Source organism: Cyanistes caeruleus, chromosome 12 (assembly GCF_971803275.1).
Source record: "Cyanistes caeruleus chromosome 12, bCyaCae1.hap1.1, whole genome shotgun sequence".
Lineage (NCBI taxonomy): Eukaryota > Metazoa > Chordata > Aves > Passeriformes > Paridae > Cyanistes > Cyanistes caeruleus.
Genome location: NC_141712.1, coordinates 15,220,725 through 15,493,304, shown reverse-complemented (window position 1 = coordinate 15,493,304; position 272,580 = coordinate 15,220,725). Strand labels below are relative to the sequence as shown.

General features: G+C 47.1%; 15 protein-coding genes, 2 long non-coding RNA genes and 2 other non-coding genes across 38 annotated transcripts in view; 9 read left to right on the top strand and 10 right to left on the bottom strand.

Annotated features, from left to right (window-relative positions):
• Positions 1-763: 763 nt before the first annotated feature.
• Positions 764-9,614, bottom strand: LOC111922459 (partitioning defective 6 homolog alpha-like). Of its 5 annotated transcripts, none has more exons than XM_086847505.1 (4): positions 9,414-9,614; positions 4,556-4,778; positions 3,818-3,880; positions 764-1,830 (listed from the first exon to the last, which is right to left on the bottom strand). In XM_086847505.1, exons 2-4 carry the CDS (start codon positions 4,749-4,751, stop codon positions 1,043-1,045), a joined length of 1,047 nt encoding a protein of 348 aa, XP_086703631.1. In that variant the 5' UTR covers positions 4,752-4,778; positions 9,414-9,614; the 3' UTR covers positions 764-1,042. The 5 variants fall into 5 exon arrangements, with proteins under 5 accessions (XP_086703631.1, XP_086703628.1, XP_086703629.1 ...); XM_086847502.1 differs by lacking the exon at positions 9,414-9,614 and adding an exon at positions 6,069-6,214; XM_086847503.1 differs by lacking the exon at positions 9,414-9,614 and adding an exon at positions 6,069-6,214 and having other exon boundaries at positions 764-1,827.
• On the top strand, positions 9,606-16,623 carry HERPUD1 (homocysteine inducible ER protein with ubiquitin like domain 1). The gene is made up of 8 exons (XM_086847507.1): positions 9,606-9,986; positions 11,232-11,309; positions 11,401-11,466; positions 12,475-12,596; positions 13,062-13,184; positions 13,810-14,157; positions 14,886-14,991; positions 15,577-16,623. The coding sequence occupies exons 1-8, from the start codon at positions 9,855-9,857 to the stop codon at positions 15,742-15,744; spliced, it is 1,143 nt and encodes a 380-aa protein (XP_086703633.1). The 5' UTR covers positions 9,606-9,854; the 3' UTR covers positions 15,745-16,623.
• A 5,620-nt stretch (positions 16,624-22,243) lies between these two features.
• CETP (cholesteryl ester transfer protein) lies at positions 22,244-30,339 on the top strand. Its single transcript, XM_086847480.1, has 16 exons — positions 22,244-22,445; positions 23,390-23,504; positions 24,260-24,394; positions 24,871-24,941; positions 25,313-25,400; positions 25,518-25,587; positions 25,873-25,933; positions 26,529-26,620; positions 26,810-26,989; positions 27,389-27,439; positions 27,766-27,933; positions 29,300-29,367; positions 29,487-29,529; positions 29,617-29,686; positions 29,997-30,082; positions 30,178-30,339. Exons 1-16 carry the CDS (start codon positions 22,301-22,303, stop codon positions 30,250-30,252), a joined length of 1,518 nt encoding a protein of 505 aa, XP_086703606.1. The 5' UTR covers positions 22,244-22,300; the 3' UTR covers positions 30,253-30,339.
• A 1,584-nt stretch (positions 30,340-31,923) lies between these two features.
• NLRC5 (NLR family CARD domain containing 5) lies at positions 31,924-65,989 on the top strand. Of its 3 annotated transcripts, none has more exons than XM_086847483.1 (48): positions 31,924-32,007; positions 34,422-34,797; positions 35,653-35,953; positions 37,297-37,359; positions 38,472-38,537; positions 38,944-40,693; positions 41,078-41,161; positions 41,519-41,602; positions 41,680-41,763; positions 42,466-42,555; positions 43,428-43,478; positions 43,828-43,893; positions 44,117-44,200; positions 44,535-44,618; positions 44,758-44,847; positions 45,428-45,493; positions 46,613-46,690; positions 47,108-47,191; positions 47,397-47,480; positions 48,447-48,536; positions 48,658-48,705; positions 49,161-49,229; positions 49,885-49,968; positions 50,709-50,792; positions 51,881-51,970; positions 52,080-52,142; positions 52,691-52,774; positions 53,392-53,475; positions 54,097-54,186; positions 55,089-55,166; positions 55,646-55,729; positions 55,805-55,888; positions 56,393-56,479; positions 56,928-57,008; positions 57,531-57,611; positions 58,026-58,109; positions 58,346-58,429; positions 58,908-58,991; positions 59,084-59,167; positions 59,820-59,903; positions 60,333-60,416; positions 61,228-61,311; positions 61,982-62,065; positions 62,837-62,920; positions 63,032-63,115; positions 63,608-63,691; positions 63,970-64,053; positions 64,514-65,989. In XM_086847483.1, the coding sequence occupies exons 2-48, from the start codon at positions 34,792-34,794 to the stop codon at positions 64,593-64,595; spliced, it is 5,586 nt and encodes a 1,861-aa protein (XP_086703609.1). In that variant the 5' UTR covers positions 31,924-32,007; positions 34,422-34,791; the 3' UTR covers positions 64,596-65,989. The 3 variants fall into 3 exon arrangements, with proteins under 3 accessions (XP_086703609.1, XP_086703608.1, XP_086703607.1); XM_086847482.1 differs by lacking the exons at positions 31,924-32,007; positions 34,422-34,797 and adding exons at positions 35,238-35,273; positions 35,371-35,531; XM_086847481.1 differs by lacking the exons at positions 31,924-32,007; positions 34,422-34,797 and adding an exon at positions 35,362-35,531.
• A 3,192-nt stretch (positions 65,990-69,181) lies between these two features.
• Positions 69,182-112,923, top strand: CPNE2 (copine 2). 6 transcript variants are annotated; one of them, XM_086847486.1, is made up of 17 exons: positions 69,203-69,295; positions 70,023-70,160; positions 80,524-80,720; positions 85,904-86,083; positions 88,990-89,064; positions 91,725-91,796; positions 95,231-95,314; positions 98,310-98,399; positions 98,603-98,701; positions 99,466-99,552; positions 99,727-99,786; positions 102,120-102,253; positions 102,914-102,968; positions 107,209-107,260; positions 108,176-108,309; positions 111,223-111,459; positions 112,336-112,923. In XM_086847486.1, exons 3-17 carry the CDS (start codon positions 80,553-80,555, stop codon positions 112,441-112,443), a joined length of 1,635 nt encoding a protein of 544 aa, XP_086703612.1. In that variant the 5' UTR covers positions 69,203-69,295; positions 70,023-70,160; positions 80,524-80,552; the 3' UTR covers positions 112,444-112,923. The 6 variants fall into 6 exon arrangements, with proteins under 6 accessions (XP_023790359.2, XP_086703612.1, XP_023790360.2 ...); XM_086847485.1 differs by lacking the exons at positions 69,203-69,295; positions 70,023-70,160 and adding exons at positions 76,735-77,072; positions 77,605-79,738; XM_023934591.2 differs by lacking the exon at positions 70,023-70,160 and having other exon boundaries at positions 69,182-69,295.
• A 2,715-nt stretch (positions 112,924-115,638) lies between these two features.
• On the bottom strand, positions 115,639-128,885 carry PSME3IP1 (proteasome activator subunit 3 interacting protein 1). Its single transcript, XM_086847492.1, has 7 exons — positions 128,803-128,885; positions 125,677-125,822; positions 125,392-125,490; positions 123,551-123,672; positions 119,516-119,649; positions 117,480-117,544; positions 115,639-116,379 (listed from the first exon to the last, which is right to left on the bottom strand). Exons 2-7 carry the CDS (start codon positions 125,804-125,806, stop codon positions 116,162-116,164), a joined length of 768 nt encoding a protein of 255 aa, XP_086703618.1. The 5' UTR covers positions 125,807-125,822; positions 128,803-128,885; the 3' UTR covers positions 115,639-116,161.
• A 24-nt stretch (positions 128,886-128,909) lies between these two features.
• On the top strand, positions 128,910-164,709 carry RSPRY1 (ring finger and SPRY domain containing 1). 3 transcript variants are annotated; one of them, XM_086847490.1, is made up of 16 exons: positions 128,910-129,078; positions 139,024-139,212; positions 141,228-141,724; positions 144,661-144,713; positions 146,172-146,284; positions 148,832-148,958; positions 150,333-150,391; positions 150,747-150,813; positions 151,463-151,594; positions 152,914-153,029; positions 153,804-153,947; positions 156,398-156,509; positions 157,524-157,626; positions 158,743-158,895; positions 161,052-161,156; positions 162,080-164,709. In XM_086847490.1, the coding sequence occupies exons 3-16, from the start codon at positions 141,378-141,380 to the stop codon at positions 162,174-162,176; spliced, it is 1,728 nt and encodes a 575-aa protein (XP_086703616.1). In that variant the 5' UTR covers positions 128,910-129,078; positions 139,024-139,212; positions 141,228-141,377; the 3' UTR covers positions 162,177-164,709. The 3 variants fall into 3 exon arrangements, with proteins under 3 accessions (XP_086703616.1, XP_086703614.1, XP_086703617.1); XM_086847488.1 differs by having other exon boundaries at positions 129,058-129,283; XM_086847491.1 differs by lacking the exon at positions 128,910-129,078 and adding an exon at positions 137,803-138,824.
• A 319-nt stretch (positions 164,710-165,028) lies between these two features.
• Positions 165,029-171,649, top strand: ARL2BP (ARF like GTPase 2 binding protein). Its single transcript, XM_086847468.1, has 7 exons — positions 165,029-165,118; positions 165,817-165,934; positions 167,947-168,005; positions 168,723-168,829; positions 169,490-169,575; positions 170,392-170,488; positions 171,579-171,649. The coding sequence occupies exons 2-7, from the start codon at positions 165,897-165,899 to the stop codon at positions 171,639-171,641; spliced, it is 450 nt and encodes a 149-aa protein (XP_086703594.1). The 5' UTR covers positions 165,029-165,118; positions 165,817-165,896; the 3' UTR covers positions 171,642-171,649.
• Positions 171,650-173,371: 1,722 nt separating this feature from the next.
• Positions 173,372-176,484, bottom strand: PLLP (plasmolipin). Of its 2 annotated transcripts, none has more exons than XM_086847467.1 (4): positions 176,345-176,484; positions 174,557-174,730; positions 174,069-174,188; positions 173,372-173,989 (listed from the first exon to the last, which is right to left on the bottom strand). In XM_086847467.1, exons 1-4 carry the CDS (start codon positions 176,402-176,404, stop codon positions 173,876-173,878), a joined length of 468 nt encoding a protein of 155 aa, XP_086703593.1. In that variant the 5' UTR covers positions 176,405-176,484; the 3' UTR covers positions 173,372-173,875. The 2 variants fall into 2 exon arrangements, with proteins under 2 accessions (XP_086703593.1, XP_086703592.1); XM_086847466.1 differs by lacking the exon at positions 176,345-176,484 and adding an exon at positions 176,017-176,163.
• A 547-nt stretch (positions 176,485-177,031) lies between these two features.
• TRNAL-CAG (transfer RNA leucine (anticodon CAG)) lies at positions 177,032-177,114 on the top strand. Its single transcript has one exon. It is a non-coding gene; the product is annotated as a tRNA-Leu (tRNA).
• Positions 177,115-177,249: 135 nt separating this feature from the next.
• Positions 177,250-177,332, bottom strand: TRNAL-CAG (transfer RNA leucine (anticodon CAG)). The gene has a single exon. It is a non-coding gene; the product is annotated as a tRNA-Leu (tRNA).
• Positions 177,333-178,354: 1,022 nt separating this feature from the next.
• Positions 178,355-181,230, bottom strand: THAP11 (THAP domain containing 11). The gene has a single exon (XM_086847435.1). It carries the CDS (start codon positions 181,133-181,135, stop codon positions 180,404-180,406), a length of 732 nt encoding a protein of 243 aa, XP_086703561.1. The 5' UTR covers positions 181,136-181,230; the 3' UTR covers positions 178,355-180,403.
• CENPT (centromere protein T) lies at positions 180,835-193,660 on the top strand. Of its 3 annotated transcripts, XM_086847429.1 has the most exons (15): positions 180,973-181,110; positions 182,052-182,178; positions 182,707-182,800; positions 182,964-183,097; positions 183,874-183,907; positions 185,033-185,175; positions 185,663-186,091; positions 187,009-187,185; positions 187,509-187,712; positions 188,353-188,443; positions 189,773-189,937; positions 190,687-190,791; positions 191,801-191,891; positions 192,528-192,646; positions 192,929-193,660. In XM_086847429.1, exons 2-14 carry the CDS (start codon positions 182,154-182,156, stop codon positions 192,621-192,623), a joined length of 1,788 nt encoding a protein of 595 aa, XP_086703555.1. In that variant the 5' UTR covers positions 180,973-181,110; positions 182,052-182,153; the 3' UTR covers positions 192,624-192,646; positions 192,929-193,660. The 3 variants fall into 3 exon arrangements, with proteins under 3 accessions (XP_023790364.2, XP_086703555.1, XP_086703556.1); XM_023934596.2 differs by lacking the exons at positions 192,528-192,646; positions 192,929-193,660 and having other exon boundaries at positions 180,835-181,466; positions 191,801-192,197; XM_086847430.1 differs by lacking the exons at positions 192,528-192,646; positions 192,929-193,660 and having other exon boundaries at positions 181,046-181,121; positions 191,801-192,197.
• LOC147650877 (uncharacterized) lies at positions 193,444-193,735 on the bottom strand. The gene is made up of 2 exons (XR_015275305.1): positions 193,646-193,735; positions 193,444-193,477 (listed from the first exon to the last, which is right to left on the bottom strand). It is a non-coding gene; the product is annotated as an uncharacterized LOC147650877 (long non-coding RNA).
• Positions 193,736-194,001: 266 nt separating this feature from the next.
• On the top strand, positions 194,002-258,780 carry RANBP10 (RAN binding protein 10). 4 transcript variants are annotated; one of them, XM_086847431.1, is made up of 14 exons: positions 194,002-194,523; positions 195,393-195,504; positions 210,327-210,379; positions 227,466-227,633; positions 235,080-235,102; positions 240,540-240,724; positions 242,353-242,465; positions 244,806-244,914; positions 245,844-245,992; positions 247,917-248,112; positions 249,446-249,570; positions 250,442-250,587; positions 251,072-251,183; positions 252,384-258,780. In XM_086847431.1, exons 1-14 carry the CDS (start codon positions 194,319-194,321, stop codon positions 252,512-252,514), a joined length of 1,827 nt encoding a protein of 608 aa, XP_086703557.1. In that variant the 5' UTR covers positions 194,002-194,318; the 3' UTR covers positions 252,515-258,780. The 4 variants fall into 4 exon arrangements, with proteins under 4 accessions (XP_086703557.1, XP_086703558.1, XP_086703560.1 ...); XM_086847432.1 differs by having other exon boundaries at positions 194,020-194,523; positions 250,445-250,587; XM_086847433.1 differs by lacking the exon at positions 194,002-194,523 and adding an exon at positions 194,975-195,082.
• LOC111934502 (uncharacterized) lies at positions 198,839-204,003 on the bottom strand. Its single transcript, XR_002867239.2, has 2 exons — positions 203,584-204,003; positions 198,839-200,540 (listed from the first exon to the last, which is right to left on the bottom strand). It is a non-coding gene; the product is annotated as an uncharacterized LOC111934502 (long non-coding RNA).
• Positions 258,781-259,627: 847 nt separating the features above from the next.
• Positions 259,628-261,220, bottom strand: LOC111934344 (C-C motif chemokine 3-like 1). The gene is made up of 3 exons (XM_023934383.2): positions 261,015-261,220; positions 260,285-260,390; positions 259,628-259,955 (listed from the first exon to the last, which is right to left on the bottom strand). The coding sequence occupies exons 1-3, from the start codon at positions 261,154-261,156 to the stop codon at positions 259,847-259,849; spliced, it is 357 nt and encodes a 118-aa protein (XP_023790151.2). The 5' UTR covers positions 261,157-261,220; the 3' UTR covers positions 259,628-259,846.
• Positions 261,221-264,386: 3,166 nt separating this feature from the next.
• Positions 264,387-265,692, bottom strand: LOC111934345 (C-C motif chemokine 17-like). Its single transcript, XM_023934385.2, has 3 exons — positions 265,568-265,692; positions 265,064-265,175; positions 264,387-264,712 (listed from the first exon to the last, which is right to left on the bottom strand). Exons 1-3 carry the CDS (start codon positions 265,632-265,634, stop codon positions 264,607-264,609), a joined length of 285 nt encoding a protein of 94 aa, XP_023790153.2. The 5' UTR covers positions 265,635-265,692; the 3' UTR covers positions 264,387-264,606.
• A 5,257-nt stretch (positions 265,693-270,949) lies between these two features.
• The window catches only part of LOC111934503 (uncharacterized), a 7,448-nt gene continuing 5,817 nt past the window's right edge, over positions 270,950-272,580 (bottom strand). The window contains exon 3 of the mRNA XM_023934601.2: positions 270,950-272,580. This exon is cut by the window's right edge and continues 2,002 nt beyond it. The gene's annotated coding sequence lies outside the window, so the exon portion shown is untranslated.

The following is a 272,580-nucleotide window of genomic DNA, read 5'->3' as shown; positions in this document are numbered from 1 at the left end:
TGTGTCCCTGGGGCCACTTCAGGGCAAACCCCAAGCCAGGCTGAGCCGGCTGGATGAGAGTGACTGGGGGCCATGGGCACAGCTCCTGGGCACCTCCCTGCCCAAAACAAGCCTGGGCCAACCAGCCCTGCTGTCAGATCTGCTCTCCGGTCTGTCTGGGCTCTGGCTGTATGCTATGAGTGTCCTCAGCCCTTGCTGCACTCCCTGCCTGCCCTGGCCTGAATGGAGGCTCTGAATGGAGAGTTGGTGCTGGCTTTTCAGACCCTGAGAGCTGCAGGTCTTCCTCCTTGCCAGTCCCACCACAAGCCCTTGGCAGCAGTGAGTGTCACCATCAGCTTGGGCGCCCCAGCAGAGCAGCAGGGACAGGGGCAAGCCCCAAGCTTGGGGCTGAAGAAGGAGGATGAGGCTGCACTATCCCCAGCAGTGTTTGCAGGGCTGAGTGACAGCCAAGGTGCTGCTGCCAGAACCAGGCATCCTCTGCATTAATGAGGGCTCTGCAGTGGGAACAAGGTGGGAAGGGGGGGAACAAGCAAGCTGACTGCATCAGGCCATCAGGCCAGGTGGCTGCCCAAAGCAGCCTGGACATGTGTCCTGGGACAGGCACGATGGGTCTCAGTGGGGTCACCCCACACAGCAGCAAAGTCCCAAAGTGTGCTAAGGTCAAGGTCACTGCCCCCAGGCACTGCCTTCCGTGCACAGGGCTGGGGTACCCACCCGCTGTCCCCCTCCTCCCTGCAGTGACATGAACCAGGGACAAGCACGGTGCTTTCTAGAAAAGGTTTTACTGTCCATTGCAATATATTAATGATGCATATTTCAATAATTAAAAACCCCCGCTTGCTTGGAAGGGGAGGCAAGGGGGCTCAGAGGAGCAGTGCCCAGCTTGAGTGGGTGCCACAGTGGGGCTCCCAGTGTCGCAGGGAGTGGGAGAGGGCAGTGGGCGGCCCCTCTCCACCCCTGCCCACATTATCACCCTTGCGTCCACACCCAGCCTGGATGAGCGGAAACCCGGCCGGCCACCGAGTGGCACAGTCCCCTGCAGCTATAGGGTGAGGAGGGTGCCATCCTCCCGTCCGCTGCCCCTGCCAGGGCTGCCGTCGTGGCTGCCAAGGGACTGCAGGGAGCCCCGCGAGCTGTGCGGGGACAGGCTCCGCTGGAGGGGTCCGTCCGCGGGGCCCCCGTTGGGGCAGCCCCCAGGGATGTAGTGGGACGCGCTGTCGCTCTCGATGACCAGGTCGCCCTCCTCGTCGCTCTCGGCCGTGCTGTAGTTGCTCAGGTACTGCGAGGCCGGGCTGGGGGTCTGCTGGCTGGGGGTGCTGTCCGTGGACACGCCGGAGCTGCCCGAGGCCTTGCTGCTGCGGATGACGTTGTTGCGCTGGTTGGCCGGCTTGACGGTGATGATCAGGTTGTGGCTGTTGGCCACCATCATGTCCGTCACTTGGTCCAGGGACTTGCCGGCCACATCGATGCCGTTCACCTCCAGGATCTCGTCGCTCACCGCCAGCAGCCCCGTGCTCTCAGCCAAGCCGCCCTTCACCAGGCGGGAGATGAAGATGCCGGGCACCTTCTCGACGCCCTGCGGAGCCACGCGCACGCTGACGCCGTCGCGGATGTAGAAGCCCAGCGGTTTGTCGGAGCCGTGCTTGTGGAGCCGCACGCGTCGGTGCGTCTCGGGCAGGATGTCCACGTCGATGATGGAGGAGATCTGGCGGAAGTCCTGGGGCATCCCGATGAGGAGGTGAGGCTTGGCCCGGTAGTGTGCTGGACGCAGCAGCCCTTTCTTCTTCCGCTGCAAGGAGTTGGAGGCGAAGACGCTGGCGTCAGACTCTGCTGTAGGGAGCAAGGGAGGACACAGGTCAGGCGCTGCAGCTGCTGGGGATGTGAACGCGTGCCCTTGGCCCCAGGTGATGTGGCAGCGGCCAGCAGAAGGGCCCTGCTCACAGGTCTCACTGGCTTTTCCTCCCCAGATCATCAGCCTGGCTTTCCCTGCAGCCTGTCTCCGCTGGGGCCCATCTCCTGGGATTACCCAGCGTACACAGGCACACAGGCCAGGATTAGTGGGATCGAGGCAGTGATTCAGCCTTAATCACACTTTAAGCCAAACTGCAGTTTAACACTAGAGCTGCCAGCCCTGATGGCCTGGGAGCTGCAGCCATGCCCCAGTTTGGGTTTGGGGAGAGAGGACCCCCCACACAAGTGTGCTGTGGTGACAGCCAACTCCCTTAGGGCCAGTCCAACCGCAGGAGACATCACCAGAGTCCTCTGCCCCACCAGAGCAGGACTATCGCTGTCATGGGTTGGTGATAGCCACCACTGTGTCCTGTAGAACTCTGCCATTCCCAAGGACAGAGATGCCTCATCTCCTGGAAATTCATCCCAGGGCTGCAGCATCCTCAGGGCCCCTAAATATCCCAGACTGTGATTTGTGCCCATGTCTCTTATTCCACCATCAGGCACCTTCAAACAGGGTTTGATTCCTTCCTTCTGGACCGTGGTCTGGGGCTGCTCTGTGGGGCCCAGCTCCAGCCCATCATCCTTGGCCTCATCCACCAGGTGCTGATGAGTATCCCCTGTTCCCTCTCTGGTTTCTCCCCATCTCTTTCCATGGGGGAGCCCAGATCTGGATGCTCCATGGTCAGCACATTTTCCATGGTGTCCCCCACCAGCATCTGGACCCTGCTCCAGCTGCAGGGCTGCTAGGGATGTCCCCAAGCCCAGGGGACATGGGATTTCTCCCTAGCCAAGTCAGCCTGCCAGGGCTCCTGGCTTATAAATATCTCCCTGCACACACAGCCCTGGCATATTTTTAGCTCGGGGAAGGGCGGCGGAGGCTTTCCCACAGCTATTTCAGCACACAGCTCCTCTCCAAGGGGTGCAGAGTGGCTGGGCCAGGCAGGTCCAGCACACCAAGGATGAGCCCTTTGGTGGCCCTGGCAATGTCCCACACTTTCCCCTGTCCTTCCCATGAGCCTTGGCCCAGCCAAGGAGGGCCAGTGCCATTGTCCCAGCCAGGCTGCTGCACAGGGATGGCTTCACCCAACGCAGGGATGGCACAGAGGGGAGCCCAGCTGCAGCCTTTGCTTTGCCCCGCTGTGGCAGGACTGCAGAGCCCACTGACAGGAGCACACCTGTGTGTTTGCACAGCTCCTTGCACCCGGCGCTGTGAGAGGTTCTGCAGCCACATTCCTCAGCGACCCAGACCGGTTCAACGACAGCTCAGCCTCGGGATGACCTGGATCCATTTTAAATCAGCTGTGATTCACCTGGGACTTGCTCCTGGCCTCTCTGCTCACCTCCCTGTGGTGCTGCAGGCCCTGCGGCCCCTCTCCTGCGGGCACAGCTGGGTGCTGGGGCTCCCTGGTGCTGCCCATGGAGCCAGGCTCTGCCTGCTCCCTCTGTACACTGTGCTGTATTAGCACAGTCAGCCATGGGCCCTCACAGGCTTTTCCAGCAGCCCACAGCATGGCTCTTGGGAGCAGGAGTGATGCTCCCACAGCAGCCCTGGCACACCCACCATGTGTGCTCTCCATGTCACAGCCTGGGTCCAAGCATTGGGCCAGGAACAGGGGATGGTTGGTTCAGTGCTGGCAGCAGCAGGCACACCACGGGCTCCAGCAGCCTGGATCACTGCTGCCAGCCCCCACACCATGCAGCCACAGAGAAAACACATGTTCAGAGCATCCCACACCACCCTGATGCAAAAGCCCAGGAAAACTGACACAGCAGCTGGGGCTGGCCACCAGCATCACCCCTCGCCTTCATACCACTAACACTAGAGACTTCATACCACTAACATGAGCTGGAAACACAGACTCACTCTGGATGCTGTGCAGGGAAAACTGTGGCTCTGGGTCACTGTGTGAACTGCTGACTGATGATGCTATGAAAGAGAAAATCTCAGTGCTACTAAAATGAGTGGAAGGGGATGGGCTTGTTTTCTCTGCAAACAGGAGAAATACTTGGTGTGTTTGTCATTCTCTCCAGGATGCTGCCATCAGGATGTCATCAGGTGTACCTTTGCAAGGAAGTGGTTCCCGGGGAACATGCCACTAAGGTAAGGGCAAGCCCCTGGTCTGCCAGGGGGGGCACCAAGCCTTTTCCCAACACCAAAAATCCAGCAGCACCTGGCATCCTGAGAGGTCTGCTAAAATGATAGCTGTTGCCTCCTCAGGGCAGGGAGCTGGATGGGGCTGCTGGCACAGAGCTCACAGGAGCAACACGGGTGTTATCTGGGAGCCCACGCAAGCCTGGCTGGAAAACACAACTTCAAAGGGGTGAATTGCAACTATCTGCCTTTGCTCACCAGGTTTGCATGGGGCTGGGCTGAGGCAGGTGCCCTCGGCTGCCAGGGAGAGCCCGTGTGGGTGCCACAGCCCTGGCAGGGTTCTGGCAGCCTCCCAGTTGCCACCATCTCCACATCCATCCACCAAAGCAGTGGCTGGAGGGTATGTGAGCAGCCATGCTCCTGCTGGCACAGTCCAAAGGTGGAACCAGCAGTACCGCGGGATGTGGCTCATCTCTCTTGACAGGAGGATGCATCCAGTGCCCTGCTTACCCTTCTTCTGGATGATGACCCTGAGGAGGGGGTTGGCAGAGGACAGGGCTTTGTGGTAGTTGTCGTCGTTGTTGATGGGCAGGAGGTCGCCGTGGATGTCTGTGTAGCCCAGGAGCACATCCACCCGCGGGATCTGGTGCACTGTCTGCAGCAGCTGGTAGAAGTCCTGGAAGCTGCCGGCACCAGAGCGCTTCATGGCAAAGCGGCGGAATTCAGCGTCGAACTGCAGAGGAGGACGAGGAAGAGGAGGAAGAGGGTGACTGGGCAGGGCTGTGTCCCACCAGCAGGACTGATGCAGGCAGGGCACCACACAGAGCTGCCCTGGGGCAGGCAGAGCCTTGGTGCTGCCAGCTCCGGAGCCCAGCAGCACCAAGGCAGCAGTGCCAGTCTTGAAGAGACCATCCCAAAAACAAAGTAAAAGAAGCAAAGCCGTTTTTCTGCCCAAACACTGAAGTGATGGGGCAGAAATACGGCCCCGCGGCAGAGGAAGGACTTTCTGGCTGTACCACCAGCCGTGGCAGACTCCGTGCTGCCGGGAGGCCCTTCCCTGCGACACAAGCGCTGCCGTAGCACCTGGTGAGCAACAGCGCTAATTAATGCCTCCTTCCGTCACGACGAAGGGGAAGCCAATTAAGAACAGGCTGAGGAACACTGCGAGGATCGCGCTGCCCGCGGGGGTCACACCCCAGCTGTCGGGGCAGGCGGTGGCCACCACGTCCTGACAAGGAGGGCACCCTGCACCCTGCCGGGGGTCCCGAGCAGGCAGTGCCACAGCTGGGCGAATGCACAGCTGGATAAGGGTGCAGAAAGGGAGTGCACACATCTGGGTGAGCACAGGGATGGGTGGGTGGGCACAGGTGAATAATGGTGCATATCTGGGTGACGGCACGCATCTGGGCCAGGGTGTGCCAGGTGAGCACATATCTGGAGAAGCGGACACGTCTGGGGGAGACCATAACCGGGCGAGCGCACAATCATGCAGGTGTGCACATCTGGATGCACGGCAGGGGCTCGTCCCTTGCTGGGGGTGCACATCTGGGTGATGGCATAGCCGGGGATGAGCATGCCTTGGCGAGCACGCACATCTGGATGAGTGCACATCTGGGCGAGGTGTGTCCCCGGGGTGACCGCACACCCCGCACACCCGCACCGGCGGGGCCACCCCGCACACCGGGGCTGCCGGAACGGCGCACCGGCGCCCTGCGCATCAGCCGAGCGCTCCGCCGCGACGTTCCCACGGCCGCGCCGAGCGAGCCCGCGGCCCGGCAGAGCCCACGGTGGCGGGACGCCGCGGCCGCCGGGCCGGGCTGAGCTCGGGGAGGCTCCGGGCAGCGCCGCCGCAGCGCAGGGAGCGGAGAGCCCGCACGGCCTGGCTCCCGCGCCGCTCCCTGGTGCGCGGTGCCACCCCACGTGCGCTGCCCGACGCGGGGGCGACGCGCTCGGTCGTGACCCGGCGGAACCGGCACGGGCATCGGCATCGGCATCACCGGCCCCGTCCCCGGCGGGCGCTTACCTTGCTCTTGACCTCGATGACGGGCTCGGCGGAGCGCGCCGGCGTGCGGTGGTGCTTGGCCATGGTGCGGGCCGGGCCGGGCCGCGGGGCCGCGCCGCCACCGCCGCTCCCGCGGCCACGGGGGATTTTCACCGGCCATGACGTCACCGGCGGGCAGGCCGGGCGCCGCCGCGCCATTGGCCCAGGCGGGGCGCGGGGCGTGGCCGGGCGGCTGCTGACAACGTCGCCGTGGTAACGGGGGTGGGGACGGGCGGGCGGCAGGACCCCCATCCTCATCCCTGTCCCCATCCCATGCCCGTCCCCATCCCAATCCCCACGTCGGCCCCGTCTACCCGAGCACGGCTCCGCTCCCCGTCAGGCCGCCGGCACCGGGCACCGCGCCGGTAACCTCGGGCATCCCATGGCTGTCAGGAACCTCATTAGCGACACATTAAATCCAACAGCGGCCCCTCTCTGGGGACACCGAGCTGCGCCGCGCGGCCAGCATCCGCACGGAATCCCCGCGAGTGTCACCGGTGGAAGCCTCGGCCCCGTCGGGGAATATCCCGGCGTTTCCCCGTGCTGGCGGGGGGCTTCCCATGCTACAGGTCTGGTGGCCTTTGGCAGAGGCAAGCCTGGTAGCAGGAGATGTTTTCCAGCTGCACGCCTTGTTCCCCTCCTCCTGGTTAAAGGTTCGTTCTGGTTTTTCTCCCTTGTCTGGCAGGGAAGTTTCATGCTGCCCCAGAGCAGTGTGGACCAGGGAAGGTTCATTGTTTCGGGGATGATTTGCTTTACTGAGCAGTGGAACAGCTGAGCGAGTAGAGGCAAACTGACCAAGTTCACCGGGTATGCGGCAAAGCTTCTCCTGACCCATCCAGGCACCAGGCTGTCAGGATGTGCATTATCTCCTCAGTGCTGCTCCCCAGGCTGTGTCCACAGGTGATGCCCATGGGACGTGTCTCTGGCAGAACTGGCTCTTCTCGGGTACAGAAACACTCAGGGACAGCCAGAGAACCCCTTCCCCACAGACCCCGCTGCAGTGCAGCTCTGCCAGTCATGCCAGAGCTGAGCTCACTCCTGCCAGCACCTGAACAAAACTAAAGTCTTGCTCACGGATTCTGGGGAAATTTGGAGCTAAAGAGGCCACGACAGCAGCACCATTAAACGGTCTTTAAAGCCAGACACCTAAAAAGCACAGTGCTTCCAAAAAAATAAACGTATTGAACCAAGCCTGGAGAATCAGCTTGGCTTGTCTGGATTCTGTTGCCCTTTGATCCTCTCCCTATCCTGGCCCAGGGAGCAACCTTTGATCAGGACAAAATTGCATCACACCCCAGCATCTCCACAGCACCAGGCCTGCGTTAGCTGGTCCTGGCAGGCTCGTCCCCTGTGTCACTGTGCTTGGGTGAGCAAAGGAGCACGCCAGGCTGCGAGAACGTGGGGCATCTCCTCATGGGCTGGCAAATTCTCCTCTCGCTCTTCCTGCTGTGCCAAGTGATTGCCACGCCATGAAAACCAGCCTGACCACAAACAGAGCTGTAAATTCATCAGCAATACCCTGCTCAGCCCCCCAGTTTTGTTGCTTTTTTTTTTTAAACAGAGTAATTGTGTTGAGGTCAGAGAGATAATCCTGATTTACACCGTGGTTAATATTTACGCAGGCGACAAAAGCAGCTTGCAGCCCTTCATCTCCAATTTTGGTAAATCGGAGTTAATTGTTCAGCAGGACAGTGGGGTGATGTACTGGTCACACCTTCTGGTTTGTGCTGTGGCCCCTTATCTGCTGCCACAGAGCGAGCTAAGCTAAGCAGACAGTATCAGGACAAGTGTTTGCTTTGCCTCAGTCCCAGGAGCTCTGAATCAGCCTCTGGAACTGGAGCATGTGCTACCTGATGTCCAGATGTGTCCACTGACTCTAGATCCACCAGTTCTTGGCTGCTGTGGGTAAGGGCAGTGAAGGCCTGGCTCTCTGGGGGGTCCAGCACCCCCAGACATGGAGGGGGGCTGCTGAGGTTTAGCACTCAGGTACCTCAGGTGGTCATTCCTCCAGCCCCTGCTCCAAGCCAGGTCAGTGCTGGATTCAGGTAAGTCTATCCAGTGAGCAGGCATTTTTTCCAGCAGTGGCTCAAACGAGGAATGGGCAGAGAGAAGCTCAGTTAAGTTCTAACCCTCTTGTCTGTGGTGAAGGAGAAGCAGAGGAGCCTGAGGTCGAGGCAGGATCAGCGCTGTGGCTACAGCTGTGCAGCTGGTCCACGGGCCAGCAACAGCACAGGGAGTCCCAGAAAAAGCACACAGAGCCCAAGATCCTGGTTTCACTCCAACACCTGCACAGGCTTACCCTGTCCCTGGCACCCACAGAAACTCTCTTGCAGCAAAGGTTGCAACCAAGCGAGCAGCGAAGTCACCTTGACTTTGACAATGGCAAGGGTGGCCCTGGACACTGTGTTTGTCCTTCCCCACTGCCAGTAGGAGCTGAGGGATGGGGATCATGATCTGCACTGATGGAGCAAGAGCAGCAAATAGCTCTGGCAGTGTTTCCTTCGGTTGGTGGGTCACAGAGAGGAGGTTGGGGTGGCAAAGCCCACCTGGGCATTGAGCCCTCCCAGGGACATCAAGGACAGAGCAGGCAGGAGTGCAGCCCCAGTGCTCGCTGTGGGATGTGGATGTGAGAGGAATGGGCTGTGATGGAACTCACACCCTCACAAGGACATACCCTGGCAGCTGCAGAGGGTACACCCGACCCAGGCTCAGCTCATTTCTTTGTGAATTTGTTCTGTCGACTGCCACAGCAGCGCTGTCCTTTGGCTTGGCTCTTCCCCAGGAAGTCGCGGGGTGATGAATCCCCGTGGCACAGTGTCTTTCCCAGCTGCAAAATGCAGCCTTGGCTGCAGACTCAGCCGTGCCTTTGGGCAACAGGTCTGGCTGCCAAGGAATACTGAACAGCTCCTGAAACAGGCAGAGTAAATACCTAGTGCCGAGAGATAAATCCGGAGTCTCACGTTCCTACAGCCTTGTTTTGAAGGACACGAAAACCCTCTCCTGGTGCATCAGGATCATTACCACGGGCTGTTTAGGTGCTGGATCACATCTCACAGGAAGATGGGCATGAGGACGAGCACCCAGAAGCTGCTGGTCCACATTTTTATGGCTTTTTATTTTTTTTTTTTTGTTAGTAAAAATGTCATTAATTATTAATGTCATTAATTATTAATTTTCCCCAGCATTTTTGCACACTTCTTTTGTTCCACCCAGAAGTATGGTTTGTACCCATAAGCATGGTCTGTACCCACAAAGCCCGCAGCAAACCTGCTGAGGTAGCTACACAGGCCTAGTAAAATAACCCTAGGGAAAAAGGGGATGTTTCACCTGGATCAGGCTGTGGATTCAGCACGTGCAGGGCTCCACAGAGCTGTGCTGCTCCAGCGGGCGGAGGGGAAAGGGAAGGCGAAGCAAGGGATCCCTAAGAGCTGCGTTGGTGCCGGAGGTGATGAGGTGGAGGGAGGGAAGGAGCGAGGTCAGCGCTACTGGCCCGGCGATGGCCTCCGCCCCTCAGGGCCCGGGCGGGACGGATCACGGTCGCCGTGGTGACCGCATGGCCCCGCCCCTCACCCGGCACCGTCCAATCAGCGCCTCCATTTCCTCACGGCGCCGCACGCGAGGTTCCGTCCTATTGGCCCACGTGGCAGCCCCCGCCCCTGCCCTCATTGCGGCCAATCAGCCGCAGCCACCGCGGCCCTGCGGCGGGGCGGGCCCCTATAAATTTGTCATCGGAGGGGGTTCGCAGTCACCGCCCGCTTCGCACCCACCATGGAGGAGTCGCTATCGCTGCTGGTCCGCAGCCCCGCACAGCGGCACCGCGATCTCCGCCTCAGTGCCGGGGCTGCCTGGACCGTGCGCCGGCTCAAGACCGAGCTGCGCCGGCTCCTGCCCGACGCGCCGGTGAGTGCGCGATCCCGTCTTCCCGCAGCCCCGCCGGGTGGGTGGGTGGGTGGGTGGTGGGGGCTGGCTCCCCGAGGGGCAGCGGCGGCAGCTGCCGTGGGGCTCTCGCGGGGCTCCGGGACCGGTACCTGCCCCACGGCGTGTTCTGGTCCCGGTTGCGTCAGCCGCGCTTGGGCTGTTTTGGGACTCGTGCGCGGCCCGGCCGCGGTTAATCATTAACCGGCCTCCCGGGACAGCGCGTCCTGCAGCTGTGTGGGGACGGCAGAGCCCGCTGGCCCCGGTACAGCGCCCGGCCACCGCACCCAGCCGGGCGGCCAAGGCCCGAACGGCCGCTTCGAGGGCGCGTTCCCGTTGAACGGGAGGCGCAGCCCTGGGTACGGCGGGGTTGAAATGCAGAAGTGCGGCTTCCCCCTGAGCCGCAGGACACGGGAGCTGACGCGTGAGGGCTGCCGGAGCCGCTGCGCCCCGAGTCCCGCTGCCCCCACCGGCAGTGCTCCCGCAGGAGGCTGCCTGGCCTGCACAGAATCCATAAACCTGGAAAATACCTCCGAGATCATCGAGTTCAACCTTCGACCAAATGCCCCTATCCCTACTACACGCTGTGAAGTGCCATGTCTATACTCATTTTTTGAAGAGTTCTAGGGATAGTGACTCCATTTCTCAGGGTAGCCCATTTCAATGCTTAGCCATTCCTTCAGTGAAGAAATGTTTCATAATACCTAGCTGGAGACTGCCCTGCAAACTTAAGGCTGTTTCCCTTTGTCCTGTCACTAGTTGCCTGGGAGAAAGCTGGATTCCCATGCTTTCCCTGGGAGTGTGAGGATTAGCCAGAAGCAGGCTCCTTGTGCTTCCACCAGCTGCTATGGGAAAGCTCCTGGTGAAGAGCTGCTGGGTCCCGTGGGATGGGGTGTAACAGATTTACTTGACACCACATCTGGTGCTTGATCAGATTAGATGGAATTCCAAACTGCCGATTTTAAAAAACACAAATGTTTTTGTTAGGACTGTAAAAGATACAGCGTGTAACTAAATTCTTTGCCCAAGGGACTTTGGGTTCTTATGCAGGCTTGCACCTCAGAAATATCCCAATTGGGCATTCAGATGTTCTTATAACTTCAAATTATTCCCTTTGCACCTTAGTATGTGGGATGCTTCAAGCTCTGTGCCTCTCTCCACCAGCTGTAAGCTGTGTTAGTTAATGCTTGGCAGAGCAAGTAATCCTATTCTTGCTTTCTTTCTTCAAAGCCTGAAGAGGACCAAAAGCTGATTTATTCTGGGAAGCTGCTGCTTGATCACCACTGTCTGGGACAATTGTTGCCAAAGGTAGAAAAAAAAATCTTTTATGATGTGCTGAAATATATCCAGAGAAGGGATTTTTTTTTTTTTTTTTAACAGTTCTTCTCTTATATTTCAGCTTGGGGAGCTGCATGCTCTTCATTTGGTATACAACCCCAAGAATATGCAAGAAACGAAATCAGAGGTAATTAGACATAAGTTAACTCTGAATCTTGGGCTTGTAACTGAAAACAAGAAGTATTGGATGACTGTTTTAAAGTTCCCTGTTACTGCAGGTTTTCCCTGTTAGTGCAACAGCAGTATTACTTTGTGGTAATTTGTTTGGGAATGTGAGAATGTATTTCAATTAAGTTGAGAAAAAAAATTACATTTACAGTTCATCAGTAAAAATTCTCATGGCATCTGGTAAGAAAGGTCTAGTTGTACTCAAGGGAGAAATGCTTTCTGGTAGATTCAGTTTTATTAAATAAACGGTGATTTGCTATGTGCCAGACACGCTTGGACAGATTGAGCTTGTAGTCAGAAGAGGAGCAGAGGGAAGTGATTCTGATCTGTGTGGGGAGGGAAGAAGACTGAGGACTGCAGACACTTTAACTGCTTCCATTAATGACTCATCTTTGGCTTCTCCCTTACAGGCTCAGCCTTAGTGCTTGAGCTCAGTATGGAATGGACTCAAGTACAAATGGCCAAAACCCACTTTTTCTTTAAAGTGGCTGGGCAAAGTTTACTAGAGGTGTGTTCCTGTTGCTCATTAAAGGCACTTTGAGCTAACCATACCCATGCCTGGTGGTTGCTAGCTTTGGTTGGGTGTTAGGTGTATCACCACAGAACAACTCTTGAACTCTGTGTACAGCAGTTTGTGCAAGCAGTGCAAATTTGCCATAGGAAAAAGCCAAGTGTTTTTATAATCAGACACTGAATATGTGCATAAGAAGTAACAAATAAAGTATACATCTTGTGAAAGCAAAGAATAACATCAAGTCAGTTTTGCATCTCAGTCATTTGGTTCTAGGAGCTTTAAAATACTGATAGAGGTGCTTGAAGTGTAGCCCCCAAGAGCAGGGGCAGCACTGAGAGGTGCTGTGCAGGAATAGGTGTTAAAACAAGGGCATACTTTGTGGGGTGCAGCCTTCTTGCATCAAGTCTGTGTGGTGTCCTGAGTAAACCTCACTGGCTGCACTGCTGTTTGTAGGTTAAAGCTGATCAGCCCAAGTTACCATCAGAAGCCAGGCAGGAATCAAATGTGTCTTCCTCAAATGGTGGAAGATGGAGGAGCTCTTCAGGTGTCTACTCGTCAGCAGAAGCCAGTAATGGGTAAATACAATTTCACGTACATATTTAAGATGGTGTGTTTGTGTTGGATGCCAGCTCCTTATGCCACATACACTGTCATGAGCCCATCGAACATGGGCCAAATATGATGAGGTGTTACATAAAAGTTTTAGTGGACATACAACAATTTGGATTGGAAGGGACCTTTAAAGGCCATCTAGTCCAACCCTCTGGCATGAGGGACACCTTCCACTAGATCAGGTTACTCTGTCCAACCTGGCCTTGAATGCTTCCAAGGATCTGGCATCTAAAGGAAAACACGTTGTTCTTTTAATTAGGAAGGAAAGTCTTTCCTTTATTCGTGTGGGCAGAGAGGTGTCTAGAAGGAAGAGTTAATTTTGTATTTGGGTGCACAAAATGGCAGAAGCTATTTACATTGTTCTGTAATAAATTGTTCTCGCTGTTAGTCCTGTGTTTGCTAATGAATGTGTTCAAATTTTAACCAAGGCTGGAAACAACTCAGCATCCCTTCCAGAGCATGGCTCCTGGTTTCTCTGCTTACACAACCTACAGCATGCTTCAGATGTCCTGGTTCCAGCAGATTTATGCAAGACAGTATTACATGCAATAGTAAGTGTTCTATTCCAAGCTATCAGTAGGAAGTAGAAACTGTAATACAAGAAATTTGAGAGCTCCTGGCAATTCTTCCTCTTTCAGTGGTGTTTAGAGACGGAGACTTTTTCATCGTAACTTGTGCTGAATGTTGTGGGAATGTACCCCTAACTGCTGCCCTGTTGCTGTTCAGGCCAGTGGTTCTGAATCTTGCCCACTGCCTATCTGACTCTTCGTTGGGAGGGCAGAGGTCTCTAGAGCAAATCTGATCCTGCTGTTGACCCTTTGCTCTCTTTATTTATTTTTTTTTTTGACTGCTCAAAGTGCACACAGCATTCACTGGACATCAGTGATAGGTCAAGCTGAGACTTGCAGAAGGCTTTTAGACTACCTGCAGATTGTTCTAAATTGTTTTTGTGAAGTATTGACATTACTGTTGATAAAGGGGAGGGTGTCTGGTTGGATTTGTTGAAGTCCCTATACAACTGTTATGGGTAGAACTAGTTTTTAATGCTTCTGTAGTCTCTAAACTTGATGCTTTCTACTTGCATGCGATCTGACTCTGTGGTTCACACACAGGGCCTGTGTGAAGTGTGAAAGCATTTGACTAAACCTCATTCTGTACTTTGTTCTCTGCTTCCAGCTTGGCTTCTACTGCTGCATCTGCTGACCCATCCCATGCAAGGCATTCTCAGGAGATACCAGTGGCACCAGTGACACCTCCAGCTCCTCTCCCAGACCCATTTCCTGCCCAAAACCAGCCTGGAAACCAAAATGTTGCTGCTCAGGTTAATGGAGTGGCTGACCAGAACTTGAGGATGAATGCCCAGGGGGGGCCCCTCATGGAGGAAGATGAGGAGGGTGTCAATCGAGACTGGTTGGACTGGCTCTACTCAGCAACACTGTTATATGTTTTTGTCAACATGGTCTATTTCTACTCCAGTATCAGCAGATTCCTCCTCGTCATGGGTGGCACTGTTCTGATGTATCTGTAAGTGTATGGTGTTAATATTTGCTGTTCAGAAGGGTCTCACTGAAGTACTGTGTTCTGTGCTGTACTCAGCTTCCTGGTGGTTGAGCTTCATAGGACTCTTGGACCTGCAAAGGCACTCCTCTATACACCTCTATCCTCCTCTATACACCTGGCAAACCACTCCTCTCTATCCTGGTATAGCTCAGTATTTTTAGAAAAAAGATAATTAAGCCTATATCTGGATTAAATGAAGAATGTGGCTGATCTCACTGGGGTTTTGCAGTTTCTACCAAAGTAGCACCTGTTGTAAAGCTCCAGCAACTCAGCAGCATAGAGCAGATAGACCAGTAGGTTCAGTGTAGAAAATTACAGTTTCTTGTTGGGAAGCAAGTGGTTGAAGTCTGGGAAGAGGGTCTCACACTTGCTGTTTCATGATGATGGACCCTCAGCTGCTATGCTTGGGATGTTTTATCTGAGAAAGATAATCTGTCCTCCAAAATTATTTGATCACCTGTGGAATAAGTGATGTAGGTGTCTGAATTGTAGGTCTAGGAGTTAAAAGTGGAGCAGCTTTTCCAGCATCTCTGTAGACTTGGAGAGTTGAAGGTTAATTTTTCCATTTAAAGTCCTTAAATTTTACTTGTTGCTGGTTCCAGCAGCTCTGAGCAGTCAGATATGCAGCTGTTGTGTAACAGGATGAGAGTACTGCTGAAACAGCATTAATTAATGAATGTTGCCTTCCCCAGACACCATGCTGGATGGTTCCCCTTTAGACGAAGACCAGTTCAGCCCATCCCAGGCAATGTTCCTCCTCGAGCTGCTCTAAACCAGGACCAGAACAACAACTTTCAGGTATTGTCTTGCTATATTTCTAAGCCATGAAACCCTGTGAAGTTTTGCTTTTGGTTTAATAATTGTGTAGTAGAAAAAAAAAACTTCTCTTGAAACTTCTGTAAGATGCTCTCTTCCATGGGAGAATAATTGCCACCTGAGTCCTCCATTGGTGTAGTAAATTCCTTAGTCCATCGGAATATTTCAGGATGAAAGTTATCTTTTAGCTGCTTCTGTCCTTTAGGGAATTGTAGTGGGAAGTGGTCTGTCACAGGCTGTAACTGAGGGCAGGGTTCAGGCCACACCTCTGTAGGATTTGGGTCTGTAAGCAGTTTGAGTCTTTCATTTCAAGCTGACAGTTCTGATATCAATGAAAGTTAATTAGCTGTAAATATATAATTTATCTGATCTGGTGCTTGATGGCTGTCCTGGGCACCAGTGTGAGTTACCAGAGTGCAGCTTGGGTTTTTGACTTTGTATCTGGGGCTACTTGAAAAATTTTGTATTCAAACAGTAACATTTTTGCAACAAAACAACAATTTGATGTCTGATTTTTCTAATGCATTTCTGAAATTCTACTTTACCAAATATCCTTTATTTTGGCAGGGGGAAAATGGTGGCAGAGCAAACGAGTCTGAGACACCTCCTGATGAGGGACAGGCTTTCCAAGAACTGCAGCAGCCCAACCCTTCATTTGTGAGCACGGTGTGGGTTTTTTTCAAGACTTTCTTTGCATCCCTCCTTCCAGAAGGGCCTGGACTGACTCGCAACTGATTTGTCACCAATCTGCTTGTCTGAAACTGCAGTGGACACCTGAGAGAAAAGAATATCAACTCCAGACCAGGCATGGAAAAGGGATGGCACTTCTCTGGCTTTCACTGACCAAGCAAATAAAGCTGCAAGAAGCCTTACATCATTCCAGCCCAGAGACTGAGATGCTTGTCCTCATTCCAAAGAACTTTGTTCCATAGCATTTATTAGGTACCTGTGTAGAGGCTTGGTGTTGTGGACTTGTGCACTAAAGGCACAAGGCTCTGAGTGGGTGTGCAAAAATGTTAGGGAAGCAAATTGCTTCTTCTGTGCCATGTGATTCCTGTTGGAATGTTTCTAATGCTATTTTAATTACACTGAGTGTAGGATCTCAAACAAAAATTGCTAGATATGCATTAGCAGATTTTTAGGAAAGATCTACTGTTAAATTGCTTCCACAATATTTTAGATTTTCTTTGTAAATACTTCCCTATGAAGAATGTGTTGTGCAATCTCCTTGTTGAACAAAGTGGAGGACTGTAAGATGGTGATGTGGATAAGGATTACCTCAGTGGAGGTGCACACTAAATTTCATGTTGCTGAATTCAGGTAGTTTAAATTCAAGATTTAATTCCTCCTGCCTTTCCTCCTTCCCCTCTGCCCTGCTGTCAGACAATGGGGGAAGAGTGTGTTCAGGTCTAAATGTATTTAGCAAAAAACTTATGCAACATGTAAACTTCTTCACTGCTTTTGGGTGCAAAGTTAAAGCAGTCTAATTCCTGTATTCAACTTTGCGTTCTCACTCCAGTGCAACTCCTCTTGTATTACTTCATTGTGTTACTTTTTGTTTCTGGTATGGTTAAGGGCTGCTATTGCAATAAAATTTGCAGGCATTTATATCCACATTTGTATATATCCTCTACAGCAATCAGAAGAGTACCTGTGTAAAGCACAGGGTGTGTTCTTGCCTGTTTTTTATTGAAAAGTCATGATGAGGGAGTTGGGATATGAGGGGAGGAGGTGTTTAACTCAGTTCCTTGCCCAGCTGTGTTCTTCAGCTAAAGTGCCTTGAATAGCTTGGAGTTTGTTTGCTTATGGAAGGCTGGTAACAGAAAGGCCATGGGCATCTTGAAATGGGTAATTCTGTAGGTATTTGGAAAGCTGGGCTTTTTGAACCCTGCCTGAGACTCCTGGTGGAGTTGCAGCACAGTCTTGGCTCAGGGTTTAACTTGGCTTGAAATGTGCTGTCTAGGAACAGCTGGCACTCCTGGAACTTGTCACTCTTCTCCTCTGCTGGCTGCACTTGGCTGGACAATTTAAGGATTGTTGGCAGGGCCAGCTCACATCAGTTGGGACAATACAAGTAGCAGGTAATGCTTAATCTTGCTGTGTCTGCTCATACTAATGCTGGACAGGGTCTGTTGGTGTTACCTGCGGAAGCCACTTAATCCTGGTGCTGTTTTTGATTTGAACAAATTATTTTCCACGCTTGTTTTTCTGCCATTTCTTCAGTTTGCTGGAGGATGGGTAGGTAAAATATTTCTGAAGTATTTAAAATGAAATAATCTGAGAGGAGGTCAGTTTTGTTACCGTAGATATATCCTGCATAAGCCTTTGAGGATGTTCCTGGAGGAGGTGCCCACTCTTTATTGCCTTGCTAATGGTCCAGTGCTGCTCTGGGAATTTCACTCACCAAAAAAAGGTATCCCCAGGCTTTTTGCACCCTCACAGTCTGTGTCCCTGTCCCTGTGGTAGGCACACAGGGTGCCTGGTGACAGCCATTCCCCACCCTGGACACAGCTGTAGCTCACACTGCAGTGTGGATCTTTCTCCCTCAGTGTGTAGCAAACCATCACTCAGGTGTCTTGGCAAAGTGCCTACATTTAACAGAGCTGTTCCTGTGCTCAGTTTTAGCAGGAGAGAGCAGTTCCTGGCAGCCAGAAATAAACTGGTTTGGTATGGTTAAGGCAGTGAGCACACAGTGCTGGATTACTTGTGAAATCTCTAGTCTGACAATTTATCAGAGACAGCATAACATCTGTTGTCTTGCAGATTTTGCTGTTTCCAGGGGCAGGCAGATGGGTTTAAAATTAGTTGAAAAACTAATGAAGTGTAGCTAATGCCACTGCAGAGTCCTGGACCTTAGAGAACATTTCCTTAATGGTTCTGTGAAACACATAACCTCTGCCATTAGGGTGGAGGGGAGCAGCGACAGCAGCAGAGGACACATAATGTGGAAGTAAATCCTGTGTAATCCTGCAGAGGCAGCTGCTAATGGTGTGTACCCAGGCTGGAGCACTGGGATGTGAGGGAGCAGTGCCTGCCTGAGGGCTCCAAGCTCCTGTGACTGAGCCAGCCTGGCATTATGTGGAGCTGGGAGTTTGGGGTGGCCCTAACCCTGTCCCTGAGCCCTGCCCAGTGGTCAGGCCTCTGGTTGCCTGAGACCCTGGGAGCAAGCAGACACAACTGAGGCAGCTCAGCTTGGGGGGATGTCAGTGTAAACAGTGAGGTATGTAAGGGGGAGGGCAGGGAAGGGGATAGAGCCTGGGTGCCAGTGAGCATGGCCCTGAAAACAAGAGATTCCAGGTTAGACATAAGGCAAACATGAGCCTTGAATCTTCCAGAACAAGACTGTAGCCTCTATTGGGACAGAAGTTGAGAGACCAGAAGGGGCCTTGAGGCTTGTGGGTTTAGGAGGCTGAGTTTTTCTTGGCTCACACTTAAAGCTGATTCTGCTGCTGCTTTAGCTTTTCTGCATTCTTGTGAGCTGCAGCACCCAACCTGTTCAGCATGTGCTGTGTAGGGCTCCTGAGAGCAGGCAGCTTGTGGCAGTGAAAGTCCTCTGAAGGTCCACAGGGTGGCAAAGTGAGCAGCAGGATAAAGCCAGTTCCTCTGCTGCTGTCTCCCCTGATACACTCTGACAGCTGCTCCTAGCTGAGAGCGTTCTCTGTTCCCACTGAGAAATAAATCAGAGAAAAATGTACAATCTGTTTTTCTCAGACACTTTAGTTCTTGCTCTGGAAACTCCTAACAGGCTGCTTACTTGAGGAACCACTCAAGTCCTGTTTGTAACTATGGATATGGTCCTGTCCTCAGCTCCTGGAATGTAAATCTCATAAGAATGAGGTTGCTGCTGAGCAGATATGCTGGTGATGGTGTGTTTGTTTGTGTGTGGTTTCCCCTTTTCTCTGAAGAGCTGTTTCATTTATGCACTGGCTTGACTGCTGTCCCTGTTCTCAGCAGCCAGGGGCATCCCAAAAGCTGTGCAAGTGCCCAGCTGAGTGTTACAGCCTCCCTCTGCTCTTTGTCCTGTGATCCATTTCTAGCTGTGACTCTGGTGGGGTTTGTAAGCAGCACATGCAAACTGTGTCTCCCCAGAGGCCATCCCAGCTACATCCCCACTGTGCTACCAAATGTGCCAACTGCATCTTCATCACCTCTCTCCAGCCCTTCTGCTGCATAAGAATAGCTCTTGAAATGCCTGCTAGTGTGTAATGTGGTGTGGATTTCAAATGGGGTGAATATCATGGGGGTGAACAGTTCTGGTGTGACAGCCCCTCACAAACCTGTGGTGAGGGGTTTGAGGTCAGCTCATGTTCAGCTGCCTGCCTGGGGGGGTTGGACAAATCTGGGAAATACTGCTTCTGGGCTCATGTCTTTTGTCTGCTCAGTGGCCTGTGCTGCAGAAGCTCCCCAGTCTCTTACAGTAGCACTGGAAGTTGTGTTTGCCGCTCTTTCAGTCTGGATTTCATGGTGCAGGGTCACAGAAATACAGCTGGCTGCATTTCCAGCTCCAGCCCAGCTGCCCTGGGCACCCTCAGCTGTGAAAAGCCTGGGCTGAGTTAGGGCCACCTGTGTGTGTCAGCCTATTTTTTCTTTTTAGAGGTTGTTATGGATGATACTGGTACAGGAGAGAAGGAATTGAGCTGGCTTCAGAAGCATTTGGAGTTGCAGTGAGGCAACCCTCCCCTGGGGTCAGGACATCACCTGAGGAGACTCCTTGAGGTTAAGAGCTCTCACTTTATCGAGTGATGGTGGATTCCAGGTTATTCCTGCTTTCTAAAACTTTGAGAATAACTCAGATAATACCAATTTCATTTGGCATCACAAATCTGTATTCAAATATCGCATAGCTTTAATTGATTTGGTTTATAAAATAAAACTTACTTGAATGTTATTTGTCTCAACTGTATAAACATCTAGGACAGATGGAAGCAGTGTTCTTTGGGCTGCCCCTACTGGTATCCCAGGGCTGAGCTGCTGTGTGGATCCTGGCAGTGGTGCTGGAGCCCATCCTGCTGACGGGTGCAGCCAGCCTACCTGGAAGGCTCTCTCAGGAAGCATCTGCAGGGTAACACCAACTGTTTTGGTCAATGTAGCACAAAGATTAATGGCACTGTGATGTACCTCTGCCCTGGACAGCATGGGGAAAAACAATCCCAGTTACAGGACAGTCCTCAGCTAGGTGGTGAGTACATATGTGCGTGCGTGGCCTTCAGATAAAGCCTTACACAGCAAATATTTATCAAAACATCTTCCAGCATCCCCTTTGCAGCTTGGGTGTTTAACTTTTCTTTGGGGTTTAAAGCCTGCCCTGCCTCCTGCTAGCCAAAATTAACCTTTCCTTAGGCTTTTAAACCTGACCTGACTTGTCCTAGCCTGACCTTGCACTGGGAGGAGGGTGGGCTGTGATGTCCCTGCTACCTTGGCCTCTGCCTGGTTACTCCAGGACGAAGGATGCTCACAGCATCTCTGTTCCACATGCTTTTGCTAGTGTAGGCAGAAAGTCTCCAGCTTTCCTGTTCCCACTGGAGGTCAATGCCCGGCAGTTCCCTGCTCTTTTCTGAGCTCTGGTTGTCTGCTGAGAGCAGCCGTGCTGGGGCAGGGGAGCTGGCCTGCAAGGGGGCTGTGAATGCCCTGGATCTACCAGGACCAGCACAATGGGTCTGGGGACTTGGATTTTCTGCCTTTATCTACCCTGGTGACAAACACCCCTGTATCAAAGTGCCAGTTTTCCCTTTCTCCCATGCTGGTGTGAATTGCTGCCCTGGGCAAAGAGATGGCCATGCCCTCCTGGGGCCTGCAGAATTCCCTTTATGCCAGGTGCTGGCCGCTGTGCCCATGTCCCTTGAGCTGAGGACAGAAAATGGAGCTGTTGCACAGTTAAATCCTCTTGAATCCCAGTCCTTTTGTAACATGTCCATGCTCTGTGCAGCTGCCCTGGGAAGAGCTCTCCTGGCCAGGGCAGCGAGGATGCTGTGGCAGCCGAGGTGATGCCACGGGGGAGCTCTGCTGCTCAGGTGGCTGCTGTCTGTGTAGGCTGTGTTCCCAGCAGTTAGCTGTTCTTTTATAAAGCCTTTTGGGCTGGCAGCAGGCAGTCTGTCCATGGCCACCACGCTGCTCTCCTGGAGAAGCCCGGAGGAAGCTGCAGATGCTCGGCTTCCCTCGGGGTCGGTGACCGGGAGTGCCTCCCGCGGGGTACCCGAGGCCGTTCACTTTCTCAACTCAGGAAGAAAACAGCACGGCAGGGCAGGGGTTGCTGGACAGAGGGGACCCCGCAGGAAATGTGCTCACCCTGCACAGGGAGGATGAGGCATCTGCCAGGGAGAGGAGGGAGGCTGGCACCCCGCCTCGCTCAGGGCATTGGGGCTGCTCCTGCAGCACTGCCAAGTTCTCACCTGTCCTTCTCCCTTCAGTCTTTTCTGGCAAAAAAGGTTCAGGGGAGTTGTTGTGAGCCTCCTTTCTGAAATAACCCCTGTCTGTTTTGTGCTGGAGGTTGCCTTGGGTTTGTGATGGGCCTCAGCAGCACAGCAGAGGTGCAGGACAGTGGCACACAGGGCAGGTGTGCACAAGGTGTGAACTGCTCTCTGATGTTCCCCAAACAGCAGCTGAGAGTCTGGGTGCATGAAAAGCTCTGCCTTAGTGGGGTGATGGCAAATCAGGCTGTTCACAAACCCAGACAAGAGGCAAAAAGCATCCCAGTGGTGTTATCCACAGACATATGGTGTCTGTGGTCATGGAGCTTTCCAGGGGTGTGGGAGATGTGAGTTCACACAGTGGTAACAGGAAACACCCCCTTCCCAGGAGCGTGCCTCAGTTTCCCCACAGTGTGTATAAAATCAGTGGAAGGGGGAGCAGTGAATGATGTACCTTTCAAACAGGGCTTTGCTAGGGAATTACTGCAGGAATACAAAATAAGGAATATTTCTGCATGAAGAAAAAATGATGAAGTGGCTTGAGGCAGCATGTGAGGCTGCTCCCTTGTCTTTATCCTCTTCTACTCTCCATCCCCCTCCAGCTTTTTCCACCTGCCCTGGTGTGAGCATGTCCTGAGTTAAAGCAGTCTTGGCAGAAGCGCCAAGCCCTGCAGCCCAAACTCCTGCTGAGGGAGGAAGGCAGCGTGCAACGTGAATGGTGTCAAGGAAGCTATAGGAAGATTAGGAAATGTGTGATGAGTTTTGATAAGTGGAGGAAGCAGGTCATGTCCTGCCTCCAGTGGGCTCTGCTGGAGGTATGAAAGCAGCCTCAGCCTCCGTCAAGAACCACTCGGTCTCATCAGCGCTCTCTGCTCCGGCTGAGGATGTGCTGGGCTGGCAGGACGATGCTGGGGACCTTCAGCATCTTGCTAGTGCTTGCACAGGCAGCAGCAGCCTGTGAGTTTGGGCCCTTCCCCTACAGAGCCACAGGGATCGTCTGCAGGATGACCAAGCCCGCGGCATTGCTGTGTAAGTGCCCTGGGGCTGTGCCTGCCCCATCCCTCCCAGAGGGGCACATCTGCCAAGTGAGGGGGTTTCTTGCTTCTCTGTCTCTTGTGTAAGCACCTGCCTGGAGCACAGGTTAAAGCATGAACAGGCAAAGGAGCTAGAAAGTTGTCCTCAGCCCAAGGATTTAGTGTTGTTCTTGTTGGGGCTAGGAGTGAGGAAAGAGCTTGAAAAAATATGTGTTTGATCTCTTTCCTCATTGCAATCTCATCTCTTGGGTATGCAGAAGTGGGGAGGGGAAACAGGTTCTCTGCTGCTGTGGGCTTATTTGCAAGGATTTGTGAGCTTTGCAGATGGGGAAAGAACTTAATTCTTCTGTGGAGGGTGGGAACAGCTCTGTCATGTCCCATCCGACAGTGGTATGTGCAGAGAAAGATGTATTCATGCTGGGCTGAACTAACAGAGGGTATTTCTGGAAGGAAAATGTCCTGTACAAGCATGTGCCTGAGGCTGGAATGGGCTGTCTAACGTCAGGAAAATGGGCATAGAAACTTTTTCCGAATTTTTTCTTTATAAACCCAAGAGCTGACTGCAATACAAGTAAGCAGCAGCAAAGCAAAGCACTGGGGTAAAGTCAACAGCTTGTGTGGTGTAAGGATGAGCACAGCCTTGACCTTTCCAAAATCTGCTCCTGAGGTGTGTGAAAGCTGGCCACGACTCCCTGGAGACAGCTCCCACCGGTGGCTGTCGAGCCTCACACGCTCTTGTCCCTTGCTGCCACCAGCTGTTACAGTTAGGGATTTAAAAGTTTTTAAATTTACTCTGAAACTGCTTCCAGTGCTTCCTGAATCTGATGCAAATGCCTTGGCTAAAAGCCTTCTGTAGTGCTTTAATCCAGAGTGAGGATCTGGCTTTGCAGCCAGGAGAGATTGCAGTTTGATGTCTTTGCCATTTTCTTCCACCTCCAGTGAACCAGGAAACGGCCCAGGTCATTCAAGCAGCCTTCAGAAACGCCAAATTCCCCAACATCACTGGGGAAAGGTCCATGAGGCTCCTGGGCCGTGTGGCTTATGGGCTGAGCAAGTGAGTATCTCTGTGCTAGGAGGTGATGGGGGAGAGATGGGACCAGAAACTGGCCCTGGAGGGACCCTTGATCCAGCAATTCCTGGTGAAAGCAAAGGTCTGGACTGGGGAAGACACAGTATTGGATCTAAGCCTCACAGACAATTTGCATGTTAAGGTTTAGGCTGCTAATGTGTTATTTAAGAGTTATTTGTTTTTGCAGCTGAGTGGGCAGCCAGCAAGGCAGTGTGTAGAGCTCATTTCTGACAATGGGGATGGGCAGTAATGTCCTCCTGGGCTGGGGTACCTGTGGCCACTGATGACAGATGGTGCCCAAGGCACACTGAGAGGCAGAGAGGACACATCCAGGGCTGCCAGAGCCACCCCTGTCAGCAGGATGTCACTTTGCTTTGTGACAAACCAGGCTGGGTGCTGCTGTGTTACTCGCTTTTATTTCGAGGCCACAGACTGAGTGGTGTAGTCACAGAACAGGCTTCCTGCCATGACCACGGCTGCACACAGCACTGCAATAAAGCAGGGCTGCATTGTTCCATGTTTCCTGCTTACAGCATTCCCCAGCCTTGTATCCAAATAGTGCACAGTGCACCAAGGCTGAGCAAGTGTCACTGTCCTTGTACCTGGCCCTGGGACTTGCAAAAGCTCCAGAGTCTGGTACTGGCACAGGTCCCTCAGAGATCCCATTCCTCAGGAATAAACCTGTCCTGTCCTGCAAACAGCTCTGGGTTGGGGACAAACTACATTTCTGTTGTTTCTAGCATCCAGGTCAATGATTTGTCCATCCAGAGGAGTGAGGTGGAGCTCAAGGAGGACAAAGCCATTCACATCTCCATTAAAAACGTGACAGCCTTGTTCAAAGGGACCCTGACCTATGGCTATGCCGGGGCCTGGTTGTAAGTACCCAGGGCTGGGAGCTCCTGCTGCTGCCTGCAGCACTGACCTGTGACAAAGCACAAACGAGGGGCTGCACTCCTCAGTCTCTCTGGCCATGGCTGCACTGAGGACTGCCTGGGACAGGATTTTATACTCCAGCAGTGCTTCTAAGCCCCATCTTGATTTTTGCCTGTTTGTCCTCACCTTGCATGACAAGACCAGATGGCCAAAGCATAGGAGTTGGCTTCTTCTCTCCACTTTGTTGCTCTGTAAACTCTGAGTGGATGAAAAGGTGGGGGTTAATGCTCCTAAGTGCCACTAAGGCAGCAGTTTGCAATGATCTAAAGCCAGAGTATGTGAGATGGGCTGTGGTGTGCTGGGGGTTGGCCCATTGAGGTGCACGGACAGGTATGAGAGGTGTTATAAAATCCACATCTGTCAGGGAGAAGCTGCTCCTGGCACAGGCTCCTAAATGCTCCCTCTTCTGCCATTACAGCTTGCAGCTTTTTCATTCAGTTGATTTTGAAATTGAATCTTCCATTGACCTCCAGCTAAATATCGATCTGGGTAAGTACGCTGCAATACCCAAACTTTTTGCAATGTGACTGAATTCCCTCCCCACTCTGGTTTGTGGGTTGCATGTACTGTCTAGGCTCTCCTGGGTCATGTTAGGGGACAGCTGAGTCTCTGCTGGCAGCAGCTAGGGCAGCTGGCAGGTATGCCAGAAACCCTCCAGGTGCAAGGTAGCCCCATCTGCCCCGACTACACCACTGGCATCTTTTGGAAGCATCCCCTGGGAGATGTGGGGAGCCCTGGCTGGCCCTCTGCAGTGATGCCGTGCTCCAGGCCTGCAGTGTCTGCACTGTGCACTTGTCCTTCTCATCCCAGTAACAAACTGGCTATTATTTTCCCCCCCTTTTTCCTTTCATCCCATGCAGTCTGCCAAAAGGATCAAGTGTCTCCTGATGCCTCAGACTGCTACCTGACTTTCCACAAACTCACACTTCACCTCCAAGGAGACAAGCAGTGAGTCTGACCCCTTTCAAAATCGAGATTTATTGTCCCCCTGCTGGTCCCCAAATGCCACCCACCCAAATGTGCAGACTTTGGGTGGTTCTTGACTGTGCTCCCTGTCTTACACAGACCTGGCTGGCTGAAGCAGCTCTTCACAGATTTCATCTCCTTCACTCTGAAGCTTGTCCTCAAGAGGGAGGTAAGCTCAGCCTGTCAACAGGGGAAAGCTCTCTTGATCTTTGTATGCCACACACTTTTCTTGCCCACGAGACAGTAGCAGTGTAATGTTAGAGTTGATTAAAAATGAGGCAAATAAATTGAATCAAAAAAAAAAAAAAAAAAACAGCTTGGGAAAAGTGAGAGGTGTTGTTGACCCTGAGGCTGCTGGACTCTGACCAACAAGATCTCAGTGAGGCTCAGCTCCGTTCTACAATCCAAAATCCTACCCCTTCCCCTAAATTTTCCCCCTCTTTTCCTCATGTAGGTGTGCAAGGAAATAAATGCTGTTGCTCAGACGCTGACTAATTTTATACTTGATTTAGCAGGTAAATATTCTTGCTTTTTCTGTTTTCTTTTTTTATGTGCAGCTTTTAATGTTTGAGCCCTAGCAGAGCAGTAGCCACATCTATCAAAAATGCCCTTCAAAAATGTTTATGGGATCCCAAGCCCTCAGACAGCAGCAAAATAAACCTTAGTGATGTTGTGTTTGGATTTTTCTGCATCAGGTTGATCTTTTAGGGTGATTACACAGATTCAAAAACATTTCAATTCATAGGGAAGTTCTCCTTCAGTATCTGCTGATCAGCTGTGCAGGATACTGCAGGACCAACGTTAGGTAGAACAGGAGCATGCACTGCAGCATTAGGGATGAGACAGTCCAGCATCTGGAGATTTTCCCAGTCCCAAATATCAGGGAAAAGGAATGGAATGTAAAACTGAGCATAATTATCCCAATTTCCCAGTGAAAAATCAGTGAGCTGTAGCAGGATCAGTGCTAGCTTTCAGAGGAGTGGGAACCTTTGTCCCACCCCTGTTCTGTCATGAGCTGTCCCTGTCACCACCTGCACCAGAAAGCGACTGCCACAAGCTCTGCTCGAGGTCCTGTTTGTGGTGTGAGGTTTTTGTGTTCTCTTCCTGCAGCCAATTTTGTCCGGGATAAGGACATCATTGTTGACATCTCCCTCGCATCAGACTCTGTGATAAAAGCAAGCTACATAGAATCCCACCACAAGGTAAAGTAACCCAGGCTGCTCAGGCACCAGGTGTTTTCTGGAGGGCTTGCAGGGGCTGGTTCTGTGAGGCTGTGCCGTGGCACTGCAGCCTGGGCTGATGCCAACCTGCTCCCTGCTGTGTCCAGCCATGGCAATGCAGGTGTTGACCCTTTGTCCTGTCTCCTGCTGCTTGCTTGTTTTCCTTTACAGGGCCTTGTCCTGTACAAGAACAGCTCCAGCGTGCTCAGTGACTCTGTGTTCTCCCCGTCGCTGCTGACCGAGTCCCGAATGCTCTACTTCTGGCTGTCCGAGCACAGCCTCAGCTCCCTGGCTGCAGCAGCTTTCTTAGATGGGCGGCTGCTGCTGAACCTCAGAGGGGAGAAACTGCAGGTGATTCCCAGAGCAGTGCTCTCCTTGCCTCATACATTGTATTTTGGGGCAAAAGTGGAAAAATTCACTAAATACCGTGTTTTGGTAAGAGCTGGTTTCTGTAGAAGAGAGGAATCTACACTCAGTCACTACGTGTGATCCTGGAACTGCTGGTGGGCTCTTATCAAGGATGTGCTCCCAGGCAGTGTTATTCCTTGGGGTGATAACAGCAGCTGATAGAAAATTGTCTGTTGAATGGTAAAGGGATGTGATTTTCTGGGGGATGACAGAGGTGGAAAAAAGGGTGGGACCTGGGGGAGCTCAGCCACAGCCTGCACTGGGCACAGTGCTCTGGCCTGTCCAGCCTGCACCAAGGGTAGCCATAACCTTGTTCTTTGTTTTTCTGGTTTGTTTCTGAAGGAGCTGTTTGAGATGGAAGACACAGAAGAGCAGCAGAAGGCAGTGCAGATGGTAACTTTTTGTCTCATTCAGAGCATTGCATGCCAAATGAGGACATTTCAAATGGATTCTGTTGTACTGTAACAACCTGGGTCCTTCCCTTGGCAATGTGAATCTTGGGTGGGCCAGAGGGAGAAAAAGAGAGGCTGATGGAGAAGCAGTCATGGTTTGCATGGAGGATTTCTCCATCTTCTATGCTGGCACAGTTTCCTTGAAACTTGGCTTGTGTGAGCAGGAGGAAGAACTGGGGACTGCAACAGGAATGCAGCTGTGTGACAAGTTGGCATGAAATTGGTGTGGAAAAAACCTGACTTGCCTGTTGCTCCTTACTTGACCAGATTTTTCGAGGAACCTCCTACAATGACTCTGTGGCCAAGGTGTGGAGTCTCACCCAGCCCCAGATTTCTCTTCAGCCTGAGGGGACAGTGGTGAGGAACTTGGTGGCAGTGGAGGTCAGCATCCTTCTCGCAGGAGAAGAGCCCCTGGTGTCTCTGTACATGGAGAAGGTCAGTTCTTGCACCTCCTGAGCGTGGACACCTTGGGCCAGGCTCTGTCCCAGGTCAGGACCTTTCCTGGTGTGCAGGGACAGCAGTGACAGGGAGCCCTTTGGGAAGGGTGGGTGGATAAACCACAGGAGGTGGAGAAGGCAAATCAGTTTTTTTTTTAACACTGCCATCTGTTCCTTAGACATTTGAAGCTGGAAATGATGGTAGTGACCATGTTGGCTCATTCCCCCTCATCAGGCCAGCCCACTACCAGTGTGCAAGCAGCAGAGAGCTCTGAGGAGCCCCCATTAACATTTATCTGACACAAGGTAGTGCCAGTTATTTATTCCAGGAGAGAATGAAGGCACCATGGATATGTATTTATTTTGAGCTCTCCTTGTACCCGAATTCTAGCTCAGATCCCCACTATGGGTTATAGCAGTGTCAGAAATGGAGATAGAGAGCTCTGAAGAATGTGAAGCTCAAAATATAACCTTTTCCTCTGTGTGTGCCTGTATGTAGGGTCCTGATTACACTGTGTTTCACCACAAGACGCTTTATAGTGAATCTAAGGGAGTGGAGAAAGGAAATGCCAACAGCTTTTCTGCCATGGCTGTCACAGGAAAGCAGTGTGGTTTCCAGTCTTAGAGCTGAGGGCTGAGACAGACACAAAACCAGCCCAAATTCTTGCCTGAGGGTTGGCTACACTCAATTTGAAAGGTTAAACCACAGCTGAGAATAGTTCCCTCAGCAAGTATCCCATGTTTGCAGGGTGTTAAAGGAAATATGTATGGCTGTTTCTTGTGCCCCAAGTGGTACCTTGGAATACATTCCAAGGATTGCAGAAGCACTGGACTAGAGGTGGTCCCCAAAATTGTGGCTCCTAGGATGATATCTGCTCCTGGTTGTGACCTGCAACTGCATCACAAGTTGTTCCTCTTAAATTAATATTTATATGCAGACAACAGCAAGACGATGGCCTGAAATGGCCAGAATTCAAGGATTGCTTTCTCTTTTTTTAATCTGGTTTATACTGGATTGACTACCTGTGGCAGCCCTGCCTACCCTGAGGCTATTCCCTCTACATCCAGCCAGATGTTGAGATGGATGTCGTTGGGAAACAATACCCTCCACAGCCATTTCCATCCTTATGCAGGATTTACAAAATAGCAAAAGTCCAGTGGACGAGCCAGCCTGGAGCCCCAGAGACTGTGGGCATGAGGGAGGGTTTATTTCATTCAGGTGGAGAAGGAAAGTGCTTCTCTAGCAATACCTGGAGGTAAAGCCAAAAGGATACTGAACTCTGGCTCCTAGAAAACAACACAAAATATCCAAATGCAGCTCCTTGCTATAAGGCCATGCCTGAACCCTGCTGTTTTCTCTGCAGGAAATCACAGCCACTATCCAAGCTACCTATGCAGAAAAGAAACTCATTTTGCAGCCTGTGGACTCCAGGTTGGTTCTGTGCTCTCCTGAGAGTTGCCTCTTTTGGCCCATGTTTAAGAGCAGCACAAAAAGAGGATCTCTGCAGCACTTAGTGACTTTTCTTCCCCTTTTTCCCTCTTTCCCTTCAGTGTTGAGATTAAAGTGTTTAAATGCACAGCTGATCCAAGTGGGGTAAGTCCTACAGAAAGTATTCTCTAAGCCATTTGAGGCTAAGCAATGTCTTTTAAAGCATTTTTGTATGAATTTTCTGATTTTCAGGAGGACCCATCCATACAAAGCTTCCTGAAGAATATGATTTTGGTTGCTGGCATTCCAGAAGTAACTTCAAGTGAGTTTTCATTTGGGGAAGTGCCAGCCTGCTCCATAAACTACCTAAACCTGAGCACTGAAAAAATACATCAATAACACTGGCAACTAGGAAGGAGAGGGAACCACATTAATATATGAAATTCTGCTGGATACACTTAGGGAATGAGGAACCTTGTGCAAATGGCTGGGAGAAGGGAAAAGTGAGTTTTCTGTCAGGCTGAAGGTCGTGGGACATTGAGGCACAATCAGCTTTTGGCAACAAGCAGCACACGATGAGCAGCAAACCAGGGTGGGCATCCCTGTAACTGATGGGTTTGCTGGCTCCACAGGTATTGGATCAGCTCTGACTTCACTGATGAACAGCAAAAGGCTTGATCTCTTTGATATCATAAATCCTGAGATCATCACCAGAGAGGTAAGCAGAGCTCAGAACTACTCAGCTCTCAAAGCCCTCTTGGGATTGTGGCATGAACTAATATAATATTTTCTGTTTTCTCCCCATTTTTTTAGGGATATGTAATTGTACAGCTTGACTTTGGCTTCCCAAGTCATTTGCTTCTTAATTTTCTTGAGAAAAGTTGGTAGAGCTCATCCCTCCACAGAGGAGCACAGGAACTTCTGTACAACCAGAAAAATTACAACTGAACCAATTAAAAGATGAGCTGCTTTAAATCAGTTTCAACTGAATTTTATTTCCTTTTCCTAGAAATGTTCTAGGCTCTGTGCAACTGTGTTTCCATGGAGTCTTTCTTCTGCAAAGATTTTGAAGTCTGCATCTCAATCCACACTACTTTTTCAGGATCTTTAAGGAGCTTGTGCTTTTAGGAGTCACGGCTGGGCTCTTGAAGTGCTCAGGCTTTGGGTTAGTCATCTCAGGAGGCAGCAGAAGTGGATTTTGCCACCTTTTGGTCTCTCTGTTGCTACATTTTGGAAATGCAGCACTTTTCCTGCTCGTCCTGGGTTTCACTTCTGCCAAGAGCATCCTAATTTTGACAGAATCCAGCAAGTCAAATGATATTACCAAACTCCAAGTAAGCTCAGAACCAGTAATGCTAAAAGACATGGATATGGATGGAAAAAGTAAATGGGATGTGAATTTGGAGTGCAATAAAATAACAGAGAGATCTTGTGGCCAGGGTAATTTCTCTACAGCCCCTGATGGTTCAGTGTAGAGCTCCAAACTGATAATGGCCATGCTGTTGGGACAGTGACAGCAAAGATGAGAAAAGCAATGACAATTATAAGGAAACCTAAGAGATTATAACAGAAAGTTTAACGGTCCAGTCCAGCCGCAAGTTCCTTTTCCTTCCCACTGCAGTGCAATAATTTATCTCAAGTGGCTCAGTTATTTTCTTGTACCAGTTCATATTTTTTTTGAGATTTCAGTTTGCATTTTCACTTGGAGGAGGTCTTGGATGACAAACCCAACACCTGTATTAGTGATCACATTAACAAAGGTAGAGATGATGTTGTCCTCCACCACAGAGCAGTATAAAAGCATTAAACTTGTTCCCAGAAAGAGTCTGGTAGCAGGATGGGCTGTTTCCTGAGCTCCTTGAGCATGGTGATTGCTCCCCTTGCATTACCATGGATCTAAGCCAGGTCCCTCTGACCTGCTCCTCTCTCACTCACAACACCAGAGCCCCCTCCTTGTTCTGTGTGACTGCTGGGCTGAACATCCCTTCAGCAGTCCCGGTGCCCAGGCAGTGGCTCCATGGCAGCCACGGAAGGTCTGACCCAGCTGTGAGACAGCAGGAGTGATGCTGTGGTGTGACTGTGGCCTGGAAGTGGTGTGGTGGGCAGTTTTCTACCTCCCTTCTCACCCTGTTCCCATCTCTACCAGGTGCCAGCTGTTTCAGTGCCGGATGTTTCAGTGCCAACCAAGCCCTTGCTCGTGTTCCCTCCTGCTCTAAAGCCACCAGTGCTCAGGGCACAGCAATGTCTGCTAAGGACCATGGGGACCTGGCTTCCACCAAGCCACAGCGCTCTGCTTGTCTTAAATGACATCCCATTATCCTTTTATAAAAGGAAACGGCAGGAAAAAAGCACCCAAGGCGGTGCCTTACCCTGGGGGTGCTGCTCAGTGGGGACTGGGCTGGGCTGCCCTTCCATGGGGGGACAAAGGAGAGCAGTGGAGCTGGGAAAGGATCTTGCTCGATGATGTTAGAGGTCTTTATATACTGAATGATTCCGGGGAGGAAGCAATAACACCTCGGCTGTCCTCCCTCCCCTGCAGCCCGGCTCAGCCTCACGTGTTTTCCCGGCAGAGCCGCTCCGCTGCTGTTTCGCTTTCGGGCGCTGCCGCTGTCCCGGGCTGGCAGCAGCACACGGCGAGACCCGGTGAGCGGGGACACGGGGACACCGGGACATGGGGACACGGGGACACCGGGACACCGGGACATGGGGACACGGGGACACCGGGACATGGGGACACGGGGACACCGGGACATGGGGACACCGGGACACCGGGACACGGGGACACCGGGACACGGGGACACCGGGACATGGGGACATGGGGACACCGGGACATGGGGACATGGGGACACCGGGACACCGGGACACCGGGACACGGGGACACCGGGACATGGGGACACCGGGACATGGGGACACCGGGACACGGGACATGGGGACATGGGGACACCGGGACATGGGGATATGGGGACACCGGGACATGCGGACACCGGGACATGGGGACATCGCGCTGGGCATCCCGGGGACAGGCGGGGCCGGGGATCGTGCCGGGGTACCAGGGTTTGCAGGGCTGGAGGTCTGGCTCTGCTCCCCAGCACTTAGATCTTCGTGTCCTATGCGAAAAGCCGGGATGGAGAATGAAATCAGGAGCGCTGGAAAACACCTCCGAGGTGATCGAGTCCAGACTTTAGCAGAACAGGTGACTGGTGCTTCCCAGGCACAAGGTGGGCTAGAGCCGGCTCAGGAGGTGACAAAGTGGGGCAGAGCCTGGCTGGTGTCACCACTGCTCCCTCCATCCACCCCCGGCTCTCCAGAGCTCTCCCCACTCTCAGCACAGTGCTCAAGGCAGGACAAACAGAGTTTGTTTTTGTCCAGAGACGCGGGTGTTGCTGGATTTTCACTTTTTTTCCCCTCTCATAAGTGAATTATGGCACAGCACCGTGGGCCATCTTTGCCTTCTCTGGGACTCCATCTGATTTTCCAGTGCAGCTTCCCTGGCCTTCAGAGGAAGATTAATAACATGTTATTGTTTTTTTTGTTACCCATCTGATTAGATCTGGAGGTCTCTGCACACACAGCTCTATCTAGACATGGGATCTTTTATCTAATTGCTCACATCTGCTACATTATAACTTAAACCTTGTCCTTATTCCAAAGGAAAAGCAACTTGTTTTTTCCTCTTAGATATAAAGGAAGAGGTAATGAAATATGTCCCCATGCACCACAATAATCAGATTTATGCATGTAAATAGAAATATGCTCATTGCAAGTGCCTTAAAAACCAAGTCAGAGGTTACTCCATGAAAAGTGTTTTTCTCTGGGTATCCTTTCTTTACACCACTCCTCAAATGTTTTACCTAAATTATGGCCTAGATACAGATTTTAAGCTAGGATGTTACCGTTCCTCTGACTGGATATTTTTACTCATTTCTTTGTTTTTACTGAAGATGCATTTCAGTAGGGGAATTCCTGGACGATATTGCTTTCATTTTGCTCAATCTTTTGTTCATTAGTTCCTGAAAGCCACGGAGGGGCTTTGTGTCTCAGGACAGCGGTGGGTTAGCACATGGGGATAAACCAGGCAGTGGATATTGTCCTCCAGCTTTGTTGTTTGGTGACCTTCACACTGGTTTTGGTGCTGGTACTCTGTTTTTGGGCTTCTGGTAAATACTCTGTGTCCTCAGATCAGGCAAGAAGTTGGTAGATTTGCAACAGGGAGTTTCACATTTCAGTTAAGTTTTTTTTGCGGCTGGGACCAGTGTGAATGTCAAGTTGGGGAGGGGAGGTAAAGTTTTGCTAAGTATGCTAAAGACAGTTTTGTATTTGAAGAGCAAGGATCAGAAGTTTTCTGGCTTTTCTTGGCACCTTTTTGTGCTTTATTTCGGGATCAGAAGTATTTTACTGAAGATAACTGCGAGTCATTCCTGATGGTTTTATTGAGCAGAGCAGTAATATAGGAGCTGTGCAGTGTGGCTGGGTTTCCACCCAACTTTTCAGTTTTGTTTTGTTCTTGAATGTGAGACTTTCGTTAATTTGTATGAGTACCCAACTTTTCAGTTTTGTTCTTGAAGGTGAATCTTTCGTTAATTTGTATGAGTCTACTCTTTTCCTGAATGGCTCTCAGGGCATTAAGGGCTGATTTTATTCATTTATGTATATATTTAATATGGCTTTATTAGGTCTGTTGTTCTTGATGGGACAGTGATTGCTTTCCTCTTCCCTTTCCCTGTGGTAGGCGTGGCTGGACACCAACTGCTGCCTGGTGCACAGCAGGGTGACTTTTCCCTTTGCCCTTTCTGCTGAGAGGGAGCTGGCACTGGGGGAATTTTCAGCACCCTACACTTGGAGCTCTTTTGTGAGAGCTGTGTATTCTCAGAGGATCAGCTTTTCACAGTTTTTCTGGTGTGACTGACTGCCCAACTTGAGCAAGATGCTGCACCAGCTTGCACAGAGGGGCTGACAGCAGCAGAGTGGCACAGCCCAGCTCAAATCAGGCAGTGACACCAGGAAAGCTGTGATTACCATGAAGTGTTCCTCTAAAGCTGTCTTCACTTGCATCCTAGGGCACAAGGCTCAGTCCTGCATTTTCATGAGACCAGGAGTGAATCTTCAAATGTCAAAACTTTGTGGTCACTGCTGGTTCTGCTGTTTTGGTGCTGATTTGAGTGAGAAGAGAAGAAAAGCATCATAGCTGACCCTTGGATTAAAGGCAGAGCTTCTAGATTTGTGACCTGTGTAATTGCCATGGCCTGGCAGGTCTACACCAAGCTCTGTTGTTGTTATCCCCAGGCATCAGCACTGAGTGAGGTATGTCCCATGTATTGGGCTGTGTTCGTGTGCTGAGACTGCCTCCAGCAGATCAGTTCTCTCTCAGAATATGGAACAGAAGCCACCTTTGCACTTGACAGCTGGAAGGAGACTGATTCCCCAACGATGCAGGTAGGAGATCATGTGTGTGGCTTTTTGGGGAGGGAGTGGGAATGGAGGTGACGTTGTCACCAAAGCAGAAATGAGTTTCTCATCCCCACAAAGTGAGCAGCAAGAACAGTTGTCTGAGCCCTTTGTGCAGGGGGGTCCTGCACACACTTGTGAATTGATAAACAGCTGAACAAGTAAAGCAAAAGCTGCACACACAAGGAAAGCAAAACAAGGAATTCATTCACAGCTTCTCATGGGCAAGCAAGTGTTCTGCCATCTCCAGGAAAACAGGACTCCATCATACATAATGGTGATCTGGGAAGACAAACATCACTCTAACTCCCTGCCTTCTTCCTTCTTACCCCAGCTTTGTGTTCTGAGCACGATGTCATGGCCAGTTCAAGTCAGCTGTCCTGTGTTCCCTCCCAACTCCTTGTGCATCCCCAGCCTCTTGGTTGGTAGGGTGTTATGAGAAGCAGAAAAAGCTTTGACTCTGTGTAAGCACTCTTGAACAGTAACAAAAACATCCCTGGCATCCCCAGAGGTCCTGGTACATGTGAGAGATGCCTGAGATGTTATATTTGTTATCTGCAGCATTGCAGATGTCAACAGCTTCTCCTTGGCTGGTGCCAGAGTGCCCCATGGATTGTCCCTGTCCTTCACAGTCCTGCTGTCAGGCACTGTGCCAACAAGGACTGCCACCCTTGCACCTCTGTGACTGGGCTCAAATCTCTGTTCTGAACTCAGGACTAAGGGTGAGAAATTCTGGGTTAGGCCAAGGGGTAGAAAAGCAGAGCAGTCCATGCAGGGGTGTGGTTGTGGGTGAACATCTCTTGCCCCTGTGCCCACTGCTACCCTTGGTCTTCATCCCTCCAGCCCCCGTTTCAGAATGAGGACCTAGACCTGCAAGCAGCTGTAGCAAGAGCCCGTCCCCAGCTCGTGGAGCTCCTCGCTCACTGTCCTGACTGGCTGCTCACCACCTCCCAGAACTTCATCCCCGAGGCAGCCCTGGGCAGCCTGGGTGCCATCACCAACCCCAGACATAAAACCTCACTGCTCCTTGACCTGCTGGAGGAGGCTGGTCCTGCTGCCTGGAGCCACTTTGCACAGTCTGTCTGCATGGAATGTGACCTGCCCCTGGATCTGGAGGTCCTGCTCATGAGCTCTGTGGGAGAAGGTAAGAGAGGTCAGGCCAGATTCCCCTGACCAAACACAGCCAATGCCTTGGCCACCCATTACCATCGCCCAGTCTAGGCAGTGGGACCACCAGTGCCCTCCCTTGCATGGCCTTGTTTTCCTTGGAAGCACAACTTCTGGCTTAGAAATGTAATTTGAGGTAAAAACCCCCTGACATTAATGAAACCAATAAAAAGTGTGCACCCCCACCTCAAATAAAGCTGAGATACAACTTTTGGGTGGATTTAATTGAAGGAGAAAAGATTCCAATCTCTTCTGTGGACTTTTAATTGTTATTTTTTTAGATTTTCCTGATCAAGAAAGGCAAGGAATACAGAAGTCTTAAAAATAACCACTGAAAACCACTTCTCCATATTTCTCATTAGCAGAGGCAGTGGCTTTAGAAGAAAATGAGGCAATTCATAGGGACCACGATCAGTTAGTGTGTGTTACCTTACAAACTACACAGAGTGTGCGCGCTCTGCCTCGTGAGGGGTGTGCCTCTTCTCTAGTGGGTTGCTTTATCTGGTGATTAATTCTTCTCTTCTGCAGGAAGTCTTACAGGATGGGTCCTTCTCAGTGGTACTGTCTTTCACACACTTGAGGGTTTGCAGGAAGCCTTACTGGTTACATCATCTGCGCGGGTGCAGCCTTTGAACCCAAGTGCAGCAGCAGCAGCAGCAGCTACTTTGGCTGGGATGAAACAGGGCAAAGGCCAGACAACCAACAGAGAATGCTAGAGGATTTCCCTCAGGACTGAAGCTGAAATAGTTTTCTGCCTTTTGATACTGTGGCATTCCATAAAAGAAGATGTCCCTTAAGGTTTTGGAGCTGGCTTATAATGGTTTAACTTCTGTAGTGACAGCTGAGCATCACTAATCCTTCTGAAAGTGAATTGCTTCTGGCTGTGCTGAGGGGGTTTTGTGGCAGCTTTGGGCTATGCAGTGAGTCAGAAAAGGCTCTTCACTGGGCTCATGACTCTGCCAGTGGTTTATTCACAGAAAGCCCTTCTTTGCAGGGAAAGTAGGGCTTCCCTTTTGGGCCACAATGTGGTTTTAGATCACCTGAAGCTGCCCATACTCCAAGTTTGTTTGTATCAGAGAGTAAAGTTGTTTTTCTTCTGTCTTGAGAGCAAAATTAACTGTACTACAGAGTAATCTGGAAGGAAAAGATCAGATGGGGACCACAAAACCTGGATGTTTGCATCCCTTATACTGAGTCTTGGTTTGTGCCACTGTCTCCATTGCAAAATGCTTGCCCTTTGTCTCTGGCCAGCCTCACTCCAAATTTCAAGAGCAGAATGCTCACGCTAACCATAATTAATTTTCCATTCAACTCCTTTAGGTAACTTTGGCCAGACAGAAGAAGCAGACACAGATATGAGAGCTCAGTCACCTGTGCCAAAAGGTAAGGCTGGAGCACACCCTGGGACACTGTGCTCGTGGAATTTATCTTCTCTGCTCATGGCCTCATGCTCCAAATGTCCCAGGTATTGACCATCAGCCCTGGCAAGGTGTGGAGAAGCCACTGCAACTTCACATTTCATTTGTTCTTTTCTTGGTGCTTTGCACGTGAACCTCCCTTGTTTTATTTTCTCTTCCTGAATTTCAGAAAAGCCTTGCTGACCCCCTGCTAAGGAACACACTCATTTTAATTTCTCTGCAGGAATCTCCCACCAATCTACAAAAGCCATTTTACTGTGGTCAGCTCATTGGTAGGTGAAGGAAGTTGGTTTGGTTTTTAAAGGGAGAGCAGAAAAACTATTCAGGCATTGATCAAGCAGAAACCACTCCAGAATTGTCAGAATAAGGGCTTAAGAGAACAGATAGTAGGGTTTTCTTCAGGGGTGAATTTGGAATGGAGACTTTCCTAGCTGGTGCAGATAATGAAGAGACACTTTTGCCTCTGCTTTTTGCTCAGGGACTTCTGAGTCACAGCACTACAAATGTCACACTACACTGTCCTGTGTGCCACCTGCAGGTTTAAGATTTGAGAATAAGAAGAAAAAAGTGAACCATTCAGGACATTCAGACTGCTACCAGCTTCTGTGGTGTCCTAGTGAGTCCATCTTGCCAGTTGCTTGTGGAATGGAAATTTGAAAATAGTGCTGAAGTTACTGAGACCAGTTAAGAAAGACATGGGCCTCTCTCAGCTCTATCCATTCTTCCCATCTGACAGTGCACCATAAAAAACAGGAAGTTAACCACTATAAACAACCTCAGGAATCTGTAGGCCCTGCATTTCCCAGAAACAGATATTCCCTGCCACGTTCTCCAGGATATCAAAGCAGTTCCTCTGTTCAAAGCGAGGCAGGGACATCATCCAGCCTACAAAAAGACCCAAGGGAGGCGCTTGTGGCCCATCTCAGAAAAAGCAATTCTTTAATCTCAGCCTGATTTTACAAATAGTTTTGTCTGTCCAATTTTTCCTCTTCAGCTCCCCGAATGCTTTTCTGGAGATTCTTGCCCAGCTTTAATTGCTGCCATTCAAAATGCTCTCTTGACATTTTCCATTTCCAGGGTCTGCTCGCCGTCACCGTTGCAGCAGCTCTGGGAGTGGCAAGGATGCCAAACAGCAACGATTGGGTATGTGGATATTCCAGGAGCTGTGCTGGGCTTCCCTCTGAGAAAAGGATATATTTAATGTCTTTGCAGAAATGCCCAGGAAATTGACTTCCAGCATTAAGAGGCCAGCATGGGTGAAGAGGGAGCTAGTGAACAGGGAATAATACACAAATGCCTAATTCTCATCTTAGAGATAGTAAGATTTAGTTTTCATATAAAGCTGTTCCATCTTTTTCCTGAATGTCGTTCTTCTTTGGCCCCTGTGAAAAATTGGGAAAAGTTGTTGGTCATTTTCAGGAGTTCAAAATTTGTCATTTCTACCCAGCAACCTCTGAGCAGGGCCATTGCTTCTCCAAGTGGTAGTATTTTGGATCTGTCATGACTAACATTTTCACCCTCATAGCCCCTCTCTTGTCTTCTCTCTTAGATTCATCTGTGAAGTACCAGCATCTCCTCATCGACTCTGTCCTCCAGAGATACGGAAGCAGGAGAGAAGCAGGAGCAGAACGAACACAGCCACTGCCTTTCAACCAAACCTTTGTCAACGTTGTCATCCGTCAGAGCAAAGCCCCCAGGTTGTTTAAAGAGAGAGCAGAGAGACCCCGGGGGGACGTGGCAGGTGCTCCTGAGCCAGAGGAATGTGCAGACACAGCTGTGAAAGTGTCAGATCTGCTTTGTAGCCGGGCCCCATCGCACATGACGAAGGTGATCTTTTTGTTTGGCAAACCAGGCACAGGCAAGACCAGGCTGATGCACAGGATTTGTCAGAAATGGGCAGAAGGTGTCCTACCTCAGTTTCTCTTCACTTTCCTGTTTGAGTTTCGGCAGCTGAATTTGTTAAAAAGAAAATTGACGCTGAAGGAGCTTTTGTTTGACGTGTTCCTTCGGCCAGAGGACAGCCCTGATGCAGTGTTCCAGGGCCTCCTGGAGAGTGCCCAGCAGATACTGATCATCTTTGATGGGCTGGATGAGTTTGCAGCTAACATGGACGTGTCATTCTCCTCTAAGGGAGGCCCAGCTCCTACCTACCCTGTGTCCATATCCCAGCTCTTTGCAGACCTCTGTCATGGGAAGCTCCTGCCTGGTTGCACAGTGCTGATCACCAGCCGACCTAAGAAGCTACCTGGATTTTTATTGTATACAGTAGGTGTGCTGGCAGAGATTTGGGGATTTGACCATGAGAAGGTTGAGGAATATGTTAGCCACTATTTTTGTCAGCATTCCTGCAGAGAACAAGCCATTGCCCACGTGAAGAACAACACCAAACTCCTCAGCATGTGCCTCATCCCTGCTCTGTGTAACATTGTGTGCATCTGCTTGGAGTATTTGCTCCTTAAACACCAGGTGAGCGTGGAGCTTCCTCAGACTATGACACAGTTTTATATCAAAATGTTTCTCATCTTCCTAAACAAGCAGCAAGGAGATTGTGCAGGTGATGAGGAGACTCAGCTGAACTGTAACAAAAAGGCCATTTTGGGTCTGTTTGATCTTGCACTGAGAGGCCTGGAAGAGAAGAAACTTGTATTTTATGTTGGTGATATTCCCAAGGACGTGAAGGAATTTGCTTTGCTGCATGGATTGCTGACTGTCTTTGAGGTGAAGACGAGTGGCACTTGCCCAGAGGTTGGCTATGCCTTTGTGCACCTGAGCTTGCAGGAGTTTTTTGCAGCACTGTGTCTCATGGTGAGTAGGAGAGTGGACAAGAACCACTTGAAGAAGAAATTCTTCCTGAAGTCAAAGTGGACTTCAAAAAATGAGACAAAGACTGAGTTTATGGAGAGTTTTCACATATTTCTCTCGGGTTTGTCTTCAAGAGAGTGTAGGACATTTCTCATGCTGCTGGCAGAGCAAGATGAAGCTTGGGTGCAGGAAAAGCAGGATGTGATCCTGCAGTCTCTCAAGAAACTGGCAGCCACTCATCTGTCAGGGCCTAAGGTCCTCGAGCTCTGCCACTGCACCTTTGAAACACAAAACCTCGAAGTAGCCCAGCACATTGGGAACCTGCTGAACTTCAAGTACGAGTTTAAAAACTTCAGACTGACAATGCTGGACATGTCGGCTTTGGTTTTTGTCATAAACTCGGGCCAGGATTTGATTTGTTTGGATTTTGCAGGATGTCTTGTGGACACTGACTGTTTGGAGGTTCTGGCTGGCTGTAAAAAGGTGGAACACTTGAGGTAAGCACAGTGAGTGCTGTGAACTGGTGGGTGGGGAGAAGGGCTAAGGGATTGGAAGGTCAAACCTCACATTTGTTCTAGAAGAGAGAAAGAGAGATGTTGAAAGAGAGAGAAAATTTGATCTGAACAGCATAAATTCAGTACTGCAGAAATGTATGAAACAATGAATTTGAGTGATTGAAGGATAATAAGGTGATAAATCCATCCTGGCTGTATTTTTGTTTGTTTTTCCATTTCGATTAAGATGAACAACAGGCCAGTTCATGCAGTGGATAAGAGGGAAGATGATAGGCATCTTCCCAATGTGATGGAAGGATGAATGAAGCAAATGAGAATCTCAGCTTTTGATGTGTTTGTCTTTTTCCCCTTTTCTTCACATTTCAGCTTTCGTAGCAGGAGATGTGGTGATATCTTTGCTGCTGCTCTTTCAAAGGCCTTGCAAGGAATGGGGAGCCTGAAGAAACTCGAGTAAGCCTTTGCTTGTAACACCAGTGCCTTCTCCCTTGCTGTCTGTCCCCTGTAATTCAGTGACATTGGCTCACCCCGGGCTGATCTGTGCAGTGCATGAGGGTGACAGTGCTGCACAGAGCAGCACAGACACGTGTGGCTCTCGTTTTGTGCTGCCCTGCTGGAAAAAGGAGTGTGAAGTTGGTTGTGGGTGGCAGAGCCAGACTGCTGCCTCTGTGTCTGTGTGCTGGGCACACGGTGCAGGCACAGGTCTGAGACAGGCTTGCCATGTGCTGCAGGGGATTGTATCAAATCCCCCGAAAAATCCCCCCCCAAAACCCCCTTTTGCTTGGTTTGAGTGATCCTTTCTCTTTCCAGGCTGACAGGGGGGAGCATCACAGCTGAGGGGATGACCAGCTTGGTCCAGGCTGCATCACAGTGCCTCCAGCTCCAGGAAATAAAGTGAGTGTGCTGTGGCAATGACCACCAAATCAACCATTCCTTCCTTGGGACCCTAATGAGAATGAATCCGTGTGCAGCTTGCAGGGCAATCGCATACGGGACCCAGAAGTGAAGAGGGTGATGGACCTGTTTTCCAGAATGGAAAAGCTGAAGAAAGTAGAGTGAGTAAAAATAGCTTAAACCTTGGCTACTGTGAAGATGTGGGGCATCAGCTTGAGTTCCTGCCCTCAGGGAAGCAGCTTATCCTACAGAAAAGGCAGAAAACAGTGCCATTTGTAATCCTCACTCCCTCACCCATCTCTGGCACACACAGAGCGCTGCTCGCAGGCAGGATCCCTTGCAGCCTCTCAGGAACGGTGCCCTGTGGCCCTGAGATCAAGCAGAGGATTTGTAGAGGGAAGATCTTGTGTTCCATGTCTAATGAGGTCCAACAAGTAATGAAACAGAACGAACATGCAATTAAAGAATAAATCCTCAGAGGCTGGAGGATTGTGTTCAGGCCTCCCTGCTTTAATAAACCATACTTAAATTGGATTTGTTGTAGTGGGAGTTAGACTGCACTGTGGATCAGTGGTGTAATCATGAAGGCATGAACTACCTGCACTAATTAAACCAAAACTGGTTAATGATCATTCTGATGCAGATAGAAAAGTTACCTCTGATTCTAAATACATGGGAGCTGTCATCTGATGATGCTTTTGTTGAGCCCAGGGTGGAAATTTCAGAAGTTTTTGAGAAATACCTTAACTAAAAGATGGTGTGCTTCAGGATGTTTGGAGGGCAGAGAAGAGGGCATTTGTGTAACAAAAGAACATGCTGTGGGGTCCAGCAGCTGAGGTTCCATTTTTTCCTCATGTTCACAGCCTGAGCAACAACAATCTTTCCTTGAATGCTGTTCTCAGTTTGGCAAAGGAAGGCATCGTCTGTCAAAATGTTACTGAGCTGTGTGCCAGGTATCAGTACATGAGAGCTCTCACAAAAGCAAGTAGGTTGTCTCTTTAGATGCTGACTTAAAATAGACACTGTTTTTCAGCTTAACTGTTGGCTAATTGAAGTGAACAAGAATCAGTCTGACTCCTTTTTTCTTTTCTGCTGGAAACAAAATGTGAATTCATCATACCATGTACTTCCTCTTTGTATTTTTAATAGGTCATTTTATCCTTGGTCTATAAAACCGCTTGCAGGGTGTGATATTTCTTCTTGTATAACAGAATTTAAACTTGCTTTTAAGCTCTGCAATATATCAGAAAGGAAATTTTTTATCAACTAGCATAAATTTGCTATCAGACAGCTAAGTTTAGTGAAAATGTGTGAATTTAGCTCTAGCTCTATGTTCCTTTAAATTACAGGTTTTGGGGTTTTCATGACAAAGGGTAGATTTTTTAAAATCATCCTGGCTCTTGTGGTTGTCTTATGTTCTAAGTTTAACAGGCCAAAGTAATCCCTGGTGTAACTCAAATTGCATATGGCTTTTTCACATTTTTCTTGCTGGAGGGGAGTTTCTGAATCTCTTTCCAACAAGCTTCTGGTCTTACAAAAAAAAAATAATAAAAAAATAATAATAATTAAAAAAAAAAACAATCCTGGCCCAATCTTTTTTGCTGTGTGACTGTCTCATCTGCACTGCAGCCCCAGCTCAACACGGGGAGTGTCCTTTGCCCTCTGGGCATGTGGCTGCTGCTTGGCTGTGACAATGAGCTGGTGAGACAGATGTCACTGCCCTCTCTGGCATCCAGGCAACAGCTTTGGTCCTTACTAAACACCCTGCTAAATAAATGGCATCCTTCCACCTCTTCCCTAATACTGACCTGGATCTCTTTTTCAGGGGGGACACCATGATTATTTCTTTTTCTGGCGCCCCTGGGGAAGCTGAAAGGTGAGATGCTGTGCTTGTGGTTGGGCTGTGCTGGCTTGTGCTGATCGAAGCCATCAGCTTGGGGTCACCCCAAACCACAGTGACAGAACTGCTGGCCACTGCCCTCAGCTGGGTCTGCCTGAGCAGTGGGAAGTGTAAGCAGAACAGCTGGCTTTGCACACACCTACAGCCAGATCCACAAAAGCAGCTCTTTAGTGCCTGGGTAAGCTTGAGGTGCCGTGTTTCTATTGCAAAAGTGCTGGAGGAACACAGAACCTTGTGCTTTCTGCTGGGAAACGTTAACCAGGACCCAAGCTGTCAGATATTTCATGAAGGCATATGAAAAGCCAAATATTTTGCTTGTTTGCAGATCTTTGGATTTGAAGTTGGACGAGAATAAAGAAGCCATAATTCCAACTAGACGTGTGAATTTATGGTAAGAGCAGACACTGAAAGTCCTGCTGGTGTGATTTGATAGGTACTATAGAAGGGCAAGAAAAGCACATGTGCTCATCCTTAAGGACAGAGGATATTTCCACTAGTGGGAAAGTTTGGAATAAACCTGAATCAGTAACTAAAAATCACAATAGAAATCCTACCTGGCCCAGCCAGGGGCACCCCCATCCCCTCACTGCTCACCAAGCCTTTCCTGTTCTCAGCTTGCAGGACCACAAATTGTCTTCCCAACATTCCAGGATGATTGTGGCCCTTCTCCAGAGCTGTCCCTGTCTCTCTGAAGTGGAGTGAGTGCCTCCTTTCCTTCCTGTTGGCTGTAGGCAGGTGGTGTGGGGGCAGGGGATCATAGGATCACAGACTGGTTTGGGTTGGAAAGGGCCTTAAAGATAATAGGTCTTCTTAAGCAAGATGGTTTGGGTCTAAAACCTGAATCTTGTTGCCCAAGAGCTAAAAGTTCTTTGCCTGAAGTTGATTCATGCAGAAATAAGCAGGGAAGATTGATCTGAGACAGAAGAACAGTCCAGGCGAAAAAAGAAATTGTAGGAAAGGGAAAACAAGCAGGTTTTAAGGGCTTTGTTTTTATTGTTCAAATTAGTCCCCACTAACTGGAAAATGCTTCAGTTTATCAGGCAACATGCTTGGAGATGAAGGCTGCAGTTTTCTGGTGGAAAGCCTCCCCTGTATATCAATTTCAAAGCAGCTGAAGTAAGTGTTGCCTTGTACAAACCCAACCTGCCCCCTTCTGAAGGGAAATGGTTTCAAGCATGCAGAACACTGCTAGCTGCTTCACTAGGACAGTCCTGTGGGATTTCAGGGACCACCTAATTGCCTTTTTCTTTCTTAGTCTCAGCCAAAACCACCTCTCTGTCACTGGCATTTGCAGCCTGTTGAAGTCAGTAAATACCTGCCAGAAGGTGATGGAGGTGCAGGTCAGGTACGTGGGTCTTGAGTCATTCCTGGGGTTAATCCCAACATACAAGTCTGGGGTTTTGTTGAGTCACCTCAGGAGTGTGGTGGGTGAAGAACATGTCCCAGGGTGGCTGCTAACACTGGCACCTGGTGACACCTTGCTGTAAGCTGATTTTATCAGGGCCATCAACCAGAACTTGAGTGCCTGCAAAACTGGTTGTCCTTTAATGCATGGGGGAGTTTTAAAATGCTTCCCTGCCCTCTGCCTGGGGAAGTTTTGGGACAGGATCTCTGCCGAGTGTGAGAGAACTGGTGACACCTCCTGGAGCATTCTCCTCTGTGGCTTTCACTTGAAAACACACTGGAGTTCAAGTATAACAATTTTGTCTGTGCTTTGTCTAGTGATTCAGAGAAACTGCATCATCAGATAGTGCATAATTTGATCCAACCAGAATTTAAAACTGATGGAGATTATTTTTGCTTGCTTTGGGAGTGTTTTAAGCACAAGTGGTTGCTGTCACTAGAGCTCTGCAGAACAGAACCAAACAGGAAGTCCTGTAAATAACCAAGCCATGACATTGATTGATTACTTCTCTTCTCCACAGCCTTCGTCATGATACTGCAGTCCTGAGATTTAGAGAAGACAGGGAGTTTGCTTCCCTTCCTCCTAGGTAGGCTGTGTGTGCACAAATGGTGTTATCTCAGCATCCTGTTTAGTCCTTGCATGCTGCGTAGGTACCAAGGGTAACACTTCACAGCAGTTCCTGCCTCCCACCCCAGCCCCCAAATCTAAATGTAGAACTGTCTAAAGTGGCTTTTTCAGCCACTTTAAAATTTTTCACTGCCTTCTGTAGTGTTCTGTGTCTCTAGAGCACATTTCATCCCACAGCATCCTAAGCAGAGCAGGCTGTTTAATGACACCCGTGCTGTCTGATAACAGTGAGGGTAAAAAAACAAGTGAATGCCACACCAAAATCCGAAAAGATTCACAGATCCCTGCACTTCAGAACACTATGCATTCTGGATCACAGTACTCCTAAATCATGTCTGGAGTTTAATTTTTCCCCTCAGAAAATTATGGTTAAAACAGCTCAACCCAAAAGTTTTGAAGCAAGAAGTGGTTTCCTGTTGCTCCTGGAACTTGAAGTTCCAGGAATATTTTCTAATATTCCAGGTGAATATTTTCTAATATTCCCTATTTATACCCTTGTTCTCTGTGGCCTGAGCCCACTGTAAAATAGCATTTCCCATGGTACACACCTGCATTCCAGCTCTATGCCAGAAACAGCAGAGCTGTCGTGGGGCACAGCCCAGTGGCTGTGTTTGAAAGAGAGTGACAGCTTGAGACACATGATCTGTGGACTCCTTTAAGGCACCAGGTGATATTTCAAACTCTGATATTTTAGGTTTTGCATGTTCCATTTCGTTATGAATAGTCAGATCTAGTTATAGTTTTACTGTTTATAGTTGTAGCTTTTACTTACAGTGTTGCAGTTTACTTAGTCATAGATAGTTCCATTTAATCATGAATAGTCAGATTTTTGTACAAGCTCTTGACAAAACTTATTTAGGCAAAAGCTAAATTCAGCAAAAGCTGACTTCTCCATCAAACTTAGATAGAAATGTCTCTTTCCCCTTCTCCCCAGTTGCCTGCATGCTCAAATATTTGGTTAGAAAAGGAGAGTTTGCAATTGGCAAGATACAGACGTGGGCTGGAGCCGGGGTAGCTCCAGGGATCTGCCAAATTGGCAAAGCAGAGGAGTTTTACCTTTGGTTTTGTGCTCACTTAGGGAAGAGCCTGTGCTCTCTACTGATGACCAGCAACATGGGGAGGAAAACCAGACACCTACCACCTCCCAGAAAATAAGGTACCCTGGCCAGTTTTCATTGTATATCATGCAGGTCCTACCTCTGGCTCCTATTTCCAGGGCAACCTGCATCTCTAAGAGGTGAATCACAAGAGAACAGGGAATCTCCCCAGTGCCAGCAGCTCAGGGTGCACCTGCCAGGGGAGCTGCAGGCTCTGCCCTGGGTGGGGGGAATGGCTGGAGACCCTGGCAAGAGGCTGAGACCTGATGCCCACCCTGTGCCTTACAAAGGACACAGGGACCTGCAGTGCCAGGCAGGGGTGGCCTGTCACCTGGAGACTCTGGGGGAGCTGGGAAGCAGCGAGGTGTTTCAGTGGGATTGTTTAATTTCAGTCTTATCTCTTCATCAATTCTCTAGTTTTCAGAGGAGTGAAGTTTACAACCTTGTTGGAAATCGATTTATTTTTTTCCCCACAGACTGACAGACTGCAATTTTCAAGCCAGTGACCTGAAGAATCTGTGTGCAGTCCTGAAGGAATGTGGCCACATCTCCGAGCTGGAGTGAGTCCTCCTTAGCTCCCTCAGAGTTTACCTGCAGTTATTTGGGATTCTGAGAAAATGCCACTTGTTTGTTCTGCAGTGTTGTATGGAGTGTGGTAGAGGCATAGCCTGCTGGAAGACGTGGCTGTGCATACAGATAATAGAGCTGATGGTGCCCATTGGGTTCTTTTACAGCGAAAATTAAATGCCTTTCTTTAAATCCTAGCCTATCACGTAATTATCTGGGAGATGAGGGATTGTTGCAGCTGTTTCAGTGCCTCCCAAAACTGAAAATGTTGAGTTGTCTCAAGTGAGTATCTCCTGTTTTCTGCTTATGCATGGGTTGGGATTTGTGAAGTGTTTTTTGTGGAAGCACAGTGCACATTTGGGAAGGGCTCTTCACAATCAGGTGCAGTAATATTCTGTGTTGGGCAGAGGCACTGTGCTGTCTGCTCTGTCCCCACCTCCAGACCAGAACAGATTGACTCCCCTTGAAGCCTGACTGGGTTCAGAGCCCAGCAGCCCCTGTGCTCGCTGCTCCATGAAGGGGACAGGTGGCCTGATGTCAGGTGTGGCACCTGGTTTCTCAAACAGCCTGAAGCCTTTAGCAACACACTGGACTTTTTCTCTTCAAGCTCCTCACTGGGAGGAGGAGCAGTCCCTCCTCTCCTGAGGGGAACAGCTCTGAAGGAAGGGAAGTGCTGGGGAGACCCAGCTTCAGTGGTGGAGTCTGAATTCATCTGCTGTGGGGGCTTGTGTTCATCTGGGCATTTCACCTGGCACTCCCATTGTGAGTGCTCTGTACAGGACTGTGCCTTAAAGCACCATTCTGCACTACTGAAAGAAATATTTATTGTTCCTGTTTGATTAATTAAACTGTTCTCAAGCCAAAAATGTTCCAGTTACAGACAATATCACTAGAACAGGTTTCCCTGAGAAACTGTGAATTCTCTGTCTTTGGAGGTGTTAAAAACCCAGCTGTACAATGTCCTGAGCAGTCTCCTCTGTGCTAACCCTCCTCTGAGCAGGAGAGTTTGACTAGATCAGCTCTAGAAGTCCATTCCAGCCTCGGTTATTCTGTGATCTTCTGAAAGTGAGGGATGAATTTGAAATAAGTGGGGGTGAGTTGTGTTTGTAGAGCTGTAGCTGGAAACACAGGCAGAAGGTAGCAAAGAAACAGCCTGGGAGTGCTGCACAAGGATCACTGTTCTCTGGCGTGGTGTTAATTTTTATCAGTTGTGCTTGCAGCAGCCGATTTCATCTTTACTTCCTGTAGGTTTAACGACAATCAGATCTCCCTGAACTCCGTGTTTTTCTTAGCTCAGTCACTAACTACGCTGGAACACATTAAAACAATGAGCCTCAGGTATGACCAGGAGTACTTTTTGTATTCTTTTTCTATTTAAAACCTCAAGCTGTGGGATTTGAGGAGCGATACAGGAGCTTGTGTTAAAACCCATGCTGATGATGTTCTTTTCTGGTTACAGCTTAGGACTCACACAGGTGGTTCATCTGACCTTTTGGGAAAGAGTCAGGTAAAACCATATCCACTCATATAAGCCTTGAAAACTTCTTGTGAAGTTCTAAGCAGAAGGTGTGGGTCCCTGAGGTGTGTCAATTAAAGAGCCAAACTCCAGCCAGGGTGGGGGAAGCACAGTGAGCTGTCTCATGGCTGATGGATCAGCAGCAGGCTGAGGGCACGGAGCAGCCAGCAGCATCCAGCTGCTGAGACAGGCTGCAGGCATCGCCCTGCTGGGCCAGGACACAGCAGGTGCCCAAGGGCTGAGTGGGTGCAGAACTCTCTGGAGGCTGGAGAAGGGCTAGTAAGGCTCTTTTTCTTCTGGGGATGGGATGGACCTCATTCTGGCTGATTGGAACACGAGGCCACTGCCACCGCCTCACCTCCTTCCTGGGGAGCTGGGGCAAGAACATGATGTTCATGGAGCAAGAACATCAGCACAACTCATGGGCTAAGCTGTTCTTTCCCCAGAAGCACCAGCAGATGGAGAAGTGTTTCCCTGGCACATCCCAAGGAGGAAGCCCAAGGACGGTGCTTTCGGTACGGCAGCCCCGGGTTCCCTTTGTCAGCAGGGCTGGAGGGAGGGTGATGGTGGGGTTTGTGTCTTTAGGGCAGTGTGGTGTGTGGGACAGACCCATCCCTCCAGCTGTGTCTCCTCAGAGAGGAAAATAAATAGTGCACCTTTGGCTTGGTTTGAGGGGGTTGTCTTGCTTTCCAGCAGAGGAAGCTTCTACCCATAAATAAGGAGAGAGGGATGTGTGTGTCTCTGTTCATCCCATGGAGACCTGTCAGTTTGTCACCCAAAAAGGCTTCTATGATCTCCTTCTTGGAGAAGGACACAGGAGGCACCATTTCCAGCCCTCCCCTGGGAGAGCCAAGAGCATGCTGGGCAGGGAAAGATGCTGTCCAGTCTCCTGAGACAACTGAGTGAATCACCAGTGATGTGGTTCTAGGGAGGCAACACCCAAAGTATTGGTATTTTGGTGGATTGGCTCTCTTGAATCAGCTCAGGGATGGTGGATTCACCTGCTTGTCACAGGTTTTGATTTCTTAGTCCTACACCCAGGGTAGCAAAATGTGTGTAGAGGAAGTGAGAGGGTCACTACAGGCCTTGTCCTGGGATGTGAGGCTCTGGGATATGCAGGGAATGCTGGCATCCTGTGCTCATGTTCAGCTCCTGAGTGCTTTGCTTCAGTCTCAGGGACTGCAAATTGGGTCCAGAGGATGTGACCAGGCTGTGCCAGATACTGGCTCAATGTCCCCAGCTGACAGAAATCAAGTAAGTCAGTCAGTCTGTCTGTCTGTCTGTCTGTCTGTCTGTCTCCCCAACCCCAGACACAGATTTGGTGTCCATCAGCTCTCCTCTCACCACATCCTCCCCAACTCCACACAGAACTTCACCCAGATACTTAGTTTAACCCAGACTTTCTACTGTCCTGTTCAAAAGAGATCTTTGGAAGTTCTCTAAGTCTACCACAGCAGTGTGTAAAGGCCCCAGAACATGCGTGTGCTCTCATAATCTTCCTCAGTCCTGTGTCTAGAAACAATTGTTGTCATCTGTTCCTCAAGACCTCAGCTCCTGGTACAGCCAGAGCAGGATCTCCTGGCCCACTGAGCCATGAACTCTGCTCCTGAAGGCCTGGTCACTCCAAGCAGGAGTTTGCACCAAGAAAATTAGAAGAATACTGGTCAGAACAAAAACTGAGTAATAGCAAATAAAAATAATATTATACCCCTATTGCCTGCCTTAAAAACATCAGCAGCATCATTTTGTAAATGTACAGTAAGAGAAAAGTAAGACTCTTGAAACTGGAATGTTAATTGGCTGGAGGATGTAAAGAAACACAGAGATCAGGCTGTAAGGACTAAATCTTGCCCAACTTTCATGGCATTTCTGGACATTTCCTTTTGCAGATTTTGCCCATAATACCATGTGTGTGCATGTCCATGTAATGTTACAGAAATAATTAGGGGTTGAAACAATTTCTCCTGGGTTTTGTTTCCTTTCATGTTTTACAGTCTGTCTAGAAATTCACTGAGTGACCAGAGCATCGAGAGATTACTGAGTTTTCTGCCGTCCCTCTGTCATCTGACACTACTGAGGTGATGTCTGGGGTCCCTGCTTTGACTGCTGCCATGGAACATGGTTTTGGAAAGTGTTAATACCACAGCAGATCTTAGGAGCATTAATCAGTTATTGTAGACTAGCAAGCAAGGCAAAGAAAATGCAGAGATACTTTCACACCCATTCCTTTCTTGTTTCTAGAAGCAAAGCAGCACTTTAATGATGGTTAGCAGGGGGCAAAAAAGGACAGGAGGAAAGCTGTCTGTCCTAGGCAAAGCAAACCACGTAATCCTCCCTTAGCAGGTCCCATGGAACATGACTTCCAGCATCCATGACAAGTGTAGGGAATGTGGGTTGGCACACTGTGACAAGGCACCACCCGTTCTCGTGCTCAGCTGCTTCTGACATCTGGCCACCCCTGACACCACAAGTGTGTTCTGGCAGCAGATCAGCCCTTCAGGCTGGAATTCAGGCCAGAGAAGCTCTGTCAGGGGCTGGGGCACTCCACTGTGTGGACAAAAAGCCCAGAAGGAGCTTGGCTGTCTTTCACAAGATGTTGTAGCATGGAGGAGCTGCAGGGTCTCCTGAGACTGAGTTTGCCCAGTCAGGAGGTTGTTTCCAGTCTGGGGTATCTCTAGTCCAGTAGCCCCAAAGAGGAGCTGTTCAGTGTAAGCCCTTGGTCTGTACTCCCTTTCTAGCCAAAGGGGACTGAAGGAGACCCTCCTTTAAGGAAAGGAACGCTGGGTGCCAGTGCTCAAAACTTGGGGTCCTTGCTCCCTCGTCCTGAGTTATCCAATATTATTACTGGATAATAATATAATATAGATATAGATATAGATATAATATATATAATATATTATATATTATATATTATATATTATATATATAATATATGTATACTATATCTATATAATAGATAATTATATATATATATAAAATAATATCTTTTAGATATATATAAAATTATATATATATATATAAAATTATATATATATATATAAAACTATTATTGGGATGTATCCAGTCTTTTTTTTCCAAATGAACAGTGGGAAAATTGAGCTGTTTGTATGGGACCCTTTCTTCCTAGGAGCTGATTTCAGTGTTTTTTATTTCCTCTCCCTTACAGTATTAGGGCAAACTCCTTGTCCCCACATTTTGCTGTTTTACTCCTCAACTCCATCAACGTCTGTGAGCGGGTCAGAGTGGTGGAAGTCTGGTAAGACACTCAGCCTGCTTGGAGCCCAGCAGCTCAGCCCTGAAGGGGCTACAAAGCCTGTCATCTTTGGAGAGCATTGCTGAAGGGCTGTCTTTTGTGTCTGCTTCAGGTCAAGTGAAAATGCCTTCTTGCATTTAGGAGCAAGCATGCGAAGCCAAAAGACATCCTGCAGGTGCTGGCATAGAACAGTTACTATAATTCACTTGTGGGTGGGTTTGAAGCACTAGTGCAGGGACCCAGACTTCCTCTTGTGCTGAGAATTCATGGGCTGGTGGCCAAGGAGCTTGGGCCAGTAGCTTAAGCTCTAGGGCTCAATTCATCTGCTGAAGTGCAACTCAGAACCATTTGGATGCATCAGGATGGAAGGGGCCTGTGCTTCTCTTTTTCTCTTTTTTTCTGGGCCGCTTATGGTCACCTTGAGTTGCACCAAATTCTGCTGCATGAGCAGAATCAAGCCCTCATCACTGCATTTTCCAAATGTGTGCCTCACATTCTGGATGATAATCTCCACACGGACATCTGTGTGATGTGATGTGATGTGATGGTTCCTGAGCGCCCCTGGACAGGAGACTGTAATGAGTCTCTGTTCCAGCAGCAAGGAGATGGCAAAAAATGTGAATTCTGCAGAGAGACTGGTGTGAAGGTGTCGCTGCACAGTTCTCAGTGCTCAGGCTGGGCTGGTGGCTGGCCATGCTGTAACTCTCTTGCTGTCTCACACAGGCTGACAGGCTGTGCCCTCGGGCAGGGGCAGGTGGAGGAGCTCTGCAGCATCCTGGAGCAGCACGGGTGGCTGGCAGAAGTCGAGTAAGTGGGGTTTGGGGTGTCACCATGATCTCGAGCAGAGTCACTGAGGGAAAGCTGCGTTGGTGTGGTTCAGCACTGCCTGGAGTTTCCCAGCCCTGCAAGGGTATGTGTGCTCACCCAGACTGCTGAGAAACACAATCAATTGGAAATAATACAGCTCCTGTTGAGCTGATGGGACAACTTCTTTGGGATTTTCACTCCATTACTGCTTCCAGGCATTTATTGCTTCACCTGAGCTCTTCACATGAGCTTGGTCTGGAGCTTATGCATGAGGTAACTTCGTGAGACAGTGATTTGTTTCAAACAGACCTATACTGGCAAGGATTTAAGTCCAGAAAATTTGAACTTTTTTCTTCAAAGCTTCTCAGAGGACCATTGCTGTTTAAAATAAATATAGAATTACAGAATGCTTTTTTTTTTTTTCAGAAAGGATCTTTAAAGGCCATCTAGTCTAACTCCCTGTCATGAGCAGGGACATCTTCAACTAGATCAGATTTCTTAGAACCCTGTCCAACCTGGCCTTGAATATTTCCAGGGATAGGGAAATCCCCACCTCTCTGGACACCCTGTTCCAAAGGCTGAGGTTTGTTTGGCCACATTGTTCTTCTGCCTTTCAGTCTCTCTAGGAATCAGCTGGGAGATGAAGGCCTGAGGTGCCTCTTGGACCGCTTGCATCGGGTGCCCAGTAGCTGTTCCCTCAAGTAAGAGAACACACAGCGAATCTGAGGTGCCCCAGCAGAAGGGTGAAGCTGGTGTGATCCTTCATGAAGCTGCTGCTTGTGCTTCTTGCCCTGTCCTGCCTTAGGAGAAAAGCTCTGACAGAACCATGAGCACAGCTCAAGACCACCAGGCTGTGGTGACTCAGGGTCTGATCCAAAACCTGTTGAAAATAAGCAAAAGTCTTTTTGTTAGTGTCAGCAGCAGGAAACAGCAATGACCAGAGTGGGGTGGTGTGACAGAAGCTCACCCAGCCCCCAGAGTTTTCAGTTCATCACTCTTCTGCGTGTGGTGTCCCCTCTGAGCAGCTCAGACCCTCAGGTGCTGTCAGCTGAGCTATGCCCTACACCAGCCTGTCCCCTTCCCTTTCTGGTGGGGCAGTAAATGTTCCAGCTGCCTCTGTAGTGAAAGAGGAAAACTGCTTTTGCTGTGTCCCCCAAGTCACCAGCACTGTCTTGAGGGGGGTTCAGTGCCTGAGGAAAGCTGAAGGGCCCCAGCACCCCACAAACTGCTCTGTCTTTGGTGCCAGCTTGAGTTTTGCTTCTGTGCCTGAGGAGCCTGGGACAACCCTGACATGTGGAAATCCTTCCTTCTCTTCTGTGCAGTCTCAGCCATAATGGGATTTCTCAGGATGGAGTCCTGCATCTCGTAAATGCCTTTGTCACATCCAGAAACACCACTGAAGTTCAAGTCAGGTGACTGTTTTTCTTCATTAATTTCTGAGTCTTCCCTCTTGTTTTCCTCTTAATTATTTAAAGTTTGTAATCTTCAGGTAATAATGATGAGGACCACATTTTCAACTACCTTTATGTCCAACTACCTAAAGCTTTGGTTTATGTCCATTTTGAATAGCCAGGCAAAACTGCCAAGCAGAACTACCATTCCACAGGGCCAGGTTATTTTTGTGTAGAGACCCAGAGATTCAGCTGTACCAATTATTACCATGTGTGTATCTGTTAATGAACCTCTTCAGGGCAGGAGCCAGCATTTGCTCTCTAAGGTTCTCTTCAATATGTTGAGATTTCAGAGGCAAGAGAAAGCAATTTCCCATGTTCTTTTACTTGCATTTACATCTTTATCTCCTTTTCTCTCAGACAAAAATATCCCCTGGGCTCTGGGCCTGTTGCTCTGGCACAAAGTGCTTTTCTCACAGATTCCTGCCATGAGACTGGGCTGTGCTGCATATCAGTGTTTATTTCCATGGGACCAGGTGGTCTGTCCTGAACCAGTTTTATCCAGGGGCATTTCCATTCACTCCTGCAGTTAGATGTGGCTGCTGAATCTTTGGGCTACCTTAAACTCTCCTGTTGTGCCTCTGCCCAGAGCTCAGCAGAGAGTGCAGAGGAGGCAGATCAAAGCAGGACAGGTCAGGATTGCTTCTCCAAACACCAGTGCTGCCTTTATGCCAATTTAGCATTATGAGACCTTACTGAAGCATTTCCCTGGGCTGGTTTATTTTAGGGAGGGGTGAGCTGGGCCAGGTACCTCTGTCATTGCTGTGCTGGATTATTTTCTGGTTTGGTATCATTAAATTCTGACCACTGGGAAAAGTAGTAATTATCCATTTAAATCTTATGCTCATGTCTTCTCTGTGCAGTTTGTGCTCAAAAGCAACTTTAATCATCAAGCTGACAAGTGGAGATGACCCAAGAAAGGGTCAAGAAAAGGTTTTGAGGTAATGTTACAGACTTTTTGTGGTGATTTCCTTGGCAAAGGCGGTGTCTTTTTTTGAGGGACAAAGCAGACAAAACCTCTTTTTGCCCCTAGCTCTTGGCATGGTGATATTTTACAGTAACAGCTGATACATTTCCTTCGACTCACCTTCTGAGAAGAACTTTCTCACATCGTAGAGAATTCCTCATCCCTTTTTGTCTTTGCTTCCCCACTGTTTGTTCCCCACCTGGGCACCCATAGGAGTTCCTACAGCCCCTGTCACAGGACAGGGTCCTACAAAAAGCAGTGCCATTATAGCATTCAGGTATGTTCTGCCAGAATATCTCAACAGGTGCTTTTGAAGTGTTGCCACGATCTTTTTTTGGAAACTCTTAAAGGTGTTTAAGGTTTTTGTGCCATCCTTCCTTGTCTGTGGGGTTAGGCTGTGCTGCCTGAATTGTTTGTGATGAACTAAGGCTGTTCTCTTTCTCATCTTTTCAGACTGGCAGAGTGCAACTTTCAGCCAGAGCACTTGGAAAGGCTGTTCTTGCTCCTGGAAAAGTGCACTTACCTGGTGGAGTACAAGTGAGTTAATGGCTCGTGGACCCGTTTGGGTGGGTTCATTTCTGAGCTGTTCATTACAGCCAGCTTTGGTTCTAGGTCCTCAAATAACAACATGACAGTCCAAGCTGCAGAAAGACTTTTGCATTCCCTGAGGAAAGATCTGGGGCTGCTGAAAATCAGGTACTGTGTCATTGTGCTTTTTTAGCTACTGCTCTGAGACTGGTCTGATCTTTTAAGATCTCCTTCCATCAAAACCAAAAATGAACTGTGCTTCTTCCCAAGGCAGGTAATGTTGGCCTGAGGCATTTCCAAGGCTGACTCTGTTACTGGTATTTGGCTTTATCTCCTTGGTTCCCACTGAGCCCCGAGTAGAGCTCTGGCCATGGGCTGTGCTGGCTCTGCAGGCCACTGCCAGCCCCACAAAGGGTGACAAGTTCTGCTGGACACATTCCCACTGCCAGAGCATCCTGCACTTTGCCTGGGTAGCCAATTCTGCCCTCCTCTGCAGGGAAGCTGGGTTATCTCTGCCTGTTCCCAGTTTGGCCCCTGTTTCCCATGCAGACATTACTCTGCTGAGCCAAGCAGCCTTTCCACGTGTTTAGGGTGTGGAACTCTCAGCTGGCAGAGGCAGAGATGGATCCATGTGTGTGAATAAAGCAGAGCTGCCTGCATTCTGCTTTGCAGCATAGAAGAGCCATGGGTGTGCCAAGAGAGAGTCATGAACCTTCTGGAGCTGGCTGTCCAGACCTCTGGAAACATTACTGAGATCATGTAAGTGGCACCTCAGGTTCTGGTGTCTTTCAGATATATATATTTTTAAGCCTGATACTCTTAAGGAAACGAGATTGAAGCCAGCACTGGTTCTTCTGTTGTCTATTCACTGTCTCCAGTGCATTTGTGATCTATTTGCCCACTTAAACCAATTTTAACCCAAATGGCTGGTGGGTAGAAGTGCTTAGAAGGCTTGTGGCTACACAACTCAGAAGGTTTAATGGGAAGGAGAACATGTTCCTGGTTGCCCTTGGGAGAAATGTTGCCAAGTTTAGGCTGGTTTTGGAGCTAGTTTAAACATTACAATCCTCTTCAGAGGTGGGTGATGAGCTTTCATGCGCCAGCATCGCCCTGTCCCATTCAGCCCTCCTGATTTTCCCTATAGAAAATATTTTCTTCCTTCAGGAGTTCACAGGTTTATGTTGTTCTCCAATCTCTACCTTTTCAGGATATGTAAAGATAAATCCCTCTTCCAATTAGTCATAAGATTCCCAAGCTGCCTGGAGAAGACAGAATCAGTCATCAGCAGGTAAGAAAGTGACTGTTTATCATTATTTTCTTGCTTGCTCTGAATTTCACTGTGGGATGAAAAATATCTTCAGAGGTTCAGTCTCAGAGTGCCTCTGTGCCACACATGTGGAAGAAACCTTATGCATGTGCAGGTGTCCTTTGGGCTGCTCTCCTTCAGGCCCATGCTGGACCTAAAAAAGGAAAAAAAAGAAATCCATCTACCTTCCTGGGAGCAAATGGGGAACAGGAGCACTTTGAAGACTCTTAAGACATGCTGGCTTCTGCATGAGCATGCAGAAAGAGCAGCATCAGTGTCCTTTTCCTTTTGTGCAGCTGAAGGAAGAGGCAGCTGTTGTCCTGGGCAGTGGGGATGGGCTGTGTTTCTCTGCACTGGACTGTGACATAAATGGGATGTGGCAGGAAAGCCCCAGGTGGGCTCTTGAAAGCCCTGATCTGTCTCTAATCGTGTCCCTGGGGGGCACCAGATGCTGCTCTGGGCTCTGCTGATCCTCACTGCCTGTTGTGTGTTTGTGTCCTGCAGACTGAGTCTGTACAAGCCAGAAATCAAGCACTCCTTCTGCCAAAGGCTTCGTGAAAAATGTGCTCAGCTTCAGGAGCTGAGGTGAGTTGCCAGCCAGTGTAAAGGATTCTTAGGGAGGGGAGCAGCTTGTCCTGGTGTGTGCAGCACTCTAAACACACAGTAGGGCACCAGAGAGGCCAGTTCAAGGTCCCTGTTCCTGCCCTTTGGGTCCCCTGCTTGGAGTGTTTGAATGGAAAATAGGAAAGTCCCACAGACCTGGTGGCTCCCTGGAGTATCCTTTGAAATCTAAAATCTAAAAATATCTAAATCTAAATCTCCCAGTGCCCAGATAAGCTGTGCACTCACCATGGCTGGGAGCTCCCTTGGGACCTGGCCAGGTGTCAGTGTTGTGTCACTCCTTCCATGTCCCTGCACTGCTGGGTCTCAGCTGTGGGCTTGGCACAGACCTTTTGCCCCCCCTGGACAAAGCCCAGACCTGTTGTTCCCTCCTTGCAGGTGGTCTCACGTGGAACTCCATGAGGATGAAGCAGAAATGCTAGTCAGGATTTTGCTACCCCTTCCAGAGCTGAAGACATTTGGGTATGTCTCCAGCTGTGACCTTTTCCATATATTTATTATTTGCTCAGTCCTGTGCCTCAGGCCAGTCCTCTTAGTCCTGCACAAAAGGGGTGTGGAAATCTCTCCAAACTTACTGGTTCCTGATGTCTGCGCTGTCTGGGATTTGGGATGGGGCAGTTTGCCTGTCAGGGGAGTAAGCTCCTCTTTCTCAGTGTGCTGAGACCTAATCTTCTCCTGTGATCCTTGCTGTTTTACAGGCTGACCTCTGGCAGTGTTGCAGCAACTGGAATCGATTATTTGAACTCAGGCTTGCAGAATTGCCAGGCCATTGAAGAACTCAAGTGAGTGTGTTGTTACCAGGTTGTCCAGAGGCTGCCAGGTCTTTCTAGAAGCTTTAGTTAAACACAGCCTCTCTTCTGCATGTACTGTGGACAGATCTGCTTTTCCTGGCTCCCAATAGGGAAGGTTCACCAATCCTTTTTTATTCACAATGTACAGTGAGTGAGAAAGACAGAGATCAGTAGCCTGTGGCAAGGAATTCCAGTGGAGAATCACCTGTTTTGGTAGTGTTTTTTTGCAAGGATCTTGTCTTGTGGTTACAGTTGCACCTTGCTCCATGAACTTTGGTATTCTGTCAGTGTTTTATCAGAATCCAGACAGGTCCATTAGAACTGCATTAGAGAACAAAACTCAGATTATTCACAGGGACTAGAATACACTCCTCCATCTCTCCCACTCTTGTTCTGCTCCCCTCTGTGCCGAGTGCTGGCACGACTGTCCCTGGCTAGTTAATTGTACCTTTGTTATTTCATCTTTCAGCCTGGGCTACATGGAGCTCAGCAGTGCTGCTGTCCCTGAGCTTGTGCTGGGGCTCTGTGGGATGCCATCCCTGAAAAGGCTGATGTAAGTATGTGACTGCAGCTCGCCTCTGGCCTGGCTTGGCACGCTGAGTAGCAGGAGTTTAATGTCCATTTTCCTGGGGATGCTGTTTCCAGCTTGAACCACAACAGTATTGGGAATGATGGCTGCTCCAGACTCGCAGAAGCCTTGAGGAAAATGCACAACATGGAGGAAATCAAGTAAGTGTCTCCTTTCTTGCAGAGAGGTGACCACGAGTGCCAGCATTTGGAGAGAGCCAGATGTGCTTATGCACAGTACTGTGACAAAAGCAGGGAGGTTGCAAAGTGCTCATGCATGAGGTGCACTGGACTAGAGGAAATCAGAACTTGATGTTCAGAAACCTTGGTCTTACCCCACTCTGTGGCAATCATGTAGCAAATTATCTTCCCTGGGATCCAGGATAGGACTAGAGACTCCCTTCTGTCCTGGGAGAGCCTCAGATCCAGCATTTGCCTGGTCTGAAAAGATCTGTATCTGGAGCCAGTCCCAGGCTTGCTCTGCTTTCTCCCCCTCTCTCTTGCCAGATGCTGTCCAGTCTCCACTGTAGCAATTTGGAAAATAATAACAACCTGTCTTCATCCTGTCTTGGTATTCTGGCTGAAGTAATTCCCCACCTGTCAACAGGAGCCAGTGATTTTAATTGTTCTTTGCAATTTTTTAAATTCCTCATTAACACCTATTAATTTTTTGTGAGATAGTTGAGACAAGCAGCTCTTTGATTCTGCTGGCAAGGCCTGAGGTGTCATCCAGCAAATGGGACACATTAAGTAAGATCTTGTACTTTGCCAGCTGTTTTCCTTTACAACACAGCCTTCCATCTCTTCTTTAAAGTTTAAGCCACAACAAGATTGGAGATCCAGGCCTGATAAATCTTGCTGCTGTCCTCCTGGAAAAGCAAAACCTGAAGAAAATCAAGTGAGTCCCTTTGTCTTGGTTCAGCTATTTTGGTCATGGCCATGGCTGGTGGGGATGCCTGTGTGGGAATCCCAGTGCAAGGCTGAGACATGGATTCAAACTGTTCCTTCTCCCAGGGAACAGAAGTTAGAGCATCCAGGCTCTTTGTCAGGCTCAGCTCTTGGGGTAAGCCTTGCAACCTTTTGAAATAAAAACCCTGGAAATGGAGCAAGAAAAGGAAGTTCCCAGTTCTGTCTGTGAGAGGGAAAACTGCTCCTTCCCCACAGCGCCTGCAGGGCCAGGAGTTACTCAGCACTGGACAAAAGAACCCCAAAATCCCCAGATCCTTCCCCAGAGACCCAAGTTTCCCATCACAGCAGGCAAACAGTGAAATATCTGAAGATGGTACCTTCTGGTTGTCGTTTAGTCAGAGAATCTCGTTTATTTTAGCCTTTCAGGGAACTGTCCTAGTCCTGCTGGAGGGGAAAAGCTGATGGAAGCTCTTGCCCATTGCAGGCACATCAAGGAGTTACTGTAAGTGTCATTTTGAATGTCCTTTTGAGAAGCTGGGCAAAAATCAAGGCATAGAAATCTGATCTAGCCCAAATAAAGCCACTGATTTTTGTGAGAGCAGGGTAAAAACTCTGCCACACACCATAGAAATGTGTGGTGCTGCTGGTGTGGAAGGTCTGGGGATTGTCTTGAAGATTTCCAAGAGCTGTGCAGCCTGCATTAGTGGACTAATGGATTCAAGAGCTGAATCTGCAGTTTTATAGGCAGTGTCTCAAGCACAAGAACTGCTCAGAGCCTGTGCTGCCCAAGAATTCACCATTAATCTATGTGGCTGCAGAAATGGAGGGAAGTGGACTGTTAAAGGCTTTACACAGTCAGATCTATTGATGTTCTATTCCAGACAAGTTTAAAGAACATATGTGCCTTGCCATATTAAATAAATAAAATTTTAAAATAACAAATAAGGAAAAGTTACAGTTAAGCTAGTGGAACTGCCCTTGTAACCTTCAGATTATGGGCACACAGGAAAAAGTGCAATTTCAGTTCCATTCCAGCTCGGGTAACTCAGTCAGGAAGGAAGACAAGTGTGCTTCTGGGAAGTGCAGCTCACTTTTACTTCCCTGTTAAACTTCTGCTGCAGGATTTCAAAACCTCATTGTTTCTTCCTCCCACCCTCAGAGTCCTTTGAGTCAGGCACATTAGGTCCTTTCAGCACAGTCCCAGGCGCTCGTGGGTGAGGGATGGGGGTCACACATCCGCGTGGGTGACACACAGGTGAGGAATGAGGCTCTGGGCTTCACTGCCAGTGACATTTCATTTCTGCTTCTTCCAGACTATCGAGGAATGGTTTTGGAGACAGGACAGCAGTGGCTCTTGCCCTCTGTCTGCCTCGCATGACCAACCTGAAGATCCTGCAGTAAGTGTCAGCCTCTGCCCCAGGAAGGTTGGATATCCTGGGGAATATAGGGATTGTTGAAAGAAGGAGTGGGAAAAGGCATGGGCACTGGTTGTTTAGAGAGTAATTTCAGTGTCCCAGGATTGAGAAACCCTCCACAATTACTCTGCTGTAAGAGTCACATAAACTCTTCTTGCTTAACCCCCTGCAGCATTAGCTATAGAGATGTACCAGGAAGAGAGTATACAGTAAAATAAGCCTTAAAATTGCTTTTTAGTACGTTGGTTTTTGTTGCCTCTGGTGGAATGCAAGCATAAAAATGAGCATCTTTTATGGACCCTCACTTTTTTGTGCAGGCACCTCTGAGTCATTTATTTTCCCTGAAATCAGTGTTACTATATTTTTAAAACTTTTGTGGGAGTCCTTCCAGGACTCTAACATGTAGGACTTTCTTACACTGTTTTATAGTAACAAAACAAGAAATTGGTGAGCTAGAGAAGTGCTCCTTGGGCTCAGTTAGCCTAGAGGCACCTCTTCCAGCCTGTATCTAAGATGTCATCAAATGATAATTTTGAAAAGGAATCCCAGTGGTAGGAGACCCCCCCGGTTAGGTTCTTGGAAAGTTAAATATGAGCTTTTGTTACAGCTTTATTCCAAAATAATCCTCCAATGTTTACATTTCCTTGGTTAGCTTCCAGAACAATAACATTGGGCAGGCAGGAGGGCTGGAGCTGGCCAGAGCCCTGGTGGTGTGTGAGCAGCTGGAAGAGATCAGGTAGGTCATGGCAGGTGCACTTGGGGTGGTGCCAAACATCTCACAGGCTGGTTTGGGTTGGAAGGGACCTTTGATGATCACCTCATTCCAATCCCCTGCCACGCACAGGGACATTTTCTCCTGGACAAGCTTTCTCCAATCCCTGTCCAGCCTGGCCTTGGACAATTCCAGGGATGGGATATCTACAGCTTCTCTGGGAAACCTGTGCCAGGGCCTCACCACCCTCACTGGGAAGATTTTCTGCTTCCTAATATCCAGTTTAATCCTGCCCTCTGTCAGCTTGAAGCTACTATTCTCCTTTCTCTCACCATGCCCTTGTCCAAAGTCTCTCTCCAGCTCCCTTGTAACCCCTTTAGGTTTGGAAGGTCTTATTTCCACTCTCCCTCACTGTCATTTCCTCTCAAGTCATACCAGTCATTAACTCCAGCATAACCTTTTATTTCCAGTTTCACATGCAACACATGATGTGCTGCACATCTGTCCTTCTTTGACACGGGTGTAACCCCATGTTTCTGTCTGCAAGCAATTCCCTGCTGCAAGGACTGAGGCTGGGAGTTACAGCAGGGCTGGCACTCCCATTGTACCAAGCAGTGAATTGACTTAAAATTGCTGTGCACCAATCTGGCTCATCCCTGCTGTCCTCAGAGTCCTCACTTGGTCTGGGTAGTAGTTATTTACTTGCTGCTTCACATAATTACGTTTTCATGGTGGCTTTTCTCTGACTGTACCTGCTTTTTCTGCACCACTCAAAGCTTTTCCATCACTTTACAGTTTATCAGAAAACGACCTTGGGGAACAGAGTATCCGTGCCCTGTCCATGGGGCTGCCGTGCTTCCGACACCTCCGGAGGATGGAGTGAGTACCGGGGCATCGGGGCTGCCAGGGCAGAGCACGGCTCTGTGTGCTCCCCACAGCTCTGACTCCAGCACACCATGGCCTCTGTTTGCTCTCTCCCTGCTGCCTCAGCTTGAAATTCTGTGGAATCACTGACCGTGCTTCAAAGTCACTCTGTCTCGGCTTCCGACAGTGCCCTTCCATGGAGGAGATCATGTGAGTGTGGGGATGGATGGGGAGACTCTTCAGCACACACAGGTCACTCTCATTTTAATGTCTGCTCCTATTTGGAAATGCAGGGCACTTCTGACCCTGCTGGGTACTTGTTAACACTTTGTACCAAGTACTTTCCAGTGGTAAATATACTGGTAATTCACTAATTGGTTAAATATACTGCTAAAAATTTTTACTGGGGTAAAGCTGTGTGCTCAGCAGTCATTTTCATCTTTCACATCTCATTCCCTGGGCCTGCAGGACTCTGAGATAACCACAGCCCCCAGACACTCCCTGGTGTCTTATCATACATGGAAATAAGCGATGAAATGGAGGAAAACCCTCAATTTTTCCTCAAAACAGGGAATGTTTACCTGCCTTGATAAGAGGGTGATTAGCTCTTGCAGAAAGGCTAATCCACGAGGGGTAATGTCACAGCAGTGGCACTAGTGTTTATCCAGACTCACAACTGGGATTTCTTGTCTGCTGCCTTAGACTGTCTTGGAATGCCCTTGGAGATGGAGGAGCCCGAGAGTTGGCCATTGCTCTCCCAAAAATGGAAAAGCTGAAGGTGTTAGAGTGAGTACAGCCCTGAGAAAAACCCTGGGAAGGCTCATTTTTCTGTCATTGAACCTTCAATCACGGGACTTCCAAAAAGGGGATGTACATTAGGAACAACCTTCTGCAGCTTTATTCTTGCTTAGCCTGCTCCAAGAACCAAGCCTTGCCTTTCCTGGCCTATACACATGAAATAGCACTAATTTTATTTAAGGTATTTTACAGCACGGGACTAACCTGTTGTTTTCCACACCGGATTTGTTTTGGATTTCAAAATTCTCTTTTGGTTTTTAAAACAGCCTGGAGAAAAACCGTGTTGGAGCCTGTGGGGCCACAAAGCTCGCGGAGGAACTTGCCAAGTGCCCAGAAATTCAGTTCCTAAGGTGAGCAGGAATCACAGAGCTCCGTGGCTGAGTCTTGGCTCAGCAAGGAGAAGTCAGGATGCCGAGTCTGGGGACAGATGTGACCCATGCCCCTGCTGCCCTGGGTTAGCTGGCAGGGAATAGGATACTGCAGGGAATGCAGACACAAGTAAGCTGAAGGTGTTTTCTAGGACAGCTGCACCTCCTCAAAAAGTCCAGGGAAAAATGGAAGTGAAAAGCTTGCTGGCTTTAAATGAGGCAAAAATGAAGACCCAGTTGTGTAATGTTCCCATCAGGAAGTTGTTGCATTTGCTCTTAAAAGTTTTCTTTCTCTCATTCCTCCTGGTTTCACTTCTGATGTACATTCATGCCCTGTCCCACTCCCTCCTGGGATCCATGTCTTCCAGATACTGGATCCATGTCTTCCAGTTACTTGGGCACCATTCTTGGTCCTGCAGTAACACGTTTGCTGTCCTTGCAGGCTGTGGGACAACCCAGTGCCCAAGGGCATCGCTGAGAGGTTGACAAGCCAAGACCCAAGACTGTGTTTCTCCTTCAGCTAGAAAAGAAGATCCTTTGCCTAACTAGGAGCTGCTCTCCATTTCCCACTGCCCTCAAAACTGCACTGGAGAACTCAGGAATTCAAAGTTCCTACAACTGAATACTGTAACTATCGGGCCTTTCTTTGCTACATCTAACAAAATGTGGACACTGACATTTTTTTGTTTTGTTTGGGTTTTTTGTTTTGTTTGTTTGTGTTAAAGTTTTTTTTGTTTGTTTTGTTTCTTGTGACCTTTTACTGTACAGAAGAGAAAAATATTTTAAAAGTTATTTTACTTATAGAGCTGCTGCTGAGCAGACATTACAGTCTTCTTGGTGTAAAAACACAAACTCTCTTTAAGAGAATAACTTTCCAGAAAGTTGTTAGCAAATAGTGCTAAGAATGGTTATGTACTAGACATTATTTATTTATGTATTGCCCTACAATAGAAGGTACACCATCACCTCTATCCAAACTTCAACTGTGTTGAAAGGTAAATACTTAGTCTTTATTTTGAGAGAGGGGCAGTGGGTGACAGAATAGATGCCATAATTAAGTTCTCACACACAGTCACAAAAAACAGATTTAAGTTTTCTCAGAACTGTGAGATTTTGGAGTTGCCATCCCTGGAAGTGTCCAGAAAATGTGTGGATTTGGCACTTGGAGACATGGTTTAGAGATGAACATGTTGATGCTGGGTTAAGGGTTTGGCTCAATGATCTTAGAGGTCTTTTACAACCTTCACCATTCTATGATTGCATTATTCTAGGATGAGCTGTATTTTCTCAGGCATTCAGAAATCCAGCAGAGTATTTCATTATCCTTAATCAAGATTACAACACCTACAGGGTGTTGCAGTAAAAAAATACACATCCTCCAGGAGAGAATGTAAAATTGTTTACAAAGTTGTAAATTATTGACATTGATACAGATGAACTCCAACAGGCTGCTTGAAAATCATCTGCAACTGTGTGAAATTCCTCTATGATTTTTAGGAAAAAAAAGTAGAATCACAGATGGAGTTGGAAGGGATCTTAAAGACCTAGGTCCATCACCCCTGCCATGGGCAGGGACAATTTACACTAGTCCAGGTTTCTCAAAGCCAGGTGGCCTTCCAGGGATGGGGCAGCCACAGCTTTTCTTGGGAGAAAGAAAAAAAAAGTAAGAAAAAAAGGAATATTTGGGTTTGTTTTCTCCATATCAGCCTCCTTTCCATGCAGAATTTCCTCTATCTTGTGGAAAAAAAACTTCAGGGCATTTGAAATTTCAGGTCATTGCCAAAAAAAAAAAGATCAATGTTTATACTGCGATAAAAAGGAAACACTTGATATTACCATGAATTTCATTGAGAAACATTAAAGGACTGAGATTGTAAAACAACTTGTAATAAAACCAACTGCTCTGTGCTGACAGGAATGTGCTGCTGCTGATTGTTTTCATGTGGGGTTTTGTACAGCTTTGTGGGGTTTCAGACTGGTTGCACTAACCTCTTTCAGGAGAAGGGAGGGCTCAATTAGCTTGAAATGTCCACATGAAAGATCCTTCAAGTCTCTGCTGTCCCCTGAACCCCAAACCTGTGTGGATGTTGGACCTGTGGGAAGCGCAGGAGGAAGATCCCAGACACCAAGTGTGCTGCTCCTTAGGGGAGACAGATGACAACTGCCCTTGGACTTGGAATTCTGGCTTGTGCAGCCACACTGTTCTCATCTATTGCCTGGTGTTGCAATGTTTTCCTTACGTGTTTATGCTGTAAATATTTGAGTCTTGTGGTGGGTTTATTTATGGAATTTTGTTTGCAGCAGCGTTTGCCTGGGGAGATGTAACTGATGTGATTTGGGCAGGGCAGAGCAGACATCTGGAATGAGATAGAAATGCTGGTCCAGCAAATCTTTGGGCAAGTGGCTGTGAACAGGTGGTGCTGGTTATTCCTGGGGGAGCCACTGTCCCTATTTAAAGATCAGCATCATGCTTTGTGACATAATGATGTGCTGGTGTAAAAGTGGGACAGAGACTGCTCTGAAAAGGGGTTTAAAAACCAAAACAAAGGGAAAAAGAGGTAGTGAAACTCCTCATCAGGCTAAAATTTAATGGAGTAAGCAAGTACCTCGGATCTAAACACTGCCACTTATGAAAAGCTTCACCAAATGTGGTGAGCTGATATGAGGAAGAAATTCTTCCTGGTGAGGTTGCCCAGAGAAGCTGTGGCTGCCCCATCCCTGGAAGTGTCCAAGGCCAGGTTGGACAGGGCTTGGAGCAGCCTGGGATAGTGGAAGGTGTCCCTGGCAAAGACAGGGGGTGGAAACAAGATGATTTTTCAGCTCTCCTCCCACCCAAACTGTTCTATGATGAGATTTGAGGTTCCTCCTCTGCAGTTCCCCTGATTCCTGAAGTCAGGAAGTGTCCATCTGTGCCGTGAGGTTTGCAGTGGTGTAAGACATCATGGGAATACTCTTGTGGCACTGCTCTTGAGATGTTAAAAGAGGGATTCTGGAATCTAACTGCACACCTGCATTTCTCAGGGTCTTCTCCCAAATTCAGGACTCCAGTCTGACCTGAGAGAGTGGCTATGGAGCTTGCAGGAACACACAGCATCCTTTCCAGGACACCAGGTGTCAGCAAAACCCCAAAAATGCGGAGCGGTTGTCTGTAATCCAGCGGTTTGGGATAAAAATGGGCTCTCTGCTGGATTTTATGTGCATGGGTTGCATTTTTTAAAAATCAGCGATTTGGACCGAGTTGTGCATGGAACACAACACCACGATCGGCCTGTGGTTCATTTCTTCTGTGCAATGCCAAGGACTGCTGGGGCACGCTTCCCATCTCCATCGTGCCTGCGATGTGCTCCAGCTCGTGCTCGTTTCTGAAAGTTTCTGAGGGGAACCTGGGGGCTTTGTCCAATTCTGAGGGGTTAAATGGATCCTCTGGAATGCAGGAAGACGTGAGGCCATTAGGGGTTGTGTGTGATGGCCGAATAACAAACCAGTTCCCAACCACCTAATTACCGTGGGCCATTTTTAGAGCTGTTACTATTAGGTTTCGGATTTATCGTGGTCCAAAAATGGAAATGCATTAGGACTCCCTGCACACCCCTATTGTTTCAGGCTGCCTGCAGTCTCTGGAAGACAATGTCTGAGCTAGTCAGTACTGGTTTCATACACAGAAGGCATTTTGCCCCCTGAGACCAGATCTTTAGAAAGAAACACTGTGCTGTAAATAAACACGCTGCTGGAGGGCGGGAGGGAGCCTGGATTTTGTGCTGGAGAGCAGCAGGAGCCAGGCTGGGCCGGGCTGCTGCACACGATGGCCACAGCTCCAAAGAGCAGGAAAAGCAGCCACTGTTTCCCCTCTGCTAAAACCAGTTCCAGGTATCCCTGAACCTGCTGTGACTTGGAGGCATTGTGCTGGCAGGAGAGAAAACACAGGAAAAACTGATCTGTGAGAAAACAGGCATATTGGCATTTGTGAAATACCGTCTGCCTCTCCCTTTTCCCCTCAAAGTGACATTTTAAGCCTCAGGCAAGGAGGTAGGAGGGCAGGTCTGGCACAGACCCCACTTCTCCCACTGAATTCCTCTTTCAGGCACAACCTCGTTCCTTTCTGTGATGGTTTCTGGCCACACAGCTCTTTACACAGAAAGAACGGGGTTGCTCAGCTTTTAGTTGGGTGTTGAGTGTCGTGGTGCCTGTGCTGAGCAGGAGCCCTGGTGCCCCTGAGCCTGTCCTGTGCCCACTGCTCCACTCCTGGGGCTGGGAGGGGAGCGGGGCTGGAGGAGGGAGAACCTTGTGCAGGCTAAAAACTCCCTGCCTTCAAACTCCTGTGCCTTCCACAGCTCAAACTGAAGGAGAGGAAAGCATTCCAGCTAGCCAGGAGAATTCGGAACTTGCTTATTTGCCTGTGATCTTCCAAAGCATGAGCAGAGCTCATAGTAAAGAGCTCTGAGCAAATATGGATGGTTTATTTAATCAGCAGCCTCAGGGGGAGGCTTTCAGCCTTATTACCCTATATCCACATCAAAAATATCTCTATAAATGTCCTGGGTGCCTGATGATGTCTCCACCAAGGTTGCTAATGGCAAGTTGGGGTCAAACCCTGGTGGCACCAGCCTCGAAAGGAACACACGCCAGCTCCTTGGGGTGAGTGATGGTGATGGGTCAGTGTGCCACTGGCCAGCCCTTCACCTCTGGGCCGTGCATTTGGGGCCTGCTTGTTTTCCTTCTTTTTCCCACGGGAAGCAGAATCAGCAGGACACAGTCCAGCACCAGGAGCACCCACACTGGCTGGGCAGGGAAAACCCTGCTTTCTCCCAAACAGCACAGAACCCAGTGGTTTCGCTGAAAAGCGATGGGTGTTGACCCAACAAAGTTTTATTTTTCCTTGGACCTGAGCGCATAACGTAGAAAACAATTTTCTAGATGTATTTTTTAGGCTGCTTTAAGCATTGTTTTTAATTTTGATTTTTTTTTTTTTTTTCTCCCCCCAACAGCTTAGCAAAAGCAGCCAGAGAAGAAGTTTTGGGGTGGATCCTTATTCATTTTTTTTAATTATTTTTTTTTTTTTTTTAAATCGGAGGCGGATGATGCTCGCTCCGGGAGGGGGGAGCCCGAGCACCGCCCGCCCCTCGCCATCGCCGTGCGGGCGGGGGGGCGGTGATGGCGAGGGGCGGGCGCGGCCCTGGGGAGGTTCTGAGCCCGCAGCCCCGCGGGAGCTGCTCGGCCCGGCCCGGTGAGTACCGGCAGCCCCCGAGGATGCCCTGGGGATAAGGGAGCGTGGGGCTGGCCCGCCGTGGCTCGGGGGGGGGCGCTGAGATAGCGGCGAGTCCTGTGGGAAGGTGGCCGGGACAGTGTCACGGCGGTGTCCGCCGCCGATGGGGACCGCAGGGCAGTGTCCCTCTCTGGCTCGTCCCGAGCTGTGGGGTGGCGCTTCTGCCCTCTGTCCGCTTGGACAGACCCTCCGTCCTCCCGGACAGACCCTGCATCCCCTGGGATGGGACAGAGCCTCCGTCCCCTGAGCGGGAGCTGTCGTTCCTCGGCCGCCCCTCAGGACAGTCCCCCTGTCCCTCTGTGCTCCCCGTCCCCAGCCCGGCTCCCCTCATCCACTCTGTGCAAGCTGCTCCCTCCCCACCCTCTGTGTGTCTGTATCCACTCGTAAAGGTGTCAGCTGGGCGTGCGACCCCCAGGCAAATGCCAGGGCCTGCTGGCTTCACTCCCCAGGCCTGCGGGTATTTGTAGGGCTCTTTTCCGGGCAGCTGCTGCAAGCCCCTCTCCTCATCCTGAGTCACAGGGGGGATCTGGCGAGTTGGAGGCTGAGGAATCGCAGAGCCGCTTTTCAGGAGCTGTTTGCAGCCCGATGCTGCTCCAGCTGGGGATGAGATCCTTCATGCCGTGCGTTTTGGGGGCACTGGGAGGGTCTGTGCTGACGGATGTGCTGCCTCTCTCTCCTCTGTGCCCAGCAAGACGCTTTGTTCTCTGAGGAAGAGGCGAGCGGAGCGTTCCGCTCGGCAGTGCCAGGGTGCCTGGAGGCCGGCAGGCAGGGAGGTGTTTTCCTGTCAGCCCTGCCAGCCCGAAGACCTGATGCAATAAGTCTTTGTGTGAGTAACCTTAATTTAGGCAAGTGGCTGGACTAAAGCCAGTGGGGCTGGAGCACTTGGTGGGCAAACACACCCTTTGGAGCTGGTCAGCACAAGGAGGGTGGAACAGGAAAGAGAGGTGAGTAAAGAGCTGAGCTTCGGTGGCAGAAACATCTCTGAAGGGCTGGGTCCCTGCTGCTGGCTGCCCAGAGCGTGAGCTGCTTTGTGGAAAGGAATTGGGAGGATCCTCAGGAACCTCCAGGACCAGGTTTGAACCTCCTGGCAATACACCTGATCCTCGCTGGAAAAGCTGGAGTTGTGAGCATAGCCCAGGTGTGCTGAGTTCTGATCCTGCTCCCCTGGCACCTGCAGCACCCTCCTGGAGCCAGCCCAGGTACTGGGACCTATGATACCACCGTGCTTTTCTGGAGTCAGAGAATTATTTATTATCAGCCAGAAATAGTCTTGCACCGAAGCCCTTTGGGGGCAGGGAATGGAGAGATGGGAGGAGGAAGGCTGGGAACAAAAGCTCGGGCCATGTGGAAAGGAGTTGTTTCGAAGAACGCAGTCAGTGGAGGATGTTTTCCTGTAGCTGCCTTGGGGGAATGCTGCACTTGCTTTAGTTACAGCTGTGTGATAGCCTGGGACATACGTTTTCTGGTGATGTGTGTTTTCCTTTCCCTGCTGTTGCTGCTGGAGCATCCTGACTGGCATAAAAGTAGAGGGAAAGAGTGAGGGCATCTCTAGTGAGGCTTCCAAGTGTCCCTGAATTTCGTCTTCCTGTGGTGTAGGCAGCCCCTAGCACCTGCCTTGGGTAGACACACAGTCCTGGAGCTGGTCTCTAAGAGCCAACACTGTCCCCAGCCCCTTGGGGATGGAGTTTGCCAGCAGCCTGCCTCTGCTGGCACTGGTGGCATGTGCCCTGCTGCTCCCGGGACCTGCTTGGTCAGGAACACAGTCTGTGTCCCTTGAAGGGGCTGCAGAGATGGCCCTGGCGTGGTGTGAGGGTGGGCAGGGTGGTCTGACTGCTGCGACGCTTCTCCCTCGCTGCCGCCCTTTGAACTCCAGCTGAAGGGAACGGAGATCCTGAGGATCAGCATGTCCTGGGGACATCCCTGCTCCTGGGGCCTGTGCTGGGGGACAGCAAGGGACCTCATGCTGGTTGCTGACAAGCTGTTTGTGAAGCCATTGCTTGGCAGGGTTAGACAGCTCCAGTGCATGGCCAGCCTGTGCTGTAGGAGGGGGCCTGGAGCCCAGGAACTGGGGGATTCCAGTGTGGAAAAATCCTTCTTGGATTCAGCTGCTGGAGCTGAGCTGTGGATGAGGATGCTCTTTGCCCTAGGGGGATATATCAGCTGCACAGCTCTTGGCAGTCCTGGATTCCGCTCCTCTTCCAGCGATCCCCCTCCCTCACCCCAAAACACCGGGGTTGTGCGGTGCTGGAGCAGCCGCTAGCTACCCCACGATTTACCAGTCTCCCAGTTGTCTACTGGAATTGCATCAGCTTTGTTTGCCTTTCAGCAGTCTCAGAGTGGTGTGTGAAGGGTCTGGGAGGAATAACTTCTCCTGCTCCCGTTACACTTGGTGGAAAGAGTTTCCCACTGACTTCAGTGGAAACCTCTGCCCGGGGGGAGCTGGCCAGGGCCGCTCGCGCCACCGTAAATCGGGGCTTGTTCTCCAGTGCTGGGAACATAATTCCAGGTTAATTGATGAAAAAGCAACACTTGCAGCCTTCTGTCAGGGTTCAGGGCTGCCAGCTCTCATAAGGAACTCTTTATGTGACAGCCTTGGCTGGTGTTCAGAGGCAGGGTGGGGGGATAGAAGCAAAGGTGGATTTTCTGGTGCAGTGGAGTCACCTGGCATTTGAAATAGTGCTTCTGGCAGGATGCAAAACCCACAAAACAGTGTGAAAAAAAGAGAATTGAACACTTCCCCACCCTTTCTATCCCAGAAATATTACAGTTTGTCCTTTAAACCTCTGTAAAATATTTGCTGAAGGACCTGAGTCATCACTTTTTGCTGCTTTGGCTCAGTTTCCTGGCTGCTGGCTTTGCAAGGTTACTTGTACGGATGATGGGAGCAGGGGAAAAACTAATTCCCAGGAACTCAGGTGAGTTTGGAGATCATAACGTTGTTAAAATGCCAGAAAAACAAACGAGTTTGTTTCAACAAGCAAGAAGAGCTCCAATTTTATTTTTCTGCTGCTTTTGCTAAAGCCTTGTGTTTGGGAGCTGTCATATTTTCTGCCTGTAGCCAGCAGGAAAAATCTTGTGTCTAAAATAGTCGCCTTCCCCCCAGCCCTGGATTTTCCACCATCACGTGATTCCAGAAGCTGAGGATTTAGGAAGAAACATCAGCTGTCATGAGGCTGATTTTAAACATGATACAAGCTGGGAATACAAGTTTTGCTATTAAACAAGTCCAGTGCTGTGCAACCATTTAAACCCAGGCTGATATTCCCTCGAGCGGTGTCTAAAGCTGTTGAGAAGGGGTCGAGAATTAGTCAGACGTCATTCTCACAAAGCACAGCATTTTTGTGTCGCTGGCACACAATTCTGTCTCAGGGTGAAGCTTCACACATCGAGTGGCAGCATCTCTCTGCTGCAAAGCAGGCCAAAAAAATTAAAATTCTGTGGGAAAACGTTGGATCTTAGTGATGAAAATCCTGTCTGTGAAGGGGAAGGGATGGGGGGCTCCGAGTGGTGGGATGGAAGGGAGGGGGAAAGGTGGCTCCAGCCATGGGGACAGCAGTGCTCTGCATGACTTGGTGTTGGTGTCCCAGTGCAAATGAGCATTGCACATAGGTACCCATGAATTAATATTTATTTATCACATCAGCTCTGAAGCACTGGTTGCTTTAGGGATGAAATAGTGCATGGGATGGAGGGGCCTGCACAGCTGCCTGCTGCTGGGGCTGTTCTGCCTGACATGAGGTTAGGCTGACATGCAGTGAGGTCCAAAAGCAGTTAAAGATATTTCTGATCACATAAAGGACAATTTTTTTTTTTTTCTTCCCCTCTCACATGTGATAGATGGTGTTGGCTGGGAATAGGAATCCAATTAAGATTCAGAAAGCCAGCATTTTTGTTTTCAATAGCATAGAAAAGTGGTTAATAAGTTAAACAGCCTGTTTTATACATGGTGTATAGTTAGGATGGGGGAGTCTCCCTCTGCACCTGCAAGGGAGCCCTGCTGGCTGCGTGTCCTTTGCAGCCCAGCCACCCTCCCCACAGCCTCGATCCTTTACCTTCCATAGGGCTGGCTTTAATTGAGTCCACTCTCTCCTCCAAATCCAGCTTTGAAACATCTATCCCCCCCTCCTTGTGGCAGTGTGCCCAGCTTTCTTATGGCTGCGGTAGGATGGGGCAGGGAATTTTTAACAGTGGAAGTTAAAATGTGCCCCAAATCCTGAGAGTGTCTGGTCCTCCCTTCCTGCACCTCCTGGTTTGTTTGTTTGTCGCAGCAGGAGCAGGTGCCTGACAAGAGCCCTGGGGAGGCAGGTTTGGCGTTTCCCTCTTTGGGACAGAGGATTTCTGCCTGGGAACCGGCACACCAACCTTTCCCTCGGTCCGCCCTGCAGGGCAGCCGTGTGCCGGGCTTGATGCGGCCGCCACGATTCGCAGTGATGTTTTCTGCCCTGAATCACACATTTCCCTAAACTGAGCCCCAGAGGAAACTCGTAGTCAAGCGAAAACCTGCAAGCCTTCCCCGCGAACCGGAGCCAAATCCGTGCGTGCCGGCGGAGACGGGAATGGGGTCTGTCTGTGTCTGTGTGTCCTGAGCTCGCAGCTCGCCCTGCTCCGCGTTTGCCCTGTGGCTGGCTGAGCAGCGATCCTGGAGGCGCAGATGGGGCAGGGAGAAGGGCAGGGAGAGGGGCAGGGAGAGGGGCAGATGGGGCAGGGAGAGGGGCAGGGAGAGGGGCAGGGAGAGGGGCAGGGAGCGGGGCAGGGAGAGGGGCAGGGAGAGGGGCAGGGAGAGGGGCAGGGAGCGGGGCAGGGAGAGGGGCAGATGGGGCAGGGAGCGGGGCAGGGAGAGGGGCAGGGAGAGGGGCAGGGAGAGGGGCAGATGGGGCAGGGAGAGGGGCAGGGAGAGGGGCAGGGAGCGGGGCAGGGAGAGGGGCAGGGAGCGGGGCAGGGAGCGGGGCAGGGAGAGGGGCAGGGAGAGGGGCAGGGAGCGGGGCAGGGAGAGGGGCAGGGAGAGGGGCAGGGAGAGGGGCAGGGAGCGGGGCAGGGAGAGGGGCAGATGGGGCAGGGAGCGGGGCAGGGAGAGGGGCAGGGAGAGGGGCAGGGAGAGGGGCAGATGGGGCAGGGAGCGGGGCAGGGAGAGGGGCAGGGAGAGGGGCAGGGAGAGGGGCAGATGGGGCAGGGAGCGGGGCAGGGAGCGGGGCAGGGAGAGGGGCAGGGAGAGGGGCAGATGGGGCAGGGAGAGGGGCAGGGAGCGGGGCAGGGAGAGGGGCAGAGAGAGGGGCAGAGAGAGGGGCAGATGGGGCAGGGAGAGGGGCAGGGAGCGGGGCAGGGAGAGGGGCAGATGGGGCAGGGAGCGGGGCAGGGAGAGGGGCAGGGAGAGGGGTGGGCTCTGCCTCCCGCACAGGCACCCCCTGTGTGCTGGCAGCAGGCAGAGCCCCTCCGCTTCCTCTCCGCTTCCCATAAAGGACTTCTTCCTGCGGGTTTTTTTGGCGCTTCTTGTTGTTGTTTTGTTTTGCTGGCGGTTTTTCTTTGTGGATTTGGGGGTTTTTTCCTGGTTTGTTTTTCCCCACTCTGTGAGTTGCTGAGCGCGCTCCCAGGACGCGCCCAGCTCCTCCCGGCCCGTGCCAGCAGCAGCGGTGTCGCCCCTGTCCCCACGTCACCGCGGGCTCCGGAGGAGCGGCTTTTGCTTTCGTTTGGCCGCCCGGAGCCCTCGGCTCTGCGACGGCAGCTGAGGATTGCGGAAACACCCTGGGAGCTCGGGGGGTGCCCCCCTCTCTTTGGCTCTCCTGCTCTTGGGACTCGTGGTTGCTCAGCGGTAAGTGGGTTTAGATACTTAGAGGCTTTGGGGGACATTTTCAGACTTTATCTGTAGAGGGCTGGAGAAGAAATTTGCTCTTTGGTCCCAGTGCCGGGACTCTGCCCCAAGCTGCTTCCATGCCAGAAGCACATAAAAGGTGTTTGGTTTTCCTTTCACACCCCTGGCTTGCTGAGATTTCCAGTTTTGGTGTCTCTGTGGGTGTGAGCCCCTCTGTGAGGACCTGGGTCCATCCTCTGGTTGCAGAGGACGGGCTTTCATCCCCCAGGGGCTTTTGCCTTTCCCGGTGCTCTCGGGCAGCTCACCTCAGCTGCAGGATGGTTACTCAGGACAGAGCAGCCCCAGGTCCTCCAGCTCCTGCTCTGATGGAGGAAACATCCAAAGGAGCCAGGGGGGCACGTTTGGTGGTCACAGGAGAACCCTTGGGATCGCAGTAAGGGCTGTGAGGTGGTGCAGGGAGCAGGGATACAGGGCTGGAGGAGGCTGTGTGGAGGAATCACTCCCACTGTGATCCTTCAGTGTGAGGCAGCCCCCTCACTAATGCCACTAATGCCACTGCCTCCCGGGCTCCAGCAGCTGCTGTGCCACGAGTGGGGATGGCAGAGAAGGCTGCTGGAGGTGGTGGGTACCTGCTTGACATCAGCAGTGGCTGTCTCAGCTCTGTACCGGGCACAGGAAAGTGCTTTGGAGCTGCCTTTCAGGTGATGATATTTTCAACATGAGATGAGCCACTTTGGGGGTGCCACAGGGTTTGCTTTGGAGTTCTCTTGCCATTTGTGACTCCCAGGTTACCTGAAGTGACTTCTCAGGGCTCTGCTGATTGTCACCCCTGGAGAAGCCGTGCTGGGTGCTGCCCATGTGCTGCTTGGGGTTCCAGCAAGGTGAGCGCTGCCCTCACTGGCACCAAACCTGCAGAGACCTGGAGGGTGAGAGCTTTTCTGGGGACAGCAGCAGTGTGAGAGGAGCTGGTACTGTGGGTGCTTATTGCCCGAGTGTGAAAGGGAGAAGCAGCCACTGTCACAGCAGTGGCCAGCAGCCCTCGAGCTGGAATTTGGCAGTGCTGGTGTGAGAAGCCCAGCTGTCAGCACGAGCAGCATTGTCTATTGTCCATTAGGGACAGCTTCCATCAGGAAAGGTTCATTGGAAATACCACCTTATTAGCTTGTCCTGAAACACTTTGTCCTTCTGTAGCAGGCACCAGAGTATCTCAGTACAGTCCCCTTGGCTTCCAGCCAGCAGGACCACGGGGCTTGCACATCAGGCTGGAAACAAGAGCCCTGCCTGGGCATCTCTCTGCTGGGTCTACCCCAAATCTCTGTGAATTTGGAAGAATTTGAGCTCAGTCCCAGCTGTGCTGCCTGTGCTGGGATGCTCAGAGCCTTTCCCTGCCCAGTGGGAGAGAGATGAAGGTCCTCTGACAGTAGCAGGTACCCAAGGAACATCTACAGGGCTGCACCAAGCATCCCCTTTCTGCCTCCCATCCTGCTCACCTGTGCCAGAGGCATTTGCTGGGGGACTGGCAGCGTGGTGCAGAGTGCATGAGTAATTGCACCTGAGTGCAGAAGGTAAAGAGGCTGCAGAAAGGACCAGGTGCAAGCTGTGAGTCCACTGAACTGCCTAGGTGGGACTGAGAGGCAAATGTTTTTGCTTTGTGAAGGAGTTCTGGAGATGACTCTGTCAGCAGGAGAGAGGAAAGTGACCCCTGGGAGTTGTGGTGGTGTGGGGAGCTGCCTCTGGTGTCCACTGCAGGGCATCCCAGCTTTTCCTGGTGTCTCCAGCTCCATGTGTCCCATGTTTCAACTTTTCTGCTGCTCTGGGCAACCAGTTGCTGTGTCCTCATACTCCTCTCCTGCTTCCATCTTCTGACAAGCTGTTTTCATCTGCCCTTAATCCTCCCATGGGTATCACTGCTCTCCCTCTGTGTATCCACAGGTTTGTGATTTATAACAACCCAAATTTACCTGTTTGATACTCCTCTCTCATTTTTGCCTTCTTGAAAGGGATTTTGCTTCCACAATTGCAATAGGCTGTAGTGAGAAAATAGTCAAAGGGGACTTCTGTGGGCTATCACAGAAATCGTGGATCATCCCAAAGAAGGATCTCCTGTTCCCTGGGATGGACACAGCAGGATTTTGCATGGTGTCACCATTGGGTATTGGTACTTCTGCGTCTGTTTCAAATATTCCTGGTATTACCTATGACAGAAATTATTTCTTTAATGAGAGACCACTGAATTTAGGGCACTATTAATCTTAACACCCCACCTCCCAAAAAAAAAGTTTTACCTAAAACACAGCTTTATTTTTTCTCCTCTGTTTTCTCTTGTTAATGCTTAAAACAGAGGTTTAGCATGGCCTGAGGAACTGCTCCTCATGGGGCTGCTCTTCTGCAGAGGGAGGGGGGACCTCCTCAGTCACGAGTTAGTTTGCAAAGCAGGTGTCTCCTTCCCCTCTTTCCCTTTCAGACACGAGAGGAATAAAGCTCCCGGCTTTTTCTGCTGACCATTTTACACTTTGTAAAAATGATTTGGTGATCTGCTGTAGAGATTGGGACACCATGGGATGAGACTCTGCTCTGGGACTGCTAGATATTCTTAGATATACAGGGCAGCCCCAGGGCTTTTGTGTGCCCCGCAGAAAAACAGCAAAACCCTTCTCTGTGGGATGTTGTGGACATGGAGCAGCTTGGAAGTGACCAAGCCATGGAGGAAAAAGTACTTGAAGTTGTAAGCACAAGGATGTTCAGTTCAGAAGATCCTGGAAGCTGGAGCTCAAAAAGGATTTGGTGACCATGTCCCTGCATTCTGTCCTGCTCTTGTGACACCTCTTGATAGCAGATGGGACCATGGGGCAGTCAGACCTCCAGGCTTATCCCTGAGACCCCTCATTGGGAACCTGGCCGTGTTTCCTTGGGAGACCACGTGTCTGTGAGCTCGGCACGGAGCCGGCAGCTGCGATTGTACATCAGGAGAATATTTGGCTGCAGATGCTGAGCGAGTCACAGGACTTTGTTCAGGGCAGCAAATGTGGGGAGAGGAGAACAAAAACGGGAGGAGAGAGTGGAATACAGATGACAGCACACCAACTCTTTCGGTGCCAGCTCAAACTCCCCCTGAACTGGAAGCTTTTGGGGGGTGTTAGAATGGTGCTGGCTCGCTGGTGGTGCCTCAGATGTGAAGCCTCTGAACTGGGAGAGCCATGGCTGGTGCTGAGGCACCTGGCCCTGTGGAAGGTGCTCTATCCATGCTGGTGTAGCAAGAGGAAGGTGCTGGATCTGTGCCAGTGCAGTGGCAGGAGAGGTGGCTTTCCAGAGGTGGCTGGTGCTGGCCATCTCCCCTTCCCAATGCCTGTCCTGCCCATGCACACCCTGGGGAGCCGGACAGGCTGAGCTCAGGGGCTGGAGCATGGGTGATGTACTGTGCACCAAGAGGATGTTTTGGTGTCTGCCAGCCCTGGGAAAAAATGGTTTTTCCACTGAGTCACTTGCTTCCTCTGCTTTTTATGAGACAGCACTGAGATCTGGGGGAAGGGGAGATGGAAAAACGCGGCCCAGATCTCCCTTCTCCGGCAGGACTAGGTCCATGCCAGCACAGCTGCCCCCTGTTTGCTTTTCAGAGGGAGTAGCAGACAGACAGCAGCATAAATAGAACAGGCTTGGTTATTTTAAGACGTTGATTACATGATCTGTGCATTAAAGAAAAATAATTAAGTAAAATCTTCACTTTAGCTGCAGCTGGCAACATGGGCTTGGGTGGAGCAGCGGCAGGGATGGGCACCTTGGAACTCATCCCCCAGCCATGGGGGATGAACCATGAGGACTTTTACTTCTCCTGTGTTCCTCCTTGAAGCTGCAGGAGATGGGAGGTTACCCACGTGTGCCACCGTCCTGCAGTTGAGCTGCTGTGCACGGGGAGGGATGGCACCAGACTGGCTTGGTCTAGCAAGGGGGAGCCATGCTTGGGAAAGGGATGTGGGTGCTGTTTTGGTCCTGCAGCCAGGGATGGGGTTTTCCTTCTTCTGGAGAAGTTTCTGAGTTCCTGTGGAGCTGGGATGTTGTACCGCTCTGTCCCTGAGCAGCAGTCTGGGGTGAAGAGCTCGTGTTTACTGGTGGGGGTTAAAACCAGGCTTGTTTCTGGTGACTTAGTGCCAAGCAGAGATCTTGGCAGGCAGGAGAGGAGGGCTCCAAGCCTTGGGAGCTGGAGCTGTTTTCTGCTCAGAATTCATTGCAGCAGGGCTGAGCACTCGGGACAGCCCGAGGTGAGTCCAGAGCTCCTTCTCTCTCCCACAGCCCTGCTGGGATCACCCTGTCCCTGCCCTCCATCCCCATTCCAGCTTGGAAGCTGAGCTGTGAGGGAAAAGGGCAGCTCCCGGCAGCACATGGGCTTGTAAATACGCATACCCAGGCAAAACAAATAGATAATATTAATTGGGGTGTCAATGCCAAACAGAAGCAGATGGTTTATCAAGGTGGAGTAAAGCAGCGTTCGGGGGTTTCAGATAAAGTGGATGAGACAGGAGCCGCTCTTGAAAAAGAAAACAAAAGGTACTGAAGCAGCTGCTGACTGAGAAGAGCTCACTCTCCACTAGAAAGCCACAAAGGTTTGTTAGTATAAATTGAACTGAAAATGCTTTTTTTCCTCTTTTTTCTCCCCTTTCTTCTCCCCTGAACACCACTAGTGGTTGTGACAAATGAAATGTATCAGAATATCAGAAGTCAAGACTGTCCTGTGGGATGAGGTTTTGCACTAATAATGGTATAAAATGCATTTATCTCTGCACAATTGCTTTGGTAGCAGACTTTTGTTAAGACTTTAAATGAATTTTTAGTCAGTGCCCTGTAAATTGTGCTCCAGATCATGCAATGCTTGTCACATTTGCCTTCACTTCTCTGAAACAGCTTGTGCCACTTTCTAACCTCTGCCAGAGCCACTGTCCTCTGCTGGCCTCGGGAACTGAGAGGAGATGGGGCTGATTGAGGGCTGGAGCTGCATCACACTCATCCTCACAGTCTCATCCCTTTCCCTAGGATGATTTGCAGGGCAGAGCACAAGTTTGCCCCTCGTAGCTTAGGTCTGTGGTCTGTTGCCCAGGGACAGACAGACAACAGCAAACAATCAGGTTTGTGCTGAAAGATGATGTGGAAATGTGGCTTCTCAGTACAACCAAATGGGATGAATGGTGGAAGAGGAGGTTGGGGAGTTCCTCCTCCCTTGAGGGGGTAGGATGTTACCTTTCCTTGAAAATCTGTTATTTATGGAGCAAACTCACAGCAGGTGATGAGTGCTCTGCTGGGCCTCCACTCAGGACATTTGGGAGATGGAGGCAGCAAAGCCAGAATGTTTGCTGCCTCCCAGCCCTGAGGTTGTCCCTGTCCTGTCCCGCAGAGTGCCTGGAGCTGCTGCCAGCGCAGTCCATGGCGTACACCGTGACTCCCACGCCGGCCGCGCCCGTCGGCTCCCAGTACTGTGTCTGCAAAGTCGAGCTGTCCATCTGTGGCCAAAACCTCCTGGACAGGGATGTCACCTCCAAATCCGACCCTTTCTGCGTCCTCTTCATGGAAGTCAACGGGAAGTGGGTGGAGGTAAGTCCTGGTGTCGTGTGGGTTTATTCCTGCCGTGGTTTGCTTGTGCAGGTCCCTCTCTCTGTGCTCGTTCCTTCCCGTGCAGAAGTTGAAGCTTTTTTGGTGCTCCTGAGGCTGCGTGTGGCACCAGTGTGTGAATTCTTCTGTGTCACAACTGGTCCTTCCCCCATCACTGCTTTCTGCTCTGTGCTGGGCATTGGCTTTAACTGCAAATTCCATTTTATACCTGCAGCTGTAGATGGTCTGGGAGGGAGCAGGGTAGGCAGAGTATGGGTATGTGATGGATACAGGCACCCTCATTGGGTGCAGCAGAAAATGAGCATTAAGGGATTTAAAACATGTAAACCAAACAAAAATGTTCCCAGTTCATGGGAAATTAGGTGGTGTCATTCAGGTACTTGGCCAAGGAGCTGGTGAATCACCTCAGGTGTCCAGCACTCAGGGAGAGTGCAGGGGAAAGCCTCACCTTGCCACAGCCTGCAATTAACTTTTTTCAACAGCCTGGGTGAGACTAATGAGCTTTCCAGCCTTGATAGGTGTCATTTCTGACCTAATTGTGCTTTTCAGGAATTTTTCTTCCTGTCAGTAATGTCTCGGTCCAGCGGTTTTGATCCCGAAGCTTCCTTTGCAATACAAATGCGTGGTGCTTTCAGGCTGTTATTTTTTATTTCTGCTGGTTTTAGCTTCTTTTTAATTGGTACAGTAGGCACTGGACTGCTTGAGCAGCAGCTTGCTGGCTGTGGAGTGGCAAGGGGTTTTGGTGTGCTTGTGCCTCTGAGCTGGCTCTGGTCAGTGGCACCTCGGGGACATGCTGGGATGGAGATCCCCCAGCACTCACACGTGTCAGGGGTGCTGTGTGGGTTTGGCTCATGGCTGGGTGCCAGGCAGGGTCAGGACAGGTGGGATTGCCCATGAGAACCTCGCTGGATGGGATGTTTGGTGGGCTCTTGGGACGTGGTTCAGCGCTGTCCCCTTGCTCTGCGTGGGTTTTGGTCACACAGCTGTGCCCCTTGCCGTCAGTGGAGCCTCTCCTGTCTGAAAGTGGTGGCCTTAACAACACAGTGGAGCTCTAGGGGATGGATGGGGACAGAATAAGCTCATTGGTGTGAACCCATCCCACCCCACTGCCCCTTTGTCCTCCACACCAGATTAGGGACATGTCCCAAGCCTCAGACCTGGTTGTGGTGGTGGGTCTCCTCCTTTGGTACCAGCCCTGGTGCCAGTTCTGAGCTGGGCTGTGGCACCAGCTCATGCCAGCAGGAAGATTTCTGCTCACTGTTCTTTCTAGCTGTAACATTTGTTCCCAAATACAATTATTTTGTCTCACTGAGCTTAATAGGAATTAAAAATCTTTGTGAATCAGCCTTGGAGGGGTGGGGGAGGGAGGGAGGGACAATAAGCCCCAGGCTGGGAAGTGAGGATGGTGGTGTTTAAATGTTCTGCCCGGTGATGTCATCTCGCAGAAGCCATGAAAGGGCTGACCTGTCGTGCCAGTGACAGGGACAAGGGACACATGACTCAGCTCTGCAGCTGCCTTTGTACCACTGAGTCATCCAGGCAGTCCTGTACCTTCAGCATGAACTTCCCGTGACACTTCAGACAGCATTTCCCCATGTTGGAGCAGGAAGCACCTCCATGTGCTGGGGATGCTCGAAGGTCCCCAGCCAACCCCCCACTGAACACTGGAAGACTCTCCAGCTGCATTCACTGAACACAAGGGCTGCTGCTGGAGGTGATTTCCTGGTTCTGTGTTTGATTTGCAGAATTGTAGAATCATGGAATGGTTCCTGTTGGAAGGGACCTTAAAGATGGCCTTGTTCCTACCCCCCTGCCATGGCCCTTGCTCGAAGCCACATCCAACCTGGCCTTGAACACTTCCAGGGATGGGGCAGCCACAGCTTCTCTGGGCAACCTGTGCCAGGACCTCCCCACCCTCACAGGGAACAATTTCTTCCTAACACCCGATCTAACCCTGCCCTCTGTCAGTTTGAAGCCATTCCCCCTTGTTCTGTCACTCCTTGCCATTGTCTGAAGTCCCTCTCCAGCTCTCCTGTAGCTCTTTCAGGTGCTCTAAGGTCTCCCCTGAGCCTTCTGAACATCCCCAAGTCTCTCAGCCTTCTCTCACTGGAGAGGCACTCCATCCCTCTAATTGTCTTTGTGTCCCTTTGAGGCTCTTATCCAAACAGATTTCTTTAATTAGCCTGGCTGTCTTTTAAAAACCCTTGTGCTTTTCTGCATTTTGGTGGCAAAGGCACCCCTGTTCTTTCCAGGGGCTGCAGATCTGTAAGGGGAGAAGGGGATGGCAGGAGCTGATGGCAGGTGAGGGATGGTTTGAGGAGGCCTCATATGTGATGGTCACCAGCAAGGGGATTTGTGCTCATCAAAGCAAAGATCAAACCTTTTGCAGCTGTCAGCTGGGGCTTGGGATATTGTTGGCCCTAGGCAGGAGATTAAACTTGAATCTGGGTGTTGAAGAAAGCCCCATCACTCCCAAAGTTACCTCAAGCTGGCTGAGATTTTCATACCCTTCCTTTGGCCACCTCTTCCAGAGCAGAGCTGGAGATGGGACCTCAAGTTATCTCCTTCAGACTGGGCTCTGGGTGTGAAAGGACTGGTTTCCCTTGGTCCCTGGCTTCCCAGTCATTGAAAGAATGTGGAAGGACCTAAAATCCATCTCTGCTGCCTGTGCAGTCTCATCTCCTAGGCCTGAAGGGGGGTTTGTGTGCGTTGTGCTACTGAAATAAAGCAGATCTGTGCTGCCCTCTGCTCCTGGCCCAGCACACCCTGAGCAGATGCTCGGCTCCTTGGCTCCGGGGTGGCAGCGGAGAGGGGAGGCTCTGTGTGAAGCTGTGTGGCCCTGGCCAGCTCACAGCCCGCTGGTGTTGATGGGTTTGATTCCCCAGGGTGCAGCAGGTGGCTATTCTGGGAACACAGCATTTACTTTAGTTGTTTCTTGGCAATTAAGACAGACTAAGCGAGCAATTTCAAAAAAACCTGCGATCGTTGGGTGTATATATAGCAAACTCACCACATTTCCACTGAGCCCCTCCAAAATCTGCCTTCTGTGCTGAATGAGTTTCTTTGGGACTAAGGTATGTTTGCTTGCTTTCTTTTTTATTTTTTTTTAATTTTTTTTTGAGGCTTTTTTCTGCTCTGCTTATTCCTGGCTCGGCAGCTCTGGCAGACATCCCACCGTCCCACAGCCTGGTGCTGCCCAGGGATGCCAGCTGCTTTCCAGAGAGGTCTTGCCCAGGACCTGGGATGCACAGGCAGCTCAGCCTTGCCCAGAACTGGGTGTCCTGGCTGCAAGACAAGGTGGAATGCTGGCCAGGGCCACAGCATGGCCAGAGGCTTTGTGCTGTCCCACAGGGAGGTGATATGGTCCTTCCAGACACCAAGGGCAGCAGCTTTTGATAAAATCACACTGGACAGTGTCTGCGTTTCCTTCTCTTTTAATATCCATGTTACCATCTCCTGGGATCATGGAGTGATGTGGCAAAATGCCAGTGCTGTCATAACACCTTCCACTATCCCAGGTTGCTCAGAGCCACATCCAGCCTGGTCTTCCAGGGATGAGGCAAGCGCAGCTTCTCTGGACAACCTGTGCCAGTGCCTCACCACCCTCACAGGCAAGAATTTCTTTGGAACATCTAATCTAAACCTGCCCTTTGTCAGTTTGAAGCCATTCCCCCTTGTCCTGTAACTCCAGACCTTTGTCCAAAGTCCCCCTCAGCTCCCTTGGAACCTTTTATGTGCTGTAAGCAGAGCCTTGTCTTCTCCAGGCTGAACAGTGATATCAACATGATATCATCTGCTGCTCTTCTGACAAAGCTCCTGTTTGCTTTGCCTGCTGGAGGATTTCCCCCACAGCTGTGGGTGTTTCTTGTTCAGCTCTCAGGCTCTGCTGACCATGCCCTTTCTGCCCCTTTCAGCTTCATAAGGGTATTTCACATGTTGGACTCTAAACTTGCCCTTGTCTCCTGCCTTTCAGCATGTCTGGGGAGGAATCTGGGTCCTGACATTAGAGCTCTCCTTGCCCATTGACTTCCAGGTGTAAATACACCAGCTTTTCTCAACCTCAGCTTCCCAGTTTTCCCACTTTCTAACTCTTTTCTGGCCAAAATCGTGGGGGTTTGTCTTTGTGCAAGCTCATGACAGGATCCCTGCTGGTGCTGCCACCCTTCCTGCAGTGTGAGTTACGGGGTCTGGGAACAAAGTTCCATTACTGGAGGGCAGCATTCCGGGATCTCCATCGTGACTGTCCTCAGGATTTATATTTTTTTGGCTCACACAAGACTTTCTGACCACCTGTGCCATGCAGTGATGTAAACCCACACTTCCACCAGCTGCCTGCCAAGTTTCCTCTGCTCCTACCCCTGCTCCTGGCTGTGGGATTCTGCAGAGAGCCACGGTGCTTCCCTCCCACGGCAGGTTCCCCATGTGTCTTCCAGTTTCCATCATCCTCTGTGTGCCTGCCCTTCCAATTCATCAGGGACATCATTCCTTCCAGCCTGCTCGCTGTAGCTCATGGTGTCTACTGAAGTTTTGTCTCTGAGCACTTCCAGCCTCTTGTTACTACTAATTCCTGATGAAATTTATGACAAAGGGACTGCGGCGATGTTTTTTTATCTTTTTACCTATGGAAGGCCAATAAAGGAGAAACCACGTGGATGTTTTGGTTTGAGCTCTAGAGGGAAATGCTGGAGGGTTGTGTTCTGGCTCATGGCACTTCTTGTTTTGCTTGTCCTTGCTGCTGGCTGCACAGCCTGGAAGAAACAAGTTTGTCACTACAGCTGTGAGTTGAGGACCAGAGGTGTGTGAGCGCCTCAGCTCCTGAGAGAACAGGGCTTAGAAGCAAATGAGGCAATTCTGGCTTCAGTGATCCTCAAGCCCTGGGCTGGGTGGGCGCTTTCACCCTGGTTGTTGGATGGGGTGGTGTGTCCAGCCCCATGTGCCCCATCCTCGGGGAGGCAGCTCTGCATGATGTGCCATTGTGTGTTTAGATGGAGCCCAGCCTGTGCACCTGGGTGTCACAGCCTGTGTTCAGGGACAGCTCTGCTGAGGGCCTGCTGTGCTCGTTCTGATGGTCACCAGGGGTTCCTGGGTGGCTCTGGCTGAATTCCATTTCAGTGACAAAGCTGTAAGATGCACTTACATCATTTAATTCCTCTTTTTCTTTGCAGCTGGACAGGACAGAGACAGCTGTGAACAACCTCAACCCAGCTTTTGCCAAGAAGTTCATCGTTGACTACCACTTTGAAGAAGTGCAGAAGCTCAAGTTTGCCCTGTTTGACCAGGATAAGTCGAGCACACAGCTGTATGAGCATGACTTCCTGGGCGAGTTCTCCTGCACCCTGGGCACGGTGAGTCTGAGGTCCCTGCAGCAACGGGACCCCAAAACACATCAGACACAGGGATGTGTGAGAGTACAGCTGTTCTTACCTCATGCAAAGCTTTCTGGCTCCTTCCTGGAAAGACACATTTCATTTGCTTGTCACACTTCAGCTGTTGAGGTTGAACTGTTCCAAGTCAGGGCTGTTGTCTGCTTGCTCAAGTCTAAGCTAGTCATGGCTTTCTGCTGGTGCTAGCAAGGAGACATCAGCTGGGAGCTTCTGCCTCTGTCTTCACCATGGGTTATATGATGACCAGTTTGGGCCTGGGAAACTTCCAGGTATTTAAAGTTAGGATGTATGCAGTCTGCCTTTCTTTCTCAGTTTGGGTTTTCTATTTCTGAAAGTTTTGTCCTTTGCTGGAAACATGTCCATTCCTCCTGACTGAGCGTGTTGGTGCTGGAATGTGTCTTCTGCTCTTCCTGTGGAAAAGCTTTTGGGACACAAACCGATTTATAAGTTTTTGGAAGGTCTTTTCATTCATGAGCCCAGCCCCTGTTAGAAGCTGGCAGCTACATTCTCCAAATGTCTTTGTCCTCTGGCTCAGAAGCAGGGACTGAGGCGGATTTTTTCCATCTTTTTGCAGCATCCAGAAGCTGAGGGCTGCTGTGGTACCTGGCACAAATGCAGAGAAACTTCTTCTGTTGTGCTCAGTGCTGGGAATGGGGAGGAAGGAGATGGGTCAGCATGGGGAGCCAGCACAAGGTGCTCAGGGAGGCTCATGAACACAATTGCTGTGTTAAACAGACTGCAGCATGGCACTGCATGTGGCAGGCAGGACTGGGACTTTACCACTGCCAGCTCAAGAGCTTGACATGTTAGAAGAGCACTGACATTTACAGAGTTTGAAGTTTAATGACTGGAATTTTGGAAGTGCTCTGTGATGACCTAATTCTGCTCCTGCAGAAGTTAAGAGACAGTGCAGGCATCAGCTGTGGCCTGTGTTCAGTGGTTCAGCCCAAACCCATCCTTTACTGTTAGTTCTGCTGTTGCTGGAACACATCCAGCTCCAGCGTGGGGCAGCTCAGCAAGGGCTGCTTGTGAAGGTCATGGTCTTGGTGGAGGCAGAGAATTCATGGATATAAGGACACAGCTGAGACCTTGCTGTTCCTAAATGTGGCTCTGCAGCAGTCCAGGGCTCTGCAGGCTCACCTTGGAGAAGAACATTGTCCACATGCAGTGGGGAGGAAGGTGGAAGGGTCTGAACCATCTTTTCAGGAAAAAAACGTTGTGTCTCCCAGATGATCTCAACCCTTCTGGTGCTTGGGAAGGTGATTATGTCAGAGATGAGCCTGGACAGCCCCTCCTGGGCTGTGGTAATGCTGGGGATGGGCAAGTCTCACATCCAGGGGCTCTCTCAGAACAGCTGATGGCTTTGCCATGGTGGCATCACTGGCTGCTGTGTCTTTGGGCACAGCTGGTGGGCATGGTCTGTCAGGAGGAAGAGAACTTGGAACTCTGTAAACTTACAGCAGTATTTTCACTCTGCAAAAGAGAATTTGACCTGTGCCAAATTTTTGCAGCAGTTCCCATGTCAGCTTCTTGGTGACATTTAGTCCACAACAAGACACCAGCTGGGAATGGAGGGAATCTTTTAATTTCCCTTTTTCCCCTGAAATTCAGTTTGCCTCCTCTCCCTGTGGCCAGCGTGGGCTGGCAGCACAGCCCAGCTGGGGAGCAGAGGTGGACTGGAGGGGTGGCACTTGTGCAAGGGTGAGGAGGGGGGTGAAGCAAAGCTTATGGGGGCTTGTGGGTTCAGCCACCCTGCTGTGTGTTTCCTAGGGGCTGGAATTTGCCTGGTGAGATGCTTCCATAAGCTCTCAGAAGAAGAGAGCAGCTGTGGGCAGCAACAACTGGGCAGTGAGAATCTGACTTTTCAGTTCTGAGTTTGCATCAGAGCTCTGTCAGATTAGCCAGATTGCTTAGTGCAGCTAATGAGGTCTGTAGTAGGATTTTAAAAGACAGCTGAATCATTCCCAGGCCTGTAATGACCTCTGTGGCCAAAGGAAATGTAGCAGGGATCAGACTCCAGGCTGGAGGGTGTCCATGGTTTCTGCTATCAGGGTTGTGAGGAGGTTTGTCCTGCCTGTCCCCAGTGTGGCACCAAGATCTGGTTACACTGGTGACTCCTGAGCATCACAAGCCCTGGGACTTGGCTGGCTCCTCACTACTGAAAATGGCTTTTGCTTTGAAATTGCAGTAGTCATAGGGTCACAGAATGGTTTGGGTTGAAAGAGACCTTTAAAGCTCATCTAGTCTTGAGAGGGACCCACTGGGTGTGGGATCAGGGCACAGGCAGTTCCAGCAGATTGTTGGATCTCCATGTGGACATCTGCACCTCAAAAGAAGAATGACAGGTTCTCCAGATCTGAAGGAGACTGAAACTCACTGAGCTGGGAAAAATCTCAAGGGTTTGATGCATCTCCCAGTTTATTCTGTCTATCCTGTTACAAGCCAGAAGTGAAGAACATGCCTTTGGGGTGCTGACCCTACACAGGGGCTCCAGAATGCTGTTGGGAGAGAGCATCCAGCTCAGGATCCACCCATGGAAACATGTCCTGCAGGCAGGGTGCTGGCAGGGGTCATGGTTAGAAGTATGTGAAATGGAGTTTGAGAGATTGAGTGGTGATTTTGCTGGGAACAAATTGCAGTAGCTCTGTCTGTGTGAGGACCCACTGATGTGGCTGCACCGTGCACCCTGGGGGCTGGGGTGTCAGTGGTGGTATTCCCACTCTGAGTCATCCCTGGATATTGGTGCCTTTCTTCTGCTCTTGCAAATACTTAATCTGAATTAAGCAACATGAGCAATGATCAGTTGCTTATGAGTCTGCTTTTGATCACTTGTACAATCATGGCTTTATTGTCTTTGGCTTCTCCAGATTGTGTCCAGCAAGAAAATAACACGGACTCTCCTTCTGGGGAATGGCAAGCCAGCTGGGAAGGGGATGATAACGGTATGTTTGCTGCTTTGTGTTACTCCTGGGTGTGTAGAGGTGGCAATGCAGAGCACTCACATGGGGTCCAGGAGATTGGGGTGTGTCTCTTGAATATTTTTCCCTTTACCTCTTGTTTTCCTGGCCGCTTTAGTCTGTTTAGAGGACAGTTTATTTGGGACAGGGACACTCTTGCTGTGTCTGTCCAGTGCTTAGCTCTGAGAGTCTTCAACTCTTGCTTCAGTCTCAGAAATAAAAAAAGACAAAGTAAATCTGTGCTGCTGTTGTTTGTTGTCTAGTACAAGGCGCCTGCTCAGACCTCTCTGGTGCAGCGACAGGTAAGAGGGCTCATTTCTTTTTCAGGGATGGGTGATTTTGTTTGTAGGATGAGGATGTGCCATGGCAACAACTCTCATAGCAACAGCCACTGATTCTGATACAGACCCCTTCGGGCAGTGGCCTTCCTGCTGCAGATCTCTTTAGCAATGTTCTTTTTTAAAAAGAAGAGACTAAATTTAGGTGTGTTTCTGTTCTACCACAGCTCCCATCATTTTTGGATCTCTGCTGTGTTATGGGTTTTGTGAGATATGCAGCTGGGCTGTAAAGTTGTGGAAGGAAAGGCCAGCAAGGAGTTAAACTTTTCTGTCAGGTTTAAAAGCACTGCAAGGGTTTAAAAGCCTGGGATCTGGTGCATCTCTGTTGCTGTTTGCTTTAGGGGAAGATATTTTTCTCTGCTAATTGCTGCAGCTACTCTTTAAATGCGAGAGGAAAAGCCGCAGTGAGGTTCAGAAGTGGGGCCGTTCCCAAGGCTCTCCACATCCCATCCGATGCTTGAGTGGGAAGAGCTGGAAAAGTTTCCAGTTAAGTTCAAAGGTTACATGCTTTAGAAAAAGAAATGTCCTGTTCTGTCACTGATGTGTTTTAAACATCCAAGGGACAGAGACATCTGCTTCATTTTGTACAACTGATACGATTTCTCCATCTGGGTTTTTTTGTCCTGGCCTGGACTAGGTGATGACAACAAGGTTGTGTGTGGTGGGCACCTTTCCCTGCTGCTTGGCACAGTGCTGGAGCACAGGCTAGGGACACCAGGCTTCAGGGAGTTTGGACAAAAAAAGCCTGACTTTCTTGTCCTTGTTCCCTTCAGTTTTGCCCAACTTTCCATCTTCCTAACTGAGATGCCACACAGGTGAATGCAGCAGAAGAACCTTGGCTGAATAGATGGGACTGTGTGGGGGTCCCTAGGTTTGAAAAGAGGAGATCCCACAGCAAACCTCTGTGTTTGTACAAGTCAGTTTTCAAACCTCTCTGCACGCCTCTGCTGGACACAGTGGTAGGGATGTTGTTATTGTCCGTGCTGGACAGGAGAACACGCCACCAGCAACCTGTGGCAGGGTGGCACAAGGACATTCCTGTCTTGTCTGCACAGCCTGGCTCTTACATAGCCTACAGCCAGCCCTAAAGTGCTGGATTCCAACTGGGCATGCTTTTGTGGGGCTCAGGAAAGGGCAGATTTCATCCTCTTCCCTACAGCTCCTCTTCCTCATGCTGGTTTTGGTGACTGCTTACACCCACCAGGGACTAGGTGGGAGAGAAAAGTAATTCCATGGCATGGCAACTGGGGTTCATGTGCAGTGAATGGGTGCCCTGTGGACCAAAGAGCTGTGTCCACCATGGGAAGGCCAGGAGTTGTCCAGGAGCTGTGGCTCATCCCCTCACCCAGCTGCCCAGGCAGAGGCAAAAGCTGCATCTCTTCTTCCTCATCTCTGCCAATTCCCCAGCTCTCCTAAGTGCCAATAACCCTCTGATTGCTCATTCTGTAGAAAATTGTCCCCTGGAGTTCTGCAAGTTTCTCTAAAAGCCTTGGTGTAATGACACTGCATAACTTCAGTGCAGGACAGCCCCTTGTGAGAGCCAGCAAACAGCCATGCTTGGGACACTGTGCACAAGGACAATGTCCATGCTGTGCTTCTGGCTGTTCTGGGGCTGGCTCCTGCCCTGGGAGAAGGAGGATGCAGCTGGGAATGCTGGGGAACAGCTCAGCCCGCTGCAAGAGATCAGAGGAAGGAGAGGTGGGGAGCAGATGCTTGGGCAGGAAAAAAAAGACAAGTGATTCAGAAAGTGGCTTGTAATAAAAGTGAAAAAATGTGGAGTTTTGTTATAAACATTCCTTTAAAATACCAAGAGACTGATTAGACCATATTCCAGACAAAACTGGCCTGCTGGGGGTTGGCAGCTGAAGCCCTGCTGGAGCACGTGTGAATAAAGTCTCTTAAACTGAAGTGGTCTGGGCTGTGCTCCTGCCTGCTGCAGCTCCTCAGGAGCAATCATGGAATCTTCATCCTTGGGGCTGTCGTAGCAGGTGCTCATGTGGAGACATGGCTCAAGTGTTGGGTTCCACCAGCATTTCCCCTAAGGGATGGGATGACTGCTTTAGCCATGCCTGCCCTGGACATGGAGGATGAGGTGGCATGTCTTGCTGGCAAGGCTTTATGTGGCTTCTCCTTCCTCTTGGCTCAGTCCTTGGAGGCTTCTCCTCCCTGGAGGTCCTGAATGAGCTCTGCTGCAGAAAAATCAAGTGAGACTAAGTCCAGCATAACACCCAAGAAAGGGGCTGTGTATTTTACCAGAAGCTTAATTTTTTATGCTGGAAATGAATGCAGCCTTCCCCTGTCTTTCAGATAGCTGCCCAGGAGCTCTCGGATAACAGGGTGATTACTCTGAGCATGGCTGGCAGAAAACTGGATAAAAAGGTGAGTGGAGCTGTGTCTGGGGGGTGTTAATGTTAAACTTCTGCCCTTGGGATCTAAAGAAATCTCTGCTTTGGGTGTAGCAGTGACAGAAAGCAGTCCCACTGGAGAAAACTTCAGGGTAAAACTGGGCATGATCCTCTGGCTGCTGGGTATAGCTGTGCCTCAGTTTCCCTATTGTCACGGTGTTTCCTCATCACACGTCTCGAGATGGAAGGACTCTGTGTGGGATCTGTGGATCAGCATGTCTCAGCAGATTTACTGCTTCACTGGCAGCTGTTTGGAATTGCCTCCTGACAGAACTGGAAGTTTTGACGACCCTTGACTCCGTATCTCAGGTGTGCTAAGAGCTGCTGGCTTGTCACCTCCAGCCCCTCTGGAAATGAAAATGATCTATTTCTGTATCAGTGTAGGGCCTGTCTTCTCCAAGGAAGTGTGGATCTCACAGAGACAGGTAACACAGGAGCTTTGCTTCGGATGTGGTACACAGGAAACAGTGAGCCTCTCCGAATGGCATCTTCTGACCTTATTTACCAGGCAACCAGAGCTATTCCTCTTGAACCAGTCCTGTTGCTAAGCAATCGATGGGAATATTATTTTTTTCCTTCTTCCTAGTCTCTCCAGAGCTTGTTTTATTGGCAGGATGGCCCTCAATTTCTTTGAAACCAGGGTAAAGCAAGCAGCCAGGCAGAAGGGTATTTATTTGCTGGGGCAGAAGATGGGGTTCATCCAGTCCCACTCTTAAAACTCAGTGGGTATCTGTTTTATCCAAGTGGTTTTTACCACCTCTTGGAAATGATTTTCTCGCCCTTCTACTTACCTTGCCTAGTGCAAGGAGCCAAATGCCCCAGTTAAGAAGTAACAAATAACAAACAATTCAATTTCATCTGTAGGTGTCAGCAGAAAGATTGTGCTCAGTGACCACCTGCTGTCACCAAGAACTGACAAAGTTTCTTTGCCAATTCCCACACTGCAGGACAGAGTTGCAGTGCTCAAAGTCCTGCCCATGAGCAAAGGATGCTCAGGTCACTTCATGCAAATTAAAATTGCATGGAAACAGTCTTTTTGGGTCATTTTTGATTATGGTTGAAATGCAGCTGTGGGAGCTGGGTAAAACTTGTTTAAGCTTAGGAAAGACAGTGAAAAATAGAATAAACAAAAGAAAACCAAGGCTAAAGTTGCAGCCTGGGGAGTTGCAGCATCCTGTACCACACAGCATGGGATTGGGGAGCTACAGGCTCAGACCATTATAGGAAGGGATTGGATCTCACAGGATTTTGTTCTCAGCCCCAGGCAGTTCCTTCTGCCATGGCTACCCTGAGGCTGGGATCTCTCTGAGGCTGCAGGCAGGGCCTCCTCCCCATCACATGTCCGTTCACTCCTCCTGCAGCTCATTGCCTTGATCTAAATGTTGAAGCTGCAAAGTGGGGACATGTCAGCAGCAGATTCAGCCTGGGGCTCTAATACATTATGTCAGATCAGTTCCTGGGAGAGCTGTTGAATGGTGAAATATCTTGCAGAAGAGGAGGTATTTCCACCTGGGATCAGCCACATGAAGCCCAGAGCTGTCCATGCCACCATCGCGGTGGGGACAGCAGGAGGGCAGTGATGCTTCAGCACGGCTGGGGGACAGCAAGCACTGTGAGCCAGGACTGCTGCTGGAAGCTGTGATTTAGGGAGCTGTATCTGCTGGAAGTGCCAGCTCCACCCTCCTTCTCCATGGCATGTTAAAACCAGTTTGGATCGTTTCGATTCTTGGACCAATTTGCAGATCGATCTGGTCTTCTGAGCTTCTTTGGTTGCTCAGTTTCCATCTCCCACCAGGTTTGCAGGGGTGAGATATGTGTGGGTTTGATGTTTTAAAATAGCAGCCCACAATCTTGTGGCTTGGAGGCATCTCCCACCCTGCTTTGAACAGAACAAGGCTGACCGGACTGGCAAGCCAGGCTGATCCACGTGGGATGGCAGCAGACATCCCTCCAAGCTCCCCGCTGCCCTCGGAGCCGCTGCCTCCCCCAGCCCACGCTGGGCTGCTGCTGATGAAGCTGCCTTGGCTTGGAGGTTAATCCAGCACAGGCAGGGCTGGTACCCACCACTGGCTCTTTAATCCATCTGTGAAGCCTGAAAGTGCCAAGTCCGGGATCGGAGCTGTGCTAGAGCCGTAATGCTGCAGAAGGAACGGCTTTTGTTTCTAACCCACAAATGTGTGAAAAAGGGTAGGAGAAAAATAGCCTCATCTCACCAGAGAGCATCCCTGTGAGCCTTTATGGTCTGCTTCTCTGCAGAAGAGCTTTGACTGAAGCAAGTTGTAATTTCCTCAGGCCAAAACACTTTGCAGTGATTTACTTTTGTGGCTGGCTTCAGAAACAGGATTTAGATAGAAATATTGATGGATTTTCTGCTGGGGCATCACTAGAACCCATGTGCATCCCAGATGCCATCTCCTGGGCTGGCTGTGGACAGGAGATCCTGGAGTGTCCATGTTTCCTCCTTCTCCACACACAGCCCCTCACATCCCCACCGCATCACTCAGAAGCACAAAAAGTCTCTGTTCAAACCCATAAAAAGTTCCTCCAGCTCTTTGAAGGATTCAGACACCCACCTCCCTCTAGGAGGAAAACCCAACTGAAATAACTTGAATTCCCAATAGATTGTCTGGAATATTTGGGATTTGGTTTCTTGTTAGCAGCTCCTTGGTTTTTTTCTGAATGGGAATGAAGTTCTGCCTAGACAAGCTGGAGTTTCCCTGTCGGTGCCACCAGCGCCTTCCGCCTCCCCGGGCTGCGGGTGCCGAGGCAGCCCCCGTGCTGATTCCCAGCAGGGGTGTGTGTGTGTGTACATATTCCTCAGAAAGCAGCAGCCCTTTGTCGGGGGATTATCTGAGGAGACGCTGGCAGGAGAGGCAGCACACACTGACTCAGGGCTGCGTATCTCGGGGGGTGTTACATGATCTCTGTCAACACCAGGGCAGCTCGCTCCTTAAAGATTTCCTCTGCTTATGCTTTACTGCTGTGTGTAGGAGGGTGGATTTTTTTTTTTTTTTTTCCTTTCTCCCCAAGACACTCATGCACTTCATAATTCTGTTTTTCCTTTGAGGCTTTGGATGTTTTTCCAAGCCCAAACGCAGCTGCCTCCCAGCTGGGGTTGTTTTCCGTGGCATCTGTGTCCAGAGAGCTTGTTGGGTACCGGCACACACTGGGGTGCCAACACACCCTCCTCGCCAAAATGTGCTGGGGAAATCAAGGGGATTCACACAACCAGGACAGGGAGGCGGGCAGGACGCTGCCTGTGGGGGCTGCCTGTTTGCCAGTGTGCCTGACCTGGCCCCATGAGGACAGGAGAGTGTCTGCAGGGCTGGCAGTGACACAGAAACATCTCTCTCGGTCCTCTGCTGCTTGCAGAGAGCCATGTAACCCATCTTGTTCTTCTCCTTCCAGGACCTTTTTGGGAAGTCAGACCCCTTCTTGGAGTTTTATAAACCAGGTGATGATGGGAAGTGGATGCTGGTTCACAGAACAGAGGTGAGCAAAACTCCAACCTGAGCTGCTGAGACACCCTCATCCTCCAACCTCACATCGCTCCTCTTGCCCTACATGGCCTTATCTCATCCATTGCCTCTAGAGCAGGGTGGGATTCAGGGACTTCTAAACCTTACAGCTCACTTCCTGTGTCCAGTTGAGGCTGCTGGACTCCAGCAGATGAAGATTCACTGAGGCCAGCAACGTCTTGAAATATTTTCTGTACTACCCACTGCTGTATCTAGCGTGTAGAGAGGGAGAGGGCCTTGAGGCCCCTGATGATCTCTAGTCTCACCCTGGGCTTAGACTGAGCCCTGGACGACTCTCCCTCCACTGTAGGAGCATCAGGATGAGCTGTGGCCTGGGGAGATGGTGGAGAGAGGTGGTGTGAGATGGGGAAAGGTTAAAATGAGCTTTTTCACACCTTCACCTGAGCTGGGTGTTCAGGCACCTCCAGTTTCAGCGCACGAGCACTCGACCTCGTGTCTCTCATGAGCCAGAGCCACAGGCAAGGAGGCAGAGACCTGTACCAGGGTCTTGGAGGGTCTGAGCAGGGCCAGCTGACCCCTCCTCTCCCTCATTTATACCTGCTGTGGTATTTTGATCTGGGCTCCCTCTGGTCACGTTCTCAAGCTGCTAAAGCCAGTGATGTTAGGAATACCAGGCACAGCATGGGCAGGGAGAAAAAGGCTGGCTTGTGCTTTAACAATGGACTAATAAGTACTTTTCAAACTGCTTTTTTTCTTGTCCTCAAAGCTTGTTTCAAGGCTCTTTTTAGTTTGCACATAGTTCCTGGCAGCTGGCAGAGAGAGGAGGGGGAATCACTGGAGGGGGGAACTCACAGCAGCTTCCATGGCAGAGGAAGAGAGCTCCATTTCACCCCATCTCACACCCTTCTTTTTCCATCCCTTTTCTCATCCCCTCAATGCCTGCTTAAGGAGCCTGTTGTACCATCACAGGAAACTTCTGTAACAAAACACAGGGGGAGCTCAGGTGGAAGGAGAAAGCGGTGTTTATTTACAGTCTCTCCGTATGTTCGGTTTTACCACTTCTGTGCGAAGTCCACGAGGATTTCCTTCACTCACACACCCACGTGCACGTGGGCACCAGGATGTGGGTAACATCTTGTGTCCTGTGGTACCAATACAGGCCATCCTTATCAGCTCTGCTGTTTATTTTTTGGTGCTTTCCCACACACACCTTTCTGTGCATATTTAGTTCATATCAACCTTAGTATTTCTCCTGTATTTCTTCGGCAGCAGGCTGGGACCATACTTGTTTTTTTCCTCATGGTTCAGTGTGCATAGCTGGGCTTTGACTCAACAAGATGTGTTTCTCAGATGTGGGGGTTTGGAGTGGCCTCCAGCCCCTCCTCCTGGAAGAGGCATGGGAAGGTGACCGTGCACCAGCCGGTGCCGGGATCTCTATAAGCATGTCAGGTTTGTGGGGAGCAGATGTCTGTACTGGTGTTTCCTCTGAGTTCCTGCCCATTGTCCTGTCTCACTGGGTCAAGGTCTAGACAAGTTTTCTCTCAAGTAATGGATGCTCCAACAGCCTCTACCTTACCAGCCCTGAATGGATCCAGCTGCCCTGAGAGGGATACCACATTAGGTGACCCATCCCTGGAAGTGTTCAAGGCCAGGTTGGATGGGTCTTGAAGCAGCCTGGTCTAGTGCAGGGGATTGGAAATGGGAAATATTTAAGGCCCCTTCCAACCCAAACCTTTCTGTGATTCTTTGACCATCTTTGTGTTTTGAGGCTGGATATGAAGAAATAAATAATTATGCATTTCTTGCATTCTTGCAGCTTTCAGTGCAGGAATATAACCAGCTTTCAGTCTGATGCTGGCATTTCTCCTGCCACAGGGCAGGTCTGACAGGACAGGATTAGTGCACTATTGTAGCTTGTTGTCTAAGCACAAATGTGAATGCTCACCTGGAATGTTGGATCCTTCCCCACCCACCCTGGTGACCTGGCAGCCTGTGAGCAGCATTCAGGATATGAGGGCTCTCCCTGCTCTCCCAGGCTCCTGGAGGAGGTATTTACAAATTCAGCTAAGCTGTTCCTGCAGTGCCAGGGTTTCCCCCACTCTCAGGAAGAGCCTGGCTGTCAAACAGACCCTGTGTCACTGTTTGCCCCCAGCAGCAGCCATGGATCTCTTCCTCACTGCTCTGTGCAGTGACTGTCCCAGCTGCAAGGTTCCAAGATCCTCCGTGCCAGATAATCCCCCGTGTTTGCCTTGCACAGAGAAGGGTTAATTTGCTGCCTGTGCCTGACTTTCCTAATATCCACGTGAATCTCTCTTTGTGAGCACCACACCTTTGTGAAAAGGGATCTTTGCCTGCCCTGCAGGCACCTCTGATATACACAGCATGTGCCTGGAGCCTGCTCCAGTTTGCTTAGGTTTCTACTAAGCGATGGCATTCTCTCAGGAAATGTCAAAAAGCATCAATTAATATTTCTCCAGCTCAGGCAGCAGATGTTACACAGATGAGACAAGAGAGCTTAATGTGCCCAGGGCTGTTTTGGCTTTCCAGGGCTGGTTGCAGCATCTTGCTGCTCCATCTTCTCAGTGGTCAGACCCCAGATGGATTCAGGCTGTGTTTGGGGGCTGGAAGCAGTGAGTAGGGGGCAAGCAGTGGGACACAGAGGGCACAAACAGTAGCTGCTGGCCTGGGAGTTGTGGAGTGAGTGGCTGTGCCTGTGCTGCCCGGTGTGCCACAGCTGTTCTCTCAGGCAATTTTTCTAGATTGCTCCCAGAGGTGGGTAAATCACCCAGCACAATGAAAACAAACCTGTTTTAACTCACACGTGCTGCAGCCTGAGAAGGGGAAGCTGCTGTGTCTCGGTTATGGAGGCAGGAAAGGGCTGGGACAGCTTGGCCTGGCCCACAGGGAGCCTGCTGCAGGGTCACCCTTGGAGATGTGTCCCTGATTTGTCCTGATCTCTCCCTGTGGATGTGCCCACTGTAACAGCATCCCTCTGCTCCCACCTCCAGGTGATCAAATACACACTGGACCCTGTCTGGAAGCCCTTCACTGTGCCTTTGGTGTCACTGTGTGATGGAGACATGGAGAAGCTGATAAAGGTAACTCTGGCTTGTACTGTGAGGATCAGCCTCTGGGACTGAGTGATAAACATCTGAGCCCCCATGGCTGGCTTATTAACAAACCCCAAAGCAACAACAACCTCCTTGTTTGGGGTCTCCAGCAGGAAAGGCTGGGGACTTGAGCAGGTCTTGCAGGAGATAGTTCCAGTTTCTGAGGCTGGTTTGTGCTCCTTCCCCCCCAGGTGGTGTGTTACGACTACGACAGTGATGGGGGACACGACTTCATCGGGGAGTTTCAGACCTCCGTGGCCAGGTTGTGTGAAGCCCAAGATGCCTCTCCAGTAAGTGCCAGCATGCTTTTTGGGGAAGAATGAGGAAGGGGCTCCTCAGCATTGGTGACAGACTTTGGTACTTGCACCTTCAACCTGTGCTAGAAGAAGCCAAGTCTAAATTCCTTTCTCCTTCCACCCACACCATGAGTGACCCAGGCCATGGTTGTAGCTAAAACATCTGACCTAAGGCAGCCTTTGCCGAAAATCAGGCTCTGCTGGGGTGTCTGAAGCAGCACCCATGATTTGGGGGTGCCCTGTGGTTTTGGGGGCCAGAAGGGGAAGTGTGACTTGCTGCTGGGGCTGCATCTGCAGCAGGGGCAGCCTGGTCCCCAGGAGTGCCAGCTCCCTTGCAACTCAACTCAAGTTTGGGCCAAAGGTGTCCCCATTTTGCCCTGAAGTTCTGGCCAAGATGCTTGGCAGATGCCTCCTGGTTGAAGGTATGTCGTGAAGACCCCTGGACAGCAGGGCTTGGCACTGCTGTCCCCACCAGGATTGCAGGCCAGGAGATCTCACCTGAGGCATGGAGAGGTGTAGAACACCGTGTGTGCTGCACTGGGTTTCCTGTCTGGGGAAACTGAGGCACAAAGGCATGAAAGTGCCCTGTCCAGGACTGCACAAGGTGGTGGTACCAGAGGCAGGCATTGAGCTCATTTCTCCTCTGGATTTTTAACCTATAACCTGGCAATAAAATCTTCCTCTTCAGCACTGGAGGGAGGCTACCCCCAGGCCATGCTGCACAGCTCTCACACCAGGGTCTGTCTCGTGTGTTACAGCTCGAGCTAGAGTGCATTAACCCCAAAAAGCAAAAGAAGAAAAAGAATTACAAGAACTCTGGGATCATCATTGTCAAGTCCTGCAAAGTGAGTTTGTTGTTGAGATGTTTCCTTCAGCCCCTGACTGAGCTTGGTTCTTCTTGAGCTCCCCCCATCCCTTCTGCCTCTCCTGTGTTCCCAAGGACCTGCATAGCCTGAATAATGATGACAGTGATGACAATTGCTGAAACACTGAGGGTTTTTTTTTGTTTTTTCTTTCAGATAACCAGAGATTTCTCCTTCCTGGACTACATCCTGGGAGGCTGCCAGCTGATGTTTACTGTAAGGGCTTTTGTTTCTCTTTGCCCAGTAACACCTATGTCATGGGCAGAACTGGGGAGTGAGGCTCTGAGTGAGATTTGGCTCCAGTTTGGGTGACTTGTCGGGACAGTGAGGAGCTGCCTGTTTTGCTGTTAAACCATGTGGGTTTGGGGATTCTGGGGATGCTCAGGTACATCTAGTAGCATGGAAGGGATCTGGCTGGACTTCAGCTGAAGGCCAGATTTTCAAAAAGACCTTCTGACCCTTCACAAAATGTCACCAACTTCTCTCCTCATTTCAGGGTTTAACCACCCTAATTTTTTAATGGAAGCTCTCCTTATTCTGAACCCAGATGTGAGGGTTTGGGATGTTATACAGATGGTTTTCTGTGTTTTTACTGTTATTTCCACCTTCTTTCAAGCTGGACCACAGCTTGTCCAGGAGTAAATAAGCAAGTACATGACAATCCTGAGTGAAACCACCACAATGCAGAAGTGGGTTTCTCAATTTCTGCAAACTTTCCTGGTGCAGTATCCAGAGAGCTGCAGGCACTCACAGTTAGATCAGTTTGTATTTTGTTGTTTTATCTGAAAACATGATGGGGGAAGAGTAGGAGGAGGAGGAAGAGTTGCCATAGGAACAGCAATGACTGGGAGAGCTTTTTGTGTGCTGTTCTGCCTCTGTGTGCTTTGGTCTTGGTGCTGGAGAGTGAATAGAAGAGAAAATCAGTGAATTTATTGGTAGTACAGAGCTCTTGCGTGAATTAGGTTTGAATGCAGAAATTTTCCTCCTGTCTAAAGATCTGCTGGTTATTGGAGGGCTCCTCCCCCTCCCAAGGCATCTTTGCCCTTCCAAAGGGTGCAACACTGCAGAAACCCCTGAGCTGGCAGGAGGATGCTGCACACACCCCCTGCAATTTGAAAAGGCCACTGGTGTCCTCCCCAGCCGGGGAGGGGCTGGGAGAGACGGGCTGAGGCCACAGAGAAGGGTTTTGGGCCCAGTCATGTGCCTTGTGTTGGAAGCAGACTGGCTGTGTCCCTCTCAGACCCATTGCCCGAGTGCTGCTCTTGATGACATTGCTTGCATGAGCAGGGCCCCTGCCCGCCTGACTCCACTGAGCCCCTCCTGTGCCTCAGTTTCCCTTACTCTCTGGACATGGTGGCCTGACCAGAGCTGGGTGCAGGGGCGTTACAGAGGTGAACCACAGGTTGGGTGAGGCCGTGCAGTTGTTTGATGAAGATGTCAGGTCTTCATGGAATCACAGGATGGTTTGGGTTGGAAGGGACCTTCAAAGATCACCACTCTGCCATGGGCAGGGACAACTTCCATTGGAGCAGCTTTCCCAGGGCTTCGTCCAACCTGGCCTTAAACCCTTGCAGGGATGGGGCAGCCACAGCTTCTCTGCACAACTTGTGCCTCCCCACCCTCATCGTGCAACATTTCTCCCTTATCTCCAATCCAAACCCACACTCTTCCAGTTTAAAAACAGGTTCCCTTGTCCTGCCATGCCTGTTTTACCAGCCACCCTGCTGCAAGGTGGTGGCACATCCTGGGCTGTGATGTCTTCTTGCCCCAGCCAGGCCAAGGTCCCTTCTCAGGCAAGCTGCCATTCGTCCTCTCCCATTATGGATACGGAGCAAAATCTCTCGCAAAATCCCTGAGCTCAATTTAGCCAGTGGAGTTATTTTGGGTTTTGCCTCTTTGCTAAGCAAACAAGTCGAGTGCAGTCACTCTGCCTGTTTGCCTCATCCCAGCTCTTCCTTCCCAGTCCTATCAAATTGGGTGGCTCAGCATCTCGCCTCTTCTGGCCAGATTTATCTGGGTCTGAGATAGGCATTTCTACAAATGCCTTTAAATAGAAAGCCTAATTTAGGAGGGAGAAAAATGAGTGCCTTCCTGACAGAGTCCCCTGAGAGCTCAGCATATATTGGTCCCTGGGGAAGCCTGATGAAGAGCAGGTCTTCCTGCCTGCAGGGAAAGATCTGCTCAGGGTTGTGATTCTTTGGTCAAAGACCTTGAGATCCAAATACCCAGATGGCCCTGGCTGCCTTGGTGTCCCTGGGGCTACTCAGTTCCTGGGAGATGGGCAGTGAGAGTCCTCAGCTGGAGGTGGTGGTGGATTAGGGATTAGGGGCTGCTTGGGGACACCTTATGTGATGTTCCTTGATGAAAAGTGGAGAGGTAAGAGTGAATGACTTTGCCTAATACAGTATTGAATTATCTTGCTGGGAAGGTGAAGAAATGGATTTTGTGAAACTTTTTGAGGTTTGGGGTTTGAGGGAATGCTTGGTGGCCAGGTCTCTGGTGGCATTTGCTAACAGAGGACAGGTTTGTGCATCTCTCTTCTCCTGCAGGTTGGGATCGACTTCACAGCTTCCAATGGGAACCCCCAAGAACCCTCCTCTTTGCACTACATCAACCCCTTGGGGACAAACGAGTACTTGTCAGCCATCTGGGCTGTTGGCCAGATCATCCAGGACTATGACTCGTAAGCACAGTGCCCTTCTGCCACCACCTGTTTTGCAGATGTGTCCCAAGAGGCTTCTGGGATGCATCTGCCTTGATCCAGGGCTAAGTAACACCTTTAGGATGTTATGTACCATAAACACAAGGATGCAGGAGGAGACGGCTAGGACAGGCTTTTTCCTCTCCCCCCACTGCTGCTGTGAAGAGGAAGGAGCGTTAGCAGAGGTGGAACATCCTCTGCTGGGGGCAGGTGCCCTCAGCTTGCTGTTGTTTACTGTCAGAGCTGTGACCCCAGATTGCCTCATTCCTCAGACTTCCTGAGGAGAGGAGAAAATATCAGAAAAATATCGTCTCAAACAGTGATAGAGAAAACAAAACAGAAGTCAGTTTCTCTCACTGTGATGGCTTTTGTGCCCAAAATGGATTGTTCGTTTTTTAAAGTCTCCAGGGTTACATGCCTGCAAGAGACATGCGTTTGGGCAAGAGGATGTTCCTGGTCTCAATGGGAAACAGAGCAAAGCTGGACTCTTTTTTTCTCTAAAGGTCAAATTCAGGGGGGAATATCTGTTCTCTCAGAGTTCATCTCCATCTTCATTTAAAAGCACTGTATGTTTTGGGAGAAGCTGTGCAAGCCTGCTTTGTGTGTGTCAGTATACCCATACGTTTTCCTTCTTCTCTTTAGGGACAAGATGTTTCCTGCTCTGGGATTCGGCGCCCAGCTCCCGCCAGACTGGAAGGTGAAGTGCTGTGGCCACATGAGTGCTTGAGATGGGTTTGTCCTGATATTGCCTGGGCAGGAGCAGAACTGCCAGGGCTTCATCAGGGAAAGGCTGCTGGGGAGAGGGGGAAGGGGCAGATGTGGAATCTCAGCCAGTGAGACGTGTCAGTGTGGGTGGGCAACACGGCAGGGATGGGACATAAGCAGCCCATTCCTTCATCCTGCACTGGCATGAAAGCAGCAGCTCCCTGGCATTAATGGGCAGAGCCAGGCATTGATTCATTTTCCTGGCAGAAGGCAGGAACAATTCTGGGGAAGGGAAGAGGCCTCTGGATGAATGTGTCAGACAGCAGCTAAGTCTGGAATGGGGCTGGGAGCTAGGGAGCCTTGATGTGATGTTGCACAGGCAGAGCCTGCAAGGACTGAAGCAGAGGAGCTTTCACAAAAATCCACCTTGATCTTTGGTTAGGATTAAACACTGGTCCTACTAGGGCTGAGCTGCACATCCTTCTGATCTGGAGGGCAGGGAATGGGGCTGTTCCTGCAGCCTGGCTGGCAGATGGGGAGCATCTTCTCACGGCTGAGACAATGCGCTGGGACACCACCATCATTAATTACTGGCTGGGTCTTTTGGCCACTCTTCGCTCACGCCCTTCATGTGCATTTTCTTTCTGCTCGCTGGTTTTGAGGCGTTCCCAGCTTCAGGCTGGGGTTGAATCTCAGTGAGCCCTTTGTGTTCTGTGGGAGGGGAGCTGTGCTCTGGGCTGAGCACAGCAGGGCACGGAAGTCATGAGCAGCTGGGAACTGGGCTGGGGAGCTCATCACTGCCAACCCTCGTGGCTGGGGATGTCCTGCCCGCTCCAGCTTTGTGCTTTTCTCTGCTCTCCTGACAGCTAGAATTCATATGAGTCAAGTGGGAGCTTTTGCTGTTTGCCAGCCACAGAAGGAGATCCCTCCATGTGCACTTTGGAGCTGATTCATCCTCCTTGGCCTGCAAATGTCTCTGGTCTGTCACTTTAGCACTTTTGTTGGGAAAATCTAGGTAGGCAGCTTCCAAGGTCTAAGAGCCAGCTGCTGCCAGGGATTTATTATTTGGGGAGAAGAATGGGATTGGCAAATGTGGTAGGGATGGAAAGGGCACAGCAGCTCAGGATTGTGATGGAGAGCATCCTGTTCTGCTTCCCATGTGTGTGAGTCAGTGCCCACGGGAAGGGCACTGCTGGGTTGGAAGCAGCCCTTCTGGCAAGACTGGAGGTGGGTATTGTGTTGAGGATGAGAGCTGGGGGTTCTGCACATGCCTCCTGCAGCCTCCTGTGGGCCTGGAGATGCTCTGTAAAAGCTACCAGAAAAAACACATTGTTTTTCCCCCAGAATGATTTCTAAGCCCAAATAAACCTCAGTGGAGAGCAGCTTCTTCCTCCCCAGGTGCTTGTCCCGTGCCTACAGGTCACCCATGACCCATCAGCTCTCTCATGTCAGTGGGGCCATCCCTGGTGCATTTTCCTTCATCACTCCAGCTTGGGGCTTCATCTCCCCCCAGCTCTCTCTAAGCATCACCGGCTCTGCTCACTTCATTAAAGATTTTTTGGCTATCAGGGCTCACTGGGTAATTTCAAAAGCAGCAGCTCTTCATGAAAACCTGTGCCCTGTGTGACCGTGGACAGAAAGCAGGGACCCACAGACCCAAGTAAAGATTGCCAGGAGATACAAGAGGTATAAATGGTGCTTTGTGCTCCCGTTGCCATGGCTCCCCCAACGCTTCTCGGGCGCCCGTCAGAGCAAGATGTTTTGCACACAAAAGTCGCGTTGGAAATGTCAAAGAACATCTTGCCGTGTAACAGCTCTGTAGAGCCTCGAGTGTTTCCTGGTAGGGAACAGGAGAGGGGAGCAGATGGGTTGTGGTTTCTGGGGGATGAGAAAAGGCAAAGCAGCAGCAGAGAGGGGGATTCTTAATGTTGGAGCCACAGTGGTCACCTGGATTTGGGAGATGGGGTCAGCCAAGGGAAGCTGGCGGCTCGGCTGATGCGCAGCCTCCAAGGCTTTCCATTCTTTTGCCTTCTGTATATATATGTATATATGCATAAATGTATATATGTATATATATATATGTGTGTGTGGGGAAACTGAGTCATGGCAGGGGTGGGATTCTTTCTGGGGGTAGCAGACAACCCTCTGTGAAGTTGGTCTTACCCTTTGTGGTGGTTCAAAAGTTTCTCCCTGTGAGTTACTGGGGAATGGGATACCTGCAGGTGTTCCATGTATATTTAACTGGACCCCACAGAAACTGTTTTCAAAGTACAAACTGAATAAGGAATGACATCCTTTCTTTTAAATTTTTTGTTATTTTGAAGCCCTCCTGTTGATTTTTTTTTAGTAGATATGTATATATAGATATATTTTTTTTATATATATATGTAAAATTCATAGAAACTCAGAGGAGTTTTGCAACACTTCTGCCACGTAGGGGTTCTGCTCTGTAGACAGTGAGGAACACAGCTTGAAACATTTCATTGCTTCTTAGAAGAAAGAGAAACCCCTCTTTTGCAGAGCAAAACATGGAAATATTTCTGCCTGCCTTGTCTATAAATACTCGTGGCAGAATTTTGAATATCTCTAAAAGAAAGAAAAAAAGAAGCAAGCCCATTGCAACCACAAGTCAACTGAATTTGGGTATATTGTCCAAAATCAAGGCTTCTGTGAGAAGGGCTGTATGCAGAACACAGTCATATATTCAGCTTGTCTCTAGCCTGGTGGCTGTGAGTGTTTCTGGTTGTGCTCTGCAGGCCTGGAGTGACCTGAGCAGGCTGTGGCTGGTCACCAGTCAGGCACTCCTTCAGCTTTGCAGCATGGTTTGGTTGACTTGACTTTAGCTTGGTTGCTATTTCCCACCCCACAGCCTCTTGTGAAAACAGTTTCTGCTGCTTTCGACACAATGCCCAGCACAATTGGAAAGTCTGAATCAGACGCGTGTTGCGTTTGCAGCCCTGGGAGGACTCTGGCTTCAGACGGCGCTTTGGAGGACACTCGGTTTTGCCAGCATTGGGAATATGCATGTCCTGAAGCAATTCCCTTGCTGAAAAGCTCAGCAAACCTCCACCCTTCTGAGAGGGAGACAATATCCTTGTTTTGTAACACTGGTACGAACAGGGTGGGAGTTTTTTGTTTCAGAGTCCTTGAGCTGGTGGCCTGGAGGCCCAAATCAACCCCTTCAACTTTCTGAGGTGCTGGAAGAGGCAGCTGCACATCCTTGATGCTCCTGAGAGTCTGTTTGCTTCTTAGAGTGCCTAAATTGCTGGGAGTAGAGTGAGGAATGTCTAACCCCACACATCTGCTGGCAATTCCACAAGCAGGCTGTTGACCCACACCAGCACTGAAAAGGTTCATGCTGGGAGCCAGGAGCCCTCTCTTGCAGCTGGGCTTTCTGGAAGAGACCTTCCTTTCTGGAAGGTTCAAAGCATCCAGTGCATCAGTCCAGGGATCAAGGTGTGAGGGCTGTCTGCTCTTGCCACAAGACCTTTTTGCAAGACCATCTCCCTCAGCTTGAAAGGAGGTAGTGGAAAAGCTAAAGGGTCTTGGATGTGCTGTGGTGGAAGGATGGGTTCATGGGCAATGAAAATCAGCCCAGGCTGTGCTGGGATTCACCGTCCATCACACCCAAGTTGTCACCTCTCCCACATTGCCTTTCACCCTCATGCTGACCCAGATGATGAAGTTGATTAACTGCTGGTTTGCTCTTTTACCTGACATGCCAGACCAGGTCACAGCTCACTCTGTGCCTTCTTCCCTCCTGCTGCATCATCCTTCTGCAGAGGGATGGGGAATGAAGATGCTGCCTGGACTGGGACTCCCTGTGATATGTTTGAGTTTTCTCCCTTTAAAACCTGCAACAGGATGAAGTCATTTCTCCTAGTGACTGGTGAGATGGCACAGCTGGCTGAGAGCATCCCTTCTGCCTGGTTCCCCTCTGGGCAGCCAGCAGGAAGCCATGTGGACAGACCTGCTCCACAATGGGGGCACTGGGGAACTGGTTCATCCTCAAGTGCTGTTCAGCCCTGACCACGTTTGTGTTTGCTGTTTGGGTAGCAGAGGGCTGGGAAGTGTCACTGACCCAGCGTGATGGACCATAACTCTGTGACCACCTGGTTCTGCTCCATGGGAGCATCACACCTAAACCAGCCTTTCAGCATCAGCTGAACTGTTAGTGAGCTGCCTGCCCTGCACTGGCTCTCCAAATAATGTGGGTCTTTTCTTCTCCACAGGTATCCCATGAGTTTGCCATAAACTTCAATCCCAGGAACCCATTCTGTTCGGGTAAGCATCTACCAGGCCTTTAGGACTCCTTAGGTACCTTCAGTGCCTTCTGTCCTTCCTCTGCATTTCTTCAATAACACCTTCATCCCTGGGTGTGTTCAAGGTCAGGTTGGATGGGGCCCTGAGCAGCCTGATCTAGTGGCTGGCATCACCACCCGTGCCAGCCTGGTTGGCACTAGATGATCTCTAAGGTCCCTTCCAACCTGAATCATTCCATGATTCTGTGATCACGGGAATTTTTCAAGGCATGTTCAGAGAGTGGTGAAGCAGAGCACATGCTAAAGGCACGCTCAGAGGAAAGCACAGAAAATTTGGGGGGGTGTAGGAAGGCCCAGGGTAAGATGCAACTGGATTCAGACTGTGTAAAATCCGCCTTCGCTCTGCTGTCTGGTGTGTCCTACCAGCCGTCTGCTCTCCCAGCAAGGCTGCAAGAAACACAAGGCCTGTTTAGCAGATGGGGAATTCAGGCTCAACGCTCCATTTAGCAGCTGATAGCTGCTCACAGTGATGGCTGAAGGACTGCTCAGATCCTCAGTGGTAAGGGCTACTGTAGACCCTCTGGTTTTTGGTTATGTTCAGAGACCAGGAGCTGCTTTTCTTTTGGCTCCTCCTCCTTGGCTGATTCTGAGATTTTTTCACAGTCCTAAGTAATGCCTTCATTGGACTGCAAGCACTACGAGGGCTTCCCTACCACAGAAGGTCTGAGGACCCACTGAAAAGTGACTGAAGAGCAAAGCTTGGGTATTCAGAAATTTGGGGTGGAAGAAACCTGTGGATCTGGATGAGTCAGGCTGGAAGCAGGGGGGAATAGATCTGATCTCAGCTCCTTGACAGCGTGAGCTAATGATTCCTAACTGGGTTTGCTGTGGTCCTGAGTTGTGACACTAATTCCTGGTTTCTCTGCTTTCCCTGAAGGCGTGGAGGGCATTGTCCAAGCATACTCTGCCTGCCTGCCCCACATCCGCTTCTACGGACCCACCAACTTCTCCCCCATCATCAACCACGTGGCCCGATTTGCAGCTCAAGCCACCCAACAGGAAACTGCATCGGTAAGTCCGTAAGATTCCGTGAGGTGGTGGCAGTCCCGATGGCTTTGGGCAGGGAAACACAAAGCCTGAGCTGGGTTTGCTGTCTTCTCCTTCTCTGTGGGTCCAGCCTTGCCAGTGGTGACCAAGGTGTGCTCTTAGGGATGTGGAGAACATCTGAAGTCTGCAAGATAGAGCTCCCTTGGGTCCCTGTGGCAGCAGGCTGCCCATGGAGGATGGCAGATCTGGCTCCTGGCTTTTGCTGGCCAAAACAGCTCAGCTTGGGCATCAGCAGTTGCATGGCAGGAGATGTCAGGGTAAAAGCTTCCCTGATTTCCTGCCTGGAGCAAAGCAGGATCACACCTAAAACCTATTCCCCACGAGGACGTTTTCCAGCCTTGCTGTGAGTGCTGTTGCTCTTCCCAGCTCCAGGCATAAGGAAATACTGAATTTGGTTTAATTCAGCACAGATCCAGGTCGCTTCTCATTTTTTTCATTTTCTGTGTCACTGTCAGTGGGGGAGGGAGAGCCCACGGGCTCAGCACTGAGCAGAGGCACTAATCGTATGCAAATTGCACCCCTCTGCTGGCACTAATAGTTTAATCAAGGGAGATTTTAAATAATGGGCACTAATAGTGCCGTCAGAGGCAAGCCTGGCTTGGCTTGGGGGTTTTTTTTGGCAGCACAAAGCGTTATTGATGAGGGATCTCACTCCCCCCGGGGTCTTCTCCTCTTCCATCCCATCTTCAGCTCATGCATCAAAGCCACCCCTGGTGCTGACGGCTTCAGTGGCTGCCTGGACCTGCCCTCCTCTTCCTCCCGCTCTCGCTTGCTCCCAGCATTTCAAATAAAACCAAAAAAACCTTGTAGTTTTTCCATAGCAACGTAGATCACAAACAGAGCCCTCAGCTCTTAAGGGATGGGAGACTAAACATCCTGGGGCTGGGGGAGGGACAGAGGGATGTTTCACCATTTGACTCTTGGGGAAGCTTTGGGGAATTAAAACTCACCTTTCCAGCAGCGTCCCTGCATCCAATGCTCCCCTTTTCTTACCTCATGCTGCTCAATGCTGCCTGATTCCTCCAAGTCCTGCTCACCCCCCTGAGCCTAATTGCTGATATCATTAACAAATGGATCAGGAATCCTCCCAGGAGCCCTCGTGGAGCAGAGATCAGCCATTTTAACAAGAAAAAGAGGAGAAAGGAGGCAGGTGCTGCTGGGTTGGTGTGCGATGGACCCCCCCAGCCTGGTCCCTGTGTGTGGCTTGGCAGAGGTGCCACCCTGGCTGGGTACTGCAGCTGGAGCCCAGAGGTGCCATCAGCACCCCTGTCCTGCTGCCATTTACTGTCACCACCAAAACTGTCACTGCTTGGGGATTGGGGAATGTCCCAGATGCTCTCCAGCACTACCCCCTGGTCCCTTGGTTATGCTCCTCACCCCTACACAGCCCCTGGGCTCTGAGGCTGATCCCCAGCATCAGCTCTTAATTCTTTTGACCTCTGAAATACATTGTGACAAACATTTGACAAGCTCTGCCTCCCCACCCCTTTTCCTGCATACTTTCCAGCATTTTTCTCAGATCCTGTTACAGATTCCACAGGAAAAAAAGGGAACAAAGGGAAATAACCCTTTCCATGTTTCCAGTAGAGAAGCCAGGCAGGGAAAGGAAGAATCAGCTCAAAGTCATCATCAGCTGCTCCCCTCAAGGTTTTATACTCTTCCTCCCGTACTGATTCCCAGGTGGGCAAGGTCCAAGTCCTGCTTCCAGTTATGACCAGTGCAGGTCCTCTCCTGAAGTTTCATCTTGTCCTCCAGACTCAAATCCTGCGGTCCTGCTCTGCAAACTTACGTTTCACCAGTATTTGCTCTCAAAAGTTCATATTTAGATAAAAACTAAATCCTGGACAGTGCTGTGGAGGCAGGGTTAATGCATCAAAAGGGGCTGGAGTAGGGAAGGGTCTGGCTTGGGAAAGTCTCCTCACTCATGTCCTCAGGTCGTGTTTAAGCTTTACCCAGCCTTGTTAGTACTTGAATTTTAGCACTGCAGATCATCAAGAGCAGATGAAGCTTGGGGAAGGTTTCAGGAGATGTGGACTGGAGGAAGACCAGAAAAAAAGGCTTGGGGCAGCACTCCTTCCTTTGCCTTTCCAGTATGCTGCACTGGTGGTTTTCACAGGAAATGGAAAGAATGAGGAGAGGAACAAAGGGCTTTAATGCTCTTAAGTGCTTGTTTTCGTCATTTCTCCAGCACACACAAGCTCTGTAATGTGCCAAAATTGAGCCATTACTTTCCCTGGAGATGGGATTTTGGGGGGGTCCACATGCTCCAGGTCTGCTGAGCTGAGTCCAGCAGGACCATCTGTCCACGTCTTTGTTTGTCCATCCTTCCCCAGCTCTGCAGGACTGGCCCTGGTGCCCTCCTTTTCCCAAGGGAAGGGGAGCAGTTTCTAATGCAGCTGCTCTGTCATCCCCCAGCTTGCTGATACCCTCTGCACCTCCCTCAGTGCATCCCCTACCCTCAGCTTTGTACAGGAGATGGAGAACGGGACGGCCCCACAGCCTGGCAGGGCTCATGTCCCAACTCTGAATTCCTCCTGGCCCTGACAGAGATCCTGTACAGTTTAGAGGTTGGGTTTTTTGCATCATTAAGAACAGTAAATCAGTAATTCAGAAAAATATTTTGGAGTCAGAGCAGGTTTGTTGTTTGTTTAAGAACTTTTGAAAACCAGGGGTTAATTGTAACACCTGAATTTCTGGATTCTGCTAAAGGGCATGATGCCAGCTGTCCTGGGAAATGGTGAGCCTCACCCCCAAATCCCCAGGGGACCTGCCACCCCTCGGCATGTGAAGCACCCTGTCTGCTCACAGCCCTCAGTGTGAGCCCTGGCTGCAGTGTGGGGGTGTACTGGCATCCCATTGTGTCTGTGCCCCCCACAGCAATACTTCATCCTCCTCATCATCACGGACGGGGTGATCAGCGACATGGACGAGACGAGACACGCCGTGGTGCAGGCGTCCAAGCTGCCCATGTCCATCATCATCGTGGGTGTGGGCAACGCTGACTTTGCTGCCATGGAGTTCCTGGACGGGGACAGCCGGGTGCTGCACTCCTACACTGGCGAGGAGGCCGTGCGCGACATCGTCCAGTTCGTGCCCTTCCGGAATTTCCGCAACGTGAGTGAGGGCAGCGGGGAGCTGATCACGGGGGGAACGAGGTGTCACACCTGGGAATCGCCCTGGAAGTGGAACAACCACGGTAGAGGCAGACAGAGGCAAGAGGTACCTGTCTGCCTCGCTCTGTCTTACCCTCAGGGATGCTCCGGCATGGATGACATAAATCAGTGCTGCAGGGAGGGGTAACTGTGCTCTGCAGCTCTGCAGTGGGCTCCACCTGCCCGTGCCATGTTTCTCCACCCTGTGTCATTGTCAGACAGGTGGGAGCAAAAACCAGTGACTCAGAGCAGGATCTGGGTTCCTGCAGCAGGGTGGGGCAGCACTGGGCTCACGTCCCTCGCCACAGTCCTGTGCTGGTTTTGGTGACTCGCACTCAGGCCTCATCCAGCACCCCTCATGTGCCACACACCAAGGCTTTGTGCTGAATTGTCCTGAGAAGGAGCCCCATATCCCCTGATCCCTGGGAGGAAGGGGCAAGGTGGCACTGGCCCTGCACGTCCCCTCTGTGGGATGGTTCCATTGCAGTCAGCCAGGAGACAACTCTGGGACAGAAGCTGTTGCTGGCACAGGATTGATTGCCAAGGATGGAGCTTGTGCTTATTTTCCCTTTTTTTTGCAATTAATCAGTGTCTTTCTATTTCACTTCCTGCCACTCATACCTGTTTTTTCTGACCTACCCAGGATGTTTTATTGCTCTGATCCAGTGAATTCTCTCCTGGAGGGAAGGGTTGTGTAGAATATAATAGTTCCAGGTGTAAAAGATGCTGGCTATCAATAGACTTCAGGAGGTATTAAATGCCAAAGTCTGGAGCTTGTTGGCTTAGTTGGTCCCCTGTGGCTGTCCTAACACTGGTGTTGGTTCCCTTTGGCTAACAGGTCCCCAAGGAGACCCTGGCCAAAGCTGTGCTGGCAGAGCTGCCCCAGCAAGTCGTGCAGTACTTCAAGCACCAAAACCTGCCACCCATCAACTCAGAGCCCGCGTAGAGCTGTGCCAGGCTGCACCCTCTGCATGTTGCCGAAGCCTGTTGGTCCTGCCAAAAGCACGTTCCACATGCTTTTAAGAGAAGAATACCCTCCCTGAAACACTTTGTACTTCTTAATTTAATTGCTAAGTTCTTAAGACTCATCCCAGCAAAGTGTCTGGATTCGTTTTGTACAGTCTTGGCCCAAGGTAACGCTAAGCAGCCAGGCCATGCCTTGGTCCTGCTCTGTTGAGTCACTTTTCAGTATTGAATGTACTTTGTATAATTTCAGTGGTACAGGATACGATTTTTATGATCAAAACTTGCTTTTTCCAAGCAATGAAATGCTTAATATATTATTATCATTCAATGAACTGGTTGTTGTATAGTTCATGTATTTGTGTTGTACGTGTACACCTGTCAGGTTCTGTGTTCATTTTTATACTGTGTACATGTTATATTTGTTATACTCAGGTTAATAAAGAAACTTGGACATTTAAAACAGGAGTCTCCTAGATGGGAAGGTCTGGGAGCACGCTGTCAGCAGTGCTGGGTGTTTGGAGTCACCCTGACAGGGCTGTCCTGGTCCCTCACTTGCTCTGCTGGCTGTGCCCCAGGATCAGCCCCACACTGTCAATGGCAGCATCCCAGAAGGAGATTTAGTGAAGGTGGATATCCTGGGGAAGGCAGCACGTCCCTAATGCCTGACTGAGCTGAGTCTGTGTGATTGGGAAAACCCTGGTGACCCCACAACAAACCATCAAAGGGAGTATCATGGTTCACTGCTGCTTCAACTCCAGAAAACTTTCAAGTCTAGAAAATTTTCCAAGTCTGAGTAACAAAAGCTCCCTGCTGCCTGGAAGAAAATGGGCTGGGTAATGAAATCCTGCTCTCCAGCAGCTCTTTTGAGCTGCTCATCAGCAACGTGCTAATTGCTGCTTTATGCTGTTCCTAACTAGATTAAGATTTTTTGAAGCTGAGTCTGCTGTTGAAAATCCAGCAGGGATCACCAGCCCTATCCAAACTCAAGTAGACTTGAGTCTCCTCCCCGTTAATGGAAGTTTTTGAGGTGGGATGTTGCTGTCCCTTTATAAAGCCCGCAGCCCTTTCTACACGGTTCACCAGGCGTGTGCTACTGGTTGTGCTCTCTGCCAGCAGCCTTGTGGCTGTCACTGCTGCCACCGAGTCACCAGCACACAGATGGCCCCAGGCAGCCCCACAGCGCCAGGGTGAGACCCCATCCCTTGGGAGAGGTGGGACTGCTTCGAGAAACAGTTGCCTTGCAAAACCTCCTGGAAGGGAAAATAAACAACCAACACCACCCTTTTCCAAAGGGAGAAGCAGCCTTTGAAGGGTGGCCTGTTTAAAAATAATGCTGTATCCAGCTCAGCTTCCAGATAGAAGTCTGTGGCTTTGGAAAAAAAATTATTTTTTTTTTTATTTCCATAAGAGAACCTCACACGCAGCTGCAGGAACTCGTAAGCTCTTCTGCTAGTAGTGTTTGTGGGGGTTTGTCGGGTTTTTTTAACACCTCGCTGAAGCTTTAACAACTAGCACAGACAACAAGCGGTTTATTGAGCTGTCCCTGGGGAGGGGATGAAGCACACACTATGCAGTCATGTTTTTTTCTTAAAAATAACCCAAAAAATACATCTAAATCCACCAGTGAATGAGAATTGCTGGAGCCAGCCACAGCCAGCTCTTCATCTCCAGCTCTGGCAGCCCGGGGCAAGGTTACTGCCACAGCTGCCCTTTTCAGGTCTGATTTATCCTGCATCCCATGCACTTCCCAGCACATCTCCCACAGCACTGGAGGATTTTAATGTCAGATGGCTTCTGATGTATGAAGGTAAATGGGAACAATGGATGGAGTGAGGAGCTGGGACAGCTCTGCAGTTTGTTTACATGGGCCAGGCCCTGCGAACAGCAGAACTGACTCAGACTCAAAGGCATTCCCCAAGCGTCCTATTCCATTCTTCTAGGAACAGGAGGAAGGCAGAGGGCCCTCACATCTGCTTTTCCTGGATTATGTCTCCTCCTGGCCTTACACAACATATACACACCATGATATACACACCATCTCACCTGCAGCCCACCACTGCATTTGCCACAATTGGCTGGAAACTCCCACTACAAATTTCTCCCTAAATCAGGCAGCTGTGCAAGATACCACTCAGGAAAATGGCCCCAGCATGCTGGCAGCTGGGCCAGGCTGCTCTGACTCTACAGTCAGAGTATTGATCTAGTTTAATGCCAGGGAAGAGCAGCAGCAGCTCTCATACCCACTCCTTGAGGCTCTTGTCCATGCAACTTTAATAAAAAAACAAGCCTTTTTTTTTTTTTGTGCACCACTTCCATTTCATTCCTTAGCTCAGTAAAATGAAAGTCACCAAAAGCAAAGCATTAGGGAGGCTGCATGAGATCTACTTATTTTCCACCTGAAAGTGCCATAATTACAGTATCTAGAGAAGAGACAGGAGCAACTCTGGAGCAAACACAGGAGGTGCCAGGCAGCCCAGAACAGGGGATGAACTGCAGTGTGTTTGTCAGGATCTGACTGTGGAACAGGGCTGTGCAAATACAAAGGGTGTTTGGCTAAGGATAGCTTCATTGTGAGCACAACTCTCCCTCTTTCCTTTGGAAAATTCTACACTCAAGCTAAGGCATGAATCCACTACAGGCCTTATTTTCTCTGCTTTTAGCCCACTGCTCCCTCACAAGTCCCTCAGTGTCACCTCCAGGTAACTGCCCCTTGGTACACACTGACCAGCTGCTGTCCCACAAGAGCAGGATTGCACAAAGACACTTCCACCCCTCTGAGCAGCCGTGCTGAGCTTTCCAACCCTCCAAACTCCCATCAGCACACTGAGATTAAAAGGAGCCCTGCTTCTGGAATCCTCCAACTTCTGTACAGAGGAGTTTGGCTGAACAGGAGAGTCCCACCCGCCCTGGATTCATGCCCTTCAGGACACTGCTGCTGAAAAGCTGCATGACTTGTCAAGCCCCAGTGCTGGAGCAACAGCCTTTGAGCAGAAAAGCCAACTGCAGTTCCTGTGAACTCGCTCAGACCAAGTTTTCCATCAACACCTCTGCTTTTGTGGGAAACTGAACTACACCTCTTGTGGATGGTGGTTTGAGGGAGGGGCTGGCTGGGTAGAGCAGAAATTGATTAATGGAATAAGAACAATTATGAATGGCACAGGCAGAGATAAAAAAATGCATTCAGAACGTCTTTAATCATGTAACACTAAAACTTCTTTACAGTGTCATGGCAATCTACACTTCACCATCTGCTCAAATTTGGTTCTGCCCCCATTTTTCAAATACAGAATAAAAATGACATTTTAAAACAGAACACATGGCTGCTTCTACAAGACTTCTTTGCTTCAAGTGATTATTTTTTGCCTGTTAGTCTTGTATAAACTTCTTAAATCAACATAATTCTTTCCATAAGAATTGTAAAAGATAAAAGCTCTCTCCTCCATACCCTCAGACCTTTGTGCCATGGTTAGGTGTGTCTTCTGCTTTAGGATGGCAGCTCTTCTTCCAGGCTCAGTATGCACCCCAGAAATGGAAAGTTGGGGGTAGGGGAAGAAATAATGAGTTACTTTAGGAGTATCTCAGTGTATTAAAGTTGAGAGGTTAGCTAGAAAGATTATATTTGGGGCAGAAGGATGCAACAAGCATCCATCAGGGCTTTGGAAGATATTCTGCACTACATTACACATGGAGGGATTTTGTTATGGACCATCAAAGAAACTGTTGCCACGAAAGACAGAAGAGACAATCTTCCCAGTGGAATTGATAGTGCCTTCGCTGTCCGAGCTGGACTCCGAGTCGCTGCTCCCCGAGTAGGCGCCCAGGCCAGGCAGGATCCCGATGCACACGGCTGCTGAGGGACAATGCACTGTGGAGCCTCCCACTGAGCTGCTCCCCAGGGGAACACAGGAGGGTTTTTCTGGAAGAGAGAAGCCTCAGTCAAAAAGTGGACTGCAGGAAAGGGCTTTCAATCAGCCCAGGAGCCGCCACGTGTCACTCACCTGCTCTTCCCACATAAGCAGCGGATGATTCCAGGATTTAATTAAAGCATAAGGCAGCTTCATGCTGTAATAAAGTCATTCTGACAGGAAAGACTTGCTACCTCAGGGGATTTTTTTCTTCTCATCACTAGTTTAAGCCCACCTCTATGCTGGCATTACAGATGTTTTATTCTGAAGTTGTCAGTTTGATGCTTGTCAAGTACCAAACCCACTAAATAAGAGTAAATGGCTCTGCTTTGAGTAATTGAGTATTTTTTTTGCAATATAACAGCATAGTTGAGAAAAAGTTTTATTCCATCATTCTGCTAGTCAACATCTCCCATCTTCCATGGCTAATTAATTATTTCTGCTGTTCTGAAAGTTTACTGAACAGAAGGAGATTCAGGAAGCGCCTTGGGTTGTCGTTACACAACTGCAGCTCGCCCGATTTGTGTCAGAGTTTCTTGACAGCAAGTCAATTGCAGCCCTGACAGCTAAAGCTGAAACACAACTTTATTTTTCTTCTAGTTCCCCACAATTTTCTGAAACAAATTGATTTCGGGATGGACCGAATCACTTCAGAGCATAAAGCTGAAGTGGATGTACACAAATACATGTAATGCTGCTGTGAAGAGGAAGGGGATGATCTGTTCTCTGTGTCTCCTGCCCACAGAACAAGCATTAGGCTTGAAATGCACCTATGGACAATTCTATTAGTTATCAGATTGAACTCTTTCAGATTAATAAACTCTCTAAGGAAGGTGCACAGTCTCTATCTGTGGAGGCTTAAGAGCTCCTCAGACAAACATCTGTCAGGACTGGTTTTGGCAGGGGACATCCTGATAACCTGCAGAGGTTCTCTGCAGCCCTATTATCCATAGGTTAGCACCCAGCCTTACCATTCTACTGTTTAAAAGTGAACCATGCTGCTTTGCCCAGTGAAGGAACAGAAAAGCAAAGCCTCCATGAGACTCAACCCCAACTCAGTTGCTGTTCAGTGACAGACACACAGCTTCCCAAATGCAGAAGCTGGACATACCTTGATTCTTGTCGTCATGGTCAGTGTCTAGTTTCAACCTCTTCACACTGTTACCACCATCTGAACTGTGGAAAAAATAAGCTCTTCATAGATAACCACTTAATTACTGTGAAGTCATTGTTACATTTTTGCCTCAAATCCTACAGCAAATGCCAGCAGGGTCCCCTGATGACCATCACCATTTCCAACTGCCATTAACTGAGGCTCCTTGGGGAACACGCAGGATCCAAGGCAGCACCAACACCTACGCTACAAGTATCACTTGTTAACCTGGGAAAGGAAAACACCTCTTAGAGCTCCAGTCAAACCCCTTGCACAGCAGCCCAGAGCTGCCTATTCAGCAGGACGTGCCCCACAGGAGACTGGGAATGCCTACCTGAGCTTCAGACACCCACATGACCACAGCCTTGCACTTGTGCATTACCTTGCTTGCTGGTGCCAACATCCATGGCTTTTCCCTTGAAGGGATTCTTCCCCCTCCTTCAAGCACCTAGACAGCCTGTTCTAAAACATCTAGAAATCTTGCACCCAGCAAGCCCAGACAGTCTTACAGCAATTCACAGAAGTGTCCAGAAAGGCTTTTTCTGGGTCCAAAGTGGCATTGGGAGAAAGGGGCATGACTTGGACTTCTGACTCTTCAGAGCTTCTATAGCTCTCCTCTGTCACTGCTCAGGTTTTCCCCCCCTGCTTCTGCATGTTCCCAGTTCTAAGGCATCCACATAAACAAATGCTTCCCAGATTCAGCAGTGATGAACTGATGAAGCATGAGCATTATTATGCATTAACTCTTTTCCTCTTTTCGGTCCCTATCAGAACATGCAGTACAGATGAAAGGTTACTCTGTGCAGAGAGCTTTTAATAGTAATACATCCTTTACAGGAAATTACAAAGCTCAGGGAGCAGATGTTGAGCTCACACTACACTTGCTTTGGGCCACTTTGCAATAAAAGATAAGATGGCAAAAATAGAAGACTGCAAAGCAAGTCTGCAATGGCACTGACATGTCAGCTAAGATGCTCTCTTTAAACAGATGCCATCTGCAGACTTTAGAAGTACCATTATGCACATGCCAGCTCCTTTTCTACATCCCACTGGATTAAGTACTATTAGTTACAAGACAAAAACAACATTACTGGCTGCTTGTTACCAGCTCAAGGTAAAAGCTCAGCTTTTCTGCCTTCCCAGACCCAAACTATCACCCTGCTCCACAGACATTAGGTGGTGGAAGTGCTTACTTCACTTTTCAGACATGCAATTAACTGCTGTACTGGGAGCTAAACATCACCCTACAAGATAAGCTTCTAAAATAATCTTGCATTTTCTGAGACAATTTGAACACACTGAATTTTGAGATGTCAGTAATCATCTTAAGTATTAGATGATTCATATGTAGGAAATAAGTCTGGTCACACATGCCTGGTTTCTCCATAACCTGTAACACACCAGCAGCTGTGTCTGCAGGCCAAGATCAAAGCAGCAAACACATCACAAACCCAGCTGTCACCTCCATGGGATGGAAAGGGTGTTGATGTATCAGTACAAATCACCGAGGCACACAAAGTTTCTCTGATATCCTCAGGACCAAACTGGTACCAAACCGCTACACAAAGCTCCTCTCTTGTAGCCTTGTCTCCCCCATGCTCTCCATTTTAAACAATCCATTTTAAACACAGATAAAACTGGCTGATAAATTAGGCAACCTGAATGAAATTGCATTTGAGGTGACACTGATATCTACAAACAGACGTAAAATAGATTCCCTCAAACCCCAAGCAGGATTGCCCAAGCCTGGCACTCTGAAATGAAGATCCTACCCACTTGCTTTACACATGCTTATCTATTTGATTTGCTTCATGTTTTTCCCCACAGTTTGTGAGAGCCTATAGAAACAAGACTGGTCTTTTCTTATACCTTCCCCCTTTTTTCTTTAGGGCTAAGGTTTACACCTCACTCTCTGGAGGCAGTTTTGGCCTGTCTCCCTTTACACTGCTAACTGGGTTCCGTTCCTCATGAATTTATAGAGGTGTGAAACTAACCTTCTGTGTTTCACAGCTCCTGCCAACAGCTTTGCCTGAGAAAATTTGTTCTTGTTTTCCACTGACTTCATGGGCAATTTCTTCTCAGTTTCCTTCTTTGGGTCCATACTGACTCCCACTTTAGTGAGAGTACTGTGAATTAAGGGTTAAGGATCAACTGGGAAGGAACAGGGAGAACAGACATTTCCTCCCCGATATATTTAGCCAGCTCTGCTGACAGCAGCGACCGAAGTTCATTCACATATTCTATCAAAATGGACTTATTTGTAATGACATTGAGCTGATAGCTCCAGCCAAAAGAGAAGAAACTTCGCCCTCTGGGGTCAGAGCTCTCTGAGGTATCAGGACCAGCTCTCCTGTGAAGATGCCCAGGCAGCAGCCTGGCTGTTGTGAAGCCAACACAAGCCAGAAAGGTGTAACACAAAACACCCAGCACCCATGAACATATCCACCATCCTGCCTTTTTCCTAAAGGCCTTAGAAAAGCAAAAAGGTCAGGCTGGACCAAAACAAACAAACCAAACAGGCAATGCAGTACTTCCCCTTCTACAGGGATCAACACATTTGTAATTCAAATTTGCTGCTCCACACTCTAATCCTTACCAGAAAAGCTGAGTAGCAATATATGCACTCACTTCCACTCCTCAAACCCTCTTGTTGCTGAGCCCAGCAGATTTCAGCCTAGCAAGACAGAACAGCTCCACTTTTCAGGTTTGGTCTTTAAACAATACCTTTTCAGCTCATCTCTCTGTAAGGACCATAAAGCTTCTACTGCTGGTCTCTTGGTCTCTTGGTTCTCTTGGACCAAGCCCAAGAGAAAGGAGACATTGATTAAAGGGAACTGTGGTCCAAGATTCACCCAAAAATGATTGCAACTGCTCAGAAAAGCTAAGTAGATTAAAATAGTGTTAGCAAGGTGGAATGAAGCTGAAACATATAATGATGTGAAGAAGCTTAAGCAGGTTCTGAGATGGGATAAGAAGGAGCTGGGTCTGTTTATTAGAGCAAACTCTGCACACACTGAACACACCTCCTTGTGTGATGAAGAGAAATCTGTCAAAGACCCTGTTTGCAGATGAGGCACCAGGAGAGTCACACAAAATTCTGCAAAAATTTTAACTGCACAGGCAAATTAACCTAGTTTAAAAGCATGTTTATAAACTCAAATCTAATATTCTAACAGCTTCTTCTCCAACTACAATTCCACAACCTGGAGCTTCACAGGTGCCCCAGTCACTGCAGACATATATTGGATAGTGAATTTCATGTTGATGATCATATATTTGAAGCCATAGCTTTTTTCCACTACTGAATATCTGAAAATCAAAAACTTTGCTTTGCTTTGAAATAACATCAGTGTCCAATCACTTTACAGACAGGAATGTTCAGATGCCATTTATTATTTGATTTTCCTAAAGACACAGCAGTAACCCAGACTGTTCTTTACTTCAACCAAAAGTCTTCCCAGCCCAAACCACTGTTCAATTTTATCTATCTTTGAGATGGCACAGGAGTGCCATCCTGTGGCTGTCTGGAGTCATCTGAAAGCTCCTTGTGCACGAACACAATTTGATGTTGCCACACAATTCTTCGACACACTGCAGTGTTCCACTGCCACATTTAGGTCCATTACATTGTTATATTCTAAGCCTGGCTGAGGAACTCAAAGACTTTTCTTTTAAAAGATACCAAATTACAGACTTTTAGCTTCCATCCAGGATAGCATTCTCCTAAAACTCCTCAACTAGAAAGGCACAGCACATTTTTAGTAGATATCTTATACATCCTGCTGTCATTAGCAAATGTAATGCTGTACCCAGCCAAGAAGTGTTCCCTCTCAGGAAGACAACATTAGAAACAAACCTCTCAATCTTAAATATCAACTGCACTAAACAAGCTGTCCTTCAGTAAAGCCAGCTTCTTGGAGGGGGACTGTTCCTACATTTAGACAGGAGTGAAGACAAGATGATCTTGTTCTCAAATACTTCTTGGAAATTGCTAAAAAAATATTTGTAAATCTTTATCTGAACAGGGGGGTCTGGATAGGGTAAGGAACAAACAAATCTAGTTATTCATGCAGGAGAAAGAAAAAATCCTATTCATCCATGCACATGAATTTCTTATGCTCAAGAATACATTAAAATATTCCAAGGCCTATTTATCCTGAAGATGTATAATTTTGTGATTGTTCAACCTGAAAAATTAAGAAAAAAAAATAAATCTCTGTACTTGAATATTGATGCTGCTTTTACCATGAAATTAATGCCTCTGGGTAGCTTCAGTTAGATGTTATATCAGAAAAAAGAGCAAATAACGAAATCCATTAGGTTGACGTTCCTCTTATTAATTTGGAAGAGCACTTGAACAGCACCTATAGATGCAGCACAGTGGTTTTTGTCACTGAAGTGATAAACCATTAGTAACAACCTGCAGAAGCAAAAAACACTTTTGCATTTCAGAACACTGCCAAAAATTTCAAAACACAAGTCATTTTGCTCTGAGGTTGCTTGAAATATTATGGTTAAATAAAAAGAATTTAAAAAGGAAATTAAATGTGCAACACTTTTGATTTTCTCATGAGATGAGGTGACTATAAAACATTCTCCCTTCCTCCACCCCATCAGCAATAAGTTCTACAGTTTAATTCTTACAGCAAGACTTTGGATTCAGAGCCACCAATATTACTAAGAGTGCAAAGACTGAGGTAAGATGGCCTGTACATCTTGATCAGGCTGTTCAGGGATCTGTGTGTTATGTGGCTAATTCAAGGCAACTAAATTCCCTCCAGGCTGGTATGGCTCACCCCAGATGTACGTGACATAACGAGAGCTGTCAGCTGCTCCCACAGCACAATCTCACACTGCACAACCCTGGATCAGCCAGCCCCGCAAGCAACCACCACCGAAACTAAATATATCCCACAAATATCCCATGATTAGATCCAGCAAATCAAGAAAATACTCCAAAGCAATCAACTAACTGCAGCCTATTTCTGAAGTGAAAAAAATGCATCAGGATTGCTTTTTCATAAACGCATTCCTGAGCTAATTGAGATGCTCTTCACAGGACACATGCTCCAAACTGTAATTCATTGACTAACACAAGATAAGACCAACCTTTGTAGTATCAGCCCTATTCAATTTTATTTGCTGACTGGTTTTGGTCTCCTCCTTGTATCCACAAGCTCTCTCATTTATACTAAAGCTTCCCTGAGAATTTGTGTTTTGTTCACCCATAACTCAAAAGCCAGAGACAAGGAAACCATCAGATGGTGCATAAGTTTAGTAAATCTCAAAAAACCATTTTGCTTAGCACTGAAGTTCTCAAATCATTCCAACCTCCCTTGATTGGCACTAATTAGAGAGAAAAAGCATCCTATATGATTTTCTAGCATATCTACAAGAAAATTAGGCATTTAACAGCAAAGCCAAACTATCTTGTTCTTAGTCCTGCCTACAAGTATGTATTACGCAAAGGAGCCAAGACTCCAAGGGCACTGACTTCCCAGAAGAAAGTCAGCACATCTGCACAGATGTATTTAAGTTCTCATCCTGCAGGTATCAGCAGGGGAGAAAGTATCTAATACTCCAAAAAGAGTAACAGAGAGAGCAATCCATACATTATTTCAAATAGGTATGTTAAAATTAGACAATATACAGTTAAAAAAAAGAGCACATAATTTTCCATAAGAAGACAAACGCAAAATATCAGAAATAACACACTGGCTTTTCTTTATGTTCCCTTTCTCTTTTTAGTGATGCTACTTCATTACCTCAATAACAGAAAAAACCAAACCCCTAAACAATGGAGGGGGAGAAGGAAATAAAAGTATCAAAGAAGTGGGAGTTGAGGGGGGACTATGAAACACTGCAGTGGTCTATCAAAGCTACAATGAAACCATTAAACTTTGAAAGTGTATCATTATACACCTTCTGTAAAGCAGTTTTATAAAAAAGAATGTCAACTGACAGAACAAACTACAGCCCACTCTTACCCTCCTCTAGGTAACCACCAGTCATTTCAGTGCAAAGGATATTCTGTATTCATTTAGTTCTTTCAGCTCTTCTTCCCTTCGTTGCTTTTCTAGTAGCTCTTGCTGCCGAGAAACCTCATCAAGGAAATGCGTCTCATCTTCATCTAAGCCTCTTACCATATTTTCTGAATAAAGAAAGAAGAAATTTTTTGGTTTCAGACACCAAGTCTAAGTCTGTATCCTCCAAATGCTCTTAAACCAACCAATAACTAAAAAACCACACTACTTCTTCCCTCAAAAAAGAAAGTACATGTTCTTACAGCAAACAATTCCTACCTAATTAGTTTTAACACCTGTTCAAAAATTTAAAAATAAGTAGAAGCAAGACAACTCCTAATTTCTAAATAAAAACAAATTTTTTCTAAACATGCTACGCTATTTTAAGGAAAGTATATGCTAGTGCAGCAGGAAGGTCTTTTATTTCCTGTTCTGCAAATGTTCAGTGCCTCTTGAGCAAATTATTTAATTAGAATTAAATACATAAACAGTATGCTTTAGAAAGACCAAATCTTGCTGTTTGTAGTCATTATCAGAAATCTTAGCCCAATCATCCCCTTTAGTCTTCATTAAAGTTTAATTCCATAGGAGGATTTTTTAGGCTTTTACATGAAGTCACTATATTTTTAATCTTCACCCACACAGGAAGGCCCTAGTCACTTTGAGGGCAAACTAGGAAATCCATTTTTACTGATAACTGACAAGCTTGTGTCTGACAGAAAAGCTCTGGAAATCAATTATTATCTGAGGTTACTTTATAAAAGCCAATCTCTGTTCCTTCCAACTCATTCAGAGCTCATTCATAAAGCTTTAAAGAGTAACTTGTAGTTCTCACTACTACTGCTGAGGGTCCCTTCAAAGAGCAAAAGTAGTGAAACTCTTGACATTTTTTGAAGCAAGTGACATGAATTAATTCCATTTTCTGCCTGCCTCATCTGCAAACTAAGAGAAGCAGCCACTGAGGTCCTTTGAGCTGAGGTTTCACTGAGGTTCCCTCCCAGGCACTCTGCAATAGGTTTTGTTCTCCAGGTTAGCTGGTATCTGATATTCTGCTGTGGCTGCCTTAAAAGCAGAAGTGGGTTTACTTCTCAGGGCTACTTCCCATTCCAGTACTTGGATTAGCAGAGCAAAGGTGCTGCAGATCTAATACACCTGGGCAAGAAAAACTATTAATTTACACAGTTATTAGAAGCCCTTCCCACTCAGGCTGACAGCAGTCAGTCAGCTGGAGACTACCATGCATTAGAGCTGCCATCTGTACTTGCCACTTTTCAAAGGGCTTTTCTATTAAAACCAGAAATTCAAACATCAATAGAAATTAGGTTCCCATTCCATTAGAAGAGTCAAACATCTACTTTTGAAGAATCAAAACATGCAAATTTACTTCTTCCAAATCATAATCTTAAGTCTCAAATCACTTTCAGTCAAACAATTATGGCTTGGAAATGTAATAGCTGCTCTAACAGAATTTCTTTAATTGATTCAAGCATGTGTTAAAGCATCAGTTCAAAACTCACAAAACCACGATACTTTCACGCTTTTTCATGGATTGCTATCGAGTTTGTTTGTTGGTTTTTTTATATTATATGCAATATAAGCTCAGTTTTCAACACTTTACAGGCATGCAGCTTGATAACTACAAACATCTTTTGAGTTTTGCATGTGTGCAGTGTTGCCCCAGGGTACAGAACGTATTTCTTTAAAAATCCAGGATTTCAATAGTACTCTGCTGAAGCCTTTGTTTCCCTCTCAGAGAGGGAGGCAAGACACACAGATATGTCCTTTACTCAGAAGTTGTGCACAGCTGTTGCATACAACACATGCAGTTTGCTGCTGGTGCTGCTTACTGAATTTAAATTGCTCCTCAAACTCCTGCTGCTTCTTTTCTCTCTGTTCCTGGAGCCTTTCATACAACGACCGTGGGTCATATGCCTCCTCTGGGCATTCTGAAAGGAACAAATCAGGAAGGGAGACCATATGTTAGAAACATAAACCACCAATAGTTCTGTTCCTTCATGTAAAAAATCCTTTAGTTATAGAAAATAAAAAGGCATTACTTTTTATTTCTATTTTCCACAAAAGTGAAAAATTCACAGATCTTTTTCCTATAATTTCTAAAATTTAGCCCATACCTTTTGGGTCCTCAGGTTTTCGGACCTTTTCCCATTCCTCTTGCCTTCTCTTCCGTCGCTCCTCGAGCTCTGCTTCAGACACGAACCTCTTGTTAATCACGAGGTCAGCAGTACCATCTCCCCCATCCATTGTGGAACAGTGTCTCCTAGAAACACAATATGCAAAACATCAGGAGTCTGACTATGCTTTTCAGTGAGTGAATTATTAAATATCCTGAAAAACAGACCTGCTGCCCTTACAATAACTTCAGCTCTCTAAAGAACACTGCATAGTAGGCACTGAGACACAGACTCACTGCCTAAGTGCTAAGACTAATAAGCATCATCTATTACTCCTTCTTTACTCTTTTCATCATTATCAGGCTGTTTTTCTGAAAGTCATGATTTAATGGGTTTACTTTGCTTAAGTATTTTAAAAAAATAAAATTAAACATCCTCACCTACACTCTTACCCTTTTATTTCTGTTCCTCCATGTCTGTTCTGAAGAGAGACAAAGCAATGGCAAAACATCAAATCCCAAGTTCTTTTAGACCAACCAATATGAAAATTTGAGAAAGCTTGCCTGTTTTCAGTTGTTGAATGCGTGTATTTAGAAGTGATTAACAGTGAGATTTCAGAAATTAGCAGCTGTTCTGGTTTTGGCTGGGACAGAGCTAAACTCCTTAGTAGCTGGTACAGCTCTGTGATTTGGGTTTGGAGTGACAATAACATTGATAACACTTGCAGTTTTAGCCAAAGCCAAGGACTCCTCAGTATCTCACGCTCCAGCAGTGAGGAGCTACACAAGAAGCAGTGAAGGAGCGTGGCCAGGACAGAAGTCCTGAATTGGCCAAAGGGATATTTTTTAGAAGCATGACCCCAGAACACTGTGCCCGGCATATAAACTGGGGGAGGGAACCTGGCTGGGGGTCAACAGGTGAGTGAGAAAGGAAACTCCTCATGGCTAAAACAGAGCTGGAGTTACAAAATGAGCAGCACTTTCCCTGGAGAGAACATAGCCCCTTCCCACACAGTGCAGCCATCCTCTGCTTCAAGATTTCAGTACCAGGTGCAAAGTGGAGATGCTCCAAGTAGTAGACCTAACAAGGAAACTCATGGTCTTGACACCTGTAAGCCCAGGATGAAACAAACTGCTTCTGTAAGTCCTAGGTGTCTCATTGCAGAATTATTCTGCCAGCTCTGTGCTACACAACGGAGCCCTAATGCCTGTTTTTGTTTCAAGCCTGTACATCAAAATTGTGCACAGAAGTACAACATAAACACAACATACAGAGCTGTTCATTTAAAGACATGCACACATAACTTTCTTCTACTTCATTATCTCCCTGATACAACTGCAGCAATTAAGGACTGCAGATGACTGCCCACAGTTCTGCCAATTACTATTCATTTGGGATCTCATCCTGTCTGCATTTCAGCACAATAGAGATCCCAGAACAGTTACTCTTCCAAAGAAGAAGGGATGCAGTAACTCAAATAAGGGAAAAAACCTGTTTATCATCCTTCAAGGACTCAATCCTGCAGGAAGTCCTGAAATCCTTACAAAACCCGATAGTTTTGTGGGGTATTGCTTGTAACAAAAATTAAAAAATTGAGGTCTCAGGAGAAATTCAGCTTAGCGCACTGGACTAATATCTGTTACAGCAGGATGCATTATTAAGGTCAGTATTATTAAAAGAAGATAAAACAAAAGAATTCTCTTAAGAATTCCTGGGGACAGGAAGGACAGATCCAGGGCTGGTGATCTTCTCTTTTTTTAACTTTTCTTTATTTCTTTTTTTAATATCTAACCAAAAAATCTACCCTAAGACAAGTCCACTTTCCAGAAAGCATGGAACACTTGCTCTTCGAGTGTAATTTCTGAAAGTGGCTCAAGCTGGAAACCTGCAAAGATAAAAATCAAATCTCACTGCTGAATACAGGTCCTGATCAGAAGGCCAGCTTTCCTACCCAAATGCTGCATAAACAACATAATTTGTTTTTCCATTTGTGTCATCTCAACCTATATATTTAGAGAGGAAACAAAAGGTTCCAATACAATGGTGACTGAAAGTAATAAAAGCAAACTGAGAGAGAGGAATTCTACAAGAACACAGTAAGCTCTGGGGAATAAAGCCTTCAACAGCAAACCATCTGGATCAGTCAGTTCACTCAGACAATATATTTTAAGATACAGGAAGTGAATTAACATTTCATTATGGCCTAATTAAAGGTGCTGCATTAAGATGCAGCAATGATGTTTTCAACACCATCCTGAAAACTGGTGTCTGATACTGACAGACCCATCTTGGGGAAAAGAGATGCGGGGGGAGAAAAAACCCACCAAGCAGCATCAGATTAAATCCACTTGCACTTATAAAGTTTGCTAATCTTGCTGTATTCTTTGCCCTCTCCCATCTGAAGCAAACACACACAAACCAGACCAGACAAAAAACACGCACTTGGTAACTTCTCCCTACTTATCTATGTTTTCGTCTGGTGACTGTATTCTAGGGCTATGCTGCCACTGCAAGTGACAGAAGTTTGTTACAGTTGTAAACCGCAGGTTTGTATAATACCAGATGGCAACACGCCCAGGATCAAAAAACCTCCCAAACTTCATAACCCTTGCCACCACCTAGGCTGGGACAGATGCAGAGCAGCGACGGCGTCTTGGGTACCCGATTACCAATACATTCAGCCTCATTAAATAACAAAGACTACTTACCTACCCATTTCATCACCCCGCCACTGAACCGAGCCGGGCAGAGCTCCCCACACATCAAATAAGCGCTGCGTGCGGAGCCTGGAGCCGCCCCGGAGACGGAGGGGATGAATGGCTCCCCACGAGCCTGAGACCGCCCCCGGGCCCCGCTTCCTGCGGTGCTCCCGCAGCTCGGTGCGGGGAACCCTCCCGGCCGTGCCGGGCTCGAGTTGCTCCGAGTCCTCACTGCGACCTCCTCTCCCCACCTTCCCTCCAGCCCCTCGTCCCGGGAGCGGCCCCCGGCCCGCCGCTCTCACGGGGCCCAGGCCCGGCCCTCTTCACCCCGGCACCCGAAGGGCCCGGCACCCCGGCCACGGCAGCTATCCCCGCCCCCGGGCGCTTTCTCCGGCCCCACCGCCCCGGGCCCGCCCCCGGCACGTACCGCGACCCCTCACAGCGAGCGGCACCGCCGGGCCCGCAGCGTCGCCATTGACCCCGCTCCCCTCCGCCGGCCGCCCCGCCCCTTCCGCCTCCCTCAGCCAACCGAGCGAGCTCTTCCTTCGGCGGCCCCGCCCCCGCGGCACCCAATCCCCGCCGCTCTTACGGCGGGCAGAACGGCGCGCGGAGCGGACGGGGGTTGGTTGGAGGGATGACGTTACGACGCCCTCGCGTCTCGATTGGGCGAAGCTGCGGTGCCGGGGGCGGGGCCGAGGGCGGGGTGGGTCGCCCGGGAGACGGCGGGGGGCGCGGTCGCGGTCGGGGCGGGGCCTGGGCCCGGGGCGGGGCCGCGCCGTGAGTCGCCTCCATCTTTCGGCACAAAGGAGCGGCGGCAGCACCGGGCCGGGGCCGGATAGGGGCGGAGGGCACGGGGTCCGCGGCGGCCCCGCTGCGCTCTCGGCGGGGCTGCGCGGAGCTGACCTGAGGTGAGGCAGGGCGGACGCGGCCTGGCTGGTGGCTGACGCGGAGCTGGGGTGGAGCGGGGCGCGCATCGGGCTGAGGGGAAGGGACAGCGCCGGGCTGGGCGCTGGTAGCCCCGTTGCCGGCCGTGCGTTAATGAGTGAAGGCACCGTGCTCAGCCCACCCCGCCCTCTGGTCCCCTAGAGGCCCGCCGGCACAGGTCCCGGTTGGGGCGGGGGCCGGGCCGGCGCAGCCCCCCGGCCCCGGGCAGCGGCCCGGGGTCCCGTCGGCTCTGGTGGTTGATGCAGATGCCCCCAGGGATTGTGAGTGCCCCTCGGCTGCCTCGCCGGGACCACCGGTCCCTCCCCTTCTGGGGAGGACAAGCAGGGGTAAGAGGCGGGTGGCCAAGGTGCAGCCCCCGGGCTCGCTGAGCTCTCCCGGAGGCCCCGGAGCTGGGCAGAGCTGGGCTGGCGTGTGGAGCTGGGAGCTCGCTAAAGAAGGCGGCAAGAGGTGAATGAACGGGGGGTTTGGAGAGCCGGGCGCCCCGAGTCCGAGGCCGGGAGGGGTTGGAACTTCCTAACGGCGCCTCCCGGCTGCACGGAGAGCTCCCGGTGCTCGTATGACTTGCAAAACAAGGGCTTGGCTACAGCGGGTTTGGTGTGCGAGGGGCAAAATGACATCGAACCGCGGAATCACAGACCCCATGAGCTGCTTTGGCAGCTCGGAAACACGACGGCGTTGTTGAGCCCTTGAGTATTGTTACATGAATGTCAGGAGTCTGAATCCTGAAAACTGTTTATTGCTCTCAGTGTGAAAATGTTTCTCCACAGCAAGTTTTCTGCCTTTACAGAGATGTGAAGGTGTGGAACGGGCCACCAAATGCCCTCCTTTACCTGGATCTTTTGTTTTGCGTTTTTGGGCGACAGATTAGGCAGCGGCACCTTTGCTACGGGTGCGGGAACACCTCTGCTCTGCTCTGCTCTCCCGCTTCAGTGTTTGTAAAACAGGATTTTTTCACTGCTTGTATTATGCCCATATCGAGCATGACTTCCTCTTTCAAGCCATTTGATTCTGTCCTGCTGATTTGCTGTTTCTGTCTTGCAGGCCTTTATTGACCCCCTTTTTAGGAACTGCTGGGGGTTTTTTTGTATGTTCTGCTGTGTAGTAGTAGGTGCACTCTCCCTTCTAGGTACAATCTTAATGTAGGTCCCAAGAATGACTGTAGTCACCTTGCTTTTCATTTTCTGTTTCATTATTGCAAACTCTCATCCCTGAGCCCAGAGTTCATTTTGGTGCTCAGCCAGTTTACCACTTTTTCTCACACAGTGAAACTTTGGTCCATGGAGAAACAGAATGAGCTGCCTTTTCTCTCCTAAATTTATTCAGCCTGCTCTATTTTCTGAATGCTGGTGTGTTTGGTGGTTTGTTTTTTTTTTTTAATTTATGTCTGTGTCAGTATTTGTTTTCTTCAATATAAGAGATTTTTTTTTTTCCACTTAGCACTAGCTTTGCCTCAGGATTTAGTTTTTCTGTCCATTGTCTTGCACTGAATGCATGTGTTTGTTTTGGGGTTGTTTTCTTTTCTCATGATGGTCCTCAGCTCTGCTCTGCTTTTCTACTAATTTTCTGTACATCCATCACTGCTTTGAGATTATTGTTGTGTGGAAAACTACATCCACTCGTGTACTGTGACTTTCCCTTGTTTTCTTCCTGGTGTTAATTTTTTTGCTATTTTCTTATTAAACTATACAGATTTTTAAACAGTGAATCACCTCATCACCTTTGAGCCATCTGAAATACTGCCTTCCATCTCACCTCCTCTTGGACTCCTGTATTTGATTGTGGATTTCTGGAGGACTGTGCATTCTCAAAACTTGTCATATTATTTTAAGAGTCTGTAATGCTGTTAAATGTGTTTTTGTTTTGCATTTATCCAAATGCACAGAATTGATCTTTGATCTAAATCTGGCCCATTCTTTTGTAAGCGCTTTTGCCTGTGTTTTTGTTCTCTGCCTAAGTCCACTCAGCAAAAGAGGCCCTTTCTCCTCCTGGCACCCATTCCTCTGTCCCTCCCTTTAGGACATTGCTATTATTGCTTTGTGCCCCAATCTCTGCTGTTTGTTCCTATTTATAGTTCTGTTTGAACAGACTGTGAATTTCCCGTGGTGTGTTCTTTTTCAGATGAGTGAAGCACAATTGTAGTTGCCTGATCACTCCTTGTCTCTTCCCTTTTCATCCAGACATTCTCTTGAGGTTCCTGCTAACTGAAAGTTTTCTGCTTTCCCTGTCCATCACTTGAGTAGGAAGCTCCTCCAGGGTATTTTAGTGCTGTGTTTTGCATTCTGCACAACTCTTGTCATAACTCTTGCTGATGCTGATTGTTTATTAGTTTAGCCTTGGTTGTTTACCCACTCTCAGACTGCTGATAGACCTAATCCACCTTGTCCTCCCTTATCAGCTGTGATAGGAGTGTGTGTTTGCAGGAAGGTGGGCTTATTGGTTTCTCTGAGGTCTTTAACTTTCCTTTTTATCTACCTTCAGCCTCCTATACATGGAGTTTCACTGCAACATTTTGTGGTAGCCACTGTGGTATCCTACTCTGTGGCCTCATAATTTGGTGATCACTCAGTGGCTCTCTTGTTCTCTCACTGATACATTATTCTGTGCTTTTCTTAATGTTCTTATTTTTTTCCTCTTAGAGGGACATGATGGTTTTCTGCACAACTCTAGAGTACTCTCCCTTGGTACATTATCAGTGTTTTCACATAGGAGGTCTTGGCTTGAAGTGCATTTCATTGCTGCAAGTCTAATGGATAGGACTGAAATAGATCATTTATATTTGGTTCCCTCCTGTAAATTAAGACATCCCTTATATCCTGCCCATCAGCTGGAATCAGGGTCAATTCTCCTCAAGCTTTTTGCTTGTTTGTTAAAATTAAGGAATAGCAGGAAGATATTTATTAGTGTAAGAAGTTAATGATAAAGGCAGTGATTTGTCCTGTAACTCTTTAGGTTTTTTCATTCAAATTTCCTTTCATATCATTATCCTCTCCTACCTGGCAATGTGCTGTTTGGAAATGTCCTCTGTTGGTCATATAGCTATGTGGCAATACCTTCACAAAGCGCAGCAAGGCTCATGATATGCACTTTGTGGATTCCCTCACAACACAGAGGCACCAACTTAGAATGCTCTCACCTTGTCGTAAATTGAAGGCCAGCTAATGTCATGATATTTGTCCTGTTCTGCTCTATTATCAACATGCTGTGTTCAGCATTTCAAACTGATTTTTGTGTTTGGTTTTTTTTTCCCTGTATTGTACTTACAATTGCTCAGTAAACTTTGAATTTATTCACTGCTTTACAGCAGTGCAGGCAGTGGTCTTATGCTGAGATTCCTTGTCTTTCGAGTATCTCATGTGCTTTGTATTTCCTTGTGTTCTGACAATATATTTTATTTTCCTGGTCTGTGTGTGGTAACTGTAAAGTTGGCATTGCAGGGCAGTGGCTGTGCCAGCATGATCTTTATTTCCTTTTCTATTATTCATTATGTTTCTGAGGTCTAATAAAAGTCAAATGTTCACACATGACTCACAAGGTTGCATGACTGACCAATGCATCACAATGTCTCTTCAGAAGTGCTTGTAATTACCTGCCCTTGATCTGCCATTGCTGTGACCAGACTTGTGCTGTGGAAGCACAGCTCTGCCGTGGGAACTCTGTGTGCTTGGTGGGCTTTGCCCATGCAGCAGGGATACCTGGCAGTCCAAAGTCTGTGGGATGAGGTGCTGCTCCTTGGTTTTTAATGCATGTTTATTAGATGGAATTCAGTGAGTTAATGTGATAAGTGACAAGAAATCCATCTTTTTCCTAATAAATCTTTCCCCTCAGGGAAATAGTGGTTTCTGAGCATATAAAGCACAACTGTAATTATTTTTCTCCTTTTCTAAGGCTTTTCTTTTTTTTTTTTTTTTTTCATAGAAAATGCTTCCCTTTGATCTGAGTATCTGAATATATCGGTGTTTTGTTAGGTGTGAGAAGAACAAGTGTCGAGGACATTTTGATCTGAAGTGTTGGCATGGGTTTTTGGATTGCTGGCTTCAGTGCATGTGCACGAAGTGGTACAATTACAGCTTGAATCATAGGTTAGAGGGCAGCTGGTGAACTATGAGCTTTTAGGCTGCACCATTCATGTGTATCTTATACCTTCCTGCAGACAGTGGGACATGCTAGAAAGTCATACTGAAAAAAGAAAATCCAGCAACCTGCTGATGCTCTTTTTTTTTTTTCTCTAAAGCTGCATGAAACAGGCTTAGAATTGTTCCCCCTGCTTTTAAAAACATTCAGCTAATGGTGAGTTGAAGTATAGTGTGTATGTGTTTGCACTCAAACTCTGATAAATGTATCAGTCCTGAAATAAAAGATTTTTTTAAAAAATTAACAATAGATGAGTTATTCTCTCTTTAGAGCATTACCCCTTTGTAATGTTTAGTGAAGTGGTGTTTAAATGTAATTATCAAAACAATTTAATCTTAATTCTGCTGAAATTCCTCAGAAAGTTATTTAGCAGAAGCCCCAGGTGGCTGAGACTTTGTGTTCCTGGTACTGTTACAGGATTTTGAAAGCCTCTTAAATAGTTTTTGAGCTTTCTGCCTTTTTTGACTAAATTGAGTGCACACTCTAGTTTAAGCCATATTCAGGCTGCCTTGTGAGACACGTACATGTTCATCATCCTTCCACTTCCTAACCCACCTGCACTTGTCTGAGCCATCTCTCGGGCACTCAGGCCCCTTCCCCTGCTTGGCCACAGCACACTGAGCGACTTCCTCTGGGTTTCTTTGTACTGGCCGAGGCCCTAAAACGCTGTAAGAAAATACCACAGCTCAGTGGTTGGAGCAGGATACCTGTGAGACCTGGCAGGAGCACTTGTGCTGGTGAATCCCCAGCGGGCTCTCTCCTGCAGTGTGCTTTGCTGGCAGACTTGTAGCAGGACAGAAAGGAAAGGTCCTGAAGACAGAAACTGAGGAGACAGATGGGGAGAAGTGAAGCTGAGTTCTTGTGTGGGTGGGTTTTTTGTTTTAAGTCAGGTCTGTGATAAAGTACTGGAATGGTCTGCCTGGGGAGGTGGTGGAGTCACCATCCCTGGATGTGTTTAAAAAAAGATTTGATGTGGCACTTGGTGCCATGGTTTAGTTGAGGTGTTAGAGCTGGGTTGGATTTGATGATCTTGAAGGTCTCTTCCAACCTAGTGATTGATTCTGTGAAGTAGGGAAGATAAGGGGGTTCCAGTGACCTGCCCAGAGCTGCGTTTCAGGTTGTTTTCTTCAGCTCTGGAAGTGCCAGGTAGTTGAGGAATCGTGCTTTCCATGAGTGCTTCTGAGGCAGGTTTGCTAACCTAGTGACCTACATGTTGTACTGGACTCAGATGACAGTCTCTTGAGCAGCTGTCACTGTATCCACTCGCAGGAGGAAAGAGAATGAGAAGGGCATTTCCTGCTCTGCCAGTACAGTCCTGAACTTTGTCTAGCAAAGAGCAGACAGCTTTCCATGGCTGGCAGGGAAGGCCACAAATGTAGCTCTCAACTCTGGCCACTGAAAGATCAGGCCATCCTCTGATGCTGCTTCAGTTATGAACACATGGAACTTTCTTCAGCCTGTTTCTAGACATTGTCTGCTCTGCTCACCAAGGCACTTGTCAGACAGCTTATAATGCAGGCTTCCAGCTGAAGAATTGCTGAATTTTTCAGCAATGTTATCAAAATTTTACACTGAAAACAGCTTTTGACGTGTGAATTTTACACGTTTGTAATAGCTTAGTCATGCCACATAGCTGGGCTTAGTTCCGTGGTCTACAGCAGGAGACCGTTCTCCCTTCTACATAGTAGTTCTGCACCCACTGTTCCTCTGAAAACAAGCCCAGCTCTGAGTTAGAGGAAAGAAAAGTGCTTAGTTTAGATAAGAGACAGCCAAACCCTGCCAGTCTTTTGGCCCAGTTACATGACGCTGATGGTTTGCTGACAAGAATCTGCCCCTGCTTCCAGCAGTCCCTCCTTGAAGCCTCTTCCTGGTGCCCACAATGTGATGACTTGGATGCCTCTGTGCTAGCCCTATTTCCAGTTCCCAGGGCAGGGCTGCACTGTCACTGAGCTGCTCAGTCTCTTGACTTGCCCCTCAAAATGCTTTTGTGGTTTAGATTTTGCTCATGCACAAAGTTCTTTAAGTATTGCAAGGAGTTGATCTCCACGTGACTGAAGAGAAGTCTTTCACTGGTTTCTGGATACTGATATAGATAAAGCCTTATCCTTTCTGAAATGAACTGTTGTAAATTTTATTAGATAAAGCTTTAAAAAATGCCCTTTTTTTTCTTTTTTTTTTGTGATTTCTTTGCCATTCTACACCTCTGCTTGGTATCCAAAGAATCACTTTTGTCCCAGCATTGTCTGTTCTGGCATTTCTTGTGGATTTTTTGAGAGAGTTTTGGGCTTTTTTGGTGAGGTTTTTATGTAATATTGAATCCTGATATCATGAATGCTTTTCTCAGAATTGTATTGTTGATAACGCCTTTAACTTTCTGGGTAGCAAGGAAGATTAACTTGAATTAATTGAAAGAGTTATTTATAAGCTTCCAAATGAATGTCTGTGCCAAAACTTAATAGAGTATAGCTAATCGATTTTATTTCATGTGCTTGTATCCCTGTAGTTTATAGGATTAGTGTTCCTTGCCATCTACAGGGCGTTATCTTTATCTCCCTGCCACTTCTGAAGCAGTGCATTATCCTCTGCTCCTTGGGCAACTGCTGAGCTTGTTCAGCTCTGCCAGGCCACATCACCCTGCTGGAGGCACTTCTTGTTCAACTTCACTGGGCTGTCAGATACCACTGTCTTTTTAAAAGATCATTATCTGAGAAGTGCTTTCATCTGCCTCAAAGCATAACTTAAGCTCAGTCTCTGATAAGAAATTTAATGATCCATCTGTGTCTTGGGGAGCTGGGAAACAGGAAGTATGATCGATACCAGCGGTGGTTTAGACATGAAGCAAAGTTGAGGTTTTCTGTAGTACAAAGGACAGTTCCACCTAAATGACTGTGAGATGACATATGATGACCTCTGAGATGGGGAAGCTCTGAAGGTAGCAAATGCTTCAGTTTCCCTTTCAGAAAGAAAGCTGAACAATTTGATGCCTGGCATGTCCTGAGCACTAGTGTCTCTGTATCCAGAGGTAAGAGAAAAACTGTGCAAGGGAGCAATCCCTACCAGGCCTGCTCTGGCAACACTCAGTTGAGTGAGAAAGTGAAGTTCACTTTAAATCTGTGTTGCAATTTTAGTGTTCCTGTGCCAGCTTAAAAAAAGGGGTTTAAAGGAAGTGAAAAGACAAAGCAGTGCAACGTGCAAGTGACTATAAAATCTGACTTTCACAGTGAGTCTACAGAAGAATCTACTGTGGTGGTAGTTGCCATCTGTTTCTTTCTGCTTTACATCAAGTCAAACAAGAGATCAGATCCTCCAGCTCTGTGTTTGTGACAAAGATGAATTACCTACAGAAGACATCAGGGTTAAGGCCCAATTGTTTGCATAAACCTTGTACAGCTCTGGGGGTTTTCACTCATGAGCACTTGTGCAGGAGCTGGAAAGCTTTGAGACATGGCGAGTCTGCTTTTGGTTTAGGGTGCTCTTGCCTCAGCAAGAAAGCAACCAGCTGTGGCAATGGCTTTGTGAAATGCTGTATGCCAGCAAAGACTGCTTCCCATCGTGTTTTGACACTAGTCTCAACCCTCCAAGGTATTTTTAAAGAAAATAGAACTGAATTAGGGGTTTGCTTCAGATTACACAATATGGTGGTTGGTTGCCACATGCAAAAGAACAGGGTATTTACTGGCTCCTCCCGAAGCCTGTGGTCCCCTGACTGCGTGCACTGCGTGGTACCATGCTGTACACCCAGCAGCTGCTTCTCTTTAGTTGCACAAGTCTCACAGGTGAGAAGTTAACCTTGCACATCAGTGGGATCTCCTGAGAAAGTCTCCATTTCACATTCTAGTTGTATGTAATTTACTGGTATTCCTTGATTTTCAGTACTATCCCCATAATTTCAAAGCTGAAAATTCTCCTTATTACAAAAGCTTGTTTTTCAAACTGGTTTCTTCTTCCTCTTATTCCTGTATCAAAGTTGATTAGCAGCGATTCATAGCTGTGTTTTCTTCCAGTTTGAACTTTCATCTGACAGGCATCACAAGTATTTCCATCTCTTCCTTTTTAGGAGCATCATTTCTTTGGGAAGGAAATGCTGAGGAAATATTTCTAATTATTTTATCTCCTTAATAGGAAACTGCTGACTAAAACTCTTACAGTTTTGCTTTCAAAAACCTATCAGCTTTACTATGTGGTTTGTTGACTGAGCTCCTGTGTTGCTCTGCTCAAGAGGGGAAATCACTGGTCTTACTTTTGTAGTGGTGGCAGAAGCTGGAAAAGCGTTTCTGATAGCAGAAGCCTCCCCCATTTATGTGCACGAGAAGTTTTTTGTTTATTTGGCAGTGCACTCCATTTCATGGAAAGAAGAGGCATTTTCCATCATGAGGCAGTATTATGGTTGGCTGTTACCAAATATTTGAAGGGATGAATCACTGACTCTTGGGCTGCACATTGCAGAGAAATGATCCCAGTGCCACTTGGAGCCAGCTCCTCCACTGGCATGCTCAGTTGGATGATCCAGAGGAGGCCTCTCTGGGGCAGGCTGGGCATCTGCACTGCCAGGCAGGTGCAAATCCACTCCCACAGCAGCATCCCTTTCAATGGGTGATGATTTTGTCTTTCCTACTTGGACTTCTGGCCGTGGCAGGTCAGTCATCTGTTGGAGCCTGCCAGGAGAGCAGCTGCTTTCTGTGGTGGCTAAGGTCCCAGTGGCTGGTGGAGGCATGTGGGGGCACTGGAGGATGCAGCTGGAAGCTGCTTTTCTCCCATGCAGGGAAGGTATCCTGCACCAGCAGCATCTGATCCAGGAGCTTTGTTAAGGACAAAATGTGCTGGGGCAGCTGCTCAGTGGGTGTCCCACAGGGGCTCTCTGGTGCAGAGGAGGTGTTGGACATTGATATTTGGTGCTGTTTGGTGAGAGCTGGAGTACTAGCTACTTCTTATAGAATAAAAACTTGTATTTTTGTTAATTTCCTTTGCACTTCAGAACCCTTCTTCCTGCATTCGTGCTCTATCCAGACAAGCTGGTTTGTGAGCAGATCTGTAGCAATCTCTCCTACCTTGTGTTCCTAATTATTTAGCCTTTCAGTTTGTTTGAGGCTTGACAATGAACTCCTTGTATGTGATGGTGAGCAAGAGCCAAGTGAATGCTGTCAAACCCGGCTCTTTACTAAATAAGGGGAGTTTATCCTGTCATTTCTCTCTTCCTGTTATCTAATCAACTTTTATAGTGTGCTTTTATTTTCTGCTTTGTCTACTTGAGGGGGATCTGGAGCAGATACTGCTTCTCTTCTTCCTCCTGTAGGGAGTAATTTGAGGTGAGGAGTTGGTCACTGCTCTGCACTTGGCGCTGTGTTGTCTGGAATACCAAGGCTGTAGAAACAGGTTGGGTTTTCTTTATCTGTGTCTAATCCTAAAGCTTTTAGATGACAAACTAGTTTTGAAGCCTTGAGAGAATTCCCTCTGTAAAGGCTGCATACAGCTGAAAATAACAGCACAGCTTGATGTAATGGCAGGTGTAGGGAGGAGATAGAGTACGTCTACCTTAGATGCAGTTAACAAGTGAATTCTCTTTTTTTTCCAGTCTCTCCTCAGGGACTCCTCAGTTCCTAGGAGTGAAAGCAGAATCAGTAATGACTCACTGCCCACCATAAAGGCTTACGGAGCACTGCCTTTTCCAGAGACAACTTTGTGCCCTGCAGGAGAACAATCCACTTCTGCTACAGCACTTTGTGAACTCTCTCAGCCATTCCTGAACCAAGCAAACTTACAGGTGAGTTTAATTAATTGTTTTTAATCATGCTTTAAGTTGTCAGCCAGAAAAACTTAGGCTTGAATAATCAGCTTTAATCTTGACATATGTCTGGTTTTGTTTCTTTAGGTAGGTTCTTACTCATTGCTAATCTCTAAAATACAGCTTTTCCATTCTTGGTTTGTTGACAAGGTAGATTCACTGGGTTAACATTTCCATAAGTTACAGAACAATTTTATTCCAATTCTAAATCTGTAACAGTTTTACATTTCAATATTATCTTGCTAAAATGCCCTTAAATGACCCAGATTTATAAATACATAAACATATTCCCTAGAAAGACATGTTTTGCATTTAACATAACTAATTCTTTTTAAAGTCAAGAAAGTAATTTGAACCAGTTATGAACTCAGACAATTCTGTTTGAGGTCTTTGCAGTCTGCACTGGCACCTCTCATCTGCTTGTGACTCTGACTGAGGTGACAGCTATATTGGCTCAGATGGAAAGACTCTGAGCCTGATGGCCAAACTGCTTAGGGCATAAAGCAAGCATGATGAGATGCTGAAACCCTTCTGATGATCTGTGGTTTAGGAATTTCTTGACCAAGAAGACAAGATCTTGCATTTTTTTCCAATTAATATCCCTTGAGGAACTGATTTTTTTTTTTCTTAGTTAGCCTCCATTTAATTTCTTAATACTGAACATCTTGCTGTGCTAAAAGATGATGTGCTTCAAACTACACAAAAGCCTGTGAGAGCTTGGTTGCAGTGCTTTTCCAGTGGCAGCTGACATCCCAAGACTTGCTCATATGACCAGTGTCTGGCTTCCTGAATGTTGTTGTGATCTTGTCCCAAAGGGCAGCCAGCAGTTGCAGAGTTGCCAGTTGGCTCTGATGGTGGGGGCCTTCCATATTTGAAAGGTGTCATCTCTCTTTGACTTTCTTTTGAATGTAGGGTGCTACATGTCTGCTGTTAATGAGGTTATTTAATAATTGAAGTATAGTAATAACCTATTACAGGATATTCACCATAATTTCTAGTATAAATGTTAAACTTAATTCTTGAAAAGATAGAAATACGTACATGTTCTGACATGCCTGAAGTGTGTAAGTAGTGAAATTACATCTTTTGTAGGGTTTTATTTTACCTGAGACTTTAATGTTATATAAAAATATGCCCTATGGCTTGAAACATAACTTGTTATGAAATGGGGCTTTGAATCCTTTTTCTCTTGAATTTTCAAGTTAATGATGGGGAGAGACTGTCATACTGGGTCTGTATGTGATCCAAGCCATTTGAATGAAGAACAGAAGAGGAATTAAATTAGCCTTTGTTCCCAAAAAGGGAAGACTGGTTTGACACTAAATCCAAAGAGGCACACAACAGTCATTTCAAAATCCCAGTTAGATTTGTAAGGCATTAAAACGGTGTCTATAATTCTTGTTTAATTCAAAGTTGGTGCATCTTTGGGTGAGAACACAGGAGGTGTAGGCATGTTCAAAAAATGTGTGTTTATGCGCAGGTGGACCAAATGGTTCTCTGTTAAATCTATTGTTTGTTGAGATAAACCATAACTGTAAGATCAGCTCTTTACAATTTTCTATATTTTATAGTTTGGAAATGTTCCTGGTGTGAAATGAGAACCTCAAGTGTACAGCCTTTATTGGGGTGGCATAAGCCCTATATCTCTGTAAAGGGTAAATGAAACTGGTGTGTTGATACTTAATACTTAAAGGGTAGCAGTGGCCGAGATTTACAGGCAAACCTTTTCCTCTGCAGCCAAAAAATATGAAGAAGAAGAAGAAATAGGTAGTGTAGAAAGGAATGATGTGTGGGTGAGAGCTCCTTACCAAGGGAACTTCCTCCTCTTCCTCCTCTTCCTTCCTTTCCCTTTCCCCAAAATAGACTTCAGGTAAAGCCTTGTGTTTCTGAGCTGCTTTATCCACCAAAACTGGTGGTGTTTACTAAAATAGGAATTCTTCTGTTGTTTTCTAGCAGTAGTAACACTGACTCTTGTTCTGTGTTTGTTTTTTCAGACCTCCTTCTGGATGACCAATGTGTGTTTTAAGTGATTCTGTCGGCAACTAAGACTCCAACTTCCCACTCATTCCAGCTGGTGGCAACATTTAAAATGCAAAAAGATCACAATCCGGGATCACACAAACATTTCTCTTAAAACTTCCTAGATGATTGTAGTTGCTTTGGTTGTGTTCTATGCTAGCAGAAGCCTTTTCCAAGGTCTGCTGTTGACTCTAGAGCACCACATTCCCCGTTTCCTGGGAGCCTTGGGGGCTGGCAACATGGGAAACTCGTGTGTTTGCCGCGATGACAGCGGGGCCGAGGACAACGGGGACTCTCAGGGCCGGCAAACGGAGAACAGCAGAACACACATCCCTGAAGCAAGAAGCCACCCAAGGGACCCTGTCCGTCCACCCAGGAGGGGTCGAGGGCCTCATGAACCAAGAAGGAAAAAACAGAATGTGGATGGGCTGGTGCTTGACACACTGGCTGTAATTCGGACGTTGGTGGATAAGTAAGTACCTCCTCAAGGAATAATTCAACATGAATGAAAATGTTCTTGTCTCCTCTCAAACTGTGGCTTCAGCCTCTCACCGATCTCCACCTGACCCTCCCTGAAGCAGCCACGTGTTTCCATCTGGAGGCTTGGGAGAGGAGCACCTTTCCTAGGTAACAGAAGTAGCTCCTGAGTGCCCAGGTACAGATTCTTCCAGGAGCTGAGGAGCTTTCTCACAGTTCCTGTATGGGCCTACACCCATGGGGGATAAGCAGTATGCTCAGGATTTCTTACCTGGCACAGATACACAGTTTAGGAAGCAATAAATGCTCCAGAGGCTGGGAACTTCAGTCCTAAAAGTTAGTTGTTGCACAGCTTTCTATTTGTAGGCTGAATTTTACTTCTTTGGAAATGGTGAAGCAAAACAGGGAGCTTTGATCTTTGTTAGCCTGGATAAACAGACTGAGGTTTTCTTTCCAGTTGTAAGTCTGATTACTTTTTAAAGATCACATGTTGTGACTGCCCAACTCACAATCCCAGTATTGCATTCCTGGCATGCTCAAAACATCCATTAAGGGCGTGGGGGATATTTATGGGCTCATCCATTTTTTAGTCTTTTTTTGGTTTTGTGTTGCTTTCTACAAAGCTTTAAAAGGACCTTAAAAATTATGGGTTAAGTTAGCTCTACACCTTTTGGGTTAGGTGCAGGCTAGGAATTGGAAAGACCAGAACTGAAGGAAAACCACTATTCCAGTCTGATAGCTAGGGTTTGAGTTTCGGGTGGATGAGGCTCGGAATAAGTGAGCCTTGATTCATATACCTGCATCAACTCTGGAATGTGCCTGCAGAGATGGAGTTTGCCTTCCTGCTGTCAAAGGCTTTAGGTGAAAATAACAGGGCTGATGTTTTCCATGAACATTTAAGGTGTCCGAGGTGTGTGTTTGGTTGGTTTTTTAACAGCTTTTATTTTGTGCTGTCTTTAAATCATGGCAAATGTTTTTTAGTCTCTGCCCGGTCTCACAAGCCGTTCCCTTTCCCGCAGTTCAGCTCCTTAAGCCATTTCACAACTCTTCTGTGCACAGTTGATCCTGTTCCTGTGGGTCTTGCAATCAGTTTTGTAATCTTGTAAGCACTTTCCTATGCCTCTGAGAGACAATAAGCATGGTTATTTCACTGCCCATGGAATCCCGTCTCTGACTTAATTCCTGAAGCTAGTGTATTTTTACAGGAGCTTTTATACAGACTATCGTAAAATGCACTGTGATAAACAATGAATAGTTACTTTACCTGTTTGCTATTTATTTGTTCTTTCCTGGGGTTCATTTTTTTCTTGATGTTCTTGGTTTTATCAAATCTCAAAGTTCTGACCTAAAACATATTTGACAACTAATTATTTTTTCTCCTATCTAGAGATATCTGCTTCCTAGAAGTTTAATTTCATAAACTCAGAAGGATAAGTTCTATATTTTGGGGCTTATATGAAAAGCTGCCATGCAAATTAAGAAATTACCAAAATGGAGGTTTTGTTTCAAAATGAGGAAGGTGTGTCCTGGAGGGGGTATTGGAAATGAAGTGGTTAAAATGGCAGATCAGTGGGACAGGATTGTCCTTTGCTCAATGCCAATACTATGAAAACCTGCTACTTGTGACAAAATCAGAAATCTTGCAGATAAAAATGTCATCCTTTTTTACCACAGCTTTACTTTTACTTATGGTTGGGATTTTTGTTGGGTTTTTTTCCTCCTTTCTTTGAATCTTTCTGTCCTTTCTCCTGATGTAATTCTGGCTGCAAAACTGCACTTCTTTTTCCTTCTGGGCAGCTTACTTTCCAGAAGAGAGGTGAAGATTCCTCAAGTTAAAAAATCAACCCAACTGTTTGTTTCAAATGTTGTGGCAATATAAAAAATGAATTTAAAATCACTTCGGCATTTTCTTGTGGAAATATTTAAGAATGTGTTCACCCTTTTGTAAGAAAAAAAATACATGTATTTATGTCACATATATTTAATCAAAGCTGAGATTTTTCTCTTCTTTTTGATTAATCTCTTGAACTAGGTAGTTTTATTATCTCCATAAATAATGTCTGTTGAAATTTTCTAACATTCCTCTATTCAACATTTTCAATTTCTTTTCAGAGCTGTGTGATAGAGATAGACTTTGTTTCACGCTCAAAGCCTGGGGTTAGTTCACAGTGCCTAAGGAGCTATTTTAGGACATGCTGCTGGATAAGCTTTTTCTGGACCTAGAGGTGGTTACTGAACAGGATTTTGGGGTCTTGCTTTAGGTACTTTCACTGGCAGTTCCTGCTCAGATACAGATGTGTCCGTAGCTTTGTGTCCTTACTCCAGCAAACTGGACTGAGGGCATGATCTGTTGAACTTCTTGTGGCTTTCATGTTGGCAAATGGGTTGGATTAAATGTTTTCTGTAAAACTGCCCTATCTCTTTTAACAGCTCTTGTTGAAGACTATGATGCTGTTAGGTGGGTTCCCATTTAAGTGTTATGGTATTTTCTTAATATTTATATATTTAGCAGAGAATTTCTGAAGAAAAAAAAAAGTCCTGTTGATTTTTTTTTGCACAAGTGCACCTTGTGCACTGCTCTGGGTTCATTTTGTAACCTCTGACATGCAGTGCCTCGTTAAGTACTACAAGGAACCTGCTAATGAACAGCACCAAGCCTAGGCGTTGTGCTCAGCTTTTAGACATGCAGATGTGGATCACAGTGGCACTTGTCAGCTGTTGCAGACATGCAGATGTTGATGTTGAGCCAGAGAGAGGCTCAAATTCCATCTGTGTTTCAGATCTGAAAATGACATTAGCAATCTGCAGCCTGTGTAACTTCCTTTTGTTAATGGTTACTGGATTTGTTTTCTGTCTGTGTATAATCATTTTGTTCAGTGTATTATAGTGATGATTGTGCATAAATTTTGACCTGTGTAATATCTCTTTCAGTGACCAGGAGCCTCCTTATTCAATGATCACGTTGCATGAAATGGCAGAAACAGGTATCAAGGCATTGTGTTGGGCATTTCAGTTGTGACTCACAAGCAAAAGAAATAAAACAAACCCCAACCCCCTCTTTTCTTTGCAAAGTAAAATACACCTCAGCTGGGTGTGTTGGGATGTGGTGTAGCTCTGGGGATGTGGGAACCAGAACACAATTCTGCCCTTCAGAGCTTCACTGAGCTCATGCATTGGCCTGAGTTTTTTTGAATTCAGTTAAATTTCCCATGTGAAATCTCCAGAAGCAGCCAGTGGATGGCCACAAACACACTGGAGTGGCATTAAACCATAAGCCACAAAGAATGGCAGTTTGCAGCTGAGCAGGAGCATCCTGTACACATCTACAGACATGGGCTAAGCCCATGTGCTCTGGTGTCAGCAGATAGCATGTTCCTTTTGGTTTGGGTCTTGCTGACCTTAGACCTCTGCTTTACTGATATATTTGTCCCAACCCTGTCCCCAAGTGCTTCTGCAAGACAAGCCACATTTGTGCAAGGGCTGTTTCATCTTTGTTACAATGGGAGAAATTCTCCCAACTTAAGACTTCAACAAAACTTTCAGTTTAATTGAATTTTTATCTCTGTACTTAGTAGTGTTGGTAGTGGTCTTAGGGGATATATTTCTGTACTAAAGTAAATTAATCAATCTAGTTAGATATTATAGCAATTCAATAAAATGTTTTTCAGGGGAATAGCAATAATAATAACATAACTAACTCAACCCCCAATGTATTACTGCTTTGTTGTTGTACAGAGTGCATCTTCTTCAACCTCACTCACCAGTACAGACACAGACTGTCTTTATTTTCACTTCTAAGGGAGCTGTTTTCTTGTAAATCCAAATCTGTTTACTTTATCACTAGTTTAACATCTTAGTGGATGTTTGCTTGCAAGTAGAAGCCCTTGTCTACTCATTCAACAGTGGGAGCTGCTCCTTAGGAAAACAAACATTCTTTAGACCAGCAGGCACGGGAAAAACCCACTAAATTTTTCTGAACCTCGTGTTACTTCAGGGAACTCAGGAAGAGGGATCTGATTCTGCTTAAAAGAAATATTTCCTCTGTGTCACTGTGCATGTAGCATTTAACACTTAAGAGCTGGCATTGGATGCTGAACTCTTGAGTATCACACTAGAACAAAGTACTTGTCTATACCACCATGAGTATTCCTTTCTAATAGCAATAGGAACTAAAGGATGCTCTGGCCTGGGAGAGACTCTTCTCCAAACCACAGAGGTGTTCACTATTACCCAAGCTGCTATAAACTTTTTCTTTCTTAAATTTAAACTTCTAAACTACTGTGAACTAAGACAGTGGTGTAAAAAGCAAGCTGCTTTTCCCAATGTTTCTAAGCTCACTGGGTAATTTTGAGGATTTTTCAGTTTACATTTAGGGATGCATTTTGAACACTTCTGAATTGCACTGTTAATTCTGAGTGTGACTTCTGTTTTGTGGTTGACAGATGAAGGCTGGTTGGAAGTTGTCCAATCTTTAATTAGAGTTATTCCATTAGAAGATCCCCTGGGACCAGCTGTTATAACACTACTACTTGATGAATGTCCTCTGCCAACAAAAGTGAGTCGAAAGCAGATGCATTTATCTGTGGCTGAATGTCAGTTACTTGTGGTTGCCACACCCATGATCTCTTTGAGTAGCTTTCACCAGTGATGCAAGACTGATAGTGGTTCAGAAAATGGGTGTAACATACAAGTAATTTGGGGTGACTTGGTGTCTAAATGCTAATTAATGCTAGGAGCATTCCCACAAAAAGATAAATTTGATCCATGGGGAAGGAACAAGAGACCCTTGGGTTTTGGCTGCTTTTCTCACCGCTCTCTCCTGCCTGTGGTACTTAGACTGTGCAGGTGCTGCAAAAGCTGCCCAGGTTCTGCTCTTTTGTTCTCTAATTTGCAAAGCTGCACGTTTACAAGTCACTTTTGAATTTGTTCCTGGCTTGCACACGAGGAATGCAATGCAAATGGGTGTGTTAAGCTAAACAAATGACATTTTCCAACTATGAAATACCTATATATGGTTTTGGCAAATGAGAATACTTCTGCTTTACTAATCTGTTTTTGGGCAGAAAGATGACCTGAGGTGTTTCATGCTGTGTTGGTGCAGTGTGTAACTAAAAGCCTCAGGTGCTTTAGGATGATAAACATAATGTTTATACAGAGAACTTGTCTGTCTTCAAGTGTTTGTCATTATCTCATTTCCTCAGAAACTGATGATCACATCATTGCTGCTTTCATTTCTCAAGCTCCTGATGCTGCCAGTTTTAGTCTTCCATTGGTGCTTTTAGGGATATAAAGAGCTGGTGCATCAGTGGCTATAGAATGCAGAATTGGTCAAGCTTTCAAACTACTTGAAGTGGGTTCTTCTAGGCTGTCAGTTAACATTATCTGAGACTTTTAAACAAGAGAAATGTATTATGACTGTCACAGAGGCTGCTGAATTATTTTGAAAACAAAGCTATGACTAGAAACTTTGCTGTAAAAAAGAAATCAGGAAATGGAGACCACTGTGAGTGCGCCATAGGGAGAGTGATTTTGGATTTTTTGTTTGGCTCTACAATGTCCTTGGCAATCAAATGATTTGTTTTTCAAAAGCCATGTGACTTTTATTTGGGTACTTTTAAGGAGTTTGCTATAAAATAGTTGACCTTATCAAGACAAGGTCAGTGCCTGTTTTTCTGGGGGGCACAGTGGTTTTTTCCTGTGAAGCTTCTTTACAGCACAAGGAGCTGCAGCTGTGGGGTCTGCTGGCCACATGAAGCCTCATAAAGTGTGTGCTGCTGTTCATTTTTTTTTTCTATACAGGATAAGTTTTAAGTTTTTTGTCTTAGGGATTTTAAGTCAGTACCTCACTTCCATGACAACTGGAGAACAGCAGCAGACTGTATTTAATTTTCTGGTTTTGCAGGCTATAAAGTCCATAAAGTTAAAAGGACGATGCAGTAAACTGTTTATTCTATTAAGTCTTTATTTAACTCAAAATACTTGATCTCTCTGACAGTTCTAATAATGGCTAAAAGCAGTATCAGTATGTCAAGAGTCTAATTTTAGTGAGTCCTTTCCATCCCAAGTCTGTAGCTCAGTCATTCTTTCTTCTTTCTCTGTTCTTTCCACTTAGCTCAGTCCTGTTCATCAGTTCTGTTTTTGTGGCTTTCCTTTTAAGAACATAACTACTTTTCAGTGTGATCTCTGTACAGACCTCAGACTCTAGCACAGTCAACTGATTCCAATGTGGCTCAGAACACAGTTCAAAAAAACACATCTATTCAACTTGAGCAGTGCTCATTTTTCCTCCAAATGGCTGCTGATGACTTCAATATGAGGAGTTCTTCTATTTTAATTAGATCCTTGCCTGAGATTATGCAGTTTCAATCTGAATCAGCTGAAACTTTCATGAAGTCTGGAAAGTTGAGGAGGATTTGGAACTTTTCAGGGTGGGGTTCTCCCTGTGGGATGACTTGTTCTGGCTCTAGTTTAACCCCCAACTACCCTGAAAATGTAGAGTATGCTCTAGACCTGTATAAAATTTTATTCATACCATACTGCCTGAACAAAGCAAGTCAAAGCATGGCATTTTAGATTTATTACCCTCATTGGTTACTTCCTAAATTTGTGTGACTACAGAAAACCACTTAGGCTCTCAAGAATACAGTTTGACATCCGGTAAAGTTGACAACATCCTAAATTTATGATGGGAATGTGGGCCTTTTGGGGAGGGGGTGTGTCTCTTTAGTCCTGAATTCTAAAATCTGAAACAGTCCTTTTCTTTTGAAAAGGGTGTGAGTTTTAGGACACTGGCAATAGATCAGATGGCAGTGATGCCATATGTGCTAATTGGTTCCTGTTGTGGTGGGGAGCTCACTTAGGTATGTCCAGAAGTGTCCTGAGCTGTTAATCACAACAACCAACAATCTGGTGGGAATTTTAAAGTTACAACTCTTGAGTCTGTTGAACTTTTCTTCTCATCTGTCCTTCATTATCTTATCTCATAAGATAACCACCCCATGCTGTTTGTAATATGATGCTGAATCTGTTTTTAGGATACTGAATTAGGGGGAAGCTGTATCTGTCAGTAACATTGAAGAGATTTCTGATTTTTCTTTCACAGGATGCATTACAGAAGTTAACTGAAATATTAAACCTAAGTGGAGCTGCTGCTTGCCAGGATGCTTGTCACCCTGCCAAGCACCGGAACACGACTGCAGTGCTCGGCTGCTTGGCAGAGAAATTAGCAGGTAAAGCCCTGGGGTTCTCCTCACAGCTGGCATTTGGCTCTCTGCAACACCTTCTGCTTAAGCACCCACAATGCATGCTAGGTCAGAGGTGTTTTCTTACAACTGAATAATGTTCTGCATCGAGGGGGTACCAGGTGTGACAGAATCTGGTTGATTCAAATGTCTGAATGAATCATTCACAAATCCTTCTGATACGTGGTTAGTGACTGGGGATCACTGTTTGCTATATTGCCTTAGCACTGGTAATCAGTCTCTTCTGCACCACTCTAGCTGTGAATTACTGAGGACACATTCTCTTGAGTGTAGGCAGGAATATCACGTTTGTGGTCTTAGAGACTGTATAAGAATAAAAAAGAAATATGTTTTTTCCAGTAGACATGTCTTCCTGTATTGTAGGTTGCTGAAAAGATTCTCTTCTGTGTTGCTTAAAAGAAAATTGCTGAGGTTCTATTTAAGGTGACTTTTCATGCAGAATATTTATTCCCTGTCATTCTTACCTAGTACACTGTTGGAGACTGATGATTAAGTTTCCTTCTTGCTGATGATCTCTCTTGTATCTAGTTTTTTTGCTTCTTTTCTGAAAATGGACAGGAAATAGAGGGAAAAAGTGATTGTCCAGTGTCACCTGATGGTTATTAAAACCCAATTAATATATTTCTGTGAAAAAAACAAATAAATAATAAGGTCTGGAAGTGGTCTTGTACTGTAATACTTATGTATTTTACTATGTCTTAATGAGATGCTGTATCCACTTTCATCTTAGTGGACACAGATCTCATTGTGTCAGCTCAGGCAACAAATTTATTAAGGAAGTGTTGGAACACACTGCAAATTCTTAGGAGCTTGTAGATCCCAGAGTTTGATTCCCTCGTGTCTGTCTCTTGATTAAGTGGACGCTATTTCAGGGCTTTTCCATTTTAAATTGGCTGCTTGCTCTGGTGCTGCTGCAAGCTGTATAATTAACTATCAAGTTGGCAGTTTCAGGTGCTCAGTTTTGCTTATTTTGGGCTGCTGATAGATGGAGCTGATATTTACACTGACTCTGGAAGTAAAGGGGAGACAGCCTATTTTCAAAGTAAAGAGTATGAAAATGTTAAGTGGAGGCTGCTGGAGTCTTACTGCAAAATCTCAGAAGCCTGGTTAGAACTCCATACCCACTTAGAGCAGTGAACTGAACAGGACTGCAGTGTGCCAGTAACTGTAATTATTAAATGTGCACCAAATATTTTACTGGGAACAATGATAATTGTTTTATATTATAGTTTTGCTTTGCTGTGAAGTTGTTTGGTGTTCTTTAATTTGTGTTTAAAATATCTCTGATGATGGGTATGTGGTACTTCCCATGGAGGGGTTTGATTCCTGGTGTTCTTGCAGGTCCTGCGAGCATAGGTTTACTCAGCCCAGGCATATTGGAATATTTACTTCACAGCTTGGTAAGTGTTTTTGATCTTTTTGTATGTATCCATACATAGCAATTAGAATGCAATTTTTGCTATTATTATTATTGTGAAAAGTTGGAGACATGTCTGCTAAATATTGGCAGTGTATGTTACAGAAAGCTGAGATTCCAGAGCCTGTGGGATCTCCATCTTTGGAGATAATTAGTAGTCAATGGAACAAGGCTCTGAGTAGCCTGATCTGTTTGAACCAGCACTCCACAGGAGAGTGGAATACAGGAACGTTGGAGGCTCCTTTGAACCTAAAACCTTCTGTGGCAGACTTGCAACTCTTCTTGTCTGTCTGTACTGGGTATTTATTAATAAACTTTTCCTTACTGCCCATGTTTAGAACTTCCAGTCCCACCCAACAGTGATGCTTTTTGCACTAATAGCACTGGAGAAGTTTGCACAAACAAGTGAGTATTGGCCCGGTACTGCTCTTAACACCATGGCTTGTGCTGCATTATTGTCACTTGCTTTGCCTGATCACTTGTGAGCATGAGAGTCTGCATTGGTATTTATTGCTCTAGTGACATCCCTCTACCCCTCAAGACCCCTGAGATACTTGCTGAAACTTTTTTTCCCTGTTAGAAGTTGCTGTAGGATTTGTAACACAAGGCCTTTGTCACTGACATAAATTTGTATTGGACTTGGACAACAGTTAGGATTGGGAGTTTGTAGGCAGGAAAAAATATTTTTTGCTTTAATAACACCCTTACTCAAAACCCCTTAAGAGAGCTGCTGAAACTTAGTCCTTCTCATTTTAGAAATTACTACATAATGACATAGGACATGAGGCCTTTGTTACTTGAAAAGAAATCAGTCAGTACTGGAGAGATGGAGAACAGCTGTGATTGGTCACTTGATAATGCAGCTGCATGCTGAGAGGTGGTAAATCTGAATGAAGATAATTCCACATCTGCTTGGGGAAACAATTTCATGTTGCTTGTAATACTGAGGTTAGATGTGTGGTGGAGAGTTCTACTGCATTTGTAGGATGTTATTATTTTTAACTAAACTTGTCCCTAGCTGATAGCAATTACTCTTTTTCCTCTTAAATTGCAGGTGAAAATAAAATGACAGTTTCTGAATCGTGCATTAGTGACCAACTGATCTTGCTGGAGAAATGGACAGATAATCCAGACTACTTAAAACGCCAGGTTGGATTCTGTGCCCAGTGGAGTTTAGACAATCTGTGTAGGTATAAAAAAGGGATGGATTAATTTAATAGTAATCACTCCTCCAAAGAGATGGAGGACTGCTTTGTGTTCATTTTGTATGAGCACTTAGTGTACCTGGCTGCATTTGTAATATTTCCTTGAAAAAGAAAACAAAACCAAAAACAGCACACCAACAAATATATATCCAGTGTAATTGTATGGAAAGAAAACTTTGGCAAGGAAAATGTTTTTGAAAGGAAGTGGTTTGTACTCTGCAATTTGGAGCTGCAACGAAAATTCTTCTTCACACCAATTTCCTGTAACCCACACTTCAGCAAATTTCTCTGAGCAGCTGAACAGTGCAGCTCTGTCTCTGTGGAACGTCTGGATTGCTGACATGTCTTGGTGATGGCCACTCCTGGTGTCATTCCCCACTGCACACTGGCTCAAAGAACTACTGAAGACTTTTAAAATTAAATACACTTTTTGATTTTTGTGATTCGAAAGTAAAAAGTGTTTGGCAAAGCACTTCTCTAGGTCCATCTTTGGGATTTCTAAAAATCATTGAATTTACTTGGTTAGTTGTGATTTCAAGGATGCAGCAACTCTAACAACCTTGTATTTTCTAGTGCCTTTTAGATAAATTTGGATGAAAGGTCTGTTGGGATTTAGGGGCTTTAGTCAGCTTATGGAAAGCCAGTGTCAGCTGTGTTTAAGTGTCTGTGTAACTGTTGCAGCAAGTTTGAGTTATATGAAGGGTGCTAAGATAAGATCTTTGATTTGTAAATTAATATGTGTGTTCAACAATTTGACACCTGGCAAGAGAAATGCTTCTGATCCTTCCAAGTAGAAAGGGCAAGCAGGGGGAGAGAGAGAGAGAGAGAGAGAGAGAGAGCTGCTTTGGCCCAGTTCAAGTTCATCAACTAAAAATGAGATGACAGAAACATTTTAATCCTTGTTTTCCCCTTCCTCCTATCCCCAAATCTGTTTCCACTGTAATGAATCAGAAAAGCTCTCCACACTGAATATCCAAATACAGTGGTAAATCCTGAAACAGTGGCATCTTGGTGTGAACTTGGATGCCTTCCATTTGCCTGTGGGTTTCCTGCAAGTACTAATTAGATTGTGGGAGCTCTAGTCAGAGGCACAGGTCATGCTTTCATGTTTGGAGGGTATTTAACACAAACTGTATTGGAAGCTGTTTTCATTCAGGCAAAATCTCAATGTTTCATTGTCATGCCAAAAACTACCTGGATCCTAGAGAGCTTATCATTGTATGAAATGTTTAAAATCGACTTTTGCAGCAGCAATAGCTAACACTGGTTGGGATTATTTTATTTTTTTTTTTTTTTTCAGTTTTAAAAGAAGGCAGGCAGTTTACATATGAGAAGGTTGACTTGACCAACATTAGGGCTATGCTGAACAGTAACGATGTCAGCGAATACCTGAAGATCTCACCACATGGATTAGAGGTAGGAAATTGTTTCATGTTTTCAACCTGAAAAAGAGGCAGAAGAAAAAGGCAGGTTTTGCTTTGCACTTGCTCCTGTGATTTTATAGAATGAAGCCGTGTTGTCTGCCAGCTTTGTACAGGAAACTTATTTTGTCATCCAAAGGTTGTAACATCACTACACTGATCTCAATTGAAATGCTCACACTAAATTAACACCTGTGCCCCAAAGCTTCAGGGAAGTGAGGAGGATTTTTAAGAGTCTCAGATGGCTTTTCATTTACTTTATGAACAGTCTTAGTCAAAATATCATTCTATTGTTTGTCCTGTCTCATCTTGAAAAGCTCACAGCAGTCAGATTTTTGTCTCAGCCACATGGGGTTTATTCCTTCCTATCTAACTCTTTCTAAAAACTTGTTTGACTGCTTAGAGATGAATTTTCATGAATTAACACTGAATGCCTCCTTGTCCTTCCTACCAGGAATTAGTTAACAACCAGTGATTTAGGTTCTCCTATTTTGGTTGTCTTAGTTTTTAAATCTTTAAATGGTTTCTGTCAACTTGCTACTTTTTTTTTTTTTTCTCTTTGCTTGTGGCTTAACCACTGAACAATTTTCAGTCTTGCCTACTCACTATTTGTGTGACAACTACTGCTATAAAGAGAGGTCACTTTGTCTGAAATGCCTCTAAAATTATGTTGGTATATTCTTATATGCAAGAAACTTGATCCAGGGAAGAAAGGTGTTTGTTTGAACGCTAATTTTGTAGACAGTAAATTTTTATTTGGTTTTGGTAGGCACGATGTGATGCCTCGTCCTTTGAAAGCGTAAGATGCACATTCTGTGTCGATTCTGGAGTCTGGTACTATGAAGTTACAGTCATTACTTCAGGAGTGATGCAGATAGGATGGGCAACCAAAGACAGCAAATTTCTCAACCATGTGAGTACCTGTAATGTCATCGAGCTGGTGATGTAACATCAGTATTTTCCTTCTTACGACACTGTCCTTTACACAGGTCACCAAGCAGCCATTTCATCATCCTCTTTAACACATTTTCTTATTAAATTAACTTTCTCAAGGGAAATAACTCAAATTCACTCTTGGCTAACATGGTATCATTGGACTTGCTGGTAGCAACCATATGGGACAGTCTTGGAATGCAAAAGCTTCTTTTTAATTAAAAATAAGGATTACAAAAAGATTAAACTCTCTACCTTCTTGCCTTTTCCTGAGAGTACAGAGCAGGTCTCCTGTCTTAATTTATAGCTTGTTTTACTGTCCTTCTCATCCAGATTATTTTGTATTTTATTCTTAGTTCTAAGTATTCTTCTTCCTACTGTTGTAAGATTATGTACTTGCTAGCATTAATGTAAAATGTGCCATGTGCATATGAAGTCCAAATACTGTCAGTCATCATGGAGATGTCACTGGGTCTTCTTTCTTCTTAAATCATCGTGGTAACTGCATGGCTGTTAGAAACTTCATACGCTTTTTATGCTACAGTATAACTCGTTTCAGTATTTCCCATAAAAAGAAAGAGTAATGATTACTACCCAAAAAACTTTTCAACCTCAACTTAGAGTTAGTTTTCCATGTTGTCAGCCTTCCCAATGACCATTAAAGTTCGTTAAAGTGCAGGCTAGAATTTTGGGACAAAAAGTTACATTAGGCCTAGCCTAGCACTGGGATTTTAAGTTGACACATCTACTGGCTAAGCTTGGAAGAGATTCACTTGTAGCCTTTCTTTACTGTTGTAATTGCATGGCTTTTGGTTCCTACTTGGAATTTCTTTTAGGAAAAGAATTATATATTTAATGTAGAGATAAGCAGTTAAAACTGCTCACTTCTGATTATTATAGAAAAAGTCATTCTACAGCTGAGCCAAATACAGAAGCTAATATGGAAGATAGGCTAAATGCATACATGTGAGTAAACATTGATTGTGGGGGTATGACATAAATACATTAAGGAGATTAAACAAACACCAGTGGCAAGAAATCCAATGGGAATGCAAGAGTAGCTTCTCTCACCATTTAACTTAGGTATTCTTGTGAGTTCAGAGATCTTGCTCCATTTCTTCTAATTATTCATGGAAATAGCATTGTCTTCTGCTGATGTATAACATGCCCATATCTCTGTGTCACATCCAAAGTCCAGTCCTATGGTTTTAGCATGGAATTGAAGTGTGATGTAAGTAAAAAAAAAAAATTATAAACCATACACTAGATCAAAAAATACCAACCAAACAAAAATATCATGCAGACCTGTATTGAGCACAGTCCTTGTAGACACTGAGTGTAACAGAAACTGTTTGAAATAAAAGGCCATGTGTCTGCCTTTAGACTGCTAAGAGGCTTAAAAGATTTTTTTCCCACTTACTGTTAAAGAGCTTGGTGTATGGGCATTTTTCTGTGTGTCCTGTGCAAGGTATGAAAATGGGAGATGTCACATCTCTGAGTAGGATGATTTTTCTGTTGCTGCAGCTGTTTTGCTGGTGGCCAAATGCTGCTGTTATTTAAGCTCATCAGGTGTGTGCCTTAAATACAAGGATATTATCCTCTGGATATGTCACAAACACAGGTCTCAGAAGCCGTGTGGTCTTTATGTACAGCATCTGTAGCAAAAAGACTAGTCCCAAATATGACATTAAACGCCAATTAGCTGGGCTTAGCTTTAATTTGGGACATGGGAGGTTTGTGTAATCAGATGCTGTCTGGTATTTGCACTCCAGAAAAACCATGCTGAGCATGAGGAAGTTGCTTACCTTCCATAATGCTTTTGAGTTTCATGGTTGGGCTCTGCTACATGACAGACTTTTTCTCCTGCTCTTACTTTAGTACTTACTTCAGTTTTATTTGCCTTGGACCTTAGGACTATCACTTGATAATGTTTACAGAATTTGGGGGAGGCTGGCAGTGAAAGGGACACAATATGCAACAAATTAGGTGAAGAGGCTGTGTGTTCTCTTTGTGTACTGTGGGTTCTGGACATCTTGTGGGGAAGGCATTACAAGTTTGGTACTGGGACTTCAAGATAAGAGAATGGTTGTTATTCTGTGGTGACTTATTAAGATGCAAAAATTTAACCTATTTGGGTACTAGCCTTCTGATTTTTAAATACTTTAACAGAGAGGAGTGGTTTGAGGTTACAGAGAATGGAAGACACTTTGGAAAAATATCCCCTTTTCCCTTCCTCCTCACCCCCCAACAAATTCCTTTTTGATGTGAAAATGAAACTAAAACTAGTTAGAAGAAAAATATTACCTTCGTGGGGGAGAGTGAAAGAAACCCTTCCTGCTCCTGGAGAAGTGGTTTAGGTGAATGAAAATAGACTTTAGCCCCTCAGTGTGAGGAATGACTGCAGGCTGAAACGTTGTGCTCTCTCTAAAGGAAGGTTACGGCATCGGGGACGATGAATACTCCTGTGCATACGATGGCTGCCGGCAGCTGATCTGGTATAATGCCAGAAGTAAACCACATTCCCATCCCTGTTGGAAAGAAGGTATTCTGCCTTTATTCTGCTGTTTATCCTAACTGGATTTATACACAGGATTTTTCCCCTTGCAGGTGTCTGTTCATAGGTGTGAACAAAGCAGTTACTGCCTAATTCTGAGGATCATAAAGGTTTAATAATTACTGTGTCTTAAAGAGTGATTTAAATGAGCACAGTGGGCACTACAATCTTGTTCCCCAGTCTGTGTAAAGAGACTCCTGTTGCTTAAACATTTTTTCTTTTCAAATGCAGAGTGAAAATCATAGCACCAATTAACATTGGACATTTAATCATTAGACTTTTTTCCACTTGTTTGTAGTTGTACACAACAGGGTTGAAATCTTCCTTTCTGGGTTAAAAGAGTTGTTTTAGAGAAGGAGGAAAAACTTTGATCTCTGAATTAGACTTTTTTTTTTCTTTTTTAAGGAGGAGTTGCACTGTCTTGCTTACTTTAAATTCTTGGATAACTACTTGGACAGCAAAGTTCTGTTCTTGATCTCAGCTTTGAAATCTTGGTAGGATTCTGTGCATGCCATGCTTGTGTGAACTGTGCCGCCTTCTCTTCTATTAAAATTTTCCCCCAAGGATGGCTAAATTAAAACACCTCTTAAAAATAAATAGCACAAGCATATTGGAAACTTTTCCTCAGAACACCCACTTGCTAAAGTCTATTTTCAACAGGTGTAAAATAGCCAAGGAGTGACAGAGTGCAGCTTTCTTCTGGCTTTGGCAAAAACTCTGCAATACTTTTACAACTATGTAGTATTAATGCTCTGGCAGACTAGAATACTTAATTTTTTTACTGTTTTCTCCTGGGTGTTTTGGTTTGGGTTGGTTTTTTGGTTGTTTTTTTTTTTTTAGTTACTGTCTGTATCAATGTTTCTTCTGTTGTGCTTTTGCAAACAGTTCCTTTTAAGTAAGACAACTCACAGTGACATGTATGATACTTGAAACAATAACTGTTTCAGCTGTTGACATTTAACAGAAGTGAAATCTTTAAATTATTTTTGTTTTGCATGTAAGGAGACACAATAGGATTTCTACTAGATTTGCAAGAAAAGCAAATGATCTTCTATTTAAATGGAAACCAGCTTCCTGCTGAGAAGCAAGTATTTTCATCTGCTGTGTAAGTATCTGCTCATTTGGAAGGACATGACCTCTGTGTATAATTGTTTTAATTATATGAAGAGTTTTCAATTTGAGATGTAAATTCATATTTACTTACCTGAAGCCATCATCAAGCAAGTTTCCCTGTTGAAAGTTGCTTAGAAATCAGTAAGAAGGATATAATTTTACAGGTGGATTTCAGGTCCCAAAATAAATACTTTGGACTTTCCAAAGGTATGTTGAGCTCAGTGTTTTATACTGTCAAATTAGCATAGCATTAAAATAGAATGAGGCTGCAGCAAAGATGAACAATTTTTTGGTGCCTGAGGAATTTATCTTCTGAAAAATGAAGCCTATCTTGGAAATGTTGGAGCGGGCTTGTTAACTGACTGCCATCCACTGGGGCCAGCTCCTGGAGCAGCATATTGAATATTCATCAGAGGATGTCTCTTGGTAGCATTGCAGGCAGGTGTTGGGCTTATTTTGCCAGCTGTTGTTAAAATTAACACATGGTGAACTCCTCTAACTCCCATAGGGAAGTTCAGCCTTCTACTTCAGAAAAGATAAGCTGGTGTAATAGTTGAGAAGGCAGCTTCCTATGCAGCTTAATTAAACATTACAGTACTTTCTCAGTTATTCCTACCAGGCTAATAATTTCATCCATGTTTTCTCCTCAAAATAAAGTTCAAGATGCAGGCAAAGAGGGGTTCAGTTTTAAGAGCTGCTGAGTATCTTCTTTGTTCAGCTTTTTGTGCTCTGTTCCTTGAGTATGGAATTGATAAACTTGAGTGCTTGTTAGAACTTGGGCTATTACTGAACTTTGGTCCATCCAGTAAATTTGAGAGGTGATAGTTGTGTTTTTAAAAGTGTTACTAATCCTAGTTGTACAGTAGGCAACCTTTATTGGCTGACTCAGTGAGAAATTCAGATAAATCCCAATAGTAATTCAGTAGCTGAGAGCTAAACAAGGTAAGTATGTGCAGCTGCAATTTGATGCTCTCCCAGTTAGCTGCAAAACACTGGTATTAAACTTCTCTCTGTCTCAGGGGGTTTATCTTCAAATGCTAATAGTAACATGTCTGAAAGCTCTTGTGTTATTTAAGCCATTCTAAAATGCCTGTTCACCATGTTGCAGATCGGGGTTTTTTGCTGCAGCAAGTTTCATGTCCTATCAACAATGCGAGTTCAACTTTGGGGCAAAACCCTTCAAGTACCCACCATCAATGAAGTTTAGTACCTTCAATGATCATGCCTTTCTGACAGCAGAAGAGAAAATAATTTTGCCCAGGTAATCCTCCTACCTTTTGTGTTTGCATGCAGAGAAATAAAATGCTTCACGTCAGAGTTGGAAAGTTTTGCTTTGGACTCGGCAAAATTAACTTTTTATGGGGTCATACTTCCATAGGTTCCCCTTCTAAAAGGATGAAACGATAGGCTGCAGTGCAATTTCGTCAGTAGGGCAGGAGATATGTAACCAAAATCTATTAAATTAAAATATGCTTTTTAATATTAAGCTAAATTAAAATTAACTAGTACCACACAGTAAGCTGTTTTAGCAGAAGTACCTTCTGCCATCTAAGGATTATTAGGTTGATTGAGTAGGTATAGTGTTAATTAAAAAAATATGTCCTATTTAAAATTGACCTAATTTGTGGTGCTGGCAGCATGGAGGTGCTGAATGATTGTAAGTCTTGAAATTATCCTTTTCTGCTCCTGATGAAAATTTTCCCATTTTTGAATGACAGTACTGACAAAGGTTACTCAAATTTAGAAGTGGTTTCCCGCTTAAATATTATTCAACCCAGATAGAAACAGATCTGGATACATTCTTCTTTAGCTTTCACCAAACTTCTGGCAGGAATGAAAACTAATAGCTCAACTGATTCAAGTTACTAGTAATAAAATAACTTAATGGAAAACAAGCAGTAACAGTGTACAGTGTAATCTATGTGGTTTACCCTGGATTTCCAGCTTTGTCTGAAGACGGCCCTCAGACCAGTGCTGATGTATGTGACTGAAATAATCTTAAACTGCAACTAATTAAGTGGGGGCTGGTTTGTTGGAAGGGGGTACCCCTGGCTGTAATAAAATTCAGAGACTGGTTTTGAACTATCTAGCTTTGATCAAGTGTATTTGAAATACTTAAGTATCTTAGTGTTTAAAAAGAAAAGGAAAAAAAAAACCCACCTTATTTCTGGGTTAGAGTCACACATTGGCAGAGTTTGAGGCTTGGGATATTGTATAAACATGGAGAAAATGAAATGCAACTTGCAAAATCATTTTGCTTACTTATGGCTAGAGGAAAATATTTCTGCTTGTGACTGCAGTTGCTTTAAGTGAGAGTCTGATGTAGTCTTTAAGATGATCTGTTGGATACAAACTTGTTACCCTCCCTTTTCAAATTAGTGTTCTTCTGTCTTGGTTGTATCCCACACTGGATGAGAGGTTTGTAGTTTCTGGCTGATGTTCAGGTGGGATTGATGTCGTTCTGGCACTGCTCTTGCAATGTTCAGGCAATATCTGTGAGAACTGTTACAAGATTGTGCCAAAAGATGAGAGACAAACTGGGGGAAACTGGTTTCCTGTAGATGCCTGACTGGTGAAACTTGGCCTCCTGTTTTACAGACTCTTCATTATGCAATAGCATTGAAAGGCTCCATTCAAGGTTGGACACTGTTGTTCTTTGTGTAAACAAAGATCATCCCTGCCCTACAGCCTGAACTGCTTGGAAATGATAAGCCAATCCTAAATGAAAAGATAGCTTTGATCATCTTAAAGGGATAGGAGATAAGGCAAAGATGTGTATGATTAGACCCTAATTATCCATCACAGGATTTAACATAAACTCATGAAGAGTTGTGCAAATTCAGTGCATCTGGTGTTGGGGCAAGACACATCACCCTGCCATTGAATAGTTGTGATGGGTGTTGTGTGTGTTCCAGGTGGGAAATGTCTTATTTCATCAAATGAGGGATTTTTACCTATTTTCTCTCTTGTGGCTGTCACCATACTGGGATGTTGATTTAATCCTCAGTTTTTATTCTTTGAAACTGTGTTAGAGCATTATAGGGTTTCTGTTTGTGAGGGTTTGTGAGGTTTATTTCTTTGGGTTTTTTTTTTTCCTTAGCTCCTGAAAGTACCTAGGTACAAAAGAACAATTTCTTTAAGTGTTTAGCTGTGGGAACTAGGAGAACTAGGAGAATTGTTATTTAATCCCCTCTTTGTCCCTTTCTGACAGACCAGAACAGGGAATCAGACTGATTTGCAGGTCTCTGGGTGTCTTAAGCCTTTTTTTGTGTGCAGTTGTGATCTATGTTTATCAGCAGTGTGGTGTAGCACTGCTACAAGTGTTATGTTGGCCTTGATGCAATCCTCAGAATAGTTTTTAATTTATTGCTTTGAGCCAATCTAATGTTTGGGGGGTCTGTCTCTGTCTCCCTTCAGACACAGACGCCTGGCTTTGCTGAAGCAAGTGAGTATCAGAGAGAACTGCTGCACACTTTGCTGTGATGAGGTAGCAGACACAGAACTCAGGCCGTGTGGACACAGGTAAAACCTTAAAAAAAACCAAATCAAAAGAAATAGGAAAATGTGTGTGTGATGTACTGCTTAGATGAGGCCACACGCAGTCCCTGCTCATCTCAATTGACTCCCCAGGATAAGGAAATAACCTTCCTTCCTTTTAAGGATGTGATGTGTAGAGGTTAAAGTATTCCCACTATTCCACTCAGCCTAGACCTGAGCAGATTGAACCCTTAATTGTGTGTGTATTTGGGGAAGTACAGAGGCTACACCTGTGTGGTGCCCTGGGCTACTGATTCTTATTTCCCTGATGTCAAAGGCATTACTGATTAGTACTTTAAACTGGTGCATGTGGGATCACATGAGGAGAGCAGAAAATTCATAATATACTCATTAAATGTTCAACAAATGGATTGTGTTAAGTCACAAATTCCTCTAAAAGCTAAAAATGAAACAGCAGTATGAGTTACACCATACTAGCACTTTCCTGCCTTTAAGCAGCCTCCTAGGAAATGAATCCAGTTAAGTAAAATTCTTTAGAGTTTTAGAGCACTCATGGAAGGAGTCTTGCCATGTGTCTAGATGCTGGAAAGTTAAAAAGAGTTTGTGCCTGGTGTGTGCCAACAAGAAGTGGAGAAGTTGCTGCAGGGCACTGGGGCTGCTGCTCTCCAGACCAGAGTGAGTGCTAGGATTAATGAGCACAGGGAAGTGGGATCCCAACCAACTGCAGGAGCAGCTGGAAGATGCTGAGCAGCAGGACCTCCTCTCAAAGTCTGTAAAAGGATCCACAACACCTGACTTGCAATGCATAATCTCCACACTGAGTGACTTAAATTGAATGTGCCTCTGGCAGGCTGACTAAACTGCTTAGTGCTTGTATTATTTTGTTGTTGATGATTAGTTTTTCGTACTGTAAAAGCAGGCATTAACTGGTTTTTCTTCTCCTTCAGTGACCTGTGCATGGAGTGTGCCTTGCAACTGGAGACCTGCCCTTTGTGTCGACAGGAAATACAGACCCGAGTCAGACAGATCTCTCACATTTCATGACACACGTGGAGAAACACCACAGACTTGTTTTTAATGAACTCCAACCAATACTGAAAGGGGAAAGCATCTCTAACCAGTCTTTATGCACATAGAACCATAGCCACGGCCAGATTTCATGCTAACCTGTAATCTGTTTATTTTAAAACCGAAATCTTTAATAAGCTCTTTCCAGCTGCCAGCGATGGGAGCTGGTTTCAGCAGTCAGGAGCTATGGCTATTGGTTCCTCCGAGCAAGAGCAGAGGGAGTTGTCTCTTCTTCCCCTTTTCCTTCTCGCCTGTCGCAAGTGCTGAAAAAATTTGCACTGGAAGTACACATACAATGCATTTTAGAAAAAAAGAGAAAATAAGTATTTCCTAAAACAGGGCCGTGCTGTCTTGTGCTCGAAAGTCTATTTTTGGCAGAAGTCAGTACTAAAAAGAGAATGCCAATGTTTTCCTGTTTAATGTAGCCTCCTGCTGGTCAGAGACTCTGTATTTTCCGATATTAAACTGCTCAAAGACTGAATCTGTACACAGACTGATTTGAAAAGACAGTGTGGAGACTGTAGAGAAACTCACAGGTTTTAATAACTTGGTGATTCCAAAGAATGTTCTGATTTGTTTTTAAATGTTGAAAGATCAGTGGTATTTTCAAGTACATAATGTTTCTGATGCTTTTAACTTCCGTACCCACATTTTTTTGTGAGGTTATAATTTTCAGGAGGTATTCTTAACTAATTATAATGCTGGACTGGAATTAATTTGATATTCTGGGTATTTTTTAAGGTATCATCAAACACCTTTTTTAATCAGTGTTGTTTTTGAAAGTTAGCTCAATTTTTCCAAAGTGAATATATCTTAAAATATTAGAGGAGAATTCTGGACCAGTTTATTTAAAACAAGGTTATTTGGATAGCAATTTCAGTCTTATTCTTAACTCCTTAAAAATGCACCTTGCTTGCCACGTGTCTGTCCTGCTCTGAGCAGGTTTGGGGCCACACTTCCTATTTTTGGTAGGGATCATACAGTGGGAATCTCTGCTCCACTTTAATTACACATTTGTGATGTTTGTATGTTCAGGATGCACTTCAGTAGGCAGCTCTTGATTTTTACTAGGTTTCTACAAGGAATCAGGGTTCACAGCTGGTGTCAGTGAAGTAGCACAAAAATCGGTGGGGTTCTGCTTATTTTGCACCAACTGAGGATATGACTCGGTCTCTTCCAAGTCTTGCAATGGTTCATTTTTTTAAAGTATCTGTATAGTAGAACTTTACTAATTCACACACAACTTAGACCAAAACCATCCCACTTCTTGGCAGTGATTCAGCAGCAGAGGCTGTTGTAGTGAATTCTCATGGTATGATGTAGCTTATTTTTAAAATCATTTATTATCTTTATTTTACTATGAAGTATTAGCAATGCAGAGCTGAGGCTGCTTCTTACTGCTGAGCACTCTGGCTTCCTACAGACCTCAGTAGGAGCTGAGAGCTCTGAACCCAGCTCTCCAGCAGCTCCTTTCACCTTCTGCCTTTGCTAACTCAAGGGTGCTGAACTTCATCCAGAGGTGTGTGAATTAGGAAAGTTCTGTCCATCGTTTTCACGTTGACTTTTGTCCAAATGTAGACTGAATCCAGCAGCAGAGAGCTAGTTAGTGTTTTTGCTAAAATACGGATTCTCTTCCACCTTGGATGCCTGGTGTGATTAAAGTCAGACTGGCAAATCTGTGCCACAGGGATCTCATTTCTTCACTGACTGTACTTTACAATGTTTTGCTGTATTCATGTTTTCAGTCAGGGCCGAGTTCCTTCCAGCTCCGTGTTCAGTGAGGAAACGTGACCACCATCACTGCCACAAGGGTGTCAGAAATTTGGAATCACTTGAAGTGAACTTTTAAGCGCTTCCAAATGCAATGATAGGTTTTTATCCCTAAGGTATGAAGTTACAAATCATACTTTAGGGAAGAGGTGGGACAGAACCATTTTGAACTCTGCCTTAATAGAGTCTAGTAATTTCAGGGCTTTGGTTTCCCTGGCCAGGATAAACTGAGGTAAAATTTTCAGAAGTGCCTAGGACTCCTAATTTGTCAGCTGCTGTATGAGATTAAGGTCTTCAGGCATCTAGGCATCTGCTATCCCCTTGGAATGCAGGTGACCTTAGAGCCTTGCTGCCTTTGTGGACATGGGACTAAGCGTCTATGTTCTTTATGGAAATTATGTGAATGCTTTGGAAAATTTTGCCCCAGACCGTCTTCCATGCAGCTGGTGCTGGGCAGAGGAAGGCAGCGGTGGCGGAGGAGGGAGCTGTGTTGCAGAGAACTGTCCTGTTCATTTCACAAAGGGAAGGACTGTACACTTGGACTGGCTTTGTGCCGCCATCCACGCCGGGGACAGGTTTGTCCAGCTGGATTCTCCATGAGCAGTGCGCTGTCACCTCGCTCCCTGCACGCCCCATGGCTTTGGGGACAGGCATGGGACGTGGCGACTCCACAGGCCCTCACAGGGGGAAGTGAATTGTAGCAAAGTTGTCCATTCAACAATAAAAACATCCTGAAGGCTGTCTGTTGTTCTTTAATTCCTTTTCGGCTGAGCGCTCGTGTGGGACATTCGCGCCGGGGGTGCCCAGGGCATCGCGCTGGTCGCTGGGCTGCAGCAGCTGGGGGCTGTCCCCAACCTTTGAAGCTCTGCTCTCTGATGGGAAATGCGCTTTACCAGCGCCATTAATAAGAACATAACGCCGTCTCCCTGTCCACTGCTCAGGCCCGGCCCGGTGCAGGACACACTGCCCAGCCCGCCATGGCGGCGCCGCCTTCCCGCGCGGCCCCCGCCGGGCTCTGATTGGGCGAGAGGCGCGGGGGCGGGCCCAGCGGGCCGGAGCCGCGCTGTGATTGGCTGCGCGCGGGGCGGAAGAGCGCGTTCCCCAGGAGACGGCCCGAGGGGAGGGGGCGCCGCGCCGGCCTGAGGGCGGTGGGTGCGGGCGGGGGCCGCGGTCACGGGAACGGGGGGCAGCCGCTGCTTTGTGGGGACAGGGAGGGTGATGGCCCTCCCCTGCATCCCTTTGAGGAGAGGGAGGGAGTGAGGCGAGCTGGGTGCCTGGGGAGGGACAGGGCTTGAGGGCTGTGCCCCCCCCCTCGCCGGGCTGAGGATGGGGAGGCGAGGGAGGCGCTCAGCCCCTGCCGTGCTCGCGGTGATGCCCCGGGACGGCTCCGAGGGCCGGCGGTGGGTGAAGCCCAGCGGGAGCAGCGGGTTCCCATCGCCGGCGGCCCCGGGGTGCCGTGTGCCCGCTCCCCGACACCTGCTCGCAGCCACGGGCCCAGCGGCCGGCCGGGACACAGCCCCTGCCAGCCTGGTCTGGGACACGCCTTTATCTTGTCCGGCTTTAGTTCTGTAATTGTCACTCATAGATGTTTCAGGAGAAAATATGTAGAAGTGCCCAAAACCCCTTTATTGGGACTGGTTGATTTTGAGCCTGTTCTCTGAATAGGCAGAGAAAGTTTCTAGATTATTTGGGTTGTTGCAGAAAAAAGAATATAAATTTTGGAAGAATGTGATGTTGGAATTCCTGTGTTTAAGAATTAAAATTTATCTACTGATTTGCTCTTTGGGAAATGTGTGGCAGCTTAGCAATTGAATTTGTATTAACACTAAGTCATATTATTCCCTAGCACTTTGGTCAAAAAGAAGAAATAACCACTAACAGCTGAAACATACAGATTGTCTCTTCCACTCTGGCTAGGCAGGAACAATGGAGACATCTGATGGAGAAAGTTTGGGTGTAGCCACGTGAGTATGCTACATTCTCATGTGTCAGATTTTAAATAAGCTAATTGCTAATTAAAATATCTTGATAAGAATATAACTACAGGAATGAATTTACACCACACCGTTTAGCAGATTCTGCCTCCTAGGAGAACAAAGGTGCAGAATGCAAAGCTGCAAGAGGGAATAACATCAGTGCAGAGTTGAGGTGAAGTCAAACTAAATATGCTCAGGGTAGCTCTGCTGAGGAATCAAAGCAAGCCTTCTTAGGCTGGAAATTGCTTTTTCTGGTGTTCATTTTAAATTCAGAATTTATCCTTTTCAAGAATGTTTGTTGTCTTATGTTGCTGATCCTGAGAGGAGACTCTTCCTCTGTGTTTGAGTGTGCTTCTAAAACTGGGCCCACTCACAGGTGATCTCAACCAGATTTCACATTGGCAGATGCTAAGATGCTGCTTCACCCCACAGATGTCTGTTATACTCTCCTAAGAGTTGTGAGAGAAGGAGATGTGTGACTGTGCCTCTGTCATGCGTGGATTTAACTCAGCCTCAGACTCTGAACAACAGCCTATGCCAGGCTGCCTCAGCAGCACAGTGTGCTGGCCCAAAATGGGTATTATGAGGTGACAGGGAATTAAAACCACAGGTTTGGTGAGCTCGTGTCTCTGTAGGTGTGTGGATAAAGAGATTCTTTTGGAGCAGTTAAAATTCCATTATTTGCACAGACTTAAACCATGGTTTAAATGAACACTTTAATTAAATTAGCACTGTTAGGATACGCTGTAAAACTAGCAGTAGCATGTATTTGGAGGGGGAAAAAGAGTGGAAATGATCCGTAGCAAAGTCGGCGCTGAGCTGCCCCACTGCCGGCCCTGTGCCGCCCTCTCGCGGGCTGCCCCGGGCCTTGGCTCCGCTCATCTCCCAGCAGCAGGAATCTTGTTGCTAGGATATCGCTCACTGAGCAGACGCCTTTTTAAATCAAAGATCTCTTAATTTTTCCTGATCAGAACGAGCCTGATTATAGTTAAACTGTCGGCTAAACTGCTATTGGATTGATTTCACTGGAGTATTCTCTAACAGCAAAGTAACTTTAATGAGCTTCTCAAAACTTAGTCTGAAGGGCTGTCCTGTTCTGTTTACTGATGAGAAAGAGACATTCAATTGAATTTAAATGGTGCTTTCACTGATTGAAGCGAATTTTTTTCTTAAAGACAAATGTCCCTGTTTCTTTGAGACTTCTTTCCCTCATGTGTGAGAAAAGTTTGTCTTTCATCCCTTAGAGAAAATAGGAAGAGTTCGTCTCACAGTGAAGATGAGCTGTGAATGCCAAAGACATCCTGTGGATTATTTACTGTGTCTGAACATGTTGCACAGTAATAGATCCAGACTCCTGATGCTGCCACCAAAGATTTATTCCCTGGATAAATTCAGATCCATAATGGTGTTTAATATTTGGTCATGATAGAATAACCTTAGGAGATTATCCCATTTATTTGGATCATGTAAGGATGTTTCTTGCATAAGAAAAATATTTAAGTTTCTTCAGTTATGTAATACTTGTGTATACATTCGGTTTAAGTTGTTCCACAAGACCAAATATTTCAAAATATTCTCTAGAGTGTCTGCAGGTCTGTGATCACCTTGTGCAGGGAAGAGAAGGGAAACTGGTAACAGCTGGGATTTGTGGGTTGGAAAAGGCTTAATTTGCTGTTCTAATTACACCCTTTACATTCTTTTGCACCAGAACTAGAATTACCTTGACGGTAATGCCAGAAAAACAACATTTATTCTTTCTTGCAATTAGGCACCTTACTGGGAGGAAATAGAATAGAGGCCTGATGACAATCTCTGTGGAGCAGTCTTCTCATCAGTGCCATGGATTATTTTGTAGGTTGAAACTAGGAAGTTTTTCAATTATCTTGTAATTACTGGGTTTATTTGTACTTAGGCTTTTGTTAACACTTTTTAATTTTAACTTTAATTTCTGCTGTGGTGAAAATATATATTTATGCAATCCTGTCTTCCTTTGCTTTCAGCTCCACCACTTCTGATGAGTTTGATGCAGTTGTTGGCTATCTGGAGGATATCATAATGGGTAAGGTCTGCAAGTAGGTACAGACAACAACAGGGCTACTAAACACGTTTCCAGCTGCTCTTCTGCTAATTAGCCAACATACAGAGCTCCTGCTTGCTTCATGGAAGAGAGATGCAGATTCTAGAGCCTCAGTTGCCTAGTAATGCAGTTGAATCTGGAGAAATGCTAGCTAAACTAATTTGGTGTCAGAGTTTGGAAAGCTGCGACTGGTGTCCTTTACCAGTCTTTATAAAGAAACTTTTTAGTTAAACCTGTTCTGGGAATTCCATGGTGACCTGCCATGTTTATTTTTACTCTTATTTTCTTCCACAACTGGAAAAAAATTATTTGGCAATTGAAAATTTAACCTGGGGGTTTCACTAATATTTTTAAATTCAAAGAAAAAAGAACTTACTTTGAGTTTTTGTAGGGAAGAGATATTCACTTAAAAAATACAGATGTTTTGCTGACATTAGAGCCAGAACAAAAGAGGTTCAGAATAAATAACTATTAATAAATGTAGAGCAGGAGGACTGTGTTGGTAATATTTCACCAGCAGCCTCTGTCTTCTTGCAGATGGGTCAGAAGTGGTGCTTTGGCAGCAGCTGTGGTGCTGATGTGATGAAGTCTGCACGTGTGCAGGGCTCTGTGGTTACAGCAGGGAAGCAGAGGACCAGTGAATGTGGGGTTTGTGTTACAGAAAGAATGACTAATTCGTGCTTTTCTGTTATGGCCCAGATGATGATTTCCAGTTAATACAGAGGAATTTTTTGGAGAAGCACTACCAGGAGTTTGATGACTCAGAAGAAAACAAGCTTGTCTATACAGACATCTTTAATGAATATGTAAGATACCTTTCCCAATTTTTCATATGTATTGCTTTTTTTTTTTTTTTATATGTAGTTCTCCCTTTATAAAAGACTGGGCTTACATGGAGCAGATCCCAACATGTTTCTGTCTCCTTCAGAGCACAGCTATGATCTGTGAGCAAGAAAAGCTTTTTCTCAAGCTTTAGGTTCCTTTCCCATTGTTTCACACAACATTTTCTAGGGATATTTTGGAAGTTGTGTAGCTCTCTTGAATAGAAATTTAGCCAAGTGCTGTAGTAAAGAACAGTTTAGCATGTGTGCAAACAAAGTTTCTTCTTTTCCAGTTGTATTATTTCTTGTATTGGATAATTCAATCACATTCTTCATGCAAACCATAATCAAGAAATTAGACCAGTCTACTATTCAGTACCATTAAATGAGTCGGAAAAATATTTGTTACTAGATACAAATAGTCAGTGTTTGTTCTCCCCAAGATCCCCAGCAAAAAATGTGCAGCTCTGTGCCTCAGGGCTGGTGTGAGACCAGAACCAGCAACACCCACTGAGGAATCTGCAGTTGTGCCTAGTGAGGATCATGCAGAGTGTCAAGAAGGTGTCAGTGTAAGGATGCTGTTTGAAATCTGCTTCTGAAATCTGTTGTGTTCTTACTGGGGTGGTTTGTCTGGGTTTTTTTCAGATCTCTTTAGTAGAGAAATACATTGAAGAGAAGTTGCTTGATCGGATTCGTGGGTTTGATATGGTTGCTTTCACAGTGTCATTGCAGTAAGTCTCTGCTTTGCTTTTGGTTGAGGAGTGGCTTATGTGCCACTCAGTTCTTTTTATCTAGATTAAAGCTTAGGTTTGGCTGTTCTCCCTTTAGACAATGGTTCCATTTTAACTCAAAAAAATAAGTGTTCATGCAGGTAGTGGCTGACCGCTTTTCCTGCCTTCAGCATGTCCTGCTACTCTAAATTTCTGAATTGTCATGCTGAAATATATTGTTTGAAGGGGTAGGAAGAGAAATCAGAATGAGAACACTGAAGGATTTTCATATTTCTTGTCACTTCGAAGCCAGACCCTTGAGAGGCTGGGTCTTGTTTATCTCTTCCAGGCACTTCAGTAGCCTGGTGGTGTTTTGATCATGAGGTTAAATTCCTTTACTTCAGTTTCTGTATAGAGCATTCAGAGAAGAGTTTGGTTTGTGTTCAGCTTTTGCATTGGTCATTTTACCTTAACCAGATTCCTGAAGAGCTGTCATTTAGATCACTGGCTTTCCCCTTGAATAAGAAAATCAAGTGTATTTGGGAACTGAGTATCATAAAATATTTGCATCTGTTTAATTTTTAATTTTTCTTAAATAAACAGGTCTGGTTTTCAAGGACTGATATGATATTCATAGGTCTTGGATTTAAATAAATGTCATAATGTATTTGGATTGGAAATACTTCATGGTAATAGTTGGCTGAAGTTTTGCTATACGATAACCTGCAATAACATTCTTGTTTAAATACTGATACTGTTCTACTTGTCCTTTTTGACCTTGTACCATTTTAAAAAAACAACTTTTTCTCACACAATTTTCTCATTCCCCATCTGTAGACAACACAAAGATGAAATGCCAGGTGATATATTTGATCTGCTTCTCACATTTACAGACTTTCTGGCTTTCAAAGAAATGTTCTTGGAATACAGAGCTGTGAGTATATCACATTGTTTATTTTCAATGACACAGTGGCTCTTGGTTTTGTGTAGCTCCCCCTGAGAGTGCTAAAGGAAAAGTTACTATCACAGTATTTAATCAAAGACTGTAACAGAGTCAAAAGAAAAATTACTTCACCAAGTGTCTTTTTGAACTCGAAGTGCACATTTAATAATTTCTAGAAAACATGAATGAAGCTGGCATGTGGAGCAGCTCTTCCTGCTGTTGTGAACTTCCTGCGTTTGTGAACGTTGTTTTCCAAATGAACAGAAGGGAACACTTTTTCACTGTGACAGTCTCTGAGCACTGTGACAGTTACCTTGCCCAGAGAGATTGCAGAGTCTCCATCCTTGGAGATACTCTAAAGTTGTCTGGACACAGTCCTGAGTGACCATGCTTGAGTGTGGGGTTTGGCCCAGATGACCTCCAGAGATCCCTTTCCATCTTGGCCATTCTGACTCTATAGTATCTTCTTTTATTTTTTATTCATTTATTTTAGTCTTTACAAAATTAGCTTTTTAAACCTCTTTCATTTGTTTTCTCCTCCTCTCTGGAGGAATAAACAAAAGTGCTAAGATTTTTGGATGAGGTTTTTACTAGCAAAATGAAAATCAGTGCTCTCCAGTGTCGGTCCAGTCCTGTTTGACAAGGAGCAAAAGAGTCACAGTTGTGGTTTTGCCCCTACCCCTTCCCCATCCCTGTGAATTTTGTGGAAATGGGGACAAGCTGAAGAGAAAGAGTCAGTCTTTCAGCAGCACGAGGAGTTTCAGTTGGGATTTGTAGATTGGGGTCTCCAAGAGGCAAACGACAGGAGCCAGATTTCAGTAGATCCCTGAGCCCCTGGCACAGCATTCCTGACCAGGTGCAAGCAAGATTGCTCTGACATGGGCAGACACTGACAGCCCCCTCACCCCTGGGATTCCTGCACAATCTGCTTGGGTTCACATTCAGTCGCAGATGCTCAAGTAACATGTAATTTTATATTGGTTTGATGCAGCAGAGAATGTACTGCCTGTTTCATTTTTTTAAATGCTTCTTCCAAATCATCGTGGAGTCACAGATTTCTTTTTTTCCCCCATGTTTCTAGGAAAAAGAAGGTCGAAGTCTGGATTTAAGCAGTGCATTAGTGGTGACTTCATTAAACCATTAAACAAGTCATTCTGAAGGGAGTTCTGTTGTATTTTAAGCAAGGTCTGTTCGAATTTCAGAGGTGAAAGGCAGCGATTCCCGAGAGACGGCCGGGGCAGAGGGGCAGGGACTCAGCTCCACGGCGGCTGGAAGGGAGGTGGGTGTGCGGTGGGGCAGGGCCAGGACTGTGGGTCCCTCTCCAGGGGGTGAAATCAAAGCTTTCTGGAAATTTCTATACCCTTTTACAAAGTGGATGGACAAGACTGTGAGACATAGTCTTCCTTTCCCCAGCTCTACCCAAACTTCTCTTTACGTGTCTGCCAGGATCTTCCTAGAAGCTGCCGTGGTTTTCTGGGCAGTTTTCTGCAGTGCCCAGCAGCTGCTGCTGCTGCTGCAGGGAGCCTTTTGCACTCTGATATAAAGTGCCTGAGCTGCAGTTTGAGCTCCTTGTTCTTTGTTCTGTCTCTGCTGAACACAGAGAACAGTTTATTCCGTCTGTTCCTGCAGCACCATTGCTTAACTGGAAATCATCCAGTTCCACCCCCCTGCCATGGGCAGGGACACCTTCCACTAGACCAGGTTGCTGATAATCCCAGTGTGGCCATCTGGCAGTAAAAGATGCTCAGTTCTCAGGGATGTGGTTATAACTGAGAAGTCAGTGTGTGCAGGGAAGTAGTTTACCAAGGCAAAATTCATGCTGATCAGCCATCAGCTGCTTTTTAAGAACAGCACATCATTTCTTTGGTCACATCCTTCCCAGAGAGATGCAGTTTCTGGTGCCTCGGTTGTCCTGTGATGCACTTGAATCTGGATAAATGCTAAATTAATTTGGAATGTGTCAGAGTTTGGAAGGCTGAGACTAGTATCTTTCATCAGTGTTTATAAATGAACCTTTTATTTAGACCTGTTCTGTGAAATTCAGTAGTGATCTCCCATGTTAATTTTTATTAATTTTATTTTTTAAATTTTCTTACTGTTCCTGTTATATATATATATATATATATGTCTATATATTCATAATTGTGGAAATTTGACCCTTGATTTACTCACTGACAAGCAAATAAAGGCGGATCTGTCATGGGCCAATGCCATGTGTCCAGTTCCTTTTCAGTTCTCACCTTCCATCAATGCAGTTCCACTTCCTGATCCTGCCTCTGCAGACAACCTGGGAAAACTTTTCCCATGTAGAGCATGCAGTAAGATTTGCAGTGTAGCTCACCACACACCAGTTTTTGAACTCACTGAATCTACTTTTACTACCTTATTCAAGGAGGGTGTGAATGGAAAAGCTGCTCTGCCTGGCTGGGCATCACTTCTTGTTCTGACAAACACCCAGAAGGTGAATTTGTGGTCTGCAGCACAGGGGAGCAGCGTGGTTCTTCCCTTTCCCGAGGCGCTGATCCTGCCCGTGTTCCCAGAGCAGACTTGATTGTTATTTCTGAAAATGACCTGCAGCTAATGGGCAGAATTAGCTTGCTGGTTAATTAGGTGTACTCAGGAGTGTGTGGTGCTGAGCCAGATCAAAGCCTTGGCACCTGGTTTGTGTTCTTGTGGTCCTGGATGCACACTCTGAGCGTGTGTGTGCATAGAGAGGTGAACCCTGTGGACTTGTTCCTTCCATAGCCCAAGTGAGCCAAAACCCACATGGAGTGGGAAGGAACAGCCAGCTCTGCAGTGACATCTCTGCTGTCCCTCACAGCTCTGTGTGCTGCCTCCTCACAAGACAAGTTTTCTCATGACAGACTCCAGTGCTGAGTTTAGGAATGTTTTTATTTAAAGCATAAAATTTATATTCAAATTGTTAGAAATCAATACAAGAGCAGTTATGACTGCTTCCTTTGCTTCCCTTCCTGTCTTCCAGCTCTGCCACTGTTTCTGCATCCTGTTAATTGCATTACTTACACTGTAGCTGTGAATGAGCAGAGAGGGGAGCCTGGGCTTGGGTTAGTGAATTTTAGTGTTGGACTGTGCCAGTTTGGCTGAGCCCCCTGAGTGGAGCTGCTGCAGCAAGGATCCGGATGACCCCCGGGGAGGAGCAGGAGCTGCGGCCCCAGCGAGTCCGTGTCCTTCAGTGGCGATGCCGGGGAACGATGATGGGAGCATCACCGGAATCCACAGGGCAGCATCCACGAGAGCCGGTGCTGACCTCTGCTGCCAGCACAGGCTGGTCCAAAACGAGCCACGTTCTGCGTGGTGGCACACGAGGCTCCAAGCCACCAAGCCTGGCACAAGCTGGCCCGGGCTTTGCCGTGCTCCTCAGGCGTGCTCAGTCACTTGGCTGGTGGCCGCGTTGCTGCCGAGCCCTTTCCAGGCGCGGAAGCTGAAGAAAGTGCTCACCGCGTAGGTGATCATGGTGACACAGGCGAAGAACTGGAAGAGGAGCACATCCCACGCGTGACCACGGCGGCTGCCCCCGCCCCTCGGCCCTCCCCTGCCCGCCGCTACTCACGGAGGCGGCGGCTCTGCGGTTGTAGTCCCACTGCCGCCAGGACGTGGGCTGCACCGCGGCCGCGCACGTCACGAAGGCGGTGATGTACAGCACGGTGGCCACGGCGTTGTAGATCATCAGCTGCGGAAAGCAAAGGAGAACCTGAGCTCTGGGCTCAGGCTCGTGCGTGCTGGGGAGAGGCAGGAGCAAAAGGCTCGGGTTCGCATTCCTCCCCGTTCCCTAGAGAACACACTGAATGCTCCCCGGCTTGTGCTGGCCGGTTCTCGGATGACACCGCAACTGCAGCAGCTGGTGGCTGCAAGTTTCTGATTTGAGCATTTTCCAATCAATTCAAGGGCAGAATGAAACAATGTCACTGTGCAAAGTGCAGGGGACTCGGCTCCATCCAAGAAGAGACAAACCTTCCCAGACTATCTTTCCCAGACTATCTTTCCAAGGTGTTTCCCTCTTGGGAACCCACCCCCCCTCATTCCCTCTCAGCTACGCACCACGAGGGGCCAAGGGATCATGTAGAACTTCTGATGAAGCTGCAGGAGGTAAGTCACGAAGAAAAGGAGTGTTAGTATCCAGAAGAAGAGGGACACGAACATCACCCAGCCGTATGCCGCATGGAGGTGGTACGTTGTGGCAGCGATGAGAGACCACACCAGTAAACCGAGCACCTGTGGGGGGAGATGGGGAGCGTGTTCAGGGGCTGGTTCCTGCAGGAGGAACACAAAGCATCGCCCACAAGCACAGACACACCAGCACCAACAGCAGCTGGGTTCCCTTCACTCCAGGAAAGCACACTCGGCAGGAGAAGGGCGCCTTGGAAAGCCGCTGTGCCTCTGTGCAAGCCCGCAGCGCTCATTGTCATGGAAGAAACACAACAGCCTTTGTCCTGCCCGCGTCCAACGCCCTGCTGCTCGGCTGCCCCGACAATGCCTCCTTGTCTGTCACGTCCATTTCTAACACTCGTGATCGCAAAATATGTGCTGGGGAGAAGCATGTAGAGGGGACTCCTGCAGGAGTGGGAGGTGGCATGTGTGAGCTGCCCCGCTCCGGCTGCTGGCGGAGGAAAGCAGGTTCAGCAGCCTGGCCTGAGCAAGGGGCTGCAGAGGTGGGACCTGCAGAGCTGTGAAGTCTTTGCTGCTGTTCTGCCATCTCTTTCCTGACGCTCCTGCGAGGCATCCCCTGCAGCATCCTTCCCGGCCCCTTCCCTGAGCGTTTGTCCCTGTGTCACCACCGGCTCAGCCGTGCCCAGGGGCTGGAATCTGGAGCCAGGTCTGTGCCAGCTGTTTCACAGTGGCTGCTCAGGGCACATCCCGAGGAGAGGGGAGCAGCGAACAGGGGGCGGCACCTTGGGCAGCTCACAAGCGGCCCAGAACGCAGCTGAACACCCATCCCCGTGCATTCATGTGGTACCCGCGGCCCCGGGGACAACACCAGAGGGAGAGATTATTGTGGTTGCCTCCGATGCTGAAGCAATGGGGAGGTGATGCTGCTGCTCATTTGATGGTGCAAGGACCCTCGGGCTCCTCTGAGAGCAGCCGCCAAAGCCTGGAAGGACAACCTGGAGAGCTGAGAGTGTTCCCAGGAGCGTGAGAGCCTCAGGAGCAACCCCAGCACACCTCACCTGGAGTCACTGGGCTTCGCACACCCCCCGAGCCACTGGCTGTGCCCTGCGGAGGTGCCCGCACGGATCAGCCCGTGCCAGGCACTGGGAACCGCCCGGCGCTGAGCGGAGTCACACGGGGTGTGGGGACAAGAACCCGACTTTTCCTCTGGCTTTGCGGAGGAAAGCAGGAGAGAGGGGGCTGCACTGTCTTAGGCTTGGGGATTAATTAGGCTTAGCGGAGATGGGGTCGGAGTGGCAGCCAAAGAGAAGCCGGGCTGTTTCCAGCTGAAGAAAAGCACCAAAGGGGGTGATGCCCTCCCCGCTCCGCCGCGTTCCCTCCCCGGTACTCACGGCCTGGGCGCCCATCAGCCCCCCGAGCGGCGAGAGCAAGAAGGAGCCGTCCAGGCCCGGGGGGGAGCCCGGGGAGGCGCTCCGGGAGCGCGCGGCACCGGGCAGCCCCGCCATGGCCCCGGCACGGCCCCGGCACGGCCCCGGCACGGCCCCTCCGCGGGCGGGGCGCGGGAGGCTCCGGGGCGGCCGGGCTGAGCCCCGCGCCTGCCCCCGCCCCGCCGCCCCCGGGCATGCGGCGGAGCCTCGGCCCGGCCCCGCGCTCCCGGTGTCCCCGTGTCCCCGTAGCGGGTCCCGCCGTGCCGGCCCCCGCTCCCGGGTCACCGCGAACCTTCTGCGCGGCCGTGTCCTGCTCCTGCTCACCGGGGACATTCGGTGGCCCCCGGCGCATCCTGGTGTCCGGCGTAGTTCCTCTGCGGGGGCCGGGCGACACGCATCTCCTTGTTAAATCCTGGAATAATTTGGGTTGGACGTGATCTTAAAGCGCCTCGTTCCAACCTCCTGCCATGCAGCGACACATTCCACTAGAGCAGGTTGCTCCAAGTCCCTGGCTTTGAACACTTCCAGGGATGGGGCAGCTTCTTCGGGCAATCTGCGCAGTGCCTCATCACCCTCCGCTCCAGGAGATTCCTGTCAGCCCGTATCTCGGGCTTGTCCAAGTCCCTCTGGGCGGCAGCAGGACCCTCTGGACTATCAGCCGCTGCTCCTGGTTTGTGCCCAGGGCGGCCCGGGCCCCGTCACGCAGGTGGTTAATGCGGACCATGGCACAGGGCTGATCCCGGGGCTGATCCCGGGGCTGATCCCGGGGCTGATCCCGGGGCCGATCCCGGGGCCGATCCCGGGGCCGATCCCGGGGCTGATCCCGGGGCCGATCCCGGGGCCGATCCCGGGGCTGATCCCGGGGCTGATCCCGGGGCTGATCCCGGGGCTGATCCCGGGGCTGATCCCGGTGTCCCGGCAGGATCGCTCGCCTGGGATCTGGGATGGGGCGCGGCTGCCAGAGAGAGCAGGGCGGCAGGTCAGGATGGCCGAGCGGTCTAAGGCGCTGCGTTCAGGTCGCAGTCTCCCCTGGAGGCGTGGGTTCGAATCCCACTTCTGACAGCTCCTTTTTGCGCCGCCCGGCTGCCGCTTTTAGCTGGGGAAGGCGGGCGGGAATAAAAAGCCGACAGCGGAGCAAAGGCGCGCGACTAAAAGTAATTAACTAATTAACTACAGCGAGCGTAGGGCAAAAAGTGCTGTCAGAAGTGGGATTCGAACCCACGCCTCCAGGGGAGACTGCGACCTGAACGCAGCGCCTTAGACCGCTCGGCCATCCTGACACCGCTGGGCGCCCCTTGCGGCCCGTGCTACACTTGAGGGTATTGTGTGAACGTTCCGTGAGCTCGGTCACCCCCGGCTCCGAGCACCTCCCCGGACAGCTTCTTCCAGAGCCCGACCACCCTCTGAGTGAAGAACCTTCTCCTAACATCCAGCCTAAACCTCCGCTGGCACAGCTTCAGCTGTTGTCTCGGGTCCTGTCACCGGTCACAGACAGCAGCGATCAGCGCTGCCCCTCTGCTGCCCCTCCCGAGGAAGCTGCAGCCCACAATGAGCTCTGCCCTCAGTCTCCTCCTCTCCACGTTGAACAAGACAAATGCCCTGAGCCGCTCCTCACGTGGCTTCCCCTCTAGACCCTTCACCAACCTCATGGCCTCCTTTGGATGCTCTGTTACAGTTTTAGGTATGTCTTGTCCTATGGTGCCCAAATCTGCTCCCAGAACTCGAGGTGGGGCTGCATCAGCACAGAGCGGAGTGGGACTACCACCTCCCCATCCTGCAGCTGCATTCAACATTCCCAGTTCAACCCAAAAATGTGATGGTTGAGGCATAGCTGATTTTTTTGCTGCATATGTTTGCTTGAGACTAATAGCTCTAATCCAACCTGAAACCAGGAACTTTGGCAGGTGGAATTATAAATTGTAGGAGTACATTCTAGCTCTTCCCTGCACTATGCTGTTTCATGGGAGGCCATGCCTTCTCCTTCCTCCACATTAGACAGGAGAGTCATGCTGGAATAAGCCCTGTGGGAAGCCTGGCTCCCTGCTCAAACCCCTCCTGGTTACACAGAGAGCGCCCTGTGATTGATTGCTCATCAAAAAGGCACCAACCTCTGCACAGGGAGGTGTGTGGTACACTGAACTAACCTCAAACTCCTCTTCCTCACCTTACATGAATGTAAAGATATTCCCGCTGCTCCAGCTGTGGAGCTCACAATGAATAAAAAGATGTTACAAAAGAGAAGACAAAGCTACAGCCACAAACCTCTCAGAAATAGATATACAAACCACAAGGAGACAGGAAATGTAAGAAAACAAAATATACTTTATTAAAATTAAGCATGTTAGCACCTCAGTGTAACCTGGAGAAGTCAAACAGTCCAGCAGGTAACCAGTCCAGCAAGGCTGAATGGCTGAACATCCTGAAGTGCATCCCAATGGTAGAAAAAGTACCATGACTGTCATGACATGCACGTTCTCAACAAGCTCAGATGCACAACCAGCAAGGAGGGATGTTGTGCTGTCTACTGTCTTGATGGGAGCATCTAGAGCTGCTGGACCAATCACATATGTTAAATCCCATGGTGGAGCACGTATCTGCTTGTCCTACCAAAAAAAACCCCAAAAACAAACCCAAAACAACAAGCCAAACCAACCAAATGAAAAAATTCCCGCTAACTCGACTCGCAGAAAAATCAGTATAGCACAGAGCTGGAGAGCTACATATCAGATTGGAGAATAAATTAAACTGAAGTAACGGGCAGTACTTAGTACATGGATAGACACGTAGTATCCTTACAGATGACCATCCAACTTGGCACACACATTAATAAAAAATGACCCATGCATCACATAGCAGGCTGTGACAACCTGGAGCTGAACTGGCTTCAGGATCTACAGAGAAACCTCCGGCTACAAAACCCCAGGGTGCCCTTTTGCTCGGTTGTATACAGTGTTGAAGCTGATGTAAAGCTACATTAGCCATTGTTACAAAGATTACATAATTTCAAACTAAAGATACTTTTTACATTTAGAAAATACCTCTATAAAATTAAGTAAAAGTGACATCCCAGTCTACTGAGTGCAATGCACTCTGGTTCCAGAAGGATCTCACAGACCCAGGGAACACCTGGGAATTCTTCCCTCAAAGGTGAATATGGGCACACTGTGGTGAAGTGGCTTCTGTTCTCAACATCCATCATCGTTGCCCATTGCCACAGGGCCCTGCTGGAGCACCAGACACTCTTCTCCTCCTCCAAACTGCTGAGGGATCCGTTCCACCAGCCAGGCTGGAAGTGCATAACCAAGCCAAACCCGTGGTTTTGCTACCTTCCCTCCACCCTCTTTCTAGCCAATGCTGATCTGGTTTCCTGTTGCAGAAAGTGAAGGGACTGATGCTGGCTAGAAACAGAAATTATACAACCATTCCACACAGATTTGTTACAATACTCTTAAATCTTGGTTTAGAACACACAAGCAGGTTTTAGTATGGTCTTGCCTAATGTACAGATTATTAGTCATGCCAACTAGTTTAGGATTAGACAGGAAAGGTTTGCAACCACTGCAGGTAAAGTCACTTCTGTTTCATCCTAGTTCTCTGAACAAAAGCCAAGGATTAAAATTCCAATGTGTTACAAAGCCTCCATTTCATTAGAGGGAGTCTTAAGCCAATGAGATAAACTACAGCTGTTAAATGCCACCGTGTTCTTTGTACCAGACTGTAATCCTTACTGGTGTCGAGAGCACCGAGACATCTGTAACCAATACACACACGCCGCAGAGAAAGCAGAAACTACACGGTACAAGAACACTCTTTAATCTGGGGGTTCTGTCACGCTAGGAACAGCAGCCTTACGGCATCAGTAATTTACTGAAGAAACACATCACCCTGAGAGGGTTTCTAAAGCTTTCCTCCACTGAGCGAGGCTGAATGCGACATCACCGACCATTCCTATGATGGGTACAGTGCCCACGGCAGTCGGACACGCCTTCTCCAGGGTAGTGTTGCTGTTACCTCACTTGACACAGAGCGAGTTTATTTGCTGAAAACTGATACCCTACGTCCACTTAGTGACGACTCGGGTCCTATCCACGCTACGAGCAGCGCGTTCTGACACCGCACACAGCGCGTTTGATGGGCCCGGTGTGAGGTGACACCGGAGACAACGTCGGGGCGATAACGGGGCTGGGCACGCGGCTGATCCAGTCCAGGCAGGGGAATCCGATGGCGAGGCCTTTCCCGGCTGAGGGCTGCTGTGGAGCCGGGCACCATCCCATCGCTGCTGTGCCCGGCACGGCGGGCGGCGGAGGCTCCGGGATGGAGAGCCCCGCGCCGGGCCGGGCCCCGGCAGCCCTCAGAGGCCGTGGCGCTTGCGGGTGCCGGCGCTGGCAGCGTGCAGCAGCCGGTCCTTCTCGCGGATCTCCTCGCGGAGCTGGGCCTCGGCCAGGCGCAGGCGGCGGATGCTGCCCTTCATCTCCTTCATCTTCACCTCCAGCAGCGCGATGATGTCGCGCTGCTCGTTCAGCTTCCTCAGCAGCTCCTCCGACGTGGTGCCCGACGACAGCGAGTACGAGTGATCGGGGGGGCCGCCCTCCACCGGGCTCTCCTCCCCCGCCGCCGCCGCCGCCGGTACCGGCACCGGCAGCCGCACGGGGCTGGGCCCGATGGTGGCGGCGGCCCCGAGCTCCACCTGCACCGTCAGGTCGATGGGCTTCACGTCCTCGGCCGCGCCCCCTGCAGGGGCCTCGGCGGCGGCCGCGGGGCCCTGCGGGGCGGCGGCGGCGGCGGCGGCGGGGCGGGGGCGCCGGGCCCGCTGAGCCTTGCGCTCGTTGACGCCGCGCAGCGGGAAGATGGTGGGGACCCGCACCAGGTAGGACTTGCGGCCGCCCTGGAAGTGCTCGCTGCAGACGCGGTGGCCCGTGGTGGGCTGGAAGGTGCTGAAGCAGCCGCTGACGCCCGCCCGGGAGACGTTCTTGAGCCAGAGGCGCCGCAGCTCCTCGTCCTTCGGGAAGGTGTAGAAGTGCAGCGCCTTGTCGCGGTGCGAGTTGTTGTAGCAGCCCGGTACGCAGCAGGTGAAGCCCGGCATGGCCTCGCGGGGCGGGGGGACACCCGCGGCGAGCGGGGCGAGCGGCCCCGCCGAACTACAGCTCCCACAAGGCCCGCGCGGCCTCTCGCCGCCGCCGCCGCCGCCGCCCCGGAACTACGCGGACCACAATGCACCGCGCCACCGGCGGAACTACCCGCCCCACACTGCGCCGCGGCCCCTCCCTGCGCGCGCGCGCTCACGTCTATATCTCGCGAGAGGCGGCGGGACGCGGGAGGAGTCGGCCGTTACCGGGCCCGCCATGGCCGACAGGCGATCCCGGTCCAGGCTCAGGCGCAGCAGCCACCACAACGCGCGGGCGGCGGCGGCCCAGGTGCGCGGACGGATCTGGGAGGGCGGGCGAGAGGGAAGAAAAAAAAGAAGGGGGAAAGGAGAGTCGCTGTCGGAATCGGTCATTCCGCGGTACTCGCCCGGCGCCGCCCGCCCGGTCGCTCTCGGTTTGAGACAGAAATGAGGCCTCTGAAGCAGGAGCGGAAGCCGCTCTTTCACCCTTGTTCGCCTTTAATCGTGGGAAATGGGCAGAAAGCCCTGACTTTGCCGAGTAGCCCGCAGCTCGGCGGGTTTAGGTCGCGGCTGTGCTCTGGGGTCACCCAGGATTTCGTCCATAGGAGAGTTTTATGCTAGAACCCATTGGATGGTAGCCCGAGCTGAATTGTCTCCTGTCCACACGGGAAGTGCCACCATTGTCAAAAAGTGTCACGTCAAAAAAAAAACAACATGCATGTCAAAAATTGTCACGCGCAATTTCTCTTTGGAATTTGGAAAAAATTTCTGGCCAGCTTACTTCGCTTGTTATTAGAACAGAGCGAGTGATTAGGGTGGTGGGTGCTTTTGATGTTGGGATCTTTAATAATGAAAATACTAGCTTTGAATTGCTTATCTCCAAATTTCTCTTTAGACTGAATTAAGTGTAGAAAATAGGAGAAAATCTCTCAGAAGCACCCTTGCAAAGCAGAGACTGGCAGTGTTCCCTGATCTCAGAAATGGCACACCACGGCTTATGCTCAAGAGAGTCGTGCAGAACCGTAAGTATCTTCTTTCAAGAGAATTGAGAACAGAAATACAATGGTTTTGTAGAGTTGAGAAAACGGGATGTTCTTGGTAGCCCATTATCCTTTCCCTGTTAAATGGAACAGAAATCAGATTGCTGTGTGACTGATTTATGTAACAGAGGAGTCGCTGCAGGGCACCTGAATGCAGGATACAGCTGTCTGAGAGACCAGGCCTTGCACTGGTGAAATCATAGCTTTGAAGATCCTCTTCAAAACCCTCTTCACTTGGACTTTTTATCCTGGTGACTGAGCACATAATCCTGGTGCTGCCTTTGTAGGATCAAGTGTGTTATAGAGGCACATTCTTCTGCAGTGCAGGGAAATCCCCTGCTGCCATCTGTCCCTGCCAGGAGTAGAACCCAAATAGTTTTTACTAGGTCTTTATTTTAACCTATTAGTAAATGTTCTTTACAGCCTATAGTGTAGATGTGACACCCTGCTGCATTTTGGTTCTCTTGCTGTCTTGAATTGTGGAAAGGAAATGTTCTGGTTTGTTGGCAGAGCCCCAAGTTTCACCACTGGCACCTCAGATATCTAGCCATGAAGACACACAAGAAGTTCATTCAGAAGTCCCATCTAAGAGGGTTTCCAGCATGTAAGTAGGGTTTATTGATAATTTACATTTTAATTTCACTGCCAGGTATAGTTGTGCTGTGACTGGGGAGCAGGACTTCTCTACTTGTGTTTTAGTGACCAGAATTGCATCTTTTCAGGGGTGATTATCAGAAATGCCTCTCCAACTTGGTTTGTTTTGGTAGGGGGGAATTGCAGCTACCAGATGTTGCTCCTGAGGGCAAATCTATCACTGTGTTCCACACGACAAAGAAGAGAAGGAAATTAAGCATTTCTGAATTTGAGAGAGCAGCAGAGAGACGACTTCCCCAGAACCAAGGTAATGCTGCAGTCAAAAATTACCTTGCTCAGTGCTGCATTTGCTGTCAGCTGGTTCTCACCTGCTCAGCTCAGTTGTCAAGAGCTGCCCAGCTGGGCAGTTGTAGGTTTGGAATCCAGATTGCAATATCTCATACCCCATCCTATCAAATATAAAATAAACCTTTTTAAGCCAAGTTCTGGGCTCTGCCACTGCTATGTATAATTTTTTGACTGTTTTGCAATTTGGTGGTTTTTGAGTTTTGAAGTGTCTCCAGAGGAAGCAATCCCTGTCTTCTTCTCAGTTCTAGACACTTTCATATACAAGCAGCTGCATGCTTTCTCTTGCAGTTACATAAAACAAAGTTCTTTGTGAGCAGAATAAGCTTGAGTTACAGTTTCATCAAGAGTCTGTAGAATAGTTACCTGTGTTTCTAAAGCTCCAGATGTATTTGGGTTATGCTGCTGAAGGGTGGTTGTGACCAAGGCCTAACATCTTGTCATCAGTGTGGTAAAATTAAAATTACTAAATCTGACGGTTTATGCCATGTTAAATTTTCATTGAAATAACTATTGTCTCACCCTTTCAGAAATTGCTTATTAGATTTCCAGTATGCAATTCTGAAATGTAGGCAAGAAATAGTAAAGTGACCCTGTTATCTAATTCTTTTTGCATCAAAGTATGTTTGAGGATAGGAGCATGACTGGCTCTGAAGAGAGGAAGATCCTTTGGGATGTTCTTGTAGCCTGTTGTGTAAAGAGTAATTTCTCAGCTAATGTGCCATCACCTTTTTCTAGCTCCATCAACGTTGGACAGCACAATTACAGCTCGGTGAGTTTAACCTAAAATGCATTAACTTCTGTCAGTCCTAGGTATGATCACATCTGAAGGGGTGAAGAGCAGTGCAGATACCTGGTTCATGTAAAGACCTGTGTTAGTGTTAGCAATAGCACAGCCATCTGCCCCTCTGCTGTTGGACTTTGAAGGTGTTGCACCCCACACTTTTTGGTTCTCAGAAACTGTGGCTCTGCACAGTATGCCAGGGTTGGTCTAGCTTGTATTGCTCCTCTTGCTCCTCTTTTTACTTGCTAGGATCATTCCTTTTTTCCTTTCATTCTCATGCTTCCAACAGTAAATAAGTACAGAATTAGAATATTATCCCTGCCTGTTAATAGTTTCATCACATCCATTACATCTATTGCAGTAGATAATACTGCATATTTGCAGTATTTTCTGGACTTCAAAAGCTTTTAAGTGGGTCAAAGAACTTACTTTCCAGTGTTGCCGTGTACTTTGCAAACGACCCTGGCCAAAGTCAGCACATTATTTCACCTTTCTCATTGCAGCTCTTGCCTGGGGCAAGATGCTTTTTGGGGTAGCATTCTGTGCTTCTGTCTTTGAACCCTCTGAACCCCCTTTTTAATTTGGTTGCCTGGAGAGAGGGACAGGAAGCCATTGAGCATGGTCAGTCTTCAGGGTGCAAAACACCTACAATGAGAAACATATTTTCCTATGCTTCAGGTGTTGCTGTCAGCTCTCATCTTAAAACAGTCACAGTGTGTTGGTAGCTGTACTTTGCTGAGAGTATTGATACTAAGTAGATTCTTAAACTTGTTGGGAAGTCCTCCTACCACCCCATTGTCATCTAGAGCATGTCTTTACTCTCAAACATTTGTTTGAGATTTGATTTTTTAAATTTCTGACCCTTTTGTCTGCTGTAGTGTTGCAGTGTCTCAGGGAGGCTGTAAAAAAGTCTGCTTCCTCATCTCTCTGATACATATCCTGATGTTGGGTGATAGTATGAAAATAAACAATTAATTTAAATACTGTCATATAATCTTAAAGGTTCTTTTGGGGAAATTTCTCGCAGTCCTGCAAAATGTGTCACTGTTAGTGCCTATTCTGAGGGTAAAAGGGGAGTGTGTGATTTTGACAATTTCTTTCCTCTTTATACAGATCCTTTCGTATGTCTGTGGGTTCCTTGCTGGCCCCAGACACCGTTGAAAAGAGGGGCTTGCTCCGGAGACCAAAAACCCGCAAGGCTGTTGACTTACAAGTGTTTGAAGGCAAAGTGGAACAGAACATGCTGAACAGCAAAGGTTTCTTTTTGTTGTTGTTACTGTTGTGTTGTTATTTCTCTCTTGGGAAGCAGGGCCTTATGTTGAAGGGGCTTTTAGAAGCGTTTACTGAAGGATGGTCTGTATTTTAGAATTTAAAATTTACTAACAGATTCAGAGAATTAGAATGGGATTTGGGAAGAAAGATTAATTAGAATGAGGTTCTGCCTCGGCAGTTCCTTTGATTCTGTGCACATAAATACGTACTTTGTCCACTTTGGTCATTTAAACCACAGGAATTATTTGGGATCATCTTCATCTGTGGGTACTGAGATTTCTATGGGCTTGGTGGGGAGTGTTGTGGGCACAGAAGTGGGGTCATACAGTTTCTCAGTGTTTGATCTGTTGAAGAGGAGTAAAATTTGGTTGAATAACTTAAATTGTGAATTACACAAGTCTTGATTGTAAAGTATGTCCCTATGACCTTGAAAAGTTTTTCACATAGTTTGTTTTAAAACTTTCTCAACAGGACAGAACTATCTTGTGGACTCACAGTCTATATCTGGGATTCGAACAAGCATCCTGACAAGTGATGCAGAAATGATGATGAATACCACGGAGCTCTTTGTTCAGTCCCAGCTGGATGAACAGAACCAAAATAAATTTTCTGCTCTTGAGCCCCAGCAGTCAGATTCAAAAACTACAGCACAGAGGAGCCTGATTTCTGATGGTGATCAAGAAGAAGAAAGGCTGGAGGGCCTGGTATCCGATGTAAGAACAAACGAGGGAAGGACCCAAAGAGACTCCAAGAGCTCAAGCCTTCATGATGAGCATGTTGAGAGAATGACTCGCATATCTCCAGAAACCCATGCAAAGCAGCAAGAAGAAAAGCAAGATCAGTCCCCACAGAGCAACCCAATGGCACAGATTTCTTTTTCTGAAGAAGAGGTGGCTGGCAGTGAGTACTATGGGCTAAGAGTTAGGCTTAGCAGGTATATGCTTTGCAATTCCTATCATTTGCCAGTTTTTCCCTGATACCTCTCCTTGGCATTCATTTGCCTGGCCTTGTCCTGGTTGTCCCAAGGCCAAGGCCACTCTTGTACTTTTTAGTGTGAAAACTCCCAATCACTGGAGAGAATGGTAAAAGTGCAGTTTGACAGCTTTTGGTTCTGGACTCAGCCAAGATTTCCAAACCCTTCAGCAAGTGACAGCATTATGAGAGTGCCCAATTGTGCCAAAGTAACTACCTGTGTGGGTTTCTGCTTAACTGAGCTACATTGTAACAGATATGTGGACTATATATGTAGTATAAAGGAAGAAAAGAATACTTTAGTAGTCAGTAGCTCAGAAGTTTTAAACACAAACAAGTCATGTGTCTTGTCATGTGTATTTCTTATTCTGCCTGCCAGAGGTTTCTCCTGGATGGTTAAAACCACTTTAGGCTGTCTTCTCTCTATAAGGGAATATATCTCTTACAAAATTATTTATTCAGAAAAATGGAGGAAATGAAGAGGAGAATCTGAGCACAAACTCCACATATTGTTAGATTTAAAGGAAAAGAAACTGGTCTTTTACACAGTCACCAAAATTGAAAATGGCCATAGAGATGCCAGATCTGGAGGAGCTTTACTTACTGTAAGTAAAATTCCTTCATTGGGATCTGATGTGCCCCTAATTAGGTGGCTGTGGAGGAAACACAGGAAAAGTTGGGCATTTCTCAGCTCTAGAGGGAGCTGCATCTGCTTTTCTTGTTTACTTCTGTGTCTGAGTTTATTTATCACAAATACATTCCAGTATTTAATGGTTAAACTGTGTGCTGGTGGTTGCTTGGGATTTTTTTGTAGGTAAGATGTATGATAGAATTTCTTATTTTAGCTCCAGAACATGGTCCAAGTGCTGGATATTCTGAACATTTGGAGAAGAAGCTGGCTGAAAAAGCAGAATTGCAGATAACTACAGCACAGGACAGCAGAGGTGAAACAGAAATGGCTTCTTCAGCAGGAGAGGAACTGGCAGAAGGCAGCGTTGGAGCCCACGGCTCTCCAGGAGCTGGTGAGAACACCTCTAATGCTGACAGCTCTCTGTAGTGCCAAAGTGCTCTCATGCTGCATCACTGCTATCAGTGCTGAGAGAAACTTAACTTCCGGTGTTTTCTAGAATCTGGGCTAATTACTGGGCAAATACCAAACCAATTTTGTCATTTTAAGCTGGAAGACTGCATTTTATTTAAAGAGAAACCAAAATTGTACTGGCAGTAGGGTTTACAAATGTATAGTTACAGCAGGTATCTTTGATGAAAATTTACTAGTGGAAGTTCCAGAATCAAGCAAAGGTATTTGTTTCAGTGCTTTCTTTTGCCTGTTTTGAAAATTTAGAACATAAGATTACCAATGGCATTGGAGCTGAAGGACTGGACAGGAACTCTCATGCCTTTTCCTCATTTGATAAACGTGGGATGATTTTGTTAGATGAAACTGATGAACAAGGAGATGAACTACAAGACCAGGCTATCATGCTAGATTTGAATAGTTCAGTGGAAGAGCCTGCTCAGGATGAAGCTGAACAGCCTGCTAGTGGAGGTAAGGAAGCTGCTCAGCATTTCTCTTAACATTGTTTTCTTTCCTGCTCTCACTTGTTAAGAAATGAAGAAGTTCAAGAGTGAAGTTAAAGACAATGCAGATTAGACTTGGAGGAAATGGGTTCATAGCAGAGAAGAGGTGAGATTCTGATAATAGGAGCCTTGCCTGGAGGGAGTTATGGAAATCTGCAAACAGGGAGAAGTTTGTAGTCTGGCCCTTGTAATGTGATTCTGTAGCTCAGCTTGTCCCTTTGTTTATGACAATTTCCCCCATGGATGATCAAGATGACAGAGATACCTTGTAGACTTTGAAGTTCTCTCTGGTTAAAAAGGTTGCAGCTTTGTGGCAACCTGAGTTAACCCAGCCTTTGGCCCCTGCAGCCTGGTCTTGTGTGTGTGTCCCTGCAGCCTGCCCAGCCAGCTGGGCCAGCAGGGGCCATGGGGAGCCCCCAGCCTGTGTGGCAGGAGCTGTGGGGGGTGGCATTGCAGCAGCCAGCAGCTGTGCTGGCTCAGGGTGCTGTGGAGACACAGGCAGTGTCACCAGGGCCAGGCATGTGGGGAGTTGTCTGGGTTTCTGTCTGCTGCCTGCTCCAGGAGTTCTGGAAAGAGACTTCAGTTCCTCAAGTACGTTTTTTTTCCAGAGGCTTCCATGAAGACTCCTTTGTTTGTCCGTGCTCCAGCCAAAAACCTCCTGCTGTCAATGCCACATGTTGAAAAAGTTGCTGCTCCCAGGTAAGCCTAAGCCACGTCCAGCAGTGGCCTGGCAGAAGTGGGGCTGGGGGCAGAGCAGAGCCTGGCTTTGCCAGCTGCTCTGGCAGCTGCCACAGGGAGTGAGCAGTACTGAAGTCTTTGGTTCTTTCACTGCTGTAGCAGCTGAGTGAAGAGTGAATTGAATGAATGTCAGTGATCTTCCAGAGGGGGTCTGATGCCTTAAGGCTTTCAAATGAATGTTCTTGTAATATGTTCTTGTGCTGAAGACCAAAACTTTTCCTAGGAGTTTTTCAATTGGTAAGCCACTCTGGAGCCAGAGACTCCAGCATGGGATGTACAGGCCCTTGCAGAAGAGGGGGAATTAGGGATGGCAAGACACTGATCAAATGGAATGACATACTTGTATTTACTGCAGAAGCCTAAAGCTGTGTGCAGTTGCCATGGGCTGACTTAAAAGAAGCTCTCCTAGAGGCAGAAAGTGAACCTGTCCTCTGCATTACTCCAAATTATTTAACACTTGCACTCTCTTGATTAGAAATTTGGTGAAGCCACATGCTTCATCAGAGCCACTAGTGATGAGTCCTAGGGAACAGGAAGAGTTTTCTAGCCCATGACTTTAGAGCTTTGTCTATTAAAGCAATAAACAAGAAGACAAAATTTTTGTGCCCACGTATTGCACATGTGGACTGGAGAGATTCAAGTGGTCCACACATCCTCTCTGGGCGTTTGGCATGTGTTAGCCTGAGGTTCTAGTTTTTTTCTGTTGTTTTCCAGTTATGTACTGAGTGAATCCATGGATTTCACTTAACTCTTCCATATTGCAGTTTTTCCTATTTTAGGATGGAAGACAATTGTAATTTCCTTTAGGACTTAGAGTTTTGTTTTAAGGGGGGTGGACCCCGCAGCCCACAAGAAAAGTCCCCATTGAAGTTCTTAATAGTGTAGAATGATTCCCTGCAACGCAGCTTCCCCTGTCCACAGATGCAGAGGTGTTCTGTGGTGCCTCAAACTTTGTGCACTGATGGAAAGGGAACACTGCAGGGATGCAGTGGAAACTGCAGTCTTGTATTGGAGAGAACTCCAATACATCTTTGTTGACAGTGTGGTACATGAGCACTCTGGAATCAAGGGAACTTGAGCCTGGATTGCTTCTCTTGAGGCCATGATGTCACATGAACTGTTTTGCCCTGTGTGGGCATGAGAGTTTTGAAGAATTGGGAGGGAGAAAGAATGAAAGTTCAAGGTAGTTCTTATCCCTTCCAGTTCAGCTTAGGGTTTCTCCAAACTCAGTCTGGTGTTCTTTGCCTCTCCCTTGTTCATTCAATGTATGAATTTTCAATTCCCTCAAAGGTCTCCCCAGCAGCTGCTGCAGCCCAAGACAGTTCCAAAGAGATTGGGACCACCTCAGAGGAAACCACGTGAGCCTCAAATACCAGGGAGTTTGATAAAGGAGATATTCAGACATTTTGCTAAAATGCCAGTGACCAAAGAGGCATTCAAAATTGTTGAAAAATGGTACGTAGCAACAAATTGCTCTTTCCATTATTTTTAGTGTTGAGGTTTTTTTTTCCTTTCTTTCCTCTTCTGAAGTAATAAACCTGTTGGGAGTGCTGCTGACAAGCTGACAGCCCTCTCTCTTCAGCTGGAAAGAGTCTTAGGAGGCCATAAAAATGGGCAGAAATGTGCAAAGTGCTTTGGGCTTCTCTGTGGGTATCTGATCAGTGCAGCCTTGCAGGAGCATCTGGTTTTTGTCCCAACAAGTTGTAGCAGTCAGAGTCTTGCCATTATCAATTTCCATGGTCAGGATGGCTCTGGACAATGGTCATCATGCAGGGCACAGTGAGGTGTGCAGCATTCCATTGGATTCCAGGTTTCTCAGATTTTTGAATCCTTAGACCTTGTTACCTTCATGAGTAAAATCTGTGTGTTGTTTGAACAGATGCAGATACCACTGCAGCAGCCAGTATCTGACCCTCCATGCTGATTTCTCTGTCACTGGTGTCAACTCTGTTCTGCATGGTTGGGAAGTTTGGGAAAGGTTCTGGTTGTCAGATGTGCAGCTGTTTGACAGCTGTCTTGGCAGTGAAGTTCCAGGGAGCCTGGGCTGAGAAGCCAAGCTTTGTTCAAGGGCAGGAGAGTTTCTTCTCCCCTAGCTTTCCCTAGCAGGCTGTGACCTGCACAGCTCTTGTGCAACTTACCCTGCAGAAGTGGGTGAGTAGCTGGTGTTCACATGCTTCACAGTCTGATTCGATTTCCCCCCTCAGCTCTGAGAGATACTTCAAGCAGCTGAGCAGTGATCTGGAAGCTTACACCCACCATGCAGGGAGGAAGACAGTGGAGGCAGCCGACCTGGAAGTCCTCATGAGGAGGTAATGGAAGGGTTGTTACAGTAGTGTTTGGTGGTGCTTTGATAGCCCAGTAATGCCTGGTTGTTGCCAGAATGTGCACCAGCAGTGTTTGCACAGTAAGTGTGGGAAAATGGAGAAGTTTCAAATGTGGTGTTAAAGTCACCTGGGGGATAGTACAAGGCACAGCTGATGATACTGGCTTTGCATGGGCCTCTGTAGGTGAGCTGGTGTTGCTGCTTAAAAAGAATAATCTGTTGCTGTCCTAATGCAGAGATTTCATTTTCCCACCTGACAGGTGTGTGCTGAGGTTGGTAGGAACAGGCCAGGAGGCACGATTGTTTAGTTGCCCTGGTTTGAGAATTCCATGTACTTGTTGTTTCACCTTGTTCCAGATGTCTTTATGCCTTTTTACTGCCTCACAGTGAGATCAGGAATTGTTGCTGGCTCATGCATAAGAACAGCATTTCTGTTCCTTCCACATGGAAAGTGTGACTAAATGTTGCACTTTCTTTCTTTCTACAAAACTGATGCTGATTTTTTCAGGCCAGTCAGTTGAATGGTGCACAGGAAAACTCCATGGCCTACACAGCTGGCAAATGCCAATCACCTCTGAGCTGTGACTGTAAAAAAATCTGGGTATTGAGCTATTTCCCATTGTCACATCAAAGGGCCGAATTTATCCCGTGGTAGGCGGTGGATTGTGAATTTAAAAAGCAATGAGCCTCTACTTTGAACCTGATCAATATAGATTAATATCCCCATGGTAAACAGTGGGAGGCTCTGTGGGAAGCTGCTGTGCAGGAACCCCCCGGGTCTGCTCTGCTGTGTGGGCAGTCCTGGCATTGCAGTGTGCACAGGAGCTGAGAAGCTGCCTGCAAACACGAGTCTGGAGCTGTTTGTCACAAGCAGACAGGGCATTTCAGCTCTTAAATGCAAAAACCTCAGTGCAAGAAAACCATACTCTGGTATCGAATGGAAACACATTTCATTAACAACTCTTGTTACTTCTCTGCTCTCTTTTTGGACAAAGGCAAGGGCTGGTGACAGACAAGATGCCACTGAATGTGCTGATAGAGCGTTACCTCCCTCTGGAGTACCGGAAGCTCCTGATTCCAATTGCAGTGAGTGGAAATAAAGTGATCCCTTTCAAGTGAAGCTGCAGGGATGGCCCCTGGGGGTGGAAGGTGGCCTGCTCCCAGGGGCTGGCTGTGGGCTGTTCCATGTCACTGCTCCAGGTGATGCTTTTCCACAACTAACCAGTCAGGTGACAACTGCTGGATGTTCTGAGTGGAGGCAGATTGTGCTGTGGCCACCACACCACCCTGCTGGCTCTCACCAGCCTTTGTTACAAGTAATTTGGCTATCCATATTTTTGTTCATTACCTTTTAATACTTGTACAATTCTTATAAATAAAATGTTACATGTGTTTTGTGTGATGCCGATGCTGCTTATGTCAGTGAGCTGAGAGGCTCCTGCATTGTGGTGTTCAAAATGTTCCTGTCAGGCATTTAGCTGTGTTGGTGCTCTGTGTTTGGCACGCCTGTGTGGTTTCTGTGGCTCTGCTCCCAGTGGGAGCCATGGTGTCCCTGTACAGACAGTTGCTGCATGAAGGAGCTGGTCCATGCGGTGCTCCTCACCCAGGGAAACAAAGCAGAACTTCTGTGTGTGACTGTACTGCTTCCAGGGAGCTTAAACAACACTAGGAATGAGATCTGGCACAGCAAAGGGTGCCAAGAAAGAATAATGCCTGTCACAGGTACCAGTTTCAGAGGGATGGAGATGGATATTGAACTTGCTCTTCAGTGTCCTTCTGGGGAGTCAGTGTGACACAAGTTGTTTCTCCCCATCCTGAGGCTGTCCTAAATCCTGCTGCAGGTATGGATCCTCCTCTCTGGGTTATGCTGTGTGTGCAGTACAGCTTCCTCAAACTACAGCCGAATGGTACAATTCATAGGGAATCCTGGAAATCCAGCCTAGCTCTTGGCAGCAGCACTTGGAAGTTTAACAGGTTTTGCAGAACACTAAAGGACATAAGGGCCAATAGAGTTAAAATCTCTTCAGCAGCCAATGCCAATCTGAAGAGCAGGCGTTTTTCAAGGATTTATTTTTAAACATAATTCCATTAATACAACAAAGAGCATTTTTTTTCTGATACAGTGTGACTGAATGGTCCTTTGAGAAGCTTTGCTGGGAGCAGTGTCTGCATGTCCTTCATGGATGGGATTTCCCTCTCTAGTGTGTGTCAGAGTTCACATCTCACAAGAAGCTGCAGCTTCCCAAGAGGAGGAATGGGAGGGGACAGTGCTTTGCAGCTGCTGCCTGTCACACTACTGGGCTGCCACTGGATTTGGATTCCACGGGAATTCTTCAACTCACTGTAGCCTTTTCCTTACACTGGGTGTGTTCCAGTTGATACCTGTTTGGCAGTCTGGAGTCTCAAAGGCTGTAACTTTTTGTATCAAACTGGTCTGTATGGATATCTAAATATATATATTGTAACTGTATATGTAATCTAAATATAACAAGTCTAAATCTGTAACTATGTAAACATTCTCTCAAGTAAGGGAAGATCATTCTGTCAAGATCACCTTGTGTCAGACCTGTAACTTCAGCTGCAGAGGAAGAGACTGCAGCTCTTGCCTTAAGTAGGTCTCCAGTTGCTCCGACAATCATGGCTTTGGAATGATGACAAGGGCCTGTTTATTGCTATGGAGACATGGAAAAAGAATGGAAACATGGAATTATGTGTGTCATAGACAGAAGAATGAACTCATAAGTCTGCTCAAGGATCTTGTTTTTCTTCCTGCTGGCCGTGGTTTCACGGCAGGAGTTTTGTAGTGTACTGTCAAGGCGTAATTGTATTGAAAAACATACATAAATGTAAACAAAGACTGTGTAGCCATCTGCATCCAACTGAGAACCAAAGGAGCCTTTGTGAGCAGCAGCCGGTCAGCCGGGATCCCTCATCCGTGCGCTCGCAGCCCAGAGCCGCGGGTTGTTCCCGTTGCTGGGGTTTGCCGGAGCCCCCGTGGCTGCGCTCGCTTCCTTCTTCAGCCCCGGCCCGCCGTGGCGCGCGCGCTCCGTTTACCCGTCGCCACGGCAACGGCCACGCCCGCAGGACCCCCCCCCGCGCCGCCATAGCTGCCCACGCAGCGCCTGACGCGCGGACGCCGCGCGGTGGCCGAAACCGGCCCGTGAGCGGAGGTTGCCGGCGGGCGCCTGCGAGCGCTGGGCGGCCCTTGGGCTCCGGGCTGCCGAGGTGCACGCTGGGAATGGGAGTCTCGCACCCTACCTCACTGATGGGAGCAGAGCGGAACGGGGACATGGTTCCCAGCGTGCAGCGCGTCGAAGGGGGAGACGGGGCTTTGCATGCTCTGCCTCTCGGGAGTTGTAGTCTCGGCGAGAGCCAGGGGCGAGCGAGCGGGAGTGACGAGGACTGCGCTTCCCGTCGGGCGGCGCGGCCCCATTGTGGGCACGCTCGCAGCCCATTGGCTGCCGGCCGCGGCCGGGCCTCGCTCCCCGCCCGCTGACACAAAGCGGGTCCAAGATGGCGGAGGCGGGCGCGGGGAGCCCGCACGGCGGGGACGCGGCGCCGCCGGGGCCGCCCGAGGAGCAGGAGCTGAGCCGGCGCCTCCGCCGCCTCTACCCCGCCGTCAACCAGGACGAAACGCCGCTGCCGCGCTCCTGGAGCCCCAAGGACAAGTACAACTACATCGGCCTCTCGCAGGGCAACCTGCGCGTCCACTACAAAGGTGCCGGGCTGGGGCGGCGGCGCCGGGTTCGGCCTCGGCCCGGAGCGGGACGGCCCCGGCGTGGCCCTCGGCCCGGCCGCTCCGCGGGGCCCGCCGGGCGCGGGCTGAGGCGGCAGCGGGTCCGGCGGCCCCGGGGCAGGGGCGCCGTGAGCAGCGCGGGGACGGGCGGCGCCGAGCTCCGGTCGCGGGGCGCTGCTTGGCCCGGGGCCCCGGCTGGGCGGCTCGGGAACGGAGGCGCTGGGGAGCCGGGGGCTCTCCCCGGCGGAGTGTGTGGCCTTATATAACGCTGTGCAGTGTCGCTTGCCCGGGCCCGGTGCGGCCAGACCGGCTGTTTACTCTGTCATCTTGCTTAAAACCCAGCCCAGGGGTCGGATGGCCCCGAAACGCTGCGTAATTGGGGCTTTGGCTCCTCGGGTTTACACTAAATAGTTGCTCGCAGACTTGTAGTGTGATGTTTTCCTTGCTCGCTACTGGAGCTGTTCTCCCTACCCACCCAGCGGAGAGCTGATTATTCCTTTTCCTGCCTGGCTAGTAAACACTGATGTCATTCTCCTCTTGTGTAATCATTTTTGTCTTCTGTCTGTGTACATTGGTCTTCAAATTATGTCTGTGGGGAGGGGGAGAGGTGGTACTGAGAGTCTTTCACAAAAAGTCATAGCAAATACAAAGGGAAAACTGAAATGCTTGTGCTGTAGGAATTGTTCTTGGTGGCAGTGCAGGGTTGTGTATGCTGGTTCTCTGGAAAGTGTGTTTTAAATGGCTGGCTCCGTGTAGAAACAGATCCCTGCTGGTTTCAAATAGTGAGGTTTTAGATCAGGATATGTGATAGGCCAGATCCCCTCAGTACTTACATTTCTGTTCTTTCTTAGGTCACGGTAAAAATCACAAAGATGCTGCCTCGGTCAGGGCCACTCACCCCATCCCTGCAGCCTGTGGCATTTATTACTTTGAAGTGAAGATCGTCAGTAAAGGTAGAGATGGGTAAGTGCCTCATTGCAGCTCAGTGGCTGGGGATGTGTCTGGCAGCTCTGCTGGACTCTGGCCTCCTTTCCAGAAGTGTTGGAGGTCCCGTGGCTGCTGGGTGCAGCAGGCAGGTACAGCATGGGCAGGTTTTGTCCTCCTGATGAATGGATGTAAATGAGGTGGAATGCTCTAGAAGCAGAGGCACTGGCACAGCTGTGTCCTGAGCCCTTGGAGATGGGCACTTCTAAAAAATTCAGTAAACTGAGCATCTCTGGTGCAATATGAATTAAAACAGGTTTTCTTCTTGCTGGCAAGGTCTGGTGACTCTGATTTCTGGAATTATGATGCCTCAGAAGTGAAGTGAAGGGAGGAAGGTTGAGCTTAATTTTGGACTGCTGCAGTGAGATTGATGTGGTGAAGAGTACTGGAGCACTGGGGAGAGTAATAAAGGGGCCTTTCTGACAAGGTCTGGAGTTTTCTTGTTAACATGGATTTAATTTTTGCTCATTGTGAAGGTGTCAGTCTGTTCTGTGTGGATGGCCCTGGCATTGTTCCTTGTTAAAGGATGAATACGGCAGGAATATTATCTGGAGGGGAAAGCCACACAGGAGGAGGGTTTGGGTGCAATTAATTAATTCAGTTCTTCAAGTGTGATATTTGATCTCTGACCAGTTTAAGGGTTGTGGGGAAGGGCAGCAGATGTTCCTACTAAAAACCAAACGAAAGTGAAAACTTGTTATAGTTTAATTTTTTTGCTGTCATTGTTGAACTGAGAAGTGGCCTACTTGTAAAGGGACTTGTGAAGGATCTCAGGTTGTGCTGCATTTAGGCCCTTGATAATTACTAGGTTATCTGCAAAGGTGGATGCTGGGCTGAATTCCTTATAAATGCGGGGAAAAGACCATCCTTATTCCTTCATTTCACTGACCTGGCTGTTAACTGCTTGTCTGTTTTGAAACACTGCCCTTGATTAGTTTATGTAACTGCTAAAACTGAAATAATTTGCAGTGAGCTTCAAGACAATTTTCCAAAGAAATCACATTACAAAAGGTCACTGAACAGCACTTAATCCTTACTGCAGTCTAGATCAATCTTAAAGGGAGATAATGGAATTTTCTGCTTGTCTCCCAAGATCAGAGTTTTCCATATTAATGATCTGTTGTTTTTATTGTATTCTGTAATTACAGCGACTTTCCAAGAATAATTCCAAAGAGACAGAACCATGTGTGTTAACACAACAACCTGAACAGGAGCTGCTGATAGCTCTGATCTGAGGTCAGGGCAGTGCCGAGGCTTTGAGAGCCTCTCTGATGTCTCAGCCATTCCTGTGCCTTGTTTTTCTTTTGCTGGTAGAGACAGATCCAAGTTTTATCTCTCACAGGGTGGTGCTGGGGATTTGTGGTTGTGAATTTCCACTGTAGCTGCTGCCTGGCTGTCACTTGAGAAGGTGCTTTTGTGTATCTCACCTTTAATAGTTTGAATTGTTCCTGCTGGAGGCTCAGTGTGTTGTACTAGTGAACTGTGGCAGAGATCTCTTCTGAGGACGCTCCACAGTGTTTATTCCATCATGGTGACTTCATTTTAAAGGATTGAAGGTCCAGACATCTGAGGAAGGGATTGAGGGAATGAAGTTTTCAAGCAGTGTAAGTGGCAAAGCCTGTCCTTAGGAATAACACTGGAAGGAAGCCCTTTAGCAAGGGGAGAGGAAGAGGTTTTCAGAATGGGTATTTCAGCCTTTGCCCTAGAGCTGGTTTGTCTTCTGTATGAGGTAGTGAGGAAATGATGTGAAGTTATTCCCTGTGTATCTCTTTCTGGAGTTTGTGATGGCATTTCACATTTAGGTTTAAAATGTGAGTGATTTGGTTTTGAAACAAGACTTGCTCAAGAAAGGCTTTTGTGAAGTGAATTTCTGGAAGTGTTGAGGAGTCTGATTTTGCTCAAAACTGTTGTTTTTCTGTGCTCAGCATTGTTAGTTTAGGGTTCTGCACTCTGGGTAGATACTGACACTTGCTAATAAACAACAGAATCTAAGGTTTCAGATAAGAAGTGGGATAGAAGCTCCCTGTGACTCTTAATGGAGAAGAATCCCAAAGTTCACAAGATGCTTTTTGCAGCCTGCCAAGGGATGTTGCCTGTGTGTGACATGCTCTGATAAGAGGCTTCTTGAATTGGCATCAGGCAGTGCCATTTTAGATTGGTGATGTCACTGTGGGAAAGAAACCTGAGCTGTGGAGATGACTCAGGTGTCAGGACCACCGTTTTAACTTCTCCCCTGTTTTTCATTGGACTAAGGGGATTTAAAACCAGTATGCTCTGATTCTCTCCTGTTTTCTCCCACCAGATCACATCCTAGCAGTCAAAACACACATCCCTGCCTCCCCCTGTTTTCCAGGCTGAGAACTCCTGTGCTCACCCCAGAGCTAGCACAGGAGAAGAGGGGGGGACTGCAGCAGCACAGGCACAAGTTGCTTTGCCCTGCCACAGTTGGTAGAAAAATTTCCTCTTTTGCACTGCCTTGTCTCCCCTGTGCCTTAATGCACCTGCCCCAGAAAGGTGTTTTTGTTAAAGAAGCAAACAAAATGATTTATGAAAACTCTGCCTTTGTCATCACTGGACTTTTCTGCCTCAGCATTGGTAAAATCATTTGCTGGTGGTTATTTCAAAGCAAGTACAGTATCCAAAAAGTCCATTTGGTGTATGTAAGAAACTTCTGAGATAGATCAGCTTTTCTTAGCTTTGGATCTTTCACTGCTCGTGAGATAAAACCACAGTCCTTTGAGAGGGACAAGTGTGATTCAAACTTACTTTTAGTTGAATGGTGGCTATTTTTTATCCTGGTGGATTTAGTCTTGATAAATAAGAGGTCATGTTGATTTACTGAGTTTGTTTTTTGTGCAGTTTTGTTTAGTTTTTTTCTTTCTGGGAGAGGGGAGGCTGCCATTGAAAAATTGTCTTGACAAGATTTCTAGATAACATGGAACAAATCAGATGTGTCAGTCTGTTGATCTGTTGCTACTTCTTGAGGGGGGGAGATGTTCTTACCCTCAGAGCAGAGGAGAATTTAATTTGCAGTCTCTTGTCCCAGCCCTCTTGTCACCTCCTTGTCTGTGCTGAGCACACAGGGAGTGGTTCCACAGCACTTTAGGATGATATATGTCAGCGCTGTGGGATTCTGCCCTTGCATTTGCTGTACGCTTCTACTCCTTCCCTCATGCAGACAGGTTGTTACTCTGTTCTATGGTGAGCTGGTTCATGGAGATAACTGGTGGAAAGCTGGCCAAAAAGTAATGGATGATGATTTCATCTACTGACGTCACTTTCAGAAATTGCTCCTTTTTTTTTTTCTCATTAAGTTGAGGACACTTTTCAGGGTTCCCTTTATTAATTGAAGGCAAGTCAATAAAGGGATGGCCCAAGCTGAGAGATGAAAGGGTAGGATTGCAGCAACCCTCAATTCCATTCAAAGTGTTGAACAGTTTTGTTTTAAGACTTGCTGATTCCTGAGACATTGTGTGCTTGTCACCTGAGTGTTGTCAACTGGAACAAAAGGACAAGAGGCAATGGGTCACAAGTTGTGGCAAAGGAAATGCCAGCTGGACAAAAGAAAGAATTTTCCTTTGTGAAAATGGTTGTGCACCCAAACAGGATGCCTGGAAAGGCACTGGCATCTCCCTCATCAAATTTGCCTGAGGGAGCCCTCAGTCTGCTAACTGATAGAAATTTCAGAGTTACTTATGCTTTGGGCAGAAGGATGAAGAAGGAATGTCCCAAGGTCCCTTCCTGTCCAAACCTCTCCATGAATCTGTGAATGGCCTGCTTCCAGCACTCCTCAGATGAGCAGATTGGCAGAAATGCCTGTGACTCCTCTGTTCCTGAGCTGCCACAAATAACTCGGGCTTTTATCCCGGCACTGTTCGTAACAGTTCAACCTTCGCTGTATTTGCAGCACTGAACTCTTGTCCTCTCTCCCTCCAATACATGGTTCTGTTTGGTGGTGATTTGTCAGCACATCTCACAGCCTCTCTTTCCCCACTACACGATCTCTGCTTGGTAAACAGGAACAGGGAGAGACTCATCAGGGTAGGGCAGCCAACCCACAACTCAGAGGCTGTTGTGACTCAGAAGGATAAGTCATCCTTGTTGTCCTCTTTATGCTGGGGCAAGGTGAGCTGTCTGGGGGTGACACTGTGTGTTCCTGACCACCAGTTTGGTTTCTTGACTGGTTTTACCTCCCCCAGCCACGTGCTGGGTTGTGATGGAGTGTGACTGGGGAGGACATTTCAGAGGCCAATCCTGATGATGCATGGGTTCTGAATTCTGGCAAAAGTCACCTGTCTTGCTGCCTCCTCTCCATTTCTGAGCTGCTGGAACAGACAGCCCAGCAGCCTGTGGATTGCTGTCTTTCTGGGAATGGTTTGGTCTTGGACAGCTGCTTACTCAAGGATACTTTGCTGTGCTGGCATCCTGACCTCTCTGGTGGGGACAGAGGCGGTGTCTTCCCATAGTGACTCTGTACAAACACAGCAGGTGTGTTCTGTGGGCAGAGGAGGTGCCAGGGGGCCCAGCCCTCTATATCAGGGCAGCCCAGTGGTTTCATGAGGACTTTGAGCCATCCCAGAAAGCATCTCAGTCTGGCTTTTCTTTTTTCCAAGATGTGTTTTTGTGTGCCACCACTAGTGACTGTGTTGTGAGCTCGATTGTGCTCACAGCCTTTTTGCTGGATCAGTACTTGAAACAGCGAGTTCTGCATTAGGTGGAGACCCAGAAAGGCAGGAGAGGGAAGCTGGAAAGACATAAACCACAGGGAATGCTGGTATCCTTCTTCCAGCACCATTCCACAGTTGCTTTGAGCTGTGCAGCCTGTTGTCCAGAGATGTTGGTCAGCACTAGCTTAGGTTGAGGAGAGTTTTCTGAGAAAGGGAGGAAAGAGTTCTTTGAAGAGAGTGGCTGAAGAGCTAATCAAGCTTAGTCCATACCATAGTTTATTTAAAATCTTCCTTTCATACACAAGTGCACCATAAGCCAGACTTAAAAATAGCTTAGTTTCTCTCTGACTGAAAAAGAAAAATAAAGGTCAGATGTGTTGGTTGGTTGCAGTCTGTACATAAGTAACAAATCATCTGCCCCTTTTCCTTGCTTATGTTTCTCCTTGCCAACTTTCCATTTCTCCTCAGCATATGGTGAGTGTGATGGCTCTGTGAAAAGCCTTTTGCTCGTGTTCTCTAATGGGTTCCAGATGCTGACAGAGGCCTGTCCATGCAGAGCTCTGACAGCATTGGCTGCTTATGCTCAGACACTTTGGAGTGCCCTGCCTGTCTGGATAAAGGATATTCTTTAAGAACTGGGGATTTTTTGTGTGATCTCTGTTTTGTCACTGGTAAGCCTGTAAATAATTGTTTTCCTCCCCGCTTCTTATATTTTTCCATCCTGGTTTCCAGGAATCCAAAATCAGCACAGAGGGGGTTGTTGAGATTGCAGGTAGGTCTGCTTGTTTGAATTTATGCTGTTTTGCAGACACTCACTTTAACTACCCAACACATAAATAAAGCCCCCAAGTAGATTTCATAAACAGTTTCTGCCTTGTTCCCAGTTCACAGATTGCCCAAGCAAGTCCTTCTTGCTCAGCTACTAACTGTGCCTTGGTGCTCTCAGGTGTAGAGACTCATTTTCTGCAGAGGTTTCATGTCAGTTGATGACACCTCATACAAGTTGTTATTTCTTTGTTATTTCTTTGTCATTGTTCTGTTACACTCTTCCAAAAGGCAGTAATATTGAGAGAAGCTTTTCAGTGTAAAGGAGTCATGAGTTTGGAATATCTGTTTTGCAGTTGATGGCTTTAATTCCTTTATTTTTTTATCAGTGAAGTGGAAATTGAAACTGCGTGTTTTATAGCAATATCATGGGCCATCCATTGTAATAGTTGAGTATCAATTTATCATGAAAATAATCTGTGAAATAAAGCAATGAAATGGAAGCAGTGATGGTGATATGTGACTTTTCCACTTGTGATGTGTGGATTTAGGTATGTCTGAGGTCTGAGATTTCCTAGATTTCAGACTGATAATTATTTTTGTTGCTGTTGGGGTTTTCAGTTCAGCTTCTTAGGAAATTTTGCACAGTAAAGAAGAAAAATTTCAGGAAAGGGTTATTTTTGTTTGGTTATTTTTTTCATCCCCTCTCCCTCTGCTATTTCTGAGTATCTGTTATAGAAAATTTAAGAACGTGACAAAAGCAAAATCTAGCAAAATCATTATGTAAAACATTGCTATGCTCAGTTCTTCAGAATATGTTTGCAGTTAAATCAAATCACAGAATAATGGGAACTAATTATTTACATATTCTAAGCTTGCAGATCTAAGGAATTCTATTTAATAATTAAATTTTGTTTGCTGGATAACTTTTATATAGGGAAAACCTTTTTCTTTCACTCGAGAAGCCTTGAAATGATGAACTGCTGAAGAATTTATCATCCAGTGTGAAACTTTGACTCTTTTTCTTCAGCTCTCCACTGAAGCTGAATTGTGTTAATTGTGTTATGTCAGCTCTGTGGCCAGATTAATTTTTTTAAACTGCTTTTCTAGCAATGGGATTTACATTGTACCTGTGATATAAGACTGGATCTGTTTCCACACTACAATCTGCCTGCTTGTTTACAATTTCTTTGTATTGATGCTCGGGTCCACATGAAGCCTTTGTCCCTTGTTGTGGAGATGTCAGTGTGAGTTCAGTGTGTGGTGCTTTCCCAGCACTCACCCCAGCTCTGACTTTCTGCTGCTGTTTAAAGAGAAAGTGTTCTTATTTCACCAGTACATCTCTCAAAACTTCAGGTGTTGCTTTTTCTCTGAGATATTTTCCACCATTATTAATCCCTCATCCAGATCTTATGTAAATATTACAGTTACTTCTTTCTGTAATTTCATTAATTATTAGCAGGTAAATTCTCATTTCATAAGAATTGTTACCATCCAAGCCTAAACCAGAGGAAATTAGCCTATAAGGATGTGAGAATACCCCTTAAGAGACAGCTAGCTGGTGGTGGAGTGTTTGCTTCTGATTTGGGTATTGCATTTATATTGTTCCCCCTGTTTTTCAGAGGAAAAAACAGAGGCTCAGAGTGCATTTTGAATCTGTCTGTTATGTTGGACTGAAGTGCAAGATTAGTCATCAGAATGAAACAGTCTTTAAATGACTTGCCCTCTTTTGGATGCCTTTCTATTAGACATTTGTGGTAACTCTTAGCATCTTTTTTTACTGTTTTCTAGGTTTTGTTCATGGCAGAAAAAGTGTTCTGTTATTTAGACTGGCAATCAAACAATCTTAAGTCCATTCAGTTGTGGAAACCTGTTGTGGAAACTTCCCTGATACATTTTCAGTGACTCTGAGCAGTGCATTTGGAAGTGAGGTTTGTTAATCAGCAGGACAACCTGAACAAAAATCCTCCTTATTCAGTTGGGTGTAACCAGAATAAATAATCAGTGAATGAGTATCAGTAATGCTTTGTGCTGTTCCCAGACTTTAGGCACCATTTGCCACTGCTATGGTTTGTGTGTGAACTTTGTTGGATATCAGCTGACTTGGAGAACGAGTCAGCTGCCAAGAGTGAAAAATATAATAAATTGGTGAGACACATTTGCTTCAGCTACATTTGCATTTGACCACAGGGTTTGGGGTTCTGTTTTGGTGATGACTGGGGCAGATAGAGAAACTGGTTATTCTTGACAGATTTTAGTGGTGATTTTATCCTGGCGGTGCTCATATTGTGCCTTTTCTTTCTTAAATGGTACTCAGGTCAAGTCTTCATCTCTGTATTTTCCATCTTTCAGTGTTAATTAATTAAACATTGTTAATCTGCATCATCAGTCTTCCTTTCCTGAAGGCAGCACAGACAAGGGATGGGTTTGTCCTTCTTACAGCTAGCACGTACCAGTTGAACATGATCCTAAAATTGGAAGGGATCTGCGAATATGATACCTTGGTCTGTCAAAAATAGCTTTTCATTCTTCCTCTGTCATTTTGTCACTAATTACTCATAACCACCCTGAGAAGATGTGTTATGTTACCAGATTGCTGCCTCTCAGTTTTGTCCTGCTCACTCACCTTCCTTTCCACAGTCTTCAGCTTTTAAGGATTCTCTGCCTTTCTAAGGGCTGATGTACAATGGACTTCTCCTTGCCTCAGGACACTTGCAGTTGTTTTTAATGAGCTCTTACAAAATTTGTTTGCTTCTCTTTATCCCCTTCTTTTCAGTCTTGTATTATTTGTCTTTATTGACCTCTTCTTGGGGAATTTGGATTCTTCCTGGAGCCCATCAGTGCTGTTTCTGAAGCACCATCACAGAACAGCACAATATGCACAAATAAAACCAGAACCACTTCCACTCTAGAGATCATATTCCATTATGAAGTAGTTCCAAAATATTTGTTGTTAGACTGAGGAATCGGAGACAGTTGGAATCCAGTATTTTATATGCCATAGGTAAATTTTTTAAACAGATGTAACTTGTTTTTTCACTGCTTTAAAACAATGTTCCCCTTCCCCCACCAGAACTGCGACAGTGTGGTTTCAAGTGGGGAGTTGATAAGGGTTATCATTTCTAGCCACTCTTTAAACCTGGCATGAAGTCAGGACCCACCTCAGACAAGAATGATAATTCAGAGCTTTGCACAAGAGACTGTGGAAGTCTCTGAAATGCCACCACTGTGGTGTATTATTCACCTCTAACTAAATAATTTAGTTTGTTTATTTTAGATTTAACTGTGCACGGTGAAAGAGTAGGGTGCATGATAGCTGGGAGGACAGGATTCCTGCCACATAGGTGTGGTTATTAGAAAAAACTGCAGGATACAGGAAGCCTTTGAATCACAAACCTCTGGAAGAGTGGAACATCCCTTGTTTAACTCGTGGCTCAGCAGGATTGCTTGGGTTTGGCTGAGCCACATAATAAAATGCCAATCCCAGGAATTTCTACCGCATGTTGTGTCAATGTTGGTTCACAACTGAGCGGGGAACGGCTGCTTTACTGGAAGTCATGGCCTTCAAAACAAATTATTGAACCTCTCTGGTCTTAACTCTTCCATGCTTGGACCTCAGTGCCTGTTGGCATCCCTGGCAGTCTCGTTCCAGCCTCCTGTTCTGTGCCAGGGTGGGGCTGGCTCAGAAAAGAAGAGTTTGGGCTCGTAGCTGTTACCCAGCCAGTGCTAAACCAATGTAATTTTTTTCCCCCTTTGTTTCCCCAGCTTTCAGATGGGTTAAATTTTGTCTGCCATCTGGGTTGAACCTCACAGCCACTTGAAAGAAGAGTGTCAGGGATTGTTTCACCATCCCGACTTGGTATCTTTCAACAGGTTAAACAATAAATACAGGGGAAACCTGTATTTATTATTTATACTTTCTTTCTTCCCCTGGGAGAGCCTTAATAAATCTGCCTTGCTAATTGTCAGCTAGTGTTAAAGATGAATATTCAGCCCAAGTTTATTGGAGAAAGTCTTGTAGCTTTTTAGGTAAAGAAATACCTCCTTTTGTTTAAAGTATACTGCTTGTCCAGTGAGGACCATGGGCTAATTGCTTTTTCCCTCCTTCTGCCCTGCCTTTATTTTGAACATAACAGTGCTTCCCAAGTGCTGGGTGCTTTCCATGAGATGTTCTTTGCTCCTGGGATTCTTGAAACTGAAGAATGTAGTACAGGTCTACATGAGTTCTCTTGCTGTGTTCTCCTCTGTTCTTCTCAATGGGTTCTTCAGTCCTGCACTGGAAAAGCCAAATAGGTGCAAATCCTGGAATTTCAGCATTAGCCCCTTGCTGTCAAAGGGCAGGTCTGTTCTGAAGTTTTTCTGCTGGGTTCACAAGGATTTTTGTGGGTTTGCTCATACAAAATATCTTTAGACTACACAAAAAACTTTTCTTACATTGACTTTTTGGCAGGTTCTCTGGGTATCATATTTGTTCTGGAGAAACATCTCTTGACTCAAAGAATTGCTTCTCATATGGGTGGATTCTCCTTCTGGGACAAACTAAACACAGCCATCAGAGTCTTCTCTACTTTTATGACTCTAATGCTTAGAGCAGCTTCATTGAGAGATCTCTTTGTTCCACTTTAGGTCAGTCAAATGTTGTCAGTTCTGTTAAATAACTTTTCTCATTGTTTTTCAGATAATTTCTGCCCAGTGACAATATATAATTCTTCCTGACTGAGTCAGTGCATTTGAGATCTTTTGTATCTTTTAAGACTTAAATTTTAATTTAGAACTACAGTCATCATTTTGGCTTTGCATATATTTTCCAAGGGAAAGTCTTTTATTGACAGAAACAAAAAAAAAAAACGTATTTTTTTAAAAAAATACAAATTTAAAATGCAGCTTTGAAAACATCTGCACTGCGGAGTCCACCACCCAAGTTGTCTTAAGGGCCAGAAGTGAATGCTGTCCTGTTTGGATGTCACTGTGCTAGAGCAGCTACATGTTGGTGTTTACTGCTGAAGTACTTGGGAACTGGGAAGGGACCCAAAAAATCTTTGTGTCTTTGAGCTTAATCTTAGTACAGTCATAGTGCTGTAAGACCTTGAGGGAAGAATCCTGGGAATACTACTGGTTGTGTGTGGAGCCAGCATCTTTTGACATGAAGAGTTTTTTACCAAGGTCCTTCATTCTCCTGCTGAGGCCAGGCAGAGCCAGGGTGTGGATGAAGCAGGCAGAGCTGATGTTGGGAAGTGTGGCTGATTCAGTCACATTTTCTGAAGCAACCAGTACTGGGCTGGGCTGAGGTGAACTAGGAGCCTGGAAAAATTTGGTGCTATGGTAACTGCTGAGGCTGCTGGTGAGTGGAAACAAGACTGTTCTGACTGAATCACTAGCATGTGTCTGTGTGTATTTTTGTCAGTCTGCTCTATTTGGAATTGGTCTACTGATGCAGCATTTTTGAAGCTTCAGATTAGGTGTGGGGAGCAGTTCCAAGTACTCAGTGTTCACCGCTGAGAAGATGGTTTTAGGAGGTCACTTTGTGTACCTTTGCATCGTACCTATGATGGATAATGGATATAAATGTATTATTACCCCAAAATTATGTTTTTCTCTGGGTGCTGACATTCCTGTGTATCCTTTTTTTTTTTTTTTAAGAACCTATTTGAATCTCTCAAAAGGGAACTCCAGTTAAGGGATACCCCACAGAGAGTCTATTCACACCATTATGGCCTGAAACCAGGGGTGATACAGGCAGGCAGGCCATAGAGATTTATGTTCAATGATATTGAATATCATAATTGATTCATTATTAAAAAAAAATAAAAGGCAGTAGTTTGCTCTTGATGATGCCCACAAATACTGTTTAACTAGTATTGCATTTGTTTCATACACAAAACTGATTTGGAACATTTGGAATCGAGGAAGTGAGAAGCTGTTCTGCACCAAGTTCAGAAAGCATCTGGTGCTTTTGGGGGTGGTGGAGTTGAAGATTAATTTTTTTTTCCTCCCAATTTTCAAGAGAATAGAGTGATTTTTTTTCTCTGAGGCTTTATTGATCTTAAAGCTCGTTTCATCCATTACTTCTGGATGTAATTACATAAATTGATTGTAGATGGGAAAAGCAAAGTAGCATTTTCTAAAACAAAACCCAGCAGTCAAGTCTGTGACAATTTGAAATTCTGAATCTAAGCTGTGGGCTGTGGAGTTGAAACTCAGCATGGTGAGGGAGTCTGTTTTTATTTTAGGTTGTCTGCAAATTCTATCTACAGTTCTACAGCCATTATGGTCTTATTTTTAAAGTTTGTCTTGAGCTTTAAATGGGAGCAGAAGTTGAAGAGCAAAAAACTGTGAACCAGGAAGGTTTGTGGTCATGTTCCTTTTTTTTAGCAACATATTTCCATGGTGTTGTGTATCTAGATTAAAGTGTAATCTTAAATTTAGAAGTTGTGGAGTTGTAGTGCTTGCTTTTTATAAAAATACAAGTTTCCAATCTCAATTTAAAGCTATGTTGTCTGAAAATGGAAAGATACTATTGTATAAGTTTTGTCTGTGGTTATGTGCATCAGATTTGCTGCTGTACACAAAAGAGGGGGGATGAATCTGCATAGAAAATAATGAAGTTAAGCAGGATAAGCAGAAGTGGGCGATGACCTATTTTATCTGAGTTCAACAATTAGGTTATTTCCTCTAATTTCCAGTGTTTTCCTTGGTGTTGCCACCCTTGTGCAATACGGACCCAGCAAGGGATGGGGACAAAGGGCACCCATGGAAGTGCTGCAGCTGGGATTGTGGTGAAGCTGTGCCAAGGCTGTGTGCAGAGGTGTTCCCTCTGTTCAGTTCTAGGTCTGTTCATGTCAACAGCAGCAGATGTAGAGGCAGAGGAGCAGACAAGCTCCCTCGGGCAGCAAGGAGGGATGGAGTTGGCCTGTGGCCCTGTGCCAGCGGAGTTGTGCTGCCTGATACTGAAAGGAAGGAATCTGACACCACCACATGACAAAGTGGCCACAGCTCTGCAGTGTTTTACCTTCAGCTGAGCCAAATAGATCAGGACATAAGAAACATTCCCTATGCCAAGAGGCACGTCCTGCTCTTCAAATGAAATTTCTCACAGCCAACAAATCCAGGAGGTCTGGAGCTTGGTGATGCGACCTGGTGAAGTTGGTGGGGATGGTTCTGCCAGAGAAGCAGAATGGACTGCTCCTGGACAGGTCTTTGCTAAGTGTTTCAGACCTGCCAGCATCGGGTAAAACCCACCATGTAGTAAGGAAATCTCTGTAGCAGCAGAAGAGTCCAGACTCATTAGAAACACAGAAATTGAACGAGAGCTCTCTTATCTGCCAGTGCACTAAGAAGATGGCAGGGAAGAGCTGGAGTAATCCTTGCAGATATAGGGGAAAATCTTCCATATTGTGCCTGGAAGGCTGTAAAAATATCCCCAAATTCAGTTTATTACAGATGGATTTATGTCAGATGACACCGTGGGGTTGAATTTTTAGATGCCACAAATGCCTGCTTTGGAGAAGCTCTCATGAGTCAGGGAACTCCTGAGGATGTAACTTCTGACTCGTACTCTGAGAAGTGCAGAAAATGTTTACAGCAAAGGTGTGTTTAGAAGTTGCTCTGCAGCAGTGACCATAATCACTGATGTTTGGTATCCTTTGAGAAGGGCTATAAAAGGCCCTGAGACCCTGCCACTTCAGTATTCATCCAAAAACCCCACCACCCAACAACAAAAAAAGTCAGAAAGCATACCCTGTAACTTGAAGAAGCTTGTTTAAGAACAGCTAATAAAATCAGAAGGGTAAATACTTTGAGATGGTACAGAGACTGTTCAAGAAGATATTTTATTGGAGGATCAGACAGTTGACAAAATTAGACACAGGGATGAGAGGCAATAGGGATACACACCTTGAAAGTTCAAATTTTATTCAATGAGAAAAATTGAAAGAACAAACTTTTAAGCTTAAAAAAACCAATAAGGTTGTCCAAAATGAATTGAGGGACATCTGGCTCAAAGTCTGAAATCTTAAAGGAATATTTTTCTTTAAAAAGATTAAATTATTAATCTTTAAAAAGATTAAATTATTAAAAAATAATTTTTAATTTCAAAACTCAGTAACCTAAAAATATGGGACTGTGTTGAAAAAAAACCTGAGCTGTGCTACCAGAGAATATTAAGAAAATTACAGACCATGGAAATTAACAGAAACAGAAGACACAAAATGGGAATGTGCATTAAGTATTACAGTAAGGAAGAGAAGATTTTGTGAAGGCTGTCTTTGCCTTACTCTCCTGCTGGACAGGTGCAAAATTATTCTTATGAGGGAAGAATAAACAATCCAAACTTGATACAAAAAATTGCCTCTGGACTGCCACTTGAGTGCAGGGTCAAGCTGTGTCCCACTTCCATGGAAAAGTGAGTTCAGTTCTCACCTGCAGTTAAAACATAAATGGAATAATAGAAATCTGGAGGGGGAGGAATAGAAACCAAAACAGAGAACATTGTTATGCTGTTATCTGTAATCACCTTGGGCTTGTATTGTGTGATGCTGGTGGCTCTGGTTATTCCCTGCTCCTCAAAGAAGTTACAGAACTGGAAGTGTAGCAGGAGCACTGAGGTAGAGATGAGCTTCCATAAGAACAGCTGAGTAGACTGTAATTAACCAGTCTTGAGAAGAGACCTTTGGGGGGTGGGATGTGAATCAGGACTTGAAAAAGCCTTAAGAAAGCTGTCAGGGAAATGCTTTTCCTCTCTCTTACAATTTTAAAAATGTAAGTACAAAGGAGAAATAGGTTGGGCAGGAATTGAATGGGAAGCTGTAGGATGTTGCCTTTTCAAAGAGCTTACAAAGGTTCAGAAAGTGAGATTGTGTAAAATAGATGCTGAACAATGAAAGAGTGTTCTTGGAAAGTACAACTGTGTGCTCTGTCCTCTGCATCCACTATCAGCTATTTTTGGAGACAGTACATCAGGCTACACAGACATCTGTCCTCATATACTATATCTGCACTTAGGTGTTTTTTTACTGTCCTGTTAATCACCTATATAAATTTTTTTTTTTTCTGATAGATGAATAAAAATACCTCACAAAAAGCAAATTGGAAATCAAATTGCTGATTGTTGTCCAGTTCTTTTCCTACCAAATAAGAGCTAAAGAGTAACTGTAATTGTACATTGGAAAGCTGTCAGTTACTAAAGGAGACTGACATTTTATCTTGGATTCAGTAAAAGACATGAGTAATGGAAAATCTTTAGTAATTTTGTCATTCTTAAATAATTTATGTGTGGGTTGGGTTTATTTTAGTGCTATATTTCTGTTGCAGGGAATCTTGTGCCATGACCATTCTTTTGCTTGACTGCTATTTTGTTTGGGTTTTTTGAAGGTACATGGGAATAGGACTTTCTGCTCAAGGAGTCAACATGAACAGGCTTCCTGGTAAGTCACTGTTAAGGTTTATTTTGATTTACAGTCTGTGTTAAATGTGCATTTGAAATAAAGATTTTTCTTTATATATATGAATTAGTGAATGTGTGTTTCTATTAATAAAATTGCATTACTATAATTGTCTTATATCTGGAAGCTTCAACCTATTGGGTGTTATCTTAAATTGAGTTACTGGTGTCAATGCAGCCATGATAATTTTATCAGCTAATAGAAATTAAGACTAAATTAATGAGTAATGGGTAAAGTGGTGAGCTTTCAGACAGGCAAACTCTTCTTTGTGTCTGAAAAGAATGTAGGAAAATCATTTTGTATTTAATCTGTATACTACACTTGACAAATTTACATGAAAGAATCTGAAAATGACAGGATAATTGGCCTGTTGTATTGTCTCCCTTCCTTCTTCCCACTGAAAGACTACAAAAATGTGGTAGAGTGGTATTTCCAGTTAATATTGTTGCTTCTTTGTTTGAAATGTGTGGTTTTGGGTTTGCCTCTAAGTTAGTTAAGTAGCTTCTTTTCAAAATAAGTAATTGGCAATCCTTCTTTGATGGTATCCTATTTATTGAGTAAGATAACAGTTTCTAGATATGTATTGACACAGTGACTGCTATGCCAGAAATTATTTCAGCTGGGGTTTGTATTTGGTAGAAAGTAAATGTTTTTCAGATGCCAGAATGAATGACAGCTGGTCACTGATGGGGGCTTCTTTGGCCTTGGGTGTTGCTTCTGGTGAAGTTGTTTCAAAAATGAAATCTGTGTTCAGCCCATGTTATGGATCTTGGTATCTCAAAAGGAGAATATTTTGGGAATGTCCTAACAAAAGAAAGATCTGATATTTTAGGGAAAATGGCTTCAGTGACACCTGTGCTTTAAAGAATTTGCATCTTACTGCATACTGTATTTGTTAGGAATTGTTATGAGAACTGTACCAGTCAGTCCTGCTCTCTCTGTACTTTCCCCCCAGTCCTCCTGATCCAGGTGAGCTGTGTGCCATGTACAAGGCAAAGCATGAATCTAGTCCCATCATCTCCTTCCAGGGTTGAATGGCATGGAAAAGGGGTTGTTTGGCTATTAATGGAGCCTCTTCAGGTCAAGAAATGGCTCTGTGGCATGTGTGATGGAAAGATGGGGGAAATGTCTTGTAGACTTGGCCTTGCAGATGATTGGTTGGATTATGCTTAATTTAGGATTCTTCTGGGGTTATAACACAGGTACATACATACATGGTTGAGTACTAACCTGAGATGGTGTGCACTGAATATCTCAAGTGTGCTGTCCTGAAATTGAACAGCCAGTGTAATTTTTTTTTTTTTTTTTTTTTTTCCTCTTTGGTGACTAAAAATTACCCAAACCAATTCTGATAAAGGGCTTTAAAGCCCAGGAGTTACATGGGCAGCATTTATGGCCAGTTTGAGTCAAAGTGCTGTATACCACTGTCACTTCTAGAGTGCATGTGATGAACATGGAATTCTTTTCTCTCAGTGAAATAAAGCATAAAGTGAACTTGAGACTTGAGATAGTGCTTATTTAGCAATGCATTGTACAAATTTGATCCCATGAACCTGTTGTTTGTTTGATCACATGCAGATTATGCTGCCAAGATTCATTCTGTGGTCATAGTTAGGTTGCTCTCCTATCATCTGTATAAGATTAACTGCATGCCTCTGTATTACAGCTCAATAATTATCTTCCTGGCTTTTGGAGGATAAATGATTTTTTTATTTTATTTTTTTTTAGTATATTGTTCAAGTAACTGAAGTGAGAAACATATTTCCAGGCTTAACTGTTATCAGGTCCTTCACAGAACAGAGTAAGTGAGAGCTCACAAAGAAGTGACAGACTTTGGAGTCTTGACTTGGATTCGCATCAAAGTGTAATTTTAACTTTTTGTGACCTGAAACCCTGCCAAGTTTGTCTCCTTAGACCCTTTCTAAGTCACTTCTGCTTTAACAGATCGATTTTCACTCAGTGTGTTGCCAGGGAAGTGTGTAACCACCACAAATGGTGGTTGGGAGCCCAGAGTCTGGTACAGGAGCCAAAGTTGGTCCCTTTCTTGTCCCCAGTTTCACTGGGGATCCTTGGTAGCACTCTGGGAGCCTTAATTCAAAGAGCAATCTTGCTGCTGGGTTCTGTCTCAAACTCCTTTTCCCCCACAAGGACAAACACTTTGGTCATATCCAGTTCCAAGTCGGGGCATTTGTGCTTTATTGCCAGATTTATTTTGGCTTCAGCCCAGCTGGGTGCTGGTGGGGGTAGTGCTGAGCTTTCTCTGAAGGTTACAAGTGTGATTGGAGCCACATGAGCTGAGTTCCCTTAACTATCCCTGTCTGCATTAGGAATAGAGACTGCTTTTAATTGGAGAGTTCCCTGTCCATGTTCGACTCAGGGCTTCTTTGTGCTGCATTTTGAAATTCAGTCAGCAGGTCTGAAATAATTGTGGGATTATTATTAACTACCAGCTTTTGTGACCTTGACATATCTTGATTTTTTAAAAAAAAAATTTAAAGACATTTAGAACATTTGCTAATAGGCATTCTGCTTTAAACCAGTGACTTTTAATGAAATGTCTGCTCACTTCTTTCCCCACATTCAGGTTTTTTTCACTGTGTGCTGAAAATGCTGTGTGCTCAGCATTTTGGTATTTGAGGATGAAATTACATGTTGCAGCTGAACTGATCTAACTCTGTGTCACCAAAGGAGAGACACCTGACCCTTCCTTCCTCCCCACCCCATCTGCACAGTCACTCTTCTTCCCTGGTGCAAGCCTTTGGCTCTGGCCGCTGTCACCTTGGCCAGGCCAGCTTTTATCCAGGCAGGAACCTGCCTGCCTCAGCTGTGTTGGGACTGTGGTGGTTCCTTCAGGACTCATGGAGCAATGCTCTTACTTGTGCATCCTGCAAGTAACATATCTGCATCTCATATTTTATTATTATTATTTAGCCCTTAGTCCAGGAAGTTTTTCTGAGCCCTGCTGAAAATGTGTCGGTGCTTTGCTACAAGGTTTTACCAAACCTTCATGAAAGGGGAAGTGTCCTATCCTTAACATGGATGAGATTGCTCACTGGAAATGAGTCTCCTCTGCATGTGATGTTCTGCATTAGTTCAAGTCTTCATGCTGTTGAGAAGTAACATTTCATTTGTTTGAGCTCTTTGAGGGTAAACCCAGCAGAGAGGGAAAGAGGGATGAATCTCTAAGGTAGCAGCAAGTTCTTAATTCTGCCTAAAATGTGAAACCACACCCTTAGGCATGCCCTGCTTCAGTTTCTTAAACAGCATAGATAGGAGCTGACCAATCACTTTTAGAGACTTTAAACACCCTCTGGTTAATAAATGACTTGCCCTGCTATGCAGCATTGTACATGTTGAAGGGAGTGCCAGCTTTCACTCACCATTCTTTGGTTTTCAGAAACACTTGCAATTTTTTCAGCTTGCTTTTCAAACAAAAAGATACTGCTTGGCTTATTCACTATTTGGCTGCTCCAAACTCTGTTAAAAGAACAAGCTTTCAAACTCAAGAATGTTTTACAGACTTGAATTAGTGTGCAGCCAGATAAATCAGGAGAATTTGTTGTACAGAGACCTGCTCCCTATTGTGGTTTGGCTTCTGGGTCTGTAGTGCTGTGAGCCATGTCAGCAAAACCAGAAACATTTTGTCCAGGTGGCCTGAGTCTTTTGTTCTGCAAAAGGTCCTTGTGAGCAGCCCATTTATCGAGACATAAAGATAAAATAGAAATGACCCCTGGGTATTAAGAATTCCCCATGCTCTCCTCCTCTGTGAAAGCCATCCTTTGTCCTCCATAAACCAGCACATGGACTGGGCTTTCCATTTTACCTTTGTTTGGAGACCCTTTCCTTTGAGTTTTCTTGCTGACAGGTTTCTGATGACATTTGGAGGTAGGACTTTATTTCTCAGCTTATCTTACATGCTATCCTGTCAGGGGAGATGCAAGCAGGGGGAGCAAGACTGTTGAGGACTCAGTCCTCCTGTTCATTTCTTTGAGAGAAAAAAGTTACTTGTTTCTTCCTTAGGCATGTTCCCAAGGATTTTTCATGCTAGTGTGCTTCCCTCTGGGAGCAGCCAGAGAAGGGAAGGTTGGTAGGTGTTGTATCACAAAATCATAGAATGTCCCAGGTTGGAAGGGATTCACAAGGATCATTGAGTCCAACTCCTGGTGCTGCACAAGTTAAATTCTCATGTTTTTCTTCATCAGAGTTGGGGATGAGTTTCTGTAGAGGCTCTGTACTTAGATTTTCCAGTCTCAATTCCACAAGGCTCTGGCCGCCTCATGTAACTCTTAAGTTAATCCTCCTACAAGTGAAAAGTTCTGCTGAAGTCTTCCATGTTTTCCTTCTAGCCAGTTTTGGTTTGGTTTTTTGTGGGTTTTTTTCTTTTTTGTTGTTTTTTTTTTGTTTTGTTTTGGCTGGGTTTTTTTTTGTTGTTGTTTTGTTTTCCTTTTGTTTTCTGTGATTGCCGTGGAATCTTTTTACTTCAAATGTAAAAGTTTTACTTAAGGAAGTTTTCAGTTTATGCTTTGGATTGTCACTTTCTGTGACTGTACTGACAAACAAAGGACCTGTGCTAAAGGCCTCAGTCCCAGTGCTAAATGTAGTAATTATAGAAGCTGAGACTTCACCAAATCATCTGATCTGAAGCGAATTCAATTATGCTTTAGTCCTGCCTGACAGGTGTGTGTCTAAACCAGTCTTTCATTATTTTTCTGGCAACTTCTTCCAACACTGTCCTTGTGCTGGAAACTTTTCCTGATGACAAAGCTGAATATCCCATGTAGTCTGAGTCTATTCTTGGATCACGTGGAGATGGAAAATAATTAATTCCTTTCCTCTTTGTAGTTCTATGCATGAAAACCTCTACCACTGCTTTGTGGTCTTCTCTCCAAATCATACATCCCTGGCTCTTCACCCTTCCCTGTTTGTCAGGTTTTCTTGATTTACAACAACTCTTGTAGATGTTTTCTGAACATTTAATCACTGAATGTATCACAAGCACCAGTATCTTACTTTTTATAGTAAAAGAAAACATTAAAATTCAGAGCAAGTCCAGGAAGTGGCTCTTATCCCATCTTGCAAACAAGGGCAAAGGAAAATCCTTGCCAAGCTTTCACAATTCTTATGGCTTCAGCAAAAACAGGAGGGGAAGAAGCTTCATGGTTACCTGGGAAAATCAGGCCTTTGGCTTCTGGAGAAATCAGCAACAGCCCTGAAGTATGGGATTAAATGCATGAGCAGTATGTGGCAAACAAACAGTGAATCAGTCTTCTTTCAGAGCCTCTTGGCTACATCAGCAACTTGGACACACTGCTTGATTTTCTGTCTTTAGAAGTAATTTCTATTAAGTTTATTTATTTATGCAGCTGATGAAGCTCTGGCTTATAGTACCTTATGGTGTTGGTCCTGCTGCAAAGCTCTGTCAGAGCTATCCTTAAAAACAGTTGTCCAAAAAGGCATGAGGGATTTCCACATGGTGTCATAGCAAAGCCTTAGACAGGTGTTTGTTACACATGCAGTGAGTCCTTCAGCTGGCTGTGCCAGTTCCTGTCCACAAAATTGCTTATGCCTTTGGTACCCTCTAATTTATCCTATCAAACCAGTTTGTGGGGCTGCATGTAAAGTGGGTCACGTAATTGGATTAATAATAATGGGTGGGGGGCACTGCTTTATTCTGGGGTTGTTATTAACTTGGATCTGTCCACTTGCCTGGTTCATCACACAGGTAATGCAGGTTGGAACTGCTCCTTTGGGAAACTTTATTCTCCCAAATCACGTAGTTAACAGTGATCAGAGGTTATTTTTGATAGAAAGAGATACATCTTGAAAACCTCAATTAAATTTCCTCCCAGTTATCCTGATCATGGAGACATTTTTACAAAGGGGCATCTTTCCAGGTATAGTGGCCTGAAGCTGATTTGGCTGGCTGTTTCTCCCTGAATTTTTATTTAGGCTGAGACCTACTCCTGAAACTTCACTTGGGTAGCCTTTTTGCTGACTTAACTATGCTTTTACCTGAAAGCATAATTTGTACCTCCTCAGAGGCCATCAGTATGTTTAGAAATGGCAGCTTTTAGCATTGCACAGTGAAAGAAAAGAGAGCAAAAGTGGGTCAGTTTGATGGGTCAGCTCTAGAATTATTGAATCCATTTGTGCAGAATGGATTTTTAGAAAAATTCCTCACCATATGAGAGGTCGCCTGGGTGGGTGAAGATTATTGTGGTGCATAAAAAACATACCCTGCCAAAACAAGATACATGTTACAGCAGATTTGAGGTTTCTGGCCTTTGTAAGTCAGAGCCCTTTGGATTTATCTACATGAGTCTCTTATTTTTGGAGAAGGGGTTTATTTATGTAAGTGAATCTCCTGGTTGTCACCACTGCCTGTACTTTCATTTACATTTTTGGTTGTGCTGCCCTGTTTCTTCTAAACTAAACTGAAAGATGCACTCCAAAATCAGAGGTAGCGCACTCCAGCCACTAATAAGTGTTCAGTCCACAACATAAGGCTGAGCAATACAGGCTGCCCAGCCCCATTTGAAAAAAAAAAAAAAAAAAGTTAAAAATCTCATATTGGAGGAAGTGTCCTGAGACCAGTTGAAACTGGTTGTTTCTTTCTGGAATCTGCTCTTACTGTACTGCACCATCTGCTATTTTGAAAATAGCTTTTATTTATTTTTTTTCTTTTAGTTTAAGTCAAAATTAAGGTCATACTAAAGAACTTAATAGGAAGTTTGGGCTTCTTGTAATAAAACAAAAGGATTTCCTTTGAACTTAAGCTTTCACATATTTTTAGTGTTAAGATTTTTTTTTCCCATATGGAATCAATCTTGTGTTCAGTGTATGTAAAATGCCATCATAGGAAAGTAATCTGAGGAGCATTTAATTTTTATTTATCCTGGGAATACACAACTCATTATATTGTTTCTTTTTTCATCTTCACTCTATGTGTACAATTATTCTATGTATATTTTAATGCCTTCCCTGATGCCTCATATGTTGAAGAATCTGAGTTTCTCTGGCATTACTTAACTCATTCTCATATTTTCCTTTCCTGCTTCTACCCTTTGCAGATCAGCTGAACACCTTTTAAAATTAAAACTTAAAACCATAAAATTTTTAAAATTTGGAATTTTAGAATTCTCAAAATTATATGGTCTTTATTAAAAAAAGGTAATTCTTTGTGTCTTTGGGAATCTTTTTCATTTGTGGTTGACTTGTCCACTGCCCATCAACTTCAGCTTAGTTCCACTGAGTTGCTCAGTTGTCTTCTCATCCCATGTCAGCTTTCTCTTTTTCAATCAGTTTTCCAGTTTATGTGCTGACTTCACCTGAACCTGTATGAAAATTCCAGCTTGAATATTGAAACAGATTTGTTGCAAATGCTGTGAATTCATTCACATCCCATCTTTGTCCCATAGAAGAACTGGGAGTTCTTTCTTTCCCATTCTTCAGTTTTTCAGAAATTGTTGTTGGGGTTTCTGACAAAAGCTCCGTCCTCACACGCTGCTGTGCTGTGCAAATTTGAGGTGTTGCCCCTACAGAGCTTATCATGCACAGGGCTGAGCACAGCTTGGTTGGGTGGATGTGTTCTGGAACATGAGCCTTGTGCTCAGGGCTGATACTGCCTGAGCTGGTGTGGCACAGGGGGTTGGACAGGTGTGTTATTTCCTTCATGATACGTGCTGAGGGTAGCACCAGAGTCATCAGGTCCCCAAATGAGGTCAGACCTGATGCTGTCAGGTGTGTTCAGAGCTGGAGAGTAACAAAACCAGCTCCTGAACCATGGAATTGGGATGAATTATCTTCTGAATTAAGGTTAAATTTAATATCATGTTTTATTTATGGCCCTGTATATGTAAACTAGGACTGTATGAAAAAGTTCCTGCCTTTTTCCCTTTCTGACTGACTTCAGGTCACGTGTTTGCTCATATAGATTGTGATGATTGTCCTGCCTGCAGCCAGAAAAAACTGCTGCCAGGCATTTGGTTGGGATGCTTCACTTTGATTAATGTGGAAAGTATTGAAGAAACCTCAGTTTAGAATCTAGAAGTCCTTGTTGCAAGCTCTTAACATCATGAGGTGTGCTTCCTCTGGAAGACTTCTCTCTCCATAAGGTCTTGTGTTTACATAAGTGGTTTTTTGTTTGTAATTTTCTTGGCTTATTAAATACCATTTTAGGGATTGTTTTAAATAGTAACTGGACATGAACCCCCTGCATTCTTCAGTGAACTCTAACATTGCTTTTGGCTGAGTCACTAAACTGTCCTGCCTTGACATCTCTGTAAAATGACTCTTGCCCATTACCTTGCAAGATTTTGCTGGAAGTGTCTTAATATTTTATAAAGTTGCTCTTGCCCATCAGCTGAAGGTTGAAAAAGTTGCCCCATAAATGAACATGTGAATTATTTAATATCATGAGATTTGAAGCCTGTGTATGTGATAAGCTTTTGATTGTAACTTGTTCCTTACCCCTTCTACTAAATAGAATAATAGAAAATCTCCTTATCTGACTCTTTCTCCCCATCCCTGTCTTGCATTATTTTGTACCCCTGCTCTGCTTCCCACTCCCTCCACTGTGGTGTGTCAGGGAATATAATGGGTATAATAGTGCAGTGGTGACATGATCATGCTGGAGAGCTTTTCCTTTGTAGACAGAACCAACCTGTTCTGTAGTTGCTTTAACCATGGTGTGCTCTTCACAGGGCTGTAAATGGCTTGTGGCACATCTTGACCTCTCTGGGGTAGGGAAACCCAGATCATGTTCTGACTCTGGCAGAAGATGGATCCATCAAGCTTATAAGTTAGGAGGACTTGCCATCTTTATTCATTCAAGGAAGTATGATTTTTATCTTGATTGCCGTATTCTGTAGTGAGGTGCATGCTAAGTAATAGTGAAATGGACTCCTTACAAATTTCTGGGGCTGGTGGAACAGACCTTTCCTGTTGAAAAGGTGTTGCCTGTGTTGCAGCTGTCCAGAGCCTTCTGGTTTTGTTTTTTTTCTTTATGAGTCAGTGAGTAGTGCCACTTCATATAATGGTGTAGACTGTATTTTGATGTTGTTTTGAAGGCTGGTTAACCTGAAGTGGTTGTTTAATGGTAGGACTTGCTGATCTGGTCTAAAAATCACTGTGCCAGATCAATATTGTGAAAAAGTGTACAGTGTTACTCTGCTTGTTGTTTCTGTGCATCAGGCAATGCTTGTTAGCACCCAGATTCTGCTCTATCTCCCAGACTCTTGAATCATACTGATTTTTGGGTCACTGTGTCCTTTTCTTCCTGCTCTCTGTTAATATGAGAGAGATGTTGTGATTCCTTTTTTTCCTCTCCTTTGGATTCTTGCCACACATAAGTCTTCCTGTGAGGATTTGGTCTGAGTTCTGTCTCTTTTACAGTTGCAAGTACTTTATTGAAAAACATGGAATAGCTTCTGAGCCAAAGCTGCAGCCAGGCCTGCCAGAAGTCCTGCACTCTCTGATTAGCATCATCTGCTGTGTCTCTGCAGGGGCCAAACTGACTCTGCTTCATCTGCTGGGACCTGGGGTGAGGGGGAAGCTCTGAGCAGCAGTGCCCCTCTGGGGTGTGTGTGGTGCTGTGCTGCACTGCTCCATGGCCTTGTACACGATTCCTTGGGATACTGCAAAGGTTATGGGATCTGAACCCATCCAGCCCCTACTTAGGGAAGTTTGTTCCCCGTGGGGTAAAGTACAAGCCTTGATCCTGTAGTGCAAGTTTTGGCCTTCTACTGCATTCAGTCATTTTGCCACCTTGCAGAAGAAACTGAAGCTGTTGCAAGCAAGAAGAGTTGGGGATGTTTCTGGCTAGGGCTTGTTCATATCCTTGGGTAGGTGGATTTTAAGGGGATTTTTTTTTGTTTTTTGTTGGGTTTTTTTTACCCTTGACATGTTCTGGGCAGATGTCCAGGCCCTTGAAGTTCTGCCAGGGAGATGCTGTAATGTGTTGAGCACGCTGTTCCCTGGTCCTATTCCTGTCCTGCAGTTGGTGTTGTGACTGTACCTAGACAGTTGTTCCATGCCAGGGCCGTGCCTCCCCTGTGCCCACATCCCCAGCTCTGTAACAGAGGTTGCTGTGGCCACTGAGCAGCTGTTTTTGTAGGCTCTTTATGGAAACAGAAAGATGTGTTGCAGTGCTAATAGTTGATTTGATTCTAAAGCCTGATTGAATAAAGGAAAGCAAAGTAACCACCCTGCTCTCACCAAAACATGTGATGTGTATGTGGCTTCATAAGACTTGGCATAAATGCTGTAAAACTGAGTGACAGCTGAGATGCTCCAGCACCTCAGATGGTTTTTGTGGCAGCAGATTTCTCATGGCCAGGCATTTACAGACTTATCATGATCAGGCATTTGGCTTCTGAGGCTGCAGGAGCATCAGAGCTTACTGAGCGTTTCCTTTACTGGGGGCAGAGGCCTGTATTCACTGTTCTGCGCTGATGTGCACCAGAGGCACATCCATTTACAGAGCCAAATCCACTGGAAGTGGGAGTAATCAGCAGAGGGTGGTTCCAGTTCTCCTGTGGTATTGGCTCCTGCCCCATGTTCATGGTTGTCGTGTCCCTGCCTGGGACTGCTCAGCCCAGGACAGTGGAGAAGCAACATCCAACTTCTTTGTGCACCAGATTGCATCTGTTCAGCCTCTATTGAACATATCTTCCCCTCCCCTGACCTCATGCTCTGCTGCTGCCAAAGACCCATAGCTGGCTGAGCAATAGCAGCCTGCTCAGCACAGTGCATGGAGGAGGTCCTGACTCCCACTGGAACGTGATCCAGCACCAACTCTGGGCGCTGCCGCTGTCTCCACCCTCCACATCCCATTCCCCAAGCACTGTACAAGCAAAGTTTGTACATCTGTTTCTGCTGGACTTTGGATTCAATAAATCTTAAAAAATTATTTTGTTTGGTTTATTTCAGTGTGTTGACACAAGTTCTTGTCCCATTGCAGCTAGTGTTTGTACACCACTTGCTCTGGCATGGAGAGCTGTGGGAAGCTAGAATTGCTGGCGAGGGGAGTGGGAAGAGGAATGCAACAGGCAAAATACTGGACAAGAATAGAGAGGGGAAAAAATGAAAAGTGTTCCAAAATATGAAAGAGAGAAAGCAGATAGAGATAAAATTTGGAAAGGTTGTGGAGTGGTCACTGGGGTCTGTCCTGAAGAGTAAGTCTCAAACTCTCCCATTAATAATGATACAACAGACACAAACCCTATCTACAAATCTCCAGATTCTTTCTGTGGAACTTCCATCTAACCTTCATATGCCCAAACATACTCAACCATTCCTTACAGCTTCAGATGTCCCAGTTATCCCTGACTGCAAAGAGGTTACCTCTGAATGTGTGGTCAGCAAGGTCCTGCCCTTTGCAGCACCTTCTACACCCATTGCATTGAATGCTTGGGCTGAGTTGCAGTAGAATGTGTTTCTCCTTTGGAATGTTCATGGGCAGGGAATGGTCCATGTGTCAGTGATCAAATTCATCTGTCTGCCAACATCTTTAGCCCAGCAAGTGCAGAGCAGGAAGAGTCTGATGTGTCTGGCTATAACTCACTGGAAAAGTATATTTTCCATGATCACTGGGCCTTGCATGTCAGTCCTTTGGCATGTCATCAGAGGGGATCTCACCCTGTGGGTGTTGCCTTCCCTGTTCCCGTGTGCCCAGTGGCAAGTTTGACATGTTTGAACCTTGGTGTTCTGGGGGATATCATCACTTGGCTTTCTTTTCCACCCTGTGTGAACAAAGCATCAGGCCAGAAAAAGCATAGTGAAAATACTTGGTAACTTGCATCAGGGCATCCCATCCATCCATCCACCCATCCTCTATATGATGCTCCACACTTTAAGGTTGAGCAGCTTATCCTGGTTTACCTAGGTGTGTGATCTAGCCATGATACTAGTATTGCCCAGAGCCTACCACAAATTCTGTGTTCAGTGGTGGGGCTCTTGAAGCAGAGAGCTAAATCACCGTGTTATTTCTGTGGTGCTGAGGTGTAAATGGTCATCTGACTCAACAGAGCTACTTCCCACTTGCTGCCTTCTGAGGCAGAGTCTGATCTCAGGTACAGAAGTCAGGATCTGACCAAAAAGTCAAAGAGTAAAGTGAGACTGATGTTGAATGGGAAAGTTGGGATTGAACAGGGACAGATGTAGAATAGTCATGGGTAGTGGTAGCACACTACATCTAACTCTGGTGCTTGCTTAAGAGTGAGTGTTTATCAGTTTATCCTGTAACTATGTCCTGAAGTAACTCAAGTCCTTTCTGCCACGTGTCTGGCATTGCATAATTCTGACCTGTTTATCAAGCAGCAGCAATGGAACTTGCTGTTCATTTTTTTCCCCTACGTGTTGGGATCCAGGTAGTCTGCCAAGAAGGTCAGCATATCAGCTTTTTCTTGTTAGCAAGCCAAACAGAACTTCAGTTTGGTGTTGAACATAAAAAAATGTCCTACCAAGCCCTACTTAGGGTTTTTGTTTTTCTGTCTTCCCATTCTTTGATTGCACAATCTGAGCTATTCTGCATCTTGTTAGTAAATATATAGGTATATTTTGGGTTTGGGTGTTGAAGCGTTCAGTTCAAAAGGATGTAAATTTAACCTCTTTTTGCTCAATAGCTGTTGAAGTCCTACCTGTAGTGGTTGTGATTCTGTATTTGCATGTTCAAAGTGCTGCCTTCAAATTGAGCTGTAGTGAGAACAATCTTAGAGTTGGGACACTGAGGTTCTGCTTTGACCACTACCATGGGCCAGGTAGCCAAATCCTTTCTGTTCTCTGCCTGTCTCCCCTATTTAAAATGATTTTGTGCTTCTGAAGAGAGGATGGGGAAGGGAAAGGAAAGAGGGAAAGAAGTGTAAACTGGACTCTGCAGCCACTCTAGGTCACTTGATTTTGGTCTATAGAGTATAGGCCATCAGGAGTCCATGATCTGTGTTTTATAAGAAAAAGCACATTCTCCAATTTTGTCCAGATTTTTGAAATTTTGAGAGGAATCTGCACTTGCAGTTGAGAATTTTTAACTTGGCCACAGCTGCACGTAGGTGCTGAGTGTCCATTGCTCTAGACATGGCTATCACAAAGAGACCAGAATGGGATGTTCTTTAAACAGCCTTGTTGGAATGAGCTACCAATCACAAACTGTCAGTGCATGGGTTCTCCCAGGGTTTTCTGAGGAGCAGCTGCCTGCACCTCTCTGTCAGGGATGGACTGCTGGAGCTGCTGAGGGTTGTGAGATTGGGGGAGGTGTGAGATTGAGGAGCTGTGGGAGCAAGCTGAGGCAATGTGCCCCAGCAGGGAGATGCACATGAGAATCTGTGCAAATGGAGCTTTGTCACAAGAGCAGTGATGCATTTTGGAGTGATGACAATGACTTCATGGAAATATCAGGTCTATGGTAAAAAGGACAATAAAGGGAAAATGCTAGGATTAACTTGTAGAGGACTAGGAAACAATGCAGAGAAAACTTCAGCCTGCTTCCCTTCTCCATGGGGCACCTTCATTCTCACAAGCAACACTGTAAATCGAGAGAAGGTTCAGATGATGATGTCAGAAAATCAGGAAATAGCTAAATAAGTTAGGAGTCATCAGCCTGGAAAAGGGATAATTATGGGGGATTTTGCAGAGGTCTGTATACTGACGTATGTTCTGGAGACACCCAAGTCCATAGTTTGTCATCTTCTCCAGTGCAAGAACTACAGGATATATCCAAGTAGTAGGAGGCACACTTTCATTGCTTGCAGTTACGCTGTCAAACTCCTTGCAGGGCACAATTAATGATAGGAGTGTTTATATATTCTTAATGGAGGATTGAACAGTTTATTGGAAACAAATTTTTTTCCAGGAGTACTGAGTGAAGAGAATCTCCATCTGGCCCAGTCTGACTGTGCAAGGTGGTAGCACTGTTCAGTCAGGGTGTGATATGTGCACATCCTGTAATTCTGCTGTCTCACTTCTTGAGGAGTGTCCTTGTCTGGGCTGGCCCCCTATCCCACAGGGACAATCTTTTTAAGAGCATGTAGGTATCACCTCATCTCTGCCCTTCAGGTCACAACGGTGACTTCTGCAAGTACTTGAGTACAAGTGGCACAGAGGTTAAACTGTCTGGAGAATTTGCAGATGCAGCTGTGGGGAGGCTTTCAGGAAGTTCCAATTCAGTCCCTATTAAAACACTGCTGGATTTTGTAGAGGAGGAAGCTGTTGAGTAACTGGAGGCTCAAAGGTTGTCGTGGGAGTCACAGAGGAGGTTGCAATATGCTGGACCCATTCCTAGGTGGCAATAGCAAATTGTTAATGGTGCAGGAAAAGCCCAAGTTTTCAGAAAGTGTTTTGAGAAAACTTGGAGTCTGTATTTTCAAAATACATGTGATGAGTTACTCCCCACTCTGCTGGTAATCCAGGATAATGCCAAAGGCTTCCAGTAGGGATACACTATTTAAATCAACAGGCCCAGATAACTTTGACCTAGAAGTACTAGAAGTGCTGATTGTTGTTTTTTAATTTAGATTATTAGGAAATTTCAGAAGATTGGCTGGAGCTGGCCAGTGCTGGAATGACCCATATGCCACCGCCCTCATGTTTATTTTGGGCAGAATTTTGGAAATAGGGATCTGTTTTTTATTAATAAATAACTTAAGGTTAGGCATATAATTAATGCCACTCAGTTTATGTTTACAGTGAGTACAGTAAGTTCACTCAAACAGCTCTGGCTTGTTTTTTTAAGATGACCATGGTGATCTGATAAGGCTGACAGTTTTGATTTAAAGCCCCTAGTGTGGTGCCAGGTCTGGGTTCAGCACTACACAACATTTGAGTTGAAAAAGTAAACTCTGCATATCATTAGCAAAGTGCTGGGTGAGCAAATTTCCTTAACTGGTTATGTTAGTGGTTTTCTGGGGAGAGTAAGATTCAAAACAAGCTTTATCCAGGCATTGTTGTTGTTTGTACCACGTTTGTCATTGTCTTCAAGGCCTTTATTCAGTCACTTCTCGCTGGAGTTCACCGCCACCGTTAGTGCACAGCAAGAAATGACACTGTGAAGCCCAAGTCATAATGGAGTAGGAGGAGGGTTTTTTCAGTAGGATCAGCTTTGATCTGTAGGTAATGAAACCTTTATTTTTGCACTGCAGAACCAGTAGTGCCTGCATTGGCACAAGCATTTAGTGAGCTCATCCTCACAGTTGGACACGCTGTGTTATTTCTTATGGGAGCCTTACCCAGTACATGATGTGTAAGCACTTCACTGCTTAATTGTAACTGATGACAAGTTCTTGGTAGCTGCTTTGTAATGCCAGAAATGTTTTGTATGAAGACCTAGAATTTTGTGTTTGGATTGTTTTAAGAGTAGGTTAGGAGATAAATTGGTTTAAGTTACCATCTGAAATACAGCTTACCAACAGCTTCATTAAAACAGTTCTGAATTGACACACATATAACAGGTTCTGGGGAGTCTAAAATAATAGATCAGTGAAGGCAACAGAGAAATAAAAGGGATATTGGAAAGGAGCCACAGTTTTAAAAATTAGAAAATATTTCAATGATATTTTTACTGGATGGAGTCTTAGCAGTGGAAGTTTGACAACAGACTCTAGAGCCCCTATCACTTCCTCCTTTGTTTTGGCAAGTCATTTTGGCATCGTTTTTGTGCTTGCTGAGGGTGCTGCCTGTGCTGTTGTCCCTGTCTTTCATGAAGATTTGAAACAGGACTGGTGCTACTGTCAACAGCTTGTTTGGAGCTGACTCTTGGGACATCTCAGTCTGTTCCTGTTGGATGTGTGGGACTAAATAGAGGAAATTACTCACCATTTCTAGACTAGGATTTGCTGGGAGTCCTTCACGCCTTTCACTTCCAAACTTTGCTCTGAGGTCCAAAATCTTGGACTCTGACATGTTTCAGTCTTGCTTCATTCCCTGACTTTCCCACTGGCATTCATTTGGTGTTGTACAATTAACAGGGCCTTAGACATGCACTTACTGTTTCGTGCTTTTCTGAGAAACTCTGAGCATGTGGGTGCTGATGCCACAGTGCTGTAGCACTATTTTACAAGATGAGATTTCTAGTGCCCTCATATTGTTGTTGCTTTTGGAGGAAAATTCTGGCTCAGAAGTGCTGCAGCCCACCTTTGCAGGGCTTTGCTCTGTAGTCCTCAGTGTGCTCAGTCTTTTTGTGCCTCATTGCACTTCCTGCACAATCTTTGTGTTTCTTACACAGTCCCTTTGCCAGAGCCATCACTCCACACTTAACAGAATCTGCACTACCCTTGGCTGTATAAGGTCAGTAGATGGCCAAAGCACCTTCTTTTGCTTCCCTAAGGATCCAGCCATATCCATATAAAACACAGGTGCTTGTTTTCAGTGTTGTATCACTTTCTGGTAGAAGTCTGTCTCTCTGTGAGATGTGGCTTTCATTGTGCAATTCAGAGGAATGCTTCAAATGAAGTTACTGGGATATACAGAAAAGAACAAGTGGACAGGGTGCAATCCCTAAGCCCAGCTGTTAGCCTTAGCACGATGTTACTGACAGAAGAAATAAAAGATATTAATATTAGAAATGACCATTTGCATTGAACTCCCCTTTGACATCTGAGAGTCATGTTTTAAGCTGTCTGCAGAACAGGAAATACTGTATCCCAAGGGAAACAGAAATCCTTATCAACTGCAGAAGGGAAATACAGATTTGAGAATGAAAAAATTGCCTCTCTCCATTTGGTACACTTGTGACAGCTCTTATAGACAAAGCTGCAAGTGTCAGAGGATCATTTTGTTAAATGCTTTTGCAGGAAGATTTTGTTTTTGGGAAAGACAAATGTTTTACAGAAGTAGTTTGTTTCACCTCAGGCAAGATAAAAGAGAAGCAGGTTGAAATGCAAATGATGTGTTCTGATTAAAGACTATTAATTTGTTTTCAGTTACTGGTATGTGAAAATTAATATTGGGATGAATCAGGAGTAGGAATCAAATTTTAAAACTCCCACAGAAAATTGTGTCCTGAGAGTTGTAGTAGTTCCATGTGGTTCTGCTGAACTGGCTTCACTGCTGTCCTCTTCTTTTCCCTTGTCTTTTGCAGGATGGGATAAACATTCTTATGGGTACCATGGTGACGATGGGCACTCCTTCTGTTCCTCGGGGACAGGGCAGCCCTATGGCCCCACATTCACCACTGGAGATGTGATTGGCTGCTGTGTCAACCTTATCAACAACACCTGCTTCTACACGAAAAATGGCCACAGTTTAGGTAAGTGAAGGAAGGTGTTCTCAGGAGAGGGATGCTCCAGCCCTGCTCTCGCTGCTCTTTAATATTTTGCTTGTACCGTAACTCTTGTCCCACACCTGTGAGTAAGGTTTAAATGGCAGAGGAAAAGAGCACTCAGCAGCTGTCAGCAGTTGTAAATTGGCTTCAAGACAGAAATACTCCCAACAGGTAAAATGGTTTCCATGCTGCTCAGTTTGTTTAGATACATTAGAATTTCATCCACAGCTTCTACTGTTTTCCTCTGCTACTGCACAGTAGGTGGGAGGTTGGATAAGATGTCTAATGACTGGACAACAGGGAAAGAAAGAAAGAAGTGGGAAACATAGTAAGTGTGTTGTTCAACTACTTACAAAGCCATGGTACTGGTGTCTTCATTTTTGAAGGGACTAGAAGCCTCAGCACATGGGTCTGAGCATTCCCAAAGCCAGACATTAATTCAGCACAGGAGGTCTTACTTAAGCACTGAGCTATGGTTTGGTTCATTCCACACTTGTTTCAGTAACTGTCCTAAAGTTAAAGACTTAAAATTTTTGCCCAAATTAATATCTCAGATGTTTTCCAGGCTTATGTCTGGAAATATCTGTCATATCTTATTTGTCTAAAATCAAAATTTTTGGCCATTTTCCCCTAAAAAGCCTTTTCCTTGGATGACATGTTATCCACCCCAGATATTTTTTTTTTTTACTATTTTTTTGTCACATAAGATGTGCAGTAAGTTTTTATAAGTTCATCTCACTTTTTGTGCTGGGATTCATTTGATTTGGCAGGGAGGGACGGGCACTCCTTTCCTTTGCTTCTCCTTGCTGTGTCAATTGTACTTTGTTGAATTCAAGATTAAATTGGTAGAAAAATACCAAAAGTACCCTGCTCAAAACCCTTAACAGAGCAAAGATGTTTTGAGTTACTGGCTGGGCTGAAGGAAGGAGTGGGATTGGAGTGCAGTGTGCCTGGAGAGTGCAGAATTTCTGCTGAGCTCTTGAGAGAAGTACTGGGCTCCCCAATATTAGAGAGAGATGGATTTACTGGAGAGAGTCCAGTAAAGGGCTGCCAAGGTGATGAAAGGTTTGGAGCATCTGTCCTAGAAGGAAAGGCTGGGAGAGCTGGGGTTCTTCAGGCTGCCCATGTCAGTCCAGTACTGGTAAGACAAGTAGAGGCTTGAAAGCAATGGCTGATGGTGTGTAGAGCAGGAGCTTTTACTTAGAAATGAGACAAGGTAACAGCCACTGAGGTAATGAAATAGTTAAAAAGATTTCACAAAATCTTTCCTTTTAGCTGCTGTCCTTGATTTTTAGCACATATTTACACAGAAGCCCTGTAGTGGTTTGTGCTGTGCTCCTCTGGATGTTTTCTGTTGTTGAAGTGAGTGGTTTTCCAGCTTCATTGTTTTTCACCCTGACAGTGCTGTTACTTTTCATCATAACAAAAGTGTGAGAGTCAAGAGGAGGCCAGGTCTTCTATTTAATGAATATAAGTTTGTTCATTTGAAATTTACTTTCTTTTTAATGACCAGAATCTCCATAGTATAAGCTGTATCAGTTGAAAAGTTGCTGCTTTCTCCTTCTCTGTTTTGTACCCAGGACTGTGTTGTGCCTGGATGTCTGGGCAGATTAAGCCAAATGAAGAGCCCAGTTCAGAAACTTCTGTGTTACCTTTTGTCATGATGACCCTCTGATTCTTTGCCTCGTGTACTTGCTCAGAGATTTGTTTTGTTTGGGACATTCAGAGTTGTTTACAGCAGTGAAGTTATCTAGTCTTCTTTTCTTAAATTTAAGTGTTCCTTTTCCTTCAAAGATTGGGCTTTTTTTGGATGGAAAGCTCAAGTTTTTCTAATCTGACATTGAATGACCCCTCGAAGAACAGCCTGCCCCAGGGGTGAGCAGTGCCAGTGGGAAGAAACAGGAAAGGTGACAAGAAGGTTACCGTGCTTAGAGAATTATTAGTTATAATAATTAATATATAAATATAATAATATAATTATAAATAATATTGTGTTCTCTTGAGCTCTTCAGATGACAGTACAAGACATGAGCTCTCTGAGAAAAGGACAGGTAGAAGCCTCTCCTTAACATTCACAGCTGGCTCCTGTGTGTAGCAGCTTTTCTTTGAGCTGTAGTGGCATAATGGTTGTACTGATGGAGCAGAGATGATGTGGTTAGAGGAGACAGGGATGGAAGTGCAGAAGGAAGCAGCAGACCCCAGGCCTTGCTTGGTGACCCCACAAAAACTGCAGGAACATTTTACTGCCTTTTTACAAAAGCAGAATGAAAACCTCATCTGAGGAGGCTGTTGGTAAGGACCAGAAGTGTCTGTTTGTGTCTCTGATAAAGAAACACAGCATCCAGGAGAAGTGCTTCCTGTGGAATGCTGAAGAGAGGAGCCCCTTGACCAGGGGTGACACAGCTCCTCGTGGGCACTGAGCAGTGAGCTGTGAGGAGGAGGTGAGACAGGTGTCAGCAGAGGAACCAAGGCCAAATGGAGGAAGGAGCAGTGATTTACTTGGAAGTCAGAATGCTTTCTTCCCTGAAAGGAGCAACTCCTTGAAGGTCTTGAAGTTCCATGGTATTTAGTGCCAACTTGAGAATCTCATTTCTATGCTGTGTAAAGCAAAGGTTTACCAGGAAGGGGATGAATGTGTTTTTTCTAGGTGTTCCCTGACATGAAGCTGTGGAAGCCATGTATGTCTCCTCCTAGGAGATGAGGTAATTGTGTAATTCTACTGCAGATTCCAAGAATATTCATGAGACTAATCAGCCCCTTTGTTAGGCCAGTTAGCTTGAGAGCATGGTTTCAGAGTTTGAATTTGTCTTTCTTTTAATGGAATTACTGTAGCTTTGTCTTTCCAATCCACTCTTCACCATTTCATCTATTAATTAGACACCACCCTTTTGTTTTCCTTGCAATTTCTTCTGTTGCTTAACTATTATCTTCCATTGTCTCCATACTTTTTCATTTAATCAGATCCATCAGGAGCACTGTATAAGAACTGTTTTCTTGGCCATCACAAATTCTGGATGTTCTGGTTGGAGCTAAGTCTTGAACTTTGTTTGGAGACGTCACATGAGAACTGTTTGACATCGTATGTAGTCTTAATTCTCTGTTCTGGAAAATGTCTTGAATGTCTTCTGGCTGCTGGTGAAACACTTTTGACAAGTTCTAAGCAGAGTCCTGGCAGTAAAAAACATAATGAGATATGGCTAGAAGTGTGATGAGAGTGAATTTGTAGAGAAAGAAGGAGAAATGTTGGGGTGCCAGCCATTAAGCAGAAACTCTTGGACCAGGACATGAGGAGGAAATGTGACTGCTGCAGGTCTCTGGGTTTAAGTGGATGAGTTTGCTCAGGGACTAATGTAGGAGTGTCTCAGATCTCAGACTTTGACAGCAGACCAAGGTAAATGGAGCAGCAGGGCTATAAAAAGAGCATGCAACCCTCTGAAGTCTTGGCATAGAAAACTTCCTGTAGTTTGAGTTCTAGTGCAGGCTCTTGGACAGACCAAGTTAACCTAAAAAGTAAAATATCCATTCTGAAGCCAGTTTAGGAGGAGCATAAGGGGTAATACAGAAATCTGTTGTCATAGAGAGATGCAGGTGTCAGTCCTAGGTTTAATAGGTTTGACCCCAAAGCTTCAAATTAAGTTTGCAGAGAGCAAGAGCCTCTGGATGTTTGGGATGTTCAAAACAAAACTTCAGATAAATCAAATCTAAAATCATAGAATCCTGGAATGGTTTGTGTTGGAAGAGCCCTTAAAGATCATGTTCCAACCTCTCTGCTGTGGGCAGGGACACCTTCCAGTAGACCAGATTGTACAGGGCCCCATCCATCCAACCCAGTGTTGGTCTTGAACACTTCCAGGGATGGGGCTGCCACAGCTTCTCTGGACAACCTGTGCCAGGGCCTCACCACCCTCATTCACTACCAAAATGAACAGAAAATACCAGACTTGGCTACAGCCTTGTTCTCAATATGAGCAGTTTTATCCAAGTGGCCTGGTTGGAGGATATCTGTTTCCAGGGGCATGTAGAGCTATATGGGTTTGACAGTGCTTCTCCTCAGCAGCACGTTGGAGAAGTATTCAAGTATTTTCTTGGGCTGGCATTTGCCAGTCTGCTCTTTAGGATGACCACACTGCTGAATGTGTTGTGCTTATTGCAATCCACCAGCACTGCTTAAGGATTCTCTGGATCACAGTTACCTAAACACATGCTGGAGGGGTACCTTGCTGTGCAGGCAGTGGAGTGCTGTGTCTGATTACCCAAATGTATGTTGTCTTGTGCAAATTGAATACTGTAAGTGGCCAGTTGTGAGGGAGACAGGATGATTGTTGCTGGGTGGAGTGCAGAGATGGGCTGGAAGGTCCACAAACACGTTCTGTGCATTGGGTCATGTGTGAGTGCACTTCAGTCATGGAAAGTGGGAGTCCTTTGTTTGGTAGGCAGGTGAAGATGTCAATCACACTGTGCCCTAGCACTGAACCTTCATTTAGTGACTTTGTAGCACTGCCTTGATGATCACATCAACTTCCTGGACTTAGGGGAAAGGCCCTTCACACATTGGCTCTTGCTTCCTGACCTCTTGGTTTGTCCAGTCCTTAAGTCTTTAAGAAGGTTGTGGTTTTAAACTGGATCCAGGCTTTGGAGGGGCTGCAGAGAAAAAAATAAAACCAGTTTCACATTCAAGCTGTGATTATTTCTCTTTCTGCTGTTGGCTTTCCTGGATGCAGGTGTGTAGCAGTGCAAATGCAGACACACTAAGCAGACATATCTGTCCAACAGACAAAGTGCTGTCTGCATAAAGCATTTTATTAGTCTGAATTACATAACAGAATGTGAAAAACATACATTTATCTCATTGTGAAGGCGTGTAATAAGTTTATTTATAGACTAATAGAATTATTCTCTCTGGGAGGGGTCTCTGGAGGTCAAGCATCCAACACCCTGCTGAAAGCAAGCCCAAACTAGATCATGTTTCTCACAAACTCATCAAGTTTTTACTGTCTCCAAGAATGGCGATCACCTGGGGACTTCTCTGGGCCTGAATCAGTGTCTGACCAAAATTCATACTGAATTTTTCTAATTATAATTTCCCATGTTGCAGCTTGTCTCTGTTGCCTCCTGTCTCCTGCCACCATGCATCTCTGAGAAAAGCCTTTTTTATACCCTCCTATATGACAGCTGTAGGCAGCAATAAGTGTCTGCCCAAATGTTTTTAAGACTGAACTGAGACTTTTCCCTTGGCCTGTCTTTGTCTTGCTGGCCTCTGCTGGACTCCCTTCAGTCTCACTGTGTCCTGTTATTGGGGAACTCTAAAGTGACCATCATAACCAAAGTGTAGACTAACAAGTGTTGGAAAAGAAGGGAGAAATCCCATCCTTTAACCTACACTCTCACTAATGCAGCTCAGGATGTGGATGATCTCCTTTGCTGCAAGGACCCATGGGCTGGCTCCTGCTCTACTTGTTAACCAGCAGGACCCTGAATCTTTTCTGCAGATCTCCCTTCTCTCCAGTCAGCCTCATCCTGTCCTGTTTTCTGGGAGTATCACAACCTGGTGGCAGGGCTCTTAGGTTGCTTTTGTTGAGCTTTGGGAGGCTTGTGCTGGATCATTTCTCCAGCTGTGCCCTCCAGCCCATCGTCCACTCTCCCGTTTGGTGACACCAGTGAGCCTGCTGGGAGCACACTTCGTCCCATTGTCCAGGTCATTAGTGAAGACAAGAAACTATTGGCCCTGCCATCGATCCCTGAGGGACAACTCTTGGACTTTGAGCTGCTGATCACAATTCTGCCATCCTGACAGTTTTCCACCCACCTTGTAGTCCATTCAAAAACCATGTGCTTGTCCAGGTGCTGGAAGCAGCTTCCAGCCACTCAGCTACACAAGCCTTGCCACCTTTGGCTCTGAGAGATGCTGGGGGTAGAGGAAGACTCCAGTGGACAGCAGGCTCAAGGAGATTGGCCTCATTCTGGCATAAGGGTAGGAACAAGCTTTCATCCTTGGGTAGGAACACCTTTTCATCCAGCTGAGCAAAATAATTGCAAAGTGAAAAAAGGGTTTGAGTGACTAACAATATCTGGACAAAGTGACAAGGTGAGAGAAATGCTTACTGAATGTTTTCCTCAGCCACATGTTCAACATCACCTGTGTGCACAATCTTTGGTTGGCTTGTCAAGAGAGTACTCAATAAACAAGGTCCAAACTGCCAGGATGTTCATTAAACCATACTGACTATCTGCCATGATGTTAATGTAACTTTATTGGGCTTTTTGTTTAGTAAAATATTTGTGATTTCTTTTTTCTGAGCATTTGATTTGGATCTGTGCTGTTTTGAATAGAAATTACTTGTTTCCTATCTCGACTCCCAAAACTAGTTTAAATTACCATTTCAGAGTGATCTGGTAATGTTACACTGCAGCTCTGGGTTAAAATAGTTTTAAAATTAAAAACAGAAGGTGGTGTTCTGCTTTTGCAGTGCCTTCCAGTGCCAGGCAGAAGGGAAGGAGGAGAGGTGGGACGTGTGTGAGAACTGGGTGTACTGATGTGGGTACCAGCCTTCCTCTGGCTGGGGACAAGAAAGCATTCTTGGGAACACACGTGGGGAAAGACTTCAGCTTCCAGACTGACTCCTGGAATGTTAGCTGGAAGTCTGGATTTAGCTCAGCCTGATGAGGTGGTGGCAGCAGTGTCCCCTGTGCTGTTGGTGAGGGTGACCCAAAGCCTGTGGGCACCATCCTTTGGAGCAGTAACTGGCACCTAAGGCAGATGCAGAGCTGTGCCTGAGGTAGCTTGGCTGTGGTCAGTGTTGTCTCTAGCCAAAACTCTGTTAGCCATCCCAGGCAGTGGCTCTTTTCTGATATGCCAGACATAAATAAAAAGGGAAACCATACACTTTTTTTCCTGTCTTTTCTATTTGGAGCTGTATCAGCCAAGTTGAGGATGAGGCTGTTCTTTGCAGTGTTTCTCAGGTGCTCCTGGCTGCAGCTCAGTCCTGTTGCAAGGCTGTTCCCCAGCTGCAATGCCAAGTGCTGAATATTCATTCCTGTTTCTCTGGCTGATAAGAAGAACCTGTTACAGCCTAAACCAAAGCAATTTTGTACTAAAACTCTGTTTCTAACACCAAAGCAAGTCTTGAAAACTATCTCCTTCATGGTAACAGAGGGAGAAGCAAAGGAAAGAAGAGCTGCTTTCAGAAAATCAGATTTTTGGGAGAGATATTGAAAACATTTAGGCTTTTTCCTGAACCTTTCTCCAGATGCAAAAGCTTGCAGAGGAGGGGATTGGGGAGGGAAATTACTTCTAAATACATGATGTAGTGAAATGCAGGGGCAGAGCTGGGATTTATTGAAGTGCAGTAATGTTTTGTAGCATGTTAAGGATGTAGGCAAGCAGGGAAAAAATCCTTTGTCTTTTTAATTCTAATATTTTTCCCCCCACAGGTATAGCCTTTACAGACCTCCCTGTAAGTACACCTATTTTCAGTATTTTAACTAAGGATGCAAGCAGAAGGGAGGGGGAAGAGTGTGGGGGTGTGATTTTTTATTTTTTTTTTCTGTTTGATGCCCTGTTGAAAAAAACATGATAACACACATTACTGAATGATGTGAATGCTCCTTTTTCTGAAACTTCATAATCCTGTGACTGGGTTTGTGGGCTATTCACATGCCTCCTCTCATCCCTCACCACCTCTAAGAATATGTTGCTCTTTGTCCTGGAATTAAAGCAAGGATGCCAACTTCATTACAGGCCATTGTCTTCCAAATGCAGCTTCCACTCTGAGGAGGAGTACATGTGCACAGTTACACTGATGTCTAGTCAGGTCTCACAAAAGCACAGAGGGTCACAAACAAGAAAATGTTCCCTCTTTTCTGGAAGCAAATGTTCCTGGAAAAGGAGGATGTGTTCACTGAAAAAAGGTAAAACCAGGTCAGGCATACATCAACACATCCACTGCATCCATCTCTCATACACAGGACTTCTTGTCTCTAAGGTTGCACTCCTGTCTTTTTACTTAATAACCCCAAATTAATTTTCTCTGACAAATTTCTTTGTTTTGGTAACTTCTTTAGGCCTCCAAAGTGATCCATTTTCTTGGCTGACTTCCCTGTTGTGTGGAGGAAAGGTTGCTTTGTTTCATTCTGTACTTCCTGTGAAAACATGTATCTTGTTCCTCCAATTTTTGTATTGTGAGAAATAATGGCTAGCACTCCCTCTTCACCTTCCCAACAGGATTCAGGGCTTTACAGATTTCTGCCATATCCCAACTACAACCTGCACTTAAATTGTGGTTATTTTATTGGCCTTTTCACATCAACTGTCAATACAGGGTGTTTCTAGTTGTCCTAGGGTCTTTGAGGTAACATTGCAGTGTGTTCTAAACCAGAAACTCTTTATGTGGGTTGTTTCACAGCAGTTCATTCACTTGGTCCAAGTACAATTTATTAGAGTACAAGAATAGTTTACCTTTCCATGAAGATTAACCTTTTGGAGTGAGGTATTGTGATAACCTTGCATCCATAGCAAGAAGATGCTTCTCTGATGTGCCCCTTAGTTTTTGGTGCTGTTTGTTTTCCCTCTGGATATAGATTGCATTAGTTGTCACAGATTTACATATTCCTTCTAATTTTTTCACCACTATGTTATTTCATTTGGCTAGACTGCTTCTCCTTCTGCAACAGGAGCAGTCTCCATGTTGAGATAGACAAAGGGTATTTAGACTCATGTTGATCAAAAATACCTGTCCAGCACATGTACCACTGCTTTGTCATTTACAGCTCAAGTATTGCCATGGAGGTTCACAGCACAGATTTGGCAGGTTTAAATTCCCTCTCCTGCTTAGCTTAGCTTGCATCCTGTTGATCCTGGAGTGCACAGTGAGCTGACACAGACATTTACTGTTCATGTGTAAGCTGTTCACCTCTGTGCTGAGTCTCTGTTAGGCGCAGGGGATGAGCAGCTGGGAAGCAGAGCAGACAGAAGGGTGTTTGCTGCAGTGAGGTCTCACAGTGCCAGTGAGATTGAACTCAAAACTCTCCTGAGCCCCTGACATCTCCCTATCCTGCTCTTTCTTCATCTGGTCAGGTCATCCTTACAGGATCTCGGGCTTGTCTGTGTGTATTGTGCAGAGGAGATGTCTTAGTGTGAAACTGGGAGATGGCCAGGCTAGGTTTTGGCAGATGCCTTGTGGTGTAATCTCCAGTGGTTAAATGGTGTGTAAGTGGTCTCTGTGCCTTTACCAACCAGTTGCTGTGTTGTTTTCTGGGGAAATCCCCTTCTGGCTTTTATTAGCAGCAGCTGATCCATAACACTGTTTTTCTGGGCCAGGGAGGAGAACAGCTGATGCCCTGTAGGCCTCCTACTATTGAGAATTATCCTTCATGAGATAATTCCTCTCTAAAAAGAGAAGAAGAGAAGCTTGACAGGGTCTTTTCACCCTTTATCTGTGGATGTGAACAAGGACAGGAGACTTCTGCCTCCATGTGGCTCTAGGACATCCCTCTGCATATGCTAAATTGCTCTCTTGGCAGCTTCATCCTAAGGATGCCTGCACCTGACTTCAGCATTCTCTTTTCCAATGTCCTTCCCTTGGATTACTGCCTTCTTCCTTCACCCTTGCAGGTACCAATGTATTCCATGTGCTCTTTTTGCTTCCTTGTCCATGGGTTATAGGTTGTTCTAAACAGTTCAGATTACCTCCTTTCCTAAAGAAGGGAATGCCAAACCCAAGATAGACTTTGGTTTAAATATAATGAATATTGTCAGAGATTGTAGAATTCTTGAGGGAGTAGAGAATATGAAATTGATCGCATGGAGGTGATGTTTTTCATTTTTTTTAGTTCTGTTATCCAGGCTGAAACACAGTATCCAGTAAGGTAAATAAGAGAAGTATCCGTTATAGGAAAGAGAAGGAATGTAGTCTGTGTTCTTCACCTGCTAAAGCTGCAGATCTGAAAATTTAACTGTAAACAGGAGTGGGAACAGCAGACTTACTTGAGTGACCCTTGAAGTGCTCTGGTTTGAGAAGTTCCACATGGATTTTTTGGCTCTGATTCATTCCTCATTACTTACCCCTCCAGGAGGGCTTTAAGGAAGAGCTTTTCCTTGCATTACAGCCTAAGGGGTGTTGAAGCTGACTGGTAACACACATCAGGGAGAAGCTTGGCCAGTAAGCCCCATTACTTGTACACTTTTTAAGCTTAAATGTTAGGGTTGGCATATCAGTGAGATTCCACAAGGAATTAAATTGACCCTTCAAAGCATTGCCAGATTAGAAATAATTTCCTTGAAACGCTTGTTCCAAAATTCCCCTTTCAGAGGCAAATTCCCCTTTCAGAAGGCAATATTTTGCAAAATTCACAATATTAGGAAGTTGAAATAGATACTTTCATTTGAAAACCAGACACATATGTTGAAACACACTTTCTTTGGCTTGTTTCAGTTTCCTCTAAAGGGTGTTTTCATTTGTACAAAAATACAGTGATAGGAAAAACCACATTTTGTCTTAGCACAGGCTGAAGTTAAAACCAAAATAACTGCTTAAAATTGGAGTGAATTCCCACAGAGGAAAAGAGGGAGTTTCCTTTTTCTTTTCTTCTTTTTTTTTGCCAAATTAAGTCCGTGCTCAGGCCCAACTCTTATTTACACAAGCCTGGATCAAGTCTATCCTGCCTGGAGGTTTGAAGGAATAATAGGAGATTAAAAATACCAGAAAAGCCCAGGGTGAGATTATAGGAGAGCAAAGAGACAAGGGGGTTAAAAACCAGGTCAGGATTAACAAGGGGGTTGTGAGCAACTGGCGACCAGCATCAGGGCAAGAGGTGGGCCAGATGTCACAGGGAAGGTGTTCCTGGAGAATTTGGCAGGAAAAGCTGCTCCTGGGTCAGTGGGCTCTGGGATCGTGTCTGCCTGCATCTGGCAGGGTGTTGGAGATACATGTAGTTCCCAACAGCTGCTAAACAGAGAGAACACATCCCACATGTGAAAAACAGAATTTTACCTCAGAGATGATTTGAGAGACGTGGAGGATAGGCAGCTTCTGCTCAAAGATGAACATAGCCAAAAGTGGTTGAAAAATACATGACATCTTGTAAATTGTGGGGGCAGGGGGGTTGCTTCCAACTTCCAAGTATTTTAAGTGTCTGGGGTTTAAGATACTGAGAAGATAACAAAAAGTCTGAAGTATGGACTGTGGAAAATATCTGATCCCTCATTAGGGACATTTCTGTGTCAGCCAGTTTTGAAAGAATGGAAGGACTAAATGTAATTCCAGCATTTTCCTCTGGTAGCTCTTCCTTTATCATGCTGCATTTACTTTGCACATCTCTGACCTAGAGACTTCCTTGGTGTGGGAATAGGAAAGGAGGAGGTGTGGTGAATCATCAGTAATGCAGTCATCCTGATCTCTGGTTTCAATTTATAGCCTGTATTTATAGATTCATTTCTTTCCTTTGTTTTTTTGAAGTTTGATAATTTCAAAGGTAGAGGAGGTTGGTCAGGTTCTTACCCAGTTCAGTTTTGAAAATGTGAACAGAGATGCTGCAGTCCCTCTTGGGTTCCAGGCCTAAATCATCCTCATCTCTGCAACAGTGAAGATTAAGTTGAAGAAATTTTCCAGATAATTGTAGGAAAGACCATGTTTCTTGCCGTAGAGGAGGAGAGGGTCATCCTAGGTTTTTGATTGGATTTAATGAGAGAGGTCTGCCCCTCTACTGGTCTAATATCTGATATTCAGGGCTCAGCCCCAAGGAAGTCACCACAGCCAGGCACCTTCCACACTTCAATTCCACACATGTCCCTGTGCCTTGCCCAGTGTCCAGCTTCTGGCTCCACTCTTTCAGAGCAAAGTGGAAAAAACCCAACACCAAACAAGAGATTTCTTCCCTCACCCTGCAGACTCTCAGCACATGCTGTGAAGCAGAGAATTAGTGAAGTTTGTGTCTGTTTTGCAAACAGAGAAGTAATTTGTGCTGCACAGAAGTAACTTGTCAGGGAATAGAGCATGCTCTTGGAAAATGGGAGCAGTGATGAGAACCAGACATCCCTGCACCTTTTCTGATGTTGTTTCTCTTTTCTCAGCATTTAAGTGGGCTCAGGGATTCCATTTGTATCCATAAGCTTATTCTTAAAACAGCATGAATTCAGAAAACTTCTGATAGACTTTGAACACCTATTTTCAATTAGATCATCCTTAGAAGCTGAATTATTGGCTGAATTTTATAGGCACTTTCCTGGTGGTAACCTTTTTATTTTCCCCATGTTCTGGTGATGGGTCAAAGCTTCCATTTGGATCCATAGACTTATTCCTAAAATAAAATTTATCTATCAGTAGTGTCATTTCTTGTGCTGATATCTTGGGATCTTGGGATCATCAAAGACCTAACTTCAGACCACTGTTTGTTCCCTTTTCATCAGAGATGTACAATACTGAGATAACAATTTCCAAGGAATGAAAGAGTTGAGTTGAAACAGGAGGGAATACATTGATACATTGATCAAGATGTCACACCTCTCATTTATTATTATTCTATATTTCATTACTATGATTATTATATATTGCCATTATTATTGCTGCTGTTGTTACATTATCTGCTGGCTGTTGAGGCTTGGTAGAAATTGAAGAAAGCTGAGCCAGAAGTGGCCCTCCACAGACAGCAGTCATGGCCTCGATCACAGGCTGCTGGGGGATTGAGCCCGTTGTTCTGGTTTGATGCAAGAACTTTTCATAAGTGCACAATAAGTCATGGGATTCCTTCAGAAGTACTCAAAGGGCTGTTACCTCTTCTAATTCCATTGTATTTATTTCAGTTTAAAGAGCAGCTCTTTGGTTCTGCCAAACCACGTAACTGGAACCAGAAAGAGAAAGCTATGTTTAGTACAGGTTTGTTTTTCTTCCTTCCCAGTCAAACCTCTACCCTACAGTGGGTCTCCAGACTCCAGGAGAGATTGTGGATGCCAACTTTGGGCAGCAGCCCTTTGTGTTTGACATCGAGGACTACATGAGGGAGTGGAGGGCGAAGATCCAGAGCACCATTAAGCGGTTTCCCATAGGAGACAGGCTGGGAGAGTGGCAAGCCATGCTGCAGAAGTAAGTCATTGCCTTGGTGTTCAGCTTCTTCCCTTTTGTTAGCCTTTAAATACTTCTTAAGTGCTAATTTGTGCTCTCTTATGGCAAAAATTGCCACTCTGTGCATTTTGCTCAAATTGTTTTACCCTCTGTTCTGTTTAATAGTCTTTCCTCTGTAGACTGCTGCTGTTTCAAATAGATATGGGAAAAGTTTTCAAACAAAGCTTGCATGAAGGCTTGTAGGAATGGAAGAACATATATTTTGGGGTGATACACTGTGGGAGGGGAGAAGACACCATAAAAACTCTTAACATAGGAGAAACACCAGTATGTAAGTCAGCTGAATTCAGAAATGAAAGGGCAAGAATTAGGCTAAACCAAAGGCTTCCAAACCTAACTGAAAGCATTATGGCATTTTATAAATTTATGAATATTGAAAGCACTTCTCATTGCAAAAATGATTGAGTGGAACTTGATGAGAACAGTTGGCAGGAGTTGTCAGAGGTCAGGAGTGTTATTGATGCTGTTATTTGCCTTCCAAAATGGGACCAAATTGCAGAGCCAGAAGCTCCCTTAACAAGAGCTGTTGATTCAGCTGCAGTGGGACCAATTTATCCCTTTCTTTGTTCCTTGTGTTCTCCAGAATTTTTTTCTTCTGATGTGCACAGTGGGGTTGTCAGGGTCACCACTCTGGAGTTCCTCCTGTAGAGCTCTTGGGCAGAAGCACTTGTATTTAGAAGAACTTCTAAAAATTACACACCTGCATACAATATTATGCCTAAAAATGACTGCTGACTCATAAAATACTTACTTATTGTACTGCAAGTAGCCAAGTTGAGTGTGTGCTTTGAGCTGTGACTTGATCAGATCAATGCCAGCTTCATCATGAGAGAAGCCTGTTTTGAGATGCATCGTGAGAAGCTTTGAAATCCTGTTGCTGGCTTTTTAGTTTTTGTTAAAATCCAGTGAGCATTAACATTGAGTCACTGTGTCTTGGGAAGGCACAAGTGCATTAGAAATGGTGTGTTTAGGAGGATGGTTTTGTTGTGTTTTCTAGCAGTGATACTCCTCCCTCCCCCAAGATTTTTTGAAAATACAACTTTGAAGCATGTTAATGCTTTAAAAATCAATGCTGGCAGTCACCAGATTAAAGTATCTGTGAATGTGCAGAATTCATAAGGAGATTGAACTACTAAAGATATAATTGCTGGCAAATAAGTGATGGAAGTAATTCAGGACAGAATGTTTTCTTCTCTTTTAGATCCACTTGGAAGCCTTCAACCTCTCTGAGGTTCAGATTTATTTCTATATAGGATGTCACTGGCAGTAACACAGTATTGAGCCCTTACAAGTGACCCTTCGACAGCAGTCAAAAATAAATACTGTATATGCATTGAGATTATTAATATTTTAAATTTTTTTTCCACTCTGTAAAATGAATTTAGAGCTCCCTCCTAGAGCACCTCCAGGACCAGGTGCCTGTCTTGTAAATATACAGTTTAGACCCAGAAGTGGAACCTTGGTTATGTCCTAAGCAAGCTGAGTTTCTCAGTGAAGTTGCAACTTCAGTTGTGTTTTCTTTTTTCTCTAGTGTGATGACTCTGTTTCACCAGTGCCTCATCATCTCTTTGTATTTTCTTTTTTTCTAGTATGGTTTCATCATATTTGGTTCACCATGGGTACTGTTCAACAGCAACTGCCTTTGCCAGAGTCACAGACACCACAATCCAGGAAGAACAGACCTCAATAAAGAATAGACAAAGTAAGTCTCTCAGGCGTCACTCCTCAAGTGTGCTTCCTTTGGGACTCTGCAGAGGAGTGAGTGCTGTGGAAGTTACTCCATGAGAGTCCAGAGCTGTCCAGAGCACGCTGCTGGCCATGGAATAGAGCTCAGGAACCTCTGCTGGGAGCACTTTTCCCATCATCACTGTGCCCTCTCCACCCTTTTCCGTCTTTGCTTGGAGAATTGCCCTGTTCCTTCCTGTCCCTGTGTGCTCTGCTTGGCCTTTACCTGAGCTAAGATAATTGTGCTCCAGAGATCCCTTTAGATTTGAGCTCTTCACTGCAGGCTGTTGCAGCAGGGGCAGTTCCATTGGCCTGGGCACAGGGACTCAGACACATCCCTTTAATTTTGCTGCAGCTCCAGGTTAAGGACTCTTCCAGTCCCTCTGCACATTGTGATTGCACAAATCTGTGATTTCGGGTAACTTTTACATGCTGAAGGGTTTTCAGATTCACAGCCAATATATTAAGCTCACACTGGGTGAAGAATTTGTATTCTGTGCCTGTTTTGGTTGCTGCTGTTTGCTCCCAAGAGGCTCATCTCTCAGCTGGTAGGGCTGTCAGCACTTTTGGTCCTGCAGAATAAGGCTTGCAGCTTTCTCCTGCTGTATCTTTTTTTTAAGCTTTTCTATTCACATGCTCAGCCTGCAGAGTGGCAGAACATTGGTGTGTTTTCTGCATTTTCCTGGCTGCTGAATACAGGCCACATCCCTGTACATTTCCCTTCCCTTTGTGAATTGTTTCTCGTGTGACTGTTACGTATCAGAGCATTGTGCCCCTTTGTGGCTTTCTCTCCATACATTGCATGTGCTTAGCCAGCATTCGGGTTCATTTGGGGACTCTGCTTTTAAATAACTTGCAGTTGCTGCCTGTTAGTGCTGATGGGCTTTGTGCTTTCCAGGTCATGCATTATGCAACCCTGACCCCAGCCAGTGTTCCCAGTGGTGTGGGTTTAACTGGCACAGCCTGACGGGAGGCACGCAAGGTGGTGCAGGCTCATTTGTCTGAGGACAGGTGACAAGGCAGATGGAGGGAAGGAATACCAAGCCCTCAAGTTGGGGCTTGAATAAAAGGTGTGAGGAAAACACAGATGGGAAAACAAAAAGAGGGGGAAATATAAAAGGGAGTGACATTTGTGAGAGTTGCCAAACAAGGCAAGGCAGAGCTGTCAAAAGCAGCGAGATGAGAAAATGGACGTGCAAGAGAGTAAAATGAGAGCTCTTGTGTTGGTGTGAGAGCCACGGTTTTGGTTCCATATTTCAACTACAATAACAACCAGATAGACACTGAGAAGTGGGAGACAAGACAAGTCATTGCAGTTTGTTAGTGAGATTGTTAATGAAGATTTACCAGACTGGGCTTCCAACTGCTCCAACACCTTGCAAACGCCACAGGCTGTTGTCATCAGAGGCCCTGCTTGCAAAGCACCTCACGGGCCATTCCAGACCTTCCCTCTACTGTTTATAGGGAGTGCTGAAAAAACAATGCAGTTTTAGTTTTAAGTACATTTAATTCTTATCTGTAAGTACACTTAGAAAAAAGAAATGTGAGTTGCTGTAGATCAGCAGCTTCTCAGAGCTTTCAAGGATCTCGAGTTGAGTCTTGCACTTGTGTCTTCTGACCTGCTGAAGGAACATACATGGGACATGAACACCCAGCTTGATAAGTGCCTTCTGCCTTGTGTCTTTGCACCTCCTATAAGTGTACAACTTGTTGAGCTGTTTGTAGTGTACTTCTCTGGGAATACATTGAGGTGGACTTGGAGGAACACAGTTTTGTTGATATAATTACTTCTGCTTAGTGGTAGGAATATGGTGGGAGCAGTACTGTGCCGTGATTTAAGACCACAGACCCTCTAAGAATACTCCATTTATCTCATTCTGAGCCATACTTTTGCTTCCAAGCTTGAACCAGACAGAGAATGTAATATGAGGGTCACCTAGGACTTGCACTCTGAAATTGTTACTTTCCCAGCAGCCTCCTTGTTTCCATCCAGTTGGCATGTCCTGCTTTCATTTCCAGTGCTACAGAGCTCTGTGACTAAAGGACTAAAATCTCAGAGCACCCCAACCTACCTAATTCATCCTTTAGATCCTTCTGCTCTTGATGTTTTTTTGCTACTAACAAATGCTTTCACAATTTCACAGGGTTTTTCTAATCCATATATGGATTATATTTTATATCCAATAAACCAAATATGGTCTCCTGTTCTCCCAAGCCCTTGTGCAAGGTGGTGGTGGGGAGCTGGGTGGAATGGATGAGACAGCTCTTCTGGCTGTGGGCTGGTCCTGTGTGTCACTAGGTCTACTTTTGCTTTCAGGAATACAGAAGCTAGTATTAGCAGGCAGAGTGGGAGAGGCTATAGAAGCCACCCAGCAGCTCTATCCTGGCCTCCTAGAACATAACCCCAACCTGCTCTTCATGTTAAAGTAAGTATGAAAAGCTTTATGCTCCCTAATGCTGAAATGTGCAAATGAAGGAGGGAAAAAGAACCTGTCCAAACATCCAGTCTGGCTGCACACCTTGCTCTGAATTCAAACTGTTTGAGCTCCCTTTGGGAGTCCTCTGCACAGTAGATGTAGGCCTTTTGTTGCTGCTCAGACCCAGTATAGCTTTGCCTCATGACCTTATGCCTAAGGTCAGGCATAGCTGGCTGAATTTTAGTTCTGCTAACTGTCAGATATTCCTTCAGAGGAGTTTCTTTGCTGGTCTTGTGGAGATCTTGCAGTGCTGGAGCAGTCTCAGTCACTGTGAAGGTTCCTAGAAAGGCAGATGTGTGGAAAAGGCTGTCTGGGGTAGAGATTAAAGGAAAAAGTGTCCCAGTTCTCCCAGCTGTACAGAGTGGCTCTCCCCAGACTTGTGAGACATATGAGGACAATTCCCAGTAAAGCTAAATGAGGAGCTGTCCTCACTGTCACTGTGGATTGCATTTTTTACTCTTCCTTGTCTATTTTCCATTGGCCACCAGTATTTTTAGGTTGACGGAGTCGTGAAGGAATGATAGTATTTGACAGATTTAGTACCTTCTCCCTGACAAAAAACGCTCCACAATTGTATTTTGGAGTATCTGCAGAAGAGCTGGAGGTGAAAGCTGCAAAGGAACAGTTTTTTCTTAGCACAATGGAATTAAACTTGCTTTTTTGGGTATGTCTCAACATCCATTAGCATTGAAATTGAAGTTTCTGAACTCCTTCCTCCGTAGCATCACCAGAGCAATCACAATACAAAGGCATCAGGAGTCTGAAATGTCTTCTTGAAAGTTTCTAGGACTTCCCCACTTGGGACCTAAGGCAGGCTCAGTGCAGAGCATCCTGGCTGTCACGCACCCTTTTGTCCCTCTTGCCTCCCATGAAATCAGGTGCCGGCAGTTTGTGGAGATGGTGAATGGCACGGACAGTGAAGTGCGGTGTTTCAGTGCCCGCAGCCCCAGATCCCAGGACAGCTACCCCGGCTCCCCCAGCTTAAGTCCTAGACATGGATCAAACAACTCACACGTTCACAGTACTGGTAAGTGCCCTGTGTCTCCAGATGAGGAGAGCAGATGGCAAAGGTGGATGTGGTGGTGCCTAGCATTACCTGCTGCTTTCCATGTGTTATTCTCTGAAATGTTCCTTCCCTTTCCTTCCCCAGCTGAGGGGATGTTCTTTTACCATGGGTGTCTCTACACTGTCACAGAATTGGTTTTGCATTAGTTATTTTCAACAATTGTCTGCAGAGCAAGTTTATTTCAGAATAAAGATTCTTTTGAAGGCAGTCTTCTTCTGCAGCCACCTGTGACTCAGTGTTTCACTGATGGAGTGCTGAGAGGAGGTCTGGAAAGCAAAGCCTGTTTTCTGTACCTTGGAGTCTGCAAAATAATTGCTTTCCAGAAAGAATTGAATAGAAGCTGCTTTTCCAATGGACCAAAAGGTCAGGGGGATGCATTGCACAAAAGTTTCTCCCTACCCTATGGACTTAACCTTGCAGGCTCTAAGCATTTGAAACGAGAACAGTTCTGTTCCAGTAAAACCCAGCTCTGGGGCATCAGCTCTTCGGAGTTCGGGAAGTTAAACTTGAGAATTTGAAGTGGAAAGAACAAGATAAATGAGGACACCTAAGATATCTTCCTTAGGTAATTACTGACTGCAGCTTTGGAGATGGAGTGAGCCAGGAAAAATGACCTGCAGGGCCCTTGGAAACAGGCTGAGCTGCTTCACTGAACTGTGAGCTGCTCACAGCCACCTGAGTGTGTTTGGGGTTGGAATTCCCACTGCAGCATGTGACAAACTGTGTACAGGCAAATATTTAAGGAAAAGGAAGACAATTTCTTGGATACCTCCAAGCTGTCACTCACCTTTCCAAGCCAGTATCTTTGTTTTCCTGTGTTGTGTTGTGAGAAGCCCTGGGGGTGTTCCTTTGACTAGAAAGTCAGAATGATCCCATCAGTCCACAAAAGCTCTTGGTAATACCCATGTCTACATCTGCAACTGCAGTACAAGGCAGCATTTATACATATTTGTCTTTACACATGGACATCATCTTCCACAGTTCTCTGTCAGACCTTTTTCTTTCAAAAGAGTGGTAATTTCATCAGGGCATGTTTCAGAGATGAAGCAGAAGTTTTGTGAACAGGCTAGTCTGTCTTTGTCATTAAAATGCTCAAAACAGCCCATTTGAATTTTTGTGTTGCTGTGATAGAAAATAGAAATACATTCCCTGCTATAAACGTAATTGTGGGGTCAGCTGATCAATGTGTATATATCACCATCACTTCTGGAGAGCAGCCATGCCAGGTCACATCATTTAGTGATGTGATCATTTAGTCCTGTGATCAATATTGCTTGTCTGACAAAGAATACATGAAGAAGACAAGCACTCAATGAGATTTTTCCAAAATATTTTAGCCCCTGTCAGTTCTGAATCCATATAAAACTTGTGGTAATGAATAAACATTTGTGTCTTGTGTCAGTGTGTTCTGCAGCTTGATAAGCACCTTTTGTGGAGGAGCAGGTGAAATTTCAAGGCTGACTCTCAGTGGTTTCTGTTCTCCTGAGCAAGGTTAGCTTGTGCTCATTAAGAGGGTTGTTATTATGTGCTGAGTGTTGTGTGAATCACCTACATCCCTAACTTTAGATAGATCATGGAAAGCCTGGTAAGTTCTCCTTTCAGCAATAATTTCTGTACTTGTGAACTGTTTCTGCCAATCTCTAATTTACAGCTCGTTTTTAGAACTTCACAAAGCTCGGATGTTGCTGTGAGCTGGGGTTCCTTTCATACTCGTTTGCATCTTCTCTGAAACCCCATTGAATTTAAGAATGATGAATCATAATTTAAGATCAGCAGTCTTATTTTGCTTTCTTCCTTTGGGGCCTGCTGTCTTGCTAAATTGTTGGCTTCACAACAGAGGGACGTTGTCAGTCTTGTCTCATTTTATTTTCTTCTTGGCTTTCAGGAGCAGATAGTCCAACCTGTAGCAATGGAGTCATGTCCACAAAAAGCAAACAGAGTCATAGTAAATACCCAACACTGAGTTCATCATCTTCATCTTCCTCCTCCTCTTCCCCTTCATCTGTGAACTACTCTGAGTCCAATTCTACAGATTCTACCAAATCTCAGCAGCACAGTAGTACGAGTAATCAAGAAACCAGGTATTGTTTTTTCTCTGGAGACATCTGAGGCGGGTGGGATGGTGGGAAAAGTCTCAGTCTGCTTTCCAAGGAGCCAGAAGGGCATCTGTTCTGCCCTTTTGAGCAGTACTGATTATCTACAAGGTCACTACTATCCCAGCAGACACAAACCTGTTCTGGCTCCCCTGCTGTGGCTCAGGCTTGGAGGTTCATCTCATAAAGAAGATTATGATGGTCTTGTTTTCAGGCACCAAGCCGTCCCATTACACTGATGCCTTTGGATCCCAGTGTGATAGTTTGCCCAGAAGCTTTCCCAGTCAGCCTGGTGGTGTTTCTGCTGCCTCAGCCAGGCACTTGTTCCTGCTGAGCAGCTTTCCTGCCCTGTACTGGGTGAGGCAGCAGCTCAGGCCACAATGGCATGGTGCACTGCCCTCATGTAATTTCCTTGGGCTACCTGTTGCCCTGTTCCTTCCAGGTGAGCCTCTGAGCCAGCAGTAATTTGTTTCATGCTGTGACAGCAGGTCAGACTGAGCCTCCCTTCTCCAAGAAGCCACAGGTGATCCAGCAGTTCAGTGAAGTCACTGCTGCCTTTTCTGGAGTGTGGAGCAGAATGAACTGTGGTGAAAACTGAGCTTCCTTTGGGCTCATTCTCCATGCTGTCTGAGGCCTGAGTGGAGAGTGTCATTGTGATTAAAAGAATCTCTTGCTAATTGCAGCTGGCACTTATTCTTCAAGTGCTGTGCTGAGCATGGCTTGCAGTTTGTAGGCTCAGTTGTGACCTCTGGAGAGCCACCTAGCATGTAACTGAGTGAGAAACACTTGTTCAAACTCAATTTACCAGAATCATTTAATGATGCTGGATTTGTCTTTTTTTTTTTTTTTTAATGTAGAGCCAAAGTTCCAGTAAGATCTTCTCATAATTTGTTAATCAGTAGTTAATCAGCAGTCTCAGTCAGCCTGCTGTCTTGGACATTTAAGTGTTTAGTAGAGCACTGTTTGTAAGGACTGGGGATGTATCATAGCCAAGATTTCCCTCCTGTGCAGTCTCTGAGTGTGTTAATCTGTTACCTGGCTGCTGTTTACCGTCCCAAGGATCACCACTTCCTGAAGGGAAAATGCAAAATGTTCTGCACCTGGAATTATGACAGGCACTTAGGGAACAGAAACCTTGTTTCATAAATTGTCTTCAGGAGCCTGCAACAATTTTTGCATCACTGACTTGGACCATCTGGCTCCCTGTAGTCCAACTGGCACCTTTCCTGGTGTGCTGGCCATTGCTGGGCACTGTTTGGCACATAAGCTCTTCATTTCTTCACTTTTTAATTTAGACCTTTCTTCCCTTCTTTCACCTCAGTGACAGTGAGATGGAAATGGAGGCTGAGCACTACCCCAACGGAGTCCTGGAAAATTCATCTACCAGGATAATGAACGGCACCTACAAACACGAAGAGATCCTGCAGACAGATGAGTCCAGCATGGGTAGGTCCTCAGAGGCAGGAGGGATACAGGGAAAAAGGAGCTGGTATCAAAAGTTGAAAGTGTGATTGGACTGTGGGGAAAAAGTATATACTTTGGGCTCCTTTCCCCACCCAATGAATGAAGTGCCTGCTTCATGGGGAAAATTAATCTGTCCTGGAATTAAAACTTGGTCTGGCTTTTCATATACTCACAGCAGTGCTGGTGAAATTTTGGAGCAGGGAAAGCAACGGGAGTCAAAGGTTTGTTCCGTTCTGGTCATGAAATTGAGCTCAGAGCAGACCTGGCAGAAATGCCTGCTGGGGAGCTGAGCTGGGCTGTGCCAGGCTGGTGATGTCCAGCTGCAGTGGCCTCAGCACAGCTGTCAGCCATGGCTGTCTTGTTTGTGGGTGCTTTAGCCAGGAGGGAGCAGATGAATCAGCTACACTACCTCTGAAACTGATTCATCCAGTTATAATGGCTCTTGTGGCCACTAATACTGGGAAGCTGGTGGTGTTGACATCTCTGACTGAAAGTTTTATGAGTCCAGGATTTGTTAGACTAGGGGTTTCTGGGTTATATATGATGTGCTACACACATGAAAGGGTAACAGATGGGAGTTGCAAGCTCCCAGGATTTTATCAGGAGACTTGATTTCTAGGTAGTTCTCAGGCATTAAAAAGCTCAAATCTTCCCTATATCTACCAGGCTCTATGACAAAACCCATTACTGTCTGTTGTAGGGCAGGGATCAGAGAAAGCTTCCACTGGGATAAACTTGGGCAGGAAGCAGCTACCTGCTCCAGAAGGGGAAGGAGTTTGTGGGTATCCTGACACACAGTGGGCATTGGTGGGGAATGCACGATGATTGTTCCTTCTCCACTGCTTCTCCTTAGAAGACAGCTGCCCCCAGAGGCAGCTCTGTGGAGGGAACCACGCTGCCACAGAGAGAATGATCCAGTTTGGGCGGGAGCTGCAGATCCTGAGCGAGCAGCTTTGCAGAGAGTATGGGAAGAACACCATGCACAAAAAGATGCTTCAGGTAAGCCTAGGCCTTGTGCTGGATTGCAGCAGTTCTCTGTGCCAGGTCTGGGGTTGTGGGTTCCTTTGCAGACACCTGGGTAGGCCCCACTTCTGCACCTACTGAGCAAGAACAGACCTACATGGGGATCAGAGATCAAAACATGAATGTAGAGCTTCTACACCCAATTCTCAGCACGTGAGAGAAGAAATACAGATCCTGTCTGGCTTCCTGGAGCAATTGCATGCTCTTCTTCTCTTCAGGAGGCACTCTACCTGCCTTCCTGTGCTGACTCCCCTACCAGGTGGAGGGGCACCCTCTTTAATCCACTGTCTTGATGGCCCACTGTGGTCCCTTGCAGCCAAGAAGAAAAGGGCCATTTCTTTTCAGGAGGTAGGCACCTGTCACCATGGTGATTGCAGGAGGTGCCCCAGCTGGACTTGGTGGTTTTCCTGTGTGTTTGCAGCCCTGCCTGACCTCACTGTGCCTTTCTGCTCTCTCACAGGACGCCTTTAGCTTGTTAGCTTACTCAGACCCTTGGAACTGCCCCGTCGGCCAACAGCTGGACCCGATCCAGAGGGAACCTGTGTGTGCTGCTCTCAATAGTGCTATTTTGGGTAAGATCTGGTTCCTGTGGGAGTGTTTCCCCAGACATACCTCTTCTCAAGGGCTGTCCTGTGGCAGGCAAGTCAGGGAGTGTTAGGGAAAGTTCAGAAATACTTGTGTTTAGCTTTGGCCTTTCTGTTGCTGGGGACTGTCAGGGCAGTAATGCAGGAAGGGGAGTAGGAGGGAAGCCTGCAGAGAACAGATTCCCTGATACACTCTCCTTGTGACTCCCTTCCTTGCATCTTCCTTAATGCTGCTCCCAAGGATGTGCCTCAGGATTTTCCTCCCCTGCTTACTGAAGAAACTGAGATCTCTTTGATGCATTTCCCACCCCTCTCCCTTCATGACTCTGAACCCACCTGAATAACTTTGTGGACTTTACCAGGGCTCTTTTCCGGCTGTGTGGATTAGCAGAGTTCAGCCCTGGTATCATCCTATTTTCTGGGAGGGAGTACAGGTGCAACCTCTGTATAGTCTGGCTCGCTGTGCCCAGGCAGATTTCCTTTGGCATCTGTGCACCTCACACTGAATGTTCCAGAAGCAGATTTAGAGATTATCTTCTGGGGAAAGGAACAACTTGATGGACATGAGGCCTCCTGTTCTGACTGAGTTGAGAATCAGAAATTGCATGTTTTGGGAAGGAGAGTCCCTTCCCCTGACAGTCATTGCTTGAGGAGCAAAGACAAGTTGCTGAGGGCTCCACACCAGGGAGATGTGGTGTCTGGACATGCTTCATCGCAAGGTTACCAGACACCTTGTCTAGCTCAGCTGAGGGTTCCCTCAGAAAAATGCCACTGTAGGACATGGTGATGAGGGAGTGAGTTCATCCAGGGCTTGGGCTGCTGTGCAGCCTTGCACAAGCGGGAAAAATGGAGAGGTTGCCTTCCACCTGGGACCAGATTCTCCTGCCTTTCCTTTTTCCTCCATGCTTTGATATCTCATGTTTTAAGGGTTTTCTGGAAAACAGCATCAGCAGGAGCTCTGGCCACCACAGCAGCACTCTCTCAAAGGCCCTGCTGAGCTGTGGGATGTGTCATGTGTGGTGGCACAGAGTTGGCAGTATTTGGGAGTAGCTTCCTTGCAGAGCCAGCACCTTCTGTCAGGGATCTGGGCTTGGTGCCCAGCTGGGCCGGAGAGAGGCCTGAGTGGCAGGTGAGGCAGCACCAGCCAGAACACCCCTCCTGAACTGCTCTGTTTCTTTGCCCCCACAGAATCTCAGAACCTGCCAAAGCAGCCCCCGCTGATGCTCGCCCTGGGCCAGGCCTCGGAGTGTTTGCGGCTCATGGCTCGCGTGGGCCTGGGCTCCTGCTCCTTTGCCAGAGTAGACGATTATTTGCACTGACACCCGAGCGGGACGGAGCTGCCGTCGTGGAGTGCTGCCCTTCACCCTCTGTTGCTGCCACTCTGCACCACCACCTCGTTGGATAGCCTGACCTCCCTGCCACCGACACCCCTCTAGCACGCACACACTGCCTGTGCAAGGATTGAGTGAGTCCCTCACTGTGTGGCCATTCCTGACCCCGGGAAGACCGGCAGCTCTGCCCCGTCTCCCCGCCACTGCTGCGGCTCCAGCGGCACTCGGTATTTCGCTGGTTATTCTAATGTAGCGCCTTCTGATGTAGGGATTTTTCTCTTTTGTTTTGATTTGAGTTGTTTCTCATGGTTCCACCAATATTTTATCTGGAGAGTTTTGCTGAGCTGGTTTATGCTGATTTACTGAGGAAGCTCATCAAGTTGGTGACAGCTTGTTCTTTTCTTCCCTTCTCCCTCCATCGTGCACATACAGCATCATCCGTGCTAGTAATCCGAACTCTTCTCACAGTGGCAGTTCAGAGGGATTTTTTTTTTAATTTTATTTGAATCATGTTTATTAAAAAGGTCTCTTCCACCTCCACAAAGTCACTGATGTATTTATTACCCACAGACTCGGTCCACACACACCATGCGACCCCTCAGGGTGAGGTAGGTCCTGTCACACTCTGATGATGGGAATTGCAGGAACCTGGTCCTTCATGGTGCCTCTCTTCAGAGCCCAAGGCTCTCAATCTTGGCTTTGTGAGTGGGAAGAGTAGAAGATTGACATTGCCCACGTTGATGATTGTGCTGTAGAAGCATCTCACAACCCTGACAAAGAGTTAAATTCAGCTCTTTGAACAGCTGGAGGGACAGGACTGATGAATATGAAGCCATCTGCCACTGTATGGGTAGAACCAGGTTATGTGAGTTGGCCAGAAACATCTGTGGGTGATGCCCTGGTGGGCTGACAATTTTGAATTAAGTAGCAAATCCCCCTTTTTCTCCATGGAGGAGGGCTCTGCCACTAGCACAGTAATAACAGTATTTCCTGCCCTTTCCCATCCCTGTAACTGATCTAAATGAGCACTTCTAAATTTTGGAAGTGTCAGGAACAACCTGGGCTGAGCCATGCTTGTGCTTGCAGGTGGGAAAGCTGAGCTCAGGTTGCTGCAGATCGGGCCCAGTACCAGCTCTGTTGGGCCTGAGCCATTCAGAAAGGAGCAGCAGGGTTTCTTTAGGGATTATTAAGATAATTATCAAAATTTCAGGCCCAAAAGAGACCAGCAAGGGTCTGTGGGTGAGTAACCTCTGAGTAAGATGGACTAATGTGTCCATGCTGTGTGCCAGGCCCAGGGACTTGAGTGCTACCAAGCATTCAGACCGCCTGTGAGTGTTTCTGAGCATGTTCTGTTACCTGGCCAGGCTGCCTGGCAGCACCATGTGCTTTGCATCCTCTGCTGTAGCATTAGGAGATGGCAGGTTCAGCCTGGCTGAACAGGAGGAGTTGGAATTCTGCACCAAATTCATTTCAGGTCAGTAGCTCTGGGAAGGACCCAAGGGAGCTCAAACCAAACATAAATGTTACAATTCACAATTTTTATTTTTTTTTTGAAGGTCAGTGAAAGATGAGCAGGTTTTGTTGAGGTTGCTTCAAGCACCAAGAGAGTTTGTATGCCACTGAGAAGGAAAGTAGCAGCAGCCCAAAGCTTTAAGGATTTTCTGGGTTTGCAGGATGGATTTGCAGCTGGTACATGAGCTCTGAAATCAAGGCAGAGCAGAGGGGCAGGTGCCTAGGCAGGCTGTGGCAGTGAATGTGCAGATGGTGTTGGAGATGGTTGGGAACATCCTCCCTTGGGTGAAGGTGTGCAGTGTGTAGGGGCAGTGCTAGAGCCATGGTGGTCTAAGAAATCAGGAGGTTTAGAGCTGGAGGAGATACTTCTATCAGATCACAGGTACAGCTGCAAAAAGCAGAGGGAGTTCTACCACAGCCTTTCTTCCAGGGAGACAGAGAGCTGCACCAAGAAGAATTTAACTTGCTAGTCTGGGTCTTCTCTTCCAGCTCTGGGGAACAGCTCATGTGCCTGAAAGCTCATCTGTTGATTTTCAACTCTGCTGATGGATCTTAGCCCAGCCTGCTGTCCTTGCCCTGCTGCAAGTGCAGAGGTAACTCAGTGAGCAGGTTTCCTTCCCAAAGCCTCTGGTCCCAGCTGTGAACTCTGCCTGGTAGGATTCTCCTGCAGGCTTTCCATTCCTTAGACTCAGGCTGGCAGCACACTGCTGGGCTGATTCTGGGTACTGAGGTTGAAATACTCCAGGACCTTGCTTTGCCTTCCCCTCTTGGCAGCTTCCTCTGCTGTCAGTCACCACTTTGCAGCAGTCTGGCTGCAGTCAGACCTCTCTCATCTTTGTAGCAACATCATATTTATCTCTTTCTGAGTTTTTTTTGGTTCCTTCTCTTTGTGGTTTCTTTAAATGAGTCTCTTCATCATGTGTCATATTAGTGCCCCATTTGGTCTTTCAGCAAAGCTTTGCTGACTGTCCTAGAGCGCCTTTTTTATTTTGGTTTTGCTACCAAAAAAAAAACCAGCCAAGAGATGTTCCTAAATATCTGGTATTTTGGTGCCAAAAAATGTGTGATGGATGTTATTTGGTTTTTTTTAATTTTCTTCAAGTGTTCTGGTGGTTTCACCAGTGGTTTCTGCTTCTTGTACTCAGATTCTGATTAATGTGGCCATGACTCAGAATGGGGAAGATAAGCATGTTTGTGGTGTGTGGTGGCATGTAGGCCCTGACCTACCCTTGATTCCTAGATGGGATTTCTGATGTGGTTTTCTCAGGTTGTATTTCGAAGCCTCTTGCCTTTGAATCTCCCTGGCTGCTCTTTGATGGTTCATGTTAGCTGAAACTTGGATTATTACTTTTCAAAAGCACAGCTGAAGTGAAATGGGGTCTATAACACTGAATGTGGTCTAGAGAGCAGCAAACACTCCAGCTCTGTGCTCTGGACACCCCACCCACCTTCCTGACACTTGGCACTGCAGCAAAGGCCTTGCAGAAGGAAAATGTTTCACAGGGACCTGGTGGAACCTGATTTCAGGCCTGCACATCCTGGGCTTTGGGTTTGAGTCCAATGTCCTGCCTGTTAAGTGGCCTTTTGAGAGGAGCATTTTGAGAACTTCAGACCTGGAGCCTTGGTTAAAGTGTCCTTCAGGAGTTCTGTGGAAAGAGGTTCATGGAGTTGAATTACATCACCAGGCTTCTCTCCCCATGAACAAGAGTTCATGCCACCCCCACAAGCTGAGTGAGAGCATCAAGAATACATTGGGAGAACTTTGGAGTGAGATGCACTGGAGTAGCACTGGATAAGTGTTTCTTGGAGGAGTATCCACCTCATACACCTGGTGCTCCAGCCTGTGAACATTGTAGTGGCTCTGCTGGGTGCATTCCAGTTTTTGGATATCTCTCCTGTACCAGGGGAGCCAAATCTTCTTCTTGTTCCTCTTGGAATCATCTTGTTCCAGATGATTTCTCTTGCTACTCCATGAGCCTACCTTAGCAAGTATTTAACCAAAGCTATTTTAAGGCTTAGAGGGTTGAGAGAGCTCTCAGTCAAGCTCTCCTGTGAGCAAGGAGAGCAGCAGTCTTATTTCCTCTGCATCCTTCAGTGTGTTCCCAGAGCCAGCTGGTTTGGGGAAAATTCCTTACTGCTACCAGCAATCCTTTCTTGTTTCTTTGCCTCCCACAGTCTCAGCTGCATGACCACAGTGGTATCTGCAGTGCTGGGTGCTGTGGGAGCTGCACAGACCAGGGCCAGCTCTGTGGCTCACGTCTGTGCCAAGCATAGATGTGGCAACTCCAGCTGCCCTTCCTGGATTCTTCTTCCCTGCTGGCACAAAGGGGCAGGTCTGTGTGTCACAGTCCCTTTTTGCCACCATACACTGTCCCATCAGCCTGCAGCTGGGCTGGCAGCACTTCTGCCATTCTTCTGGGGTCTCTTTGGAGCTGAGCCCTTGTGTGTGGCCAGCAGAACAGAGAGGGACTCCCAGTGAAGCACTGGACAATATGCAGCACCCAGCCCTTTAGGGGAGGTTGTCCAGTGGATGCTCTCCCTCAGCCCCATGTGAACCAAAGCTGGAGCTTGTTGCCTTGGGATGTGTGAAAGGTGTGTGTGGTGAAAGATGGGTGCTACAGCCTCTGTCTATTTCCAGCCTCCTGATGATCCTCACTGTGCTGCTGCCCACTGGATCTGGACACCAGGAGTTGCAGCTGTGGCTGCCATGGAGAATGGGCCCCTCTGGGAGCATCATTCTTCATGGTTACCTACACCTAAGATCTTCCCATATTCTTCCTTCTCTTTTTTCACAGTCACATGTCAGTCTGTCCTCAAGCTGTGTCCTTGTTTTTCACATTTTATTAAGACATCTTTACCATTCTTTAAATAGCTTTGTTCTTGAGGCTGCCTTGGAAAACTGGAGCAACCAGAGCTGCTGGAACTAGTTCTGGGGATTGAATGTATCATTTTCCACCTTTGGTATTGGGGATGATGAACCACCTCCTCCTTCAGCATTGCAGCTGTGCTTTGGTACCTGTCAGTGTTAATACGTAGCACGTGTTGCTTAGACACACATTTCAGAGTTCTGCTGTCCTGGGGTTGATAGAGAAGGTAACCTGTGGCAGCCAGGCTGTAGGGCAGTGTGTAGGTGCCATGAAGCTGTGTGGTGCACCACATGGGATCAGCAAGTTCTTCCCATAAAGAAGCAGTGCAGACTTGAACTGTCCCGTGGCAGTGGGTGCAGTGAGGCCTTGTGGTCACACCTGGGAAAAGGAGCCATGTCCACCCAGGAGTCCCCTTTTCAGAAAGAGCATCTTCCTTCCAGCCCTGCCATTGTGAGAGCAGCCTCAGTTGTGGGTCAGGGAGAGAGCAGATCTCTTGTAGAGAGCAAGTGCTGGGTCTCCAGCTGTACCAAGCTGTTTCTGTGGAAGGACTTGGTGGGGACGTGGCAGGGGTCCTTCTGTCCTAGAGGGACAAGTGATGGAGGGAACTGCAATCCAGCAGTTGGTCAGAGCCAGAGCAGGCTGTGAGCCTTGTCCCATCTTCTGTGTAGGGGCAGAGAGCTGGAGGAAGTGTTGCTGGGGCTGTGTGAGGGGAGCAGACTGGGAGGAAAAGGGAGGAGTTGAGAGCCTGGAGGCCTCTTCTGTAGACAACACTAGCTGCTCTCCACCATCCTTCCCTGCAACAAGAGGTGGCAGGTGATGGATGAGTGAACCTGGCATGTCAGTCCCTCTCACCACATCCCAAACCAGAGCTCAGAGCCTGCAGCTTGAGCTGGAGCAGTGCCTGGCAAGCCAGGGGATCGTCCAGGCTTGAGGAGCACACATCCTTGCCAGCTCTTTCATTTCCAGGAGGGAAGCTTAACTCTCTCTTGCTTGCAGGAAAGCCACAAGTCCCATGTTGAATTTACACTCACATCACCACTGAAACATTCCTAGAGGCCATGCAAACCTCTGCTCCTTGCTGTAAGTCCCATGGCCAGACAGACACCTTTTCTCTGGTCACTCCACTTGGGTCCAGGCGTGTGCTTGGACACTTGCTTGGGAGGACTTTAACTGCATCCTTCCTCCAGAAGGGAGCACAGAGGGATTTTTTGTATGCTGGGCTTCTCACAGGCTTAGACTCGGAGAAAGGAGAAGCAGCAGCAGCTCTGGGGATAATCCAGATTTTAAAGAAAATTTGAAAACCAGAAGTATGGTGACTTCCAGACCAAGGACTGCACCAGCGCTGGATTGGGATCGTGTCTCTGTCCCGCCTGTGCAGCCGGGGAGGCAGGAGGAAGCTGCGGCCCCCGGAGCTCTTGCACAAAGCAGTGCAAGCCCCAGGACCTGCCCAGCACGCAGTGAACTCTTCTCTCCTGCTGCTTGCTCAAAACTCAGGTATGAAATGCTCAGCTGGAGCATGGGGTGCGAGGTCTCCACAGGTTTCCCGGCAGCCCTGGAGGAGCAGGCACCGCTGAGCACAGCTCCCTGTGCCACTCCAGGCTTCTCATCGCCTTTGGAAGGGAGTTTCACCTCTTTGGTACAACATTGGCTACGTGGACATTACACAAACTGTGCACATTGGTTCAGTCTACGCTTAGTATTTGTGAATTAAGTTATCTGATGCTTCGCATGAAAACTTCAAAAAAGGGGCTCGGGGGGGTGGATTTTAACTGAGAAAAAGCCTATGAAAATATACTGGAAATATGGTAAAGAAATTGACATTCTGCTGTATATTGACAGAATTATTTTTATTAAAATACACATCCATGTGCAAGAGCCAGTGTGGAGCTGTGTGCTTTGTCAGTCTGCTCACCAGGGAAAGCTGCTCATGTCCTCTCTTGACAGTCCTTGAGGTGTTTGTCTCCCAACATCTAATTCTGCTTCAGCTTCCTTTTCTACCATTGCTTCCTCCCATGGTGCTTACAGTTCAGAGGCAAAAATGTCATTAGGGATGTTTTTCCTGTGCTATTCAGTGTCCTAGAAAATACAGCCCTGAAGTGTTTTCTAGCCATGAGCATAAAACACGGATGAAGCTTTAGGCTGAGGATCATTTGCCACGTTCCTTGCTTTCACCTTTCTGAGGTTTTTCCCTTGTGTGTTTGCACCTCTCCCATGAGATGGGCCAGCAGCTTGGTTTTAGTGTCTGGGATCCCACACTGCTCCCACCCCTCCCTGGCCCTGCAGAGGGGCAGGCAGCCAGGACACCTCTGAAGGGGTTGTGTCCTCACCCTCCTGGCACTGTGGACCTTGTTTCTTACTCCCTCAGATACTTCACAGTGGCCACCAGCACATTTGGAAGCTCTCAAGGTATTAATGGTTTGGTTGATCAGTATCTTCTCCCAGAACCCTCCCATTAATTCTGGAGCACCTGCAAAGCCCCTGGGGCTGCAAGGATGCTCTGAGGATGTACAGCTTTGCCTAGGGGTGAGGGTAACCTCACCCGTGGGTCCTGGACCTGTGGGTCAAAGCCTGGCTCCACTGTCACATTCCCAGTGAAGCAGGGACAGTTTGCTCCTGGAGAAATACGAACTTGTGGCACAGGCTTTTTTCGCTTGCAGCATGCCCTGGGTTTGTTAGGATCTGCTGCTTGGTCTGGAGAATCAGGAGAAATTCAAACAGCAACTTGTGGGAACAAGTCTTTATTATAAATATTTGCTCCACAGGCACATCTTGCAGGGCAGTGACAGCAGGAGGAGCTCGCTGGCTGATCCATGGCACTGTGGCACCTGATCCTGCCAGGGTACAGGGCGGCTCCTGCAGTGCCCACGGTCACAGCACCCGTTGGAGAAGAGCTGCCAGCACCGTTGGCTCCCTCGAGAGACAGGAACACTGGAGGGGCCAGTCAGATGGTGGATGGATTTAATTTTTTCCTTTGAAGCCGTTTTATGATTTTATCCACCCAGTCCTTCTTGGGGTTGGCACAAATCTCATCACCATTGGCAGCCACAATCCTGCAGTGAGAAAGTGAGGAAAAAGAGTGAAAATATGAACCATGAGCCATTTCCTTTCTGTGTACTATTTCTTCGCTCCCTTTTTGCAGCCCCATCCTGGATCGAGTCTTGGAGCCATCTCCAGCAGCCTGTGCCCTCCATGGGCTGATGGTGTCTGAGTCTTCCCAGACCATGAGCATTAGCAGAAAGCACTAAACCCCATTTTTTCCCTTTTTTGCCCACTCCCCAGAGCTGCTGGGACCGAGCTGCCTGTGGGGCAGGATGGGATGAGGGAGCAAAAGATCTGGGATCCCAGATGTGGGATGGAAAGCAAACCCTGGGATACTCACACAACTGCAGGCTCGGGGCAGTCTTTGGATGTCTCGTAGAAGCTTTGAGGGTGTCGGATGCGTTTCTGTGCATATTTAAAGCAGCATTCCACAGGTGCAGGGTGGGCTGTGGAGGGAAGGGGAGATGTTGTGAATTGCACCACCAGACAATGGCACCACCAGATTGGGAACACAGCATGGAGGCTGTGGAGCATCTCAGCAGCTCCCGTAGCATCCTATGAAAGGGGTTTGTCACCCTTCACACAGCAAGCACAGGACTGGGATGTGGGCAGAGGTGGAGCAGGGGACAGTCTGGCACCTGGCACTTCACAGCCCCAACTGCTGCAGCCCCCAGAGCACACGGTAAGGTCGGGGTGCTCAGTCTGGGGATGAAGTTTAGGGGCTTTCTGAAGGCACAAGTTGCAAGGGTGTTTTGGGAGGCTCCAAAGAGCTGCATGTTCTCCCTCCCTCCAACCCCTTGCTCATCCAGCTGAGACTTGGGGAACAATTTCCAGAGCCTCCTCCAAGCTCCTGCAGCCTCTCCCCAGGTCTGGCTTTGCTGAGACCACCCAGCACCTTCTCCATCCATCCCTGCATCCTGGGATGTGCTTCCCTGCCCTGCCCAGGGGGGTTGCTCCTCCTGTCAGCAGCACCATTCCCCGCTGGTGTTTCCTGCCTGACCTCCCCAATGGGATGTCCCCAGTGGGGGCTCAGAGCCCTGAGCTGCAGCTGTGGCCCCTGAGTTCCTTACCTGTGGCGTGGTGCAGGGTGAGGAGCAGGCTGAGCAGCAGGACAGTCCTTGCAGGGAGCATGGTGGCTGTGTGGTGGCTCTTCCTTGTCCTCTGTGCCGCCCTGCCCGGTGGCTGTGGCTGTGGCTCTCTCCACACCATCATTTATCCTCTGCCTTCCACCCACGTAAGCTGCATTTCCAAAAATTTCAGATGTGTACTAGGAAACCAGGGTCAAGGGGGTTTCTGTCGTTTATTTTTGGAATGCATCCAGCGACGGAAAAGTTCAAGGAGCGGTTCTGCATTCTGTGGAGGAGCTGTGACGTGGCAAGGGAGCTTCCAGGAACTGAAAGCAGATTAGAACTGTCTTCCCATGCAGGCAGAACATGAAGTCTAATGCTCATCTGTTTCTAACAGGAGAGACAGCCCACAGTCCCTGAGCAGGGACAGCGCTCGCGTGGGTTCCATTGGTTTGCCCAATGTCAAAGGCCAGCGATGGAGCCCCCTCCAAACTGACCTGCCCAGGCACCTTGGCCACACAGAGAACACTGGGTTAGGCAGGAAAGCACGATGGGATGGGATGGGATGGGATGGGATGGGATGGGATGGGATGGGATGGGATGGGATGGGATGGGATGGGATGGGATGGGATGGGATGGGATGGGATGTCAGGCAGAAGAAGCCACACTGGACCCATTCAGAAGGGACCCCAGAGGAGGAGGTTTCAGGGGTGCTTTTGATGGGTTCAACAGACTTCACAGAAGGGGAAGAAATGTGGCAGGGGCAGTGGGGTGTGTGAGGAGAGTCTGAATCTGAACACGAGTCTGAGGCCATGTGTTGCCTCTGCTTCCCACACCAGCACTGGGATTGAAACGGGAGTCAGGGGGATGGAGGCTTGTGGCCATCAGTGCACAGACAGGCCATTCCTGCAGGGAGATGGGACAGATCCTACCACAGCCCCAGGAGAGTCCTGCCAGGGAGGAGGGGCAGGTGGCACAGATCCCAGAGACAGCACCACGGAGCACTGCTGGACATCAGCCCAGCTTCCATGCAGGGATCTGCTCTCTGGGAAGGCAGAGGCAGCTGTGTGTGAGGAAAAGTGAGGTCCTGGTGGGAACCCACATAGGATGATGCTGAGTGGGAGCACAGGAGGGAATCTGGCTGTGGCTTGGGGGGTGAGGTAATCCAAGGCTTCTCAGAGGGGAAGAAAAGTGAAAATGGGATTCTTTGAAGATTATCTCATGTCTGCACGACTTCTCTGAAGGGAGAAAGGAGAAGGAAACAGACCAAATGTGCAGAAAATGCTGGTTTAGAGGAAATGGTCTGCAGGACATGGGGTCTGCTGGCCTTGCATGGGGCAGGGTGGCCTTGCAGAGAGCTGGGCACAGCCCCACTGGGTTCTAGTGCCACTGTCCCCGGGCAGGGCTCTTCAGGGAGAAAATGCCTGACACACAGAAGCCCAAGTCCTCTTCTGTGGACTTTGCATCACCCCCAGGCTCTCCTGCCCTCCCTGTAAATGTCCCCAGGGCACAGAGCCTTGGGGCCAGCAGCCAGCAGGGTCACACCAGCTCCTAGACGGGTTAAAAGCACAGGGAGAACTGAGCTAATGACTTTCCAACCAGCATCTCCCGGTGCAGAAAACCTTATGTGCCAACCCTGAGCTTCCTTTTCAGGCTTGTCTGAGGCACACAGTTTCTCCTCCTTTCCCTTAGCTATTTATTCCACTCTCCAGAAGCATTAGTGGATGCCTCCACCATCTGTTCTTCATAGAGAAAACCAAACATGTTGGATGTTTGAAGGCCTGGAAAGGCCCCACGAGGCTCTGGAGGACTGGGATTCCCTCTGTGTCCCTGCCCCAGTAGTTGACCTCTGGCTTTGGCTTTAGTCTTCTCCAGCCTCCAGTGTCTGGGTTGTTCCCAGCACCCTCCCAGGCCATCCCCATCAGTGGCACAGCCTCTTCCCCAGGTGTGGAGCCCCTGGTTAGGCAAATGCAAAGGCAGGTGGAGAGAAGAGAGGGTACAGACTCTGCAGAGGATTTTTTGGGTGTACAAACCACCTGCAGCCTCACTATAATTAATCGTTTAATACAAATGTTTTGACTGAAGAAAACCCCTGCTTTAGAAATTAAAATGGATAGGCATGGACAATAATAGAAAAAACATAGAGGTGGGAAATATTCACTGACTCATAAAATGTTTTGGGTTTTGAGTGGATAATCACAAAAGTTAATACTTTAAGAGAGAACATGAACTGTTTGCCCATGATAATGTTGGTGTTGGGCTGGAACTGCCCTGCCCAGAGCCCCAAGGCCAGTGCTGCACCTGAGCCACAGCTGTCAGGAGAAGGCACCAAGGCCAAGCAAACAGGGTGACTCCATGGCCTGAGGACTCCTGAAGTGGAGAGGCAGCAGTTTGAGAGGTTTCTGCAGGCTGAAGCCTCTCTTGGTGCACCCAGAGTTCTCCACCTTCTTGGTGCCTGTGACACCTCGGGTTCCAGACCTGCAGTGTGTCAGGGTCATCCCTCAGCTCTGGATGGGTTTTGCCTCTGCTGTGAAAGCATCCCTGAAGCTGCTGCAGGCAAAATCCCCTTCCCCAGGAGCTGTGAGTGCTGGCAGCAAGGGTCTCCAGGTGGCTGTTGCTCAAGGACTGTCTGAGCATCATCTGGGCTGATGAAAAGTGATGGGTTTTTCTCAGTTGGTGGGGTTATTTTTGGTAGGTTTCCTTTTCTCAGTTGTGTTTTTTCTCTTATTGAACTGTCACGGAAAGAAGGAGGAAGTAGGGGGTCATTCAGAGTTGCAGCATTTGTCTGCACTGTTCCACGTGAGGGAGCCCTGCTCTGCTCCCCATGGCTGCCCACCGATGGGAAGGAGAGAATGAATCCCTTATTTTGCTTTGCTTGTGTGACAGTTTTGCTTTATTTATTAAACTGTCTTTAACTCACAGCTTTCCTCACTCTTGCCCTTCCAGTTCTGCTCCCCCTCCCAAAGCCCTGGCAGGGATCACTGCTGAGCTCTCCACGGCCCCTGGCAGGGCTGTGTGTGCAGGAATCCCTTGTCTGCCTCAGCATCCCCTGTCTCGACCTGCCCAGGGAGCTCTGCAGGGAAACCCTTCCTCTGCAGCCCAGCTCAGAGACACCACAGGCTGGGCACACGTGGTGGGCAGGCTGTGCTCCTTCAGGGAGCACAAATGGCACAGGCTGAAACCTCTAAGCCTGAATCTGATGGCAGTTTTGCATCTAAAAACCCTCAGAGGAGCCTTCAGCCCCTTTTGGTGCCATCCATCCCCCTCCCCTCCCGCCCTAGTGAGACCCAGTGGGAAGAGCCACCATCCCAGCCCCAGTTGCTGGCAGCAGCGAAGTTGTGGGGCTGGGAGAAGAAAGGACACCACTCTCTGATATCACACGAAGTAAACTTTATTTTGTGGCTGTGATCAGCAGGCAGGTGCTGGCAGGGCCAGCAGCATTCCAGGATGTGGTGCTGGGCTGTGGATGCAGCACAGGGCTCTGGGAGCCCTCTCCCAGCAGCTGGAACATCCATAGCCCCTTCTGAGAGGGTGACTGTAAACCTTCCTTCCCACCAGGATGTTGGGTAGCCTGAACCAGGGCACCCACTCCACATCACGGGGCATTAAGTCCTTGCTTTTTTTTAAGCATTCTAACTGCTCTCTTCACCCAGTTATCCTCTGGGTTTGCACAGACCTTGGCTCCTTTCTTGGTCTCAAACCTGCCAGGTTAAAGGTGAAGCTTTGTGAGGAATGACAGCTGTGATTTCACACCATCTTCCCACCCCAGCAATCTTTCTCCTTTCCCTTTGTCCCTGTGTGCTGCCCCTGGGCCCTTGGTGTCCTACAAGCAGCTGATCCTGCAGCCCAGCAGCTGCAGAGCCCGTGCAGAGCCCTCAGGAGCTGCCATGGCCTTGCAGAAGTGCCCAGACAGTCACATCCTCCCTCTTCATGCTGGAAGATCATGGAGATTACACAAACATGTCCCTGGCCTGTCCCCAAATGGAACAGGAGAACTCAACCCATGGCAGCCCAGGAGACAGCACAGCAGTAGGGAAGTTGCCAGGACTTACACAACTGCTGGGAGAAAACATTCCCTGGGAGTTGAGTAGAAGCCCACGAGGTTGTCCAGCCGGAGAGGGCCCTTTAGGTGGTCCAAGCAGCACTCAGCTGGAGTGTAAGGGGCTGGAGGAAACAAGGAGGGACGGTGAATGCTGGCTCTGGAAGGCAGCCTGTCTTCAGGACCTTCCCCCATCACAAGGCTGATGACCACAACATCCCCCAAGCTCTGAAAATGCTGCCGTGACGAGCCCCAGGTGCCCTCCTCCTTCCTTCCCGGGGCAGAAGGATGCTCCAGGTTATCACCCAGCCCTGCAGCAGCTCTGCCAAAGCCACCCAGCCCCAGGAGCAGTCTCCATCCTTCCCTGCACCCCAGGATGTGCTGCTCTGCCCTGGCCAGGGGTTGCTCCTCCTTCCAGCAGCACCATCCCTGCTCCACACTGGGGTTTCCTTCCTCACCACCCCAACAGGACAGCCCCAAGTCCCAGCCAGCAGCAGTGGCCCATGAGGTGCTTTACCTGCATCAGAGCATGGAGAGAGGGTGAGGAGCACCACGAGCAGCAGGACTGTCCTTGCAGTGAGCATGGTGGCTCTGGGAGGGCTGTTCCTTGCAGGATGCTGCTCTACCTCTTTGGCCGAGCTCAGCTCTGAGCTCAGGCAAGAAGCTCCTGCAATTTATCCTCTCTAGTCCTCCCCAGTTATGCCTCTTCCAAAGAATTTGAACCAAATTCAAGGAAAAGCTACTGCTTCATTACCCATGGGGATTTCCAGGTCATATGGGATCATCAGGATTACAGACAGACAGACAATACCTGGAAAGACTGAATAAATTGTGTCAGCTTCTGTGTTCACCCACACAGGGAAAGTTATAAGGGAAGTGAAATCTTCCTCTCTGCAGATGTAAGCTCAAGAGCTCCTGGGCTTTCAGAGAGGGGATTCATAGCCATAGGAAAGGCAAAGTTTGGTGTTCCATGCAAGGTCACTCAGCCCAGAGCCAACACAAATGTCTGGATGGCTTGTGAATCCTGGAAAGCATTAAACAGAAACAGTGAGTGGTGCTGCCACCAGCACTCTGTGGCTTGAAAGCAGCAAGTTGGCAAATGCTGGCAGAAATTGAATCACATTCCATGTCGGTACCATGGAGAGGAACACAAGCTTTCCACCCAAAATCCCTGCTTATAACTGGGCAGTGAGGGGGGAAAAGAAAAGGGGAAAGGGGGTGTAGTTGAGCCTTTTCTTGGGGACAGGGCTGGCTTAGCCCTGGCTTCAGGGCAGGGCAGGAGTCAGCATTAGGCTGAGGGGAGTGGATGGAAAACTTACTGTTCGAAGTTTTTGGGTGTCTTTCCATCATCTTCCTCCCTCCACAGCCTTGAGTGATCCCAGATCCTGCAGGGACCTGCAGAAAGGGGTCAGCCTCTCTGTGGGGGACAGTTCTCCCCCTGTGCTGGGCTCCCCCTTCCTCAGACCTCCTGAAGGTCGAAGGAGCCCCTCTGTAGGTCCTTGTCAGTCATGCTCAGCTCAGACATTTTTTTCACCTTTCCCTCTTCTTAACCTCTTCTTAAGCAGACTCTAAGTGGGTGCATGGAGCAGTGGGGTCCCATGCAGATCCCCTGGCACCACGGTCCCACTCACTCCCTGTGAGCTACCCAAGGGGCCACCTCAAGCCTTTCTTCACACTGGCACCCCCCAGCCACTCTCTGGAGCAGGGTATTGTGCCTGGGACTGTCATCCCTGGGTGTCTTTTAAAATACTTAGGAGAAAAACTACCCAATGCTGAGAACTGCTCTGGTCATGCTCAGTTCTCCCCAAGCCAGGCTTTGTCAGACACATTTCCTGCTGATGGAGGCTCAAGATCCACTGCTCTGGATGGACCTCAAGCTTTTGAGAGCTGTGTTTATTTTTCTAGTAGAAGATCTGGCCTAGGATGCTCTGCTTCCCTTTTCTCAAGATTTGAAGCCATGTCTGTGGAAGCCAGATGACTCACAACTCCCTGGAGACTTTTTGGTGTTTCTTTTAGTCTTTGGAAAGGGAAAGGCTGATATGCAGGCAATAATTGTTAAGTGCTGGAAAGCCCCTCTGCTGGCCCAAGTTTTCCTTTAATTTGAATAATCTGAATAATGTGCTTGTTTACATAAAAAATGAAAGCATTGCTGTTATTCTGCAAGAGGAGGAGGAGGAGGGAAGCTGAGGGGACACTCAGATGCAGCCTTTGCCACAAAGGTGCCAGTGAGGGGACAAAGGAGTTGGGCAGAAGAGCCCCGTGCTGGGTTTGGGGTCTCAGTGGGTGACTGAGCACTCCCAGCTGTGCTGGAAAACACAACCACAGACATGGTGCACTGGGGAAGGCTCTGCAGGAGCAGCTGGGCTGGAGAAAGGGGCCTGAAACCTGTCCCCAAGGAGGAGGTGGGAGAGTTTGGAATAAGTTTTCACTCTTTTCTTCTGTTCTACTCAGTCACTGTGAATCTTTTCTGTTTACAATATGAGACATCCTTATCTGGCTTGTTTAAATCCTCTTTACCCTTTCTGTGTGTAAAGATCCTCCACAATTCTTTGGGGTGCTCACTCTCCACAGCTCCCTCTCAAAGCCCTGATTGACTCAGGACACAATCACAAGCCAAAGGTGATTCTCTTCTTCCTTTCCCAAATCCCTGGGGTGCCAGGTACAGCCATGCCAAGTCCCACAGCCTGGAAAGACACTCTAAAATTAGAAAAATTAGAATCTCTTCCAAAGTCTGCTTCCTACAGCTGGACACTGGGGAGCACCAAGTACTGTAAGCCGCGATCCGAGATGCATCCTGTGTGGGAAGTTCTGCCCAGAGTCACGAGACACAGGGGCTGCAGGAAGAGCCAGGAGCTCTTCCAAGGTTCTGTCTGCCCTAACCCACCGGGCAAGCTTGTCCACAGAACAGAAACTCACTGTGGGCATGCGGGAAACCCTCACAATTACGGCCAAGAAGAGTCGTGAGTCAACGCACCTGTGCCAGGAAATGGAAGTGGCCTTATCTTGCTAAGGAAGATAAAATAATGGACCTGGTGTCAGTTTCCTCAAACATATTAAACAACATATTAAAAATGAGACATTTTTCCATTTTTATCCAATGAGGTCAATCAACTACCTCAGGGTTAAGTGAAGGATGGACCTGGGGCGTGAAAGAGACTCTGCACTGGAGAGGCTTTTGTGTGGAGTAGCAGTCAGGGTAGATGATGCTTGATGAGGACTTCAGGCTCCTTTTTTCAACTTTGAGCCTTTTAGGGCTCTTAGACTTTAAGCAAGCAGCAGAGAGGCTTCAGCTCAGCTTTTAAAGCAAAGCTGAGGTGACAGAGAGAAATAGGACATGGAGGCAATTCCAGTCTAATTTTTAATGATTTAATTCTGATCATTTCAAGATGGCACTAGAACAAGTTATGAATTTATCTGCTCCTTAGTGTTTGATTAGAATAAAACCCCAGCAATCAGAAAAATAAATGCAGTTAAAGAATATGTTGAGCAAGACAGGTAAAGGTGCCTAGATATTGTAATGAAAATGTGTTTGTGATGGGGTTATGGTCAGAGTCAGCAAGCTGACATCACATCCCTCCTTGGAGGATGACTCTCACATATCTATCTTTCTCTTTTTTTTAAAATTATTTGGTTTGTGGCAGAATTCAAGGATGGATTCTGAAGGCTCAAGAAATGAGCCTTCCTCCATCACCCGTGACAGTCTCCAAAGAGGTCCCAGCAACCTCCGTGTTACCCAGGGGGGACTTCAGCAGCAAGAGCAGCCCTTGCAGTGACAGCAACAGGGACACAATTCTCATTAAAGTGGAGATTTAGCAAATGCAAAGCCCGGCAGAACCACAGCCAGGCAGAACTGTGGTCCCTTACCCTGAGGGCCAAAGCAGCTGGGGAACATCCTGCCCTTCGCTGAGCCAGCAGTGTGAAAGTGGTGGTGCATCAGCTTCACCAGAGGCTGCCCAAAAAATGAGAGTTCTTGTGCAACATTTCACAGGAAAGGGACCGTGCTGAGACATGTCAGAAATCACAGCCCAAAGCAGAGAGGATGGAGGTGGCATCTCCTCTCCTCCACCTCACACACCGCCCTGGGGAGAAGTCAGAGCTTGGAGGAGATGATGGCAGAGGTGTCTCACTGCCAGCCCCACTGCAGGAGCAGTGGGAGGGGACAAGCCAGGGGCCAAGAGTGACCCCAGCACAGGCAGCATCCTCAGCAGTGAGGTGACAGCTCACAGGGTCTGAGCACAGGGTCAGAGCCTCCATCAATGGCCCCAGGCACACCAGCATAAGGAACCAAATCCAGAATCCATTTGGGAATGTTGGGAAACCTTCTCAGCAGTAACAGGAGATGGGGACAGAGACAGGGCTCCAGCACCAGAGGGTCCATCCAGCCAGGAGACGAGATGCCTGCAGCACAGATCCAAGGTCTGTCCAAGACACTGGATCAGAGCCAGGATATCAGAGCAGCCCTCACAAGGAGCAGGGACCAGAGGCTCAAGCTTGAGCTTAGATGGGGCTCCTGAGGCTTGGGCAGAGGACTGGGAGGTGTTGTGGGGGTGAGACTACCCACAGATGAGGCTGGTCAGGATGATTATGGCCAATTAGTTCCCTCAAGGCCTGACATTATGGATCCTGTGGGGACAGGAAGAGATGGAGGTGAGCCCGTGTGGAGCCCCCGTGACTTCTCCTTCTCACAAGCTCAATTAAAACAGCTGCTAATGACATGGAGGAGGTGTTGTGGAGCTGGAAATGAAACGTGGGTTTGTAAGGGCTGAGAGAGGTCACTTCATGGCCATGGGTCCCCCATCTCCCCTGGGCTCTGGGGAAGCATCAAGGCAGGATGTGCATCTTTCATACCACATGCAGAATGCACCTCTCATCCCCCTGGGCAGAACAGATGTGGCATTAATGATCCCCTGGACCAAACTCTACCCCTGAGGCAGCCCACAGAGCTCCAGGAGGAGCAGGGGAAGGTGTGTGGGGAGACACCCTTGGCACAAGGTTTTTCCTTGCACTGCCAGACACCAACACCAGCAAAGCCAGGGAGTGTGTGCCATCCACAGCCCAGGGACTGAGCACCCAAAAACTCCAGAGGAGCCCCCGAACAGCCCTGCTGGTGCCAGCTCTGCCTGACGGAAATAATCAGAAATGACTCATCCAGTCAGGCCTGGCTTGTTTGCACTGCCGCCTTCCTCGCCTGCCCTGTCCTCAGCAGAGAGGAGAAATGAAATTGAAAAAAAAAAGAGTGCTTTCGTTTCCTTCGAGTTTTGTTATCCCCCAAATGTCCTTCCTGGCCTGGTGACTCAGCTGCAGGAAATTTTCATTGACTTCCGCATGTGCCTAGAAAGGCTGAGAGATGCTTGGGATGAGAGCTCCTGAAACTTAGGGAAGATGTTCATCCCTGACCCTCTTGCTCCTGCCAGCTCCCCACTCCAGGCAAACCCCTGAGAACTGACTCTTTCACTGAGTTGCTCTTCCCACCTCTCCAGCACCAGAGAGTAGCACACGAGGGCGGCCCAAGCCCTGGCTGGGGTGGGAGAGGTCCCATCTCAGCCTCTGCCCTCCTGCCCCCTCACAGAACAGACTTGGAGTGTAAGGTTTGCTGTCTCTGAGCTGCTGTTTGCCCTTAACTTTGCTTAAACAATGCAAAACCCCAGCTGTTTGTTTTCCCTATTTCCTTAGTAAGATGGGAAACACAAATCCCTGTGAGGAAATAGATTTCTTGTAAATATCTGCAAGATCAAAACCCTTAAAGGAGGTGGAGCAATAGCCTGGCCACACCCAGCTGTGCCAGCTTTGCCATCTCTTGGTGATGCTGGGATGCTTTCCACAGTGCTCAATCATAGGTGTCCATCTCTGCAGGGACCAGGCTTGGTAACCCAGCCCAAGGCTCAATCCCTTGAGGATGAAAGTTTTAACATAAGGACTTTATTACTTCTACTTTTATAAAAATGTACAGCTCATACCTCATGCACACAATATACAAATGAACTGGAGCTTGTAACAGTCACTGTGCTCTACAGCAAGTGGTATTTTAACCCCCAGAAATGGGTGACACCCACGGGCTCCATCCTCCCTCCCTCCCAGAGTGCCCACTGCAGAGAGAGGAGCAGCAGTGTCCCCCTGTCCTGGTTTCACCTGTCCCCTGGGAGGGTGCCAGCACCCTGCCCACAAACAGCCGAGGCACAGGAGAGGGGAGCAGGGAAAGCACAGGGACAGGGCCAGCCTGGAGAAGCAGCTCCTGATGAGTTCTGGTGGGATCACAGCAGCTGGGAAGAGGGTGGGAGCTGGTGGTGGAGCTGAAAGCAGTGTCCTTCAAAGCCTGGTGGGACTCCAAGTGATCTGACTGGTGCACATCCATCTCCCAGCACTGCTCCAAGACAAGCACTTCACCTGCAGCAGACAGCTGTCCACCCCGTTTGCTGAAGGGCCTGGACAGTGACCCAGCTCCCATGCACAAGCCATCCAAGACCAGCAACAAAATAGACAAGGCACAGTGTTTTCCAGCGCTGCCAAAAAGGTCTCGGCTCCGAGCAGCTCAGATAGGACATTACATACATTCAAAAAGCTATAAAACTTTTTTACAAAAATAACATTTCTAGTTTTTCATATAAAAATAATGCCACAGTACACCGCCTCACGAGTTCCAGCTGTGCACAAGTGGGGTGCAAGGGGAGGTGGCACTGGCAGAGCCAGATTTACCCTCTAGGAAAATCAACCTCAGCCAGAGTTCCACAGCTGAGCTGCTGCTCAAGGAAGGATTTCACTCCAAGTTAATCATTGCAATTAATCTGATTGCATCCTGTACTTGCAAAGGCCGAGATGAATCTCTCAAGTCAGCGAAATGCAGAAGGGATGTGTGATGGCAGAAAGCAAACAGTTGTAGTCTGTCCTCTCCCCCTGCAGGGCTGGATGGATGCCCTGGAGGTGCATTCTGAGCACTGACAGATCTTACAGGCAGCATTCCTCGAGCTCTGCTTTACAGCTGGCCCATCGTTTCTGATGATCTTGCTTATTATGTTTTTCCTTTCATTTTCTGCATGCATATTTGTACTGAGGGGTCTGATCCACTGAGGCTGGTTAGGATCAGACCCTTTATTTGTATTTACTTACAAAGCATCATATCATGAAGACCTTTGCACACCCCAGCAGAATTCATCCTGGAGTCAAAGTTTAATAAGGGCTTTCAGGACTTGACCACAGATAAAACATAAGACTTATGTACAGCAATGTCAGGATGTGTAAAAATCAAAATCAATTTGGGATTAAAAAAAGCCTGGTTCTGTTACAATACTTTCATAGCCTGGTGATCAGTGCTACTCAAAATGGAAAAACTAAAATGTGGCTGAAGTATAGGACCAGGAGCAAGCATTTCGTGCTTTTCTTTTTTTTGTGGATCAGCAAATGTGCTTATTTCTAGAGAGAAAATGGGATCAAAAGGATGTTATGTCTGCTGTGGTAGAGTAATTCCTGCATAACTACATTCAGAATTGCCTTTAGTTCCACATTTCCTGGGTTTTGTGCTTGCAGAGAACAGCA

Excerpts from the sequence above, each read along its gene's own strand:
- HERPUD1 (XM_086847507.1), top strand. The coding sequence starts at position 9,855 with ATGGAGGAGTCGCTATCGCTGCTGGTCCGCAGCCCCGCACAGCGGCAC. Across the intron at positions 9,987-11,231 it reads GGCTCCTGCCCGACGCGCCG|CCTGAAGAGGACCAAAAGCT; the intron begins GTGAGTGCGCGA and ends CTTTCTTCAAAG. Across the intron at positions 14,158-14,885 it reads GGCACTGTTCTGATGTATCT|ACACCATGCTGGATGGTTCC; the intron begins GTAAGTGTATGG and ends TGCCTTCCCCAG.
- CPNE2 (XM_023934591.2), top strand. The coding sequence starts at position 69,223 with ATGGCGAGGGGCGGGCGCGGCCCTGGGGAGGTTCTGAGCCCGCAGCCC. Across the intron at positions 89,065-91,724 it reads CTGGGAAGGGGATGATAACG|ATAGCTGCCCAGGAGCTCTC; the intron begins GTATGTTTGCTG and ends CCTGTCTTTCAG. Across the intron at positions 111,460-112,335 it reads CCTTCCGGAATTTCCGCAAC|GTCCCCAAGGAGACCCTGGC; the intron begins GTGAGTGAGGGC and ends TTTGGCTAACAG.
- RANBP10 (XM_086847431.1), top strand. The coding sequence starts at position 194,319 with ATGGCGGAGGCGGGCGCGGGGAGCCCGCACGGCGGGGACGCGGCGCCG. Across the intron at positions 242,466-244,805 it reads CTCAATAAAGAATAGACAAA|GAATACAGAAGCTAGTATTA; the intron begins GTAAGTCTCTCA and ends TTTTGCTTTCAG. Across the intron at positions 251,184-252,383 it reads TCTCAATAGTGCTATTTTGG|AATCTCAGAACCTGCCAAAG; the intron begins GTAAGATCTGGT and ends TTGCCCCCACAG.
- LOC111934344 (XM_023934383.2), bottom strand. The coding sequence starts at position 261,156 with ATGATGGTGTGGAGAGAGCCACAGCCACAGCCACCGGGCAGGGCGGCA. Across the intron at positions 260,391-261,014 it reads CACCCTGCACCACGCCACAG|CCCACCCTGCACCTGTGGAA; the intron begins GTAAGGAACTCA and ends TTCCCTCCACAG. Across the intron at positions 259,956-260,284 it reads TGCCCCGAGCCTGCAGTTGT|GATTGTGGCTGCCAATGGTG; the intron begins GTGAGTATCCCA and ends TTCTCACTGCAG.
- LOC111934345 (XM_023934385.2), bottom strand. The coding sequence starts at position 265,634 with ATGCTCACTGCAAGGACAGTCCTGCTGCTCGTGGTGCTCCTCACCCTC. Across the intron at positions 265,176-265,567 it reads CTCTCCATGCTCTGATGCAG|CCCCTTACACTCCAGCTGAG; the intron begins GTAAAGCACCTC and ends TGTTTCCTCCAG. Across the intron at positions 264,713-265,063 it reads TGTTTTCTCCCAGCAGTTGT|GTTTGAGACCAAGAAAGGAG; the intron begins GTAAGTCCTGGC and ends TTAACCTGGCAG.
- PSME3IP1 (XM_086847492.1), bottom strand. The coding sequence starts at position 125,806 with ATGGATGGGGGAGATGGTACTGCTGACCTCGTGATTAACAAGAGGTTC. Across the intron at positions 123,673-125,391 it reads TGAGGAGCAATTTAAATTCA|AAAATATGGTAAGAGGCTTA; the intron begins GTAAGCAGCACC and ends TTCTTTATTCAG. Across the intron at positions 117,545-119,515 it reads GGAGCTGTGAAACACAGAAG|TTCAGATGGTGGTAACAGTG; the intron begins GTTAGTTTCACA and ends TTTTTTCCACAG.
- RSPRY1 (XM_086847490.1), top strand. The coding sequence starts at position 141,378 with ATGATTGTAGTTGCTTTGGTTGTGTTCTATGCTAGCAGAAGCCTTTTC. Across the intron at positions 141,725-144,660 it reads ATTCGGACGTTGGTGGATAA|TGACCAGGAGCCTCCTTATT; the intron begins GTAAGTACCTCC and ends TATCTCTTTCAG. Across the intron at positions 151,595-152,913 it reads GTGGAGTTTAGACAATCTGT|TTTTAAAAGAAGGCAGGCAG; the intron begins GTAGGTATAAAA and ends TTTTTTTTTCAG.
- THAP11 (XM_086847435.1), bottom strand. The coding sequence starts at position 181,135 with ATGCCGGGCTTCACCTGCTGCGTACCGGGCTGCTACAACAACTCGCAC.
- PLLP (XM_086847466.1), bottom strand. The coding sequence starts at position 176,130 with ATGGCGGGGCTGCCCGGTGCCGCGCGCTCCCGGAGCGCCTCCCCGGGC. Across the intron at positions 174,731-176,016 it reads GGCTGATGGGCGCCCAGGCC|GTGCTCGGTTTACTGGTGTG; the intron begins GTGAGTACCGGG and ends CTCCCCCCACAG. Across the intron at positions 174,189-174,556 it reads TGATCCCTTGGCCCCTCGTG|CTGATGATCTACAACGCCGT; the intron begins GTGCGTAGCTGA and ends TGCTTTCCGCAG.
- CETP (XM_086847480.1), top strand. The coding sequence starts at position 22,301 with ATGTGCTGGGCTGGCAGGACGATGCTGGGGACCTTCAGCATCTTGCTA. Across the intron at positions 24,395-24,870 it reads GGCTATGCCGGGGCCTGGTT|CTTGCAGCTTTTTCATTCAG; the intron begins GTAAGTACCCAG and ends CTGCCATTACAG. Across the intron at positions 25,401-25,517 it reads CACCTCCAAGGAGACAAGCA|ACCTGGCTGGCTGAAGCAGC; the intron begins GTGAGTCTGACC and ends TGTCTTACACAG.
- CENPT (XM_023934596.2), top strand. The coding sequence starts at position 181,134 with ATGGCCTCGCGGGGCGGGGGGACACCCGCGGCGAGCGGGGCGAGCGGC. Across the intron at positions 187,186-187,508 it reads CCACGGCTCTCCAGGAGCTG|AACATAAGATTACCAATGGC; the intron begins GTGAGAACACCT and ends TTGAAAATTTAG. Across the intron at positions 187,713-188,352 it reads TGAACAGCCTGCTAGTGGAG|AGGCTTCCATGAAGACTCCT; the intron begins GTAAGGAAGCTG and ends TTTTTTTTCCAG.
- LOC111922459 (XM_086847501.1), bottom strand. The coding sequence starts at position 6,356 with ATGGGGACAGGGATGAGGATGGGGGTCCTGCCGCCCGCCCGTCCCCAC. Across the intron at positions 4,779-6,068 it reads TCATCGAGGTCAAGAGCAAG|TTCGACGCTGAATTCCGCCG; the intron begins GTAAGCGCCCGC and ends CCTCCTCTGCAG. Across the intron at positions 1,831-4,555 it reads GGTCATCATCCAGAAGAAGG|CAGAGTCTGACGCCAGCGTC; the intron begins GTAAGCAGGGCA and ends TGCTCCCTACAG.
- ARL2BP (XM_086847468.1), top strand. The coding sequence starts at position 165,897 with ATGGAGACATCTGATGGAGAAAGTTTGGGTGTAGCCAC. Across the intron at positions 165,935-167,946 it reads GAAAGTTTGGGTGTAGCCAC|CTCCACCACTTCTGATGAGT; the intron begins GTGAGTATGCTA and ends CTTTGCTTTCAG. Across the intron at positions 170,489-171,578 it reads TGTTCTTGGAATACAGAGCT|GAAAAAGAAGGTCGAAGTCT; the intron begins GTGAGTATATCA and ends CCATGTTTCTAG.
- NLRC5 (XM_086847482.1), top strand. The coding sequence starts at position 35,379 with ATGTCAACAGCTTCTCCTTGGCTGGTGCCAGAGTGCCCCATGGATTGT. Across the intron at positions 49,230-49,884 it reads GCCCAAGGACGGTGCTTTCG|TCTCAGGGACTGCAAATTGG; the intron begins GTACGGCAGCCC and ends GCTTTGCTTCAG. Across the intron at positions 55,889-56,392 it reads CTGGGGCTGCTGAAAATCAG|CATAGAAGAGCCATGGGTGT; the intron begins GTACTGTGTCAT and ends TCTGCTTTGCAG.